The sequence below is a fragment of the Mixophyes fleayi genome, chromosome 6, assembly GCF_038048845.1.
Source record: "Mixophyes fleayi isolate aMixFle1 chromosome 6, aMixFle1.hap1, whole genome shotgun sequence".
NCBI classification, from domain to species: Eukaryota; Metazoa; Chordata; class Amphibia; order Anura; family Limnodynastidae; genus Mixophyes; species Mixophyes fleayi.
In genome coordinates this window covers 64,918,955-65,162,747 of record NC_134407.1, presented here as the reverse complement: position 1 = coordinate 65,162,747, position 243,793 = coordinate 64,918,955, and the positions used below count along the sequence as shown (strand labels likewise).

The window sequence follows — 243,793 nt, the reverse complement described above, 5'->3', positions numbered from 1 at the left end:
CTCGAGGACCCTCCTCCCCCCTCTGGGGGTCTCCCTGTCTTCTGCGCCCTCCTTTTGGGCCCCGTCATTTGCGGATACTCCCCCCACCCTCACTAGCTGTGCATTGAGCTTACTGAGTTATTGTGCTTTATGTTTACTGTACTGTGCTGTCTCACCTTGTATTGTAATTCGTTTTTGTCCCTGTACGGCGCCACGGACACCTTGTGGCGCCCTATAAATAAAAATTAATAATAATAATAATAACTTTGCCTAGGCGTAGATTTATAGCTGGATGAAAAATTCTAAACCTGTTCCTCAAAAACCCAAATGCATTTTACACAAGAAGACTAGCTCTTGACAATCTATAATTAAATATCCTCTTTAATCGTTTCTGTTGACAGATTTTTTTGTGGATAAGCTTTTAATACTTTGGTGTGTAGCGCAAACACTTCAACAGCTACAAATACAATATTTAGTCCATATTTCGTGTCACTTCGTGTTGGCAGATTAAGTTCACTGTTTTTAAGTTTGGCATAGAAAGGACTCTTCTTTATCGCTCTGCCATCTGACACCTTCCAATTTTTTCCACAAATAGGAATTCATAGTTGGTATCCACTATGGCCATCAAAATAATGCTGAAGAAATCTTTATAGTTGTAGTAATAGGATCCACTTTTTGAGGGTGGCATAATTCTAACATGTTTTCCATCAATGGCACCGCCACAGTTTGTGAAATTCCAAAGACTTTCAAAATCTCCTGCAATAACTTGCCATTGCTGGAAACTGAAAGAGAAAGATTGTCAAATGTTACATTGGTGCATGCATGTAATGTTATACTAACTAGTTTACATTCTGTTTTCATTACAGTCTGCTGTCATATCTGAAGACGCAATCTCTGATGTGCCAGAGCACCAAGGCACACCAACGCATGCCAGCCAGCTGAAAGTACATAGCCAGGACATAACAGATCTACCCACACAGCCACAAGGGGATCAAAGTGACAGGAGAAAAAAAAAAGGTCCGCGATCTGGAGCACAGTGATACACTCACATACAAGATGATAGAGTCTGCAACCCAATTAATGTCACAAAACCAACAAGACGAATTTGATCTGCTAGAAGCAACTCTTGCAAGCAAAATGAAAAATGCATGTACAAAAACACAAATAGAGAAGGAGCATTTGGTGTATGACATAATCTGTAGGTCAACAAGGGGGGCTCTGTCACCAGACACTATATTAACACAATCCCCCCAAACACAGGAGCAAGGACATTTCAGGCCAGTGCAATCCTATACCTTTCGGCCACTACCACTCCACATGCAACAACCCGTCATGGAAGGACAATCTGTTACCCAGGCAGCTTACAGGACGTCTACACCTATGGGTAGCACAAGTATGTTGCAGTATATACAGGGAGTATACAGGGAGTCCATCACCATTTGAAAACAGCGAACATTTTCAATATGAACAACCGTGACACCTGTAGGGTTTTGTTTACAATTTTTTTTTTAATATAGTTATAAGCTTTTTGTATTCCCTATTTAGGGTAAAATATTTGTTCTGCTTTCCTCTTCTTTTGACCATCTCTGGTGTGCACACCAGAGATAGGTCTCATACCCCTGTAGATCCAAATCAATGTGTGCCCTCAATTCTCATAAATATTCATTCCACTTCCCCATCTTCAACCCATTTCTGCCCATCACTGATGTGCAGAGAAAGGTTCCATATCCTGACAGCAAAAAGCATACATCTCTACAGTTTTTTTTGCACTGTATATTTTGTTTGGGTGGTTTATAATATGTTAATATGTTTACTTTATATTTGAATAAACATTTTTTTAAAAAAACAACAGGCTATTTATTTTACCAAAATTCATATGTTGTCTACGCAGAACTTGTACTATAGCATCACAGGTCCCAGATATGATCAAACCCAGGGCTCGTGGTGAAATTGTTGTGCTGTATTTGAGATCAGCCAGTGTCCTTTCAGTGGTCAAAAATCTGAGTGTAGTAACCAGTCTCTGCTCTGCAGATATAGGTCTCCTTAAATGGGTGCCTTCCTTCTGGATCAGGGGGGTGGCAAGTTGGAGCAGCTCCTGGAATGTGGGTTCATTTATCCTCAGGAAATTCAGTGGGCTTGGGAGACTGAGGAAATTGTGATGTTTTTGACAATCAGGGAGATTTGGGGGGGGGGGTGACTTTGGCATGAGGGAAGATGATAAGCTCTGTTTTGCATATGTTGAGCTTTAGATAGTGTTGGGACATCCATGTGGAGATAGCAGAAAGACGGGTGGTTACACAAGATAGTACAGAAGGGGAGAGGGCAGAGTAAGAGATATAGATTTGGTTGTTATTAGCATAGAGGTGGTACTGGAGGCCGAGTGAGCAAAATAGCTCCCCTAGAGAAGGAGAGGTGTGCAGTGAAAAAAGTAAAGGTCCAAGAACAGAGCCTCACAAATAGTGAGAGTGAAGGAGAGGATGTGTCAGAGGTAGAAACACTAAAGGATCGGTTTGATAGGTAGGAGGTGAACCAGGAAAGAACTGTGTCAAGAAGGCCAATGGAGTGTAGGAGAAGCGGGTGATTAACAGTGTGGAAAGCAGCAGAGAGGTCCAGGAGAATGAGCATGGAGAAATAACCCTTAGATTTTGCAGAAAGTAGATAATTGATCACTTTGTCAGAGCAGCTTCAGTGAAATGTTGTGGACAGAAGTCTGATTGTAGAGAGTTGAGAATGGAGTGAGAGGAGAGAAAGTGAGACAGGTGTTTGTACTCTAATCGCTCAAGTAGTTTGGAGGCAAAGAGGAGGAAAGAAATAGGGCAGTAGTTGCAGAGAGATCTGGTTCAAGGGGATTGGTGAGATGAGCGCAAGTTTAAAACGGGATAGAAATATGCCAGTGGAGAGAGGTCAAAGAGGTGAGAGGTGACCATGCAGTGAGGGAAAGGGAGCAGAGAAGTTGGTATAGAATAGAGTAGAAGGGACAGGTTGTAGGGTGAGATGATGACATGAGTGCAGAGACTTCATCTTCAGCTACTGGAGAGAATGAATTAAGGGTGGATTGGAGAGTGTAGGTAAAGGTGGGTAGAGTGGGTGGAGTGTGTGGAATTTGGCATGAGCAAATATGAGCAAATACCTTGTCAAATGGTGTCACTTTTAAGTAGTTTGGCAAAATCATAAACTGTGCGGGAGGAAGGGGAGGAGATACTGGTGGACAGAGAAGTGAGTTGAAGGTGGCAAAGAGGCGACGTGGGTTAGAAGACTGGGTGGATTTTAGAGCTTCAAAGAATGTTTATTTCCCAATTGAAAGGGCAGTGCTGTAAGACGAAACAATGAATTTATAGTGGAGGAAATTGGAATAGGAACGAAATTTCCTCCAGTGTGCCATGGCTGGGTTTCATGTTAACCTTTATACCAACAATCCATGAATTCTATTCACCGGACGAATAACCATCATCCCCCTTTTTTCGTCACTATTTCATACTAAATAAGATTTTTTTCTGGACTATATATTTTGATACATTATATTTTTTTCTACAATATACAATTCATTTTATTTATTTGTTGACGATTATGCAAAATTGCTGTAACCACTTTAACTACTTAAATGGTAACATGTGTTTAATTTCTTGCCTAAAGCTGTAAATAATTTTCCTGTTATTATACTGTTATGGCCGGTACATTTGTTTGTAACAAGTACAGTGATTTTGTTAATAGAAGCCATTTATAACCATACCCATACTGCCTACACTACAGACCCTGCTGCACATACAGACTATGTACTTGATACATATCATACTCTGCTTCTCCCTTTCCCTTATCACCTTGCGTTCACTCTATTATTTGTCTATACTTTTTATAGGATGATGAATGGAATTCTTAAGCTCATCGCCAGTATGCTTCTGCCTGATGTCATTTTTAGTTGTGACTGGGATAGTCATTTACAGAAGATGCAAGTGGTGCTAGACTCCCTTAGAAAAGAAGGGTTAACAGTGGACCGAAAGCTGTGCACTATAGGTCTTGAAGAGGCAAAATATCAGGATTATGTCATAGCATGAGTAGTGATAAAACCTTAGGTAAATATTATAGAGTTTAAACAGGGCTAGCAAACACCAGTGTCTACTAAACAAGTGTTTCTAGATATTGCGGCCATCGTAGGTTCATACCAAACTTTGCCACAATCGCTGCACTTTTGACTGACCTAAGGGTAGTAGATCAGTCTTGATTAAGTGGAGTCCAAGCGCAGAAAATGGGTTTAGAGAGATGTAATTAGCCTTGTGTGGGCAACCTGTGTTGATCAGTTTAAAAGAGAGTTTATTGTCCAGACAGATGCCTCAGATGTGGGACTAGGTACTGTTCTGTTACTAGAAATTAAGGGAGAAGAACATCCTGTAGTATAGGAAACTGCTACCTGGGGATAAAAACTACAGCATAGTTGAGCAGGAGAGACTAGCTATTAAATCGGTAGTTGAGTCACTGAAGTATTACCTGAGAGGATGCCATTATAGTTTAATCACGGAGCAATCCCTTTTCACATGGATGAGTCAAGCTAAAGAGAGGAATGCCAGAGTCACAAGGTGGTTCCTCACTTTACAAAATTTTAGTTTTTCTGTAGAACACAGAGCAGGAAAAATGCAAGGCAATGCTGATGTTCTATCTAAGGTCAGCAAAAAGTGTTCAATCCAACTGGTTTGAACAGAGGGGGTGGATATGTGAGAAGGTGACTGGTAGAGTCTGGGAAGGGAGATATTTTTCTCCCAGGACATTGTCTTATGTGTTTTAGAAGAGGTTAATTATGTTAGAGATCATCTAGTGTCTGATCACTTATAAAGAGAGTGTGTCTGTAGAACTGTTGTAAGAGGATTTGTGAACTGTCCTGTGATTCTGTTTGTTTCTGTGGTAGAATACACTGGATATAGTTAGGATTTGATTTTATGATAGTTAGAGCTCTGACGAGCAGGTTTTATTTTATGTTATTGTTTGAGTGCATAAAGGCCAGAAAGCATGGTGAACTTTTGGTTTGATAAACAACAGCCAGCCAGACTGTTTTTAAACCTTCACCACCAATTGCATGTCATACTGGATCTCTTTACTGGGGACATATCTTGATCTGGTGTAGCCCGAGTGTTACTTGCAGTACATCTTAGTAAACCGTCAAAATGAAAATGGAGATGATAGTCTGGCAGTTCTTTTTTTAGGTATTTTGGTCACTGTAGACAAGGCTAAAAGATCATTTTCCTTTTCAATGAATATCCTACATTGAATACCTGGGTGTTACCAAACCCAAATATTTGTATTAATTGAAGGAGCTAAATTCCTATTCATTTTTTTGACTTTGTCAAAGAGAACTTGGATAGCTGGAAGGTCCTTACAATGGTATAAAGATGAACATTCTCCAAACAGATCTTTACCTCTTTCAGACAATAGCAATCCTTTTACCGATTTTGTACCTTAGGCGTTGTCAATCAATTATTATAAATTAGTTTTGGACAGGTAGGAAACCGATACTAAAATACACCACCATGTTATGTTCCAAACTTTATTATATTATTATGCTTCTAATATAACAATTTGTAGATTGAGAGTTCTATCCACATTCTAAACAATGGATTCAAATATAGAATGAAAAGCCACTTTTAACCCACCACCCATATTCCCCACCATCAAAAAAACAAACACACATGCATAACTCCTATTGCTTCTATGTTTTTAGGTTCCTACCATGGTTTGCCATCAATTTTATTGTCTGTCACTCATACCCTACTGTTGGGCCTACAATGCATATTTAAAATAGATGGATTGTATCCTAATACTTATCTATGTATTGTTCCCCATTAACTTCCCTTCTGTTTAATCCAGCATTTTTGTCAGATTGTGATATTCACTCCTTTCGAGTATGAGTGCAAGAGGAAGTACTACAGGTCTGAAATTGTACACACAAGGGAGTTCTAAGATCATTTGGGGATTTGATGAGTTACCTTAAACTAGATATATTTAAACTTACTTTTTATATATTTACTCTTACTCTTACCTCTAAGATTTTACAAGCTATACATGAAATGGGCTGCACTATTAAGACAGGATTTGGTAGAAGAATAAGGTTGAGTTCCAAACATTTGAGTTCTAGTTTTTCTTCTATTTTGAATAAAATTTTAGTATATTATCAGTATGGTACAAATGTTCCTCATTTGGTGCTTCCTCAAAAGCACACTAAATGATGTCAACCAACGAAGGACATGTTACATATTTTGTGGGTTTACCCTAAATGACAAATATTTTGGAGCCTTGTACATACCCATACCAAAGAAATGTGTCCAACATTTTACTAATTGACTCTAAGGTTTACTTATTCCACTGCAATGTGGTGTCTATTTAGAAGTATAAGTAGTTGATTTTTAGACATTTTGATAATGTATTTCTTATTCCTCGGCATTGGATTATTATTCAACAGTAACAGATTGGTTACTTAAAACTGAATATGTAAGGTTATAGAGGAAACTACACATGCAATTCAAGATAATTAAGAACTGTCTAATTGAAATTAGTGGTTGACATGGCTACTTTGGTTTACAGTTCAAAAAAGAATGGACCACCTAATTGTTATTAGACATATGTGATGTGGATGGAACTGCAATTCTATCCCTTCTCTTGATACACTATATGGACAAAAGCATTTGGCCACACATGTTAATTATTGAATTGAGGTGTTTCAATCAGACCTGTTACCAGAGGTGTATAAAATCAAGCACGTAGCCATGTAGTCTCCATTTGCAAACATTTGTGATACAAAATGGGTCATTCTGAAGAGCTCAGTGACTTCAAGCGTGGTACTGTAATAGGATGCCACCTTAGCAGTAAGACAGTTTGTGAAATTTCATCCCTGCTGGATATTTTATTTTATTTTATTGCATTTTATTTTAATTTTATTTGCATTTTATTTTATCTGCATTTTATTTGAATTTTTACTGCACTTTATATTGTTTTGCCACTGCCTTTCGTTCTTTCTCCGTTCCATTGTCCTTTACAGTCCTATTCCTGTTCTACTCTGTTCCGTCAGCCCTTAATTTAACTAAACCCTAATCCGCTCTGGTCCATTACGGTCTCCCTTTTGCTAGCCTCACCTCTGTGTTAATTAACCCTTACCCCTCTTCTTGCCCTTTCTCTTATTCCCCGACCCCCTGTATCTCACCATGCCGCCCCGCTCCTTTCCTATACCCATACTCTCCCCTAGCACCCTTCACTCGCCCAACTCTCACTGCCCCATCTCTCACCCTCCCCCTCGCTCCATCAACCCTGACAATCTCATCTGCATCTCCCCTCTTCCCTCCCTGGCTTACTTCTTCTGACACAGCCTCACCTGCTGCTCTCTCCTACGGGGGCCTCTCCTTCACCCACTCCACCAGACCGGATGAGTGTCCAGGAGGTGGAGTGGGCCTCCTCCTATCCAATAACTGCACTTTTCGGGTCATTTCTACTTTACCTTCCCTCTCCTTCTCCTCCTTTGAAGTACACTCCATCTGTCTCTTCTCCCCCATCCACCTCCGTGTCTCCGTCATCTACCGTCCCCCTGGCCCCACCTCCCTTTTCCTTGACAAATTCGCTGCCTGGCTCCCCCACTACCTTTCCTCTGACCTTCCTTCCTTCATACTTGGTGACTTTAATATCGCTATTGACAATTGTTCTGACCCTGCCACCATCAAACTTCTCACCCTTTTCTCCTCCCTAGCCCTTACTCAGTGGACCTCTTCCCCCACCCACTGTCTTAGTCACTCCCTCAACCTTGTCTTCTTTCATCTCTGTGATCTCTCTGACTTCTCCAACTCTCCCTTCCCACTCTCTGACCACCATCTTTTCTCTTTCACTCTGTCCTCCTCCCCTGCTCCCGCCTCGCCTAAAGCCACCCTCACTAGGCGCAACCTTGATGCTATTGACCCTACCTCTTCTCCTCCTCTCTTGAAACTCTCCTATCACCCCTTCCCTCCCTTGCCTGCCCTGACCAGGTGTCCTCTCTCTACAACCCCTCCCTCACTACTGCCCTGGACGCTGTCGCCCCGACCTCTTCTATCCGCCGCCGCCACCTTATTCCCCAACCCTGGCACTCCAAACTCACCCGCTTCCTTCAAAAGTGCTCTCGCACTGCTGAACGCCTCTGGAGGAAATCTTGTTCCCTAGATGACTTCCTTCACTTTAAATTCATCCTCTCCTCTTTCTGCTCTGCCCTCTCCCTTGCTAAACAATCCTTCTATAAGTCCCTTATTTCTTCTCAGTTCTCCAATCTCTGCCACCTCTTTGCCACCTTCAACTCCCTTCTCTCTCCCCCCCTTCGGTCCCGCCTTCCCTCTCCGCTTCTGACTTCGCCACCTTTTTCTCTTCCAAAATTGAGGCCATCAGACTGAACATCTCCTCCTCCCCTTCTTCTCCCGCCACCCTCATGACTTCACCTCCCTCCAACACCCAACTCTGGTGCTCCTTCTGCCCTACACCAGGTAAAGAAGTTCGCTCCCTTATCCTTTCCTCTCCACTCTCTACCTGTCCTCTCGATCCCATCCCCTCCCACCTCCTTCGCTCTCTCTCTCCCACTGCCTGCTCTTACCTCACACACCTTTTCAACCTATCACTCTCCTCTGGTGTAGTCCCCTGCTCTTTTAAACACGCTCTTATCTCTCCTATCATCAAAAAAACCAATCTCGACCCCACATCTCATGCTAATTATCGCCCTATCTCACTTCTCCCCTATGCCTCCAAATTATTTGAGCGGATTGTCTGCAACCGCCTCACCAGACACCTCTCAGACAATTCCCTCCTTGACCGGCTCCAATCTGGCTACCGCCCCCTCCACTCCACCGAAACTGCCCTGGCCAAGGTTACTAATGATCTCCTATCAGCCAAATCCAAGGATTACTTCTCCCTACTCATCCTCCTTGACCTCTCCACGGCCTTTGACACCGTGGACCACCCCCTCTTCTCTCTCTCGGCCTCTCTGGATCTGTCCACGCCTGGTTCACCTCATACCTCGCTAACCGCTCCTTCTCTGTATCCACGTCTGGTTCTTCCTCCTCCCCCTACCCTCTCCCTGTAGGAGTCCCTGAGGACTCTGTTCTTGACCATCTACTCTTTTCGCTCTATACTTCCTCCCTTGGTGCTCTCATCTCCTCCTTCGGTCTTCAGTATCACCTTTATGCTGACGACATTCAACTCTACATCTCTTCTCCTGATCTTTCTTCCACCCTCCTCTCTCGGGTATCCGACTGCCTCTCCGCCATCTCCTCCTGGATGTCCGCGTGCTTTCTCAAAATCAATATATTTAAAACTGTACTTATTGTCTTTCCTCCGCCCAGACTACCATCCCACCATGACCTCTCTATTGTCGTCAACAACACCACCTTCTCCTCTGTCACCCAACTCCGCTGCCTGGGTGTCACCCTCGACTCCTCTCTCTCTTTTGCCCCCCACATTCATTCCCTTGCCCAAGCCTGTCACTTCCAACTATGCAACATCGCCCGCATCCATCCCTTTATCTCTCAGGATGCCACCAAAACTATCATCCACGCGCTCATCATCTCCCACCTCGATTATTGCAACCTCCTTCTCACTGGCCTCCCCCACCCCCATCTCTCCCCCCTCTGCTCTATACTCAATGCGGCCGCAAGGCTTATCTTCCTCTCACGCCACTCCTCCTCTGCCTCCCCTCTCTGCCTTGCCCTACACTGGCTCCCCTTCCCCTACAGAATCCTTTTCAAACTCCTTACCACCACTTACAAGGCTCTCTCCCACTCTACTGTCCCTTATATCTCTAACCTCCTCTCCATTCACACTTCTGCCCGCTCCCTGCACTCAGCCAATGATCGCTGCCTCTCCTCCACTCTTATCACCTCTTCCCACTCCAGAATCCAAGACTTTTCCCGTGCGGCCCCCCTTCACTGGAATGACCTCCCTCATTCCATCCGTCTTTCTCCTAATCTGTGCTCTGTCAAACGCTCACTGAAAACTTAAATCTTCCTCAAAGCCTACCAACCATCCACTTAACCCCCTCATCTCCTCCGCTCGTTCTCCCCTCTCTCCTCCTGGCTCCCCTCTTCTCTCCCCCATGCCTCAACTGGCTACCCTTGTGCCTGTTCTGTTTACCCTCCCTTAGGATGTAAGTTTGCATGAGCAGTGCCCTCTTCCCTCCTGTCTCCATTCCTGTTTTTCTGCTCCGTGTTTTTTGCATTAGACTGCCTGGAGTTTCTGAAGTATTGGTATTTTTTGCTTATTGTTCTGTACTGTGTCACCCTGTATAGTCTACTATTAGTACGGTGTACGGCGTTGCGAAATCTTGTGGCGCCTAACAAATAAATGATAATAACATTCCACAGTCAACTGTAATTGATATTATTAGAAAGTGGAAGCATTTACGAACAACAGCAATTCATCCATGAAATGGAACACCATGTAAAATCATAGAGTGGGGTCAATGACTGGTAAGGCACATGGTGCGTAGAAGTCGCCAACGGTCTTCTGATTCCATAGCTGAAGAGTTCCGAACTTTCCCTGGCATTAATGTAAGAGCAAAAACTGTGCGGTGGGAGCTTAATGGAATGGTTTTCCATGGCAGAGCAGCTGCATGAAAGTCTCACATCACCAAGACCAATGGCAAGCGTCGGATGGAGTAGTGCAAAGCACACCAACACTGGACTGTGGAACAGTGGAAACGTGTTCTGTGGAGTGGCTTGGGTTTGGCGAATGTCGGGAGAACATTACCTGCCTGACTGCATTATGCCAACTGTGAAGTTTGGTGGAGGAGGGATAATGGTATTGGGCTGTTTTTCAGGGTCTGGGTTAGGCCCCTTATCTCCAGTGAAGGGCAATCTTAGTGCTTCATACCAAGTCATTTTGGACAATGCTATGCTTTCAACTTTGTGGCAACAGTTTGGGGAAGGCCCTTTTCTATTCCAACATGACTGTGCCCCAGTGCACAAAGCAAGGACTACAAAGAACTGGTTTGATGAGTTTAGTGTGAAAGAACTTGACTGGCACGTACAGAGCCCTGACCTCAACCCCATTGAACACCTTTGGGATGAACTGGAATGGGACCAGGCCTTCTCGACATCAGTGCCTGACGTCATAAAAGCTCTACAGAATGAATGAATGAAAGCACAAATTCCCACAGAAACACTCCAAGATCTTGTGGAAAGCCTTCCAAGAAGAGTAGAGGCTATTGTCACTGCAAAAAGGGGGGCCAACTCCATATTAAAGTATATGTATTTTTATACAATGTTATTACAGTCCCAGCTGGTGTAATGGTCAAGCGTCCAAATACTTTTGTCCATATAGTGTATTTTAATATTGCCCTTCATATAAATAATTTTTTTTTCTTTTCCAATAAGTAGAACTTTTAGTGCATCATTATCATACAGTGGTATTTTATTTTGCTTTTGGTAATTTACTATGTTATTGTCAATTCTTCGTTTCAAGAGACTCTATATAAATAAAGAATTGATAATACATTCTAAAATACATTGTCACGGGCACTAGGAGTTTTGACCCAGAATTTACCAGATGTAGCTTTACTCACCAGAGGCGTGGAGTCTAACACAGTGGCTGGTCTTCTCCAGGGACTCCCGCAAGGAAGTATGGGTTTTAGTGGCTTCCACTGTGCAGATCGCGGCCCTCTGGGGGGTATGGTAAATATGCGGATACAGCTATACACAATGAGAGCACGGATCCCCTTGAGCTGGAGAGGAGAAGGAATGGCAGAAGATATATATAGTCTCTAAGTAGCAGAAACAGTAATGACACAGCGAGTATGATGACCAGTAGCAATTGGAAATGAGAAGTTCTGAAGTGCCTAGCATGCAGGTAAACTTGGAACAGACAGGTGCTTGACAACAGACGGAAAGTCTATACGAGCAACCAATAATACAGTGTAGTGGAGGAGTCAGTGACTAGCAGCTATCACTACAGATGCGCAATAGAAACTTAGTCCCGATAATAGATAACATACAATGTAGCTTGAAGTGGGCTGCGGCTGACAGGTATTACCACTGGCGTAGAGTAGAGACTTATCCAGGAGCAGGTAGAATACAAAGTAGCATGGAGCGGTCTGTGGCTGACAGGTATTACCACTGGCGTGGAGTAGAGACTTGTCCAGGTGCAAGTAAGATACGAGGTAGCATGGAGCGGTGTGCAGCTGACAGGTATTACCACTGGCGTGGAGTAGAGACTTGTCCAGGTACAGATAAGGTACGAGGTAGCATGGAGCGTTCTGCGACTGACAGGTATTACCACTGGCGTGGAGTAGAGACTTGTCCAGGTGCAGATAAGATACGAGGTAGCATGGAGCGGTCTGCGGTTGACAGGTATTACCACTGGCGTGGAGTAGAGCCTTGTCCGGATGCAGGTAAAATACAAAGTAGCGTCCACAGCAAACAGGTACCATAAACATGAACAGGAAACTCCTTGGTACCTCAGCAGAATGAGGACCAAGATCAGGCAAAGGTAGTAGGACCGCAGGTGTCTTAAATAATAATAAGTAATTAATCATCCAATGAGGAGAGTAACAAGGTTTTAACAGTCTGTAGGTCTGCACATGCGCAGACCCCTGGTCAAGATGGTGGGCGGCCACGGCGCAAGACAGGCGCCGGTAAGGCAGAGAGAGACCTAGGTCTTATGCCAGAGGAACTAACAGTCCGGTGAGTGACATACATCCTGTATCAAAACAGACATGATGAGCATCACAGATGTAGCTATATTGTAAAGGGGATTATAATGCAAAATAACTTTTACAGTAGGTGAATTCTGACATCAGAACTCACAAATAATAACTATAGTTTGCACAGAAATTTACAGGCATGTCATTGTCTGATATATACAATACATTCTGTAATATACATTAGTGTGAAAGAATACAGCAAGTTTTGCTTCAATGATTTCCTGCATATGCTCTATAGTAATGCTATACTTTTATTTTCAACTAGGTGTCACCCAAGTGCTGTTTAACTGCTAAGATGTTCTTAATGTACATATACCTACTACAACATTTGCATTCATATTTTGTACTATGAAAATCGTACTTAAGGGCTGTTTTACTTCAGTTTTATGTCTATTGTAAATAAATACTCACAAGTAATAATTATGAACAAGAGGTGCAATGTATGTGCCATTCGGACATCACTTCAGTTTATTTGTGGATTATGCACCTCTTAGTATATAAATGCAAAACACATTGGATTTGCATTGGGGTTTGCCTACTATCCTCTCTCCGCAAACTAAAAGTGCCAAGTGAGGTGGAAATATCTGAAGAGGTACAGTCTGCTTCAGTGTACATGTTACCTCAAAATACACTCAGTTTAGAACACTCATTTCAATAAATATAACTTTGTATTTTTCCTATTTGCATTTTAGTCCTGAAATACTGCTCAGTTTAGCTTCAGAAATGGCCTACATCAATCAAGACAGTGAGAAGATATTGGCAAATTTATGAGTTTCTTAAATTGTTTTAGATTTGACGGAAAAAAGTACTATTTTTGTCTTTTATAAGGCTTCACAGAAAAGATGTCCTGGAGCATGAAATAATATAGCAAAGAGGAATTAGGTGTATAAGGGATATGGAAGGTTTCAGTTATAAGGAAAGACAATCTAAAAACAAATCGGCCTATCAAAAACTCTAATACTTGAGAGTCAGTCTTAACAAATAGAAAAAAGACTGTAGATTAGATTATATGTGTTCTATACGTATCAGATTCTTCGAACTCTAACCAACTGAACCAGGTACATGTAAATTCCGCAATCATGTCTAAAGCTGATAATGTTGTATAATTGAGGTTTTAAAATGATTGGCTCCCATGAGCTTAACTACTCAGATTGTACTCAATCCTCCATCTTTCTGATGAAACTGCTAGTCAAGCAGAGAAACGCATTAAGAATTTATACTCATTGAGACTGTGCACATTGAGATCTGGGAGCCACTGTGACTACACACTGTGGTGGACACAAATGAACACTTGGAGAAATGAGGAACCAACCATTCAAGCCTATAGGGATGGTGAGAATCTGCTGACGGTCTTCTCTTACTACTTCAGAGCTAATTACTGTTGACTGTCCTTACCGGTGGTAGTCAGTTTTCCGACCATGGAAAACTCGACAATGGTACCCAACTAGTCCTTACATACATACCACACCACTATCTAATGTACTATTTTCTGGTTTATTGACCAACATCCAGTTGGGACAATATGTTTCTTACAGACTTTTCTATATCAATCCACCCTTTGCTAATATGTTGTTATTTCTAGTAGCTACAGTGTATTAATTAATATGTACTGCCTTTGCTCCTTACATATTTTATTAAAAAAGTGATGATTTTATAATTATACTGGTTTCTGCAATAGATTATTGCACTTAATATATTGTTTCTTATTTGATTGTTTAAATAACATATATTGCACTGTCAGTATTTCTCGCCTGTAGATAAATGTAAGAAAGGACAGGTGCATTCTTAAGAGGGCTTTCAGTAGCCCAGAATCATCAACCCCCATTGCCGTGTTCAAATCACCAATTCCCATTGCAGGCCGCCACTAGAAGAATCTCTTTCACTTCAACAAGCAAAGGTGGACTGCCCCTTTAACCCCTCCCCTGCTGTCACTGTATGGGTCCTGCAGGCTATGTCTGTAGCGCACGGCTCTACCTTGTAACAGGTCATGGAGGGACCCCCTTCCTCTGCACCTTCCTAGTGTCATTGAGAAGACAATGGGTGGCCACGTTTACCACATCTTCTAGGTGAGGAGCACTTGATCACTTCTCCTTCCAATAGAGGTAGGTTATTTATGTGTTCCTTTCACAATCATTCTCCCCATGTATGCCCACCGTCTTGTGTGTGAGTTTTCCTTTCTCTGCAGCCTGGAGAAATAGACTAAGTGGAGTGTGTCTGTGGCAAGTAACCAAGCCAATACCTTTGTATTACTTTTTTGGTGATAAAGCAACCGTAGTTAACTGTAGTTATCCATTACTGGAAAAAAAAACTTGGACATGAGGTAGTCCTATCATACTTAATATACCTTAACGTTTATACATTTCTTTACTCAAATTAAGCTTTAGCAATTAAAGTTTACTAATTCAATTTAAAATATAACTTTCATCTTCCAGAGATGTGGATGAGGTTGTTGGGGTTGCTGGATTGCAAGGGGGTGTGTAATATTGAACAAGGGGCATGACAGGGAGAGAGGTTTAGAATTGGATTAAAAACAAAACTAGGAGGGGACCGGTCAGTGGCAGGGGAAGGGGGGTAGGGAAGCAAGAGGTTGGGGAGTAGTGGAAATGGGGCTGATTTGAGGGGGGTATGAATGAGAGAGGCAGAGGCAGGAGAAGGAAGATGTGATGCTAGGGAATAGATTTCCAGGGGTAAAGAAAAGGGAGGGGCTAGGTTGGAAGAGAATGTCGCTGAGAGAAGAACAGCGAAGGGGACAAGAGGGAAAGGGGTTGAGGGAGGCATAGGAGGAGAGAGGGAGAAATGGTGGAGCGGGCAGTGAGTCAGATCAGGGGACAGAAGCAGAAAAGAGAAGAGAGGAGACGGATAGGAAGAGGGATGGGAAGGAAGAAGGGGGAGGGAGGATGGGGGAGAATATAGGAAGGTTGGACAAGGGAAATACAGGGATAGAGGTAGAGATCAGAAGTGTGAGAGGAGCAAAACATAATAATGCTAGAGGTAAGCTTGAAATAGACAATTGAAAGTATGAGAGAAAGAAAGGACGGTGAGAGTTTGGAAGTGTGGTGAGGAAATGGTGAGAACAGGAAAGCGAGTAAAGTGAAAGTCTGTTCACATTTGATAAATAGATCTATTTCCCTCCAACCAGCCCTAATATTACATTAATAGCATATAAATGTAATAAATAGACCTATTTCCCTCCCTCCAAACAGCCCTAGCAATAAATGAAATAGTATTGATATTTAGGAATATATAACCATTTCCCACAACCATTAAATAATTCATATTCATATTTAAAAAATAGCCCTTCTCACTAAACTCAGCCCCATATTCAATTAATAGCCCCAAAGCACCACAGCATTACATTAAAGGTCTTGACACCTCACCTTAAATTTATAGGCCCCACTACTAAATTAAATAGCACCGCCATCACCCCATAAATAAATGAAAAGCACCACCATTAAATAATTAGCTCCGACCCAGAGCCCACTATTCAATTAATAGCCACCCACCCAAATTACAATAGAGACCACCCCACCCTAGTAATAAATTAATAGCATTTAAGCTTAATAAATATACCTATTTCCGCAACCATCACTGCTATTAAATATTTCATATTCACATTTAATAAATAGTCATAATTTTCCCCAAATCACCACTGCATTAAATGAAAGGTCCAAACACTCCATCACAAATTGATAGGCTCCACTATAAAATTAAATAATCCCACCAATAAATGAAATTGCGTCATCACCCCACAAGTAAAATAGTACCCATTAAATAATTTGCCCCATCTACACTCCACCATTAAATGAATAGCCTACCTCCCACTTTATATTGACTGCCCCCTCACACACATTATATTAACATATTCCCCCAACACATTACATTAACATACTCTCCCCACCGCTCACACTCATGTTCCAGCCGCACTGTGTAGTTCTTGTTGCTCTGTTCACATGGGACTGCAACTGTCATGTGGCAGGAATCTCATGTGACGCTGGGCCTCTCGCTGATAGGAGGCAGCCACACATAGGGGTAGTAAGTCAGGGGGGAGGATCATAAGATCTGTTGCCAATGATGGAAGGTGGTATGACCATAATATGTGATCTCTCCCTTTGTTCCCCTTTTATATGTGTGTGTGTTTATCTTTGTCTTCTTATTTCATATATCATTATAACATGTCACCAGTAAAACAAAACACTTATTTAAACTGCAGCAGTGAAACATAAGGGAAGTATTACTTTTTTGTGTACAAGAGATGTTGGTATGGCTAATGAATGTTGTTTGATATTATAGATATTATTATGCATTGAGCTGGTAAGATAAAATAATATTATATTCTTAGCTTTTTTGACTAGATGATTCCCTTTCTTTCCACTAAATTTGTATGTGCACCTCTGGCTCTTCATCTGTCTTGTTCCCCCCCCCCCCCCACTCTTTATGTGTGTAAGTCTCTCTCTCTCTAAATTGTGGTTGTCTGTTGTTTCTTTCTCCCAATTTATATGCCTGTCAGTCTCCCTTAACCCCTTGATCAATTTTGCCAATGCCCAGTTAGTACTATACAACAGTCTGTTCCAAATTCATTCAGACAATTTCAGGTCACTGTGTATATCAGGATTTTCCAAACCCAGTCCTCAGGGCTCCCCAACAGTGCAGGTTTTCCATAACTCCTTGCTGGAGCACAGGTGTATTCATTACTGACTGACACATTGTAACAGATCCACAGGTGGTCCTAATTATGTCACATGTGATCCGGAAAACCTGCACTGTTGGGGAGCCCTGAGGACTGGGTTTGGGAAACCCTGGTGTATATGTTGTGATGAAACAGGGTCTCCATGGACTGAGGACTTTTTATTCATCACCCGTTTCTCGCTGTCAGGGAGAGTGTCCCGGCCGTTGCCACAGTGATGTCCCAGCTGTTGCCATGGCAGACTGGACGCAACTAGGCAACACAAGCCGCGGGAAAGGAAATTACCATTTGTCTTAAATGTCCATTGTTAGGAGGTGTGGCATAGATCTGGGCTCTTAGTAATCAAAACAATGTCTGAGTGATTGTTAATATAACTAGCTAGCAGCCCAAGTTAGTTTTCTAGGTTAACAGGTAAATTAGGAGGTTATTAAGTTAAATCTTCCAGATTAATTGCAATGTGTCTCCACAGTACTTTACTGGCTGAAATAGCATTGGAAAATGTATTAATATGTATCAATACAAATGTTATTTCATCACAATGTACCACAGGCTCAGATTATGTAATGCTGCAGATACACTTTGTCAAATGTCTTAATGTTTCACGCAAGTGTGAAGTGTCATGTCCTGATGTAATATTGTAACCCTTTGTTAAGTGTATTCAGCCAAATAGTTATTCAGTCAAGCCATTGATTACCTTATATAATAAAGTTTAGTAGAGACAGTGAAAGTAAAGCAAAAAAAAAGTAGTAACTTTGCACCTTGGCTAAACCAATCAATTTTTTTTGAAAAACTAAATCTATCAAGTATTTATGTGCTTAATGAAAAAAAAAAAAAGCCAGTATTTAACGTATGTGCAAAATAATTAGCCAATATGCACCCCTTGTATTGTAACATGGTTTTGTCCAAGAGAAAATGTACATGTTTTTTTGCCTTACTTTCCTTAATGATCAGTAACATTGTCATTTTAAAACTAGCTGTCAAACTCAACGAATATCCGCAAGTTGCAAAGTGCTGTTTAATACATTTACCCCAGGTGACTTTAATAGTAAATTACGTGGTAAATTTGGGAGGAAAGTGTTTTATTGTGATTGGAAGTGATTATGTTGGAGGTTCTACAAATAATAAAATGCAGTAGCACCAAGCAGTTATGCCATTTAAACCATATATATTTATTGCTGAACAGAAAATTGCTGAGCCGCATTAGAATATTATTTTTACTTGTTTGTGCCATCATCCATATAGATGCATATATTTATTTTCATCAGTTTTTATGCACAGAGGTTTTACAGGTTTTTTTTCAAATATGTGCATGGATTAAGACAGCAAGCTGAAATGATGGCTTTTATTGTGAAGACATGTTTTTCTACGTCTGAATGTGGATAAAACCAGGCGGATCGTAACATTGCACACTGAATGGGTCTATCTGAAATTAAGAAGCTTGTTTCTGATGTCCAAGGCAAAAACAAGATTTTGTTTAGCAGGATAAAATCTTCTAATGTACATCAAGGGTTGTAGACTGGTCAGTTAAGGAGAGGCTCAATGGTTGTGTGTCCTTGAAGAAACTTTTTACATTAAAAAAAAAACCAGCACAAACACACAAAACGAAACACAAAAATAATACTTATACCATAAAAATCAAAATTCACTATTTGTTACAATTTCTTGACAGGCCAGCAACATTGTGTTCATCCACAGTGCAGTGCACAATGCATGTTAAACAAAAAAGTACAATGCGCGGACATTGCTATAGGCAACATCTCTACTTTTTCAAACCTGCAGTTTAGTAAATATACCCCTTAGTTTCCTTGAGATTCAGGTCTCTGCCCTGTTTACTTCCAAATTAAGTTAGCCCTAGTTTGTAGAGAGATTTTCTAACAGGTTTACATATTCAACCTCTTTAGGTTCTGAGAACATTTGCATTGGACCTTACATTGTCTGTTCAGCTCTTCAGCTTTCTCTTATTTCAGTCTTTGAACACAGTTGATTGAGATTTTTGACATGGGAAACAATATTCCTTTTTGTTATATATTTAGGAAGGGTTCAGAGCTATTTGTTATTGCTATCTATTTGTTTTTCTCTTCACAAAGATAAGCTGGTATTGTGTACTAGACGTCTTGCCAACCTCAGATTGTGGCTGGTTTCATCTTTCTCAGAAGTACAAGGAGAGGGTTGGGATCTGGATCATTCAATGATTTGGCACTGATCCCTTTACTGCAGATTGTCAGAGTGTGAAAAAACTTCTGTTGAACTGTCATAAGTTATTTGTTAATACCCTGACATCTGAGGGTTTCTACTTAAATCCATGTGGATCCCCCAACAGTTCACCCTCTACTTGTGAGGAAAGATGTGATACAGAATTGTCTGATGATGCTTACAAAGTCTTTGAGGAGAGGAGGTTTGAAGAGTGTCTTTAATGTGAAGACCTTAGAGTCAGTACTACCACAAATATCACTCATGTTTTGGCCCAAAGAGCACACCTTGGTTACAACAGTGGGACTTAAAGGAAAGTAGGTGACAATCTCCGCATGGAGCTTCTGCAGGGGGTGTCCTTCCTCCCCCTGGCCCAGTACAATGGAGCCTCCTATCCTAGGACAAATACCCGCCGGCTCCTATGCCCCTGTTGGCATCAGCTCAGAGCAGGGTGCCACCTGACCAGTACAAATAGCCCTGCCAGAGCCAGTAAATGCCACCTCCTACACCTCCTGAACTCCTTTGGGCTCCATGGTGATGGCCATTTTGGAAATGCCGTCTTCCCAACACCAGCTAACAGGGCCCTCAACAGTGCAGAACTACCACTGCAGTAAGGACCTCCCTAGAGCGTGACCCCGCTGTGGGAGGTGAAGGAGAAAGGTGGAATACCAGATTGGCACCACCTCCTTCACAGACCTCAGAACGCTCCCATATGGGAGAAAAGTGCCTGAATGCTATGATCACAGTATCTGCTGTTAAAGAAGAAAACTAAATAAAACATTTAAAATCCCACTGAAATTCCTGCCCAACTCCATAGGCACTAAAGTTAAACTGATGAGCTATGGGAGCTGCAGTGTTCAGTGTTCACTTTAATGCCCAGCTCCTGCATCCTCAACCCCAAGGTAGCAGTGTTCTCCATACAGGATGTAGGAGAAATTGGACAAGCTGGGACAATTTTGCCCCCTTTCGGTCTTGAAATGTAGGGAGGTATGCCATACCATAGGAGAACACAACTATAACATATTTATAATACATTTGTGCACTTATGCACCTCAAGGGATTTTATTATTGCCACACTTTAAAGGTCAGGCATCAGAGGTCCTGAGCTTGAGGGTTAGGTTCCCAGGGCTTAGAGAGAGTAGAAAGAAAACTCTCATATTAACTCTGTGAAACATTACATTGCTTCTGTGCATTAAGTAAACCTGTCATCAATAATACAAGGCAGTGATTCCTGACCAGTATGTTAGGACACATTTGTGCACTATATCCAGCAGGATGAGTGGCAAAAATGGAGGTGTTAGAGGAGAAATGTCATTGGTAAATTCACTATCTTGGCCTATTATGTACATATATTTTGCTTTGCTGGATATGGAAAATCTGATATGAGGATATGAAAATCTGTAAAAGGAATATGTAGTGATTAAGGCACATAATAAAATACACAATTCAACCAGAGTTCCTAATAATTGCAGTAGGTGTCATGACCAATATCTTATTAAAATAACAAAATTACATTCCTCTTTTAACCCTTGTAGTTTAAATACAATTCAATTTTTTTTTTTTTTCCAATTTCCTTTGAATTCTCTACACATTATTTATTTTCCTTATTGATCATCATACTCCATTATTATACACAATATAACTTGTGTATAATAATCACACGGTTTATTTTGCACTTCACCCACATAGCAGTATGCACTGTATATATGCGTTACTTTTGTACTGCACTTTGCTGTGATCATGTAGGTTACTTATTTTGATGGTTTGTATGTTACTTGGGGTAGACTTCTAAAAAGGAAAGGAAGAGGTGTTGCCAATAGCTACCAATCAAATTACATAAACGATAGTTAGAATCTGACTGGTTGCTATGGGCAACACCTCCATTTTTCCATTTAGGAGTTTTAGTAAGTCTACCCCCAAGAAGCTAAAATGTATCATTATTTCTTACATTTATAGACTCCTTCATTATTGTCTGTGCAAGAGACATTCTATATGCAATCTCCATAGTCAATCAAATTTCTGCCCTAGTCAACTATAACTTCTGTTACGGTGAAGTTGGGATGTCTAGAAGCAACAATAGCTCAGCTGCAAAACAGTAGGTCACACAAGATTCCAGAACAGGATCATCAAGTGCTGAAGCTCCTAACTAATAACTGTCCTTGGTTGTAACACTCACTACCTGGTTCAAAACTGCCCCTGGAAGCAGCAGCACAAGAACTGTTCATCTAGAGCAGTGTTTCTCAACTCCAGTCCTCAGGACCCCCTAGCAGTGCATATTTTTCATATCTCCTTGCTGGAACACAGGTGTATTCATTACTGACTGACAGTGTAGCAGGTGGTATAATTATTTCACTGGTCACCTGGCAACCCTGCACTGTTAGTGGGTCCTGAGGACACTGATCTAGAGCTTCATGAATTGGGTTTCCATGGCCCAGCAGCCACACACATCATCATCATCGATTTATATAGCGCCAGCAAATTCCGTAGCGCTTTACACACAAGCCTCAAATCATCATTTGCAATCCTAAATATCATATAAAGCACACCACCATTGGCCTCTGGAGCAGTGAAACACATACTCTGGATTGACAAATCATGCTTTTCTATTGCACAGTAACATAGTAACATAGTAACATAGTTGATGAGGTTGAAAAAAGACACCAGTCCATCAAGTTCAACCTATTTTGGATCTCCTGCGATCCTGCACTTATATTTGAAATTAATCCAGAGTAGGCAACCGCCCATCTGTTTCAATTTTGAAAATCCCCCCAGACTCAATATTGCAATCCAATTTTTACCCTATATCCACTACTATCCTTTATTTTAAATTAACGGTCGTATCCCTGGATACACCTTTCCGCTAAAAATTTGTCTAACCCTTTCTTAAACATATCTATTGAATCTGCCATCACAACCTTCCCTGGCACTGAATTCCATATCTTGACTGCCCTTACTGTAAAGAACCCCTTCCTTTGCTGGTTGTGAAATTTCCTCTCCTCTAACCTTAGGGGATGACCACGTGTCCTGTGTATGGTCCTTGGGGTAAAAAGTTCCCATGAAAGCTCTCTGTATTGACCCCTAATGTATTTGTACATAGTAATCATATCTCCCCTTAGACGCCTCTTTTCTAAAGTAAACATGCCTAAACTGGCTAACCTTTCCTCATAACCTAATGACTCCATACCCTTTATCAATTTTGTCGCCCTTCTCTGAACCCTTTCTAGTTCCAAATTATCTTTTTTATAGAGTGGTGCCCAGAACTGTACTGCATATTCAAGATGAGGTCTTACCAACGATTTATACAGTGGCAAAATTACACTGGCAAAATTACAGTCTGACAGACGAATCTGGGTTTGGGAGATGCCAGGAGATTGCATCCTATACAAATGCATACTGCCACCTCTAAAGTTTGGTGAAGAAGGAATAATGGTCTGGGGCTGTTTTTCATAGTTTCCTGGTCCTCTGAATTCTAGTGAAGTGAAATGCTACAGCATACAATGAAATTCTAGAGAATGATGTGCTTCCAAATTTGTGGCAACAGTTAGGGAAATCCCTTTTTTGTTTCAGCATGACAATGACCCCATGCACAAAGCAAGGTCCATGAAAAAAAGGTTTGGTTGTGAAACAACTTGACTGGCCTGCACAGAGCCCTGACCTCAACCTCATTGATTGCTAAATATAAGCGAGCCTTAAATCAGTGTTCGACTTCAGGAATGCTGTTGTGTTTGAAGGGATACGATTCCCCACAGCTACGTTCCAAAACTTAGCTGTAAGCCTTTCCAGAAGAGTGGAGGCTGTTATAGTAGCAAAAGGGGGGGGGGACCAATTAATGTCTACACTTTGAAATGAAAGGTTCAATAAGCACACATGGCTGTGATGTTCAGGTGTCCACATATGTTTGGACTGTATCTCACACAAGACACTGCAAACCCTTTGAATTCATGTGCTGACAATAACCCGCGTTTCATTTCCTATTGGTCTTCCCTAATCTGACTTTCACTTCTACAATCTATTTTGAATGCAGCAGCTACAGCAAATTCTTCCCTTCCAAAGCATTCTTCTATTGTTGCTCTGTTCTGCCAGCCCTAACATTAGTTGTCTGTACAGAATACAATCTAAAATATTTTTACAAACATACAAAACTGCTAACAATACTGCACCAAAATTACGACATACATTCTTTTGTCTCAATACATTTCCCAAATCTATACATTAACTCTGCAGCCATCATTTTTGCTCTTTGCCTGCTTCCATTCTCAGTTAAAAGACCAGTTTTTCCAGTTTCCACCCACTCTGAGGAAATTCCCCTCTTACAAGACTGTCCCCTAGCCACCAAATCTTTAAGAATTCCCTGAAAACTCACCTCTTCACACACCCTTATCAAACTCCTAAGCCACCTTCTTAACCTACCTAGCATTAAGTAATCAACTTAAATGTTGAATTGAATACAGTAACAACTTGAGTCACAAACCAACAATGCAGTGTGACAAGACCCACTAAACATTTTTTCCCATTGTAATCTGGCTGGACCAATATGCAATCTATAGCACTTAACCTCATATATAAAATGCCAATGTTCCCATAGATTGTAAGCTTGTGAGCGGGGCACTCTTAACCATTTGCCTGTCTGTTAATACCCAGTCTAGTTTTATTGCGGTGTTGTTCCCTATTGTGAAGTATGCCAAATAAATATAGGTTAATACATTAATCAATGCTTATATGTAAAATAAATTCAATCCACTAAATGGTTATGAAGCAGCAGTGTATTTTTATGGTTTAATAGTAATAGCAATAAAAACAGTACAGAACACTTAAAGCAATGAGAGGGAGAACTGTTGTGGATGGTCCACATTAATATCACAGGAAGTGATGTTCGGCATCACAAAGCTCAAATTTCTATTTATTGTCTTTCCAATATACATTACTTAATAATCCCTGGTACAGCATACAAAAGGAGGCCTTCCTTTCTTATACCACGGCCGCATCATGTGTCAGGTGCGGGAATTTGCTTCAAACTCTCCGACAAGATGCTGGTAACATGAAACCTATGCACACCAGATATTTACCCTCAACGTGACATTCTTTTTTAAACTCACTTTCCATATGGCTACAGAACCATTTCATGGATTGGTTTTCTTTAAAACATATTGGATACTTTCTTCCCATTGATGGCCGCCTGGAAATTATTACATTGTCTTTATAAGTAAACTTTGCAATGGTTATCTTTTTAAGCAGCTACATTTTTACAAAGCAGAACATTTATTACATATAGTCTGCGGAGAACTGGGCCGCCTTACAAAATCGATAATGATAATTTATTAAACTAATTTTAAATCAAATTGTGATTAAGTTGTTTTTGCATTATATAACTTTGACTCATTGATTATTTGCAGTGCCCAACCTGGCTTTTACGTGTATGGACATTTATGCTTAGGTTCTGAAAGTATTTTAAAGCGATGGTTTGTGTGATAATTTTCCTTCGGTAGTTGCTTGATACGAATCCCACCACTAAGTATCAATATACAGCATTGCTTACCATAACTAGGTTGCAATATATATCACATGATGCCAGCGCACAAATAGCTGACTTGGTACCATAGGCCATGGTAGCGCTATATGCACTATTATATTACACCAGCAAGCCTTTTAATAATAGCCACATGACATTTTCACTAATTATTAACATGTAGAACTATTGCAGTTTAAATGAAAACATACTTAAATTCAAAACTTCAGGCTTCCAGAAAAAACAATCATCAATGAAAATAAAATGGCCTGTGAGTAGGAAATTTATGAAAACTGGTGTCTTAAAAAAAAAAATGTTTATCTGGTAGAGCTCAACTTTTCTTTGTGCATTTTTTGCAAATGAAAACCACAATACGATCAGTTGTCAAGAGCAGTTTTCATGTAGGTCACTTAATTCAGCAGCAGAAAATATATCATTGTACATTATCCGAGAACCCACATAGGACACTACCATGAATGTACTTTACTTATGTTACTGAGCAAGGTTTGGAGCTGTAATAATAAATGTGTCTTTCCCCTTCCCTATTTTCAGGTGGTGGAATAAAAGTCGACAACGGTTTTATTTTGTGAAGTTAATTATGCTTTATTCTTTACAATCAAATGTATGAAGATACCAAGTAAAAATGAATACAGAAAAAAAAGTAAAAGTTACATTTCAAAGATATCTGTTAATACTTCAAGAGAGAGGAAACTAGGACAAATTGCTACAACAGTCACAAACACTGAACAGCTACGTGTGTTTTAGTGGTTAAAACGGTATACAGTATGAACAGCACATGGATGTGAACTAGGTGGTACAGATACAAAAGGAAGTGTACAAACTGAAGCAGTGACAATTTATGATTGTTTGCATCCATAACAAAAAACCATTACAAAATACAAAACACTGTAGATAGTGGTACAATAGGCATTAAGAGGAGGACATTTAGAAGCCTTTAGTAGCCTAAACAAGGCAAAAATTGAGAATAGCAAAAATGATTGCCATAAAATGTGGCATTTTGGTCACAATAGCAACCGATTATTATTGTGAAAAAAATTGTATTTCAAAAAACAGAGTTTCTCAATACGGTTTAATACAAATTAGTTTTTTACAATGATTCTAATTATTTATATTTGATGAGAAATAAAGTTGCAGCACAGTATATTTTAACTCATATTGATCTAACCACCATATTAATTTATTTGTAAAAAAACAAAAACCCTCCTCCCCAATTTGGTTACTCTACACCATTTTCCAGAGGCAGATTTTTTTCTTAAACTATATTAACTGTAAAATCTGTCTAGTACATAATGTAATGTATTAAGATACGTGGACAAGTCTAACATAGTACGTTAAGACAAGTAGACAACATGGTCATTTAAAGTGTACTAACGATCATACACTTTACTGCACTATAGTATAGGTAGCAGTCTTAGGGGTATATTTACTAAGCTGTGAGTTTGAAAAAGTGGAGATGTTGCCTATAGCAACCAATCAGATTCTAGCTGTCATTTTGTAGTGTGCACTAAATAAATGACAGCTAGAATCCGATTGGTTGCTATAGGCAACATCTCCACTTTTTCAAACCCGCAGTTTAGTAAATCAAGCCCTTAATGTGCACAAAAAGAAATATTCGGCATGACAAGCAATAGTCTGCATATTCCTGATGCCTACAGGCTGGCACTGTTTGCTTTCTTACTCCCCACAAGCACACATACACTTTTATTTTTGTAACATCACTTTCCCTGTCCACTATTGTGTGTACTTAGCTTCTAAGGGCATGCTGCATTGTTGCAGGTTACTTATGAAACACAGAAGGAGGAGTTAAAGCAGACGCAAAAATAGCCTGTAGATACCAGAAACATCACAGGTTTTGTATTACCAAATGCACGGGCAATGTTAAATCATTATTTAAAATTGCTTATTTTTATTTTATGAACTAAAATTATAAATGTGGATGTATAGAAAATCTATTTACGTGTCTATTTTGGGCTATTTACCAATATCTGCCAAAGATGCAAATCACTAAAACATAGCAACCAATCATCTAGTGCAAGTTCAACAACAAAAACAAAATCTGACTGGTTGCTATTGTTTTAGTGCTTTTAAGCAACGTTGGTAAATAGCTATCATAGCATGTCGTAATTTGTCTTCTGTCAATGGCTCTTCTTTATAATAAGCTCATTAAACAGTTTACTAATTAATAATATCACTCAGTTCTTTTCAATCTCTTGCAACATAGGCAAACTGCCATTTTTTCAGACTTGGAAACTGCAATGTATGTCAGCTTCTTTAAAGATCTTTTGCAAGAGAATGAACAAGTTATGTCTACATTAAAAAACTGCAGGTGAATGCAAATTCTATCAACATAAATGTGTGGATTCTGTTGGACCATTTCTACAAAAACTGTAGACATATGGCAAGTGTAACCACATTAAAAAAAAACAAAAAAACACTCACAGGGTGCAGAATTATCGGCCAAAAGGAAAGAAGGGCAGGCCCATCCACCATTTTTCTGTACAACATGCCACTAGTGGCATAGGACAATTTCTAGTGACAATAGATTAATCTATTGAAGATTTTTATTACTTTCAAACTTTTGCACATCATTAGGCAAATATTTTACACCACAAACTGTAAAGACTGTAGTGTTTTTTTGGCAATTAAAATACTGTACAGTACTTAATTTCTATGAGAAGCGAAGCCCATTCTTTTATTTTAGGTCCTATTGGTTATACAAACCCCCCCCCCCCCACAATACCAATGAAGTAACACGAATAACCCTTTCACACAGAGGTATAACCAGAATAACCCAGGTAGTGTGTCGGTGTGAATGGGTGAACCTAGGTCATGTGACACGGGTCCGCAGCCCTGGTAACGAGAAAGGAGATTTAGTTGAAACGGTCATCCCAGATATTCTTATTGAATTGGCTTCTGAGAACTCATTCAACATCTAATAATGTAATCTTATGATCCTTTTAATGCACCGACACCTAATTATGGAATATGAATAAAAAAAAATCCCTTAAAAAGATATTAACTTTTTTTGTTTTATCGAACATCAATCTCCTAGTGATTTATAGGAACTTCTGTTTATAGATAATATTTTTGAGTATTTTGGAATATCTAGCTGTTAATATGAAAGTCAGAAATTCTTGGTTAAAAAGTAGTCACCTATGCATGGCTGTTTCAAATATCTACTCATTTTTTTTTTTATAAAAAAACCCCATCCTTTTTCTAGAGTCGCTGGTTGTTATCTACATACAGTGGAGGCAGTAATTTTGTGGGTAAACCCAATACTCATAAGAATGTAGCCTATCAAATCACTCAGAGCTAGTGTCTCAAGAATACTGGTCAGGCCTCATGAATATTAGTTGTGAGGTACCTCAGGGATGCTTCTGATATCTAGTGAATGGATAAGACTGTAGGCTGCTCCTGTGTTTGCAAGGGACTCTATGCCAAAAAACACATTTCTGCCATTCCCATTAAATTTGTTGTATGCACAATGTGTTAATCATAGCCTGCTGCTGTTGCAAACTGTGTGTAATGCAGTAGAACATTTGTTACTCCTACACTCATAGGAATGGATCAGTCACGCCATCTGCTTAGTGCAAAAGTGGGTGGGATAGTTGCAAGTAAAATTGGGTCATCGACAGATTACATAAAGGAATGGTTTCTACTGTTTGCCTGATAAACGTTTTAGTACAGGTAGAAAATGATCAGCTTTAGTTCTACCATTTTTCATAATAGTTAAGTCATTACATTTTCCACAAGCAGCTTGGAAACATACGTAGATAAGTTCTCCCCATGGCCGCATTATAAAGCAGCATATGAAAGCATGTTAAAATGACTGAAGACGGAACAATAATCCTATATACAAAACACACTATAAAGATAAAGGGTGAGGTAAGTTTTTTGATAAGAGTTTTCTTCTACAGGTTAGTATAGACTCGAGTACATGTGTAGTTTAAGATTTCTATCTACACGTCACAGATTTGCAAAAATGTCAAACACACATCAAGTTGCGCCTATACAACCATAAATGCAAGAAACCAGTAATACCAAGTTATGACTACTGGGAATAGATATCTGAAAAAGGCAACATGTCTTTTATACAATTGTGCGAAAAACAGAGTAAAAAGTAAAAATCAGATGGTCATCTTAATATAAGACACTGGAAAAATGTGTTAAGATCCATAAAGATGACGGAAATCACAGCGGTATATAGGGATCTTGAAACATTAGCGTTAAAAAAAAAAAAAAAAAGTCCTTTATGCAGGAATCCGCACCGCTGGTTTGTATTATGAAGTGGGGTCAGGGATGCAATATTTTCTGCATGGGATTATCATTATTGTTTATTTGTATAATGGCATCATATTAATCAGCACTGTGTAAAGAACAGTTAATCATTCTCATCTGTACCTGCTCAGTTTGAGTTTACAGTCTAAGTTCCCTACCACATAAGCACACACACACAAACAGGTGCTAGGGTCCATTTTTAGTCAGCAACCAATGAACCTACCAGTATGTTTTTGGGATGTGGGAGGAAACAGGAGAACCCAGAGGAAACTCACGCAAACACAGTGAGAACATACAAACTCCCAGCTGATCAAACTCCTGACCCCAGCACGCTGAGGCAGCAATGCTAACCACTGTGCCCCATGGCCTCCCATAATTTGTCTGTGAACCAGCTGTGTGACCAAGTGCTGCCCCCCCCCCCCAGTAATAATAAACATCATTGTAATTATTTGTTTTATACAAATACCACTGATCAATGTTAAAAAAAAAAGTATAATGTATAAGAAATATATGAACCATATATAATTCATTAACACCAATTTGTTAATCAGTTGGTAGTTGACAGCAGTTTGCAAAGAGGTGTCCGGGGAAAGCACGCTAAAATGGTTTAGCGACCCCAGGCTTAAGTGTTCAATGTTAGAGACAAATGGAAACACATTGGTATTACTAATACTCAACACAACATCAGCATATTTAGTACATTTTAAATACAATGTTTCTTACATGTCATCATGTCTTAACCATTTGTAAGTCTTATATAATACTGGTCATAAAGAACAGTGGTTCTTAAAATACTCCATAAAACAACACATGGATAATCCTATTTTTAAAAAGTTGAGTCAAAGGTTTGGTCGCAATTAATTGCATTAGCTACGTTTTAAAAGGATCTGTCTAGTAAGTGCTTTAATTAAATCAAAGTGGTCTGAACTTGGCTCGTCAATGCAAATGTTTTATGGGGGTGGGGGTATTTATAATGTCTCAAAGAATATATTTTGAGAGACAATATTTGGCTATTACAGTATACATAAAATGCATTGCCACAAGAGTCCTAGGGGTATATTTACTAAACTGCGGGTTTGAAAAAGTGGAGATGTTGCCTATAGCAACCAATCAGATTCTAGCTTTCATTTATTTAGTGTATGCTACAAAATGACAGCTAGTATCTGATTGGTTGCTATAGGCAACATCTCCACTTTTTCAAACCCGCAGTTTAATAAATCTAGCCCCTAGACTTTCGGAAACAGCCTCTGCTTAAGTCCTGATATGTAGTTATTGATTTAAGAACCACTGCAATTCACAAAAAGTTTATTCAGTGGTAGAAATACTCAATTATGACAGTGTCAAACCATTTGATAAACGTTACTGCACTTTCACAGCCTAGAGGGTAGCTGTAGATGTGCAAAATCAAGCCCAGTACTTAATATTAGCGACTGATTCCATTGTTTTTTAACACAGCTCAACATGTAATAAAATGGACTGCCTCTTTCCTTTACAAGCATATGCAATATGCAGCTTAGCTTTTGGAATGTATATACTGTTTTTCTTTTTCAGAGCTTGTAAAAACAGAGGAAAGTAAAATACCCTCATTTTATTTTAACTATTGGCATTTTAAATCTTGAAATGTTTGAATTCACTTTATAAAGAAATATATCTGCATTTAAAAAGTATACTCAAAACGTTAATAAAAAAAAGAATCTCTCGCTTTGTAAACATTAGGTAAGCCAGTTACAGGACCCAGTTCGACTGACTAAGAGCTGTCTGCTGAGGACTATGAGGCTGGCATCAGCAGCAGTGCCTTAGAACAGGCAAGTCAAGGGCAAAACATTGGCTGAGGAAGGGGCCTCAATATTAACTGCAAGCAAGATTCACACCTTGTTCACAGTAATTTGTAGAGAACCAGATATGTCAGTGCATTTTTTCTTTTAATACCTCTTTCGTCTTTTCATACATTATTTAACGAGTCAAGTAATACTGATAGAGTTTTGTCCCCCCTGACACCATTTTGTCATAAGTGTCGGATCAAATCTGAAGATGGACTTTTGTAAAGGTATTTCCAAATGGCGTAATAATGTACGGCAGCTGCAAGTGCCACAAAGAGGTGCCAGATCGCATGTGCAAAAGGGATGATCCCGTCGCTTTTGAAGAACACCACGCCCAAGCAGTAGATCAGCCCTCCCCAGGCAAGTTCTTGTAAACCATCTGTGTTGTTCTGTAGAGGAAGGGTAAATATTTTAAACGCTTTGTAGCCAACAAACCCTATGACAAACGTGTGCACATCAACATTCTCAGTCATTTTTACTATAAGTACAATAAAATCAACAATTGTATTCACTATGGAATCAAGCACGATCATTTAATGCTACAGAAATATCCAACACATGCATGGGCATCGCGGCTGCGCATGCAAGTGTGTCAATACGGTACTGCAACATTGCGGACTTCCGTTCGCACCCCATAGGGTTTGCGAACGGAAAGGTACCGTGGATTACCATTGCGGCCCGTTTCGGCGTGTAGCCTGCACCTAAATGAATATGCCCCCCAGACTGTGAATGCAATTATAGAAAATAAGTCTAACAGCTAGATTTTTTACCTCATGAATATTAGTTCTGTACACAAAATTGTCTGCCTTCACAGTGTGTAGGCAACAAGCACTCTTTAATTTGATTCATATTCAGCCATCATAATGTAGTTAAATTAAAATTTGTATTTACTTTTGTTTACGTATTTCAAATGGTAAATCCAAACCATTGAATTATGTCCAAAAGTTTTCTCCCAGCAATAATGGTAATTAGTAACAGTTATTAGTTCCTTGCAATAATGAGTGATATTCAGGGGCTTGATCAAAAATATCCAATTAAAAGTGCTTTAAATAAATAGAAAGTGCCCTAAAGGTCACTGCCAATAATTTGTGTTCTGAAATCTTTACATTGTGTTTAAGGTTATAGAATGTGGCATGTTCTATTTTACATGTGATAACATGCATAAACGGTACAAAGGACTATAATAGCAAAAACCCAGCATATGGAAAACTCAACGAAAGAACATAAAATGTGTATAAATCATTTATTAGTTCTACAAAATTTTTCATTTACAAATTTCTTGACAAGTTGCAAAAATATAAAAAAAAATAACACAGCCTGGCAACTAAAAAAATACAAGTGATATAAATGAAAATGATGTAGGCTAAATGGAATAATCTGAAAATTTATGTTCATGTTTTGGTAGGAAATCACCTAATCCATATTTTACAAGAATGCCGAATCCTTATACACTAAAAAAGAAAAAAAACAAAATTCTGCGCCTTATACCAAACTGAAACCAAAGTCGAATTAAAATATTAAAATTAAGGGAGGAACAAAAAGGACTAAACTCTATCAGTAATTGTTGTTTCTGAAAGGAATAACGGTGTTCTGAATACTTAAATTGCAGGAGAAACACAAATTTGGTTGGACATCAAATGTTGCTAAAATAAAAAAAAAAAAAAAAGTGGAAAAAAAAAAAAAAAAAAAAAAAAAAAAGAGAACAAATCCCAAACTGCATCGGCAGATTTGGTGCATCACTGTTTTTGGGGGATTTTTGTGGTATCAATACAATTTAGATGTCTTATCAACTTTTACCAATGCATTTACAGCTATAACTAATCTCTAAAAATTATAAAAAAGCCAGTGTATAATTTGTTATCTTCATTTTTGAAAAGAAAAAACAAAAACAACTTTTCACATGAACATAGAAATTCTTACCATTGATGTCACTACTAAAGCTGGAGAAAATCCCATTGCTAAGTAGAAAAGCAGTTCAATAATCTTATACCTAAAATAATAAAACATTCTTAATGGCTTAAGCTTACTTAACAACAATCATCATACCTAATGTGTAAACTAGAAAATATATGTAGAGAGGGGAGGGGAAAAAAAAAAAAAGAGAGGGGAGAGAGAGCATGCACCATCATGTCATCAAAAACACATATTGCTTAATTATCTGGTAGCATCTACTATATTGTATACTAGAAACTTTCAATACGAAGACCTCTAGTCTGTAGTATAAAATGAACTGAAGGTGGCAGTAAGGTGATACACACAAACATTATACACAGCCATGTATCGGCAGAAATGCAATTGATCTCTCCCCCCAAGGTCAGATATAGATGGTTAAAATCATTTGTATAAGCGGTCATACTCAAGTGGTTTCATAATGTATTCTTCTGAATTCAACTCAACATCAGATTAAATCTTAAGCAGATAGTTGCTCTCACACTTTCATATCTTTTGTTTATTTATTTTACCAGTAACGCTTATAACCACATGAAAAAGTAAACTAGGTTTTCATATGCCACAAAGGAAGAAGATGCCAAAAGAACAAGAAGATTTATGGGAAGAATGATAAAACACAAAAAAAAAACAAAACAAACAATAACCAGACTCATGTTGTAACTAGAGATGCTCACTGACCCCCGTGTTTTGGTTTTGGATCTGGATTACCGTCGTGTTTTGGTTTTGCCAAACCGCCCTTGTGTGTTTTGGTTTTGTTTTGCTATTTTGTTTAAAAAAAAATCAATGTTTTTGGCCATAAAATAACCGCATTTAGTGCTCCACCTGTTTCTTGGATAAGTAAGGTAATTCTAAAGCTAATAAATTAAGAAGAAAACAGTTTAATCCCTGGTAGGCCGTCCTTAATTCTGCACACAAACCTGATTGTCTTCCTCTTCATCTTAGCCTATTGGCAATGTCAATCTCATCGTCTTTGGGTGTATATTACACCCTACACTTACAGTTAAATATATAAAGAAAAAGACAAAGGCAGTTTGGTTTCTGTCTCTATAGCCCCAGCCACCCCCCGCCCTCCACTTGTAGTTAAATAGAAAAAAAGCAGCTTGCATAGACTGTAGAATTGGATTATAAAAATTAATGGACAAAGGCAGTTTGGTATCTGTCTGCATCAGACCCCCCCCCCTCCACTTGGAGTAAAATAGAAAACTATTCAGCCGTTATATAATCTAGAATATAAATAGAAATTGAGAAAGGCAATTTGGTATCTGTCTGCATCATAATCATCAACATCCTTATTAGCGCCCTTGTCCCCTCCACAAATCTCCCCCTCATCCTCTTCTATTTCCAAAGTGGCATCCTCAATTGGTGTATCACCGGCTACACTGGGGCTGTTAAGGCACACATCAGCAGAACTGCTGAAAGGACCCTTCTTTATGGGTACACGGTCACTAACAGAATGCTCACGATTAGACATACCACTGTTGAATGGACTCTCCACAGGGATTGTTGTCATTTCTGATTCAGAGCATACATTATCCTCTAATGCCTTACTGTTTTCTTGCAGCTCGGCTTTGACGCGTAACAGTAGTTGTGCACCACTTTTAGACTCCAAATTACTTGGTCTTGCTTGGTCACAAGTGACCGTACAAGAAGAAGGCTCGGTAACATTTTTGGATCTGCCACTTATAGAGGAAGGCGAAAGCCTCATTCTTTTTTTGCCACTTTGTGTGTAGAATGGCATGTTGGCAAATTTTTTTTTTATTGGTACTTTTTTTTGGGTGTGAGTCTTTTTAAATCAGGGAAAAAAAACAATGTACCTTGACATCGCCTTTCCCAGATGACGTACTGGGAACATTACCATCAGGACTGGTGACAGAACCGGGTTGCTGATTCTGCTCATATGTGGACTGCTTTGAATCCATTTTAATGAGGCCAAAGCACTTGTAGTGTCAAAATTGTATTAGATAGATACTGCTGACAAATAGGACTTGACAGCCAGAAAAATTACAGTAAAACACTGTGTACCAGAAATTGAAAAAAAACCCTCCTCTAGCCTCCTCTTACTGCTGTAACAATTGGTATTAATATTGGATTTGTCTAGAATAGAAACAATAAATGTGTTCAATTATTGCTCTGTCCCTGCGCTGATATAGCCTGTGACCTAACCATGCTCTCTCCCTCTGTCAGATGGCGATGGATTGCTGTGGAGACTGGTATTTATGCTTTTCAAATCTCGTGAGAACAGAGCTCAGAAATACTAATACATATAGATGACGATTTGCCTCGATTTCGATTCCGAATGGGCGGGAGAGTACCGAGCCTGCTCGGCTCAGTACTCGGATAGGCTAAATTCGGATGAATTCGGATCTCGGGGAACTGAGCCCGTCCATCTCTAGTTGTAACTGAAGTAGAGAAAAAAAAACAGGTTTTGCCTTCAATGTATGTTACGCTCTTATTTGTAGAAAGTACTTAAAAATCACTATTGTTGCACAAGTTAAAAGACCTATTTACAGATTACATGTGCAAGAAAAAAATAAATAAACTTCCACAATGATTTGTACACAAGCGTTGTTAATAAGGAGCAGCTACTGCTGCACATTACAAGGTTGACAAAAACATTCACACTGCATGCACTTTTAAAAGTCGCACACTTGAACAGCCTGCTAAATCGTTGCACGGAATGACACGCAGCTAAGACGCGTTCCAGGATCACCAAGTACTCATAGGCATGGATGCAGTGGCACATAAGAAATCATGCATCCCCTCTTAATTTTACACATCCCCTCTTCATAAAGGGCTATTGTGTGAATAAATTATTTTGCTCTGTATATATGTATATATTCATACACACTTTTATAAGCCCCTTTGAGTGATAAATAACATACCCCTGTTCCAAAGTTCTACCTTGATACCAATGTACCACACTAAAAGAATTACAGTTCAAAAGTTGGGTGCACCAGCATGAAGAGTCTGATTGAGTAATGTTTCTCTTTGTAAGGGAGACGGGAAATGTTTGAATGCAGCAATAAGAAACCCTATGAAAATGACATGTGGCTTGTGCACAAGGGCAAGAGTAAAAACCTACCCCGAAGAGGAAACAAACAGAACGGAGAGAGATGTAGCCCATTTAGGTTATAAATGAACTAGTCTTCAGTCTCTAATGCAGAAACTTCAAAAACAGTGGTTTTATACAGAAAACAATTCAGTATTTAAGATGCAATACAAACAAGTCGCAGTAAGTAACAAAATGGAATGATATAAAAACAAAACTTACTTTTCATGGTACAGAAATACATAAATGGTTCCACCTGCAGCCATCAGCCAAATCAACCACCTCATGTGAGACGCCAAAGGTCCAAGTTCACGTAGGTTTAGCCTAAAGTTAGATTTTTAAATACCAATTTAAAAGTAATTTTGGAATCATAGCATACAAAGATGCAAATAACTACTTAATGCAGGTCTAAATAACCCTTCCTGACCTGTAACTAAATATATAAACATCCTGTAAACATAATTACTTTGTACACTTTTCTGTGTTTGTAATGGGGAAATTTGGTGACGTTACATATAAGGGATGGACAGAAACCTGTCACTGTGACAATTTAAAAACATTTACAGGCAACTGGAGCTGGGGCATGGAGTCAAAGTGACAGTTTCGTGCTCACATGTGTCCGGCAGCCATAGCTGCCAACAAAACTTTAGATACACTAGTCAGCACAGGCGGGTAGAAACGTCACTGTTGTTCAACACAATGAAGTCACCATGAGACCCGCACCTTCAAAAGGTGTGGAAACGGTTGGAAATTATTCAGTTTAATCTGGAAAGGCCAGAATATAGTACAGAAGATCAAATAAACACCTCCTTAAAAGTAAAATTGCTGAAAAATGTTTGCAGAGACTAAAATAAAGCACATATGGTTTATTCCAAGTCACTTCACCTTTAAAAGCAAAAAAGGTTGAGATGTGTTTGTTTATTTGGGGCAGGCATGTTGGTGTGGAGAACAGATGAACAGACTGCAACTTGCAGGCAGATGTATGTAGGTAATTTGCTTATTTAATAAAATCTAATAATCTACTATATAAATGCCTAGTGGCATGTGTGGAAAAAAACAAAAAAACCAAGCTGCAGCGCCACCTGCTGGGCAGAGTTATACACTGACCTATATATTTCTTGAAGGAGAAGTGACAGTTGGGAGTGGTTGGTGGTTGCCGGGGGTGACAGTGGGGAGTTTTTAACACCTTAAGTAGCTTGATGAAGGATGTGGCGATGAAGATGAAGGATGAGGTGATGGAGAAAAATTATGAGGTGGTGAAACGTTGACAAAACCTCGTTAAAAAAGGGCGCTTGCGTCGGGAAATAACGCTCTTCCCCTGAGGAAGCCTGGGCTAGGCCCAAATGCATGACAAGAACCTTTTTAACACCTTGATTTTTAACAGCTTGATTTGACTAGAATGCATGAGTATCATGCACGGGTTAATTTGTGTATACTATATACAATCTAATAATGTATACTATATACATGTACATGGATTCTTCATTCAATAGTTTCATGACTGACTTGGGATGGGTTTTTGCTGAAATGCTTATATTCCTTTTTCGTCTGACACGCGACAGCCTGCTGCTCTGTTTAATATCCAATTTCTGCATGCGCTTTCCCTGCAAGAATTCCAATATTTCTGCTCCTCATCTGATTGTAAGCTTCCCTGGATGCTCTGTGCTTTTGAAAACGTTCACTACTTTACCTAATGTTCATCTTTGTGATATGCTGAACTTCAACACTATAATGTAGATATTTGTGGCACTTCATAAATGTACAATAATGAATATTTTTTTTTTTACGTATAAAAAAAGAATGAATAATATTCTTTGAACAAAAAAACAAAAACTATGAGAATGCAGTTTGCTGACATACAAACACAAACTGCAATTCACTTCTGATTAGCAACAGATGTCAAGAGCAGCCATGAACTACTATATAGCTCTCAGACAGTATTTTAGCAAAGGGTATGGTAACTTGGAGTAAAATAAGATATTTATGGGTGGCAATTTTTTTTTTTTTTTAACCTTACATTAAGCCTGTCCAGCGGCGGAACTAGCGAGCTGTGGGGCCCGGTGCATGGAAGCAGGGAGGAGAGAACTGGGGCCCACAGCAAGTTCTCCATGAAGCGGGCCCCATTATCTCCATGGGTCCCAGTGCACAGCACCTGCTGCACCATTAGCAGTTCCGCCACTGATCCTGCCCACGTACCTCGCACAGGACATGGTTTAACCAGCAATACATGCTTTACAGCTGAATTGAAGTTGAACTTCAGAGCGAGAGGTAAAAAAAATTAAAAAAAAAATCACGTACGGTGACAATAAAAAAGTTGTTTCTAATTGAATAGTCCAATATAACTGGGGAAGGAGGGTACTGGCTGTTACTGCAGGGGCAGTATTGCTAATATTATTTAGAAACAATAGCTAGCTGGGTATACTACACATGCTGTTTGGACTGTATAAAATATTTTGCATAATAACCCTACTCTGTGGTTAGTGTTTCAGACTCCTATTTTTTGTCCCTGTCTGCTATTTCTCGTGGGAATTTCTCCAGGTCTGTCCTAGTGCACTCCAAGAAGGGATGGGTGGGTATGTGGAGACACCTCATAAATTGGCTACTATTAGACTCAGGTCATAACGTGAAAATTAGAAAAATAGGGAGACAGTGTTCCCTCGAGGACTCATCATTATTTCTACAGTGGTTAATAGTTGAAAAATATTTCTACTAGTTTCTGGATCCCAGGCATCAAATTGTATAATGCATATATCTTATTTATCCTGGAGATATAGCAAATTACATTCTGGGGTTGTGCACTAGCTGTGTTTTAAAGTTACCTTAGGAAGTGTCATTGAAAAGATTTTCCCCTTGCACTCAAAATAAAAATATTCAAAAATTCTACAAAAAGGACACCCAGTGTGTCCAAAAGTAAGACATAAAATAAATTATGCAAGATTATAATTAAAAGATATACTTAATTGCATAAAAGGAGCACTGCACAACTGTGAAAATTGCTCTGGTTGTTAGGGTATAAAATACCACTGTAGAAGAACAAAAGCTCAAAAGAAAAAAAAAAAATACCCAGCACATTTATAATGGGTTAACATACACAACAAAATCTGTAATACCCACCATGGTGCGTAGGACGCAGCAATGAAAAAGTAGATGACCATCCTGTCGCACATGTGGAAACAGTGTTCTACAGTTCTGGAAAGAAGAAAGGAAAGCTTATCTGGACACTTCTGTAACTGATCCACTGTTCGATAAATAATGCAGTATGTCAGGGAAAGCTGCCAATTATTGTTCTGCATAGTGACAATGCTCCAGGGAGTTCATTTACAATATCAAATAGTAACAAAAAGAGGTATAGCAAAGTCCAATGTCAGTTTTGCAGAGACAGCTCTCTCTCGTTTGTGTATTTTGGAGTCATAGAAAATATGCAAACTTTATAGATCACTAGAAGGGCAGGAGATTGATAACCTAGAAGAGCCAAATAGAAAAGATTTGATGTATAACTAGAGTAAACTGTGGCTCTTATTTCTGTGAAAATTCACATTTATTCTGCACAAACTTTTTTTCAAAACAGATTTACAAATACTAAAAGGGAGCATTCTACAATTTTCATGAATGTTGTCACCACTTATGCCCATACAAACAGCAAGATCATTTGCGATTGGTTGATCAATCCCGAATCCATGGTAACATGTACATACTTAGCTAGTTCTGTGATGTCACAATAGATAGAACAAACTGCACAGTGGCAAATTTGTTCTCATATTTTCAAAGCCATTTGCCTAACATCTCCTGTTCCGCCACCTCCAACGCCTACTCCACCTCGCTGTGTCTATCTGTGTTTGCCCCTTCCTTCTAGAATACAAACTTTTACCAACAAGGACCTATTTCCTGGTGTTAACCTTCACACACTAGTCAGGTTTCTCCAGGGCTGTGCGACAGGGGCGACCACCCAGGGCGCAACGCTGAAGGGGGGCGCAATTTAGGAATATTTTAGGTTAATTTGGTTAAAATTGAGGGCTAGGGGGCGGCATTTGTCTTTCTCGCCCAGGGCCCTAGAATTCTAAGTTACGGCTCTGGGTTTCTCCAGCCCATGCTCCTAGGCACAGACTTGCTTCACAGTCCCTGTTCTATCCGTACTCTATTCTCTCCTATGTACTGGACAACTCATCACTTTATGCTCAGTGTCTACTGAAGTTTTTCTGCCATACTATGCACTCTGTTACTTTTGTAGTCGTTTGTACATTGTGTAATTATGTAACATTGTACGACAGTGCAGACCCTTTGTGGCACCTTATAAATAAAATATAATAATTTTAGGGACTGCAACTGTTATCTGACCTTTGTGACCTGAGAATTATCTGCAACTATATGACACCTATGGTGAACCAAGTCCCTGATATGGAGACAACGAGTGTCTTTATATAATGATACATACCGGAGGTGACTCTTCTTCCAAGTAACTATGTGAAATACAGTGGACACTATAAAAAGGGTACACAGGCCCATCCCATAAATCCATGCGGTTATCTTCTCCCATCGGTCATCTGACATGCGGTGTAATAAAGCACTTCCCACAATAGATGGGGCAATGAGGAACTATACAAAAAAGAAAAGAAATTGTGCAATTGCTTAATTGGAGGTAAGAGACAGCAAACACTTAAAAGAGGATCTGGGAATTTTAATATAGAAGTAAGGATTGGCAGATTTAAATCTTTTGCAAAAACTGGCCTCTCTAGTGACAGCTAACTCCTCCATATCTGTACCCAAGTAGAGAATACCATGGTTGCAGATGTGGTGGAGGACAAACGAAAGAGGGGTTAAATAACCAGTACAGTACTCCATAGCGCCAGATAGTAGGGGAAAAAGGACACATAGTAGACAATATAAATACAGACATGAAAATAAAGGGTAGTGAGGCACTGCTCATGGGAGGGTTTACATTCTAATTGGAACAGGGCACATCTGACATAAGAGGAGTGGGTATAGCTCAGAATGAAGATTTGGGCAGTTGTAAGGGTGCGTTAGTGTTGATAGCATACCTGAAAATGTTTAGAATCATGAAAAATTGGGATAAAATAAGCCCTGCCCCTGTTCCACTTAAACTTTGCCCACAAATGTGCCTAAAACACCATTCCCTTTTGCAGGCCGCGAATCCGGATGCCCCACCAAAATTGGGCCAATTGGAGTGTACGGAGTAGTATACCTGGGAGTAGGGTAGGTTCAGATAGAGAGATGGGTTTTCAGAGAGTGTTTCAAGATTTAAAGGCTGTGGAGAGTCTGATCGGGCTAATAAAATATAATACAACCCTGTACGTTTTCTTGTTCTTTGTAAGGAAAGGGTTAAAGGTGTTACAATAGTCATCTCTAACTACGTAAACATTAAACTTTCCGTTAGTCATCCCTAAAGCAAGCCTCCATTTTATATACAATGGACTTTTCCATGAAAACCTCAAAGTAAATAAAAGCTTTACATCCCTGGTAGCAATATCAAAATATTTATCCTATGGCTTTTTCCGCACAGCAACCAAAGCCAAAAAAAATGTGAATTAACCTGAGGATTTTAGTAATGTATTGGAGAAAATGTTTGCTCAGCAATGGCACGTAACACCGTGCAATGTACCCTTGGCTGCCAGCTAACTTTATAAAGCGACATTGAGCAATAGATAGAATGTGCAATAACTGGCAACAGTGTTATTCAGCATTGGAAGTTAAAATCTACCAGACTTACAGGGTCATCATCAAGGTGCATAATATATTTTATATAAACTTAGACTTTTTCTATTTTCTGAATATGTGTGTGTGTGTGTGTGTGTAATTGGGCTGTGTAATTGGGCTACAACAATGTTTAGGTAGGTGGTATGTGTCAAAGTAACATCCCCATAAATGGCAGGACCTAGCAGAGTATTGCCCACGCTGTCTCCGCTGGCTTGCATTCCTCCCATAGTGCATTGTGATGCCATCTCCTCCCCAGGTAAACAACCCACATGCACCTGGCTGTCCACATAACCACTGCATACCAGGAACAACCCAAAAGACCTGCCATTTTGGAGGTGCTCTGACCCAGTCATCTAGCCATCACAATTTGGTCCTTCAAATTTGTTCAGATCCTTACATTTACCCATTTTACCTTCTCCCAACATATCAAATTCAAGAACTGACTGTTCACTTCCCGCCTAATATATCCCATCCCTTGACAGGTGCCATTGTTACAAGATTATCAATGTCATTCACTTCACTTGTCAGTGGTTTAATGTTGTGGCTGATCGGTATAGTGGCAATCATTAAGTATTGAGTAACCACATGTAAACATTCACACCAGTCCCTGCCCCTTTGGCGATCACACACACACACACTAGGGTCCATTTTGTCAGATGCAATTAATCTACCAGCAAGGAGACCAAAGCATCCAGAGGAAACCCACGCAAACACTGGGTAAAGCATAAAAATTCCTCACAGATCAATCCCACTATTGGAATCAAACCCATGACCCCAGTGCTGTGAGGCAGCAACGCTAATCTCTGTGACACCTTATAGTCTGTAGGAGTCACTGTTGCTGTTCATGGATATGTTTGTTCAGTGACTAGAACCCCTTCAAATATAGTCTATATATGTAAATGTAGGATTTAGGCAAATGGTTAATATGCAAATACAAGAATTATTCAAAACAGAATTAAATTCCAGCAAAACAAACTTGCATTATGCATAACATTTTAAAATAGGTTTCCATGGACACTTTGCTGTTGAGCAGGTGCATATAAGAATGTCATGCACGATACGGTCTCTGTGGACCTGGGAGCACTACAATCCCCATCATGTTATCTTTACTGGACATATCTTTTATGCTATTTAAATACTGTTTTTTTAATAAATGTTATGTTATAAATCCTAGAGAATGGGAATAAATACTGAGAATTACAAGTATGAGGTAGAAAGAGGAATTTTCTTGATTCATCATCATCAGCTATTTATATAGCGCCACTAATTCCATAGTGCTGAATTAGTGACGCAGTGCTGTGAGGCAGAAGTGCCAACCACTAAACCATGTGCTGCCCATTGAAGTTGATCAATATTTATTATTGAAAAAAAAAAGGACATTTTGACATAAACATTTCCAAGGACTAACCTTTAGAGCCTAGGACTGTCTGTGGAAGTTAGGCAATTGTTGGCAATAATGAATTATGTCAAACTAGAAAAGTGGAGTCAGTAAAGTCTTAAAAAACAAAAAACACAAATCATATAATTTTGGCAAGGTTTGGACCCCGTGGTATCTACATGAAAGTCGTAGCCGCTTACCCTCTTTGGCTCTCCCACCCTCTGTGGGCATTTAGCTTCTGGGCCGCCTCCAGATCCCCCAGGCTGGGTGTCGTGCACCGTGGGTAACAGCACCGAATGTGTTGACGTTTGTTTTTATAATTACATAGGCCGATTATGTCTGGACATGTTGCATATAATTTCCTCAGTAATAGTCATGGTGATATTCGTGCCTTTCCTTCCCCCCCTTTCCCTCCATCTCTACTCTCTCTCTCTCTTTTCTCCCTCCCCACTAATATAAAAATTAAAATAAGAGAAGACATCTTGTATACTCGTAATCTTTTGTTTTATTTGCTGTTTGCATTTTTCATGCTGTTTCCTCTTTAAATAAATAGTTTAAAAAGAAACAACACAAACCCCCCCCCCCCAAAAAAAAACACAAGTCACAAAGCCAACTTAATTTCAATTTTATTCACTCTAGTGGTTCTATGATACTGAGCTGCCCTTAACAGTACATTAAGATGATCTGGGGCCCTGGGTTGTAACATGCAACTTGAGCCCCCAAACACCAGTTCCTGCTACATGTCAAAAGTTAGGTCTTGTGGTGTACTGCACATCTGCTGCATAATGTACTTTTGCTATATAGTGAACACTTGCATGGCTCTGCTGCATGCATGCATGTATCCATCCCATTACATTATGTTCCCCAGCAACCCATGGGCAAACACAGGATTTCTAGAGGTGTTTCCAAATGCTCTATTTTGTACCTCTGAAATCATGATACAGCATATTGCACTCAGTCTCCTAAAAATCTGGCAAATGAACATGGCACTGCTTGTATAGCATGCATTCCCATTGCATGAACATTAACCCGCTAGATAGAGCTAGAATGCAGTCTGAGAGCACGGATTGCATATGAAATGAAAAGATATGTCTGAATGGACATCGCCTTTTCTATTGTATTGATGTCTGTCAAAGAGTGGGAAACAATTGGAAAAAAAAAAATCCTTAACCAAACATCTAGTATTAAAAAAAAAACAAAAAAAAAACCCATTTAACTCTGGATGGAAATGTATTTTTACTTTATTTGGCCTATGAATTATAAAAACTACCAAATGTCTGTCAGAGTGTAGTAAAGTGATTTAATGTGTTGTGGTGCAGCCCATTAGAAGCCACTTAAGTGCAGGCTCATCAAGGCTTGTGAACCCAAACAAGCGTGTTGCCCTACCCATGTCATAATTAAAAAGTGAGCCAAAAATTGGAGTGCAGAAAACCAAAGCAGTTACTTATTCGAAGTTTACATTCCATAAAGCAAATTACTGCTATTGTTTATATAAGTCACAGGCTTTTTAAATCCACCTACACTGAACATGCATGGTATTTATTAGAGAGTAAACACGCAACGGTACTTTGTTTCCAAGCAGCAAAAAAAAAAAAAATATGATATGAATAAATATAACTAAATTTCTATATGAAAATATTACAAACAACACTGGACTGAAGATACACTGATCAGCCACAACATTAAAACCAATGACAACTGAAGTGAATAACATTATCTCGTTATAATGGCAGGTCTTGTGGGGTGTTCCTGGAATGCAGTGCTCAGTACCTGCAAGAAAGGACAAACAGTGAATCGGCGATGGGTTCATGGGCGCACGAGGATCAGTGATGCGTGTGGGGAGCGAAGGCTAGGCTGACTGGTCCAATTCCACAGAAGAGCTCCTCTAGCTGGCTGATAGAAAGGTGCCAGAACACATAGTGCATCGCAGCTTGCCGTGTATGGGGCTGTGCAGTCACAGACTGGTCAGTGTACCCAATGCTGACCCATGTCCACCACCGAAAGCACCTACAATTGGCATGTGAGCGCTAAAACTGGACCATAGAGCAACGGAAGAAGGTGGCCTGGTCTCATAAATCACATTTTGTTTTACATCATGTGTATGGCTGGGTGCGTGTGCGTCATTTAGCTGGGGAAGAGATGGCACTGGGACACAGTATGGGAAGAAGGCAAGCTTATGGAGGCAGTGTGGTGCTCTGGACAGTGTTCTGCTGGCAAATCATAGGTCCTGGCATTCATGTGGATGTTACTTTGACACATACCATCTACCTAAACATTGCTGCAGACCATGTACACCCCTTCACAGCAACAGTATTCCTGATAGCAGTGCTGTCTTTCAGCAGGATAATGCACCCTGCAAAAAAAATTGTTCAGGAATGGTTTGAGGTGTTGACTTGGCCTCCAAATTCCCCAGATCTCAATCCAATTGTGCATCTGTGGGATGTGCTGGAAAAACAAGTCTAAGTTGCAAGGTTGGACCACCATGGCTCAAAGGACTTAAAGGATCTGCTGCTAATGTCTTGGTGCCAGACACCACAAGATGCTTGCAGAGGTCTGGTGGAGTCTATTTTTCGACAGTTCAGAGCTCTTTTTAATGTTTTGTATATTTCTGTTTAAAGAGCAAGTCCTGCGGTAAGCATGGAGTCCTGCGGTAAGCATGGAGTCCTGCGGTAAGCATGGAGTCCTGCGGAGTCTTGTATACGAGAAGGAATAATGCACTCCATACTGAAAGTTAATGCAGTATTCATATTAGAAGTCACCTCTAATTTCTGCGACTTGTATAAAAGCTAAAATGCTGAGTTGATGTGTGCAAGTACATAATATCCAATACTCTCAGCTGACCTCAGCGTACTAAATTCTTATCAGGCCATGTTTACTGGACTTCACTATAATGCTATATTTTCATTTTAAACAATCTTCTACAATAACGGTTAAATTGCAAGGCTTGGATAGTAAGGACAGGTTGTACGAGTCTTCATCATCATTTATTTATATGGCACCACAGAATCCGCAGCGCCACACGATCAACAAAAATTAAACAAACCAAAAATACATATAAAAGTAAAGAATTACATCAATCATGCATAAAAAGATGAAGAAAAACCCAGGACTTCAGGGCTAAAAATGACCAGAGACCAATACCCCTGGAAGTTAGGAGACAGCTGGCAAATATTCAGAAAGCTTGCCCAGAAGTACAGTGCAGCCTGACAGCTCAACTGAGAAGGCTAAGCAAGCTGACAGTCTAGAGTGCTGGCTCCTGGGTGGCTTCTTGTACTGCAGTGCATTCTGGGAGAGAGCAAAGCATGCTGAAATAGTACACTAGGCCATTTGTTGTTCCTATGCATTTGTTAACATATATTATTGTGTGCCGTGCGTATTTACGTTAATTGTTAGATAAGTTTTTCTTAAATGTCGCCAGGTGGAATGTTTAATCAGGGATAAAAGAAAACAATAGGCACGGGTTTAACAATTAGCATATGTAGATATAATACGATCAACTTTTTCATATTTAGTCAACAAGGTCATTGTTATAAAGTACAGTGGATTAGACTCCTAGGCACCTTCTCCACATGGATCAACGGTTACTAACCACCGTGTGGGAGAACACAGGGTAAGTCTTATCTCCACACTTATCACAGTCTGACTACAGCCCCTAGTCCGCCCACCATTAGCTCCACAACCATGGGATTATTGAAGGGGATATAACCTGCCTGTTTTTGACTGTATTGGTGTGTTTATGGATTAGTGACTAAGAATTGCACTTCATGCTGTACCTGCAAATAATGGGAGCTGTCTGGTGATTGTATATTCGCATGTCTGTATTACCATCTACGGAATAAACTGCATTTTGGTCTGCCTAGGAGATTGCAAAGAACTCACTAGGAAGTGCAGTCTTCACACCCCTTCTCTCCCCCATCCCACCTTTCCATGAGCGATAATGTGTAAGCGCCAGAATCATGCAAATATGCATAGGCACATTTCCGTGCAGCCGCTGTTCTAGGTACACCCAGGAACCACACAAACTGGTGTAGTACTGACTCTGCACCAGTCCCATGTTACCTGTCTACACATATGATGCCTTTAAGGATTGAGCAGTCAGTTTTATGGGAATCAACAGGCTACTCATCAGTAAAGTAGGCATTTAAGACAACTTTACTGCCTCACATTCCTTTTGACTTAGAACTTATGACACATGTAAATAAGTAGATTTGCCGTGTTAAATTTAGGAATGCAAACGACAGTTCTGACTTGCACGGTTATGCACGGACGAATTATGGGCATGTTGTGCAGACTTCCACTTCTCTGTCATTTCTATGCATGAGTCAATCTTGCTCTACAAGAACACCCAATGTTCAAAGAGTCAATTCTTTAATATGCCGATTACTCATGGCAAACATACGTTGATGGTCTCCTTCCTTTTTTTTATCCTTTTCTTTCACCAATTTGGTGGTTTCTAGGTAACCAGAGACCTAGAAATAGATAACATATTTCAGCCTTCGTATACACGCAGTGGAATCCTATCATGCCTACAATATAGTCCCATCAGTTCAACAATATATAGTAGAGTCCCATACCCATAATGCCAAAAGCACAAAGAATAATACTGAGTGTAGCCCCATCATGCTTATAGTATAACCTTCATCATGCAAGTTGTATACAGTACAGCCCCAGTAACACCATCAATTTACATTGCAGTAACATATTTCAGCCCCTGCACATATGGCTCCACACTGTCCTTTCAATATTTAATCGGCCAGTGCACAGCTTCATCATCAACATTTATACAGCGCCAGCAAATTCCGTAGCACTTTACAATTGGGAACAAACATTAATAAAACAATACTGGGTAATATAGACAAAGAGATAAGAGGGCCCTGCTCGCAAGCTTACAATCTATGGGACAATGGGAGTTTGATACACAAGGGCACGTGCTACATCATATTGCACATTGGACTAGCTAGAATGCAAAAGTATTGAATGGGCTGTATGATCAGTCACACAGCAATGCTGGTCAGAGGGTTGTTGTCTTGTGTTAGCTGTGTAGAGGGTGGTTATAGGGTAACCTAGGGAGATTAAGATGCTAGTTGGGGAATGTCATAAACTTGTCTGAAGAGATGGTTTTTCAGAGAACGCTTGAAGGTTTTAAGACTAGAGGAAAGTCTTACTGTGCGAGGAAGAGAATTCCACAGAGTGGATACAGCCCAAAAAAGTCCTGTAACCAAGAATGGGAGGATGTGATGAGAGTGGACGAGGGACACAGATCTTGTACAGAACGGCGGTGACGAGTTGGGAGATATTTTGAGACAAGTGAGGAGAGACGGCATTCATCTTCATGAAGAAGGAGAAGAACTTTAGCCTGTATATAAAATAGTTTTTTTTTGTAATCCCAATTTCTTGATTATAGATAAAAGATGAATTCTATGTTTCAACAAAGAACACGTCCTCTTCTTTAAGAGCCTTTGTGAATATGCCTTTGTTCTGATAAGGGAGCACTGTGTATAGCGACGTAAAATGAAGTATATAAGAGCATTTTGTAGACGCCACTTGGTGTAGAGAAAATAGATCATTGTTTGAGGGCAAGCCTGAGCCCGGGAGCATTGGCGCAAAAATACAGGGTCAGATAGATGCTAAAGGTGGAGGGTGAGACCAGACAGAAGGTGCCCGATACAGAAGCGCAGGTGGAGAGTATAGTGTAGGGAAGAGGACCCTGTCCGTTAGAGCTTGCACTATAGAGTAGTGCATGCTAGAGAAGTTCCACTGTTTTTTGTTTTTTTTCCGGTCAGCAAAGACATGTGACAGATAGCATGGTAAACAGATTTAGTTTTGCTGTGTATGAAGAAAACATTTTAAAATTCAGGAGCAGATCACTGGCACCCATAATAATTTTGACACTGGATCTTTTTAGAGTTGTGTCGAGTTTCCTTTCATGTGTCATGATTTGGGATAAGGATTACAATCCTGTACCTGATTTCTAATTGCTAAGAGCAGTAAATTTGGTGGAACACATATAGAACATTTAACACAGACTGCACAGTAAGTATCATTATTATGGGGTGTTTACAAGAAAGTAATGAAATGATGCGTGCAAGTCTTGTTTAATTATTTACAGTACTTAGCTAGGGAGAAGGAACCTTTTAGCAATAATAGCAAGGACTTGAAATGCTCTTTGCAATTATCAAATGTTCTTGCTAGCTGTGATGTGACCACATTACATCTATCACCCTGTTTTTAAGCCAAAAGGAAAAAAAAGGAGCAGAAAAAACACACAACAATGCTCTATGGCTTGGAAGAGCTCTTTTTAATGTTTATTTTCAAAGATCATTCAGTGCAGAAATTATAAATGGGTCAAACTCTCACCAAAATCCTCTTCAAATAGGTACTTTTTTTTTTCATGGTTTTCACAGTCACATGCCTCCTAGATCATGCTACATTATGCCAGTGTGCATGTATTAATATAAATATATATACCTGTAGCAGCTCTGATCACAGCAACAGCTGAAGGCCAGAGAATACTCTGAGGATGGAACTTTTTCCAACCACTACCTCTAAAACATATAAATTAATTCATCTTCAAAAACTATTCAGTTATACTTTATGTAAGTAACCGTATAGAGAAACATTGAAGGAAGATTAAACTGATTCATCCATAAGTCTTATAGCTTACAGTGAAAAGATTACTTAAAATGTGAAATATTTTAATCCCCATCACACTAGAAGAAGGATTTTGCATATATTTGCAGCTTGGTGAACACACTGTTGACTATTACAGTGTTTCCTCTTTATAACACCCCCTCATATAATGCCAACCTCACACTAGGTACATTATCTGCACAAAAGGGCATTAAAAGGATTACTATGGTTATGGTATGGTTATGTCACCCTCTTTGTAATACCACCCTCGCTAGAATTCTAATTTTGAGCACTGTTGTAAGCTGGCACTATTAAGATGGAGAACTGCAGGACACATAACTTCCTGATGGGAATTTTCTAGCCTTAAAGGCAAACCAGAGGATGTAGTCAAGGAGAAGGCAGGGAGCAGGATACTCTCTCGGTACATACACTACATCGTCAACAGTATGTGGACACCCCTTCTAATTAGGGCATTTTGGCAATTTCAGCCACATACATTGATAACGGGTGTATAAAATCAAGCACACAGTCATGCAATCTCTATAGCGGTAGAATGGGTCATACTGAAGAGCTCCATGACTCAACGTGACACGGTCATAGAATGTCACCTTTTCAACAAGTCAGTTTGTCAAATTCCTGGGCTGCTAGTTCTGCCCCGGTCAATTGTAAGTGGTGTTATTGTGAAATGGAAACGTCTACGAGCAAAAGCAGCTCAGTCATGAATTAGTACACTACACAAGTTCAGAGAAGGGACATCAAAATGCTGAAGCGCGTAAAAATAGTCTGTCCTCGATTGCAGCACTCACTGCCTTTGGAAGCAACGGCATAAGAGTGGTTAGTCTGTTCAGCCATGGAAATTCCATCCACGAAGCTCCAGATGCACACAAGCCTCATATCACCATATGCAATGCCAAATGTCGACTGGCGTGGTGTAATGCACACTGCCATTGGACTCTGGAGCAGTAAGAACACATTCTCTGGGGTGACTAATCAATCCTCACTAGCTGGAAGTCGACAGATGAATCTGGTGGTTGGTGAATTCCAGGAGAACCCTTCCTACTCAATTGTTTACTGCCAAATGTAAAGTTTGGTGGTGGAACAAAAATGATCTGGGCTGTTTTTATGGTTTTCGGCCTGAACCCTTAGTTCCAGTGAAAGGAAATCTTGATGCTACAGCATACAATGTTATCCTAGAGAACTGTGTGCTTCCAACTTTGTGGCAAAAGTTTGGGGAAGGCCCTTTAATTTTTCAGCCTGACCTCAACCCCAAACATCTTAGGGATGAATTGGATCGCAGACTGTGAGCCAAGCTTTACCACCCAACATCAGTGCCTAACCTCATTAATAGCTGGTGGCTGAATGAATGCGAATCCCCACAGCCATGTTCCAAGCACTAGTAGAAAGCCTTTCAAGAAGAGTTGAGACAAGAAAATTAAATGTTCAACAAATACCCCACACAAGACACTGCAAACTCTATGAATGTATGTGCTGAGAATAAAACACATTTCCTTTCCTACTGGTCTTCCTCCAACCGGACTTTCACTTCTACAATCTATTTTGAATGCAGCAGCTACATTAATTTTCCCCTTCCACAGGAAGTGGATATGATGTTTGGGTGTCCACATACATTTGCCCAGGTGGTGTATGTCGTTACACAATTAGCTGCAATACATCTGGTGATAAATGTGGACTGTTATGTTATTGGTACATTTGGGCAAATAAAACCTTTCTTTTCTAATGCGACCGAGTGGTGCAGTTTTCTTTTGCATTATGTATAGAGACTATGGGGTAAATGTATCAAGCGGAGAGTTGTTCGGCGGGTTTGAAAAGCCAATCAGATTCTAGCTATCATTTATTTAGTATATTCTACAAAATGACAGCTAGAATCTGATTGGTTGCTATAGGCAACATCTCCACTTTTCAAACCCGCCGGAAAACTCTCAGCTTGATACATTTACCTCTATATGTTCCACCATACCTGAATAAAGGAGGAAATCAAAGAGCCAGTGGTAAAAGAGCTACAATTAGTGCTGTCCCTCAGTAATGTCATTATTTCCTTGTAAATAGACAGACTGCATTACTTAGAATATTGGTTCCACTTTCAAAATGGCTGCCTCCACTTTGTGGGTGGACTTTAATGTGACCATTTTTGTACTGTCCCTGCTCTTGAATAGTTCTGCATGTATTCAACCATACACTCACCTTTCAAACACAAGTGCTTGAGATATTATGTCTAGTGAAAAGGACAGGGAAGTACTAAATATCTAATATAGCCAAGTTTTTTTTCCTTTCACTTTTGGCCTGGACTTATGCCTCCGTCAATAATGCCAAAAAAATGTTTCAGAAACGGGTTTCTAATTTTATTTTTTTTTTTTTTTGTTTAAAGACATCACACTGAAAATAATATTGTGATTACTAAAAACCAAATTACTTCACATAGCTGTCACTGTGATACAAGTGCTAGTGTGTATCAAACTAATTGACTGAACCAGTACTGCCATAATTGGGTGGACACTCTGCATACTTTTTACCATACATATTTTTTGTTATGCTGCTCATGTAGTTCCCCTGCAATTGTACTACTATTGAGATGTGCGCAGTTGGTGGAATCCTGCTGGTTTTAAGCATTAGGTGAGGTGCTGGGTCCCTTGGTGGAATGATAACTTACTGCGTGTGTGTAGCAGTTGGCAGCATGTTCATAGCACGTTGGTTTGTAGCGGCTGTTTGCTGGAGCTCTGTGGTTCATGAACCTGTCGAAAAAGAAGAAATAATGAAATTCACATACATTGAAGTCGGGTTTTATGTGCATATCAATCATTTTGTCTTTCTTTGAGAAAACACTTTGCAAACTAAAATGACAAACTTTCCCCTAACACAAATGTACCAAATTATTATATTTGTGCACATAAATAGAATACAAAAGAGTAAATTATGAAAATACCCCAAAAATTATTTTTTTTTACTAAAGAAGAAATTAAATCAGGAGGTTAAAATGTCAAACTACTGTACTACTAATCTTTGGTTTAAAATGATAGTGAACAAGAGACTAATCTAACTTATTTATAGAGTAGGCCAATTAACTGGTTCTTGCTGTATTGAAGGCACTATCCTTGTTGGTTATATCTATAGTACAGGGCTCGACACATTTCTCCAAGAGTTAGAAGCCAGTGCCAAAACACAGGAGGAAATCATTTCTAATAAGATAAAATAATAATAAAACATAAGATAATTTTTCATAGGGAAACTACCAAACTCTGCTGCCTGTGAGATAACATCCTAGCTGAACAGGGGCAGAGAGGAGGATAGACTTTAAACAGAACGTATTGACTAGCTCTAGCCATGTCTGGTACTGTGGTGTGGAGCCGTATGTTATGGGCCGTGGCAATCCGCGTCTCCCATCTGCGTCCCATCACTTCCAATTTCCGTCGTCCCGACCGTTACCATGGCAATGGTCAGGACGCTTTCTAAGCAGTGGCGCATCCTGGCAACGCTGGGCAGCCGGGAGCATGCGCACATAATTAAACAGCCTGCGGGCTAATTTATTTTGCCGTCAACTAATTAGGGAGCCTCTTGGGATACTTGTAGGGCAGGGCTCTGATTGGCTGCATTGTGTATTTAAGGCAGGGATGGCTTAGCCGCCCTGCCGGTTATAGCGTTCACAGTCTGTGATGTTTGCTGACCTGCAGTTTGTCTCTTGAATTTGGCTGACCTTCTGTTGTGACCCTTGACTGTACCTTGTACGCTTCCCTGACCTTTTGCTTGACTACTGGACTCCGATGTTTCGCTTGTGACCCTGACCTCTGCTTGGATACCGATTTGCCTATCTGCTACAGACCCCTGACCTCGGCCTGCCACTGACCACCTTCTCCAGTCTGTACTGGCACTTCTGGCTCCATCAGCGCTACGGCCATCATAGATGAACTTTTACTACACTGAGCTTTTACTACACTGAGCTTAAGACCTGGGGGCATACAAGTACCTGTGAGCACACACAACTCTACGGGAAATACGTTCTAAAAGCTCATGGTGGTCGTGAGCCCTAACAGTACTAAGCTTGGTCTCAGAAGAAGAGACTTCTTTGAATATACTTCTCTCCTCTAAGATGAAGAGCTTGGGAGAGGGAGAGGGAGAGGGACTGATAAATATAAGATACACTAGTACTTATGTGATTGGACTAAGACATATTTGTTAGCTAGATAGGGATAGTCAGTTAAGGTGATTGGACTTACACAACAGCTCCCAACAAAAATCCAGTTGTGATTTCACTAAGGTGGAGGCACAGTTGAAGAGAGAATGTTCAGACCACCCATATAAGCACACTTATATGCACACCCTAGCAGTACAAAGGGGTGTTTATTATAATATATATTATACATATACACACATACATATACACACATATATAAACAGTATCCTTGAACAAAGCAGCATGCCTAGTGGCGTTTCAAAAAATAAAAATCTAAAACACGGATACATATGACTCATGGAAAAAGGTTATTAGAAGACATCTCACCATTCACCTTTTTAGGAATCCCTGATCTAACAGCTTCCAACATACTTGGTAACTATAGCAACTGCAATAATTTAAGCACACTAGGGTATATTTACTAAACTGCGGGTTTGAAAAAGTGGAGATGTTGTCTATAGCAACCAGATTATAGCTGTCATTTATTTAGTGCATTCTGCATTTCAGTAAACACACCCCACTTTCTCCATACGAGCAGTTCGTATAAAGATTTTAGTACTTTCAGTACCAAAGCATTGACATAGCATTGTTCTAAATATCTATTAAAAAACCAAGTCACGTTTTAAAAGCAGACACTTGCTAAACCCAAGTAAACAGATCCACTCAATTTATTTACATGCAGCTAATGAAATCCAGATGCAGTTACTGTAAATATACCACATTTTTTTGAATGAACACTTCCTTATATAACCATCTCTGCATAAATATATTCTGTACAGCAAGTGAAAAATAAGCAGAGCTATTTGGCCGGTCTTAAAAAATATGCATCATGACAAGACTACAAAATGCAGTCAGATTAGAGGTGCAATTTCACGTAGACTTTTTTTTTTTTTTTTTAAAGCAAGTTTTGCACCCTTTAAGCAGGAAGCTGTGAATATTTTTCCAGGAGGTTCTCCTATAAAAGTGTTCACTTGCAAAATTGTCCTATGGGGAGAATTATATGTCTGTAGCTGCAAAACAAAAGTGTGTCTCCTCATTTGGTTCCTGCTTTTTCCCACTAGAGTGTAACCTGATCTGTTAGTCTGAGCCGGTCAGTCACCAAGCTCCTCAGTGGTCATGTGATAGCAGAAGAATGGAGCCGAGTTTTATACTGCGAAAGTTACAAAGCCCCTCTGCACAGTACATCCTATGTCAATTGATTGCTATTGCCATAATTATTGCTTGAAACTTAGCAAATAACAAATCATTAATAGTGGCTTGTATCAAAATGCTACTGAAAAACAAACACCTCCACATATGTTTTAACTGGTAACTAGAGTGATTTATGTTAAAGAAACATACCTCATTTTATATCCTTGCTAATTTATATCCAGGCACTATTTTGAGGGAGGTCACCCAAAAACTTGTCCAATATGTTGCAGAAAAGATTATTGTACTTTTCTTTAGAGTGTGGGCAGATGGGAAGGCATGAACACGCATGTCCAGCTACGGGTATTACCTGTCTTACATAACAGATTGAGTTATATTATGAGGTAGAATTTCTGTTCTTTCCGAAAGGGAAATTCTTTCACCTTAAAATCGCAACACCTTTCTGATAAGTGATTCAATATTAATGTAACTCAAAAAACACAAATATTTTTAACTGAAGAGGTTTTCCAATAAGTCAATAAGTCTTACTCTTAACATTAAAACAAACAATATAAAGCATACAAAAGAAAGCTTGCTTTACTATTTATTGCAGAAATAAAGCCTAACAAGATCAAACACAATAAATTATGTAATATTAATATATTGTATCTGTAGGGCAGTATGGTAGGACATGCCATTAGGGGACGATTTACGTTGGTTACACACAGCTCCACAGTCAAAAACTGTCTAAAACCCCCTACTAAACAAAAAATTCCAGCATAGCTATATATAGAAAGGTTCATGTGAAGTCACATAGGTTTAACTAAAGAACACTAACATTAACAAAGTGAAATAGAACATAGCAGGACCAAAGCAGTAAATTACAGTGTCCTGGTTAAGCTGGGTTCCAAAAATTATACTTGTTTAAACTGGCATTTAAATATAAACATTCACAAAACCTAAATGAAACTTTCTTTGGCTAGAAACACTGCTTACTTCTTCAATAAATGGCCCAAAACTAGCACACGTAGAGCTCCAAAGCCAAACATTCTAATGGATCTAAAACAAGCACACGTAAAAGATTAACTGAAAAGTTCAACGGGCAGATGCAGGTTGTGGCCGACCACCAAACAACCTGATCCGTCCTATCTTGCCACATGTTTGCCAAAAAAACTAGACAAACACAGGTTGGCAATCTGTGTCAAGCATCATATAAACATGCTACTAATAACATTCACAAATAAGTTAGGAACTTCCAACAATAATGAAAGCCATAAGGAAAATGTTCCCAATTAATGATATTCCATTTTTGTAGAATAACTGTACATAGAATTGCACATATTTTTTTTTATCCTGCACGTATATCAAATAAAAGTGGGAAAAGGGACAAAGTTTGTTGTCCACTTCAAATACCATCTTAATTTTGCACTAAAGCTTGCACATAAAAGATACATGGGTAGATTTACTAAAACTTCTAAAAAGGAAAAATGAGTTGCTGCCCACAGCAGCCAATCAGATTCCAGCACACTCTAGAAAATGATAGCTAGAATCTGATTGGTTGCTATGAATAACACCTTAACTTATTCTTTTTTTAGAATTTTAGTGAAACTACCCCTCAATTTTTAATATCACAGTGCCAGATCAAATGTCAGTTTACCTAGAATGCCGACAAGACTTGCAACATTTCAGCTTGGATTGCTATTTTAGTATATAGTATAGTCACTTGTTTTTCTTTTGTTCGGGATTAGAAATGTGTGACAGGATGTAAAATGTAAAAATACTTTGCACATCCACAACTAATGGGTGAAAAGTATAACTAAAGTACAAGAACCCATTGTTCAGGAGTCAACAAAGTCCTCATCCATATAACGTGATGCAAATTACAGCTTTACTAGAACAAATGCAAATCAGGGACTTCAGGGTGACTAAACATTGTTTCCAAAGAAGTACAAAGGTCTAATGCTTGAATTCCTCAGAAATGGTGCAAAGTTATTTAATTTAATTTTCCAAGTACCATATTTGCTGTGTGGAAAGCTTAGCATGGACTTGGAAGGTTCTTTAACTTAAATTGTATGGGAACAATTGATAATCTTTTGCTAGTGGCCACTGAACTAGTCATTCCCAAGGCAGCACTGAAAGAAGAATTTATATCAGAAGTAGCTGAATGTTATAATGGTCTCCTATGGCTAGAACAATGTGACAGCATGAAACTAAGGCTGGGTACACACTACAGGTTTTTCACCCGATTTTTGTGCCAAGCACACGATAAACGACGGGTAGATCCGAAATCGTATTCGTGTACGCTCCAACGATCATGTTTTATTGCACCAAAGCACATTGTATCATACGATTGGATCTTGCAACCGGACTAAAATTCTCTATAACCGATGGAACCATGTTTTTCGCTGTCAATTTGCCCAACATAACAGCATGGGGTTTGCAATGTATTTGTGATATTTTCATGCAACACACTTTATTGCCACATTTGCAATACTTGAGAAAGTGTAATTAGATGCAGCAAGTAGTTAGACTGGGAAACGTTTTTGAGCTTTAGAAATACAGTGTTACACCTGGTACAAAGGGGACTATAATTGTAGAATCAGGCACTACTTACAGATGACAAGTATTGTCTATGGCAAAAAATTATGTTTTATAACATGTCTTTTCCATGGAAGAGTATAATGCAATTTTTTATTAATTTTGAAATATTGTGTAGAAAGTGGAACTAATGTTAAGCAGTACCATCGGTGTTATAAACTCTAAAATAAAACATTTACCAATTAGTTTGTATTAGTTTTGTTGTCAGTTTGCATTGGTCTCCATTGCTTCTACAGTTCTCAGCAGCATATGCTGCACAATGTCATATGTATGTGCTGGCGACTAGCTAGTTCTACAGCTCACCGATAAGGCTCTACTTTGATGGAGACATTCTATGGTGACAACACTTGATTAGGCTAGGTCAGGTTTTCTCAATCTTTTTGCACTGTGTATCAGCTTATGATGTTCTATGTTTACCAAGTATCCCCTAATGCGTGTACATTTATTCCATGTACCCCCGTATGTGTATAAATGTTTGCCAAGTAACCTTTTACATATTTAAAAAGAACACCCCATAGTGTTTTGAATGTTTTATTCATTGCTTAGATATTACATTGTTATATCTGTAATAATCCAAAAGGTCTTAGGTACTTAGTACCTGGTAAATCTATTTAAGTATGTGAATCTCTGATATACCTCTGGGGGTACAGTTTGCTTTCTCATTGGAGAATACAGTGTTCATATTGTAATAGTTGGGTGCTGGGAACCAGAAGCTTAGACTGTCTGGATCAAACTAACAGCATTTTGACAGGATGCTGACCTGCATCCCGTCGGCTGAAGTAGAGCAGCATGAGGATAAACAACTAATGATCTAGAAGTAGTAAAAGTGAAAAGATAAAAAAAAAAACAAAAAAAAACCATGATTTGCTGCCATCTTGGACCTAGATTATTTATTAGAATGGCCAACTGCAGTTTTTTGAGTGTCCGGAGCTTCACAATCCATTCCTCCCAGAAAGGACATAGCATAAAGTGAAAAGAAAAGATAAAATATTTAATTTGATCAAAAAAGTGACAAAAATGTGTGAAGCTCCAGTGGAACTGGCCACAAGTTCTTATATAATTGGTTGTTGTTTTATGGCTAGATTTTGGACTCCCCCCCCCATTAAAAATAAATTACGTTCTTAGCCACAACAGTATATGCTCTAATGCATGAGTGGGAGTAATCCTTCGCGAGGAAACAATGGTGAATATTTTTGTTTAATCCTATTTATCTTTAAGTACAGCTTTAGCTTGGCTTATTTTTCACCAAGCCAAAGAATCTACTATATAATTATTTTCCCTAGTACTCAATAAGTCTGTGTGTGGGATTACCTTTGTTCTAGTTAAAACTGTCAGAAGTATTTAAAACTTTCCCCATTCCTCAGCCAAAAAATAAATAAATTCCAAGTAAAAAAAACGAAATTGCAAACTACAGTATGTGCCAGGTTAGTAAACCTCAAAACATTGAATGTATATTAATGTTTTATATGCTATTATAAATAAATAGAAAACTCATGCTTATTGAGTGGTAAATAAAAGAAAATGCACAACAGGACACAGTTAATACCAAAAAACATCTTTGGGAAAGAAATATAAAAAAAATAATAATTGGGAGTCATATGTTGCGAAGAGCACAAAAGTATAATAAATAAAACTGATTTTCAATTGACTATTAGCTACAATTTGATTAACACAGATAATATCTGGTTGCTATGGATTACTGCAAATATGTGTCATTTGCATCATGCTTGTAAATGTTCCCTGTATATTCTGTTACTACTACAAATCAGGGCCAGCGTACTGGCTTCACCATTATTCCTATATTAAGAAGAGGAAGCCTGTGCCAATATACCAGTGAGCCTGCAGGCTATATACCAGCACCAACCAGAGGACAGTCATTAACCGTTAACTTTTGATACAAATTTAAAATGTATAGACAGATTCAGAGTCTGTAGCTACACTCTAAACGGTTGTATAAAAATAAAGCTGCTCAGTGTTTGTGCGCAGCATACAAAAGCGGAGTTTTTCCCTGCATGCATGCATGCATGCAAAAAAAATAATAATTTGGATTTTCTCCTCTTGCATCACAATATGGTGTGTGCAGGTGCAAATTTGCAACCTTTTGTTGGAATTGCACCAAACTCTAAATTAGTCCCCGAAAAGAAATGTTCTTGGTTGTCCAAATAGATGCAATGAATGGTGTTCTAGTTTAATAAAACGGCAGGCTTGTAAAGTCTCATAGGTTTTTTTTTTAGGAGTCACCTGACTTTGACTTCCCAATCACCTGGCTTCCTTGAGACGTGGAGACAAGAGCTTAGACCTCCCATCGCAAGTGGGTCAAATTCCTTCCGTTTCATGGGCTGGATTAAATTGCGTCTGCATTAGGGAACATATATCCTCAGTTTTTTTCTCTATCCTACCAGGTTCATGTTTCTGAAATGTTTTAGCATAATCCAGTGGTTTCCAAACTTTTTCAGTTCACGGCACCCTTAGGGTATCCAGAATTTTTTCAAGGCACCCCTAATCCAAAATAATCACCGAGCTGGTCTGTTATATAAGTAGTTAGTTCAAAATAACGTAATAAGTATTTAGGTCAGAACAGAAACACTTTTGTGTATCATTAAGAGGAATAAGATCAAACAAAATAAAACAAAAATATGCACAAAACTCATCACACTCTGTCCCTTCACCATTACAATGTGCCCCTTCACGCTCACACTGTGCCCCCCTTTATTCTCTTGTCCCTCCATCATGGTTTCCTATTACCATTTCCCCTCCGTTCCTTTACTTACCTTACTGGGCCTTTCTTCCTTCTTGTGGCTCCTCTCTGTGCCGCTCCTCACTGAATATGTCAGACGTGATGACGTCAAGCCCGACAATCAGCAAGAAGGGAACAGGGAGGCGCGAGGAGGAAGGAAGATTCTGTGTCCTGGGCGCCACCGGATTGGTAAGAGTTTTCTTTGTCCTGGCAGCAGCACCCCTGTGACGGCGCTGCGGCACCCCAAAGGGCCGCTGCACACACTTTGGGAACCGCTAGCATAATCCCAATGTACTTCAGGGCAATAAGGCGCTAATGTTTCTATTAGCTTGGCCGTATATTTCTTTGAGTGGGACATTGAAGGCCTCACATGTTTCAAGAGTCCTTTCTTCTCTGAAAAGATGATCCTTCAAGGACCCCTTGAAACACATTAGGTCTGTGACAAGTCACGTTCACGTGAACAGCCCTTGTGATCACAGGGATCAATAATGTCTCTTTAAAGTTTCGGTTGAGCTGTAATCTGTTCCGTTTAACAGCAAATGAATGAAAACACAGCACAAACCAACTAAAGAAAAATGTTTTTAATACCATAATCAAAAAAAAAAATCAACATATACTCCTGATGATGGAAATCACAAAACAATACCGAATTCCTCTTTCACAAGCCGATGAGGAAACCTGACATTCCTGTGTCAAGTCTCAATGATCCAAGTGTGCCAAAGGTTACTTGAGGTTGCCTCAAACCCTGGAGACATCTGGTAAAAGCTCTATAGACACATGGAACTGTTTATCTGATCCACATTCAGATCAGAGCTCACCATTCACAGGCATTTCCTGGTAAAATTTTAGACACTATCAAGGTCTATTTACACAGTCCAGAAAAGACTGCTACTGCTCAACAAATAAAATAAAGATACTTTAATAGAACTGTGTATACATTGTGTAATTACAGTAAATATAACATAGATGTGCAGTATATTGAGTAAGATTATGTGATATAGGTAACCAGACTAAAGAAGTACATTGTTACATTAAGAACTTGTCTATACAAATCACATGCCTGCACACCAATTTGGGCATAATCTGCCCTGATACTCAATAGCACCTGATGGGTGATATCACTTATGTTCCACATTCACGTCCAACACTGAAGGAGGGCAGTTATTAAGGTGAATAACATCCTTTAAAAGCCATGTGATGTGTGCTTCCATTAAGATTTAAATAAATTCACACCTAAAAAGTAGTCGATAGTAGTGTACCTTGATCCTGGGGCTGGTCTGCTCCTGTAGGTCTAAAATGTATGTGAAAAGCAGACAAGTCTAGGTAAAGTATCTCTGAAACACTCTGTTGGCTTCTTTATAATATGCTGCTGATATCGACGTACGAGTTTTTTTTTTATTCTTTTCTATTTTTGTTCTTCTGGTTACTCGGGGAGAACAGGGAGTCAATTACAATGGGTGTAGATATGTATTTATCAACAAAAGACGTCTAAAGTTATTGCACATAAGCGTAAGACTACTCTTAAGCTTCATGGTGGGACAGTCAGTATACAAAGTTATAGCAAATGATACTAAATAACATTCACAATCTCAGCATGAATGCACACCTTAAGTAAGTCATTCATTAGATGACTTAAAAAAAGGTCAGTGTAAGAGAGTTAATGTTACCTTCATATATAAAAGTTAAATAGAAAAGTGCGCATGTATTTGCGGCATGGTACATTGCAATTTTTCACTGTACTGAAGATAACATCAAGCCAACAGAAAATTATATTGCCAGTTTCAAAAATAAGAACTGTTTTTCTTTTGACAAAGTAAGAATTATTATAAAGAAAGTCATAATAGATTAGGACATTTGGACAACAATTCTGACTATCAGACAATAGCAAAATAAGTACTGAAAAAAGATTAAACTTATAGAATTCAAAATATGATTGCAACTTTTGAGTTATTAGGTAAAGTGCTCAAACACTGATTATACTGTACATACACACATTTCCTTAAATAGGAACACATTGCAAACTCTTCAGCATTTAAGTATATTCAACTTCCTTGCATGTCTCAATTTACATTATTTTATTGAATATGTTTTAAATGGGGTCATACAGCCTACCGGCCAACTCTTAACATTTGTTACTATTTATTATTACAGAGTTTTTGCATTCTTAAAAGATCAGTGGTTGTGAATGGAGAAACTATGTTTCTGCATCAAGGCTTCTGACATTTTAGCAAATGTACTTCCAGTCCTTTAAGAAACTTTAAATATTGCTGCACAAATTCAGATATGAATTATCATACAAAACATTTTACTATACACAGGTAGAAATATGTGATGTGACCAAGAGGGACCATTTGGAAGAAAAGACGGAGCCACATCTTTTGAACCCAAGGTTGAACTAGAGACCTGCGGGTAAATGTATGAACGTGCGGGTTCTTCAACACCCGCGTGTTCAGCGATTAAATTTCAAGCGGCGCTGCATTGTAAAGGGAAACTTCCCATTACAATGCAGCGCCGCTTGAAATTTAATCGCCGAACACGCTGAACACGCAAGTTCATACATTTACCCACTGGAGTTTCTCCTATAGTTCACATCCTCTCCAACATACATATAAATTCACTTACTAGTTTGTTCCCTGTGTGTTATTAGAGATCATCAGAGTAGATCTCAATAGAAAATAACAATGATTGGAACAAAAAACCAATTTCTGGGACACCCATGCCTATTTTTCAGAGCATGTTTGTAAGCTAGCAGCTCTAAACAGATAACTGTCCAATAGGGGCAAGTAAGGAGTGATTTGCATATCTCTACCAAGAATTCACAGGACAATATTCTCTACTCTTCGGTTCCCTGGTATAAAACTAGTTGGTATAAAATATATGTTAGATTAAGCAACTTTGTCAATATAATAATACAATTTTTACTGCTCCAGAGTTACAGAAATTTTCAATTAGGACAGATCTGTGAAATCTTTACATTGCAACATATTTTTGGTTTGCCTAAAAACTAGATAGGTAAGGCACCTATTTTACACATCGCCCAAGGTCAACTATGTTAAAGCATATATATGGTAGGTGCTGCATTAGAATAACAGCTATACAATACTCAAATAAAGAACAATAAACCACACAAAGTTTTGCAAGAGGCAGTTCAAACAAAAGAAAGCAAGGCTATACGGTCTATTCCTTCAGTGATAGTTCTGTATGTTGTTATCAGATACATTTCTTATCAGTATAATTCTAAACATTGTTACTATACTATAACTAGATGGCGAGTGAACTTTGGTAACAGGTCACCAAGTTCAGAGGTAAACAATCATTCTAAACCAACAGGTCCCTAATACAGAATCATGCAAGACACAAAGTCCTCATTAAAAAAATTACAACATAATATGACTACTAGATGGCGAGAGTTATCATCCCAGACTAACTCATTTTATTATTTCCTCCTCTGGTTTCGTGCATCTTGTATGTTGAAAGAAAGATGAAAAATATAGTACAGGACATATTTTTATCACCCCATTCACATCTTCACAATAATAATATAATGATTTGTGTTACTATTTTTCAGCTAACTGCCAATTTTTCATTGATTGAAATGAGTGCTGTCAGTTCACAGAAAAAAAAATATGGTCTCCAAAACAGGTTTGGAAGTGTAAGAAAGACTGTGCTATATAAATTATTGCTATTCCAATCTAAACAATATATACCAAATAAAACCCTTTTTTTTAAAAAAAAAAAAAATAATACTTACAATTAGTTTAATATATTTCCATTAACAAATAAAAACTTTTTGGAGCCAATAAGCATCACTGAGTCAACAATTCTTATTATTCAAGTACAAATGAAAACTTAAGCAATTTTCAAATTCATTATTACACCGAACCTCATGACTAAAATAATATATGCAAGCCAAGTTTAATATGAATGACACTACCTTCCAACAGAGAACATGTTCAGAAGAATGGATTTGTAGATCTGTGAAGAGTCAGAGACTCAATCAAGGTTTAAAGACGTGAAACAAGTTCATCACAATATTATCTCAACGGATGCTGGTCCGCTAATTAGAAAGTCTGCTAGTGATGGATCTAGCTTGTCAATAAAGAAACCAATCAGTGTTAAAAAAAACAAACCCAAAAAAGACAAAAAAACAGTTGAGAGCCCCTCCTCAAAATGAAGTAATTTACAATATGTGAGACAGATATGCCAACTGGATTCACTGAGAAGACCTGTCTGACACTGTTCATTAGCTCAAATGAAGTAATAATGTGCCACTAAGCAGACTCGCCCACCTAGCTGAACCAAGAATGTGATCACATCCACTTATTTAGGAAGCCAAGCCCCATGGTTGTCAATATGTTAGTGAAGGGAAGAGACAAGATAGTCAACCATTATGCCAGGGAGGAAAATCAAAATTCCTATGAGGTACCAATTTGCTAGTGGATGACGAGCAAGATGTAAATTTGAAGATTTAGTAGAGCACCAACGAACTAGCTGATAGCAAATATCTTTCAGCAAAGGATCTGTGACTTATGTACCACCCAAATGACCAACACATTGGTGGATAGTGCACACTTGATATTCCAAAATCCATGTATCATCAAAAGGACCAGTCTGCTAGTGGGATGTAAACATCATGACATTACCCTCAATGTCTGCCTAGGGATTATAAAATAGGGGAAGAGTCTGTCATCATAATTAGAGGGGAGGATAAGTGTGTGTACAAATTACACATATCTATTATGTAATGCTCTAAGAATGATAATAAAAATACTGATAATAGAGAGAGAGACAACTTGTATAACAATAGACATCATGTTAAATTGGAATCACCCAATAAGGGAACAAATGTATGAGGAGTCCAGTCTGAGCTTTATTTCTCCAGCCTGACAATGAATGAACAGTCTCCTACTGAGTGTGCCGTCCTGCCAGGGTGTGGAGCAGTCATTGGTAGGAAACATGCTGCCAGGCTAGAGAGAAGTCAGTGGTGGTGTAGGGAGCATGATGCCAGGGTAGGGAGCAGTCAGTGATAGTGTAGGGAGCATGATGCCAGGGTAGGGAGCAGTCAGTGATAGTGTAGGGAGCATGATGCCAGGGTAGGGAGCAGTCAGTGATAGTGTAGGGAGCATGATGCCAGGGTAGGGAGCAGTCAGTGATAGTGTAGGGAGCATGATGCCAGGGTAGGGAGCAGTCAGTGAGTGTAGGGAGCATGATGCCAGGGTAGGGAGCAGTCAGTGATAGTGTAGGGAGCATGATGCCAGGGTAGGGAGCAGTCAGTGATAGTGTAGGGAGCATGATGCCAGGGTAGGGAGCAGTCAGTGATGGTGTAGGGAGCAGTCAGTGATGGTGTAGGGGAGCATGATGCCAGGGTAGGGAGCAGTCAGTGGTGATCTAGGCAGTATGCTGCCAGGGTAGGGAGCAGTCAGCAGTTATCTAGGCAACATGATGCCAGGGTAGGAAGCAGTCAGTGATGGGGTAGGAAGCAGTCAGTGATGGGGTAGGAAACATGATGCCAGGGTAGGGAGCAGTCAGTGGTGGTGTAGGGAGCATGATGCCAGGGTAGGGAGCAGTCAGTGGTGGTGTAGGGAGCATGATGCCAGGGTAGCGAGCAGTCAGTGGTGATCTAGGCAGCATGATGCCAGGGTAGGGAGCAGTCAGTGATGGGGTAGGAAACATGATGCCAGGGTAGGGAGCAGTCATTGGTAGGAAACATGATGCCAGGGTAGGGAGCAGTCATTGGTAGGAAACATGATGCCAGGGTAGGGAGCAGTCATTGGTAGGAAACATGATGCCAGGGTAGGGAGCAGTCAGCGGTGATCTAGGCAGCATGCTGCCAGGGAAGAAAAGAGCCCCCTCCCCGTCTACCCCCATCTCTGAGTCTCCCCATCACTCACCGCTTGAAGTCCTTGGCCACCATCTCTGACCTGGTTCAGGACAGCCCCGACGAGCAGCTTGGCAGTGAGACGCGGGAGGGGGCGCCCTCATCGGATAGCCAGACGCCGGAGCCCTGGACACCGACACCGAGAACCCTGCTCTCTAACCGGGCTGCACATCCCGCCCCCTCCTCAGCCCACCAGACACGTCACCGCCCACACCGTGACGTTACCTTCTGTCAGGCCAGTAACAGCCACACACACAAGAAACAAGCCGCCTGTGTGATTGACAGCAGCTCCAGCCACGCCCCTTTCCTGTTTTAACTAGATCATTGCTACATTTGGTGAGTGCTCAAAATCAAAATCATAAAGTGCAAATAAATAAGAAAATCAGTATTTAATTTTACCATTCAGTTTTAAAATTGAGTGACTCACACCAAAATGCTAACAATAGCACACTGTTGTTTTTTTCCATTCAATTGTAGCAAGTAAATTTATTAGCAGAATTTTCTATAGTACAGTATAACTGGAGAGCAAAGAGGTTACATCACAGACAGCTGGTATTATAGGAAGCAATTAAAACGTTCATGACCCAAGTTTATTGCAGTACTTGCTGCCTGAAGGCAGAGAGCAGGATTAAGAACCTGTGGAGCCCAACGCAAAATTCTAGATTACGCCCCCCCATAACTAAAACCCCAAAATCTTAAAAACGGGTTTTGGTAATCCAGGCACTTCCGAGTCCTTACCCACACGGCCCAAGACTAGAGCCTATTTTGCCTAATGGATGATCCAACTATGACTGAAAGGTTTCATCCGTATAAAATAATTGCTGTGGTACAAATCAGTCTGATTTGAGACATTGTTGCCAAACATCAGTACAAAATAAATATAATTGTAACCCATTTTAACCAATTATTACATAGATATATAGATATAGATATATATATATATATATATATATATATATATATATATATATATATATATATGTATGTATATATATATATATATATATATATATATGTATATATATATATATATATGTATATATATATATATATATATATATATATATATATATATATATATATACACTACTTACATGCATATCACCATCATTTCTCTAAAAGCTTTGCACTTATCACCCCATTTTTTTTTACATATCTTGTGCAATAAATTGATTAGTGACAGGCAAATGTGTCCTGACACATTGGTTGTAAATATTAGTTTTTTGCTGTGTAATAAAGCATATGGTATATAACAAGTGTCAGTAAACATTTTGTGTGTCAGAAAAAAAAGTTGAACTTTAATATTGCATTTCCCCCCTTCCCTACATTTCTGATCAAAAGTCTATATTCCAATTTTCTTAGATATCACTATCAATATGAAACTAAAAGGATCTATAATATAATATTTAACTAATTATGTACAGAACTTTACATTGCAAGTTGCTCTAAAACATATAGGACCTCATTTAGAGTCGGACGCAAAGTCCGTTTTAGGCGCATCCAACAAAAAACACTATCATGCATGTGCAGAAAGCACCAAATCCGCCTGCATCTTGTATACTTGCGCCTAAAACAGACTTTGCGTCCGACTCTAAATGAGGTCCATACTGTATATTGGTTGAAGTGGAAAATTAGAAGTGGTGGTGTGGAAAATATAAGTGAATGGAATTTGATAGTTTTACAATTAATGCTGGATAATAATGCTGGATATAATTTCATATATTAGACATTTCCCTAACAGTTGTAGCATTGTATTGTATTCAAATATTGGCATTTATGTACTCAGCCTAGGGCTTGAACACACTCGGTGACTCAGGAAGTAGTCTAGGTGTTTTGCATTTTTTTTCACTGAGTCTGTCACTTACACAAATAGCCAGGTGCAATCATCTAGATAAACTTATACGCTTATTTCCATGTATATTTTTTGCACCAATTATGTCAGCATTTTAAAGTGACATTGGTGAATTGGCTTTCACTGAATGTGAACAAATTGACTCCACAACCAAACACATAGGGCCTGATTCATTAAGGAAAGTAACGCAAAAAATGGTTTTTAGATCTGAAGACTACAAAGTCATGAATTTGTTGTAATATGTTATAACATGCGTGCTCTTAAAAGGAATTCCACAGAGTAAGACTGGGGGACATTTGCTTACTATAAACGCCAGATTTTTAAAAAAAATCATGTTCTAAACAAGAAACATGAAACTCAATAACAGATCAAACTTTTCAACCTGTTAAAAAAACCTGCAAGACCTTTAATTCATGTGATTAATCTGCCTCATGGTCTATCGCAATTCCCTTGTTAATAGTCTACACATTAACCAGACTTTTATCCATACAGTCTATTTTAAATGAAGTGGCTTGACTAATTTTTCTCACCATATGTCCTTGCTACTCCTTCGCTCTGCCAGTCCCTACATTGGTCATCTGTTCTTTAAATACTTGCCTTCCCCTACAGAATCTTTTCATACTGCTTACTCCTCACCTACAAGGCTCTCTCCTACTCCACTGCCCCATACATCTCCAACCTCTTCTCCATTCACACTCTATCCTGTTTCCTGCTATCGTCCTCTCCTCCACTCTGATCACCTCATCCCACTCCAGAATCCAAGATTTCTCCTGGGCTAACCCCCTCCACTGGAATGACCTCCTACATTCCATTCGTCTACCCCCTATTTTATGCACCTTCAAACAAGCACTTAAAACTCATCTGTTCCTCAAAGCCTGCCAACCATCCACCTTACCACCTCTCCATGCTTGATCTCCTCACCTCTCTCTTCCCCTGTCCCCTTACTCGCTCCTCATGCGCTAGATCCCCTCTTATGGGCAGGCCCCTCTTCCCTCCTACCTCTATGCCTATTCTTCTGCTCTAGCTTCACTGTATTAGCTATGCTTGGAGCTCTTGGTATTATTTGTATTGCTCTGTACTGTTTTACCCGATCTACTGTTTGTATTCAGTATGGCGCTTCGTAAATCTTGTGGCGCCTTATAAAAGATAATAATAATAATACGGACATGCATATGCCTGCTTTATGTGCATTTTAAAAAAATAAAAAGTTAATTTTGCGTGCCTTAATGAATCAGGCCCACAATCCATATAAGACCAAATAAGTGAATGGTGAGACATATGTCCAAACCATAAACATATTAACATTCTAGAATTCAAATTTTATTACAATAAAAACACATCACCTGTATGGAAAAAATAAATAGCTCTAAACTAAGTAATAAGCTTGAAATAACTGAAGTCCTTGCTGCACTATTTGCTCCATCTCTTTGCTGACAGTTAAAACTTTTCAAATGTTACTTATGAGAACAGGGGGTAAATGTATCAAGCTGAGAGTTTTCCAGCGGGTTTGAAAAGTGGAGATGTTGCCTATAGCTACCAATCAGATTCTAGCTGTCATTTTGTAGAATGTACTAAATAAATGATAGCTAGAATCTGATTGGTTTTTCAAACCCGCCGGAAAACTGTCAGCTTGATACATTTACCCCCAGATCTTTTCGATCTCAAAATAGTCAGGCAGGTGTGGTGCAGTGCAGAAGCTTATATCGTCCTAGGTAACACAAATGCTATGTATACATAAGAGGATTCACGCACAAGTGATGTCAATGCAAATTTGAAGCGGAATAACTTCATTGATATATTTCTATATTTGCTTTTTGACCCATATTATTAGCACGTGGGAAGCATCTTTCAACATTAGTGATGGAGAGGAAGTAAAACCACAGCACTATGATAACTATACTATTTAACAAAGGTATAATTAGAAGTCACTGAGCTGCAATATGTTTTTTAAAAATGCGTCCAACCCACCAGCTGCTTCAAGCTACATTACTGGACTCACATTCACCCACTGTTTGCTTTCCATACCCATTAGTACAGTGCAACAATTCTATATGTTTACTAGTCTAGCACAGATAACTGGACTATTTACACTTTACTATTACCTTTAGTAGCTGCCAAATCTACCTGTAATTTTGCAGACGTATGTTACATATAGAAACTGTATTGAAATTAATGAGGTCTGGAAATGAATTGAAATCTCCGAAATGCGTCAACTACTCCCAGTGCTAGACAGCCTGGGCTTGTTACCATTATTAATAGGGCAACCCATAGAATAGCCTGGTGCCTCTATAGGCGAATTCAGAGTAATGAGATATATTGGGACCCCTTGAGTGGCATCTTTGCCAACTCAGTTACATAGTAGACACAGTTACATTTTGACTAAACTAGTAAAATTATGTAAATAAAACACAGACACATGATTGTTAAATCAACCATTGAAATAAAACTCTGCAAACCCTTATTCACCAATTAGTAAAAGAAGCTATTCTTTATTTATAATAGGACCATTTTCGTGTAATCCATGGGAAAATCTTTATGCAAAAAATGGACATTTTAATCCCATGGAAATATTTTAATAAACCATGGAAAATTGTAATCCAAGGGAAATGTTTTTCTTGTAATTAAAGGGAATACAAATAAAAAAAACTCAACAAGCAACAGGATCTGCTTTGCCAGGAGCTCTGTCACAGAATGACTGTGAAATGAGTTGACCAGGATTCCCTTTAGTTGTTCAGCTACAAACGGTTTTCCACAATAACCGATGCTGTGGGGATTCCCAGGGGTTCCCTGCTTTAATCACACAGTGATAGAAATTCAGTGAATGGCTGTTCATGTGGCAAAAAATAAATTAACAACACTTTGAAGCTCCATTCATGATAATGGTCAATTCATTTCAATGGTCCATTCATTCCTGTGGAGGTTTCTACATGCAATAGACAGCTTCATTGAAATGAATGGGTCCATTACATGAATGGGAAAAATGCAGCACAATACTCTTGAAATTACTCATGTTAACCATGTTGGTATGTACAGAATGAACTACCATGGAGAGGAATGGACTTTTTCACATGTGGTAGCATGTTTTGATTGTACTGAACTGGAACAAGCAGCATCCAAAAAATCGTACAGCAACGCACATCCGGAAGAATGAATGCAAGTAGTTATGAACACATGCAATATAATGGATTTTATTTTTATATGCAGCAGCATGCTTTGATTTTGGGGTAAAAAAAAGCACAAAAGATGCTACATTTAAATAGCAATGGGTAAGGGCTCTATAGGAGCCAGGACGCTAGCCACACATATCATTTTTCAGACAATATCAGGCAATTGGCCCAATATTGCATTTCTTGTGCCCCCAAAATTTCTGTGATGTTCAATAATAATTGAAATCAATAATTGTATTATAGGAAATGCTGAAAAAGATGTATTTGACCAACTTTAGCCTATATACAGTCACCTTCCTATTGTAGAATTGTAACAGACCCTGGTACTGTTGAAAGTGATCCAAATGGTAATGGCCCTAATGGGACAGTGCCTGCTTAATGACAGCATGTGTGATTACATAGTTGTACAATAGGGCCAAGGCCTCTATGGTTTACAAGCCACATGGGCTACTGTGACATGTTACTCCCTTTCTTTCTTTCTTTTTTAAACAAAACTGTAGCAGATGACCAGTCACTGCACATAAACATAAACATATATTTTGCTTGGTATCTCATAACTAAATAGTCCTAGAAATATGTCACTTATTTATTGTAGCCCCTTCTTCAATATTTGTAGGTTACAACATATGGGGACACTGTCACATAACAAGATCTGTGAGAGTAAAAAACACCTTGTAAAGAGAATCATAGAGGCATATTCAATTGTTGTTTTTCCGCGGCGTGGAAAAACAACTATAAGTAATACGGTAAATCTATAATAATACCCGCTGGATTTCAGCTCGCGGCTCAGGGAGCTGCGAGCTGAAATCCAGCGAGTATTTTACCGTATTAACACTTTTTCCGCGCACGATTACCGTAATAATGGTAATGGTGCGCGGACCGCAGGATTTTCGGCAATCCCACCGACAATTGAATATGCCCCATAGTGTACTTAAATGTTAAGTGTTTACAATTGTTTATAATAATATGGCGTTTAGTAAAATTGCAGATCCTGACCACATTTATTATTTAGAAAGGGAATCCTGGAAATATGCCATCTCCACTATGTCTTAAACCGAGTTCGATGTTTGGAGATGAATGAAACATAAATGCAGAGACCCCCCAAGTTGAAGTGGTTCCAGACTAGTGAAAAGCCTTCTGCGTTTGAATGCTGATATTAATGGATGGGTCCAGGAGATGAGGTACACTGGCCTCTGTGGATTCCAGACAACTATTCCACTTCATATTCAAAAAAGGGTCAATATGCTTAATGTTTATTTTAGATGTTAATGCTATGTAGCATTGTAAGCAGTCATTCACAATGTGATGTAGCAGAAAATGTTTCAATGTTAAACAAAACCACAAATGCAATAACCCCCACACCTCACATTATATACATTTGAGATAGGTTGGTTTACATTGGCTGTAATATCCCCATCACAACAGACATTGTCAAAGAGTCCCCAAAGAGCAATTATGTAATGAGAGTCTGAAGGGAACGCTATTAGCTGTTGATTGGCAGTTGAGCTGCAAACTCATCCTAGAAAAATCATACCAGTGAATTTCTGACTGCTTTAATAGAATGTCTTTTTCGCTCATATCCTTAATATAAATGCAGATAGCTTGCTGATAAAGTACAGTGAATATTTACTGCATTTTTAAAAACTAAAAATAATGTCTATCATAGTTAATTTTTGTGGCATGTCATCAATAGATGATTAATCATACTTGCCCACTTTCCCGAAATGTCCGGGATACTCCCGTATCCCGGGTAGGTCTCCCGGACTCCCGGGAGAGCAGGCAGGGCCATCTTAACAACATGATGGGTCCCCGGGCAAAGCAGTGCACCGGGGCCCCTAGATATAGATATATAGATGTATACAGATACAGATATAGATATATAGAGATAGAGATAGATAGATGTACTTGCTCAGTGACCCTTGTAGGCTTTTTGCAGGTTTTTTCTTTTGCAGGATTATTTATTCTCATTAAGAGCCATGCCTATGGGGCCCCCTTGCCCGTGGGGCCCCCGGGCAGCTGCGCATTGTGCCCAATGGAAAAGATGGCCCTGAGAGCAGGCAATTCTCCCGCATCCTGCCCACTTCCTAGTGAAGTGGGAAGGATGGTAGCCTCAGTGACATGTTATGATGAAAAAATTAGTATTAATGTTGGGACATGTACTGGGTAAATGCTGTAAATAAAGTCATATAGTGGAAATGCAATAGGGAAAGCATTTAGTATGGATGGATCAGGGTGCCCAAACCAATATGTTGTTTAAAGCTGCATAGGTTCTGTGGACTTTAAAAGGGACCCCAGTTCCACTGTAGGGTGCATTGTGATCTCTTTACATGAAGCTGTGTAATTAAAACATCAATCAACATGTTTTTCTTAGAACTAAAATGTTTACATGTCATGAAAAATATATACAGCACAAATATATCAAATATATAGAATACAGAAAAAACTTAGTATAGAACATATACATTAAGCATTAAGGGATATGTGGCAGCCAGAAGGGACTGAACAGTTACAATTCACAAGAATCTGTCAAAGTAACATACTGCATTCATTCATAGGACAAAGGCCATTGTGCCTGCTCACTGAGCTAGATATAATCAATGCCACAGTGATCTACACTGTGTCTCACTCTGTTCAAGCAGTCTATAACCTGCTGGATTTAGCCAGAGCTGACCCCAGGTCCAGCCTGCTCTGGCTAAATCCAGCAAGATAATTTTTGGTGCGCCCCCACCCACCTAAGTTTAGAAATTATACTTTTATTATTAACTGGAATAAAAAATGAAAAAAAAAAAAAATTACACACCAGAAACAATGAAATACCAGGGCATATATATATATATATATATATATATATATATATATATATATATATTAGAAATAACCAAACAGAGACTCCTTGCTCCAGGCTTCTTAATCAGTGGCTGATTTCATTCCAGCATAAAACAGCACAGCAGAAGCATAAGGATTCCACGACGTCCTAACGCACTAGCTTAGCCCACAGTCCCCCACTATTGTCCTGCAGCCAATCAGTAATGGAAGCCCTCCCAACAGATCCCAGAATCCTTTCATATACACACACACACACACACACACACACACGCCAAGCACCTGTATGTCTGTATGTTGTGGGAAAGACTAAGTGGCAATTTAACCCTGTCTGCAGCCTGTACCTGGAAACTGTCTCGGATTTTACCTCTCCCTATGCAGGAAAGGTGTGGCAAATAACCCTCTTTGCCACATACCCTTCCCCTTCGCTTTGCCATACTTGGCGAAGCACATTCTTTTCTTGGCAAAATCTTTCTTTTTGCCACCTTCCCCTTATTTGTCCTCACCAAATCAGGCGAATCGGCCACCTGGGGAGCGTATCTCTCAGTGACAGGGCATCAGCATTAATATGCAGAGCCCCAGTCCTTTGTTCTACCATAAAGTTAAAAGGTTATATATAGTGCTAAGAACCTCTGTGTGATTCTGGCATTCACCTCCTTATTGGTATACATCCATTGTAATGGAGCATGGTCGGTGACCAGGGTGAACTCTACCCAGTAGATAGTGCCTCCTCTGCCCACTTCATGGCCAATCACTTTTGTTTTACCATAGTGTACTTCTTTTTCCATGAGAGGATTTTATGTTTGAGGGAAAAAAAACGGTTTCTCCTCATCCTTCACCCTCTGGAACAGTACTGCTCCCAGACACGTCCTGGAGGCATCTTTCTGCAGAAAGAACCTCTCCCGAAAATTAGGTGCTCGTAGGACCGGTGCAGTGCACAAGGCTTTTTTCATGTCTTCCCAGGCAGTTTCCAAAGACTCAGACTAAACTAACTTGTCTTGTTCTTTTAAGAAATTCAGTCAAGTGGGCAGCTCTGGTAGCAAAGTTTTGAATAAACTGTCGGTAGTACCCGACAAACCCCAGGAAAGTCTGTGTGAATATACCGGGTTTTCTGGCTCAATTCTATCCACTACACACTGGCTGACAACCCAGTGGTGCCTTACTATGCCAGGGAATCCTACCCAGTACCTTCTAAAATTCCTATAGTCACCTAGGCAAATGCAGTTAGAAAAGTACAACAGTACATTTATTGTAATAAAAACAACACTAAAATATTATATACAAACAGTAAATAAATGCCAGGCATGTGTACCGCATCATCTGTCCCTTATCTCACTAGCTTAAGGAGTTACAGTCACCTGGCTGTCCTGACTTGAAGACTCATGGATCTGCAGGGGTAGTTCATTAGTAGAGAATGCAAACTCAAAACTATCCACCCTGCAGCTTCCAGCCATCAATCCTTAGAATGAACAACCCTCCCCCCTCAAATGGCTCCTTATATCCAGGGTCAATTTCACAGTGCTTTCACATCCCTGGGCAAACCCCTGGCTCTCTCCCTCTTAAACATTTGTGGGTGCTGGATCAGGGGGTTGGAGGGGGAGTGAAGATGAGCTGGGTTGTAGACAAAATGTTTGGACTAGTGCTGTGGAGGACAATGGATACTAATTGGCCTTCCCCACCTCCAGATATAGGATAGCAGTCAACCCCTCACCTGTGTCCTGGAACTTGATTCTTACCCATAACCCACCTGACTTCACTTTAAGAGCAATGAATAATAGCTTCATTGCAATATCAACAATATACAATAAGCAATATGCATATTTACAATTAGCTACAATGTAATTAGACACTGCATTTGTACTCTAGTGATCTGAGGAACATAAATAGGGCTATAAAAAGTACATGTTGTAAAGCTAAGCATTTTGTGAGAAATGAGGGACAGACTGGTTGAGGGGATATCAAGCCTGTTTCATCACAGTCCGCAGTTGAGACTTTCTCTCTGGTTTAGGCCAATTTCACACAGCCTCTACCTTATCCACCTGGGGTTTTTCTTTCCCCTGACCAACCACATAACCATATACTTAGCCTCTGCCATGGCTAGTGCAAACTTCAGGGGATTTGCCGTAAGTCAGCAACGACTGCAAAACCACCTCAACCTTGGCATGATGGGACTCCCAGTCCTGACTGTGGATGACTATGTAATCAAGATAGGCAGTGTCATATTCCCGGTGAGGCTTCAACAGTTTGTCCATTGCCTGCTGAAAATGTAGCTAGTGCCATATGCAAACAAAATGGGAATACTTTATACTGAAACTTCAGGTGTTGAAAAGGCGGTTTTGGGTTTGGCTGAGTCAGTGAGTGATATCTACCGGACCCTTTTGTCAAATCTAGGGTAGTCAGATATTGAGTACTGGGCAGATTATCCACTAGCTCGTCTATCCATGGCATTGGATATGTGTCAAACCTAGACACCTTATTCAACTTCCTAAAATTATTTCAGAAGCAAATGGCCCCCAAAGGCTTCGGCACAAGGACTATGGGTTTATTCCACTAACTGTTGGATTCTCCACTACCCTGAGTTGCAATATGTCCTCTACCTCTCGCTTTACTGCAGCCCTTGTTGCCTCAGGCATTCTATATAGCCACTGGTTAACTATAACTCCTGGTGGGGTGACAATGTCATGTTCAATTATATTGGTGCGCCCTGGGATAACTGAAAAAAACATCCATATTCCGAGCTACCATTTCTAATGTTTGCTGTCTCTGAGTCAGCGTCAGAGAAGACTACACAGGGAATATGCAGTCCTTGGTTTTTACTGCTGACAAAGATAATGTCCGGATTTCCTCCACCCATAGCTTTAACAAGTTAACATGATAGACTTGCTCTTTTCGCCATCTACCAAGCTGCCGCACTCGGTAATTTACTTTCCTGAGTTGGTACTAGGACAAGCACCTTGTCACCTGGGTTAAAGGTGCGTAAGGTGGCTCTATCATAACCCTTCTTTTGCCGTCCCTATGCCTCTGTCAGATGTTGTTTTACCAATGGGCCAGTCGATCTTATAATTGGCCACAAAGTGTACTCTGTTAGGCTCTTTAGGTCCCTGCTGTTCTCACCCTTCTTTGAGGATATCCAGAACTTCACGCAGTTGTCTCCCAAACAGAAGCACAAAGGGACTAAACCCCGTTGATGCCTGAGGCACCTCCCTTATCGCAAACATGAGATAGGGTAACAGGGTGTCCCAATCTCTTTAATCCTGAGTCACAGCTTGTCTAATCATTTGTCCTATTAAACCGCTCAACCAACCCGTCGGTTTGCGGATGATAAACAGAGGTCTGTAGCCATTATACCCCAAGTAATTTACATAACTCCTTCTTTAATTCTGACATGAAGGGCACTCCCTGATCCGTTAGGATCTCTTTCAGGATTCCTAGTCGAGTGTACATTAATAGCAACTCTTTTGTGATAGTGCTTCATTTAATATTCCTTAGCGAAATTGCCTCAGGGAATTGTGTAGTGTAATCAAGAACTACTAATGCATATTGATGCCCTCAGGCAGACTTCTCCAAGGTATCCACTAAGTCTGTGGCAATTCGCTCGAATGGAACTGGAATTATAGGAAGAGGTACCAGGGGAGCTTGATAGTCTGGTTTAGGTTCCCTCCGCTGGCACATTGGGCAGGCTTGACAGTATGTCTGGAATGCCATGCGGATTCCTGGCCAGTAAAACCTCAGGAGCATTCATTTTAGAGTCTTCTCCTATCACAAATACTCACCCAAAAGGTGTGTATAGGATGTTGTTAACACAAAAGGAACATGTACCTTTAGCACCAAAAGTTCATAAACTGTTTTCTCCTGCACCACCACCACCCTATATAGCAGATTCACTTTTATTATAAAATAAGGTTGTCCCCTGGTCGATCTCTCAGCCTTTCACACTCCATTCACTTTCACCACATATTTATAAACATTTTTCAAAGCACTATCATAAAGTTGGTCCCTTGCAAAGTCCTGGATTGACATAGTCCTGGATATTGGGGACCAATTTTCAAGCTCTGGAAAGGTTTCTGTTCCCTCCTGACTTTCTCCAGCTAGGGCTTTTCTCTCCTGTTTTCTGGCACATGATGTTGGCCTAGTTGCCACCAAAGCCTGATATTCAGGCTCCAGGTATTGCGGCTTCTCTGTCTTTATCTCCAGTTCTGGGGCCTGATTCATTAAGGATCTTAACTTAAGAAACTTCTTATTTCAGTCTCCTGGACAAAACCATGTTACAATGCAAGGGGTGCAAATTAGTATTTTGTTTTGCACATAAGTTAAATACTGACTGTTTTTTCATGTAGCATATAATTTGCACCCCTTGCATTGTAACCTGGTTTTGTCCAGGAGACTGAAATAAAAAGTTTCTTAAGTTAAGATCCTTAATGAATCAGGCCCCTGGGGAGGATCTGAGACATGATCAAGTACGGTCAAAGGTCCGGTCAGTGACTCTGTTGCCGACATGTCCTGACTGATCTGGTTGGCTATAACTTCCCAGAATAGGGGAAAGTCTCACCCTAGAACAAAGGGGTATGGCAGCCTTAGGGCTATCACTTCTACCACTTGCACTGTTCGTCCTTTCACAGTAATGGGAATATTGACAAAGTTATATTCTTTGGTGAGCCGTGAATGCACAGGACTTTCACTGATGGTAGCCAGGTCGACAGCCCTTCTGAAACCATAGTACCAGATGCCATGGTGATTTCACTACCTGGGTCCACCAATGCTAACACTGCTTGTTTCCGTATCAGAACAGTCACCTGGAACAGCAGTGGATTTCCGTGGATGAGGACATGGGGAAACAAGCAGGAAACCTGGGGTCTAGTCAAACCACCAAACAAATCATCGTTACTGGACGATTGGACAATGCCTCCGGAAATGCCCCTACTCGCCACACTCAAAACACTTCGCTGTGGTCACTTTGCGGTCTGTCCCAAGCTCTGGTGTTGGTTTCAGCCTGAAGTCCAGCCTGGCAACTTTCTCGGCTGTACAGGCCATAACCCTGCGGTCTGCTCCCACCTCTGGTGTTGGTTTCGGTCTGAAGTCTGGCTTGACAACATTTCCAGCTGTCCGGGCCATATTTTCGACAGCGTAAAACTGCTCAATAACTGTTGCAAGCTTCTCAAACAACTGAGGGGCGATATGTAGAACCCATCTCTGTAACTCCCAACTTAGGTTTTGCTCGCAATGGTCAATAGCCAGGATTTCTAACATTCTGACCGATGTATTACAGTCAACTTTTGTTAACTTTGCCAGGTCTGCCAGTTGGGCATGCGCTGCAGATCCTGGTCTAAACCGCCAGTCATGGAACTGTTGTGCCTTCTCGGGCCCTGTCACCCCTATCTGTGCCAAAAAAGCAGCTTTTAGTTACTTACAGTTGTTTGCCTGGTCCTCGGGCACATCCATATAGGCCCACTGGGCTTCACCCGTCAATTAAGGAGCCAGTTTTTCTACTCATTCACCTGTTGGCCACTTAAGACGCGTTGCTGCCCTTTCAAACAATAATAAAAACATCTCAATATTGTCTAAGTAGGTAATATTTTGCAAGAGAGGGCTTCATGCTCACTTTGTCTGAGCTGACTGAGTTCTGCCCGCAACAGTCTGTTACTTTCCACCTGAGCCTACTTGACAGCTAGTATCTGGCTCTGCTGGGCCTGCTGTGTGGAAACCAGATTAGTTAGAGCTCTACCACTTTGTAGAACTCACAAATAAAGACTTCTGGCTCCAGGCTTCTTAATCAGTAGCTCTTTTATTTCCATAAAACAGCACAACATGAACATAAAGATTGTATGTCTTCCTGACCCACTAGCTTAGCCCACAATCCCTCACTATTGTCCGGCCGCTATTCAGCATCTGACGCCCCACCCACCTGATCCCAAAATCCTTTTATACACACACGCAACACAGCAATTACACACACACACACACACACACACACACACACACACACACACACACACACATACATCTCACTGTTCCTTTCCTTCACCACAATGCTACCCTCGTTAATCACATTGTTCCCCTCCTTCATCATTGCTCCCATCCATCATCACATTGCTTCACACCTTTATCACACTGTCTCCCTCCATCACACACTGCCTCCCCTTCAACACACTGTTACACCCTTCATCACACTGCTCTCCCTTCATCACATTACTGCAACTTCATCACACTGTCCCCCTTCATAACAATGTCTGCCTTCATCACACTGTCCCCCATCATCAGGGACAGTTTACTGGAGGGCTATTGTCACGTATTTTCAAGGCTTAAAGATATGTCTCTGGAAATGTTTGTTGCTGTCTCTACTTTTCATTTATGAACAATTGCCCAGTAAAACTCGTGTTATTCTATATATGTAAAACAATCACACTACAATCTCCGACATAACCTTTTTAAGTACTCCTCATCAATAGACACTCACTTGTAAAGGAGGTAGCATAAGAACAAAAGAAGTGGAACTCTGAAGGTTGGCAATTATAAAGTTTTGGCACTAAAATGAGGCAAGTCTAGGCAGTTGAATAAGGCGCCAATGGGTAAAGGGGACCTGAAACACTAATTGAGTGAAATAATGTTACTCAGACAGTGTTTTTAAAGCCTCTGCAGTGCCTCCACATTGTGAACCGGCTGCCCACGTAGAGGAAAAGCAGCCAGAAGCTTCTTACCCGTGAAGCTGCCGTACACGGCTTTTCAATGTCAATGGTGAGTTGAGAGTGTCGTGCTGAGCTATGATTTCATGGCTCAGTGCCACACATCTAGTCTGAAGAACAGGATATGCTGCCCCCCCACCTCCAGCCTGCTAAGGTAAGAAGCAGCATGTGTATATCTAACTGTACTTATAAATATGAATATTATATAAAAGAAGAGCTTTGCATCTTCAGATGGAGAGCATTGTATACAAGACTTCCAGTGCCACTTCATCTGCCTGAAATTGGCTCCATAGGGTATGTTGTTATTATTTCAATGATGCTGTAGTGAGGATTGCATGATGGATCCATGGATTCATGTTGTTTATGCCAATTTATGACCATACCATCTGCATGACACAGGGCAAATTGAGATTCATCAGACCAGGCAACGTTTTTCCAATCTATATTTGTCCAGTTTTGTTGAGCCTGTGCCCACTGTAATCTCACTTTCCGGATCTTAGCTGACAGAAATGAAACCCAGTGTGGCCTTCTGCTGCTGTAGCCCATCCACTGTAAGGTTCTACTTGCTATGTGATTTCCTCTCAGCTAGAGCCAGTCTGGCCATTCAAATCTGACCTCTTTCATTAACAAGTTGTTTTCGCTTAAAGAACTGCCACTCACTGGATGCACCACATTTTCTGTAAACTATACTAACTTTCCCAATAAATCAGCAGACTCTGAGATACTCAAACCACCCGTCTGGCACCAACACTCTTTCCTTGGTCAAAGTCACTTAGATCACATTTCTTTACCATTCTAGTCTGAACAACAACTGAACCTCTTGACCATGTCTACATGCTTTTATGCATTGAGTTGCTGACACATGATTTGTTGAATAGATATTTAAATTAACAAGCAGGTGTACTGGTCCAGTAACTCCTTCATGCCAGCATCAATATTTTCATTTATCTTAAAATGGTCCTGGTAGTTTTCCAGGGATGTTTGGATCAACCCAATGAGGGAATTTGGGTGTATAAAGGGCAGACTTTGCTATGAGGTGGTAATCGATATCCCAATGCTTGGGATATCGACACCCACTATACCTACAAAAAAACCCTGAAGACTGAAACAACTACCTAATTAAAATGTACATTTACCTTAACCCCGACGGCGGAGATTACCGAAAGCACGGCTATGCGACTGCTGGTAAATGCGAAGATGCTGGATGCCTGCGCTTTATTATGACGTTACCGAAGACAGCAACATCTACATTTAAAGTGGTATGTTAATGTTAGGTTTAGGGTTAAGGTTAGGGTTAGGGGCTAGGATTAGGGTGCGCCAAATGTCGGTAACTTACGTGGCGTCACAGTGCAGCGCCGGCATCAAGCATTTTTGAATTTAGCACCAGTCGCATAGCAGTGCTTTCGGTAATCTCAACCGCCGGGGTTAAGGTAAGTGTACTTTTTAAATAGGTCGTTATTTCAGTCTTCTGGGTTTTTTTGTAGGTATAGTGGGTGTCCCAAGCGTAGGGATATCGTACCCAACCCTTGCTATGCAGGAGCAAGGGCATTAAATTTTATTTTGTGGGGCGGGATTAACTAAATGGGATAGTCTTTTCCTGCCCACATAAATTCTCTGCATTCTCTGAGATCACAGACCGGGCCTTATCCCTATTCTAGTAATGTTTTTTTTTGCAACTTTCATGTGAGCTACTGTGGGAAAGTGCATTACAAGGTGTACTTTGAATAATGTAATAAAAACACACAAAAGAACCACATATAATAATAAAATTGTAATAAAAACAATCCTGATGTTCCTCACCCTCGTGATTAATTTAAGGCATAAATGAAGCTAAACCAAACAGTATATTAGGAGAAAAGAAAAACGAAAAGTTGAAATCAATAAAAAGGCCTGTGGTCAGAAGCCAGTTAAGCTACCAATATGTCTTTGGAGAGTGGTAGGAAACGTGAACACCCAGAGGAAACCCACACAAACATGGGGAGAACACACAAACTCCACACAGATAGTGCTCTGATTAGAATCAAAGCATACCCCAGTGCTGTGTAGCAGCAATGTTAACCAATGTGCCACTGTACTGCCCAATGACCATTCATGATTCCTAAAGTAACAAAACAACTGATTTTTTTTAATAGAACAACTATAATGTAATTCTCTATAATGTGCACTTTTTAAAACATGGATGTTTAGCAAATGATCTCTTTTGCCTATATGAGTAGCTGATGAAGGTTAGCACAAAATACCAAGATCGAAGGCACCATTTAGTCTATATATTAGTAGTATTTGTACATGTTGAGAGAGCAGGATGTTGCACCATAGAGAACAAAACACACAAACGTTTTTAATGTCAAGCTAACAATGTAGCTAACTGGCTTGAAACCAGAATGAAAGTATAGTACTCACACATACATTACCAGGAAATTGCAGCTTGTTTGTTACACACTATTAATAACCTTTTTTTTGCCTGAACATGATAAACAAGTTACAGGAAGTATTTAGTTTACAAGCTAACTCCAGTCTTTTGTTTTGTTTAGAATTTTAGAATTTTGGTAGAATTTTTGAAACAAGGCAAAGGAAAATACTTTATAATGTCTACATGAGTGTTAGAAAGACTACAACACAGAAACAACGCAGATAGCTGACAGATGGGCAAAGAGATTTAACAGATTCTAAAATCTGCCCAAATTTCAGTAAATCTTGGAGTGATTTAATTTATGCCCTCTGGGAAATCAGGACAATCACAGTGCATGGAATATAAGTAAGCTAATCAACAAGGATCAACAAATGTCACATGGCTATAGCTTAAATGGAGCTTAGTGTAACTCTGGCACTCTAACTCTGGATTATTCTTGGTGGAAAAATCTATCAATGATACTTGTGACCTGTGATGTGCACTGCAACCAGGGCTGGATTAAGGGAATGGAGGCCCCTGGGCTTAGGGGGCCTCCATTCCCCCGTGGGGGCCCCCCTCCCGTGATCGGAGCTGATTGCGGCCCCCCCCATGATCGGAGCTGCCCGAGCTGCCCGCGCGCCCTTCCCCGGCACTTACCTCCTTCTCCGGCGTGCTGTGTTCTCTTTACTGAGGAGATCTCGTGAGAGTGAGACTCATGAGATCTCCTCAGTAAGGAGACTACAGCGCGCCGGAGAAGGACTGCAGGGAAAGTGCTCAGCAGCACTGATCGCGCCGGGGGCGCCCCCGCCCCCGACCGATCAATACTGCTGCTGAGCACTTTCAAGGGTCCCCTGGATGCCATAGGCCCCTGGGCTGTAGCCCAGTTAGCCCTATGGTTAATCCAGCCCTGACTGCAACTATTAGTGGCCCCTGACTATTATTCACTTTTGTGCTCACTGTATTTGACACACAGCAATCTGTCCAGTTCAGGAGTGTTGCCTGATTTGCCTATTTGCTCCTTAGTTACCCCTATAGTAATTTACAATCTATTAGATTCCAATAAATTTAAGTAGAGTTTTTTTTTGTTGTACAAAATGGCCTATATTTTTACATGTTTATTTCCTTCAGTACTATAATAGATCCAAAACCCATAGTTCCTGTACTGTCATTACTCATATTGGTGTTCTATGCTTGTTACTTCAACAGTTGTGTCTTTTATAATGTAGTGACTGGACAAATGGCCATTTGAGCAGAGTATCTTTGTGTTTTTCCACAATGCGCATTCCCAGAAAGCAAACATACGTAAAAGTGTCTATTCAGACCTACGACTTTTGGCACTTACGACTCCTTACAAATTAAGAGCCTTGACAGAGGAGGGAAGGAGAAGCCTAATGGAGGCAATGTACAGTAAAGGTGTGTTTGAGCAACTATGTTCTGTTCAGACCAGCAGCTTTGAGTAAGTACGCTTGGTTTGAGAAGTAACATTTGCACCAGCTATTGGGAAGGTTTAAATGCGGGATGACGATGATGACAAAGGTAACATTATCCCAACGGCTTGTATTGGGTGATTTCCAAACCATTTGCAGAGGTGACACCATGGCAATCATCAAGCACACCTATATAAGATAGACAAACAGACACTAGTTTGTGCCATTTTGTTTCTTAATAACACAATGCCTGATTCCTTAAGGAAAGTTAAGCAAAAAATTTAGTAAGTTTTATTAGTCAAGTTTTCTGGACAAAACCATGTTACAATGCAAGGGGTACAAATAAGTTTATTATTTTGCACATAAGGAAAATACTGGCTGTTTTTTCATGTAGCACAGAAATACTTGATAGCTAATTTGTACACTGAAATTAAAAGTTGATCTAGGACATGCCCCATACCCCAACTATAAATCTGCCATCACATTTTAAATTTACCTCTCCCTCCAATGCAACTTGGTTTGGCCTTACTTACTTTTGATTAACTTTCCTTAATGAATCAGGCCCACAGTATCTATTTGCTAGAAGGAAGGTATGTTTGTAGTTTTTCTTTGTTTACATTTTGGAACGCATGTCTCTCATTGTTCCCTCACCGAACGCATTTAACCATGTAAAATTACAAACACACCTTTTTCCAGATAGTGTCTCTATGCATTTGTCACATAAATTATAATAGTTGTATTGTGTAGCAAAACTATTTTTTTTATTATTATTATTGCACTACCGTGTTAGCCAGAAAAATCTATCTGATGTTAAATACTTTTGTGTCAAAAAAAGAAAAAAGTATTGTAGAAGTGATACCTTTATTAGCTAACCAAAAATATAATCTTTTTTTTGGTTATTCAATAAAGGTATCGCTCCTTGTCTTTTTTGACACAAAAGTATTTAACATCACATAAATATATAATCAATAGTCACTAAAAGTAAAATTGTATGGAATATTAGTGATTTGCTATTTTTTATGAGTTTTTTACAATTAATGCTGTTATCTTTGTGCTTTTAGTATTACATTTATAAGATTGATTCATAAAGGAAAGAAAAGCAAAAATATTGAGTAACTTTTAAGCTTGGCAAAACCATGTTGCAATGCAAGGGTTACAATTTAGTTTATTATTTTGCCCATAGTTAAAATACTGGCTGTTTTTTCATGTAGGATGCAAATACTTTATATCCTTATTTGTACACTGACATTAAAAGTTGATCTAGGACATGCTCTATCCCAATTGTAAATCTGTCCTCACATTTTAAATTTACCTCCCCCTCCAGTACCACATAGTTTTGTCAAGATTCAAACTTACTCATTAATGAATCAGGCCCTTATAGTATGTGCTTTTTTGTATTATTATATATGTCTTTTAATTTTATTTTAATATATAGATAAGAGGCAGGCGCTGGTATCTATTTCCAATATACCGTACCTAATTTCGCTATAAACGTTTTAAGTTTTTAAACTTTTTCTTTCTTTTTATCTCTTCAGAAAGATCATCTTTTTATCTGACTCTGTCGTCTTTAATTCATGTAAGTGTTTTAATGCTATTAATTTCACCCAATCAAAAAGCCTGATCCGGTGAATGGTCTGATGGTTGTCTCAGTGACCTATAGGAACATTTTGCCCAGGAACATCTGCAATGGCATCAAAGACCTTGTCACCTCCGAAGCCAGGAACTTGCTGGAGCGTCTTTAGGTCACACGTTAACCTCTTTGGAATGTCGGATGCTGAAATGATACGCTTTTATAGGTTCCCACCTCATGTTATCCTGCACACTTTTACTATTGTGTGGAGTGATCTAGAGCCTATGCTGAACATTCCCACAGCAATTCCACTGTTGACAAGAGTCAGTTATGTAATGAAGGTGTTGCTGTGGTCCTTCCTTTTGCACATCAGTTATTTTATCTGCCATGCGATGAGGAGTGCCTTGTGCAAATTAAACAATTCTGTAAGCTCCCACGGTTTCTGCATGTCATAGGGGAAGTAGATGGTACACATGTTGCCTCGATTCCAAAGAGAACAATATAATTTATTTTTCAGAATAGATTTGTTTGATAGACTGATATACCAGTATGAAGTCAGATGTCTGGCTGCATCTTAAAGTTAAGAACTGAGGAAGGTGGCATCTATAATTTTACTACATTTTCAAACCATTATTTATACAAATATAGTCATCATAAATTGAAGACTGGCCCTGTACTAACCTAATATTGCAAATAAATTCTTGCGGCTTAAGTTTTTTAAACACTTCCCCGGTGTTTGCCATTGTATCCTTTCAGTATTTACATAGCCTTACATATTTTGTTTCAATAGTTATTTTGGGAGCACTTTTATGTATCCCCATTAAACTTTTAAAAATGTTGTGAAAATGTTAAAACTATTTGGGTCTAAATAGGCAAAAAAAAAATGAAAGAAAAGAAAGAAATTGCATACAATTCCACGCATATCTCTACCAGGTTGGTCATAGAATAGACATTCAGCCTTTTGAAAGGACAATTCCATTGTCTTGAGCGGTCTGGTGTAGCCCTTATGTATGCACTAGAAATTGTATGTAAGATTATTGCCCTGTGTGCAATTTACCATAACAACCCAAAGGTACATTTGAAATTACAATTATGTGTCAGTGACTATTTGCAGTAGTTTGAAGATGAATATGATGACAAAGTTGCTGTGTTCTCAGAGGAATGATGAGAATGAATGTTTACTCTGGTCCCAAGTTTAAAGGATGTCAGATAAAGATTATAATTTACAACTTAGTAAAAAGGACAAATGTGTTTATGCCTTCCACATTGTTAACGATATTGTATAAGAGAAGAAGCAATGCTAAGGCTAGTAGTAATGAAAAAAAGAAAAGTAGTATTTATGTATCCTAATCCTCATCAAACTTATAAAATAAAAAAATAAAATAATGGGTGGCAATTACTTATCGGTTATATACATAGTTGCCTACATGCTCGGAATGTCCGGGAGACTCCCGAATTTCTGGTAGTCCTCCCGGGAAACAGGCAAACCTCCCGATTACTAGCCGTGTGTTTGGTTGTTAGTTTCTCCACCCTCATAACATAATGCTGTGTTTTGCAGTGGTCAGCTACAAAAACTTTTAAATGGGGTGCATTCAGACTTGTGGTGTTGCCTTTGGGTTTCATTTCACTATACTTTAGCAACAATGTATTGAGTGATGTTCACAGTTTGGTCATTCAGCTAATCATATGATCATTTGGGTCACTTTATTTTCAGATCCAATATTTGTGGATTGGTTATTTGCTTACATGCCTGCACTGGGGAATATGCAGGGTCATGTCATTATGTAATTTTATTAAAAGTGGAAGAGTAAATATGGTTGGTAAAGAATACAGATACTATTCAAAATGCTTTACTATTTATATGCTTTTTACGATGTTCCAGCTCAGACACTAAAGGATTTTTATCTTCTGCTTTAACGCTGGTGTTTGCTTTTTCTCCTTATTTGTTGTTTGGCTGTGCTCCAGTCATTTGTTCCCTTTAGCTGTGCGAGACACCTCCCTTTCAAATTTTTTATAGTCTAGTTACTGTATTTACATTACTAAACAATGGTTGAGAAACCTTTTAAAATAAGCTTTGTGATAATTTTTTAATAGTAGAGACCAGTGAATCTTTCAACTTTCAATTTTCGAATGATGTGCCAAATACAATTGTGAAATTCAGAAATTGGTAAAATGATTCAGGATTTTTTTTTTTTTAAAAAAAAAAAACATTACCTCTTGAAAGAGCTAGTTTTTCTCTCCACCAGAGCCACCTTATTTTCTCTTGCATGACATATGTGCAGAAGAACAATGGAAGATGTTTTCCAATATTGTTTTTCAGGTTTTGCTGTTTAAATTTGAACTTCTTTTGCTTTTCATAGGTTATAGGTTATCATATTATCTTTATTAGTTAGAGATTTATTTTATATACAAATTTCATTTTACAAAAACAGAAGGAGAGTTGCGCAAAAAATCGCCTAGTTAGACATTTATTGAATCAGATCACGTGAGAATATCCTATATACAACCTTAATAGGCTAAAAGGTATTAATCTCACAACAATATTAGCATATAAAATTGGCAAAGATATGCACAATAATTATAAAGAGTAAAATATATAAAACATTGCAAATAACATCGCTCCCAATATGAGACACACTTGATCAATATGCACTTAGATCCCCATTGATAGTATCCAATTCAAATGCGGACAATCAATGTACAAAGCAATTGAAGTTGGGGATAAGAGTAACTCTCTGAAAATCCCAAAAAGGCAGTGAAAAAAATCAAAGAATGTCACATCTATTAGATATCCTGTTGGATCGAGTGTTGCTTCTTATAATGAAAGGAAATAAAATAACTTCAATGTCACAGATGCGGTTATAAAGTCATAGATTTCCAAACAGATTGTCACCAGAAATGGCTGGAACTAAGAGTGAGATGGGTACATAATAGATAGAGACTTCTTACCGCCTAGACGGCTAAATTTCATTTTACTGCGTAAGCTACATCTTCGAACTGTGATCACTGCGTACTGGACAATAATGTTTTTTGAAAACTGGATCCACATCCAAGGCATTTATCTACATATAATATGAAAAAGAGCAAGGTTTCTGTGATTAGATTAGTGGTGAGTGCAGGGGCAGATCTATTTTTTTTAGGGAGGGCGGTTTAGAACCCACCCTCTTTTTTTACTTTTATCAAAGGACTGCTACAACGGCACACTATATGTTGCAGGTCCCTGTTTTCAGGCAGAGTATGCCACCCAGCTAAAACAAAATCAGAGCAGCTGGGCAGGATTAGACTTTTCCAGCTGACGTCAGTGATCAGTGAATGAAGAGGACCGCGGACACTGAAAAACAGCGGCGGCACTCACCCGCCGCTGCACTTCTCTCCCAAGCCGCTGACTAGATTAGAAAATCTAGTCAGCGGCGCCCTGCAGGTCCTGGCGCCCTAGGCACCTGCCTACGGTTTCCTAATGGGAGCGCCGGGTCTGAGTAGATGTATAATGGTGTGAGAGATTTGGATTAATGTGGTTTAGCTGCAGTAGATATTGGAAGAGTGGGGAGGAGCAGTTGATGCAGGTAGTCAGGGTAGTGAAGGAGACTTGTTTGCTGCCTCTCTGGTTCAGAGAGGCAGCAGGTCTGCTGCTTGGAGATGTTGTCCAGGACTGTAACAGATGGGCTCAGTGGTTCCAACGACAGAACAGAGACGACAGTTTAGTAAATCCTTTAAAGAATCTAGTATTTCATCTGATAATAGCACTAATGTATCGTTTAGCCTGTTTGCCACATATTGTATGTGCTTTATATTTGTGAGGATAACATTATGTGGGAGGTAGGGTATATATATGAAACCAGTGGTGGAAGTGGGGGTATATACCGTGGTATGCCATACTGCCACTTCTCTCACTGCCTTCATTGTAAGACTATCAAATTCTTTTCACTTACATTCCGATTACATTTGTTATACCGCCACTTCTAAATTTCCATACCGTGGCTTCTAAATTTGCATTTAGACCACTGTATGAAACAATGTGCGGCTGTGTTAAACTGCCATCTGCCCATCAGCAAAAGGTTTTCAGTTTATATATGAATGCTAATCAGAACAGTGTTGCTAATACTTAATACAAGTTTGGACAAAGAGTAACAATGCTGCAGGATATGTTACCACAGTATGCAAATAGGTAAATAAACCTTCCCTGTTGAACGTTGGCCAGTAACATGCTCACAATACTTTTCTTTGCAGCATGGAAAGGATATAGTCCAGGTTATATACAATCGCTTTTATTTATATTTGTTAGTGCGACTGTAATTTCTTTTGACGTATTCAACGTTCATTGTGTTGCCATGGTAACTGTGTTTTAATCAGCTTCCCTTCTTAAACCCTGGTTTCCATTGTGCAATTCTGACATCATACAAGGAAATGCTACCAAAGTTTTTCATTTACAATAAATGAAGAATAAAAGTAATGTGAATTTCTCTCCAGGTAGATATAATCCCATTATGATCTTAAGTTTGAGAGGAACAATGTAACATTTTACATATGACATGCTGCAAGAAAAGTATTTCCTGTTGTTAGTTTAAAGAGTAACCAAAGCTAATTAAAAATTGTTAAGAAATAGAGGCGGTAGAGTTGTATTGTATCACCTTTAAAGAAGGGACAGTCTACTTGGGTCACTGCAGTTGTTGTCTTGGTAACCATTAAGAAGTAGCCCGTACTGAGACATCTCAGGCTGCTTTCTATTGGTTACTAGAAGGAACATAAAAGACAGCTAGAGAGGTGAGTAACAGATTCCTCAACACAACAAAGCTACCACGATACTACATATATTACTGAACATTGAAAAAAAAGAAATAGTAAAAGGAGATCAAACCTGGGGATTTCTGAACAAATAGAATTCACCTAACCTTAAATCTGACTAACTTATATGAGTAAATACACTGAAACTATATTAGTATCCTATGCTACAGCATTCTATATTTCTGCTTACTCATTTCATTCAATCACAAGTATATATAATTGGCCTCTAAAGTATATTTTCAATTTGTTTTTTTCTCTTATGAACTTGTAATTAATCAAAACTATAGGTTGTAGTAGTGGTTCCCAAACTTTTTCAGTTTGCGGCATCCTTAGAGTCTCCCTAATTTTTTCAAGGCACCCCTCCAAAATAATTACCTAGCAGTCCCTTTTTATTTAGGTCAGGACAGAAATAGTAAGTTGTTTGCAAAAATAATTCACATAAATCCAAGGGAAAAGAATATTTGTATATATATTTTTTCAATTATATTTCTGTCAAATATTAATTTATAGCTACCATTAAGAGGAATAAGATCTAACAAAGTAAAACAACATGCACAAAAATCATTACACTGTGCCCCTTCATCCTCACACTCTGTGCGCCCCGTCATTCTCACACTCTGTGCCCGCCTTCATTCTTTTGCCCCTCGATTGCTGTTTCCTCTCACCATTTCCACTCCATTTCTTTAGTTACCATACCTGGCCTTCTTTCTTCTATTTCTTCTGTCTTCTTTTCTGCCTTCTTTCTTCCGGCTCCTCTCTCCTGCCGCTGTTTACTGGATATTTAGGACGTGATCAAGTCACGCCCGACATTTAGTGAGAAGCGAGGAGGGAAGAGGATGCTGGGTCCTGGGCGCCGTCGGCTTGGTAAGTTTTTTTTCCCACTGGCCACGGCACCCCTGTGACAGCGTCGCGGCACCCTTTGGGAACCGCTGGGCTATAGGGTGGTTTATGGAAACTGAAGATAAATGAATCGAAGAAAGGTTAATAAAAATTTACGTACGACTACTACTTTTACTGGTTTAATAATATAATTATAAAAATATTTCTTATTTAATGAGACAATGTACTTGTGACTGGATCATAAATAACTTATGGTATAAATTTATTTAAAGGAAATAGCACAGAGCGCTTATTTATATAATTGCAAATGTATTTATTTTTGATATTGTGGGTATGTTGGTAAGAGAGATATCTTTATTTCTGAGACCAGGGGAAGAAATTTGTTTGTTTTATCTTTGCCAGAGGAAATGCATGATTTCTGTGGTATATATCAGATATAATAAGCCTTTGTGGAGGAAGTTTTTTGTGTATCGTGATGTGGGGAAATGACTTGTTTGGGTTTTTTTTAAAATATAAAACCTTTTTTTGGGAATGTATATTCTGCAACTGTCTGAAGAAAGGACCCATGTCAATATCATGTTAATTAGACCTTTTGATGTGTGAGGGTCTAGCACCTGAAGGCACAGGAAGGTTTAATTAGGCTGCTGTTAGATGTCCTGTGTCCAACATAAGATGCAGGAAATCACAGCAAGTTTTAGGATATCACAGATAAGTGTAAATATTGTTAGCTTTGCATGGGTTGGGTACGATTTTACGGTGAAAGAAACTCCGACACTGGTATGGGCGACTTAAAGATTCCGAAGCTGACTTGTCTGATGATAGTGTAATTGCGATTGTTTAAAAAAATGACGTTAGGTAACCGCGACTATGCGACATGCCGGTATTATAAGTACTGTTAAGGGGGTATAGAACAACGCTCCGCCTGTTCAATTTGTTTTTTTTTAAGACTTACACATTGTACAGCTGCGGCTTCATTTTATACCCCCTTAACAGTAGTCATAGTAGCGTCGCGTTTTCCAGTGATGTCATTTGCTAGCAGCGGGATGTCGCTTAGTCGTGGTTACCAAACATCCTTTTTTTAAAGAGTCGCTATTACACTCGGACATATCAGGTTCGGATTCTTCAAGTCGCCTATACCAGTGTCTGAGTTTCTTTCATCGTGATGGTGAGTACCACCACTTTGCATTGCATGTAAATCCATGTTTGGGTAAACAAATTGCATACTGATTCTAAAAATAGCTCAGACCTCAGTGGGCTGGCTTACCCAGTGAGTCTCTGTTCAAATCTGTATAAAAAGCACTGACTTGTATTGAAAATTGTTCTTCTGGTTCCATCTGACCTGATCACTGGTACCTTCAACCAGTGTGACTGCAAATAAACATCACTTGCTTCAAATACCTGCTTGAAAGCGTCTTCCATGCTGAAAATTCTGTGACCTACAGATTAGACCCAAAATTTAATCTGTTCCCGGCTGTTTCTGAGGTTTGGACCCAGAATCCAGAACCACCGCTCTGCCGGCTACCCAGCACCTCTGGCCAGTGTGATAGGGGGATCCATCCACAGCAACCCTGATCCATAGGAAGAGGTCAGAAGTACCAGCTCAGGTACACCAGTAACAGGGTACACGTGCAGCATCAGTTATCCAGAAGAAACCCGGTTCTGGATGCCGGTAAAGGAGTCCAGTGGTGGCAGCATTTGTAAGCCCCTTCTCCTGCGGTGAGAGGGTGTATTTGGAATAACGACAGGGAATGGTGGCAAATTAAGCCCAGCCAGTTCCCAGCAACAACAGACAGGGTGGCATAGGCGGTCAATTGTGTCACAGTACTAAAATTTAATTAGAAGGAAATAAGCAGAAATGTTCAGACCCAAATATAGCATATAATCTTTTTACATTTTTACCAACTTCTATGCATTTTTTATGATCTGACAAATATTTGGCTTTTTTTTCCAATTATCAGTAAATTTACTGCCACACTAGTGGTAGCCATACTAGTGGTAGCCATACTAGTGGTAGCCATACTAGTGGTAGCCATACTAGTGGTAGCCATACTAGTGGTAGCCATACTAGTGGTAACCATACTAGTGTTGGTGTTAAAATGTCACTGTTTTACTATTTCTTTTTCTTTTCTTACACTAGCAGTCTAACTGTAACTAATGCTAAAATAATCCAAAGTAGGAACACAATCACAGGATGCTAGGTTTTGCTATATATAACCTTGGATGTATCTATCGGTATCTCTGTTTGGCTCCACCCACTTACGCCACAAAGTCATCTGGATTTAAACACTTCTATAGGAACAACGCCAAAAAAGAGTCCTAGAATTAGGCAGAGTTCATGGGGGCAATTTACAAACTGAGATAAACATGCACTCACATTGCATTTAATTATGCACAAAAGTTCCTACTTGTTATCCTTGCACATACTATATGTAGAAGAACTTCCCCATTCTGCTTCTCAGGACTGCCTTTGTAAAAAAAAACATCAATTTAAAGTCCTGCATACTTCTGTACTGTGTCCTGTGTACTGTTCATTTAAGACCACCCCTTCATTAATTTGGACTTAGCCTGTAAGCTCCACTGGGGCAGGGACGGTTCTGAGTGAGTTCTCTGTACAGCGCTGCGAAATTAGCGATGCTATATAAATAGCTGATGATGATGAAGATGATGAATATCTCATAAGGGTGTGACTTCATTGGGATGATTTTTAGAATATGTGTCACTACTAGAGATGTGCGTTCATCTGCGTGTTTTGGATGTTGTTTTTGTTCTAAAATCTCTTCATGTCTTGGTTTTGTTACAGGTTTTGCCGCAAAATCTTGAAAGGTTTTGGTTTTGGATCTGGATTTAATTAAAAATTGTGAAAAATAGGTCAAATTGTGCTATTAGGAGCTGTTTTTGCTCCAATATTGCTATTTATAACATTACCATTCTTTTCCAGTCATTTCCAGTCTATTTTATGATAAACACTTCACAACTATCCAAATTTTCACCAATTTTGCCCAAAGTCTGCAGCAATCTGGCTGGTTGAAATTATTGATGAGCAGCTGCACAAATACATGGCACAGACATCACTTTTCGCCAAGTATCTCTGAAGTGCCGTTGGAGGGTGCAAAATGAGTATAAACATATGAAATAAGACTCAGGGGTATATTTACTAAAGTGTGGGTTTGAAAAAGTGGAGATGTTGCTATAGCAACCAAACAGAGTCTAGGGGGTAAATGAATTAACCTCCGGATTGTTGAACTCCTGCGAGTTCGCCGTCTTCAGCGCTTAAATTTAAAGCGGTGCTGCCTTGTAAAGGGAAACTTCCCTTTACAAGGCAGCGCCGTTTTAAATTTAAGCGCTGAAGACGGCGAACTTGCGGGAGTTCAACAATCCGGAGGTTAATACATTTACCCCATGCTGTCATTTGTAGAATGAACTAAATAAATGCCAGCTAGAATCTGATTGGTTGCTATAGGCAACATCTCCACTTTTTCAAACACGCAGTTCATTAAATCTAGCCCCCAGTCTCTGCCAAGTGTGAGCTGGTGCAAAACCCCATTTCAATAATCTTGCTATGCAAAATCTGCACTGGTTCTCAAAACTAGACACAGCTTTGGATAACAGTGGTCATCTTCCTCAATGGTGATAAATGACAATGTTATCATCACCGACATCATCATCCTCATCAAAGATATCTCTATCAATTACATTTTCATTTGAAAAAAGATACACCAAGTAGGTAACTGATAGGCAGCATGTGTAACACATTGGAGATGGACAGCAACAATACATTGGAGAGGGTCAGCAGCAAATACATTGGAGAGGGGACAGCAGTGGCAGTATCAGAGCTCATTAGACGGACAGCGTCGGCATTAGTAGACATTATTTAACAGATGATGAGAGAATAAAGACACAATGTTAAATGGTGCAATATGGCATTGTCCTTGGGGCCATCCACCCGGGTGTGATACATACATGTGTTCAACAGTTACAGGATTGACATAGTATGATTAGAATAGACAGGTTTATAAAGTCAACAATATAATGACATTGACAGTATTATCTGCACCACAATTGAAATGTAGACAGTACTTTGGTTGACAATTCAAATATTAACAGTATTATCCCTAACCCTAATCCTGTCTCTATTCCTAAAACTAACCCTGTCCCTATCCCTAATCCTATTCCTGTCCCTATTTCTAACCCTAACCTTATAATACTGCCGACATTTGAATTGTACATCTAATCATAGTATCAACACCTGAATTGTCGATCTAATGTTGTTGTCGATCAACTGAATGTCTAGCTGTGGAATGCATAGCATTTTACAGTTACACAAGATGATGAACCAAGGCCAAAATGTCAAATAGTGCAAGATGGTATTGTCCTTTGGCTTATCCACCCACACATATGTTAAAATGAACATGCATATAATTTACAAACCAAGCACTTCAGTGACAGGGACTGCCACTTTTGTAGCTGTAATGATTGACTTGTTTGGGCCCCTATAAAAGAGAATATTTGGTTGTTTTAGTTTGATGAACTGAACAAAATAGATAGGGATTTATGAAATTACTAATGGACATTTGGCGTCCAGTGGTCATCTTCCTCTATCTTGACAATGTCATCATCATTCTCATCATCCTTATCATTGATGTCATAATCATCCTCATCACACAATATTAATTCATCCCCACTGGAATCTACATATTCTGTTTGTAATTGGTGGCAAGAATTGTATTCCTCATACAATTTGTAGTTCATTTTGATGAACACCAGTTTTTCTACATTTTTGGGAAGAAGTCTCCTCCGATTATAACTCTAAATTCAAAGGGACTGTCTGGGGTGCAAAGTTATACTTTATCATTAAAGTAATCCTCCACCATTCTACTATGACAAGGTGTATCCGAGTGAGATACAGTAAGTGTGTCAATCTATTTGGGCATTTCTTTTAAGCCTGACTGGATGCCATAGCCTTTCACATTGATGTGCTGCTGTGTTGTTGACTCGTCATCAGTGTGACTCTTATAAAAGGGAAGATATTTTTTAAAAGAAGCTGAAGCAGGGAATGTGTCACATGCGGCTTGAGCCGACAGCCTCCTCACAAGGAGCTGTTTGCATCTCTGAAGATTTGTGCCATTGTGAAAGAAAGACATTACATATGACAAAACTAGGATCAAGCATGGTTGCCAAAATGTAGTGATCTAATGTCAAGATGCTGCAAACCTTTGGATTCTGGTGAAGTGAATAAAGAATTTGATCTACAAGGCCAACATACTTAGCAGAGTAGCTAAGGATCATTTCCTCCTTCAGCATCTCCAGCTGCTTTTCCAGTAGTTTGATTAGGGGTATGACTTGACTCAGGCTGGCAGTGTCAGAGCTCACTTCATTTGTTACAGTTTCAAATGGTTTCAGTAGCTTGCATAAAACTAAGGATTCTCCAATGTGCTGGAGTAAGGTAACATGTCTCCCTTCTCCCTATCTCCTGGTTTGCTGTGTAGGGCGTGATGGCTTGTTGCTGTTATTCTATTCGCAAAAGCATATAAAGTGTGGAATTCCACCTTGTTCATACCTCTTGCTTCGGTTGGTGGCATGGCAGATGATATTAGTTTTGCATCGGCTGCAATGTTCTACATGCGGTTGCTGAATGTCTAAAATGGGCAGAAATTTTACAGGCCACGAACAGCATCTCCTGCACTGACCTCTCATATTTTAGGAAAATCTGCACCACCAAGTTTATTGTGTGCAAAGCATGGTACGTGTTGAAATTCAACCAGTTGCAATGCACACACAATGTTCACTCCGTTATCTGAAATGAGAAATCCTGTGAAGAGTCTTAGCAGAGTGAACCATTTTGCTATGACATTCCTGAGTTTTTCCTACAGATTGACACCGGTATGTTTCTTTGTAAAACCAGCCATACAGAGAGTAACTTCCCTGTGCATGACCTGGCATTGTTTGCTAGCTCTATTATGCTGAAAAGGATGAGGAGGATGATAGTGATGAAACTACAGGAGCTGCTGCTGCTGATGGCGATACACCATTACCCAGTGGGCTGTCACAGTCATGTATTCTTTGGTTTGACCAGTATAGCTTGTCCACAAATCCATAGTTAAGTGGACAGTTGGTACAATGGCATTTTCTAGAGACTGAACAACTTTTTTCTTAACCTCCTGGTACAGCTGAGGAATTGATGTTCAGGAGAAATGAAATCCAGATGGAATTTGGTAGCGTGGACACATGACCTCAACTAATCGGCTAAAACCTGTTGTCACTAAAACTGATCCTCATAAAATGGCTTCTTCAACTAGAAAAACTTTGGATTTTAAATGTATTAATACATATATAATTATTTTATAAATAAATAATACTACACACATACACAGTAGCCAGCACTCTATCTAAACGCCCTGACAGACTGACACTCAGTCTATCAGCAAACTGTTCTAGCTGACTGAACGGAACAGAAAAAAACTGCATAAAAATATTCACATCTATTGAGTTTTGTGTAAAGTTTCCTATTTCACTCTACCTAGCGCTCTATTTTAGGGGCACAACCAGCAAGCCAACTTCTTTCTTACACTCTGTCTGTTCTAAAATGGCAGATATATTGATCAAGAACTTGCAAGAGTTTTGAAATTTATTTCTTCTAGAAATTACAATTGACCTCGTTTTCAGGTTATAACTTGGAAGAACAAATCGTGTTTTCTTTATACTCGGATCAGCAAATCTTGGATCTGTCAGATTTCTCCGAATCTGAAGCACTTATCTCTAGTCACTATCATAATTATTTTTATTTTTTTTAAGTAACATTTCAACTATATATGCACTTTCCCATATAAAGTGTGCCACAATAGTTGAAGCAAAATGTTTTACTCCTGCAATGACTACCATTTTGTCCCACCGAGCCATGTGCTTAGCTATGTAACCAGGCACTTCATGAAAAAATAGGCACAGGACATCACAGCACATCATCAACGCTATCTCCAAAAATGAACTTTACTAAATCAACATTAAATACTGAGTTTTTCTTTGTTCACTAATCAAGTTGGGCTAATTCTGGCACTCAATAGTGCTGTCAAATTAAAATGCACTGGCCAGTGTACAGGGGAAGGGCATCAAATACACTACTGAATGTAGAACAGAACAAATTGGGTGAATGGCACATTAGAAGTAAGTAAATATGTTAACATGGCATAGCTCCCAACATTTACCTAGGCAAATTTGGGACAAAATAACCTCACCCCTCCTCCCGCATACTATTTAACACAATACATGTCCTAATATGCCCTACCAAATCCTCTTCCCCAATAAGTCCCACCCACTTCTCTACAATTCCCCACCCTTTTCAGGACCCATGAATCGGGACTGTCCTCCTGAAGTTGGAAGATATGATATAATGGACTCTTTCCAATACTAGATTTTAAGTTGGAATTCTGTATTGAACTTCAATTCTTATTGTTGTTGTGCAGTGATCTTGAGTTTCCATCCATTATACATCCTCTATAATTGAATTCACTGTGAATGGAAGAGATACAGTATGTATGGGAAGCGGAAAGCAGTGCCAAACTTACATTTGATTCCTCCAGCAAGAGCAGAGGAAGATAATAAAATACTGAATATAATACATATTCTCCACAGACTCCTCTATCCACAGCGTGCGTGCATTAGGACTGCTAATAGGAAGGGCATGCTTTTAAAGAAAAAAAATAATAACTGTTTAGGAAATATATCTGCTGCACTGAGATTCCATTAAGAAAAAAATATAATTTGATTGAAAAGCAAAGTCTACATCTTTCTTTTTCTAAACCACAAGATCTTTGAATGGCTGCATAGACATTGTTAAAAAGGATATTGCAGGGCAGGGTCAAACACAGGATATCTAGATGGGGATTTCTAAATGTTTGCTTTCAGAGCAAAGCAATAAAGGAAACCCTGCCACAATATGGCCAGGCAGATACCCATTGGCGTTGGTGTTAACGTTTTTTAAATTATATATAAAATCAGTAGCTCAATTTAAAGTAATTTTACAGTGAGAATGATTTAAAAAATCTTCTTCACACCCACACACAGACTGCCTGTATTGTCCTGCATCACTGAAATGGTTGTCATCTGGCCAAGCCCAATGTGAAGCACTCTGGGTAAAGTGCATAAGTGTAACAATCTATTTAGTGGAAAAAATGTAGGCTGTGCTGTCTTATGTGCTTCTGCCTATCAATAACTTTGTTCCTAAGTCCAATTTTTACTGGCAATTCTACTGTAAGTAATCAATACCATACAAGTGATTTAGACAGGTGGCAACACTGCTCAAACCATAAACACAAACATCATCAATTTATGGGATAGTGTAAAATATTGCAAAGCACATCTGAGCACTTCTGCTGACAATGACAATCAGGCTTTGAAACTACATCTAATTTCAGCGATTATATACATTTCACTCACAGCTAAGCTTTGCAGAGCAAAACTTGGAATCCTGCTTGTCTTGTTTAAAGCCACAGCATTGTATTGCCTTGTTATTGACCACTGCTATTCCTTTCTACAACTACTCTACAACCTCCTTTCCTTTTACCTTCCAGGACAAGCTCTTTGGTCAAGAGTGCTTGCTTCTGTATGCTACACCAGCCAAGAGGCCTCCTCCTGGGAACAGCATATCTGTACTCTAGGGGGTAAATTTATCTAGCTGCGGATTTGTAAAAGTGGAGACGTTGCCTATAGCAACCAATCAGATTGTAGATATCATTTATTTAGTACATTCCACAAAATGTCAGCTAGAATCTGATTGGTTGCTATTGGCAACATCCCCACTTATTCAAACCCGCAGCTTAGTAAATCTAGCCCTTACACTTTTTCAAACCAACAACTTGCTAAATTTACCCCTAGAGTCTCTAGCTATACCTCTTGTAAGACAGGTTGGTAACACTTGTGTTTTAAATTCAGCCTTTTAGCTGGGGCTCCAAGTGTCAGTGTGCCAATTATCTGAGACCTGAAGTGTTAGCTTGCCATTGCTCTGGGACCACAAGTATAAGGTGCCATTGTCCTGGAACCTTAAAAGAGGCAGTTCTAAATAGAATATACTCTATATGTGGCAACAGGGAACTCCAAAAACAAAAAAAGTACCTCATTTGAGAGTTTCTTGTAAAGTATCCTTTTTACCATAAATTAAATCTAGACTCTTTTCTGAACTAAAGCCTGACCTTAAGCAGATTGCTGTTATGTTAGCAAACTGGCTGAGAGGACCGTCATAGTAGGGTTGTCATAATTACCAGCCTTCCTATTTCTACTATATTTCTACTATATTAATAACATTGACCACAACTCCTCCACACAACCATATTGGCCAATCCCATTCTTAGCAGCTGGACAAGGTTATCCCTGAATATATTTTCTGACTAGGAAGTACCTAGGGTCCTTCTGTATAAACCTTTGCTGTGCTTGCTGGCAATAGGTAGATGCTTCAGAGAGTATAGAACATATCACAGCAAGATAATCACTAACAGGATGCTGTGACAAACTAACAGGCATTACTGCATTACAGAGGTAACCCTTCCAGAGGACTTTCCTGTTTATGGACAATTTTATTATTTCAAAGGAATTCCAAATGTAAGGAAGAAGGAAAAGTGGTAACAGTCATAAGCATTCATAGGGTTAACACATGATTTACATAGATAGAGATAGATTGTACGCTCCCTTGAGCAGGGCCATCTCTCCTCCTGTTTCCTACACTTCTAACTCTGCTCTCCAGCTACCTTTCCCCCACCCCTCTGGGGGTCTCCCCGTCATCCGCGCCCTTCCTCTTGGGCTCCAGCGCTTGCTGGTCTTCCCTCCCCCTCTCTCTAGCTGTGCTTTGAGCTTACTGAGTTACTGTGCTTACTGTTTACTGTACTGTGCCGTCCCACCTTGTATTGTACTTGTTTGTCCCTGTACGGCGCTACGGACACCTAGTGGTGCCCTATAAATAAAAATTAATAATAATAATAATAATAATAATAGAGTTCCACCATGACATGTTTAGCAGATCTACTTCATGGTTCAACTTGCTATGTGTTCAGAGATGCTTTTTTGTATACTATTGTTGTAATGCATGCTTATTTGAGGACTGAGTTTGGACACCTCTACGCTAGAGACTGTAGTGTATGCAAATCCCAGAATATCAGCAATTTCTGAGATCCACACCATCTAGCACCAACACTTATTCCACAGTCAAATTAATTTAGATCACATTTCTTCCACATCCTGGTGGATCTGAACAACAACCCAACCTCCTGACCATGTATGCATGCTTTTATCTCTCTCTCTCTCTCTCTCTCTCTCTCTCTCTCTCTCTCTCTCTCTCTCTCTCTCTCTCTCTCTATATATATATATATATATATTTATTGTACAACATTAGGAAAGATCATTTGTTTATTTTACTTATATATCCAATATTCTGGACATGGATCTGCCCACCAAATTAAACCTGAGAAAATATGTTGATTAGGAGTATAGTTAATTTGTCCTTGCAACAATTATCCAAGCAGCAAGTTCATTGTTATCAAAGATCTTAATTATACACCTTCCCATATATGTAACAAAAGAAATGCTTTTGTAGGTTCGCAAACATGTTTTACAAGTAAAAATGAATTGTCTGTTGGCAACTATGCTATAGATTTGAATGAAACAGGTAATGAAAGGCGATATGTTTGTAATGTAGGCATGTTTGCTAGGGACTGTGAATATTCATTTCAGTTACTAAATAGTAAACAAAACGATTGTATGAAGTAAAAGCTGCAGGATATGATTTCAGGGAGCTGAGCTGTTGACATATTTCTGTATTCACTACTAAGCTCCAGTGTTTGCTTTTGGTGATACATTTCTAATTTATGTTTATTATGACCAGTTACAAAAACTCAGTCTGTTATAAGCAACTATTGAGTGAATTCATAAAGGGTATTGTTTAGTTTTGCAGAGTGGGGGAATTTTGCTTTAATTGCTAATTGCCTATAATCTGATGTACACCTGATATACTAATTCATACAAACAACCTGTGTTATCAAAAGCAAAAACTCCCCTAAATTGCATAACATAACTCCACTTGAAAAGCGTTCTGCGATGGAATGTGTAATATGATAATTGCAATTCACTGCACTTAAATTACTGCAGAGCAAGATGTAACTAGAGATTGAGATTATATAGTCAACTTGTTGAAAGGAGTTTAATTTTTTTAGTTAAAGTGACAGACTCCCATGTATTCACTAGCACATATAAGGCATTTATGTTAAAGTTTTCATGACATAGCTAATGGTACATTATTGACACATGGGTTAGATGCCATAACTGAAATCGATGCGGTATCTGGCATTTGTCATGGGTGAAACTATTGTGGTAGCAGGGCATACAGTTGTATGGGGTTGCAGCTGGGGAGGCCTGTCTCCTCTGTGAAAGCCCCAATGCAGTGGTGGGAGTGCAGACAATTTATCACTGCTCCCCCGTCCCCTGCAGAGATCAGCCACTTTACTGTAGGTAAAGGAGGGTCTTAATTTAATGTGGGGGTGTAGGCTATTAACTAAATGTTTAGGTGAGGGTGGGGGTTTATAAATTAATGGTGGGTGGGAACTAATAATTTATCAGTGGCGTGATAGTGGAGGCCATTTATTGGATGGTGAGGGTTATTTAATATAATTGTGTTGTCCTATTTATTCAACTCCTAAAATCAATGCTGGAGACTATGTGAAGAAGTAGGATCATTCCTTTAAAAATGGTGGAGTTGTACCAGCCAACACCATAGATTTGATTGCACAAATCACTGAAAGCCGATTACCTTGAAACCCACTAGTTATACTAACAAAAACCATTGAAATATGCATATATATATATAATACAGCAAGATACAAAATAGGTAGAGAATGGAACCCCCTCTTTCCCACCTAAGAATGGTTTGATAAATCACATATGATCTGTCTTCTCTATGGAATACAGTTTTAATAATTGAAAAATGCTAGACATACCATAAGACCTGGGAACTATGGTACCAACTGAACAATTCCCCCATACCTGGTATGACCTAAAGTACTAAATTTTGATATAAGCTATACCTAGTCAGATATTTTCTTATCCATGCCATCCTGTACCCTCCCCCTCCCTGTTCTTAATATCTGTTGTCTTGTTTGCTTAACTAATTAAAAAAAATAGTGTCAAAACAAGCCCGCGCTGGGAATATCCCATATTATATATGGTACCAGCTGCATGTCAAAAAGCCCACACTCAGTTTATCCCATATATGTATACAAAACAAAAAGACAGTTGTCAGCGCTTATACTTTACACTGCATATCTGTGTGTATTTAGCAAATTAAAAACATGAGGTATTAGTTCATAATTTGATTAAAGCATTTAAGCTTGCATCCCAGCGTTAATGGATGCAGTCATTATTAGACTGTGTAAACACAGAGTCTAATTATGTTAAAATATGTAGATCTTTTGTTTTTTAATGTTATATTTACAATTTTTCCAAGTAATATTGTGTATGTATCTTTTTTTGTGTGTGGGGCAGGGCGGATCTAGATTGGTTTCTTAGGGGGGGGCATTTTAGGCCCTGTCCCATTTTTTAACTTCTCACCATGGACTCCCGGCGGCTGTACACTATGTGCAGGTTAGTGTCACTGTTAGAGTATGCTGTCCGGCTGCTCTGTGTATAAAACACGATCAGAACGGCCGGCCAGGGTTTTTTGTCTGACTGCATGTGCCGGCAGTGACACTAGCCTGCAAATAGTGTACAGCCACCGGGAGCATGCCCCTGTGATTGCCCCAATCACCCCCCTCCCCCTGGATCCGCCACTGATGTGGGGGGGGACTAATACTTGAATGCGGGGCTGAGTTTGAGGAGATGGAGGGCAATTTATTAAATGTGAATACTATTAAATTAATATCAGGTCTGGTTGGGCGGAAATAGGTCTATTTATTAATTATTACTGCTTTTAATGTTAGGGAAGGATGGGAGCAATAGGTTTATTTATTAAATGTGAGTGTTATTAATGTCGGGGCTGGTTGCAGGGAGGGAGGCCTAATTGTGGGTGCTATTGATTTAACGTTGTGGCTGGTTGGGGGCAGAGAGGCTTACAATGTTCACTCTTGCTAGGCTTTCTATATTTCATGTACCTGTTGTTTTTTTCAAATAGCGTTCAAATATACTATGATCCAAAAACAAGAACTGTGCTTAAGTCCCAGGCAACAGGTAGTGAATGTTGCAAAATCAGGTAGAAAAGATCAGGACAGTGTGACAATTGTCCTGATTCTGGTGGGGCAGCCTCAATGTTGGGTGAATGTCCAGCTCAGTCAGAATTTCACACTGCTCTGCTCATGCAGTAGTGCACAATGCATTGCCTGTGTATTTGAAGGGGATGAGAAGGAGTTGGACAGCCGCCTAGCACTGTCTAAAATGATAGCCACTCCCCTTGTATGCTGGTAATGTGCCTTTCAAGCACCTGTTATGAAACTATAAATTGTTTGAGCAATTTCCACTTGTGTTTTGCTTGTTTGAGAGGCATGTTGGCATCGGTAGCTGATGGGGAGTGCAAATGTGTGCAAAAATAGGGACTCTCGGGGGCACATTCAATTGTTGGCAGTTTCTGCTGCGGAAAAACTATTACCGTTATTACGGTAATACTAGCCGGATTTCAGCTAACAGCTCCCTGAGCTGCGAGCTGAAATCCAGCGAGAAAAGTACCGTAATAATGGTATTTACGCGCACTATTACTGTAATGATGGTAATAGTGCGCGCGGCACGTTACTTTTGGCTGTAACGCCAACAATTGAATATGCCCCTCACTGTTTAGAGTCAAGAACACTCTATTAGCAGAAGCGCCTTGATGGGGCAGGTGGCTTTCCATACATTTGTAAATGTGTGCAATTGATATTTCTCCATTTTTATGTTCAAATAAAAATAGCAACTTTTTTGCTGGTTTATACAACCAGATACTGTTGGTAGCTCTTGAGGACTGATTTGGGGGCACTTCTGTTCACTTCATTTATTTTCCTATAGAGCTCGGGGCATGCAGCCTCCTCCTAACTTTCCCCTCTGTCTCCTTTAATTCCTACTCTACTACTTTCCTCCCAACTGGAAACTATTCAAATTGGCTTATGCTGTACTATGTACCTGTAGGAAAATGATTCTTTGTTTCACAGTCTATACTGAGTTACGTATACATTGTACTTCTATGTACTTCTGCTGTAACACCATAATAAATCATTTTTGTTTGGTTTTAAACAGAAAATATTTGCTTTTCTCAGTAGAGCTAGAAAAAGAGTTGTTGAAAATGAACATTGCTAGAATCTGGACAAACCACTTTTCAACAAAATAGTAAATGTAGATCATTGTATTATGTGATACTACACACTGCACTATTGTTTTTCCTAAATATTGTACAGTACTATATATCTACAGTAGGCTATATTTAAAAGAAAAATATAAAGAACACACTCTAAGGATGCACAAAGGAAGGTTTTCAGGATAAGAGAAGACTTTCTGGCAGAAGAAATTGTACATATTGAAATAAATGTAAACCTTTTAAGAAAGCAGTACCTGCAACATGAACCATTCCACGCTGTACAAAGTCTTCTACTCTTTTCCACACGTCTTCCTGTTGTGGTTATTTGTGCGGAAATTATTAATGAGGAGAGTGTTGTTCAACGTCAATTAGTAAATTTGCTACAGATAGCTGCAATATAGAAATTAGTGGAAAGCTTGGAGGCAGATCACTTTTAACTGCTTCTAAGGAGTTGTACTTGAGGGTCTAAGCTGTGAATTCATATGTATTACAACCTACTACTGACCATATAGCCCTATTAATCACCTTTTTCCCATTGCAATATGCTGGACTGTCACGAACGCCCAGCCTGTCCCAGATACAGCAATCTGAACAGCTGTCCGTGACTGGCGTCACCTTAGTTAATTAACAATGAATACACCTTTTCTGCCACCACAAAGGATTTATTATGGTGTCCTTATGTTCACCAGAACACTGATTAACGTTTCACACTTAAATCACATACACATGTAGCATGAGCCTCCCTGCACTTCGTAAATTCACAAAGAATCACGGAGAAATACACTAGATTAAATATGTTTAATCTGAAAAATATTTCCAAGGCTTATTTACAATAATTAATAACAAGACATACAAAATGTTACACAAATGAGTTTCAGAAAATAAAATATGAAATAATATCAGAGTTGCTACTTACTAGTTAAGACCTGATGTGTGAGGGAACACAGTTGTGAAGGGTGGGACATTTCAGTGTTGAAAGACTCCCTCAAAGAAATGAACACTCTACTACTGATACAAGGGATTTTTAAACCATTTCTTGTTGGCTCTTCACCCCCCACTTTAGAAATTTTATTTTCACCTAAGTTAGATAGATGCCCAAAATGACACAGGACTTTCAAAGTGAATTATGGATGTTCTGAGACCTGGCATTTCACAAGACCATTGACACTTGCCTAGGTCAGACTCAGGTCAGTTAACAAAATACACTTTGAAAGGTTACATAAATATTCAGTGTTATACATAAATTCAACAGAAAATAGCAATCAGTCACTAGATATAATACATTTCGTCACATGGGCCATTATGGAATCTGTGGCACTTAACCTTATATATCTACTGTGTGTTCCCAAATGCAAAGCAATGCAGAGTATGCTGGCACTATATAAATAAATGTTAATAATAATAATTTAATTGGAAAGGGCTAATGGAGTGAAAAAACATACATTTTAATGCAGTATGTCAAATGACTACATAATAAAACCTAGTTGAAATAGATGTATTGTGATGCAGAGAACTATAGGAGAATTTCTTTAAAGATGTGGGGCCTGATTCATTAAGGAAAGTAAAGCAAAATAAATGAGTAACTTTGCATCTTGGCAAACAATGTTGCATTGGAGGGAGATATAAATTTAAAATATGATGGCAAATTTATAGTAGGGATGGGGCATGTCCTAAATCAACTTAAAATTTTAGTGTACAGATAAAGCTATTAAGTATTTGTGTGCTACATGAAAAAACAGCCAGTATTTATCTTATGTGCAAAAATGATAAACTAATTTGCACCCCTTACTTTGTAGCATGGTTTTGTCCAGGAGAAAACGTACCCATTTTTGCCTTACTCTTCTCAATGAATCAGGCCCGTGAGTTTTATTTCTGAGCCAGCATTCTGTATTACTATATTTCACCTTTGCCCTTATATTTGTCTCTTAGAACCTTGTACTTACACAATCGCCATTATCTTCAGTGTACAGATGCAGGTTACCAGCTGATCTAGTCATCCTGTGTTAATTATTAGAAGCAGTAAATTGATTTACAGATCAGGTGTTATTAAGAAACTTGTGATAAATTATACTCTGACTGTAACCTGTGTTAATAATTCAAGGATACTCATTACTGCATAGCTGTGAAGCTTACGCTTCTAAGTTTGCAGAACAATAGATTGCATTTACCATGATATACGCAATAGACCATATTTCATGTTGTCATTTCTGTTATAACTTAGTACTGTAAAGAAGTGGCCCTTTCAGAGGAACTATAAACCTATGCTGTAGGTTAATTACAAATGAAAGTAATGTAGACAATCAGACACTCGGAGATCTTTTTAATAACTACTGAACACACTGATTTCTAAGCTAGTACCACCAGCAACCTCAAAGCGCTAATTTTGTTTTTGCAGTAATAATTTGCAGTTAATTACCTAATTATCCATTCTAAAAATTTGAAAATTATTGACATTTTGACCACCCGTTTAGATGGATTTTTGTGGAGTTTTGTGGCATCTCATAATTAGACATGATTGTAATATTTCAACTAAAAATCAGGAATATAGGATATGTATTTTTGAGTTATTTCCAGCCAAAATTGCTTGCAGGATTTTAATTTTGAAGTAGAGCCTTCTTTTGTGCAGTTGGCACATGGATTTGCGGTCCAGGATTATGGCATCTGTAGTGGTGCACAGGCTTGTTTGGGCTGGCGAAAGGAAATCAATCGGTAGATTGAGGGCTTTCCTTTATAACTGTGGCTTAGATGCAGGAGAGCCTACTTTTCTTTGACGTGGAGGTACATTTATAACTGTGGCTTAGATGCAGGAGAGCCTACTTTTCTTTGACGTGGAGGTACACAAAGAGAAACGACTGCAGCAACGTGGGGTGGAGAAGGTACATTTACAGTGGTGTTCCCTGTCTTGCAGGATTGCGCACCTTCTCTCCTACCGCTGAGTTATGGGAGATTGCATCTCATCCCTGTACTTTTAATGGGACAAATTGTGTAGCTTCCAGTTGCACTTCTGTTGGGTCCCACACTTTTATGATTAATTTAAGACATAAATGATGCTAATATGAGTAGTATTTTAAGTTTAAATTAACCAACAAGGTGGTCCTAAAGTAGTAAGTTGATTTTGAATCCAGTGCATCAACCAACCTGCAAATCGAGTCACATATTGTATATACTATAATTTATATACTTTATGGGGTGTTTTCAAACTCTGTGAAGACTTGCACACATAAAGAAGCATTGTGAATTTGCAGACTACGCCCTTCTTTATAGAAACCCTGCCACTTTCTTATTGTGACAAGCTTAGGTAGGAAAATACTATGTCACACTGAAACACAGCTGTCAGTAATGTCTACACAGTCCACAAGTAGGCTGCAAATATCCCACAGCTAGTTTTGTTGTGATATTCCTCAGGGAGTGACACACAGGAATGGACTATGCAAGTTTTTTTTATACCTGCACAAGAACATGCACAGCTCAGTCTGTTAATCAGACTGTTGCCTGACCAGGTAGCCAGAAAACTAGAACTGGTCTAATTGAATGGGGAAGCTGAAATAAAAGGAAAGAAGTTTTTTTCAATATATTACATATAAAGTTTTAAGACATATATGATAGAAAACTAGGACATAATGTCAACCATTTTTCCAGTACTGCTCCTATGTCACATAATAATGTGTTATGGTATTAGAAGATACAAATGTAGTTTTTTTTTCTTCTGTTTCTCTGTCTTAGAGCTGAAGGCTGTAAAAGATACCTTGACAAAGACCCCCGGAGGGTCGAAACGCGTAGGTCTGATTTGATGTGGATCCTGAATGTGTTAAAAGTATCTGCGGCACCATTGAAGGAGACTCTGTATGGAGAATGATCTGGACTCTAAGACCCTTTTACCATCAGCTTAGATCTTCAGTCACCTCTGGTGAGCAGCCACTTCTTATCATTTCAAGGACACTCATTTTTTAGAAAACATCAAGTACTTGCATTATTAAGTGTTGTAAACAATATTTTTTTTATGTTTTATAAGAATTGAAATAAATATATTTTTTAAAAAAGATAATGCACTATGAGACTTTTTTGTCTCTTTTTCCCTTTTTTCTCCCACACCATATGAATATGGAATACATCTAATGGAAATATCGAAATCGAATATATATCGCGTGGATACAACATCGTTTATGAATTATGAGAACTATGCCTCTAATGGCTTTTTTCTAAATATAGACTCTGTTTTATATTGTGGCGCTATTGGATATGGACACTATGTTTATTTTGTATATGTTTTGATTGAATAGGTGATATTCAGTCCACATCTGCAGCAGCCATAATTAGTGTGCTCTACTTCTATCTATATATATTCTATCTGTAAAAGATACCCGTTGTTGTATTGTTATGTCATAGCTCAAGAGTGGCCTTGGGACGGTCTTCTCATCAAATTCTGCTCTGAGATCCCAATTTCAATTTAGAATGGGAATTGGCTCCGTTCACATGTTGCATAGTGTGATGATGGGTGCATAATGAATATTGATCATCATCCTCATCAGCTATTTATATAGCGCCACTAATTCCGCAGCTCTGTACAGAGAACTCACATCAGTTTGCATCATCAGAGTGTACATAGATAACTATTGGCCTCCTTAATAAAAATGAATTTAGCGCGTGGGTGTCTAAATCCAGGTACAGGACAGATGCTTTTATATGTAAATTTTGAAATAGAATGGAAAGTTTAACATATATGTTGCTGTGTGTAACAGACATTAGCATTTATCACATTTTTTTTTTTGCTTTAAAGAGCAATTAAAGTCACCATATAACATTAATATATTGCACAAACTGTGTATTAGAGCTGAATAATATACTTGAAATAACTGTACTATTTATACGTGACTAAATATGCCTTCATTTCAGCAGAGTTTGAGTGTTAGCTTTGCAGACTAACTGGCAAGACTAGTGATGTCATAATGACTGAGATGTCTGCAGAATCATTTTTCACCTGCATAAGATCCCATCAGGACACTGTCTTAAAGAAGTGGGAAGAGCTTCATCTGTCTGTAATGGCCCAGGGAAGAGATACTTTCCTTTTTACGTGGAATGTTAGCTTAACACAACAATTGTTATTATTATTATCTTTTATTTATAAAGCACTGAAATATTACACAGTGCTATACACTACACAGATCATGACATAAATTACAAACAATGACATGAAACAGAATGTAATGATGGCCCTGCCGATAATGAGCTTGCAATCCAAGATTTTTGTGGAACACTTCATACCTAAGGAAGATGAATAACTATTGTAGCTACTGGCCAGGGATGCGCATGTAGGCAGCAGCATTATCAGCCTTTATAAAATAAAGAATTTATTGGTAGCTGGCATTGCTGTGCAGCTACCGGTGGTGCGTCATGGTTAAAATGAGGAGAGACAATGGAAGGTGGAGACACGAAATATGAATCAGTCAGCCACTGTCAACCATAACTGTTTCCCACCATTCATCCCAACCAAATCTCCCTCCTCTTTTGATTCTGGAGAAGGCTACATGGGCACTGCTGCCCCCATCCGCCAGCTCGGACTAGCTGTGTCCAGCCTGGTGTTTTTCCCCAGTATTATGAGTGTGGCTGGAAACAGCCAAGACTCAAGTTTGGACGTCAGCTACTGCCACCAAGCAGGCGGTGGAGGTCACCAAAGGAGGAACTGTCAAGGCAACAGCAACGGCAGTTGACAGCAATGATAGTTGACATCAATGACAGCTGAACTCCCTGGGTCCAGCAGCTGCCTGAGATTGGTAGATGGTATTCAGTAAATCTTCTAAATGACCCCTTCCTTAGTGTGGTGACACTGCTCAGCACCACGTAATTTCCCACTGCATTTTCCAATGTTTAACTTATTTTTAAAGTCGTGGGATGATAATTTTGTGGGAGGTAAGGTACATAGCTGATCTAAAGCACAACCATCACTAAGTATTGCCTGCTTGCCAGCAATGTATTTTACCTCCATGGTTCATATTGTGCATATCTGAAAGTTAAAAATGTGTGATTTGTTGGTCCTTTAGGCAGTCCACACATGGCAAAATTATATTTTTGTTTTGGAAAAAATATGTGAAGAATGCATTGATAAGTTAGGGGAAATAATATACATGTTTAAATGCTCATTTGTGGACAAATATGACTCCATTTAAAAATAACTACAACTGAAAAAATGTATGGGCTACAGTAAAAGGATCAGTGCCAATGCAAAGACTACAAAGGAAAAAGCACTTTAATTCTCCAGACATCGATCTTGTGTTAACACTTATTTGTTGGATAACTTTCATGCTCAAGACTATACAAATAAATATTAAAGATACCAAGCCAAAGTTAATCTATCAGTTTACTGGCAAAAGATAGTTATGTTTGCATGCCTGCAGAGTGTCTTGAATGAAAATGCCTACTTGAAAAGATCACTAGCCAGGTGATCCCAAAAACATACACACCTAATTGTATTTCTAAAATATTCATCACTCTTGTTTATAATATTTATTTGTTCATACCACCAACCAATCAGATATCAGCTGTCATTACTTGCCATGTGTTACAGACCCTTTGTACCATGCTTTTAAACAAGTACCAGTTGCAGAGTTTCCCAAATTATTGGAATCTGAGAGGCAAAGTTAGAGCTATAAGTAGTCATCCATTCATATATGAAATGTAGACAGGTTAAGGTTGAGTAGCTTTAAATAGGCTGATCATGTAGGCATCATTAATAGCTTTTGTGATGTCACTCTGTGTAGGTATAAAAGTTAGAGCTTGACACAAAGTAATTATAACTATCTGCTCTGTGAGCAAGTGTGTACTGCATATAATTATGTGTGAATTATGTGAGTATGTCTACTAGATACTGCATCACATGATCTAAGGTAAGTTTATTATATATCTGAGTAACTGTTTTATTATAATAATTTACAAAATGTCTGAAAATATTGTTAGCATTGCTAACACACTTTCTTTTACAATTATTTCATGTACCCCAATAGATATTATATTCTTATTTGTTAACTGATTTGGAAGGCGTCACTTGCCCTAAGTGGACCCGTGTAGGCTGAGATGTAGCTACTTTAGCTATTAAAACAAACACAACCGGGCGCTAATGCAACCTAAAAGGTAATGATTACCAGCAGCTTTAAATGGGCTCCAGACCCATAAGGTAGATAAACAAAGATAAAAGGATAATAAAGCGCTAGGTAAAACACAATTATGGATTTAATAAAAATATTATGCACAATTACATACACAGTAGTTATGGCCATAAACACCCCCACATGGCATATAGATAAAAAAACATTCAATGCATATAAAACAGCAAATACACCTTGTTCGGGGTATTAAATTGAAGCGCTGGTGATTAGAGATGGTCTTGACTCATAAGTATCATCTCTAGATTCTTAACATATTATATAAACAAGGTAATATGTTGCTATAGGTACACTGAGTCACGTGGAAGATGAAATAACAGCCGCTTTGCGGTAGGGACGAGACCCTTATATATTGAGTCAGCTGAAGTGTAACCAATTAAGGTATAACATGCAATTCTACCCATATAAACAGCCAAAGGGTAGTAATAATTTCCTGCAAACAGTCGTCTCCTGGTAATGTGTATAGGCGTGATCAGCTGTTCTTAGGTATGCACACGCACCACTATACATGCATTTAGTAGCTGTATTAACGGGTCGATCCACATGAATTCAGATCATATCCACTGAATGACACATTCCATCTGTTGTGCAGTTAGAAAATGTTAATATGCATCCCATATATTCCGCATAAAATGAACACAGTACCTCGCAACAATGTTTCTCCGTAAGAAGAGGTGCCTTGTAATATATGCTGAATGTAATATATTACCAGCCCTTGTAATCAGCGTATAGCTGATGATCCCCGTCCTCGTGCTCACGGACGAATATGCTGAGTCTTTCTCCAAGCGCTATCAATCATAAAACCCCGGGGTTGTTCTGTGCCAAACGTATAAAGCATGTATTCTCCAAAGCATAGATACAGAACTACTTGACGCATTTCTCGGCGCCTGCCGTTTCTTCAGAAGCATGTTCCCGATGTCCTCACCACTTAGTATTTAACCCCTAGGTCTAATGATCCTCCAGTTGGCAGCTTGTTTTCAAAGTGGTCACATGACCTCACAGGTTTCCTTCATTACGCCAATTTGTGGTAATTCAGAGATACGTGAGGGCATCAACACATAAACACATATATAAATATACAAAAGAGGTTTCTGTTCGCAAAACACATTCACAATACACATTATAAATACACTTATCAGACAATAATATAAATACCAAATACATATGAAAGTAAATCTACAATTCAGTGGATATTAATCCGTAAGAAAATTCACATAGTTGACTCAGTCTCCATACTTAAATCTATGAAATTATACGACTAACTGAGTTGTCCACAATAATCTATGTAAAAGGACACTCAGACCAAATTGTTCAAAAAGACTAAGTTATCTGCCACAATTTTTTGTTATTGCTCATTTTCAGACCCAGATGGATCACACTCTGCTTAGCCCGTACGTTAAGAATCTAGAGGTGATACTTATGAGTCAAGACCATCTCTAATCACCAGCGCTTCAATTTAATACCCTGAACAAGGTGTATTTGCTGTTTTATCTGCATTGAATGTTTTTTTTATCTATATGCCCTGTGGGGGTGTTTATGGCCATAACCACTGTGTATGTAATTGTGCATAATATTTTTATTAAATCCATAATTGTACTTTAGCTATTATCCTTTCCAGGATTTATTACTATTAAGTCTAAATATGGGCCCTTTGACATGGTTGACCAAAGGCAAATTGTCCTTCAGTCCCTTTAGTTAAACATGTCTGCTGGTATTTATAGAACTTTACAGTATTACAGGTTAGTCATAAGCAACATGTCATATTGCATAATACTATTTAACTGTACAGAACATCACACTTTTAAATTTATGCTGGAAATGTTTAGTAGTAAGAAACATTATATATTTATATATTAGACATTGGTGTTTGGGGTGGATCTACTGAGGAAACAATTACAGGCCTTGGGTTATAGAGGTCTGATCTCTCGAATGTATTCATGTCTTCTGTATGAATCCACTGCAGATGATTTGGATGGTTTGAGGAATCAGTGGGAAATAGATATTGGCCCTTTATCAGACAAGGAGTGGGGAATGGTTACAGACAGTACTAAAGGTTATACTTCATCATTAAAATTTCAACAAATACAGGTGTTTATCTTACACAGGGCTTACTTTACTCCTATTAGATTGGCAAAATTTCGCCCAGATGTTACCCCTAACTGTCCGAAATGCAATTCGATCAATGCTAACTTTTGGCACCTTCTATGGGTGTGTTCATGTATACGAATCTTCTGGCGAAGGATCAGGAGATGTATTCAGGTTACTGGAATTGAAGTGTCTCTTAGTTCACCGGCCACTTGTCTCTTTGGGCTCCGATTGAAGGGGAAAGTTAATAAACTGACAAAAATGTACATTTCACAGTTACTGATGTTGGCTAAGGTCTGTATAGCTGTGGTTGGCCCCGACGAGTCCCACAGTTAAAAATTGGAAGGCACTGGTTAATACCACCATAAGGCACAAGAGATTTGTTTATACTAGCAGACAGGCTCTGAAGGAATTTGAGAATATATGGTACAGATGGTTAGAGTCTCCATTCTATCCTGTCATCTAGTACAGATGCTCTATTTACTTAAATGTATGGCTCCCGCAGTTCTTATAATAAGTATATGAGTCCATGTAATAAACCCTGCATGTGTAACATACTTATGTATAAGCATTTACGATGTATGATCCTGAATGAATATAGCACATTTATTATTATTATGCTTTATTGTAATCTTGTAAATTCCGTCATTTAATTCTGATATGTATGTGATTGTTTTTCTTTTCTTTTTGTTGTTTGGTATGTTTATATCTTAAAAAATTTCAATAAAAATACTGGATTTTTTTAAAAAAAAGAAACATTATATATGGGAAACATGGTTGGCATTTATGGAGGACCATGATGTCAATTGGCAGTTGTCCTATCCATCTTGGGTTTCCAAGTCCTGTTTTTCCCCTTAACTTGTATCTCTTTAGCCTCACCCCACCTTTTCATTAATTCCACTCCAGCCGCTTGTTTTTAGTGGAAGCACCCGGAGGTCACAGAAAACTACAGTACTGGTAGTAGCCATCTACCAGTACATAAACCTGCCCTACTGCTTGTACAGCAGGGAAACCATATGGTTAAGGAAACAATGCCTCACACATCACGTCTCAGACAGTCTGTATGCAAACCATATCAAGGTGAATTCATTCCACAGGAGATGCATTGGTGTTAGGTTAGAAAAACTTATAGACCAGATTTTTAGAAATTGCTCTGGGCAACCATGGTTTATTTAAATTGCCGTGGACATGCTCACTTTATAATGTAAAGATAAAAAACTGCAGTTGGAGGGTCAGGATCGTTTTCTTGAGCTGACTGTCCCCTTGCATGAAAGAATAGAAGTGTTATAGCAGGAGACAGAACACATACTACACCCAGGAGGATCATTTTTTGCCAAGGTATTACTGGGATGGTCGCCTCCAACACAAACTCCACTTCTCCAATCAGAACTGTCATTCAGGGGCATTTTTTGCATTTATTGAATTGTTCTGTAAGTGTCCGCAGGGTGGTTGTTGAGGAAGAGGAATGAAGTTGTGGAATTGGTGTTTGATTCTAGGGGTCACAAAAGAAAATGCTAACACATAAAATATAAATTAAATATAGCTATAAACCATTAATTAGTAAATCAATATATACAGAGAAATAAAGAAAAAGAAATAGGAAAACTTTGTCTGGAGTGGCTCGTTTGTATGGAATTTGTCCCAAATGCATTTTGCCACCGGTGTGTTATTTCCTTAGTTGCTTCTCTTGCAAAAGAGTTCTTCCTTATCATTCTTCTTAGCCCTTGCATAGCCCATTCTTCCATAAAGCTATATAAATGAAACCTACTCACATTTATCTACAGCTATCTCAGCATTTTCTCTCATACTGGGAGTTGGCCAGGAATTGGGACTTTTCCCTGACTCCCTCTGTCTGATGACTGTGCACCAGACCTTCTGTGGGGAGTAAGAGCCTAACTATCAGGGAATGCTGCTCTGTGGCACTTCTCCCTATGTGGTGTGCATGCTTAATGAGCTCTCTGTTGTGTGACAGCCCAGTACTGCAAGGGATTTGTATCCCTAGAATTCCATGCTTATTAGCGTGACCTCTGATGTTTTTTCCTCTCTGAGCAGTTACTGAGGTGGATAGGGGTGCACAATGGAGGTTTAGTAAGGGAGGAAAAGAGCAGAGGAAGGGCGACCCAACCTAGAAACTTTGGGAGCCCCCACAGTTCTAGTTATTCCCTTGGTACAGAATCCATGGTCTCGGTTCCATGTTCCACTGTTGGAGGGTGTAAGGCTTAATACTGCCACTGGTAGCTTGTGGTGTGTGGTTGGTTGGAGAATGCGGTGAGAGAAGGGAGTCTGATTTTGGACATGCACACCTTACTTGATGTATTCCTCCTTACTCGCTCCTGCTCTCTTGCTGACCACTTGATGCTTTACTTTCTTTACTCATGGCTTTTTTAACTTGTTACCATGCACTGTTCCTTTCAATTAAGATGAATTTACTGTGAAATTGACACCCAGGGTTCACAGATGTGAACACAGATTGTCTGTACTGGGCACCCCCAAGTGTTCATTCAGAGCTCAGTAATCTGTAAATGAGCACCACCCTCTGAGACATGAACAGGGACATTCCTCCTCTCACTTCACTTCATCGCTAAAACAGTGTTTTCCTATTGAAAAAAAAAATGAATGAACTGCACTGGTGGTAGCTCCAAAACTTCTAGTGCTCTTCACCTATGGTATCTCTCCTCCTATCCTTGTGATGGAGCCCACGGCAGCTGTCCCTTTTGTCCCCCTAGTGGTGGACCTGAGTGTATGAAAGTGTTGCAAACTATGCAGTTTGTAAGAGGGTCCATACTCCTATACGCTCCTCTTTTACCAGAGGCCAAACAGTAATGGTAATCAGATTGGCCTGTGGATAAGTGGATAATTTTCAATTCAAGACATTTGTGAGGTATGGCAGACTCAGCAATTAAAACAACAAATTAGTGCATTAAAATGTTTTCTGAATACACAACTCCTTCACCTTCTGTATAGTTTACATTAATGTAAACAATTTATGATTATACAAGAGATTGATGTATTTTGTTGCCAGGTAGTATTAATGGGAAATCTTCGTAACCTGTGGAAAGTCTACCGAGGAGCTGCCAAGTACCTATCAAATGTCTCTCTAATCCGAGAGCAGCTTTCTCTACATTGAAACATCTCCAGTAATTTAACATGCCAGTACTACATTGTTTACATAAGAGTCCGATAAGACTGGAAACTTCTGTGGTGATATGAATGTAAATATGCTTCTATGGCACCATTCCAAAAGCTTGTTTGTTCTCTTGCGGATACATTTACACAAGATAAGAGACCTACAGAAAACCTGATAAAAGTAGACGGTCAAATACAGCATTGGGAACTTTACATTAAATGTTCTGTGTCTGCTATTCTTTTACATACAGAGTTCACGATGTCTTCAATAGTTTGAATGTCATTGTGGGTGTTATTGCCACTATTTAATCTGTGCATACTGTGATGATGTTAAAAACTGGATTTAGGAAAAATCGATTGTGCAGGATTGAACTGAATTACATATTTTGAATACAGTCCTTTGGGATGGATCCAGATTAGATTAAGTTTTTAATTTGATTATTTAGATTTAATCTTAATTATATAGTGAAGCGAGTCGCAAATTAGGGTTTCCTCCACTTGCTTTTAATTTATTTTTGTGCATATATTGTACTAAATGTATTCCTTACTCTTTTTTGGTTCCTTATATGTTTTTTACAGGAGTCGTTATACCATCTTTATTTTACTAGACCTTGAACACAGAAGAAAATTGCTCTGTGGATTCAATTATATTGTATCCAAGGGCAACAATTATACTTCATACAACTCTGCTGGCAATGGCATAATAAAAAGGTCAAAGGGTTCTGTCTAATATAAGTACCCAATCGCGGCAATGGATATGATCTTTTTATCTCCCCTTATTGTGGCAATAAAAAACACTTATTGTCTGTATTTATGAAAATATATCACAGAGGCAGCTGAGCATTACTTAGCAGCCCTAGTAATATTGTCCCGGAGTGGTAACAGCAAACTTACAGCTTCGCTCAGCCTGGCACTGTAGTTGTGCGTAAGCTGGCTAAGGTTTAGGCTTTTCATTCCTTACACTAAATTAAAACACATTACATAAATTATAAAAACATTACTGCATTAAAAAAGATTTTAATGTTATTAGTGTGAAGAGCTGGGGTAATAGAGCCTAAACTCACACAGGGTACCCTGGGACTTCAGGGTCAAGTCACGCAGACAGGAGACCGGGAAAAATACAACAATATCTTTATTTATTGAGTTGTCTAATACAAGTTCTCTAAATTCTCTAAATCAGCAAAAAGATGCAACATAAAAATATATATGACTGGGAATCTTGAGAGGCCCGACTATGTGTATGGCTACCCACTGAAAACACTCCACAATTATAGGTAAAGGATGTAGAGGAGTTCTTCGGGTTACTCCTCCCAATCTCTGACAGGTATCGCAAGAGACGCGATAATGCTTCACATCGCGTGATCCCTTGGGCCAGAAAATGGTTTGCAAAACTTGTGCAAGCGTTTTCCTGACCCCAAAATGTCCTGCTGCAGGGATATCATGGGCTAAGCTCAACAACTGCTGACCATAGCTCTGGGGAACAACCAATTGCTTTAAGAGAGTACCGTGGTCCTGATCATCACTACATGGGGAAATTCTATACAACAACCCATTCCCGAATCTCGCAATCCCTGGACCTCCTGGTCATCCACCCAGACAGACTGTAGATGACCTTTCATGTTTCTGGGAGTTCCGCGCTGATTTCACCAGGGATAGACCTGTTGCACTGGTGGGTGTCGAGGTGCTGCATCTCTCCTGCAGACTGGGGCAGATGATGGTCTGGTTGGCTGTGTATCTCTCATTCCTCTTCTCTGTGCTCTTCATTGCTCTACACTGGGTGCCTTCCATCTGACTCGGTTAGCCAGCTATTCGGGCTGCGGATTCTGGGTTAGGAGGTTTACAATCAGCCACCCACTCTCGAAACTCTGGTGTCATTTTATTTAATAACTTTTCTAGCACCACCTCATTCAGGATTTGTTCAGGGGAATATATGTGTCATTCATCCCACCACTGCTGGCAAGCTCTCTTAAGTTGTCTGGCAAATTCAGTGAGGGAGTCATCCCTCCCACGACTCATAGTTCGGAATTTGGCCCGATAGGATTCGGGGGGACTTGGAAGTTAGCCAGCAAGGCTCCTTTTATCAATTTGTAGCTTCCCACATCCTCATTTGCTAGAGATTGATAGGCTTGCTGAGCTTTGCCCGTTAAGCTGGACCCCACATAACAAGCCCATTCCTCCTCATCAATCTGGTGCACCATCATCAGTTTCTCAAAAGCCTGCAGATGAGTATCAATGTCCGTCTCTGCTTCCTTAAATCTGGGCACATTTCCGTATCCCATTTCTTCTCCCTTCTTCTTGCACTACCTGTCTTGCTGGTGGTACCTCTAGATAGATATTTACCCCAGCACAGTTTGTAATACTCCCACCCTCTCCCTGGAGATAGCTCTGTCCCTGAGGGCCTTCATCCACCTCTCTAATGTTTCGGGGGTTGCCTCTGGTCTCGGCATTCTCCCCGCTCTTGTCACCACTTCCGTGGTTTGCTCTTCCTCCTCATAACTTAGAGCAATCTTCTCCGGGTGAGCTCTGTAAAATTCCACTAAGCGAGGGATTAACTCATCTTTTTGTTCAGTTCCATTACAGGGTATCTTATTTGTCTTGTACAACTCAAACAACTGCTGTCTCTTGGACCTCCTGTAATATTTCTCCACTTCCCTCAGATCAGCTCTTGCAGCTTCACTCACCATTCTTCTTGGGATATTTCTCGCGTTATCTATTGGAAATGCTGTTTTTGACAAATTTTTTGCTGACCCTGTTCCTGTAGAGCAGGGCCATAACGAGGGTGGTGCGGGCAGTGCCGTCACCCACGGCGCAAAGCCAAGTGGGCGCAGCAGCCGCCCGCTACCTGCCTTTATACTTTCAGACGCTTAAGGACTGAAGGACTGAAGAAGAGAGAGAGGGAGAGATTAACTAACCAGAGTTTGATGTTTCACTCCTTAACTTCTGCCATGGAATGCATGTGCGTTCCACTGACAGGAAGTTCGGCATTTGGAACGCAAATGCATTCCAAATGCTGAACTTCCTGTCAGTGGAATGCACATGCGTTCCACGGCGGAAGTTAAGGACAAGCATCAAACTCTGGTAAATTAATCTCTCTCTCTCTCTCCTCCCCCTCCCTCCTCCCCCTCCTTAGATGGGGGGCACCGGTGCCCTGTCTCGCCCAGGGCACCAAAACATATAGTTACGTCACTGCTGTAGAGCTTTGGTGTATCTGTATACAGCCCCCTGCGATTAGAGCCTAAACTCACTCGGGGTACCCTGGGACTTCAGGGTCAAGTCACGCAGACAGGAGATCGAAAAATACAACAATATCTTTAATAGAGAGTTGTCTAATCCAGGTTCTCTAAATCAGCAAAAAGATGCAACATAAAAATATATAAACCAGGCTAACAGGTCCCAATAAACACCAATTTACCTATAGACTTCCCAGATATTTCCCACACTGTCCATAAGTTATGTCCAACCGATTCAGATGTGATTGGATGAAGTGTTATGGAGCTACTATTCAGCAGAGTCAGCAAGTCTACAAGTTCCAGAAAAGTTTGTAATCCAGTAATCACAAAACTTCCAGGCAAAATCCTCAGCACACTGGTAGCGGCCAAAACACCAACACCAGTAGATTTTTAAAACAAAGTGACACACAAGCCTCTCCTGCAGGCCTTTTTTAAAGACCCACCAAAATTTCACACGCTGCTAAATAAACAAGAATTAGTAAAATTCCAGTAGAAGAATGTGTAAATTTTTATTAGTGAATTTTGTCATATATTTAGCCCAAACAGATTGATAGCCAGAGATTATGTGGATGGAAATTTCATACTAATTGAACATGTGATTTGTAAATACAATGGCTAATTATTTGGCAAAAGGTGAATGGGACAAAGGAATGATTCAGCACATTTCACTGAAGTGATAAGCAACCTCTCAAGTAATGGTGCATCCTTTACACTGACTTCGAAAAAAATTAATCAGTAAGGTAATCAGCTTTATTACTAAATTGAGTCAGGTATTCTTCTTAATTGCTATTCATGGTACAGGTTTGTAGAAATGAATTATGCATAAAGAGTTGTCAATGCTCATGAAGCAGGAAATATTTAGAAAAGCCATTTCATAATACTTCCATCACTCCACAGTTAAGCAGATAATGTGCTAAAGCAGAATTTCAATGTTGTTACTTCTCTTGGAAGTGGTTATCCAACATGAATTACTCCACAAGTAAGAAGTACAGTGCTCTGAGAGGTCTCAGAGAACTGCAAGGTAAAGGCTAAGGAAATGCAGGCAAATCTTTCATTGAAAACACTCAACAAGCGTCGTGTGCATTGGAGGATACCAAGGAGTATCACTGTTGTCTAAAATGAACATTACCATCAACCTCGCCTTTTACAAAGATCACTTGCAAAATCCAGAAAGCTTTTGAAAGAATATTCTGTTGACATATGAAATAAAGGTGATTCTTTTTGGCATAAATAAGAAATTCTATGCTTGTTTAAAGCAATGCTACATTCTCCGATAAGACCCTTATACCAAATGTGAAGCACAGTGGTGGAAGTACAATGGATTTTCATGACCAGGCTGCTCTCAGTCATTGAGACTAGAGATGTTCACTGACCCCTGTGTTTTGGTTTTGGTTTTTGTTTTGGATTTGGATTAACTTTGTGTTTTGGTTTTAAATCACCTAATTTGCCTCTTTTTTTATCCCTACATTATTATTAACCTCAATAACATTAATTTCCAATCATTTCCAGTCAATTTTTGTCAAGTGACAAGAACACTGCTATCCCTGTTTCTGTATGAGCAATGGTGCTGGATCTCCTGGGTAGGGAGGTACTTATAGAATCCTAAACCCGCAAGATCAGACAACGCAACAATGACGTTTTGCTTTGATTCAGATCTGAGGATGCGCGAAAGTAACGAGCTGGCTCGCAAGCCTACTCGGATCCCCTAAGTTCGGATGGGCTCGGTTTTCAAAAAACCGAGCCTGAGCATCTCTAATTCAGACATATATAAAGGGGAATGCTATGGCAGCTACTGTCTTTGAGCTGAATCTTTGCAGAATGTGGGTCACAAATAAAGATGGTCACTGACCCCCGTGTTTTAGTTTTGTATTCGGTTTTGGAACTGGATTAACTTTGTGTTTTGGTTTTGGTTTTGTTTTGCAAAACCGCCCTTGTGTGTTTTGGTTTTGGTTTTGTTTGGTTTTGTTTTGCTATTTTCGAAAAAAATACAATTTTTTTGGTCTAAAATAACCTAATTTAGTGCTCCACCAGTTTTCTTAGATAAATGAGGTCATTTTAAAGCTAATAAATTATGAAAAAAACAGTTTAATCCCTGTTAGGCCGTCCTTAATTCGAACACTTGTCTGCAAATTATACAAACAAACCTGGTTGTCTACCTCCTCCATCTTTGATTATTGGCAATGTAGCCATCGTCTTTGGGTGTATATTACACCCTACACTTGTAGTTGAATATTAAAAAAAACAGCCTGCACAGACTGTGGAAGTAGAAAGTAAAATTAAATGGACCACGGTAGTTTGGTGGCTATCTATGCCCCCCCGCCCTCCACTTGTAGTTAAATATAAAAAAAGCAGCCTGCACAGACTGTGGAACTAGAAAGTAAAATTAAATGGACCACGGTAGTTTGGTGGCTATCTATGCCCCCCCGCCCTCCACTTGGAGTTGAATATAAAAAAAGCAGCCTGCACAGACTGTAGAACTAGAAATTCGAATATACAAAGAAATGGACAAAGGCAGTTTGGTATCTGTCTGCATCAGACCCCCCCCCATCCACTTGTAGTAAAAAAGAAAAAAAGCAGCCTGCATAGACTGTAGAACTAGAAATTCGAATATACAAAGAAATGGACAAAGGCCGTTTGGTATCTGTCTGCAGCAGACCCCCCCCCCCATCCACTTGTAGTAAAATAGAAAAAAAAGCAGCCTGCATAGACTGTAGAACTAGAAATTCGAATATACAAAGAAATGGACAAAGGCAGTTTGGTATCTGTCTGCATCAGATCCCCTCTCCACTAGGAGTAAAATAGAAAACTATTCAGCCTTTATATAATCTAGAATATAAATAGAAATTGAGAAAGGCAATTTGGTATCTGTCTGCATCATAATCATCAACATCCTCATTAGCGCCCTCGTCACCTCCACAAATCTCCCCCTCATCCTCTTCTATTTCTAAAGTGGCATCCTCAATTTGTGTATCAGCGGCTACACTCAGGCTGTTCAGGTACACATCAACAGAACTGCTGAAAGGGCCCTTCTTTATGGGTACACTAACAGAATGCTCACTATTAGACAACTCACTGTTGGACTCTCCACAGGGATAGGTGTCATTTGTGAATCAGAGCAAACATTATCCTCTAATGCCTTACTGTTATCTTGCAGCTCGGCTTTGACGCTTAACAGTAGTTGTGCACCAATTGTAGGCTCGGTAACTTTTTGGGATCTGCCACTAATAGCCAAAGGTGAAGGCCTCATTCTCTCTTTGCCACTGCGTGTGTAGAATGGCATGTTGGCAATTTTTTTTATCGGCACTTAATTTTTGCTCAGTAACACTTCTTTTTCGCTTCAACACAGTATTTTTTTTTTGTTTTTGTTTTTTGGACTGATTTCAAAACACTCTGTAGTTTGACATTGCCTTGCCCAGATGACGTACTGGGAACACTAACATCTGGACTGGTGACAGAACCTGGTTGCTCATTCAGATCATATGTGGACTGCTTTGAATCCATTCTCAGCCCAAAGCACTTGTAGTGCTAAAAATTATTTGGTAAGATACTGCTGACAGATAGTAATTTTGACAGACAGAAATATTTATGCACAATTAGGGTGGACACCCCAAAAGCACTGGGGAGTGCTAAAAATTAGTTGGTAGATACTGCTGACAGATAGTAATTTTGACAGCCAGAAATATTTATGCACAATTAGGGGGGACACCCCAAAAGCACTGGGGAGTGCTAAAAATTAGTTGGTAGATACTGCTGACAGATAGTAATTTTGACAGCCAGAAATATTTATGCACAATTATGGGGGACACCCCAAAAGCACTGGGGAGTGCTAAAAATTAGTTGGTAGATACTGCTGACAGATAGTAATTTTGACAGCCAGAAATATTTATGGCACAATTAGGGGGGACACCCCAAAAGCACTGGGGAGTGCCAAATATTGAAAAGAAAAAAACCTCTATCCTTCTCTGTTCTCTAGCGATTTTTGTTGCAACAATTGGAATAAGAATATTGGATTCTCTGTCCCTGCTCTAATCAGTCTGTGACTACACCCTGCTCTCTCCCTCTGTCAAATGGCGATGGATTGCTGTGGAGGCAAGTATTTATAATCTTGAAGTATCGCGAGAACCGAGCCCCGAGATCCGACGACGTCACAATGACGTTCGGCCTCGATTTGGATACGGAGCGGTCGGGAGAGTACCGAGCTACTCTCATACTCGGATACCCCAAGTTCGGGTGGGTTCGGTTCTCGGGGAACCGGACCCGCCCATCTCTAGTCACAAAGCACAACAACAATCCTAAATCTACAACAGAATGGCCAGAGCAAAATAACATAAACATATAATGTTTTGTAGCCTTCTTGTTACATAAAACAAAGTTAGCTTCAGGTTTCAGAGATGTTTTTCTTTGTGCGTCACTGCTCAGTAAAATTAGACATTCTAACATCTTCATAATACAGTCTATGGGGTCAATTTATGACCCACCACAATATTTCTCCACTTATTATCATCCGTTATTGTCACTTAAGGGATGAAGTTTATGACCTATATATGAAAAAGTCATGCTGGGGCAGCACATCCCATTAGAGACTGTCCTGGCGATGACTCTATATTATTCACAAATCCGGGTTCTGACCCGGAGTGTTTACTATGCATAGGTCAGTGCATGTGCAGAGTCACTTTAGTTAGAGGAGGAAAGGGAAGAGCATCCAGCTCGCTGGGGTGGGATCAGAAGATCACTCTCCGGTGCTACTTTCCCCATAGGCCAGAACTGCATGTTCAGATGGCATTAGCAATCAAGGACATTAGCTTGGTAAATAGGTCCTAGCGGCAGTCTACATTTAGGGGGGGATTCAAAGGGAGAGAAAAAAGGCACCAAACCAGGGGGCACAGACAGTGTATGAGGAAATATCTAAAAGAGGAGTATGTCAAGACAAAGAAGCTGATGGAGGAAGACACCAAGTTTGTGAGAGGAAGGAAATAAGAGCTAAAGCAGAGAGAGATAATGCAGAGGGAAGAAACAGAAGTCCCAAATTGCCAACTGGAACAGAGAGGAAGACCGTAGTCATTGAAGGAGAGTTGAAACAATCTTTGGAGTAGAGGAATTGCAGATAAGTACCGTATAACTGGTTATATTACTTATTTGCTGGTGGACTGAGATACTGCTCTAATAATAATGAGATTAGGGATAGTGAGGGGAGTCCTGAAGATGTGGATTTGTGTTATGCCCTTTTGCTATTGCTGGACTGAGATATCTTCTGCAAGGGCAATAGAGATTAGGGAGAGAGGGTGGATAAGTTTGACAGACTGAGTTTGACCGGTTTCAAGTGATACAGATGTTTGCTGAGCGAACAAATTGCTGCTGCTACCAGAATTTATAGGCCTACAGGAAAAATAAAGCTGATGAACAGAGAGAGAATTGAGCTTACTACTCTCCCATGAGGAGTAGCCATTTTGATGTTACAGAGAAAGTTGTGCTATTTGTTATGGAAATCTGTAGCTGCATTTATTTGGGAGTCAAGTGACGTATCCTGTAACCTGCAGTGTGATTACACATCATTTAATGAATGTGACTGTGTTTGAATTCAAGTTGCTCATCAGAATAGAGTGAGAATGTTCTATTGTTTCTAGGGACGAGTGATAACTTGGGGCCTTATTCATTAAGGATCTTAAATGAAGAGTATCTTTATTTCAGTCTCCTGGACAAAACAAAGTTACAATGGAAGGGGTGCAAATGTGTGTACTGTTTTGCACATAAGTTAAATACTGACTGTTTTTTCATGTAACACATAAATACTTGATAGCTTATTTGTACACTGAAATTTAAAGTTGATATGTGTGTGTTACATGAAAAAACAGTCAGTATTTATCTAATGTGCAAAACAGAACACACATTTGCACCCCTTCCATTGTAACATGGTTTTGTCCAGGAGACTGAAATAAGGATACTCTTCATTTAAGATCCTTAATGAATCAGGCCCTTGATCACCAAGGCTATAATAGATATTCAAAGGCACCTGTGTCTGGATTATATGCCTAGTTTAGATTTATGCATATACTGGGAAAGGTCACAGGCCACCAGTACGTACAAACAAGAGAGATAAAAGTATTATTGTGCATTTACATTTTTAAAGGGTTTGTTTGCGGTACATTGTGTTGAGAACTTTGTAAAATACTGTGGAATTTTTGCAGAATGTGTAAAAAGTGAAACTGCTAAGGGAAATAATGCTGCAGACTGTTGCAACAAACTAGCTTGTGTAATTAGAGTGCCAGGGGCACCTCATCTGCAGCACTAAGAGAGCGATAAAGGTAGTAGTGCAAGGGAAATTATCGTATTTGCTACGCAAACTGTTAGTTTTCTATTATTTAAGAAATAATTTCCTTTATCCTTGTGTGTCGAATTGCTTTATGCCCTGTCATTATTTCATGGTAAACCGACAATGAGGCACAGTATGCTCTGTATATAGCCCACCCATGCCTGTCTAACATTTTGTTACACTGCATGAGTCCTTTTTTTTCTGGCTGCTGTAATGATAACAGGGTGGCTTATAGAAGATTTATGAATACACCAGTGATTAGCCACTTATCTGACTCCAAAACTGTTACTGTGTCTAGGTTTCCTACTTGGTGGCAGAAACACAGGTAACCATATGAGAGTGTGAGAGAGACCCAGGGCTAGATTTACTAAGCTGCGGGTTTGAAAAAGTGGGGATGTTGCCTATAGAAACCAATCAGATTCTAGCTGTCATTTTGTAGAAAGCACTAAATAAATGAAAAATAGAATCTGATTGGTTGCTATAGGCAACATCTTTATTTTTTCAAACCCGCAGCTTAGTAAATCTAGCCCCCAGTGTCTGCACTCCCACCAACCTCATTAATCAGTTTCATATATCTACATAGACAGTATACAGTTCATCATCATCATCATCACAGTTCAAACATATGTATTGTTGTTCCATCAGCATTGTTGTCACCTGATTCATGAAATGTTGTTCTAATGTGGAGACAAATGCAGATATTTATATTCATACTGAATTGGCTATTGTATAATGCTCATGTAACTTATAATGAGCATTTGCTGAGAAAAATGGTTTCAACAAGTAGTCTGAGCAATACAGTGGTTTATACTGTAGTTGTTTCTAATTAGATGTTGGTGGATCGCTACTCTGAATGGCTTGTACCACAATATACCCCAAATGCTTAATTGAACTGAAATCTGGTGACTGGACAGGAAACTACATTAGGTTAAATTCTCTTACATGAACCGTGAATCATTTCAGACCATTCCTATTATTGTGACTTGGAGCATTATCTTGCTGAAACAGCAAACACTGTTGCCATGAAATGATGCACATAGTGCCATTCCCATATGCTTCTCGTGGCCACCAGCACTCTAATATCACGACACAGCTTCTCTTTCTCTAATATCTCTTCTCTTGGTCCCATTCTCATCACATAGTGGCTATATGAGTACTGGTGATACATAGAACAACCACTGTTTAATTCCCCATATAGAGGAGGTTCAGAGGAGGTATACTTTCCCTCCCCATCCAGGACCTGTCTGTACTTCCACTGTCAGTCTTTGCCATGATTCTCAGAGTGGCTTCAACAGGATGCACACAGAATGGATGTAGTGGAACATGGACTGGGAATTTGAAGATGATTCATTGCCCTGTACAATTCTGTAACCTCATTAAATTGCCACAGCTTCTTCTGGTGCTTAGATATCTTGTGACATTCAAATATTGCTCTACTTTTGTTATGGGACCCAATTTATTGCACAGACAACATGCACTGTTACAGCTCCAACTTGAGGATCCACAGTAATCTCCTGCACTTTAGCAAATGTATTTTATTAGAAACTACACTACATAGGCTACAAGTTAAGTGGCAAAACGTATACAGCTACTGACAGCTGTTTCATGAGGAATAGTGTAAACTCACCAGAATTCACAGCTAACCTGAATTGTTGACAACTGGGGGGATAGATCATTGCCTTTTTCACTACATTCTGGCCCTCTTCTAAGTGTGAAACAGCAGAAACAAGTGTTCATTAGGTGGGGCAACATTTTTTCAAACCTCTAGTGTTCAGTGTTAGCGCATCTTAACCTTCTGCAATACCTCCTTCTTGCTTTTCTCTAACAGAAATTGCCCATTGGCTGCCATACTTGATCCTTGCAAGGACTGAGGAGTTGTTCATTCTGATATTCTTCTTCCAGAACCAACTGTTATAAGCAGCGGATAGTAGACTGTGTTTGCTCTACAAAGTCTATATTGCCAACTTGAAATAACAGTATGTTAAGGACATTGGCCTGATGTTATTTGGGTGGTGGTCCATTCTTGATATTGGGCACAGTGAAATCTCCAGCAGTTTCATTGTTCCTGATGGCCTCATATTAATGCTAGTAGCACCTGCTACCAGGGCTGCCAAGAGGAATTCAGGGCCCCGGTACAACAAATTCATGGGGCCCCCCTTATAGTTGAGTATGGCAAAAAAAAATTGCGCCGCCATTAGGGGTGTGGTCACACGATTGGGAGCGTGGTAATGTGCCATTGGGGCGTGGCTAGCACATCAAAATCACTACGTCCTGAATTCACCGGAGCGTGACATTTGTCCAAGCACTCCTGACTTTCAGGACATCTAGCACCCTTGTGTAGTATAGGAAGAATGCAGTGTGTAGAGAAAGAGTTCAGTCTTGGCCTGCGCCCACTGGGCTCACCAAACACTCACCAAACATTGGTATTGTCCCTACTAGAATCACACCATTTCACACACTATGCTGCTCTGTCCTACCTGTTCTTCTCACTTGTGGCTGCTGGTTTCTTTAGTTGCGGCTTGTCTGGATCCTGGAATGTTGGAGGACCTATTTGGAAAAAAAAATGGCTACATTTAGAAAATTACAGCCAGCCCCACTGTTAAATCAATAGCATCCATGATTAATAAGTAGGCCTTCCTCCAGCCCCAACATTAAAATAGTATTCCCATTACCCCGCAAACAAAATACCCAGCAAACAAAATAGCAACCATTAATTAGCCACCATCTACCTCACACACACTACATTGCCAAAAGCTCCCTGTGCCATCACACACACATTACTGTGCCCCTTTATCATCACCACGCTATGCCCCCTTATGATCACACTGCGCCCTCCATGCTGCCTTTGCCCCTTTCTTCATCCCCCTGTGCCATGCTGCCTTTGCCCCCTCCTTTCATCATCCCCCTGTGCCATTTTGCCTTTGTCCCTCTTTTCTTTATCCCCCTGTGCCATGCTGCTTTTGTCCCTCTTTTCTTTAACCCCCTGTGCCATGCTGCTTTTGTCCCTCTTTTCTTTAACCCCCTGTGACTCTCTGCATTTCTCCTTCCTTTCTTTAACCCCCTGTGCCATGCTGCTATTGTCCCTCCTTTCTTTAACCCCCTGTGCCATGCTGCTTTTGTCCCTCCTTTCTTTAACCCCCTGTGCCTCTCTGCGTTTCTTCTTCCTTTCTTTAACCCCCTGTGCCTCTCTGCGTTTCTCCTTTTTCACTTACCTCTGTACTGCTTTCTTTCATTTTTATTTTCTTTTCTTCTCTCTTCTGTCATCTGTCTTCTGTGCTCGGCTCTTCACTGGATGTCGGGCGTGACGTGATGACGTCACGCCCGACATTCATTGCAAACAGAGAGGGGAAGAGGGACGCCGGCGCCGCGATCATGTGAATATTTCTCTACCCACATGATCGCGGCGCCGCCGCCACACCCCCTCCCCCCTCCCCCCCCCAAAAAAAAGAAAAACACATTTGAAAAAAAAAGTTTTTAAAAAAAAGTAAAAAAAAAAAAATCAGAGTGAGAGACTGGGCCGGGCCCGGGTAATTAGTACCCGCCCCCCCCCCCCTCTTGGCGGCCCTGCCTGCTACCATGCCACATTGAAAGTCCTGTACATCTCTTGTTCTTTATAATTAAATAGATTAACCATTCAATGTAAATGTATGTTCTTCAGGGAATATTCTATTTAGAACAAAAACAGTCCATGACTTGAATTTATTGTAACTCTTTGTAGCCTGTATTTGCTCAAATTTGACTATACTAGACTGGCGATTTTTGACACTTCATCCATGTCCATGGCTCTGCAGCATCATGGAATCAATTCTCTAAAAAATAAATTGCAAGTGTTTCCAAAACAGATCCAGGAGATACAGAGGACACATTTGAGTTAATTAACAGGCATCTGCTGAACATTTGTTTCTGTGTATTTGGTATAACTGGTATTTGTACCAGTTATTTTCCAGCTTTCTGATTCTCTAATGAGATTATAATGTTGTCTCCAGGCTCTAGGGAATTTATTTATCTTCCATAATCAGCTCTGATAAATATGAGACACAATAACAAAAGGGAATAGTAGTTCATTGGGGATTTCTGTCTTATGATTACAAGCTAATTACATCTCATAGAGTTAGCACACAATACACTTTCAATACATGGCTGCTGCATGCATGCACTATTCCCAGTGCTCTAAAGAGAATGCAATTTGGAAGTTTAGTTCCAGTTAACGCGAGGGAGGAAAGATGGTGCATGTACATCCAACACAGCAATTTTAATTTCTTCAACCCCTATCTTAGTAAAATTTATTGTTTAAAACCTTTGCCCTTCGCATAGACATGACTGTAAATATGGACAGGACTGCAACATTTAGCATTTTCTGATGGGGGAAGCTGGGCAAATTGTGGCATTACTTTATACCAGGAAAAGGCTGACAAATTTTAGCCCAGGGGGAGGGCAAGACTTGACTCGGCAGCCTACCCAGCCCAAAGTAGTCCTCTGTGGGACCGGCCCGGCGGAGCAGATGCCCCCCTGCCCCCCAACCCTGCTTGCCCCTGCTTCATACTTACCAACTTTTTAAAGTTGGTTTGTGGGAGATCCGGGTGGGAGGTGGGTGTGCAGAGGCGGGCTAGACTAATCACATAATTTTCACCCTGCCCCTGTGACGCAATGTTGCAAATGCGTCATTTAACCATATGGGGGCTGGCCATAATAATGCGATTCCATGGGAATTGCATCAATGAGGTTTCAAATTTGCCAACATCACTAGGAAGTGTCCAGATGTGAGAGAATGCCCTGCTCTCCCGGTAGTCCGGGAGAGTAGGTAAGTATGCAGTACTTGCTGACTGTTGTCTAGGAGCATTAGATTTAATTTTGAGGGACAAGATATTTAAATTGAAGTTGAAGGTATAAAGATGGTACCAGCCCAGGGACATTCTCTGTTTAGTGTGGTGCTGTAAAATATTTTTCTCACTGTAAAAGCTTTTTTTCTTATCTTTGGAGGTGACAGGATCCTATTTTTCAATGAGGCACATTGTTCCTGTTTCAAGCACGATTTTACAGAAAAGCACGTGTTAGTAGCAATTTAACCAATGTAATAAGAAGTTTCAAGTGAACAATAGTGACTAACCATAATGATTAATTTAAGACATAAATAAGACTGGAATAATTTGTGCGTTTTAAAAACAATATAAATTTTAAATGAATGAATGGGGTAGTCCTAGAGTGATAAAAGGTAGGACTTAGAAGTGACATTTTTACTCGCTAAAGTGCATTTCAAGACGGAACTGCAATCCTGCAAAAGTAGGGAAGTACTTTACTAGGGGCAGATCTAAAGTTGTAATGTATGCATGAGGTGGATAAATAGGTATATTTGCAAAAAATGAAACATGGAGGTTCGTACATAAAGCACAATTAAGTAATTTAACACAAAATCACGTTGTGGCAGAAAACACATGCTGCAACACAATAAATTATTTATTGCTGCAAACATTAAGAGCTAAAATTCATGACACAAAACATATTTTGGGACAAAAAATATTTTTTCGAGGTAATGTACAATAAATCCACGTAACAGAATTTTGTGAAAATAATATGGCTGGAAAACATAGGGGTAGTAGTGGAAGGGCGAGGATAGTGATCTCCCAATTTTCATTTTATAGTAAAATGAATATTGGGAGCATATTTGCCCCAATAAGCCTGAACCAGGGATTTAATTTAGAAAAAAACAATCATCTTGATGTCTAAATTAGTGCTATTTACAGTGTTAGTAGATCTAATAATACTTAAACATTACAATATTTGTACATAAAAGTCAATATAAATATAATTATGGTAGTTTGTGTAAGCAATGAGAAGGGCACAATTTTTAAATTTCATGATTTCTTGTGTTAATTATGTATGCGGTGCAACAGTAATCGAACATCAGCATCCACTCCATTATTTTTTTTCTCCATTATGAAACAGAGTACCCTGCTGATTTTTTGTGTGGTAGTAATATATACTTTTTTTAAACACCCCCCAAAAAATGGGATCCCTAATGTGAAATGTAAAGTGGTCTCAGCTAGATAATCCAATGGTTTTTGAGTAAATAGTAAAATGGCAGTCTATGTAAAAGACTACCAAATGAGCAGCTGCCATGATTGACTCTTTCTGTGTCTCCCTCTCTCTTTCTCTGGAAAGTTTCAGTTTTGGTCTCTCTAAAGGGAATCCCCTTCCCATCAGTTTCTGTTTGTTTCATTTCCTTGTATGGGAGTTTTATCCCATTGCCTCAGTTTAGTTCACTTTTTTGGTATGGTTTTTAACAATGTGTAAATTATGTATGCTGTACAGCAGTAATCGAACACCAACTTCATTATTTTTTTTCTCCACTATGAAAGAGAGTACCCGGCTGATTTTTTTTTGTGGTAGTAATTTATACCTTTTTTAAACACCCCCCCTAAAAATGGGATCCCTAATGTCAATTGAATCTAGCGTTTTTAATGATATTCGAAAAACGTGCGTTTTTGCCATAACGCAAAACATGAGGCAGATAAAGTAATTTGGTTTGGATTTTTAGATTCGGGAGGAAGAGTTACCTTAGGGGTCCAAATTTTGTGTTGATTCCTTAATAAACACCCGTAATACTTCAAATAAACTGGATAAAGAAGCTGTGATTAGTAAATTATTTAATAAATTGAAAAATCAATATATAATCAACTAATTGTCAGACAGTCAAGATATTTGGCAGAAATAGTTATTTTGACATCCTCTCTTAACTAAAAAAAATTTCAAAAAAATCTGAGGCGGGTGGTGGACAAATCATGTTTTTTTGGGTGATCTGATGTGGAATGACCCTTGTAATCGCATAATAGAAATGACTGCCTCTATGGGCTCTGCAACCCCATACAAAGACAAATACACAATAAAAATTAAGAGGCGCTCAAAAACCTTAAACATGACTTCAACAATGAGAAGAGACAATTACATATCTAATTTATTAAAAAAATTACACTATTGGGGAACATTACACTGTGCACATTGCCAGCAGTTACAATAAAAATCTCCGTCACAAGGTGTCTCATGAACGTTTCTTAGACACCTTGCATCTAACTGAATCTCTTGCTATGTCTCACAATACCCCCAAAAATATTATTTAGTATTAAATATCACTAAAAAATTATATATATACTGTATATATATATATATATATATTTATTTATAAAAACATCATCATCAACATATGTGTGTGATATATATATATGTATATATATATATATACATACATACACATATATATGTGTGTGTGTATATATATATATATATATATATATATATATATATCTATATCATATATGTATACACATACACACCCACACATACATTCATATTATGTGTGTATATATATATATATATATATATATATATATATATATATAATATAATGGGTTTTTGAGTACCTCTTAATCTTTAGCTTGCAGTATACAATACATACATTATAATAAGTAACATTTAGCAAACAACCCCCGCAGCCACATTACAACCCCCCCAGATACATCATAACCCCCCCCCCCCGTATACATCATAACCCCCACAGGCACATCATAAGCGCCCCCTGGACAAATCATAAGCCCTCCAGACACATCATAAGCCCGGCCAGTCCAGCGTAGCCCCCTCTAGACACATCATAACCCCCCCAGACACATTATAACCCCCCAGACACATCATTAGCTTCCCCCAGTCTAGCTTACTTACCTAAGCTCAGCTGTTGCAGAGCTGGAACTCCTCCTCCTCCCTGTCCAGTGTGACGTCACACACTGTCCGGGGACTGAGAGCTACTGACAGCTGTCAACTTCCCCTTTACATCACCCAGCCCCCCCACCCCCCAAAAAAAAGTGCACCACCTGCTGGTGAAAAAAGAAATGACAACAAAAAAGCCAATTTAAAAAAAAAAAATTAAAAATTGCCTGACTGTGTAGGGCCCAGGCCCTGAAGCATGCCTGGCCCCGGTAATTTGTACGCCCCTCCTCATCTCGGAACCCCTGCCACTTGGTAAGCCCATTGATCACAGGACTATATTACCGTCATTACTTTATAGTCCTGTTGAGCATGTGATTTTAAAGTAATAATGTTAATGCAGTCATGTGACTCCCATTTGCACATACCACACCGCCATGGACAATCTTGCCACTATATTGGTTATAGGCACATTCTAAATAACAGAACGAGTCATATGTCCCCAATATGACATCATTAGATTCCATCGTGTTATGAGTGGCGGCTCTCTGCAGCTCGACCGTTGGCAGGGCAATGACCGAGACGCTGTTTTATACAGCGCCGCATCCTGGCAACGCTGGACAGCCAGGCGCGCATGCAGTAATAGTCATAGCCTGTGGGATAAATTATTTAAGTATCATGCACCTGCTGGTGCTCATTGGGATCCACCGCTTCCCCCTTCCCTGTTTGGTCACTTTGAGTATTAAAGGCAGGGAGGGCTTAGCCTCCCTGTTGGTTATAACTTTTAAACCCTGTGGATTTCTGACCTGCTGTGTGCTGTTTGCTGACTCCTGATAGATTTTTTGTTTTGACCTTGGCTTTGTTTTGGACCCGCTTGAACTCTTATTGCCCTGACTTCTGCTTGTTATTTGGATATTCCTGCTCGCTGCCATCCCTGACCCATTTGCCAGTTTCTGACTATTCTGCCTGCCATGGACCCCTGACTTCAGCTAGTTTCTGATTATCCGCTCCTGTCTGGCTACCGCCTTCTACCCACCTGCCACGGTATTGTATATGAGCTTTCACTGCGCTGAGTTTAATATCTGGGAGCATCCAAGTACCTGTGAGCGTGTCCAGCTATGGGAAAGGCGGCTGCTAAAGGCAAAGACCTCTGTCTTCTGTTCTGAAAGCTCATGTCAATAGCTGCGAGCCGTAACTCATAGCGATTTACAATTGGGAACAAACAGTAATAAAACAATACTGGGTAATACATATATTAATGGGCAAAAGTTTTGAGAATGCACAAGTATTGGTTTTCACACAATTTGCTGCTTCAGTGTTTTTAGACCTTTTTGTCAGATGTTGCTATGGTATTCTGAAGTAAAATTACAAGCATTTCATAAGTGTCAAAGGCTTTTATTGACAATTACATTAAGTTTATGCAAAGAGTCAATGTTTGTGGTGTTGACCCTTCTTTTTGAAGACCTCTGCAATTCGCCGTGGCATGCTGTCAATCAACTTCTGGGCCACATACTAACTGTTGGCAGCCCATTCTTGCCTAATCAATGCTTGTAGTTTGTGAGAATTTGTGGATTTTTGTTTGTCTACCTGCCTCTTTAGGATTTACCACAAGTTCTCAATGGGATTAAGCTCTGGTGAGTTTCCTGGCCATTGACCAAAAATCATGCTGGAAAAGGCATTGTTCATCACCAAACTGTTCTTGGATGGTTGGGAGAAGTTGCTCTTGGAGGATGTTTTCATACCATTCTTTATTCATGGCTGTGTTCTTAGGCAAAATTGTGAGTGAGCCCCTCCCCTGGCTGAGAAGCAACCCCACACATGAATGGTCTCAGGATGCTTACTGTTGGCATGACATAGGACTGATGGTAGCACTCACCTTTCCTTCTCCGGACAAGCATTTTTCCAGATTCCCCAAACAATCTGAAAGGGGATTTATCAGAGAAAAGGATTCTATCCCAGTTCTTAGCAGTCCAATCCCGGTACCTTTTGCAGAATATCAGTCTGTCCCTGATGTTTTTCCTGGAGAGAAGTGGCTTTTTTGCTGACACCAGGCCATCCTCAAAAACTCTTCGCCTCAGTGTGCGTGCAGATCCACTCACACCTGCCTGCTGTCATTCTTGAGTAAGCTCAACACTGGAGGTGCCCCTATCCCACAGCTAATTCAACTTTAGGAGACGGTCCTGGTACTTGCTGGACATTCTTGGGCGCCCTGAAGCCTTCTTCCCACCTATTGAACCTCTCTCCCTGAAGTTCTTGATGATCCGATAAATGGTTGATTTAGGTGCAATCTTACTAGCAGCAATATCCTTGCCTGTGAAGCCCTTTTTGTGCAAAGCAATAATGACTGCACGTCAAAAACTGTAATTCATGCACTCATCATCTCCTGCATTGACTATTGCAATTTCCTCCTTACTAGTCTTCCCTGAATCAGACTCCCACCCTACAATCTATTTTGCATGCAGCGGCTAGATTGATTTTCCTTGCAATTCTTTCTTCTTCTGCTGATCCACTCAGTCAGTCTCTACATTGGGTGCCTGTTTTTCACCAAATTCAATGTAAAATACTTCTAACATACAAAGCCATTAACAAAACTCCACAACATACATTTCTTCACTTGTCTCAAAACATCTCTAAGCTTGACACCTCTGTTCTGCGCAAGATCTACGTCTCTCATCTGCATTTATTACATGCTCCCATTCCTGGTTACAGGACTTGTTTTGGGCTGCACCCACTTTGTGGAATTCCCTTCCTTGCACAATAGACATTTCTTTAGTCATCAAATCTTCAAGCACACTCTAAAATACCCACCTCCTCAGGCAAGCTTATAAAATTCCTCAACTGCCCTCTTAACCTCACTAGGTTACCCTATTACCACCCTTTACACAGTTCACACAAGACAATTACCCTTAGACCAACACTGCTGTGTGACTGGCTTATATAGCCCACTAAGCACTTTTTACCTTTGCAATCTGGCTGGACCAATATGCAATGTGTAGCATGTATTATACACCCATTGTCGGATAGATTGCAAGCTTGTAAGCAGGGCCCTCTTACCGCTGTCTGTCTGTATTACCCAGTAGTGTTTTATTACTGTGTTTATTCACAAATGTAAAGTGCTACAAAATTTGTTGCCTGTATATAAATAAATGTTAATGATGTTGATTTTAATGAATAAAGTGCATAATAATAATGTCCTGCATTATAATTACAAAAAAAAAAAATACCTATGCGCTGACAATTGAGATGGTAAAGGTACAATAATCTTTAGTTATTTTAGTTAGCTAGCAAAATGGGCATAAACTACTATAAAAAGAGAGCACGGGATAAAAGGCGTTTTTTACACCCATATGCAAAGCTGTACACATCTTGAGATGTGTCCACCTCCGCATTGGCATCATATGTGCCTGGTTTAATACAAGTCATCATCATCATCTGTCTAATAACAGGTGTAAAAGATACGTGTCCTAACAGGCATATATGTGTGCATGTTTTCTGCATGTTTGCATGAGCTTCATTTTTGTAATCATGCCCTTACTGTACTAGGCGAAGGTAGGCATAAGTGCTAGAATTGCACACGTCTGTTTAGGTATCAGGGGCAAAGGCAGGATTTTTAAGGGGGGGTTTCCCCCCCTTCAATAAAAAAATATAGAGAGAGAGAGAATTGTACAGCACCGCCGCGGACGCTTCTTTGACAGCGCCGCGGCTCCTGTACAGTACTGTTCGTTCGCGGAGGGGAGGGGTTTTTGGAGAACCAGAAACTTCCCCCCTGCGTGCACCCCTGGGTATATATGCGTGCTCCCACTTTCTGGGCATGTTCACAGCAATTTTGTGCAAGATACACTAAGCAAACTGACCCCTAAAAATGTTTTACCTGCATAGTCCAACTAGTGAAATGTAATTGTCCCCGACCCTTTGGAGTGTCTGGTCCTCTAAAACCTATCTATTTACAGATAGCAAATTGTTACCTCAAGTAAATTATTAGATATCATGTTATAGATTTTTATAGAATGCTTACATTGCAAGGTCATATTAGTGTTATTTTAATCTTGTACATTACATTACTGTGCAGTATAGTCAGATGACATGAACTGTAAAGTTTTATCGCTCATATGTCACATGTCAGGAGTATAGTCCACATTGTTGTAGAATTAAGTGCTCTTTGTTCAGATGCCAACTGGCAAATAGAGTTGCCGGTGTCCTAAATCCCCCAAGCAAAGAAGCATTGTCCAAAGTAAAAAGCTAACAAAGACTCTGCAACATAACCCTTTCCACGCAATATGAAACACTTTGCTCTCAAATTTATGACGTAATATACTACTGCAGTCGCGTGGGCTGGATTAATTGATAGAAGTTTTTACAAATAACATCAATCTCATAAATTAATCTAGGCCAGTGGGTAAATGTATTAAACAGGGGGTAAATGTATTAAATACATTTAAACAATGTGTTTAAAGGCAAGATTTGCCTTTATACACATTGTCATTTTAAAATTAGCTGTCAACCTCGCCAAATATCGGCGAGTTGCAAAAAGCGCTGTTTAATACATTTACCCCCAGGTGACTTTAATAGTAAATTACGTGATAAATTTGGTAGGAAAGGGTTTAACTCTGGTTGAAAGGAGTTAGGTTGGAGGGTCTGCAAATAATAAAATTCAGTACCCCCAAGTAGTTATCCCATTTAAACCATATATTTTTATTACAGAACAGAAAATTGCTAAAGCACATTAGAATATTATTTTTACTTGTTTGTGTCATCATACATATATATTAATATATTTGTTTTCACTGGTTTTTATGCACAGAGGTTTTACAAATATGCACATGAGTTTTTCAAATATGTGCATGGATTAAGACCGCAAGCTGAAATGATGGCTTTTATTGTGAAGACAGATATGTTTTGTTCCTTCTGAATGTGGATAAAACCAGGTGGATTGCAACATTGCACACTGAGTACCTCATTTAGAGTGGGACGAAAAGTCCGTTTTAGGTGCATCCAACAAAAAACCACTACCACGCATGTGCAGAAAGCACCAAATCCGCCTACATCTCGGACGCAATTAACACTTGCGACAGCTTGCGACTCACTACGAGAGAATGGGAGGAACACGGATTTGTGAAGGCGTGACCATGTAAATACATCCTAGTCGCAGTGAGGCGCAGACGCAACACTCATCAAAACAGGGCTAAAGCTGTGCGGAAGGAATTAGGTGGCTCAAGAGTTAGCTAGCTGCAGGAACTGCTCACAGCTCGATAGGGTATTAAGAGTGGGACACAACTGGGGTTGCTTGCCACTTGTAATACCCTACCTAGCTGCGGCACACTCGCACACCTACACTTCTTAAACAGACTTTGCGTCCAACTCTAAATGAGGTCCTAAATGTTTCTATCTGAAATAAATAAACTTGTTTCTGCTGTCAAATGAAAAAAACAAGATTTTGTTTAGCAGGATAAAATATTCTAATGAACATCAAGGGTTGTAGACTGGTCAGTTAAGGAGAGGCTCAATGGTTGTGTGTGTCCTTGAAGAAGCTTTTTACATTAAAAGACCCCAAAACAAACACACACAAAAAAGAAATACAAATATAATACTTATACTATACTTATACCATAAAAATTGAATATATATATTGAATATATATATATATATATATATACACATAATATGAATGTATGTGTGGGTGTGTGGGTGTGTATGTGTATACATATATGATATAGATATATATATATATATATATATATACATATATATATATCACACACATATGTGTTCTTCCACCTAAAAATGCATATGCATATGTCTGTATCTAGATTTTTGTATATTGTTGACTTTCATCCCCCTACGCCTTAAAAGGCAGAACAGGGACAGGCAAAAAATATGCTGAGTACAGTAAGGGTGTGTTCATGTTATTGTGACATAATTAGAGCTGGACACATCATTGGATATGCCTTTTAGGAGCTGTACCTCTTTTGGGTACTAGAGTGTTGGTGTAACGATACGTAATGATGATGATGACTATCAACAGCACCATCTCGCTGCTGCATATTGACGCCTCAAGTTATACTTAAATAATTAAAGCTGCGGCTATATTATATTAAGTCCTGGCCTTTTATCTACATTACTTAATTGACATTTTCATTTGGACTACTGCAGGAAAGAAGCTTACTATTTGATATTTTAAGAGAGAAAACAGACGTGGAGGTGTTTGCATTTAAGTATGGCTTACCCTACTCCCGCTGATACTACTCACACTAATGCATCCTCACAACTATCCCAATCTCTACTCAGAGCCATAGTCGCTCCTCTTGTTTAAGGCCTTCCTATTAGAATGTAAGCTCTCTCATGAACAAGGCCCTTCCTACCCTTTGTTTTCATGTCTGTATTTATTATGTCCCTGATTTATGTATGTCCTGTTTCCTTACTGTACAGCACTGCGGAGCACTGTAATACCTTACTCATCTGTGATAGTAATAATTTTCATTTTCATTTTGCATGGAAAATGCAACTGTTGACAATATTCTTTCTTATGTATATGACAATTCATCACATTATTATGTTGTGTACAAATAGGGTAATGTGACTTTAGCATTTACTACTAACACTGTCAAGCCACATCTCTGTGCTATTGTAGGGCGTAAGTACTTGTAGCACATACTTGTACGCCTACTATACATCTGGCGCAAAAACTAATGTTTTTGAATCTAGGGATATGTCCAACTCAACATAAACATGTAAGTACGCTTTTTGTGCTTGCGTCTTTTCCTATGTACGTTTGATGTGCAAATGTATCCGACTCTACATGAGGCCCAATGCTAGCAGTGTACAGCATGTATGTAGTGGTCCACTGTCACATAAGCATTTGTTTATTACAATACACTAGAATGAAACGTGCATGAAAATTGTACAATGTACATACAAGCCCCGTTCTAGGTTTGTCTATAAATTACGTGGTCAGTTTACATGCAATAGATGATTTGGTTTTATATGCAATAGAGACTATTTTTCTCATTGCTTTAAAGTTGGTTGTACACCACTGTATAAAAAAGTTAAATAAATATATTGGTAGCAAAAGGAAGACATACAGCTGTAAATAAACATATACTTAGAATGTGTTTTGCACATAAGATTAAACACAATGTACAGTGCTAGCAATATATATATTAGACTATAAATAGTATGGGTTTAGATTAAGCAAAAGATAGTCGAGTCGGGCCAACAGACATTGCCTTAATAACTTTTTGAATCAAAATGTGCATCATTTTTTTAATATCTGAAAAATAATTAACTTCTGGAGTTACAAGGAAATTTATGCATATTTGTGTCATCAAAATGACGCGATTCAACGTTTTGGGGTGCCAGTAGCGGGATGCGAGAGATTTTCCAGCTCTCCTGGGAGTCCGTGAGACCGACCCGAATTTTAGGAGTCTCCTGGACATTCCGGGAGAGTTGGAAAGTATGGGTAATACTTTGTTTCAAATGTTGTTGCTGTGGAGCGACAAACCTGTGTACTGGGAACTGATTAGCAGCTGTTTTGGTTGCAAAAGAAAGCAAAAGTTCAAACACTGCTGTTCATTGTAGTGCCGCACTTGTTAAAGGTTCAAACTGTGAGATGGGTGTGGTCCAAAAAAAAAATATGTATTTTTTTTTGCTGTTGTTTGTTTGCTATTTACCAGTGAAGGTTTCTAAAGCACGTCAGCTTTGGAAAAAAAAGGGTTTAAAAAAAATATATATATTTTATTTTTTTCTGGTACTTGTAGTGCCACACCTTGTGGGTCACTAAGTTGTGAATTGGGTGTGGTCCACACCGATTTGTTATTTCCCTGTGAATGCTGAGAGAAGCTAGGTTTTATTTCCCATCACAAACTCTTGTGGGAATGGAAGACATTTTCAGAACCCTAGTGAATGTGGCAGCAGTGCAGGAGGAAAATACCCTTCTTCTCCGTGAGGAGATCGCTCAGGGGAGATGGGATAGAGAGGCTCTAGCTACCCTCACACTACAGAAATGAACTTTTGATGATGACGTGGAGGCATATCTAATAGCCTTTCAGCGTGCCGCCACCCGAGTCAAGTGGCCACCTGGGATTTGGTCCGAACACCTGGCTCCCTGTCTTTCCGGAGAAGTACAGTGCACCTATATAGACCTAGATGAGGACCAGGCTGGCGATTATCAGCGGCTGAAAACCACCATCTTGGTGAGGGTTAGCGTCACCAGAGCAGAGGAGGCCCAATGATATCATGACTGGAGACTTTCAAAAGATTTACCGGTTCGGGCTCAGAAGACAAAAGACTATAAAAGAGAGGAAATAAAGCCAATACAAACATAAGTAAAAGAACGGAGGAAAGGCACAACATGATGAGGGGGAAGGGAGGTGGAGACAAAGGCACAGTGTGGTGATGAAGAAGAGGGGTTGGAGAGAGAGAAAGGCACAGTGTGGTGATGAAGAAGAGGGGTTGGAGAGAGAGAAAGGCACAGTGTGGTGATAAAGAAAAGTGGGGAGAGAGAAAGAAAGGCACAGTGTGGTGATGAAGAAGAGGGGAGGGGAGAGAGACAAAGGCACAGTGTGGTGATGAAGAAGAGGGGGGAGAGAGACAAACAAAGGCACAGTGTGGTGATGAAGAAGAGGGGTGGGGGAGAGAGACAAAGGCACAGTGTGGTGATGAAGAAGAGGGGTGGGAGAGAGAGAGAAAGGCACAGTGTGGTGATGAAGAAGAGGGGTTGGAAAGAGAGAGAACGGCACAGTGTGGTGATGAAGAAGAGGGGTGGGGGAGAGACAAAGGCACAGTGTGGTGATGAAGAAGAGGGGGGCAGCATGGCAGAGTGTGATGAAGGGGGGCCAGGTGAAGGGGTGAAAAGCAGCATGGAGGGCGCAGTGTGATCATATTGGGCATAGTGTGGTTGTGATAAAGGGACACAGTGTGATCATAAGGAGGCACAGCGTGTTGATGATGAAGGGGCACAGTAATGTGCGTGATGGCACAGGGAGCTTTTGGCAGTGTAGTATGTGTGAGGTGGTAGCTAATTAATGGGTGCTCTTTTGTTTGTGGGGTGATGGTGGGGCAATGTAACAGTGGGGACTATTAAGATGGGGTGGTTTGGAGGCCATTGAACGTGGGGTGAGTTTGGGGAGAATGAGGTATCTCTATTAAATGTGACTATGAATTATTTAATGGCACTGATGGTTACGGAGATATATTTCTGAAATGTAAATACTATTAATTTATTGCTAGGGCTGTTTGTAGGGAGGGAAATAGGTTTATTTATTAAATGGGACTACTTTTAGTTTAATGTAGGAGCTGGAGGAAGGCCTAATTATTAATTGTGGGTGGTATTGATTTAACGCCGGGGCTGTTTGGAATTTTCTAAATGTACCCATTTTTTTTCCAATTAGGGCCCCCCATCATTCCAGGATCCAGACAACCCGCAACTAAAGAAACCTGCAGCCACAGGTGGTGAAAGTGTCAAGAACAGGTAGGAGAGAGCAGGAAAGTCTGTGAAATGTTGTGATTCTAGTGGGACAATGCCAATTTTTGCCGAATGTAAGGTGCAGGCCAAGACTCTGAGCTCTTTCTATACACACTGCATTCTTTCTATACTACCCTGTGGTGCTAGATGTCCTGAAAGTCAAGAGTGCTTGGACATATGTCATGCTCTGACGACTTCAGGGCCTAGTGATTTTTACATGCTAGCCACACCCCAATGCCGCATAGCCATACCCCCAATTGTATGGCCACAACAACTATCGGCAGCGGTGCAATTTTTTTTACCATGCTCAACTATAAGGGGGAAAAGGTGGAGGCACTGCATAGGAGAGACGATGATGAGAGCTATTATTCTGCTACAAACACCTTTTTCATAAGCACACCTGGGAAAGTAGTGTTACATTAATATTTAATTTTAACATTAATATGAGTTTGACTTACTGATTGTTCTAATTAAAAAAAAAGTATGTATTTCATTATTTTTTTTATAACATGATACAATATCAATGTGATGTAACCTATAGCAACCAGATATTCATTTTGGTTAGTCTAATGTAAATTAAACCAATGAAAACAATTTGTTTTGGCTGATATGGGACCTGTTGTCTAATTTGCACATTATTATTTGTACATTAAATAAACCTAGAAATGTGAGATCACTAACTCATGTCTGATTTTACCTTCTAAAGTATGTGCTAATTAAATTCCAGATCAAGAGCCTTGGAAACTAACTCAAACTGGTTAGTTAACAAAGGGTCATCTAGTTTTATTCTGCCAACATATCCCTCAGCTCCTTAATTAATTATAAAATTGGCAAGGAACCAGTACCTCTGTGTGTCCTTCTGCTGAATGTTAATGCAAGTCTGAGATGTTTTATTGAGGATGGGGCTATACTTAGTTGATTGTTATTTTTCATTCAAAATACTGCAATAACTTAAGAAACCATGATATAATGTAGTCAAATGATCTTGGACATTGATATTCTTAAAGTAAAATGATTAAAATAGAATTAATTTTACAATATTGTACATAAACCCCCCTTTCCATTTACAGTCTAGTTATGTACTTCAAAACCACCTTAAAACATCTATTATCATTTCTTAGGTTATAAACCAAATAGATATGGAATATATAGATTAAACTCCTAGATACTTTTGGTGATGTCAAAAAGTATTCACTTGTTACTAGAGAGGGGCAAAATTTTCAAAACTGTTCAGCAAAATATTCGGCTCATTCTGCATTTCCAGTAGAACAACCAACCACACCACACAGCAGAGACAATAAAGCAGTGGCGCATGCAGGGGGGTTTTCTGGGTCTCCAGAACCCCCCCCTCCGCTAACTAAGTGCCCACCATAGTGGCACTGTCCTATACAGCAGCCGCGGCGCTGTCAAAGAAGCGTCCGCGGACGCTTCTTTGACAGCGCCGCAGCTGCTGTATAGGACAGCGCTGCCGAAACAGAGCTGCGGGTGCGGGCTCATGCGCAGCAGCTCTCGCGTTTTTTTTTTGTTTTGTTTTTTTTTGGGGGTCAGGCCACCCTGACAATCCTGTCTGCTCCCCTGTAAAGAGTACCGTGCCAGCTCTATTCATTAATAATATTGCTGCAGAATCATAGGAGTCAAATCAAGATTGGAGGTGCTGAATGGAGAAAGAGAGAAGCAATCTCAAATATTCAATTGTTATTATAGAAGGATTATGTAAATAGCAAAAAAAATCTGCATCCTCTTTCTAGAATAATCATAATCATATAAATCCTCTTAGTCCTCTCAGTCCTGTCAGTCAATAGTTCCAGGATATGAGGATTGCTGTTCAGGAGTAAAATTAAGTGTCCACATAGAGCAAGTGTTGTTGGAACACAAAATGATAAAGGAAGGTAGCACAATCACACTAGATATATGTATCATAAGCATAAGAGCATACCTCAGGTGCTCCTCACCACAGCAGTGGAACACCTGATCGATCAGTGTCAGCTTCGTATTGCATGATGACATGTTGGTCAGTGCGGTGATGGCTGTATATACATACACACACACACACATATATATATATATATATATATATATATATATATATATATATATATATATATATATATATATATATATAAATATATATGTGCATGTACTCACTTAAAGATGAAAGAGTATAACTTCTGATATTTCGGTCCTGGAGCAGGACCTTTTTCAAGAACATACAGTATATATGGAAACATTCATAGCATGTATCATTAAAGCTCAAATTTAGGATATAAGATGGTAATCAGAAATACAGTATGTCCTAAAAGTATAATACTACATGATTAACACCAATCAGCCACAATATGACAAGAGAAGTTAATAACATTAATTATCTCGTTACACTGGAGTCAAATGGTGGGATATATTAAGCAGCAAGTGAGGAGTTAGTACTTGAATTTAATGTGTTGGAAGCAGGAAAAATGGGCATACATAAGGATCTGAGCAACTTTGACAAGGGCCAAATTTAATCGCTAGATGACTGGGTCAGAGCATCTTGAAAATGGCAGATCTTGTGGGGTGTTCCTGGTATGCAGTGGTTAGTGCCTACCAAAAGTGGTCCAAGGAAGAACAACCGGTGAACCAGTGACTGGATCATGGGTTCCCAAAGCTCATTGATGCGCATGGGGCGCAAAGGCTAACCTGTTTGGTCCAATCCCACAGAAGAGCTACTATAGCACAAATTGATAAAAAAGTTAATGTTGGCTATTATTGAAAAGGTTTCAGAACACACAGTGCACTGCAGCTTGCTGCCTATGGGGCTGCATAGCCACAGACCAGTCAGCGTGTTCACTCTGTCCCCTGTCCACTGCTGAAAGCGCCCTCAATGGGCACGTGAGCATTAGAACTGGACCATGGAGCAATGCAAGAAGTTGGCCTGGTGTGATGGATCACATTTTCCTTTACATTATGTGGATGGCCGGGTCTGTGTGCATCATTTTACTTAGAAAGAGATGGCACCAGTATGCACTGTGGGAAGAAGGCAAGTCGGTGGAGGCAGTGTGATGCTCTAGGCAATGTTCTGCTGGGAAACCTTGGGTTCTTGCATTCATGTGGATGTTACGTTGACATGTACCACCTACCTAAACATTGTTGCATACCAAGTACACCCCCTTCTTGGTAATGGTATTCCCTGATGGCAGTGGACTCTTTCAGCAGGATAATGCGCCATGCTACACTGCAAAAATTGTTCAGTAATGGTTGAGGCACATGACAAAGAGTTCAAGGTGTTGACATGGCCTCTAAATTCTCCAGCTATTAATCCAACCAAACATCTGTGGGATGTACTGGAAACATAAGTCCGACCCATGTAGGTCCCACCTCCCAACTTACAGGACTTAAACAATTTGCTAGCTTCTTGGTGCCAGATATCACCGAGATCACATCATTCAGAACATTCAGTGTTGTGGAGTCCATGCCTCGACGGGTCAGAACTGTTTTGCAGGCGGTTTTAATGTTGTGGCTGATCGCTGTGTGTGTGTGTGCTTATGTGTATATATATATATATATATATATATATATATATATATATATATATATATATATATATATATTAACATAGTTGATTCACCTGTCCTTGCGTTGCTACAGTTGTATACTGGTATGCCAGTCAGGCTGACCATGACACCTAAGGGGTAAGCAGGTTTGGGTTCTGCTTCCTTTGCATCCACAAAATTTTCTGCTTATGCCACAGTATACCTGCCACCATTCCCTACCTGTTCAGGCCAGTCCTAGCACTTTAAGTTCTTCATGACCACACCATAATTTGATAAGTTACACCACATTTTCCCATGGCTAATCAGATTGTTATATAAAAATTTGCTGGGCTGTATGCCAGTGATAAGTGATCTGTGGCTCTTCTAGTATGCCCTGCCAGCCATTGATTCGAGTGTCATAAATTGCATAAGTTTAATAAATAGATGAAGGTAGCTTATAGTGGCATAATCATAACACAAGTCTATTGTATTTTGACCAATAACAAACCTTGGCTTCAGCGGCACATGGAATCAACAGCTGAAATTGACTTAAACCATACAAAAATTGATTGATTTTTAAATATCTTTCGTGTTTGTCAAACTCCCTCCAGTCTTTGAAAACACTGAAGATAACTAGAGCATTGAATCAAACGTTTTGAATATTATTGAAATTAATGCTATAGGACTGGCATATTTGTTTCAATAATTGAATTTTGGTGTTCTGTAGTAATTATAATGATGTTAAATTTTGAGCATAGAGGACTGCTGAGCTTTGTGCGCATCTCCAAATGATACAGGGGCGTGTGTTTGTGTGTATGTAAGGGAATTTAGACTGTAAGCTCCAATGAGGCAGGGACTAATGGGAGTTCTCTGTACAGTACTGCGGAATTAGTGGTGATGTTGATGATGAAGGTACAGCTACTACTAATCACTTCAATGGATAATGTGCAGCACTGATCTGTGTAATTGATGAGACATGCTGAGCCTTGTGAGCCAAATGCTGCAATACAGTCTGCTACATCTGTAAAAAGTAGATTAACCTTATCAGTGGGAATAGGTTCTTGATCTATTTTACAAGCCGCATTTTCATGAGTTTTTATGGACTGGATGAGTGTCTCGAGGGTTTAAAATTCTGTAGAACCTTCCCCTTATAGAATTACATGATACAAAACTTTATCCTCTTCTTTAAATGTTCAATTTCTTTGCAGATAGACATATATGCAACAATGGTGTTAAAATTTAGTCTATCTCATCTCTGTAAATTTACTCTAACATCCACAAACAAAAGCCAACTCCTCCTCTCCCCCCCCCCATAAGATACCTTTTATGTTGTTCAATTGAAGCTAGGAATTTCTCAGTGTAAGCTACTGGCATTATTTGAATTAAACTAATGTACAATGCTCCCTGTTTATGCTGCCAACATAGAAACTGAGACAAAACTAGTGTTGTGGCGACAGGGGCAATAGAATTTCATTGAATTGCAATGCAATGTACTTTTCTTTTTTGTAATCTGTCTGGCGATACAAAGAGGCATTGGTATAACAAGGAAGCATAGCAGTCTATTCAGCACCTGGTTTAACATTTTTCTGTGTTGAATTGTTTTCATGGTATCCATGGCAATGAAAAAACTGTCTATAGACAAACATGCATGGAAAAACCCTCAGGATTAATCTTACCCGGTTACATAGGTACTGCAAATCATCAAATAATGTCAAGGTAAAGAGTTGTGTGACGTGCATAGTCTAGGAAGACAAAAGACCTGTTCTGCAGCTAAAGTATGCATTCAATACATTATTAAAGGCTGTGGACAGGTTAAAACTAATAAAAGTTGTAAAAATATAACTAATTATAGGACAATGTTAACCAAAATATAAGTGTCTACCTAGCCTTCAGAAATAGTTCATCTGTACCCAGATTTTGGCTTCATCATTTAGGCTCTAGTTCATTTGAGCTCCAGTTCATTTGAGTTCCAGCTCATTTGTGTAACAACAAGTTAACTGAATTCAATTTTACATGAATAGGTATTAAAGACCATAGTTAGATATTTGGGATCATAGTTGTTCTTTTTAGCTCTTATTAATGAACTTGATGATGGATCTGATATAAGGTGTTCATATTTGCTGATGACATTTACTCGGGATAGTAACTTACTACAGAAATATTTGGACAACATTCCAAAGTAGGATGTACAATGGCAGATGAAATTTAATGTTATGTACTTTGGCCATGATAATAATTATGCTACTTAGACGTTAACTGGAATTAAATTGTTGAAAACTGAGATGAAAATGGACTTAGGAATACTAGTTGGCTGGAAGCTGAGCAGCAGCACATAGTGTCAGACAGCAGTTGCAAAGCCAAAAAAATATTCCTGAGAAGCAAAAAAAGGAGTATAAAAGCAAGTATAGTGTTATCATTGTAAAAGTCACTAGTTATAATAGACCTTGAACAGGGGATACGGTTTTCTGTATACCTCACTGTAAGAAGGACATAGTAGAAAGAGTGAGAGTTTAAACGGGACTGAATTGGTTAAATTAAAAAGAAGATTATCAAAATGTGATATTTTTCCTTTGGTGAATAAAGGTGACTCAGAGGTGACCTAATTAATATGCTTATTTTTTCTTCCACCAAGAATCATATGGTGGACAAGACACAACATTAAAGCCACCTGCCTATTATTGTGTAAGTACCCCTTGTGCTACCAAAACAAATCTGACCTGTCATGGCATGGACTCCACAAGACCTCTGAAGCTGTCCTGTGGTATGTGGCACCAAGACGTTAACACCAGATCCATTAAATCCTGTAAGTTGCGTGGAGGGTCCTCCATGGCTCGGACTTGTTTTTCCAGCACATCCCACAGATGTTCGATTAGATTGATATCTGGGAAATTTGGAGGCCAAGTCAACACTTTGAACTCTTTGCCATGTTCTTCAAACCATTCCTGAATAAGTTTTGCAGTGTGGCAGGGAACATCATCCTGCTGAAAGAGGCCATTGCCATGAAGGGGTGTATTAGGTCTGCAACAATCTTTAGGTAGGTGGTACATGTCAACGTAACATCCACTTGAATGCCAGGACCCAAAGTTTCCCAGCAGAAAATTGCCCAGAGCATCACAATGCCTCCAGTGACTTGCCTTCTTCCCACAGTGCATACTGGTGTCATCTCTTCCCCAGGTAAATGACGCACATGCACCTCGCCATGTGCATTATGTAAAAGAAAACATGATTCATCAGATCTTCCATTGCTCCATGGTTCTGAAGCTCACGTGCCCATCATGTGCACTTTGGCGGTGAATAGGGGTTAGCATATGCACTCTGACCGATCTGAGGCTACGCAGCCCCATATGCAGCAAGCTGCAATGTCTTGTGTGTTCTGATACCATACTATCATAGCGGGCATTAACTTTTTCAGCAATTTGTGCTACAGTAGCTCTTCTGTGGGATTGAGCCAGACAGGCCAGTCTTTTCTCCCCAGGACATCAATGAGCCTTGGGCACCCATGACCCTGTCACCGGTTCACCGATTTTCCTTCCTTGGACCACTTTTGGTAGATACTAACCACTGCACACTGGGAAAACCCCGTAAGACATTCCATTTTGAAGATGCCCCGACCCAGTCATCTAGCCAACATAATTTGGCCCTTGTCCAAGTCGCTCAGATCCTTACGTTGCCCATTTTTGCTGCTTCCAACACATCAACTTTAAGTGACTGTTCACTTGCTGCCTAATATATCCAAACCCTTGACAGGTGCCATTGCAACAATATTGTCAGTAGTTTTAATGTTGTGGCTAATCGGTGTATGTTATATATACTGTATGCAAAAAATATTTTAAGAAAACTAGACATCCAGCGCCAACAAAAGGAGCTGTGTAGGGATTCATCTATCTCTAGGTATACGGTTTCAGAAAATTCCCTGACATAACAATGTACAAAAAATATTTGAAAAGAAATGTACACCCAGTGCTGACAACAACAACTGGATTCCCAGGAAAAATGTGTGATGGCTCTTTGTTGGCAGCATGGGATTAGTTACTCCTAAACTGACCATGCATAACTCAAGAGTCAGTAAATAATTAGAGGTTGAAAAAAATGGTTGAAAAATGAATGGGGGTTTGTACGTTTTTTCAAACTATTAATTCTTAACACATCTTCACGTTGTCTCCAATGCACCAAGGGGATAAATAGGCATTTCCCAGTCCTTAACAGAACCCAATCAAAAAAACTTGAGCCCAGTTCACCTGTTGCCTTCATGAACTGAAGCCCAAATGACCTGGTGCACAAATAAGCTGTAAGTCAAATGACTCAATGCAAAAAAAATTGCAAATATTGAAGCCCAAATGATATGTACTCCACCAGATTTGACCGACAAGTTTCATAGCACTACACAGCTACAATGCTGACTACCGTTCAGGAGGACATATCCGCCAGACATGGCTTTCCCTTACATGATCCTTAAGAAGGACTGGACTCTGAAATTTTGCCATGCGGGCTAAAAAAATCATGCTGATGAAATCATTTTTAATGTTGTAAATCAGGATTTTTTTTCTTGTGTAATAGTTGTCTTTTCAAACAAAGGGCTGGTGTTTTGCCAACCCACAGAGAATTTCATCCGACAACACATGTTGAGGCTTGAAAAATGGAAATGTTGGCATAGCGTAAGCACACTGTGATTAATTTAGTAATTAAAGATTTTTTTGGGATCAAAACAAGCTCAGAGGGTATATATCAAGTAGGGGAAGAGCAGTTTAATCTGGCCAAGAAGGACTGTGCTCTGTCAATTTTCTTAATCCTTAATTAATTCTTCACAGTCCTCACGTTTATTGCTACTGTTACATAACCCAGCAGACTGCCACAAATTTATGTTAGACTTAAGTATAACGCAAAAGCATTATGTTTTTAAATTGCCACATACAAAGATATAATTTAGTCATAATTGCATGACTACCACCTAGTTATGATTTTATGGTTATAACATTGTCTTTTTAAAGAGCAACGTGATAATATGGAATCTCCAGTTTCTCCAGATGAGAGTTTCTTCTGCAAGTGAGGTTTTTGGTCCAAAACTATATGTAAAACTGTTAGAACTGAACATTGAACAAAATTTGTGATTTTAAAAGTTACTGAAAAACTAATTATTTTTCCAAAGACAATTTGCAATGTTTTTGTTTAATATTGCTAAGACTGCTATTTTAGTACGTGTTTCTTTCACTAATTTCTAAAACATTTTTTATTGGAAGCATCTAAGCCACTGCCTAAAAAGGATTTTTAGCCCATAATTCAATAAAGCGAACCAGTGCCATTTCTTCTTGCTCCTGAAAATATATGGGGTCTATTTAACATTGGCGACCAGTGGGCAGCATTAAGAATCATTTTGGCGAACCCCCCCCCCCCACATCTAATCTAACTAAAACCTCCTTCAACAGCAGCCTAACGTTGCAAGTGAATGGAGGATCTAACTGGTTAGCTACGGCTAAGGATGCGCATGCGCATTGTGATGGAACTCTGGTGCTAGACACAGAGGCACATCTCCGGCAGCGGTGGAGTCCATAGGACTCCATTAAGGTAAGCTAACACCTTCTCAAAATGGACTTTGTTTTTTAAGGCTGGTGGCGAAAAGCTTTGCTTGTTAAATTGGGTCATATCGCAGTCTATGGGGACTTCAGTGACCAGTGTTAGACATGTTAAGGCAGGAGTAATCTCTGATTTATCCTGCTTAAACCCCTTGATAAATTAAAATGGCCATTCTCTGCAAAAACAGCTGCTTTCTCCATATTTTGTAGTGAGGTGATTTGGTGCAGCTGTCTGAGGGCGCATCAAATTTAGTGACTAATTCACAATATACAGTTGTTACTATTATTGGCAGATTTAATTATAAATATTATTGCTGTAGTTCATTTGCAAAGCCGCACAGAGCACCACAGTGCACGAACAGTGGGAAAAACACAGCATGCATAAAACGAATAGACAAGGTAGACAAAATAAGTGTAGGAATTTAAATAAAGGGTAGAGAGGGCCTTGCATGTGAGGGCTTACAATCCAATGGGAAAAAGGCATAGATAAAACAAGGTGAGCAAGTGTGGCTCAGGTTAAAATAATGAGTGTTGACCCTCCTTTTTGAAGTCCTCTGCAGTTCGCCTTGGCATGCTGTCAATCAACTTCTGGGCCACATACTGACCGATGGCTGCCCATTCTTGTCTAATCAATGCTTGAAGTTTGTCAGAATTTGTGGGTTTTTGGTTATCCACCCACCTCTTGAGGATTGACCACAAGTTCTCAATGGGATTAAGGTCTGGCCATGGACCCAAAATGTCGATGTTTTGATCACCGAGCCACTTAGTTATCACTTTTGCCTTATGGCAAAATGCTCCATCATGCTGGAAAAGTTGAAGTTGCTCTTGGGGGATGTTTTGGTACCATTCTTTATTCATGGCTGTGTTCTTAGGCAAAATTGTGAGTGAGCCCACTCCCTTGGCTGAGAAGCAACCCCACACATGAATGGTCCTAGGATGCTTTAGTGTTGGCATAACACAGGACTGATGGTAGCGCTCACCTTTCCTTCTCCGGACAAGCGTTTTTCCAGATTCCCCAAACAATCTGAAAGGGGATTCATCAGAGAAAATGACTTTACCCCAGTCCTCAGATGTCCAATCCATGTACCTTTTGCAGAATATCAGTCGGTCCCTGAATTTTTTTCTGAAGAGAAGTGGCCCCTTTGCTGGTCTTCTTGACACCAGGTCATCCTCCAAAAGTCTTCGCCTCATTGTGCGTACAGATGCACTCACACCTGCTTGCTGCCATTCCTGAGCAAGCTCTGCACTAGTGGTGCCCCGATCCTGCAGCTGAATCAACTTTAGAAGACGGTCCTGCGCTTGTTGGACATTCTGGGCGCCCTAAAGCCTTCTTCACAACTATTGAACCTCTCTCCTTGAAGTTCTTAATGATCCGATAAATGGTTGATTTAGGTGCAATCTTTCTAGCAGCAATATCCTTGCCTGTGAAACCCTTTGTGAGCAAAGCAAAGATGACTGTATGTGATTCCTTGCCGATAACCATCGTTAACAGAGGAAGAACAATGATTTCAAGCACCACCCTCCTTTTAAAGCTGCCAGTCTGTTATTCTAACTCAATCAGCAGGACAGAATGATCTCCAGCCTTGTCCTCGTCAACATTCTCACCTGTATTAACGAGAGAATCACTGACTTGATGTCAGCTGGTCCTTTTGGGGCAGGGCTGAAATGCAGTTGAAATGTTGTTTTTGGGATAAAGTTCATTGTCATGGCAAAGAGGGACTTTGATATGAATTGCAATTCATCTCATCGCTCTTCATGACATTCTGGAGTATATGCAAATTGCCATCATAAAAAATGAGGCAGCAGACTTTGTGAAAAATAATATTTGTGTCATGGTCAAAGGTTTTGGCCATGACTGTAGAGCAGCCTAAGAGGAAGATCAGTCTAGTCACAGCATTTAAGATGATGATGATGACAGAACGGATAAGAGATTTGGTTACATATGGGGTAAGAAAAGGGCATATTCAAGCAATATTTAGAAGGTGGTGGTGACATGTCTGGGAGAGAGACTGGATTTGAGGAGTAAAGCAGAGGGCGAAGCATAAGTTTATGGCAGGGCAATAGGCTTGAATCACTGAGTAAATAGTGGTGTTATTGACAGTGAGGGAGATTAAAGAAAGGTAATAAATCTGGGAGGAGGGAAGATATTTTCGACATATTGAGCTCTAGGTAGCATTGAGATAGACATCTGAAATTAACAGAGAGGCAGTTGATCACACCAGATAGTAGAGAAGAGAGGTACAATTGGATGTCATCAGCTTATAGAAGGCACTGGAGTCCACAATACTGAATGTGTTTGCCAAGAGAAAAGATGTACAGTGAGAAAAATAGATGATTGAAAACAGAGCCTTGTGGGAACGAGGGTTAGATAGGTAGGGAAGGTAGGGAGTTATTCAAGAAAGAACTGTGTATTAAAAACCAATAAAATGAAGGGTGTGCAAGAGAAAAGGGCAATCAGCAATGTCAGTAGCAGAAGTTTGAAGAGTACATTATACACTTGCAAATATTTATAGTTTGTAAATGAGAAGGACGCATCTCAGACGTTGATGAACATTCTTTGCTTATACTCATCACTCTATCAACTTCACTACTAGATTGATACTTACATCAGTAAAAATTGCTTCTGAGTCAGGTACAAGGATTTGTTTGTATTATTAATGTAATAAACTATTATGCATACAGCATTTGGTTGAACATATTGTAATATACTGTACTTAGTGTGCACATAATAATCAGTTGTAGCTGATATGATATCTATAATCTGGGAACTCTGTCAAAATTTGAAAGTACGACATCCATACCTGCCAACATTCCTGCACACTTTAGGCCAAGCCCCTGATCAGCCAAGTTCCACCTGAAACCATGGCCTGAGGTCATGTCTCTTTTAGCTGCTGAAAATCAGGACTGACTGAGGCTGTTGGCAGGAGTAGACCTAATAGCAATCAGCTGTTACAGCCAGCAATGAATTGCAGGTAAGTATAATTATTATCTTCTATATTAACAGTAATAATAAAAGCCTTCAATGTATTGACAATCAACATACACACATGAGATGACCTGTGTTGTGTTTTTCTTCATACAAATAGTGCCTCTGCAAAGTGTTTCCTTATTTATGTAATTGCACAGAGCAGAGTTATTTAGTTCCCAAATACAAAGCACTTTCATTATTATTATTATTTATTGTTAACATTTATTTCTATAATGCCAGTGAACTCCATAGTGTTTTACAATGGGGAACAAACACAGTAATAAAACAAGGGTATTGAAGACAGAGAGGTAAGAGGGCCCTGCTCGAAAAACTTACACTTTTGTTACTATTCCTTTTGGCTCAATCTCTTAGCACTCTATGTGCTCGCATTTATAAGCAGAAATTTGAGACCCTTTACTTGTGATACATATTTACTATGTACACATATTAATTATTGGAATCACTCTATGAACTGTAACTTTACTTACTTTGCAGCAAATCATTGCTTATGTGAGTTTTTTTTTTATGTTTGATGTGTTTACATTTAAGATGTCATTTATAATGCTTTAGTCATTGACTGTCAGCAAATTAGAGCTGTGCAAACAACCAACATTAACATTTTACACATACTTGCCAATGCCCCCGGAATGTCTAGGAGAGTCCCAAATTCTGGGTAGATCTCCTGGACTCCAGTGAGAACAGGCAATTCACCCACATTCTGCCCGTCAGGACCCACAATGAGGCGATGTGCGGTGTAACGCGTAATTTTGGCCCTGCACCTGAAACAAAAATGCCGTTTTTGTCATTGGGTGGGGCCATCTTGATGTGATTTGCCCTGACCCATTTCACCCAGCCATCACACACCCTTTCTGGGATCTCCCAGACAATGCAAAGTTGGCAAATATGATATTACACAGTCAAATACCCCTCCCCCATCCCCAAACAACAAACAAACTTATTATTACTTATATTTATTAGCCATTCCCTGGACAAATGTGTATCTTACCACATATTGATCCAATAACACAAGAAAACCTTGATTTCTGTATGAATTTAATTCCTTTCTAATTCATCAATTATTTTCTGTTTTTATTTCTTAATTCTAGAGACAAAAAATGTTAATCATGCATGAAAAGTAACAAACAATTTATATTTGTTAGTCACGTAATTTCAATGCAATACATATGTGCTTGACAACAACTGCAGAATCACTTTAAAATAACACAAAAGTTTGCCCTTTTGCTGTCATTTGTGGGTGTCTAAGTTTACAACTCATGAGACCGCACTACTCTTTGCTTTTTTGCCTGAATTTCACTAGGAATAACTTAAATTTTTTTACTCAACCCAAGTAAATTTCATTTTTCTGGAAATATAATACTTTCTCTTGGTACCATAGTCAAGTAAATATCTTTTATATTTATGGGCTTTTTAAAAAAAACAAACAATACAATTAAAATATGCAGAGTATTTCTGAGACTGTTTATTTATTTAAAACAATATATAAATCATATTTTAATTATGTTTCAACACTATTTTTTTAACATTCTTGGAGGTATATTTACTAAACTGCGGGTTTGAAAAAGTGAAGATGTTGCCTGTTGCAACCAGATTCTAGTTATCATTTATTTAGTACATTCTACAAATTGACAACTAGAATCTAATTGGTTGCTAAAAGGCAACATCTCCACTTTTTCAAACCCACAGTTTAGTAAATATACCCCTTGGTGTAACGTGTTAACATGCACTACCTGCCTTGAATGAAATAGACATTAGTTTCTACGGTGGAGCATGTAAACACACAACAATCTCCCTGTATGTCTAGGTAGTGATTGGATGTTTGGGTGGACAACCAATAGCTATTCACATGTCAGTCAAATGTCAAATCTCAGGACAATGTATTCGAAAGTGCATTAATACCACTCAGAGTTGAACAAATAATGACTCAAACATATGGATGTAACAAAAAAATATTTGAATAAAAGATTTTTGAACGATTCAGTAAAAATCAAATAACCAACCAACCCAGAGCGCACATTGTCTCGCAAACTGTGCTGCAGGTGTTTTGCTCATCTCCTCTGTTTGCCAGTTTTAATAAATGTCACCCATTGTGTGCTATTATGGCACAAGAAGAAGATATCACACAAGCTAAGTATTGCCAACAGTTAAAACACTAAGTTACTAGTTATTAAACGGATATACTATTATGGCATGATAGTGCCCTAAGTATAAAATCCACATGTACTTACTTATTTATTCTGAAAACAGGCATTGCAGAGATTCAGCTTTCTTGCTTTACACAAGTGTACCTAGATAATATCTTTAGACGACCGTAACTTTCTTCTCCAATAAATCAGAGGTTTTCTCGTAGGCCTTGGCCCAAGTAGCACTTTGTTGCATCACCACCAAACGGATAGGCGACCTGTTATCTGGCATGGTCTCTGGAGCATACTCCTTACTGGGGTCTTTGCCCCGGCAGTCATAGAGCACACAGGACACCAGGAAAACCAGCAGGAGAATGACATAACTGGCTACAAGTATAATTAAGTTCAGAGTCACAGGGTCAATTTCCAAGTAAAACTCCATGACATCCCATATTCTCCTGCACTGTTCTAGGGATATGGTCTTGTCTGTGTTGTGTGCAGGGGAGCAGAGAGCAGTGAATGGATGCTAATGGATGCACAGGATTGTGCGGTAAAAATACATTTAATCTCCTACACTCATTTCTAGGCTGCATGATTAAAGCGGCTCAGTTTAATAACTTAATCCCCTCCATTTGAAGACCACATTGACGATGCATTTCCATGATTGAGGTAAAGGCATAATCATATCAAAACTGATTATATATGAGGATTGCCACTGCTATTAATTTTCTGATCATTTTAGACAGTCAATAAACAAACCCTTCAATGTTTGTAGATGAAATTTTGAAAATGTAAAGGTCTGCCAGGTAGATCCATTACCTGCCACGTCCTACTAAATTTTTAATAACCTTTGAACTTTGTAATGTTGCTTGTCCACAGCACAAAATAATTATGGCGGTAAATGTGCTACTATGGACAAACACCAGTCCCTTAGCTGGTAGTGGCAATTTCAGTAGGAATAACAGAGTGAGGTCCCCTGCAAAAGCCACAAGCAGCACTAGACTATGACAGTTTGGTCTGCTATCAACCTAACACGGAAACCCACAGCCTTGAGTCCCCCTGTTATAATGTCACAGAACCCCTGCCTTTTAACATAGGGTTATTGGACATGCAAAGAAAAGTCCCATGCTGAAGCAGTAGGGATCATCCCAACACCCATGCCTTGTGGGTGTTGGGGTAATAGTCAGTTAAATGTGAAATTTAAGTTCTACTGGTCCAAGCAAGCCCTAGAATCCATAAATTGCTTGGTTATGCTGGCACCTGTACAACTAAAGTACCAGCATAACCATGGCTGCCATTAGAAATACAAGCACCAGCATTCCCTGGTATACAGGGACCACTGGGACCTGTAGTGCAACATAAAACAGGCTCTTAAAGAAACATACATTTAACACCCTTATCCCAGATGTGCCTATGGGAAAAGTGTTTGTAGTAAAATAGCAGTTCTCCCTGTTATATCTATGCAGTGCCTCCATCTTAGTCAGAATCACGTAGTGTCTTCATAATGTTCAGGAAATCTGCAACATCAGAGGAAGACTAAGGTAACCCTCTGCCCATTTATGACCTTAAACACACAAATAAAATAGCAATGCTTCAGACTGGTGTTTGGAAGCCACACTGCCATGTTTGTTTTTGAAGCGTGGGGACTACTAAATGTTTTCCCATAGAAAGTTGTATTGCAGTATGTACATAAAAAAAGGTCAAAACAAATAGCATATCAAACAGAATTTGTCAGTGTAATAAAAATAAACACAATAGCAATGTATATAAATATATAAATATATATATATGTATAAACAGGGGAGGGATGGCAAATTTTAGCCCGGGGGGCAAAACTCGACTCAGCACCCTATTTTAAAGGAAATAAAATGCAGGTGGCCCAGTAACCCAGCACTAAGGGACCGGCCCGGGGGCAGATGCCCCCCTGTCCCCCAGCCCAGCCTGCCCCTGTCTATAACAAAGTTTTGTACTATAGAGAGAGCCTCTTCTACGAGGTACCTCTAGCCCGCTCAGGGCCAGCGCTTCCATTAGGCAGGGTTAAGCAGCAGGGTTAAGCAGCAGTGTAGGGCACCGTGCTCTGGGGAACGCCACTGAAGCCATGTATAATAGTTAATAATGTCTTTTAATACTAGCGGCAGCCGTAGGCATGATTACCTGACCTACAATTCCGTTAGCCACTGCACATCTTATGAATTAACCAGTATCTGCAATGGAGTCATTCAGTGACTCATTGCACAGCTGTGCAGCAAGGCGCCCTCTCCTTCACTACTGCACATCTATTGTCCACCCACAGAGGAGCTCCTGAAGTAGCAATGGCGCCCAGATCCTCTCTCACCCCTGGATAGCTACTCACAGGTCACAGTCAGGGTGACATGCAGGTGCTTCGGGTGTTAGTGGCTGCGGGTGTGCCGTTGCCGATTCCCTGCCCATTGATCTCTGAAGGGGGATTGATTGTTTGTGCAGCCAGTGCACCCCATTAATCCCCGGGCTTGGCACATTCAGATGCAGCCCAGAGAGCTGAGAGTCCGGCAGGGGAGCTGCTGTGGTGGCAGCACTGTTTAGAATTTCTGTGAAAAAGGAGCAGCTCTGTTCAGCCCCTGGACTAAGAAACTGGAGAAACTTTGGAGTGTAAGGTAAAGAGATTTGTCTATGTGATTTACTGATAACAATGCAGAAAGACAACACCTTGACACTCTCAGGTTCCTGTGTCCCTCTGCCCATGTGTGCCTGTGTCCCCCTGCCCATATGTGCCTGTGTTCCCCTCTCCATGTGTGCCTGTGTCCGCCTGCCAATGTGTCCGCCTGCCCATGTGTGCCTGTGTCCCCCTGCCCATGTGTGCATGTGTCCCCCTTTCCATGTGTGCCGGTGTCCCTCTGCCCTTGTAAGCCTGTGTCCCCTGCCCGTGTGTGCCTGTGTACCCCTGCCCATGTGTCCCCCTCAACATGTGTCCCTGTCCCCCCTGCCCATGCCTGTGCCCTCCCCCACCTTGAATGTGTACAACTCTGACTAGACAATCTGCTCTGATGATGTCTATTTAACATAGCTCTTGAAGAACTGCAGCAGCAGTTGAGCCGTCAGCTTCGTGACATCCTGACAGGCAGTATACATTCATTTTTAGGTTAGATAGTGACTGACATAAAGTTTTTAAATAAACAACCATAAATAATAACCAATAAAAGTCCACTTATACTCATCAGAAATGTGGAAATGATCTAGAAGGATGTTATACTCAAAATAAGTTCACAATTAAAAAATAACCTTTATTCTATTTCCATAAAACATAAACACGTTAAATAGCAAAATATTAAAAATAATATTACTGATTAAAATCAGGTTTTGGGTATATTGATTGTCTATCTCATGTTCAATATTCTTGTATTATATCCCGATAATTGTGTGGAATTATGCATCCCTTATCATTTACCTAATTTTTCAATATAGTGAATATTTGTTCTCTTTATTTTTTAACCACTGTAGATTTAGGCATTATGGAAATGTGAAATGTGAATGTTCCTCTACTAGTAATCAATTGCATTAAATTCCCTTTAATCTGACTTGAAGCTTTCAGTTCTCTTCTTGATGAGTTTGACTATGAGACGAGAGTGTTGGGGTGCGGCAGGGGTGGCAGGCTGGGGCTTTGCCTAGGGTGCCCAGAAACCTTGCATCGACCCTGAGCCCGCTTATCACTATGTTTGTCAACTAAATACTAGGTGTTACTAGAAACCACACACAATGTTCTACATAGGCAGTATTCTATAACCATAATGTGCTACCACACTTAAACTTGCTTGAACAGTGCAATATAAAATCATGCAATTAAATGGTAATGCAGTTATAAATATCCAAATCTGTGATATCCTGTAGTATCAAAGATCTAGATCCTTGTTACTTGCTCCCACATTCTAGGAACATATATGCAATTCAAATGGATAAAGAAATAAACCAGCTCACTTTAATCACTTGGCTTGGCAGATCACAAAAATCTGCAGTCACAACATACCACTTGCAATATCTTCCCTGTAAGAAAATATATATTTCTCACAAATAATATATCCAACACTCCTTCTCCCTCAGTTGATGTTTCTCAAAATGGACGTAGAAACATCTGCAAAATGATGTCTGCTCCTCCTGATGACTATAAGAATGAAACTTCACTGCTTTCTTTCTTTCAGGATATGCCACACATTAAACTTGCAGTTTACTCACTGAAATGCTTCTTCTTTGGTTTTAACAAACTATTTCTTCTTCATATCTCAGTCCCAGAATCTCTGTCTATCTCTCCCTGCACTATTACCCTTGAAACTAAAGAACAATCCTGCAAAATGGTTGTAAATGATTATCTTTGGGTTTTCCCACTAATCCGCTCTCTAACTAACTGTAGCCACAGATCTCAGTCCAGCAACTAAATAATTTAAGAATTAATCAGTACTTATCCCACAGTTCTCCAACTGTCGCTTTCAGCACGGCTCTGTCAGTCTGACTCACTCTTCTGCAAACAGCCTTCTCTTTACACTCCTAAATCCCGTCTTCAGTCCCTTCATCTCCTTCCTTGGACTATCAGTAATGAACCTCTCTCCTGGTTTCATAGTGCAGCTTTTACCAATTCTCCCTCTCTCAATGGCTCTGTCTCTTGGCTCTCAACCTCTCTCACACACCAGTTCTCTGCTCTCTAGCTCCTATTCCTCTGCTCTTCCAGCTACACACTCAGTTTTCCTGTCCCGGACAGCCTCTGTGTGTCTCTCTGAGTTCTGTGTCACCCCAAGACAGCCTGGGGGATGTAGTTCCCAAGCAGATTCACTGTGTTCCTGTCACAGGCACCGGTGCTACATACAGATACTTTGAAAAATATATTATTAAAATAAATGCTTCCTTAAAAACACGCTTTCACTAATTTATTATTCACCTATCTACAGATAAGGCCTCTTATTTCTTCCTGCTTTTAATCCATGATGAACGTTTTTGCTTCTTTCATCCCAACACTTGTGGAGCCACAATGCGAATGAAACGCCGGGATGATTATCTAACTATTCAACATAGAGTGACTTCACTCTGCTTAATAATTCTACAAGCGCCAGCATACCCAAGCAATTTGTGGCTGCCAGGTCTTGCCAGGACTAGTAGTGCCACATAAACAAATGTTGAATTCTATCTTTGTTTCTATTTATTATTCCAACACCTACCGTGCATGGGTGTTGTGAAGAGTCTGTATGTTGGAAGACAGGGCTGTTTTATTCCCTGGGAAGGGGGGGGGGGTGAGTGATGATTTTTTTTTCTAGACTATTACCTTAGGGAATTCAACCTCATGCTGAATAGAAGGGCAGTTTGTGGCATTATAACAAGGGGGCCCAATGCTGCAGTTTTCCCTGTTATAGTGTCAGCAGCTCAGCCAGTCATAGCCTAATGCTTGTTGTGACTTTTGCGAAGGACCTCACTCTGGTCGACCCTCCAAAATTGATGCAACCACCCCAGACTATGAGCACGGGTGCTTAGGTGACTTTTTAAAAATGATTTCTTTTTCATTTGAAATTAAGACGCCAATCATCATCATCAAGCCTGGAAATAGCAAGGTATCTAGACTGCACCAGGTGATTAACCTGGTAAATATAATGTAATATTCAACAGTATAAATTTACCAAATGTTTAAGTATTGAAACAGGCAGAGCTCAGGGTTAAAAATAGAAAATTGCATAATATGCGTTCTCTTATTTTACTTGCATAGAGATATATTCAATATATAATGTTGTAGATTGCATGAACACTGTGTACCAGGGGACCAACACTCCACTTATTTATATTTTAGTCAGTGGTTGAAGTGGAAATTTAGAAGTGGCAACATGAAAAGTGTAAGTGAATGGAATTTGATAATCTTACAATGAAGGCAGTAGGAGAAGTGCCAGCATGGCATACCACCGTATAACAGCCCACTTTGACCAATGATTTTAATCAAGTACTTTCTGGCCATTATAACATGTTCTATACCTTCATCATCATCACCATTTATTTATACAGCGCCACTAATTCCGCAGCACTGTACAGAGAACTCACACTATGCCCTGCCCCATTGGGGCTTACAGTCTAAATTCCCTAACACACACACAGACAGGCATAGACAGACACAGACTAGGGTCAATTTGTTACAGCCAATTAACCTACCAGTATGTTTTTGGAGTGTGGGAGGAAACCAGAGCACCCGGAGGAAACCCACGCAAGCACGGGGAGAACATACAAACTCATCACAGATAGGGCCATGGTTGGGAATTAAACTCATGACCCCAGTACTGTAAGGCAGAAGTGCTAACCACTACGCCACCGTGCTGACCTTGACATGTATGATCTGGACCAAATATTGTGGTACTTATGCACTGCATTCCTACTTGTATACATGTACCTTTGTCACGATCTGCATGCAGCATACTGCTTTGCCTGGCAGCTCCTGCCTCCTGGACTATCAGAATTTATCATTTGTGTTCATTTTGTGTTAGCAGCAGTACCTCTGATCACCAGAGGTGCTGCTATTGTGCCTGTTGTGCTCCTAGTTCCTTAGGAGTTAACACTGCTTCACTAATTATCTCATGCACCTGGGTGTGTTCTCATTTCCCCTTTATATACCTGTCACTCCCAGCACACATGGCTGGTTATTGTTGTCCCATCCTGTGATGTCATATCCTTGTTGCAACCTGTGGATTCTTCCTCCTGCCTTGCTCCTCTGGTTCATGCCTGCGTGGAACCTGTTCATACTTCCTGCTTCCCTGCATTAGCTGCTTCCTGATGGTTTCTGAACATTGGTATTATTTCCTGCATCAGCTTGCACCTGGTATTTACTACTGCTCTCGATTACCTGCTATTTATACTTTTCTGCAAATAAACAGAGTGTTTTCACCATATTCGTGACTCCTAGCTGTACTCCTGTTTGTAACCGTGACAACCTTTCATGCTTCCACATGTCTTAAACAAGCGATCTCCACTTTTGAAAGTCAGGGGACTCTGTATCAAGCCAAGTTCTTGCGAGGGTAACTTTTGCCAAAATTGTCAAGTTAAGATCGCATTTGTAAATTGTTTTAACAGTATTATCCTACATGGAAATACCATATGCACACATTTTGGCGTCAAGAGGGAGCACTGAATGTACTGTATTCATAACACATTCCCATCACCGCCTGGCACTCCCGAAGCATGTGCCAAAACGTGCTACCGCTTAATCCAAGCTTCAGGCCCCCAGTTGGCTTTTAAATGGGTCACTGCAATCTTTGTCACCAATTTAATTTTCATTGACATCAGATATAGCAGAACGGAGGCATGAACGATCACTAGGGAGGGTGAAGATGTGTTCGGGAGGGGGCTGTCACATCTGCGCCTGTTGCCATTCTTGTCTCTCCTATTCACTTATCCTCAATGCTCACCTGAATATGACTGATTGTCTTCAGCCTTTACAATGTGATTCCGTCAAGATTAAAACCTTACCACATTTTTCTTTCATGTTTTCTTTTTACTTTGGAGAACAACTATTCTTTTTTATTTTAAAATTAATTTCAGTTTACACCTTTTCCTGGCCCAATTTTGCACCCCCTCAAACCCTTGCATCCTAGGCTGCAGCCTAGTCAACCTATTGGATAATTAGGCCAACACAGATACGCCTGTCAGGAGGCATATCTCTTGCAGGTGCGAATATACTCTGATGATGATGATGATAAACTATTAGCAGCACTATCTAGTCACTTCTGATGGCTCATTGCACATTCAGCTAAATAGTTCATTATGGTCCTAGCTATATTTTATGAAGTTGTGGCCATTTATTTGCATTACTTAATTGACATTATCATTTGGACTACTGCAGGAAAGAAGATTCCTCTTTCATTAAAATGACAGATGTTATTTAATTGAACTTAATTTAATTTTATTTAAAGTAATTTAATTAAATTATAAATAATACATAATTTCATTTAAAATAATTGAATTTATATTTGTAGTTTGTATTTGTGTTTGTATTTAATTACATTTTGAAATGAAAATGCAGTTTTCACATTTATTAATAATAGTGTCAAGACAATATCTCTCTTATGTGTATGACACTTTGTTACATTATTATATTATGTACAAATAAGGTAATGTAACCTTTACTACTAACACTATCGAGTCTCTATGCTATCAGTATGCTATTTTGGCGTGAAAATATACACACTTCTCACTTTAAAGTGTCAGTTTTTATGATCACTGGAACCTGAACTGAATTCTGAAAAACAATGCATCCCCAACACTCACAGCCTGATTATTTTCATATTGCTAATAAACAGTATTCCTGAGTTTCAGTGGAACAAAAATTTACACATTTAGCACTATGGAAGTTGTGGTAAGCGTCATTAATAATGTACATTGTTACTTGTGAATTAATCTAGCTATGTCCATGTTATAGGTCTAGTATTGATGGTTTTACTCCATCTTCTGGCTACTAATATTATTGCAGCTTAGAAATAATTTAGAGAAAATCTCATATTGCAATAGCAAAAGCAAGGGATAGACTTAAGGCATGCATACATTGAGGTGTGGCCAGTGGGGTGGTGTCCAGCACTCCTGAAAGGTTAGATCACTCTACACCCTTTCTCTATCCCTAAAAATATGCACAGACACATACTTGTCTACACTCCTGGAATGTCTGGGAGGTTACCGAATTGGGGCAGTCCCTCAGGACTCCATGAAGGAAATGAACCTTCCTGGACTCCATGAGAAGGCGGATCTTAATGGCATAATTTGTGGTGTGTCATTAAGCCATGCCCAAGCCTCACAATGTTCCCTCCTCCCTGCACCAAGGCCAACAGCTTGCTAGATGCGCCTCTGGTTCTGTAGCTGGGTATCTTGGTGCCTGGTTCTGTAGGAGGGTGCCTAGTTGCCATTTTGTTCTGTAGCAGGGGAGCCTGGGTGCCCATGGTTCTGTAGCAGGGTTCTTGGGAGCCCATGGTTATGTAGCAGGGTGTCTGTGATAATGTAATGAGGTGCCTAGATGCTTGGGGCTCTATAGCTGGCTGCCTGTTGTTCTATAGGAGGGGTGCCGTGATTCTGTATGATAGTATTTGAGTGCCCTTGGCTCTACACAATCTGTCCCAATTCTTCACTCAAAAATTTTGGGATGTATACATATGGGAAGCCAACACTAATCTTACACACGGGCCCACTCACTTTTGTAATGCCCCTGCTCAAAGGGGCATTACAAACTCCTGGATATTGTTTTTTACCCTTTTTCTAAATACATTTGTATTGCTTTATCTCTAATTGCTTTGAGATTTTCTTTAGAAAATGTGTTTGTTGTTCACTGATGAAGGCCAATTGCAAGGCAATTGTGTCCTCTTTTGGCACAACCACTGAAAAGTTAGACCTTCTGCAAGTCAGAAATGCAATAGTTATGTAAACGGCATATTTCAGTTTTTCCTTAGGATTTTTTTGCACTCTAAAATAATGTCAAAGAATTTCAATTTACAAAATTGAATTCCAGCGCATTGCAATAAAAATATCACGTTTCACTACTGTGTTATGTCAATCAGTAAAATGGGAGAATTGGTCAAGGTCTGAGAATATACTGTATATCAACATATACATTTTATATTCTGCTCTTATTACACATTATGTTATGCTCATATTAAACATTTTACGTTTTTCAAGGTTCTAGAGAAATGATTACAAAAACAACTTTAAGACCTTGTGTCATGATCCAGCACTCGCCTGAGACTGAGTGACGTGCATGTGACAGTTTTAATCAAAAGCAGACACCTGGCTTGTTTAAAATTGATTAAAGCTCTCCCTATCTATCTCACACACTAACTTTTGCCTTCCCAATTATGCCACCACCAAGATTTGGTTTGAAGAGCTGACACCCTTTATCTAAACTAATCTCCCAAAACGTACTTTAATCAGAGTTATCATAAACCAGATGATCTCCTCTGTTTCAGCTATGTAGCATTCTAATACCAAGCTAAACCTGACATGAACTTATTGGGCCTGAGTTATTAAGGCAAATATTTGTTTTGAGCATATCCTTCACAAAATCGATCTGCACATGTGCAGACCCGGGGAGTGAACGGAGTGGGGAATGGGCAGATGAACGTTACAATGTATGGTAAGGGCATTCCTGTGCAGGAAACGTCCAAGTCAGCTTCCAGCGTTCTGTAAAATGCGCTGATTTCACCCGTATCTCCTGCCTGCATGGAGTCTAGTCTCCTCCTTGCACTAGGTTTGACGGCATTACAGTCGCCGGACCCGGCAGCACTAGACAATAATTAAAGATAGATTTTGTAAAAAAAAAAAACAAAAGCATGGGCTCCCCCCTCCAAACGATATTAACCCTTATGCTGCCAGCCTAGTGCTGGTTGAAGCAAAATCAGGGGGAAAAAAAGTTTGGGTTCCCCCAATTTTACACCAACCAGGCAAGCTTGGCAAGCTAGTCGGGGCTGTTGGTACTATAGCAGGGGAACCCACAGCCATAATAACAAATCATCCCCAGTCTGGTCAGCACTGCTGAAAGCAGTAAGGCTCTTCTGTATGTCCTCCCTATTTTTCAAAAGAAAATAGGGAGGACAAACAGCAAGGGATCCCCCAATTCTCCTCCAACCAGCCCTAGGCTTTGATGGCACTGTAACAGGTGAACCCACAGGAGGGGGTCCATCTGCCATTAAAGAACTTAAGCTTTTCTTAAGAATTATGTAATTTTTAATTAAATTCTTAGGTAAAGCAATTTTAAAATTCAGTGTTTATTACTCTAATAATGTCAGTTTAGATGTACTGCTGCTGTCATCTACTAATATATGTAATATTTGCATGTGGTAGGCTTGACTAGAGTAATGCTGCCATAGAGTGTGTGTTTTCTATGGAGTCTAATTCCTATAAAATGGGGCTAGAGAGAGGTTCTTTGAAATAATTCTAGTTAACTAGGACATAGTAAGTGCCTTAGTTCTCTTCTATTGACAGATGTTCCAATAGCCGAGTGCAATCTGAACTTGGTACTGGCATTTTCTGCACCAGATTCAGACCTTATGATAACCTGTAATTGCTAATCAAAAGAAATACGTGTTGTTAAGATTTAGAATTCTGGCCTCTGGTGTTTTTGAAATTTAGTGCAGTACATATTCTCACCATAGTTGCTGCATTCCAAACTGTGGTCATTCCAGCTGTGCCACAGTTAACATCTTTCTTTAGCAGTAACAAGTTATTTTCGCCTTATAACCCTGCTTACCTCCACCATCAGTGCTGGTTATAGAGTTTGTTGCATAGCTCTATACCCTGCTAACATAAGTTTGTTTCTGGACCTTGTGTTCTGGATTATATTATTCTACATGTTTGCAATTTTACCTAACACTGTGCTTTGGATTAGATTATGCTACATGACTGCTGTTTGCTAAACACTGTGTTTGCACATAACCATGCTATATGCCTGCTTCTTTACTTAACACTGTGTTTAGACTATGACCACACTGCATGCCTGTCATTTTACTAAAAACTTTTACTACAAAATGACAGCTAGAATCTGATTGGTTGCTACAGGCAACATCCCCACTTTTTCAAACCCGCAGCTTAGTAAATCTAGCCCTCGGACTTGAACTCCTGCTCAGACCATAACTTTCTGTACATCTGGATAACTGATGTGAATGACTGTTTATTACCAAGTTTATAATGTCTCCATGTTATAATTCTGTTATGTCATAGGATGGTGCTATAGATAAGATACTACTACTACTATGTGTTGCAATCCTGGGTGCAGCTGAGTACTGGTAAGTTTGTATAGTTCTATGGGAAAGGGCTGTGAACATGATGATTAGTTGGTTCTAGTAAGAGGCATTTAGGTGTGTAAAAGGTTTGTTTGCAGTTCAGTAGCAACAGCTCCCCACTAGTAATCATGATAACCAAATCATCCCTGAAACACCAGGTGGAGTCAAGTGGCACATGTGCTTTCTGTCAAACCACATGGTAAAACTGGATGTGAAAACCATGTGGAGTATCGACCAAGATGGGTTATGCCCAACTTAACAATGCATCTTATGTTAATAGTGTTAAAATAGGCCAGCCAAAGCTTTTTGGTCCTCTGTTTTAGTGGCATATTTATATAGTGGTGCATGTTAATTTTGTAGAACAGTCCTTCTGGGCACTTTTTATTGTATATTTAATTATATTAACCATGCTGATTCTGCTATTTAAATAGGGCCAGTTCTGGGGACCACTCCTCCCCCACCAACCAAGTACAATAATTCTATTGTTATTGGACCAAGCTCCAGTCCCCCAAAATTTTTAGAAGCTTAGTAAGAGGCCACCTAGGTCATTTCAAGTGTTTTTGTAGCAGGGAAAAAATATGTATGGAATGTATAAGAATGGAGGTAATAATGGCACAGTACTTAATGGCTAACTACTAGTTATACAAGTACCACTAAATCACTATATGTTTGTAGGAGTGGGCTTAAGTTAACCTTCCAATTATTCATCTTGTCTCTTTTAGTTTTTCCCTCAGCCTCAACTGGCTCCTACGCAAGGCAGCAGCATCGGCAGGAATTAGAAAAATAAAATGCTGAAAAAAATGGTGAAGGCACTTTATGACACATGCATTGCTCCCCAATACTTCCTGTGCTTGATCTGATTTCTGCTCTGTTATCCACAGAGCAAGGGCTGAAAGTGGAATGTCACCTGTGTCGAAGAAAAATTAAAAAATTGTCGGAAGCCACCTGGTGGAGTGCCAGGGTAAGTGCCGTTGTTCTACCTATCTTGAGACCATGGGCTAGATTTACTAAGCTGCGGGTTTGAAAAAGTGGGGATGTTGCCTATAGCAACCAATCAGATTCTAGCTTTCATTTATTAAGTACCTTCTACAAAATGATAGCTAGAATCTGATTGGTTGCTATAGGCAACATCCCCACTTTTTCAAACCCGCAGCTTAGTAAATCTAGCCCCATGTGATGAATGCTTGAATTTTTATTGCTGTTTTCTAAACTGGTTTGCAAAACGTCTTCTATTTGTTGGGTTACTGAAAACTTGGCTCTGTGTGTTTACTAGCACCATGTCAGGTCAGGTTAGGAAATGACATTTATTTGAAATGTCACAATAACTGGGAATGATTGTCAAGTGAACTTTAAACATTATTAGTTACACGCAATGGATTAAAGTTCATGCACTGTTCTTATTAGCTTTAACTTGATCAATAAATGCACTTATATAGCACAGTATATTATGTACTAGTCATAAGTATATTACTTTGCTGTTTATTCAAACCACGGTATTCTTCTCTGCCTTGTATAATATGAACCAGTATAATGCACTGCTATGAATAAAGCCATCAAATTAAGGCTTTGTTGTGATTTTTGAGCCAGCTTTATGAGGTTTTGCTGTAAGCACCAGTAAAGTTCTCTGCTGCGAAACATACTATCCAATAGTATGAGGTGTTACTCTATATAGGGTCTCAGCAGTTTATACTAACCAGCAGTACATTGCTGTGCTTGTCATACTACTCCTCATTCTGATGCTCTGCTGTGTATCATCATCATCATCATTTATTTATATAGCACCAGCAAATTCCGTAGTGCTTTACAATTGGGAACAAACATTAATAAAACAATACTGGGTAATACATACAGACAGAGAGGTAAGAGAACCCTGCTCGCAAGCTTACAATTTATGGGACAATGGGAGTTTGAAACACAAGGACATGTGTAACATCATATTGCACACTGGACCAGCAGAGGGTTGTTGTCTTGTGTTAGCTGTGTAGAGGGTGATAATAGGGGAGATTAAGATGGTGGTTGAGGAATATCATAAGCTTGTCTGAAGAGGTGGGTTTTCAGAGAACGCTTGAAGGTTTGGAGACTAGAGGAAAAACTTACTGTGCGAGGGAGGGAATTCCACAAAGTGGGTGCAGCCCGAAAAAAGTCCTGTATCCGAGCATGGGAGGATGTGATAAGAGTAGAAGAGGGACGCAGATCTTGTGCAGAACGGAGGTGTCGAGTAGGGAGATATTTTGAGACAAGTGAGGAAATGTATGTCGGTGCAATTTTGTTGACGGCCTTGTATGTTAGTAGAAGAATTTTATATTGGATTCGTTGAAATACAGACAACCAATGTAGAGACTGACAGAGTGGCTCAACAGAGGAAGAACGGTTTGTAAGGAAAATCAATCTAGCCGCTGTGTGCATAATAGATTGTAAGGGTTCAAGTCTGACTTTGGGAAGACCAGTAAGGAGGGAATTGCAATAGTCGATGCGGGAGATGAGGAGTGCATGAATTAAGGTTTTTGCAGTGTCTTGTGTGAGATATTTGCGTATTCTGGAAATGTTCTTTAGATGTATGTAACATGATTTAGATATGGAGTTGATATGGGGAAAAAATTATAGTTGTGAGTCAAGGATAACACCTAGGCAGCGAGCTTGCGTGTTGGGATTTAGGTCATGTTGTCAACAGAAATAGAAATGTCAGGCAGGAAGCTTCTGTATTTGGGTGGGAATATTATTAATTCAGTTATTGAAAGATTGAGTTTGAGTTGGCTAGAAGACATCCAAGATGAAATGGCAGAAAGACAGTCAGTAACGCGAGACAACACAGATGGTGAAAGATCAGGAGAGGATAGATTTGTGTATCATCCGCATAGAGATTATACTGAAATCCAAAGGAGCTTATTAGTTTTCCAAGAGAAGTGGTGTAGATAGAGAATAGCAGAGGACCTAGGACTGAGCTTTGCAGTACTCCAACTGATAAAAGAAGCGGAGCAGAGGTGGATCCAGAGAAATTAACACTGAAAGAGCGATTAGATAGGTGGGATGCGAACCAGGATAGGACAGTGCCTTCAAAACCTAGGGATTGTAGCGTTTGTATGAGGAGAGTGTGGTCAACAGTGTCAAATGCAGCAGAGAGATCTAGGAGAATTAGGAGAGAGTATTGGTTTTTACTTTTTACTGTGATCAAATCATTGACAACCTTGGTCAGCGCAGTCTCTGTGGAGTGTTGAGAGCTAAAGCCTGACTGAAGAGGATCCAATAGGTTGTTTGCTGTAAAAGTATGTGAGGCGAGTGTAGGCAATTCTCTCGAGAAGCTTGGAGGGGTACGGGAGCTGAGAGATGGGGCGGTAATTTGCGAGAGAGTTTGGGTCAGAATTTTTTTTTTTTAAAATGGGAGTAATCACTGCATGTTTGAATAATGATGGAAAAATACCAGTAGAAAGAGATAGGATTACAGATTTTAGTTAGAGGGGGTATGAGCACAGGAGACAGGGACCTACTAATTTGTGAGGGAAGGGGATCAAGAGGACAGGAGGTAGAGTAGGAAGATGAGAACAGAGTACAAACTTCTTCTTCATTTGTGGGATCAAATGAAGAGAGAGTGTTACTTTAGTGTGCCACGGTTGGCAACGAAGTCTACGCAGAGTCTGTAGTATAGCTGGAGCCACGTGATCAAGGGCAGTTGCTAGGGTTTGGTGAAAATGGGGTACTGCCCGATCAGGGGAGGAGAATGTAGAAATTTGGGAGAGAAGGTGTTGGAGAGAGGTGGAAAACTGTTGAGATCAATAGAGTTGATATTCCTGCGGTTGTGAGGAGACTTGGAAGAGTTTGACACTAGGGAGGGTAAAGAACTGGGGGTGAGCGAGTATCTAATAAGGTGATGATCCGAAAGGGGGAAAGGAGTGTTAAAGAAATTAGAAGCTGAGCATAGTCTAGAGAAAACAAGATCAAGACAGTGACCATCCTGATGAGTAGCGGATTCAATCCACTGGGAGAGGTCAAGTGAGGAGGTTAGAGAGAGTAGTTTGGAAGCAGCATTGGAACCTGGATTAGAAATAGGGATGTTGAAATCATCCATGATGATGGCGGGGATGTCAGAGGATAAGAAGTGAGGGAACCACGCAGAGAAGTGTTCAATAAATTGTTGGTGTTGCTCTGTTGTGTATACTAGCAAACATATTGGTCTCTGTTTTGTTTAACAGCCAATAGTATGGGGTAGTGCTTTGTAGACCAGTTGCATGTATGGAGCTCTGCTGTTTACATTAACTATCCGAATAAGGGTTCACTGTGTGTAACTGCTGACAGTATAGTGCTGTGCTGTGTATTTTAGCCACAAATATGGGATTCTACTGTATATTCTACATATCATTATGGTGTTGTACATACAATTTATTTGTGTATGCTAGCGACCACAATGGGCTCTGTTTTGTATAGTAGTCAACAGAGTGGGCTCTGTTTAGTCTGGTAGTATGCGGCAGCAGTCTTCAACTAGCCCAGCGGTTCCCAAACTCCCTGGAGTGCCACGATCACACAGAGGTGCTGCGGCCAGGGCCGGTGGTGAGCTAGGTAAGCAAGGCGGGGACTACATGGTAATTATTTTGGCTTAGGGGGGCTTTGAAAAAATTATGAAGACCCTAAGGGTGCCTCGAACTTAAAAAGTTTGGGATCCACTGAACTAGCTACTTGTATGTCTCCTGTGTATAATTGTTGCCAGTATTGTGCTGTGCTGCGTATGTTAGCCACTAGTATGTGGATCTGTTATATAGGCAAACCATTAGTCTGGTGCTCTGATGTGTATACTAGATCACAGAATAGGATCCCCATGATACTGGTCCCCAGAATGCAAATTGCTTGTAGAAAGTCTTCCAGAATGGGCTCTGATTTGTATACTGATAATCACAAAGGACTTTGTTATATATACTCATCAGCAGAATATGATTTGCGGATCAGTGCACAAAACAGGGCCCTAACTGATTTGTATGTCTTTCATCAGAATGTACTCTGCTCGGTATACTTGTAACCCATATTGGGCACTGCTGTCTATGGTAGCCACCAAAATGGACTATTTTCTTTAAAAGAAAGATAAAGAATCGTCCACACAATTTTTTTCACAAAATTGCACATAACTAACATACTTGCTGATCAAGTGCCTTAAAATTGAAAATATTGTTGGGTAGTTATCACTGGTTTAAAGAGGATCGATCGGGCACATGTCTTTTTTTCTTATACACAGGCTATTCAAAACCTGCAGCGGAAAAAAAAAAGGAGAAGAAAAGAAATTCCCTGCTCTCCTTTTAAGTTTGTCTGGGAGAGGATTTGAGGTTTGGGTATTTAGAATGCTGAAAAGCTTGTCCCAAAATGCTAATCAAAGCTACTGCAATCCCTCTTCTCCACAACAGCGCTTTACTCCAGTGAGAAGCACTGGCATGGATCAAGAGGTTGCTGCTTGGTATGCAGTCAGCATACTACTGTACTACTGCCTGAGCTTTCTATCTGTATCTGTCACTCTCTCAGGCAAACCAGGGGGAGGAATGGGAAATTTAAATATTGCTACAGTCTTTAAATAGGCTGTTTTTAACAAAAGATGACCTATCACGAGGAATTGCAGTATATGAAGAGGCTTACTGTAGCAAATGACTAAATCCGTCCATAAACAGTAATTACAGTTGAAGATTGTATAAGTATTCTCCACTGCAGCAAATATAACATGTACAGTGTGGGACACTCTACCCAGAACTTTTGCCTTTCTTTTTTTTAATCACTAAGAGGCCAAATGAATTTCACTGAGCCTTTAATTATTCTACATCTGCTTTGTAGTTAGTAAAACATCTGTCATAACGGTTGTGTAATATATCTTTTACTGACTGTCTCTCAACACCACCCACAGCTTTAAAGTGCTACGTATAACATCAAAGTTGGTGCAGGTTGCACAACTGAACCAAGATGGTTGACCAATAACCAGTGATGCAGTGCAAGATCACTAGTTAGTCATATTGCACAGCCGAATGGTCAGCTACATTGTACATACCACATCATCAGCTATAATTATATATATAAATATATATATATATTATACCGAGTTGCCTACAACTCCTGGTGACTCTAATGCTAACTACCACAGAGACCAGCTCTCTTGACACCGGTCGAGTCTTCTAGCATTGGTCACACACATAGCCACACAGTACAGGTTTAAATACCTCAAACCCCTTCCATTGATATAAGTACCTCATTAGGCTATTTGTGAGAGTTCAACCCTGGAGACTTGCTGTCCCTAGGCAGGAGAGGTGTGACTAATAGGCCTCCTTGCCACAATATATAATTATATATATATATATATATATATATATATATATATATATATATATATATATATACACACACACACACATACTGATCGGCCACAACATTAAAATGGCCTGTCTGATATTTTGCAGGTCCCTCTCATGTCGCCAAAACAGCTCTGACTCCTTGATGCATGGACTCCACAAACCCTCTGAAGGTTTATTGTGGTATCTGGCACCAAGACGGTAGCAGCAGATCCTTTACGTGCTGTAAGTTGTGAGGTGGGGCATCCATGGGTCAGACTTATTTTACCAGCACATCTCACAGATGCTTGCTCGGAATGAGATCTGGAGAATTTGGAGGCCAAGCCAACGGCTTGTACTCTGTCATGATCCTCAAACCATTCCTGAATATTTTTTACAGGGTGGCAGGGTGCATTATCCTGCTGAAAGAGGCCACTTCACTGAGGGAATACCATTGCCATGAAGGGGTGTACTTCATCATCATCATTAGCTATTTATGTAGCACCACTAGTTCAGCAGCGCTGAACAGAGAACTCGCTCACATCAATCACTGTCCCATTGGAGCCTACAGTCTAAATTCCCTAACATATACACACAAAGACCAAGAAAGACTAAGGTCAATTTAATAGCAGTCAATTAACCTACTAGTATTTTTTGAATTGTAGAAGGAAACCGGAGAACCCTGAGGAAACCCACACAAACACAGGGAGAACATACAAACTCCACACAGATAAGGCCATGGTCAGAATTGAACTCACTGTACTTGGTCTGCAACAATGTTTTGGTAAGTTTTAAGCGCCAAATACAAAAAACAACCAGCACAACGAATACCACCAGAAAATTTACCAATAAAAAATTAAAAATAAACTGTGAAAATCAAACCGGCATGAAAATCAATAAAATGTGTTTATTATAAAAATAGCAAAGCTCTAAAATACAAACGTATCAGCACTAGTACATATATATGAAATATATCACTGAAATAGCAATTATATGTGTAGGCAACTAAACTTGAGCATATAATGTGCCTACATTTACATATATATACAGACCATGATGTCAAAAAAATCCAATATAGATATACCATATACAATACAAAATATGTCTATATGGTACCGATAGAGTAAAGACTTAAGTAAGTCAGAGAAATATCCGATATAGATACGCTAATAGGCACTATGTAGATCCAGACCACAGACCACACTACAATATATTTAGAGACTTAGGGAACTCATTTCCACATGTAAATGTCCAGAAACCCAGTAGAGATGTGCAGTCAATTGAAGACACAAAATGAGACAATTATTCTTGGCAGTATGTAGGAACTCACGGACTCCCCGTTGGATGAATCTCAAACGATATCCTGAGTAAACGGTGGTCACGTGATATGGGTGCGCACCCGGATGTACTTCCGTCCAAATACAAAAGCAGCATCTCAAAAGTTCCTAGGTAAACAAGTTCCTTGCAAATATTGTGATAGAAGTAGCAGAAAGCGGTCTTTTGGATCACCACTGGATATATAGTTATTTTTTTGACGCGTTTCGTCCGGCCACAGCAGACTTTTTCAAAGCAGTAGTAGTACGTGTAAGTGGTAAGTGGTACGTGTCAAAGTAAAATCCACAAATGAATGCCAGGACCCAAGATTTGCCAGCAGAACATTTTCCAGAGCGTCACACTGAATACGTCAGCTTGCCTTCTTTTCATAGAACATCCTGATGCCATCTCTTCCACAGGTAAACGAAGCACACGCACTTGGCCGTGCACATGATTAAAAAGAAAATGTGACTCATCAAACCAGGCTACCTTCTTCCATTGCTCCATGGTACTGTTCTAATGTTCACGTGCCCATTGTAAGCACTTTTAGTAGTTGACAGGTATCAGCATGGCCACTCTGACCAGCCTGCAGCTACGCATCCCCATACGCAGCAATCTGCAATGCACTGTGTGTTCTGACACCTTTCTATCATAGTCAGCATTAACTTTTTCAGCAATTTGTGCAACAGTTGCTCTTCTGTGGGATTGGACCAGATGGGCTGGCCTTCGCTCCCCAAGTGCATCATGAGCCTTGGGCACCCATGACCCTGTCAATGGCTCACCAGTTGGCCTACCTTGGACCACTTTTGGTAGGTACTAATCAGTGCATACTGGTGACACCCCACAAGACCTGCAATTTCGGAGATGCTCTGTCGTCTAGCCCAGTCGTCTAACCATCACAAGATGGCCCTTGTCAAAGTCGCTCAGATCCTTATGCTTGCCCATTCTTCCTGCTTCCAACACATCATCTTCAAGAACTGACTGTTCACTTACTGCCTATTATATCTCATCCCTCGACAGTTACCATTGTAATGAGATAATTTAAGTTATTCACCTCACTTGTCAGTGGTTTTAATGTTGTGACTGATCGATTATATATAGATATATATATATATCTATATATAGATATATATATATACAATTTACCATCCTCCAATACAGCTTGAGAGGAGTTGTACTGCTGCATTAATTTAAAAAAAAGTGATCAGCAGCTCCTGTTGCTTACTATACCTACAAACTTCCCTCATTGCCTCACAATGTCTGCCTTGCTATATTATCATAGAGCTGTGTACAGACTATTGTGGTCTTGGCATGAGATGTGTGTGGGGAGAGGACAGATTGCATCAGCAGCAAATGATGATAACATTTTTTTTTTATATGTTGGGGAGGAGAGAGAGGAAGCTTGAGCAATTGCTGATTTACGGAACCTAAACACTGGTTTTGTACAGTATGCAGCTGTGTTTATCTTGCTGGCTTCGAATACATACCACTGTCACCAGAGAGTAGCTTTTAAGTAGCATTTATGCAATAACGCTATACGACTGAACACTGTTACAACCAAATGCTTGTCCAGGTTGCTTTACGGATAATGTAACTGACAGCTTCAATGGTATAATGTTGTGTGTGCTAAGGAGGTGGTATTGCCCAACAGTTTTTGTGTTGTTTAATGAGACCTGTGAATATACTTGGGGTCTGTGCAGACAAAATTTTTACGCTAAAAGGAGTTGCATATAAAAATAACTTGCGTTCATATGCCGAGGCATACACAATGTATAATGAGTCAAGCTCTGCACCAGTAGCATATGTGCCAGGTTTACATCAGGGGTACAGCAGATATATTTTGACTTAAATCATGAATGTGTTATGAATCCCAGTGCATGCACAAAGAGCAACGGAAGTGTAAAGCAAAGTGTCTTTATTCAGGTAAATACACAAAGATAACTCAGATCCACGGATAAAAACAGGTTCCTAAGGAGACTGCATAGTAAAAGTGGCAGGAAGAGGTTTTATAAGTTTTACCCCAGTCCAAAGGCACAAGGCTGTGCAGGAAAGCAGACAGAGTCCAGGGATCAAGCAGAGATCAGACAAACAAATCCAAAATAGCCAGGCAGAGATCAAGCGAATAGCGAGGTCCAGAAATCAGGCCAAAAGGTCAGGGCAACAGGCAAAACAGCGTGGTCCAAGGTACAGGCAAACAAATCAGGGTCTCAGGCAAGCAGGCAAGGTCCAGACAGGGGTCATACACAGAAGTTCAATCCAGAAGGTATATACCAAACAGCACAGGAGCAGGTTAGCAGCAGCCAGGAACAAACGGATGAACTGCACAGAGCACAGCTAGAGGCAGGTATTTAAAGCAGTGCGACAGGTGCAGTCCTAATTCGGCATAATGCAAGGAGATTAACTCCTTCAGGCATGTAGAAGAGTTCAGGAACAGAAGAGCAGCACCTCTGGTGGTATGAGGTGCTGCTGATAGATACAAATAACAGGCAGAGTTGTAACAGAATGTATAGGTTTATGTATCATAAAGTATGCTTGTTTGCAAATGTAATGTGCAGCATATGCCGTATTTGTGAATTAACACTGTTTGCAATTAACAAAAGACTCCCGGGGGTAAAAGGTATCGAGCTGCGGGTTTTAAAAAGTGGAGATGTTGCCTATAGCAACCAATCAGATTCTAGCTATCATTTATTTAATACATTGTACAAAATGACAGCTAGAATCTTATTGGTTGCTATAGGCAACATCTCCACTTTTTCAAACCACAGTGTGATAAATTTACCCCCTAACATCCTTTTCTACATGAAAACAGCAATGTTACAGTAACAGTATATTTCTGGTATACTGTCACATCTTCATTAGGAACTATATGGGTTAATTTGAACATAATAATAACAACTGTTTATTCCTGTCATATATACCATTCAAAAGGTTTTAACAGGTTCAAGACATCTATTAGACCTCCTGTTTGGGTATCTAACTGTTTTTTAGACTTGTAAATCTTATTAAACTCCCATCCCTTTGACCAATCATCTGTGACAATAATTTTAAGTTCCAATCACAACATGGTTTATTTCTTCTTAGAATAGGCATACAATTAAATACCCTGAAGAAGCGAAATGCACATCGCTTTAAAGACTCTGTTAAAAGAATAAGAAAATCATGTTCATGCAGCAAAGTAATAGGCAGCAATACTGCTATTGTTAACTACATAATATAGCTAAGTTACTAAACTGCTAAAATTAAAGCATGATATGCTAACTTGAACATGAGTGGTTACTCCCATTTATTCGGTGTGCACACCGATCAGTGTGTGAATCATAGCATGAAGGATTTATGCCAGTGCCTAATTTATAAACAGAATTGTGAAGATTCTGGGTTTTCTGGTCCAATTCTACCCACTTCATGCTGGCTGGCTATCCAGGGGTGCCTTACTATGCCAGGGAAGCCTACCCATTACCTTCTAGGGTTTGTATAGTCACTTAGGCAAATGCAGTTAGAAAAGTACAACAGTACATTTATTGCAATAAAAACAACACTAGAATATTATATACAAACAGTACATAAATACCAGGCAGGTTTACCACATCATCTGTCGCTTACACCACTAGATTAAGGAGTTAGTCACCTGGCTGTCCTGACTTGACGACTTATGGACCTCCCAATGTATTTCACTGGTAGAGAACGGCAACTCAACATCAGATCTTGCACCTTCCAGGAATCAAACCCCTGGCTCTCTCCCTCTTTAAACATTGGTGAGTGCTGGATCACGGGGTTGGAGGGAGGAGGGCTGAGTGGAGATGAGCTGTGCTTCTACAGCGCCTACTGCTGGGGTGCAGGCAAAATGTCTGGACTAGTCCTATGGAGAACAATGGATACTAATTGGCTCCCCACCTCCAAAGATATAATAGCAGTCAGCTACTAAAATTAACCCCTTACACTACTTTGTGATGTCACAGGGTCCCCAGCTGTTCCTTGCTTTCTGTAGAGAAAGGAGGGGCAGAATGAATGTAGCTACAGCCCCCTCACCTGTATCCTGGAATATCATCCTTACACATAACCCACCTGGCATCACTTTAAGGACAATGAATAACAGCTTCACTGCAATATCAACAATATACAATAAACAATATACATATTCGCAATGCGCTAAAATGTCCACTTATCCACATGTAATTAGACATTGCAGTTGAGCTGGGGAACAAAAGCAAGAGCTATAAAAAAGTACATGCTATAATCCACATTTTGTGAGAATAAGGGACGAGCTAGTTAAGGTGTTATCAAACGCATTTCGTCCAAAGAATCTTCATTGTGTAATTCATAATTTTTAATTCACTACTTGATTTTTCTTTTCACAATTTACTTTCTATATTTTAATACTTCACCTAAGAAACATAATAAAAATATTGTGAAATAAAAGCTTTTAACTAACAAAATAAAGTATTAAGTGATTTTAATAACACTAATGTGAATGTTAGAGTGCCACTATTAGAATACACCATTCTATTCTTTTTTCTCCAGTCATAATATATACTCTTGAGGAGCACCTCCTGCAATATTGATAAAGATATTATATAGATGTCACGGCAATAGGGTTTCTGGATTCCGTCTCAGGACCCCTGGGACTAGTTGTGGCAGGAGTGTAGTGGAAACTGGGAGGAGGGACCACACAGAAGATAACAGCTGTAATCTGTACACAAGCAGTTGAAATGAAGGTGAATCCAAACGAGGAATAAATAACCAAAGTATTTATTTCAACAGGCAGAATGAAGCTGAATTCACACGCCTGTACAAGGTACATTACTATACCATGTACCTTGTACACGCGTTGCCTCTTTAAATTATTAACTGAACAAGTCGGATCACATTGAGTCTCTTCAATGTGATGTCAGCCACCGCTGCCAGCTTCAGGGGCCGCAATTGAGGAAAGTCATCCTTGTAAGCAGTCATTCATTTTAGTCAGTCGGCGAGCAGCTCTTTGGTTTGCTCCAGTCGGGGTAAGCACTGTTGGGTTTTCCACAGCCGGAAAATGGTACCCAACGCAGACTGAGACAGACATCACAGCTGAAATCACGCGAGATCTGGGTATGTTTAAAAGTGAGGTTTTGGCTGAAAATAAAAGCGAAGAAGAGTGGTGTGAGGTGCTGTTTGCAGAGAGCAGGAGCAGTGTAACAGACAAGCTGGAGCCTAGCTGGAGATAACAGCATGTGACTGACAAATGTTTACCTTGGGAACAGGGCAACAACTGAAACATCAAAAGCGCTGTAGTGCTGGGGTAAGTCTGTATACTATACCCTATAAGAGTAGGACTTTGTAACATTTGAAGGATAACAGTATTCTGAAACAGGAGTACAGCTCTAAGCATAAATCCTCAGATTATATTTGAACACTTGTATGATTAGTCATTATTCATTGAGAGGGTAAGTCACAGCATGATAGAGCCTGTTTAACAGCGTGGCACTACATGTCCCAGCAAGCATTAGGATATAAAAACACATAGTAATACAATTTAATTTCAGCACATCACAAGGGAAAGCAACCCCACTACCAAAAAGATATTGTTAGATATAACTGTAACTAAGACTGCCAGTTAAAGGAATTATAGTATTAATCACCACCGTTTTAAAACAAGTGAATACAGCATCAAGAATCAGCCATTTTGTTTGGTGCAGAGACTGAACTAACTATCAGAAATGTATTGTGATTAGTAGAATTACAGGACTCTCACAGGAGTCTGCATTGGAGTACCATTTAAACACATAGCAGTGGTAGTGTGCACGGTATATGTCCTAAAAACCACAACCAAAAGGGAGCCCGGCATTTATAATATGCTTCCTACTTAAGCAGTAACTTTGTGACTATTAGATACTATTCAAATCTATGGAGTCACAGATCCCAGCCAGCCAGGGAATTTTATTTGTCATAACACAAGAGTATTATACTACAACACTATTGCTGGCATATAAGGAGTCTGTGCATCTATTGTGCTGATAAAAGAGCATGATTTCTAGGAGTAATAAGTTATTTAATGAAGCTGTTTCATTTCACCCATTTGTTAAACTGCATAGTGTTGATATCTCCCTTTCATTGTACCCAAACCTCATTTGCATGTTCAGACTAACTGTAATTGAATAAATAACCATTTTGAACCGGAACAGCTTGCAAGTGACTTGAGTAGGAGCTACGATCGTGTACCTGACAGGGTAACTACTAAACCGTTATCTGCGCCAGGATCGTGATGCCCCTGAAAAGTGATGTCTAGTTCTAGGCAGCGCAATACCAAGTGACCCTTTATGTTGATGGCTGGCAGTGAAGAAGTGTTCTGGTGGTTGATTGCGTGAGCCACACCAAAATTATCACACCAAAAAATTGTTCCGGAACTTGGTAAAAAATTTGAGGACCAATAAGTTAAGCACTAACCCATTGTGGCACCAGGAGGCTGGCCAGGGGGCAGTGCACCAGTCCCCTTGGAAGAAAGCCCCTAAAGTCTTTGGCCCAGGAGGCATTCGTGTGTAAATCCAAGGATCGGTTGGAGACCAGAGAGCCAGGCCAGATGTGCACACCATTGAAATTTTGCAATAATTGCAACCAAATCCGCAGGTCCCCTTTAATCTCTGCCATTAAATGCAGTTGTGTATGTGGCCGCTGAATACTGGATGTAACCAACTAAAGTTTTCTGCAAATAATCTTACCCATGGGGCAGGGCCATCTTAACAACATTATGGGCCCCCGGGCAAAGCAGTGCACCAGGGCCCCTAAATATAGATATAGATGTATACAGATACAGATATAGATATAGATATATAGAGATAGAGATAGATAGATGTACTTGCTCAGTGACCCTTGTAGGTTTTTTTTTTGCAGGTTTTTTTCTTTTGCAGGATTATTTATTCTCATTAAGAGCCGTGCCTATGGGGCCCCCTTGCCCGTGGGGCCCCCGGGCAGCTGCCCATTGTGCCCAATGGAAAAGATGGCCCTGCCATGGGGATAACCCAGCATGCAAGGTTAAAGGATAGCAACAGTGACTATACCCAACACAGCGAGATAGCAGGTGTACATAGACTCCAACTTCCGAATTTTATCACTTGGCAGCCGACAGCATCCAGTGATGGTGTAGATCTAGATGCCCAGTAAAGACAAGAAGGGTAATGGCCCCACCATCTTCTCATGGGCAACAAGGACCCCCATCACTGAGGACAATACTTGCACGGCGAACAGTGTGTCGGAGCAAACTGGGGAGGAAGCAGGACCTATGAATTAGAAATCGTCCACATAGAAGGCGATACTGGGATTACCTGTTGCTGCTTGTGCACACCAATTCCAGAAGGAGTTGAACCGTTCAAAGTACTTGCGGGAGACCGAGCAATCCATGGGGAGGCACCTATCAATATAGTACCCATCTGGCACACGGAAACCCACATACCAAAAGGGGTCTAGGTGTAAGGGGAGCAGGTGAAATAGAGGTTTCTATGTCGAGTGTAGCCAAAAGTGCCTCTCTCCCAAAGGTCCAAACCAGAGCCAGGGCGGTCTCAAAAGATTAATAATTAACCAAGCTATTGTACGTATCCATTGTGTTGTTCACCCAACCCCTAGGTGAATGGGACAGGTGCTGGATCAATCAGCATTTGCCCACTCCCAACTTTGGGACCACCCCTACAAGGGAGAAAACCAAATAAAAAATGGGGGGGATGGCAAAGGGCTAACCATGTGTCCCAGGCCAACTTCCTTACAAACTTTGTCCGCCAAAACCTCAGGAAGTAGATAGGAGAGTCAGAAGTTCTCCTCTGCAGCTCTGCGCACCTCTCCACTAATGGGAAGACCATAACGAAAAGTCTCGCTCTAAAAAACAAGCCTGGGAGGCACCATGCAAGACCGGGAGCCATTTACATAGCTCCTGCAATTTAATCAGGGAAGTGACACTTAACAGTGCCCCCTATTGGTCTGCAGCCTCTACCAAAGCCTGCTGAGCTCCTGGGGCACTCAGTGAGTGCCGTGACAATGGGCGCAACTGTGTCCGTACCCAAGCATGTCGCTTTGTTGGAAAAGAAGCAACGATTCCTAGATAGTAGGTGAGTGCTACACCTCCCCAATGCTGGAAACTGGGAGCCCACTATGGGGGGGCACAGGGGTAGTGGTGGTGTGAAAATGAACCCAGGGTGGGAGAGGGGCAGGAGGGCACCCTGTAGTGTGCCCAGGCAAGGGGAGGGGTGGGGCAGTACCAGTCTATGAAGAAGGCAGGGACCATGCCTAAGAGGCAGAGGAGCACGGGTCCATGAGGGGGAGGTGGTACGCAGGAGTTAAGGTGCAGACCACTGCTGCAGTCTATACGTACCAGCCTGTGAAATGGAAAGGGGGCGATGATAGTGGTACCCCTCCTATGCCACTCATGTGTCCCAAATTGTGGCAGAAGGGGTGCCCATTCCTTGGTGGCCCAGCACCCTTTGAAGGGGTTCATAGGGGTTTGGAGGAGTTGCGGCCAGGAGGAATGAAGAAATGACCGCTCCCCAGCCGGCGGCGGCCAACTCGCCGGAGCCGGCCGCGGACATGAGGGGGGCATCATAGAATCAGGCTGGTGGCACTACTCATCTCGGGTGGGACATGCCAGCATGGGGGGTGAACTGGGGTTGGGGCACGGTGAACAGGAGGGGGGGTAGGGGGAAAAAGGCGAAGAAAGATCATTTAAGAGCGGGGAGGGAATTAGAGGGAGACAGAGGATAAAGCCAGATGTGGAAAAGAAAAAGAGAAATAAGTGATAATAAGGGAGGAAAGCAAATGTTGACGAAAAAAACACTACAGTGAGATACTGAGTCTAAAAAAAATCCTTGGTCTGTCCAGGATTTGGCGTAGCAAGCAAAAAAAACCAGCATCCACTGGGGGATGGGGGGAATATATAGGGGAAGCTTAAGACCCTCCTTGTGGATCTTATTGGCTGATAATGCAGGAGAATTAACCCTGAATGGCACAAACACATAAGTTTGAATGCACTTGGTTTATGACCTCTCTTGTATTACAATAGTAGTAATATAACATAAACCTTTCTAAGCAGAAGTAAAACAATGATCTTAATATAAAATCCCATTGCTAATTACATGTAAAGATTTTTCCCCCAACATACCATGAACCATCTAGATAATAAAATAATAAAAATACATGTTTGTTAAACCAAATCACACATAGAAATGATTACGCAACTGAAAGACTGCTATCTTCCCAAATTAGCTTCCACCCTACAGATGTTTAAAATTAAAACAGAAGATACAGATCATTAATGAAGTGATGGGTTGTGGCTTAGCCAGCATACATGGTGGACACATCCTGACTGTGCTCCTCCATTCCTCAGTGTAAAAGACCTTTTACCAGCAGTTTCCACTACTTCAAATTTCACAGATGCGAGAGGAATTATTTTTCAACCTACTTCGGATCCCTGTCACCATTGTTTCTGACTCATCGCTGACGGACAAGCTCCGCACCGTATAGTGGGAGTGTCCCGAGATATAGGCCTGTTTAATACTGCCTACAGCATGCCTTCCAAAATACTCCTACATCAGTTCTGCACCTTACCTGATCTCCCCATCTTCCAGTCTCCTGCTGCTCACAACCACAAGCAGCCCAACATCCCACTAGTGAAACCAGGGACCAGGAGGTTTCCATATCTCCTCACTATCTGTTATTTGGTCTAACTCAAACACCTATCTAGTTGTGCTATCACCGTCTGAACTTATAACCAGCAAACTCAGCATTAAATTTGCTTGCCACTCAAACAAGATCAGTGTTGTTTAAATCCAAAACGAGCATAATAGAACACAAACGAACAAGGCCAACATACTGTTTTGGCATCAAAAGCCCACGACCTGCCATTACAGGTTTTCAGGAAGAGATAGAGTACCTCTCTCGGACTGGAGATACCCACAGTTGGCTCCCTGAGAGTTCAACTTTACTGAATATTTTATACTGCTCGCTCAATCAGTCCTATTTAGCTCTAAAACCTCCATTGTAAACCTGTTTTAACATACCCATCTTGTGTAAAATCATAACTGACAGTGAGAGTATCTTTACTCAAACAGCATTGCTGCCATCTACAAGTAACTAAAAAAATAACACCCACTACCGTTGGAATTTAAAAGTGGACAGGGTTTGTGATCTACTGGTCATTTCACAAACTCCACTCTATGTGAAAGGCCTTGTGCAACCACTCCATCAGATACAAATTGGACTTCCCCTTCCAACTGATAGTATCAAAAAACAGACGTAACCACTCCATTAAGACTCAGGACCAAGGTTATGATCTACTCAAGAGATTCGGACACAGGACTTAGAAGATTCCATCTCAATATCGCTGACTTAGCAGAGGCCCCTGCTCTGGCCCCAGTCTGGCAGCAGGCGTAATGTATAGAAGAGACTTGTCTCCAGGTTTTGATCTCTATTTATAAGCTATTCGCTAGAGTTGAAGAGTTATTTTTGAATTCACCATGACTTCTATTATTTATTTGCTTGTAATCCACTGCCTTCCCACAGGTTCATTGTGTAAACCTCTTTATTTAAACTTATATAATACCAACTATGCTGTCCAATCTAATCATTCTCTCCATATGTACTAACCAATTAGACAGTTCATCAAATCTGGAGACCCCCGCAAACACTATTTAAGTACGCTTATAAAATCTAATATTATGCATTAGTTTGCATACTGACCATTGATACTGTTAAAATGTTTTTGTTATTGCATATACTTTAATGCATTGTTATTTAACGTTAAAACTTACTCTATATATTTGTTCCCCTCGTACCCACACCTCACCTCCAATCAATTATGAATCCACAACTGTATAACTGCCAGGAGTTTGACACCCTGACACCATGTACTCATCATTTGCCCTTCTATAAAAGACGCATTGTCTTTCTCTTTACCAGCTCTCTTTCCACCGGTTACTGAAACTCCTTCCAAGTTTAGGACAACCCTTTCCAATCTACCAATAATACTCCATCCCTCTTTCTCTTCCCCAGTTTACTACTTCCACCACACAGTCACCTGATCCCTCATTGTTGACAATCGCATTGCAGATCTTAAACTACCGTGAAGCTTAAAATATTATCCTTTAATGTCAATGGTTTTAACTCACCAAATAAAAGGACTTTAACTGCAATATTTCAAGCGAAAAGACAGACATAAACTTTCTTCAGTAAACACACCTTACAGACCCTCACCCATGTCTAGCCTCCAAATCATATGCCCATGTTTTTTACTCCTCTACAAATGTGAAATATAGAAGCGCAGCAATACTAATACACCATAGGTGTACAATCACAATAGACTTACCACAGACACTCTTGGTAGATACATAATTCTTAGAGGTTCCTTGAATCAATCCCCCATATCTCTAGTGTCCATATATGCTCCGAACGTGCGGTTGGGTGCCTTTTATGCAGACAGCTAGCCCAGTCCACTGGAGGTATGACTATCATAGGAGGGGACGTCAATACTATTCTAGACCTAATTCTAGATCGGTCAAACCCCAGACAAATTCACGCAGGGCACACCAAAGACTCATGTAAATTGGAAACTCAACTCAAATTGTTCAATCTATATGACACCTGACGACTATCGTATCCAACCGCTTACACATTATTCAGCCCCATCATGATTTATATTCAAGAATTAGTTATTTCTTTGTGGATCAATTGACTACACAGAAATTGGAAGGTGTCCAGATCTTCCCCATGTCCTGGTCTGACCATGATGCCTTAGAATTAAAGTTGCATATATCCCATCAATCTAGTGATCGCACCAAATTGCGACTCAATGAATCGCTTTTTCTTAAGTGAGAACACATCCTCGAGATATCTCAAGCAATCTCTGACTATGTAGCTCAGAATTCCTCCCCAGAAACATCACAATCCATCCTATCGCAGGCCCACAAAGCCACCATATCTGGTATCCTAATCAAAATGTCTATGACACAGAGAATAACAGAGAGGGAATGGATTAAAGATCTTGAATGCCAAATTCAACAGGAAACAAGCCAACATAAAATTAAGACCAAGAAATGCTTATACATAAAGCTTCTCTCATTTAAAGGCCAACAGAATCAAATATTGCAAAAACGCTACTTTGGGGCCAACAAAATTAATATGAAAATGGCAGCAAAGCTGACTGAACTCTAGCGCACAAGCTCAGAGCTTGACAGACTCGTAATAGGATTATGGCCCTGAAATCCTTAACCAGTTTGCTTCTCTTTGATCCCCAAAAAATAGTACAGAGATTTTGATATTACTGTTCATCCCTGTACAACCTACAACCGGCAATAAATGAACCACTTTGTTTTAAGAATACCATAAAAAGCTATCTTCAATTGTACCACCATCCTATACTTACACATGTACAAGTAGCTTCGCTTAACACAGAAATTGCCTCAGACGAGACCTCCAAAGCAATTTATTGCCTAAAAATGACAGTCTACCACCTGTCCCAATGGATTAACTTTACTATACTACAAAAAATTTGTGGGCCCACTGATCCTCATGCTTTCGGGTCTTTTCAACACAATATTGGAGGGAGGCAAATTCGATAGGGCCACCACTGAAGCAGGGATAGTAGTTATCACCAAACCTGATTGAGACCCCACTGCAGCAGATAGTTATGGACCCATATCTATTCTTAATGTTGATTGAAGCTTTTTGCAAAAATATTTGCGAATAGATTGGGTCTGGTTTTGCCATCACTGGTGCATCCTGATCAGATTGGCTTTGTCCCTGGTAGACAGACCTCTGATAACAGGTAAATTTATCAAGCTGCGGGTTTAAAAAAAGTGGAGATGTTGCCTATAGCAACCAATCAAATTGTAGTGTTCATTTTAGTACATTCTACAAAATGACAGCTAGCTGGTATTAAGTCCCCTCACATTTACATGCTATACTTCTGAACTCTACAGATCAATGCTGGAGAGTTTGTGGCTGTTGGAGTACCCTGTCGCATGTTTGGTGGCCCTGTCCAAAATTAAGACCCTACTGCCAGCAAGTTCATGCTCTCATCAATTCAGTTAAACAGGTCAAAATGCCTGACTTTCCATTATTTTCGCTACTCCCCAGACTCATTCCTGACACGCTACAACCTACGCAAAAATTAATTAAACACATCTTAAACGCTATAAAATGCTTAATAGAGGATGTTTCTCCTTCTTCTATTTCTGCAACTATAAACAGTATTTGGTCATTTTACCGACTGGAAAGCATCACTGCTACACTGAATAACATGCCAGTGAACTTCCAAAATACATGGTTTCCCTGGATGAGTCATTACGAAGCTGAGCCTCCTTTAATCACCGTTTGACATTACATGCTAGGTCTATCCCTTGGGCTACCACAGTGACTTGAGAGCCATTCCTTAATAAGCAATAAGCCAACTGCATAATTATCTGTCAGATATGACCATAGCTCACAAACCTCATCAGTCTTATTGAAACACCTAACTAATAGTAGTAAACCCCTAACCACGTGCCACCCCATTCCTACCTCTCTCTCCCCTTTTGTTTTCTATAAAAAAAAAAGTTATTATGTTGAATGCATCTCAGATAACGTGCTCATTTTTGTAATAATGTTCTTCAAATACATTGCAATATTTATGTTTTACTTATTGACCTGTGCAAAACAATAAAAAATTACACTTCAAATTAAGTGATATACTGTTGGTTCCTTCTCTAAGGACATTCATACCATACCAATATCAAGTAAAAAGCAAAGAAAAAATGACTACTAAACAAAGATAAACATAGCTCAAACATTCAGTAAAATTAAAAGAAAAAGCTCAGTGAAAATGAAGTAGAGGATAAGCAAGACTAAACAAACAAATGTGTTGAACTGTTAGAATGCTGCAAAGCTAAAGGACTCATTGGGGGGAATTCAATTGGCTACGTTACTGTCCAAAGTAACATGGCCTGGGCTCTATTAGAGTTAATATGGTAATTTTAACCAGGATTTCTGTTCGCAGCTCAGAAATCAGCAGTAAACATTACCGTACTAACGGTAATAATGCACACTATTACCGTAGTAATGGTAATAGTGTGCAGACCGCATTGCTTTCAGTAGTAACGTGGCCAATTGAATTCCCCCCATTGAGTTACATGGGGACATTGTTCCAATGAAAAAATCATCTTGCATTGCAGAAGTTAGAAGTACCCATTTACATTTCCTCCCCTTGATCCCAATCTGATGCTATCAATTTCTTGTACTTGCAAGAGATTCAGATTTCAAATCTGAAAACATTTAAGGTGCCTAAGGATGCCTTTAAGGTATTGGATTGATCTCAGGAAGTTTCTAGTTTGAATTATGTAACATATGTGTCATTCTCTAGCATAGCTAATTACAGAAAAATAACATTTTAGTTTTTCCCACTAGATGGCATAATCTCTTCATTAAATGGTAAGGTTTCTTTGCCGTGTCCTCTTAAAAATATAGATATTTGAACTTGCCCAGCTTTAAACATGTAGATCATAAGCTATATTTTCTCAATTATTTATTATTTCGAGTATTACTGCTTAAACGGCTGTTATTTTCTATTATACTTGCATCAAAAGCTTTTGGAGATATATTACTATTCTTCATTAAAAAAAGTTAAATGTTTTAGGCTACAGGTGTCCTACTTTAGACCTTCTAAAGAATTAGTGCAATGGGAAGCAGTGCTATAGTTTATTTCAATATTCTTGACTTCTTTTTTTCTTGCTGATTGGTGTGTTAAGTGGAATGAAAGCTCAAACTCGCACCATCTGATCCACCGAAGTAGTAAAAATGTGTGTTGTCCCTTCTTTTATGGACTTCTTATTCCATTCAAAAAGTAAAATAAATGGGGTATATGAATGCTTAGAACAGCTGAGTGTCAGCATAGAAGGGTAACTTACAGTTGCACCTGATGAATATTTTAGAGAGATGAAGGTCAAAGGTCACTGTGACAGACATAAGGTATGAAGGGTAAAATACCGATTGAAAATTGATGAAATGGGACAGTAACAAAGTAAGTTTTATTTTGTTGTAAGGAACAGACAATTATGTGATAATATATAACGTAAACTTCTCCAATACATTGTAAACCTCAGATAATCAAGAATCCCCCCATTCCCACAGCATATCCTCACAGAATGAATAATGCCTTAATTGGTTGTGTTGTTTTAAGAATGCAGTAGAGCCAATCGAGCTCTAGCTAAATAACAGAATCCCTATTCATTTCAATGTGCTTACATTGACTTATTTCTGTAATACCACTTACATTGGAATTTTCTGTTTTTGCTTTGAAAAACATTAGAGATCAAATAAAAACAAGGAAATACTTAGTGATCAAGTATTATTATTTCTGTTTTCAAAGTCCTACTTAAGAATCTGGAACAGTTAATCTATGCTTTGTTACCATTAGTGTAGGCATCTTACAAATAAATAAAAATCAAGATGAAATCACGTCAATGGCTCTTAAATAACTGAGGAGAGGAAATGATGCCTCATTAAATGAATTTATTGCTGGGCAATGATTCCAGATGTTTTCCCTGTGGCTATGATCCATGGATCACTAGTAAAAAACTGGTGACAAACACTAGAAAGACTGATGTGAATGATGTGTTTATTGCTTTATATCCACCAGGGGGCAGTCAGGTAACTGCAAAAGCAAATAAAGGGTGAAATGTAATATAATATTTCACAGCTTAAAGCAGTATTACCTCCTTATAAAAGTTGTTAGTGGATGTCCACCCCCCCCCCCCTCCACAGTGGGACTGCTGCATGCAGCTGTTTTCACCAGCAGTGAATGACTAAGGGTTCAGACCACCTTAGGATAATACACTTGCAGCGTTCTCTCGCCTTCCACACCAGGCTAATACATAATATAAGTAAAAACGAACTCATCCTTAATTTAATTTCCAGCTTTATTTACCCCTCCACCATCAATGTTTATGTTTTCTTATTTTCGAAACTCAGCTCTACTTGGCTTTTTAAACCATACTTGCCAACTTTCTTCAGCTCTCTTCCAGGACCCTACCGTTGGAGGTGGGCGTGAGGGGGCGGGGCGCCAAAAATCGCGTCATTTTTGGACCCGCTCCCTGTGACATAATGACGCAAACATTTGGCAGTGGGGGCGGGGCCAAACGCAGCAATTCTCCGGGAGATTGTCACACTCGCCCGGGAGTCTGGGAGACTCTCGCAAAATGCGGGAGTCTCCCGGACATTCCGGGAGAGTTGGCAAGTATGATTTAAACGGGTTCCGGCAATCTTTGTTACAAATTTAGTTTTCATTAAAATCAGAACTGTATAGCATAATGGAGGCATGAATGGATGTTACTGAGAGTGAAGATGTGAAAGGGGAGGAAGCTGTCACACTTGTTGCCATCCTTGTCACTCCTACTCACTTATCCTCAAGCGTCCGCCCAAGGATGACTTATTGTCTTCAGCCTTTACCATGGGAATACATTAAGGCTAAAAGATACATTTTTCTTCAACTCTTCTCTTATATTTAACTGAATTTCACTTTATATCTCTCCCTGTCACAATTTTGCACCCTCAAAAATGTTGCACCCCCCCCAAAGCCTTGAAGCATAGCCAGTCAATTGGAAAGCCAGGACCTGTTCACCATGGCTTCTCCGCTCTTCTTACAGCCCTGGCCTAAAACCTAAAGAAGGTGTCTGCTTAGGAGGACCAATCACAAGCTGTACTCACTTGATTGGTCCTCCTACTCACACTCGCTCAGCCACAATTTTTAAGTTGATTAGCAACAAAATTCTAATACGGAAGCGGCAGAGCCCTGTAAAGAATGGCTGCATGCTCCAGCTGGGGAGCCCTTGGGGAGGTATTGCAGCTTTAATTCATTAACTGTAAGTATTTTTAAACATATTTATTTACTTGTACATTTGAGGGATGGTTATTCTGCACAGAGATTCACAATGCATATTTACATTGAGAATGCTTGCATTGCCTGTGTACAGTGAAGACAGCCATTTTAAAGGTTGTAGCATTATTGTCATGGGTGCAAGCAGCACAATTATTTATGTCAAATAGCTGCGTCTCCAATGAAAGGGGATCTTTTCTTTGACGTCATTGTCCCCAAGAAACTCTATAAATGTCTGAGCTTTGCAACATTCTTATAACTCAAGACATTTCTTTGTTTAAAAGAAATTTTCCCTGGCACAGTGTCATCTTTTTACTTTGACAAAGGATTTGTTTTATATCTAGTCCTAGCAAAGTATTATTTCATTGTTCTGCATTTGATGTTTTCATTTTGATCACCTGGCCAGTGAATTCTCACGTGATAATGGTTCATCACAATTCAGCATGTCAATTCACTAAGGACTAGTGACACTGAAGCACATAATTGATAAGGTTCTTTGTAATAACAATTGACTATTGGTTAATAATTTATTATTAATTGCACCTGCTACCTGTAGTTTAAAAGGTTGTCAGTTTGCTCAGCCGTTCTCTCTCATTACCTGTTTGTTTAAGATCTGAAAGTTTGGTCCTTCCACCCTTGTAAAATGTATTAGTTAGAGCCAGACAGGCCAGGATTTACATAGTGTTGTTTTTTTTTGGTTTTGTGCTTTAATAAAACTAGCTGAGGCTAGCTGTACCATAACACTGTACTGCTGTGACTTTTTATGGCTGCTGCGTGGAAAAGTGCATGTCTACCCCAGGAGACGGTGTCTGTACCCTGATCTCTTGACTAGTTTTAGTCACAAGCTCTGCAAAAAGTTACAGTACAGGGAGTGTGTTTTGTAATTTATGATGGTGCAGGATGCTAAAATGAAATGTTTATGTATTGTGTCTTAATTTATTGTAGTGGAAAAAAAATATTATTGACAACAGTTATTGAGAAAGGCTCTCAGTGCCGCCATCTCTTGAAACACACCAAATAGTTTTTGAGAAATTCCAACACATCTGTCATGGCATTCAGAACCATATTGTAAAGGAAACTAAGTAGTAATGGAAACACTATTGTTGATGGAGCATTTCTTAGACCATTCAGTGCTAAGGACAAGACGGACCCCTTCTTCACTTACACCCCTAGAGTGCTAAGGACATTTCCCACGCTACAAAACAGAAACGTTAAGAAGTTCAGGGATGGGGAGGAGGGCACGGTCACAAAGCACAGATCTCCCTCATCCTGGCTTCAATAAACTCATGGATACCTCCATTTGAAAGTGGGATCTCCACTCTTTGAAGTGATGTGGTCCATTACTAGTTATTGTTTGGTACACTACAGATGACAGGTGTCAGTGCACCATCAACACTGACAGCTGCAACATGTGAGGATTTGCAGTAATACCAGCTACAGATAACAGGTGGCAGTGCATCATCAACTCTGACAACTACACATTCTTCTTCACATACTGCAGTCAGCACTTTGCTAGAGGTCAACTCAATTAGGACTAAGAGACAACACCTGTATGGAACCTTTATAAGGCCCTCACTGCTGCCAGTCTTTTCATGAGCAAAGTTGGAATTTCATTTCTTTGCTGATGTTCCTGAGTCTTGTTTTATTTGCCTGTTTATTGAGTTCAGCTTCATTCCTCACAATTCTACATTCTCCAACCCATCAACGTTGCCTTTATCCCTCAGAATTCTACCTTCTACAAGCCCTTGACTTCAGCTTTGTCCCTCAGGACCTGTCTTCTCTTTACTAAGCAGCTTGGTCAGTATTGGTGTTTTCTGATTGGCTACCCCAACCAAGTTGTTCTCTCTAGAGAGCAACAAGCACCATGACAAATTTATGTGTCAAGCACATCAGACAGAGGTAGGACAGCGGGCCTGTCCCAGTGAGCGGTGGCTGCTGAGTGGTATTGATGACATAGGCTTAACATTGCCACCCAATTAGACACTGGAAAAAAACAGGGTGGACATTGACAGAGTTTGACAGTGTGGCAGCTCATCATCATCATCGTCATCATTTATTTATATAGCGCCACTAATTCTGCAGCGCTGTACAAAGAACTCACCCACATCAGACCCTGCCCCATTGGAGCTTACAGTCTACATTTCCTAACATACATATATATACACACACACACAGACAGAGAGACAGAGAGAGAGACTAGGGTCAATTTTTTGATAGCGGCCACTTAACCTACTAGTATGTTTTTGGATTGTGGGAGAAAACCGTAGCACCCGGAGGAAACCCACGCAAACACGAGGAGAACATATAAACTCCACACAGATAAGGATGAAACACTCATTTTAAAACATTTGTAAGGGCCCCTTAAGGCAAACATCATTTGCAAGAGCATAGACTTTAACAATGATTACACATGTCAAATTGTGAACACAATGAAAAAACAAAAGACCTCTATTAAAATTTTGCACTATTCCCAAAGTTTTATTGTTGCTTTTTTGTAGTTTTGATTTCAAATTGCAACTTTTAAAAATACAGTGTTTATAAAAACACAACTAAACTTTCACATGCACCATGAGGTCCAAAATGTGGGGTATAGCACGTTCTTGGTTTGGGGGTATGTTTATTCTACTTGACACTAAGGGCTAGATTTACAAAGCTGCGGGTTTGAAAAAGTGGAGATGTTGCCTATAGCAACCAATCAGATTCTAGCTGTTATTTTGTAGAAGGTACTAAATAAATGAAAGCTAGAATCTGATTGGTTGCTATAGGCAACATCCCCACTTTTTCAAACCCGCAGCTTAGTAAATCTAGCCCTAAGTCATTTTTGCATGACATCTTCAAAAATGTTACAATGGTCAACACAGTTTTAGTGAGCTGTTGAAGGGGATGGCAAGATACAAGTAACTTTAAGATATTTTGAATATTTTAAACTATTGTATTTATTTTTTGTTAATTAGTTTGTCAGTTTTTGTTAGAATTTTTTTTGCATGTGGAGGTGGAGGGGGACAAATGGATGTTTGGAGACCTGACCCATCATTAAATCACTGAAATGATAATATATCAGATGATATATATCAAATCATAGAGATGCTAGAAATTGTCTGTTTCCCTATCCTGTTCGTTGAATTGTTTTTGGAGTTTGAATGATGAACAACAAACTTTCAACTTCAACTACAGTAATGTTTGCTGCTTAAACAATATTATTATGTAAAAAATGAATGGCAAAGTCAAATTGATTGGCTTATATACTGTAGATCTTCAGTTCTGGGCAAGTTGCTTTTAGAACGGGAGCTATATTTTCCATATAGTGCTGCCATCATCCAGCTTAAGGCCAGTTAACCACTGTCCTTAAGTAAATAGCAGTGACACCTCATGTCAAACACGGTCTCTGACACTCTGTTAGCCCCCTTGTGTGCACTACTGTGAACATTAGCAAATGGAATACATCGCATCTCATAGATGATGCGGTGCTACTGCAACTCCCGACTGCAGGTGCAAGTGGAGTTGGTACTGGGTCATTGAAACCCATAGGGTCTATCCTCATACTTGTTTGCATTCTTTTACTGATATTGAAAATGCATTTTTATTTCAGTGGGTATCCAGTCTTAGTTTCTGTCAGAAATGGAATAATAATTTATCCTAGTACAAATGTGACTTCACTATTCTGTCAACATCAAATATGTTGCTCAGTACAGGAGACAGTTTAAAAGCTGTGATGTTTCAACATATAGAAAGCATAAGAGAACAGAGCCAGTGTTCCTACAATTTATTTAATACTATGACCAGTAAATCCTCGTAGCTCGTTTTCAGACTTCTAACCCACTAGCCTAAATACACCATCTCCGTTAAGAGTACATAGCTCTCCATCTATTACGCTGTGGAGGGCTAAACTAGCGATAGTTACATTTATGCTAATCTTTGGGTAGTTTATCCACAAGACCTGAAATTCTCAGTGTGGCTCATAACTAAATAATCTAAATTAGTCACACTTTGTCACTAAGGGCTTAAATAGTTCTGAATAACGTCTTTTACATTTTACCCAGAATCCATCTGTGTATTAACACATGCAAATGAGGTTGGCAGACTGATCTCATGTCTGCTTATTGATTCTTATGCTGCCTGTGTAAATGTGAACAGCTAAACAGTGTTTCTCTTAATTTAATTCAATGTAATAATACTCAATAGTAATTTAATCCATCTTTATGAATGGTACCATTTGAAGATGATACACTCCTGCTGCATAAAGACCTTCACATGCTCATATGATCACCTTGATTAAATATTATATCGATTAGCAGATGTGTAAATGCATGAGTTATATGCTGCTTATGTATCATGAATAAACAGCACTTATTATCTCTATAGCTCATAAAGAGTATTCAGAATCCCTCAGTGAAGGGTCTATCATAGTGGATAACCAAAAGAAGGTATATTCCTAGTATACGAGGATTTCAATCCAAATAATTATATTGATTATTTAGGACACGTATTCATGACCTAATATATGGTACCAATATGATTCAAAGCAGTGACGCGGCCTGACAATTCGTATTGTCTATTTTATCAGTTTATGTTTTCTTCAATTGCATTTCATCTACACTTTTTAATATTTCGCTATTAGAATTTTTATGACAAGTTTATTCAATAAAGATATATTTAACAGTAATTTTCAGATATTTTCTGGTCCATTTGAGTGCCCCATATGATCATTTCTGTTCTCTTTTGCTTTCTATTTGTGGTTTTCAATAATTATGATCGGGTGCACCCTTCCCACCAGTGGATAGTTATTATTATCCCAGCCTAATTAGTGCAGTGATTAGAGTGGAAGTGTATTGGACAACCTAGTGCGGTCTTTTTCCTTCTTAGTTCCATGTTTCAACATATGCCTGCTTTTATACTGCAAGTTATAGAACATGTCACCAGCGGGTAAAGTATTGAAACTAAGGGCTAGATTTACTAATGGGCGGGTTGCTCGGCGTGTTTGATCCGCCATGCTTTGCCGCGTTTTTCCGGCGGGTTTGCATGGCAAACAGCCGGATTTACTAATGGGCGATTGTAACCTTCAAAGCGGCTTTGAATGGAACATGGCGCTTTTCCTTTAAAACCCGGCGGTTTTGTGTGAGGGCGGGTTATTTGAAAAAAGCACCTGTATCATGGCCTTTTACAATTGGGTACTTTCTATGTCAGGAGATTTGACATCACAAGCCCTATATAAAGCACTGACCTGACACTTTTTCTTTGATAGGGTTTTGAGGAGAAAAGAGATAGGAGCTTGGAGGAGTTAGGATTGTGAGAGTTGCTTTTGAGGGTTGTTGTGCTGCGATATCTGATTGGAATGTGAGTAGTCCTGTGTTCTTTTACAGTCTTGTGCCTTTATTTTCTGATTTAAATTCTGTCTTGTTTCTTTGGTAATTGTCTAGTCTAGGGGTAGGCAACCTGCGGCTCTCCAGGTGTTGTGAAACTACAAATCCCAGAATGCCTTGCCACCTATCTGCTGGTTATCTACTGGCAAAGCATGCTGGGACTTGTAGTTTCACAACACCTGGAGACCCGCAGGTTGCCTACCCCTGGTCTAGTCCTTTGTCTCTGTTACTTGCGTGTGAGTATGTTGTGAGTGTTTCAGTAGTTAGTCTAGTTTGTCCTTTGTGTTTGTCAGTACTTCACTGTTACTTGTATTTTGTGTCTTACTGGACATTATGGCCAGAGATAGGAGGGGGGCAGAGGGTGAGGAGAGGGAGATGGAGCTGGAGGTGACAGAGGAAGGTGAGGAAGGGTTAGAGGAGACAGGACAGGGCAGGAAGACGAAGTCAGGGAGGAATGTGAGATTTTCTCACAACGAGAATTGTGTGTTAGTGCACAATATTGTTCCCTGTTACAAGACCATTTTAGGGAACCTGGCAGCCCGTACTCCGCTCAGGCGGTGTCATCAATTGTGGTCCCAAATATGTGAGGCCGTGAATGCGGTGGGACCATTAAAGCGGTCAGTGGCTCACTGCCGCAAACGCTTTTCTGATATAAAGCGGAGACTGAAGAAAAAAATGGCTGAGGAAAGGAAGGCAGCTAGGGGAACAGGTGGTGGACCAGCACTTCGTGTGGAATATACCACATATGAGGGGGAGCTGCGGCACATACTGCCCCGGGAAATTGTCGAGGGGGTCAATGTGCAGGACACGGATACACCTTCATTTGGACAACCAGCTGGTGAGTTGTTTGCCATTTTTACTATAACTGTTTTGCAAGTACACATGAGTTTTTCTAAGATTGGATTTGTATTTTAAAAGTACATTATCAAAATATACTGTATACATTTTAAATGATTGTCACTGCGAATACTGTGTGTGCTTTTTCTAACACATCCAGATTCGCCTGTAAGAGACTCCACTACGAGTCCAAGGTCTACTCCTCCACCTTCTGTCAGGGATTCTGCCTGTGAAGAACAAGCAGGTGCGTGTAGTCTGTTTGGGGGTGGAACAATGGTGTTTGAGTTTTTCCTTAGCAAATGTTGGTCTAAATGTTATATGGTTTTCTTTATTTGTTGTTTGCAAATAAAACTTCATGTACTACACAGAGGGAGAACTAAAATAGTAATAGCTTACCCACAAGCACTGTCTTTTAACATTTTGCTGTCAGCACCATCATATTTGTGTATACAATTACTTAGCTTTTCTATCCCCTCACCCAAACACATAGTCCAAATGAGATTGTATTTTCAAAATAAAAGAATAGCATCCTTAAGCATGTCGCATAGGCAGGGCTGCCAAGAAGAATTCAGGGCCCGGGTACAACAAATTCATGGGGCCCCCCTCATAGTGAAAGTTTTTGGGAGGTGTGGTCATGCATTTGGGGGCGTGGCAAATGTGCCATTGGGGCGTGGCTAACATAAAAACCACTAGGCTCTCAATTCGCCGGAGCGTCACATATGTTCAAGCACTCCTGACTTTCAGGACATCTACCACCACAGGGTAGTATACAAACAATGCAGTGTGTACACAAACAGTTCAGTCTTGGCCTACACCTTACATTGGACACAACATTCACCAAAAATTGGTATTGTCCCTACTAGAATCACAACATTTCACACACTGTGCTGCTCTCTCCTACCTGTTCTTCTCACTTTCTCCACCTGTTGCTGCTGCTTTCTTTAGTTGTGGCTTGTCCGGATCCAGAAATGTTGAAGGACCTATTTTGAAAAAAAAATGGCTACATTTAGAAAATTACAGCCAGCCCCAGCGTTAAATCAATAGCACCCACGATTAATAATTAGGCCTTCCTCCAGCCCCAACATTAAAATAATACTATTCACATTTAATAAATAAACCTATTTCCCTTCCTGCAAACAGCCCCAGGAATATCTAATTCCCGCAACCATCACTGCCATTAAATAATTCATAGTCACATTTAATTAGAGATGGGCGGGTCCGGTTCTCCGAGAACCGAACCCACCCGAACTTTGGGTATCCGAGTACCGAGCTGAGCAGCTCGGTACTCTCCCGCCCATTCCGAATCCAAATCGAGGCCGAACGTCATTGTGACGTCGTCGGATCTCGGGACTCGGTTCTCGCGATACTTCAACTTTATAAATACACGCCTCCACAGCAATCCATCGCCATTTGACAGAGGGAGAGAGCAGGGTGTAGTCATAGGCTAATTAGAGCAGGGACAGAGAATACCATATTGTTCTTGCAATTGCTCTAACCAAAATCGCTAGTGCAGAGAGGAGGATAGAGGTTATTATTTTTTCTTCATATTTGGCACTCCCCAGCGCTTTTGGGGTGTCCCCCATAATTGTGCATTAATATTTCTGGCTGTCAAAAGTCATATCTGTCAGCAGTATCTACTAAATAATTTGTAGCACACCTCAGTGTTTTTGGGGTGTCCTCCCTAATTGTGCATTAATATTTCTGGCTGTCAAAAGTCATATCTGTCAGCAGTATCTACTCAATAATTTTTAGCACTCCTCAGTGTTTTTGGGGTGTCCTCCCTAATTGTGCATTAATATTTCTGGCTGTCAAAAGTCATATCTGTCAGCAGTATCTACTCAATAATTTTTAGCACTCCTCAGTGTTTTTGGGGTGTCCTCCCTAATTGTGCATTAATATTTCTGGCTGTCAAAAGTCATATCTGTCAGCAGTATCTACTCAATAATTTTTAGCACTCCTCAGTGTTTTTGGGGTGTCCTCCCTAATTGTGCATTAATATTTCTGGCTGTCAAAAGTCATATCTGTCAGCAGTATCTACTCAATAATTTTTAGCACTCCTCAGTGTTTTTGGGGTGTCCTCCCTAATTGTGCATTAATATTTCTGGCTGTCAAAAGTCATATCTGTCAGCAGTATCTACTCAATAATTTTTAGCACTCCTCAGTGTTTTTGGGGTGTCCTCCCTAATTGTGCATTAATATTTCTGGCTGTCAAAAGTCATATCTGTCAGCAGTATCTACTCAATAATTTTTAGCACTCCTCAGTGTTTTTGGGGTGTCCTCCCTAATTGTGCATTAATATTTCTGGCTGTCAAAAGTCATATCTGTCAGCAGTATCTACTCAATAATTTTTAGCACTCCTCAGTGTTTTTGGGGTGTCCTCCCTAATTGTGCATTAATATTTCTGGCTGTCAAAAGTCATATCTGTCAGCAGTATCTACTCAATAATTTTTAGCACTCCTCAGTGTTTTTGGGGTGTCCTCCCTAATTGTGCATTAATATTTCTGGCTGTCAAAAGTCATATCTGTCAGCAGTATCTACTCAATAATTTTTAGCACTCCTCAGTGTTTTTGGGGTGTCCTCCCTAATTGTGCATTAATATTTCTGGCTGTCAAAAGTCATATCTGTCAGCAGTATCTACTCAATAATTTTTAGCACTCCCCAGTGGTTTGCGCTCAGAATGGATTCAAAGCAGTCCACATATGATCTAAATGAGCAACCAGGTTCTGTCACCAGTCCTGATGTTAGTGTTCCCAGTACGTCATCTGGCCAAGGCGATGTCAAACAACAGAGTGTTTTCAAATTAGTGCAAAAAACAAAAACCAAAAAAAAATTTACTGTATTGAAGCGAAAAAGAAGTGTAACTGAGCAAAAGTTAAGTGACGATAAAAAAAAAATTGCAAGCATGCCATTCTACACACGCAGTGGCAAAGAGAGAATGAGGCCTTCACCTTTGGCTATTAGTGGCAGATCCCAAAAAGTTACCCAGGCTACAATTGGTGCACAACTACTGTTACGCGTCAAAGCTGAGCTGCAAGATACCAGTGAGGCATTACAGGAGAATATTTGCTCTGATTCACAAATGACAACAATCCCTGTGGAGAGTCCATCCAACAGTGGGATGTCTAATCGTGAGCATTCTGCTGATGTGTGCCTTAATAGCCCGAGTGTAGCCGGTGATACCCAAATTGAGGATGCCACTTTGGAATTAGAAGAGGATGAGGGGGAGATTTGTGTAGGCGACGAGGGCGCTAATGAGGATGTTGATGAGGATGAGGTTGTTTGTGTAAGTCCTGCACCAGTGGCAGCAGTTCTGGCACGTGACAAGAAAAAGGCCATTGTCATGCCTGGGCATAAAACAAAAAAATCCACTTCTTATGTGTGGAATTATTTCTACCCAAATCCAGACAACAATTGTATAGCCATTTGTAGTGTATGTGAAGCCACAGTCAGTCGAGGGAGGGACCTTAACCATCTTGGAACCTCGTCTATGTTACGCCATTTAACGAGAGTTCATGGCAAAGTGTTGGGAAAAGCTGAAAGTTCTTCCCAAAAGAATACAAGCACTCCCTCATCAGCTAAGACCCTCCGCTCACCGACATACCGACGGCTACAAAATACACCCACCACACCATCCTCATCAATATCCTCAGTAGCGCTCGGAGTTAGCCCGGCATCCCACTTAAGGCTGGATGACTCCGGCACTATTATTGATTCCTCTGAAGAAAGCGTTAGTCCTGCTGCTGCTGTTGCTGCTGCTGGGGGTGAATCGTCATCCCAGAGGCAGGTGAATAAAATGAGCAGTCCTACATTTCAGCAATTAACTGTGAAACAATCATTTGCGAGGGGAAGCAAATATGACAGCAGTCACCCAGTCGCCAAGCGAATCACAGACGCCATGGCTGCAATGTTAGTGTTAGATCTGCGTCCAATCTCCACAATAAACGCAGCTGGTTTTTCACAGTTAATTGAGGTTTTGTGTCCGCGTTACAGAATTCCATCGCGACACCATTTCTCCCGTAAAGCTATTCCACAACTATACCAAAAAGTGTGTAAAAATGTAGAGATTGCGCTGAAAAATGCCATTCTGCCCACTGTTCACTTAACCACAGATATGTGGACAAGTGGAAGTGGCCAAACCAAAGACTATATGACTGTGACAGCCCACTGGGTTGGTCATTCACCTTCACCAGCAGGAACAGCAGCAGCATGTACACCACTACGTAACATTTGTCACAGGCAGGCCACTCTTTGTATCACCGGCTTCACTAACAGGCATACGGCTGACAATTTGTTACGCAAACTGAGAGATGTGATTGATGCATGGCTTATACCACTCGGACTCTCCCCAGGGTATGTCATTTCAGATAACGCCAACAATATAGTGCGAGCATTACAGCTGGGTGATTTCCAACATATTCCCTGTTTTGCTCACACCATCAACTTGGTGGTGCAGAGCTTCCTACGAAATAACCGTGAGGTGCAGGAGATGCTTTCGGTGGCCCGTAAAATTTCAGGCCATTTCAGGCATTCAGCCACAGCATGTAGGAGATTACAGCAGCTCCAAGAGCAGTTTAACTTGCCCTGCCACCAACTTAAGCAAGAGGTGGTAACTCGGTGGAATTCCACCCTGTACATGCTTCAGAGGATGGAGGAACAGCGCAAAGCCATCCAAGCATATTGCACAAGTCATGACATTGGGAAAGGAGGGGGGATGTATTTCACTCTTGCACAGTGGGGAATCCTTTCAGTGCTGTGCAAGGTGCTGAAACCATTTGAAGTTGTGACATGTGAGGTCAGTGCAGACTCTGCTAGTTTGAGCCAAGTCATTCCTTTAATTAGACTATTGGAAAAGCAGCTTGAGAAAATGAAGGAGGAGCTGAAAGCAAGCAATTCAGCAAAGTATGTTGGCCTTGTCGATCAAGTACTTAATTCGCTTCACAATGATCCTCGAGTTATTAAGATCTTGAACTCGGATCAGTACGTTTTGGCCACTGTGCTTGATCCAAGGTTTAAAACCTACATTGAGTCTTTACTTGTAAATGAGCGAGATGTGAACTTTTGCAAGGAGCTATTGCTCAGCAAGTTGGCCGCTGAACTGGGCCTCGGCTTGACGACGTGTCCTCCTTCACTTTCTCAAGCTGTTGCTCGTAAAAAATTAAATTTCCAAAAAAGAAGCAGGGAAGACACAGGGGGCAGACGAGAACAATTTAACATCTGGGCTGGTTTGAAGGATTTTTCAAAAAAATGTGTCACTTTGCCCATAACTCCATCCAATATGAGTATAAACATGCAAAGGATGGTGGAGGATTACTTTCAAGAGGTAGTTGATATGGAAATGTCAGACAGTCCCTTTCCTTACTGGGAAGAAAAGCAGGCCATTTGGAAACCCATGTACAAACTTGCTTTGCAATACCTAAGCTGCCCACCCTCCAGTGTGTACTCTGAACGAGTGTTCAGCACAGCAGGGAACTTAGTCAGTGATCGCCGTAGAAGGTTACTTCCCAAAAATGTGGAGAAAATGATGTTTATAAAAATGAACTACATCTTCCACGAGGAAGGCCTTCACCATCCAAGACATCCAAGCACTGACTGTTCTCTAATGGCGGATTCAAGCGGCGATGAATTGATAGTCTGTGATGATGACGTACACACTGATGAGGGTGAGGATGAAGCTGAAGATGATGCCGATAACATCTTTTTAAAACTTTCTATGTAAGTGTAGGGTGCAATCTACCCCCAAAGAGGAAAGGGACTTGTGGCATTTCCATATCACATACCATCTTGAAAGGCTGCTGTTAGGGCAATTTATCCTTAAGGGTAGGGTGTCATAGACAGAGTGACCCTAAACTGGCTTTGTCCATTTTTCATAATATTGTACAGTCTATAATGGCTGAATTTTTTAGTATTTTATACAAGTGGAGGGGGGCCTAGAGAGACAGAAACCAAACTGGCTTTCTCCATGTCAATTAATATTGTACAGTCTATAATGGCTGAATTTTTTGGTATTTTATACAAGTGGAGGGGGGCCTAGAGAGACAGAGTGACCCCAAACTGTCTTTCTCCATGTCAATTAATATTGTACAGTCTATAATGGCTGAATTTTTTAGTATTTTATACAAGTGGAGGGGGGCCTAGAGAGACAGAAACCAAACTGGCTTTCTCCATGTCAATTAATATTGTACAGTCTATAATGGCTGAATTTTTTGGTATTTTATACAAGTGGAGGGGGGCCTAGAGAGACAGAGTGACCCCAAACTGTCTTTCTCCATGTCAATTAATATTGTACAGTCTATAATGGCTGAATTTTTTAGTATTTTATACAAGTGGAGGGGGGCCTAGAGAGACAGAAACCAAACTGGCTTTCTCCATGTCAATTAATATTGTACAGTCTATAATGGCTGAATATTTTGGTATTTTATACAAGTGGAGGGGGGCCTTGAGAGACAGAAACCAAACTGGCTTTTTCCATTTCTTTACATATTTAACTATAAGTGTAGGGTGTAATATACATTCAAAGACGATGGCTGCATTGCCAATATGCATAGATGGAGAGGAAGACAATCTGTTTTGTGTGTAGAATAGGCCTACCAACGAAGAATTAAACTGTTTTTTTGGATGATTTATTACCTCAACAATTAGATTACTTGTCTCTAAAACAGTTGGAGCACTAAATTGGGTTAATTTAGGCCCAAAAACATGGATTTTCCCAAAAAATAGCAAAACAAAACCAAACAAAACCAAAACCAAAACCAAAACACGCAATGGCGGTTTTGCAAAACCAAAACCAAAACCAAAACACGACGGTAATCCAGATCCAAAACCGAATCCAAAACCAAAACACGGGGGTCAGTGACCATCTCTACATTTAATAAATAGACCTCATTCTCCCTAAACTCACCCCAACATTCAATAGCCCCCAAACCACCCCATCTTAAATTAATAGTCCCTACTATTAAATTGCCTCACCATCACCCTACAAACAAAATAGCGCCCATTAATTAGCTGCCACCTACCTCACACACACTACATTGCAACAAGCCCCCTGTGCCATTACACACACAATACTGTGCCCCTTCATCACAACTACACTGTACCCCCTTATGCTCACACTGCGACCTCCATGCTGCTTCCCCCCCTTCTTTTTTACTTTGTGCCTCTCTCCCACTTTTTTTCCTCCTCTGTTCCTCTCTCCCACTTTATTTTATTCCTCTGTGGCTCTCTCCTTTTTTTCCTCCTCTGTTCCTCTCTCCCACTTTTTTTTTTATACCCCTGTGGCTCTCTCCTTTTTTTCCCTCCTCTGTTCCTCTCTCCCCAATTTTTTTTCCCTCCTCTGTTCCTCTCTCCCCAATTTTTTTTCCCTCCTCTGTTCCTCTCTCCCCAATTTTTTTTATTCCCCTGTGGCTCTCTCCTTTTTTTCCTCCTCTGTTCCTCTCTCCCACTTTTTTTTTTATTCCCCTGTGGCTCTCTCCTTTTTTTCCTCCTCTGTTTCTCTGTCCCCTTTCTTTATAGTACTGTCCCTCTCTGTTTTCCTCCCCTTGGCTCTCCGTTTCTTTACTTACCTTTTGTCAACTTCTTTCTTTTCTTTTCTGCTCTTCTGTCTTCTTTCTTCCTGCTGGCTGCGGCGCTCCTCACTGACTGACAGGCGTGACTTGATGACGTCAGGCCCGGCAGTCAGTGTGAATGGAGAAGAGGAGGGACACGGCGCCGCGCGATCATGTGAGTATTTTTTTTTTTTTTTTTTTTTATTCTTCCTCCCAGCTCCCAAGAAACCCAAGATCCCCCCCCCCCCGTGGGAAAAAAAAATATAAAAAGTAAAAAAAAAATAGCGCAAGACAGAAAAATTTTTTGAAAAAAAATTAATTAGCAGCGAGGGCCCGGCCCGGGCCCCCTGGCATGGCCGGGCCCGGGTAAACTGTACCCGCTCCCCCCCCTCTCGGCGGCCCTGCGCATAGGACAACTAATCAGGAAGGCAGACATTGGTAAACATTCTGTAGTTGTAAAAGATTATGCTTTTCCGTCCAGTGTCCAGAATGCAATATAGAAACATGTTAAATCCTATATACTTACCTTGGTTTTTTCATATCAGCCAGGTCAGCGGGAGTCCAAGTTGTTGATGCCCCTGTCTCTAACCTCCAGGATCAAACAACTGGGCCTGCGGAACACACAGAAGAGCAGCAAACTGCACCTCCTCCACTGGATACAGGGCGAGAAATGGCCCAATCAATTGCAAAATTCCAGGTATTGCAATCCCAGTTCATGGACACACAAACAAGACATATGTCGCACCCAGCCGTGGGTGTCAGGGCATGTTGGCACTTGTGGTTCTCCAAGTGCCAACATGCCCTGGCTGTCGTGGGTATGCTGGTGCTTGTAGTTATACAAATAGCAACATGCCCAAACTATTTAGGGCAACCTGGCTGGCTGGCACTTGTAGTTCCACAAAACAAAATGGCATCTGTTTGTTTTTTTTACACTCAATTTGCCGTTTATTACCCTACACCTACTGCCCAAGGGTGCAGGAAGAGCTCTAGTGCTATCAGCACTGGGCTGGGTGTCCCTGGGGGGAGGGGGGGGGGGAGGGCGCTTGTTTTTTTCGGTGGACTCCACTCCCTAGGGAATCCAGCCCAGCGCTTAACAGCCTGGGGTTGGTTAGTCATTATGGCAGGGGGACCCCTGCCGATTGCCCCCCTTGCTATAGTGCCTCCAACCCCGGCTGGTTTGCCTAGTGCTGGTAAAGTGAAAATAGGGGGGACCCCATGCAAAATTTTCCCATGATTTTCACGGAACCAGCAGTAGGCTGGCAGCACTAGGGTTAAGACTGAATAGAGGGGGGACCCCACACTTTTTTTTTTTATACTTTTATCTGTTCTTTACTATTTTGACAGCTGCCGGAGCTCCGACAGCATGCTGTTTGAGCAATCTCGCCGCTCACAAGCAGCTCTTTTATTTTGGTCATTTGAATGGCACTTTTCCGACGGTTTGCCAAACCCCTCCATAGTAAAGCCAGCTGTTTGTATGTTCATCATTGTTAAAATCGGGATGGCGATTTTTAAGGTGGTGGTTTTGAAAAAAGTAATTTTTGGCCGTTTGGACGGCGGTTTTGCCTTTAGTAAATCCGGCGATGGCTAAACCGCCGGCAAACTAGCCAAAAATCGGCGGTTTGAGTAACCCGCCTGTTAGTAAATCTAGCCCTTAGACTGTTTGTACTGCAGATAAATGTGCATAGAACTGGGGTCTCAGATCTTGAAAATCACATTAAACGGCTTTGTGGTCGTAGTAGTTTGGTAGTAAAATACTTTTGTTGTGCATCTACTACATTATAAAGGGGAATGGATTCTGTGCAGTTATTACAGACAGAAAAAAAGGAATGAAAAATTCTGTCCAGCATGTTGAATAAGTCAATGGGTACTGCATATTTGGTTAATACTAAGAATACTGGCATAGTCCATGGAGGAAAAAAAACATCCAATAAGCAAATCCTCAAACTGGGAATATCTCATATATGCAGCTGTGACAATTAGTGGGAAGTTTAAGATGATGTACAACACTTTACAAATAAGTATTTTTATATGCTATATTACATAATGAACACAATCTCTTGTTTAGAAGATACAATTCCTGTTACTCAAAAGTTATGTTATGTTCTGGGCAAAATGTGCTCCTGGTTTTGAGTAAATGTCATATTAAAGAAATTTCCCCTACTAGATACATTTTCCTTTGATCAGTGCCATTGTTTGGTTCTGCATATTGTTCAACATTAGGCAACACATTCATTCTTCGGGGATTAACAAAATAAGTTATTTATATGGCACTACAGAAGTGCCTAACATAAGCCTACATATATTACTTACAAAAACAGATATATGGGCACAATTGAGCAAAATAACAAATGCATGGATGCAATTCACAGAACAATTTGAATGACATACCAAAAAAAATCATCACTAGACATGACAAGGGGTATATGCGGTAGATGGACAGTGGACAGACATGAGACATTAAGTAGAGAGGACCTCACCCAGGAGAGCTTGCATCCTAAAAGGGGTGATGGAGAAAGGCATTAGGACCTGAAATGGCAGTCAAGCTATGGTCTAGGGGTGATGGGACAGTGTGGAGAATTCTGCAGTACATACATTTATGCCCAATTTTTCCCACAACCCTATTGCACCAGCTACGAAAGGCCCTGCGGCGCAGCAGTTTAGTACCACTTTTTTCATCCTCCTTGGCGACTTTTGCACAAAAAGCGTTCAGTGTATTTCCCTGGCCCGCTGTCCAGGCGTCCTGCGCCCCTCTTATTCTGTACTTGCGCAGCACACTTTTCCTATACAGGATTTAGGTCCTGGCTGGTTCCCATCTAACCCGGCTGCTTCTTCCTTTCTTTTTAATTACCCAGGCCAGCTATTGGGGTATCCTCCTGGTTCTGGACCTCTTACTGCTTGTGACCCTTAATATGTCTAATTCTCCTTTTTCGCCTAATCCTACTTTAAGCCCTGATGCTTTCCATAACCAGTTTAGAGCTTTTAGCACAGGCTCTGGTCAAATTCAGGGTATTAATGTGGCAGTTGGGCTGATGGTTGGGTTGGTATTCCAGAAGAGCAGCACAATTTTTATGGGGTGGTTCTCTTCTCGGATATAAGCTGCTAGTGAATGGGTAAGTTGAGGTAGGCACACCAAGAAATTTGAAATCTGCCATGAAAAGGCCACTAGCATTTCAGGAAACAGCAAATAAAAAGGTGACTTTTGCCAGAATGTGTGGCACCTGTCCTCCCCCCCCCCCTTTACAAGGTCTGGATGTATCACCAGTAGGCATTGTCACCAAATAAGAACAAGGAAAGTTCAGATTGATACAGCACTTGTCACACCCTCCTGGGATGTCTGTGAATGATGCAATTGCAGATGATGTATGTAGAGTGGTTTATCAATCATTTGAAGACTCTTCACTGCTTGTGCAACAGTGTGGGTCTGGCGCATTGCTGGCGAAGCTTGAGATTGAGTCTGTTTTTAGGCTTTGCCCTTTGCATCCTTCTTCCTTTAAATATATGAGTTTGCATTTGCCAAGTGGGTATTATGTTGACAAATGTCTGCCTTTGGCATGTGCAGTGTCTTGTTCCTTTTTTGAATGTTTTAGCTCTTTTCTTCATCTGTGTATTGTTGCACATTCTGGGGTTGCCCATTATTTAGTTGTTTTTTGGACCGGCCAGTTCTCAGGTGTGCAAAGATATATTGTTTTCAGCTCAGTCATTGTTCTGGGTTATGGGTGGTCTGGTTGCATCAAAAAAAGGCAAAGGGTCCAATGATGCAACTGTTTTACTTGGGTATTGAAATTGATACTCAGGCAAATTGCTGTAGGTTACCCCGAGGATAAAGTAGTGAAACTGAGTGGTATGTTAGATTTGTTTTTGAGGGTACATAAAGTTAAGTTTAAACAGATCCAGTCCCTTCTTGGTCCACTTAATTTTACGTGTAGAGTTATTCCAATGGGTAGGGTTTTCTGTTGTAAATTGGAGAGAGCTACACCAGGTGCAGTCAAAAGGTATAATTTCATTAGGCTCTCTGAGGAAATCATGGAGGATTTAGCTATGTGGAGTGTTTTTGTGCAGCATACAATGGGGTTTGTTCGAGTAGCCCTCCTCATGCCAATAGTGAGGAAATCTAGCAGTTTACTGATGCTGCTGGGTTCGGGGCCTATCTGTACGATGAATAGGATGCCACTCCGTGGCCTCCTTCATGACATCAGAAGGGATTCACAAAGAAACTTTTGCTGTTGGAATTGTTCACAATATATTTGTTGCAGTAGATTTCTGGAGTGATTGCTTATGAGATAGGAATATAATTTTTTGGTGTGATAATTTGGATGTGGTGCACGCCATTAATAACCAGAAGGCGACTTCTCCCCCTGCTTTAAGGCTGCATAGACATTTAGTATATAAATGTTTGTTTTAATATTGTTTTCAAGGCAAGACTTGTTCCAGGGTCTGATAATATTATTGCCGATGATTTATTGAGATTTGTTTGGGGTAGGTTTCGTTACATTGCGCCAGATGCTAATGTTGTTGGGCTCCCTTGTCCCGATTCTCTTTGACAGATTATCATGCCGATATAGAAGACCTAGTGGGGTATGCAGTAGCCCATTCTACCTTGAAGAGATATAGGAAGTCATTAGGGAGTCCTGGTCATCTTGGGAGCTTTTCTGTTCGTCAAATGAAGTTAGAGGTGAGATGGATGAGCAGTGTATTTTTGCAGTGTATTTTTGCTTTTTGTTTTACTTTGGGTAAGTCTAACGCTTTAATGGTAGCAGCCCTTGTGAGTATTTCTTTTTTCTTGCAGTTGAAGGGTCTTTGCTATGTTACTAAATGTATTTTAGTGTGCAAGGCGTTTAAAGGCTGAGCTAGGCTTTCCCCAGTTCAGGATGATAGGAGGAGACCTATTGACAAAGGACTGCTTAGCCGTTTGTTGGTTGTTATGTCCGATAGTTTTGAGACTTCTCTTTTCTTCTTAGCTTTGTCTATGACATTCTTTGGGTGTTTTAGGATCAGTGAATTGGAGGTTTCTGGCAATTTGTCAGCTTGTTCTGGTTTGCTGTATAAAAATGTGGTGTTTAGGGAGGATTACATAGCTTGTAAGATCGGTCTAAGACGGACCCGCTCTGTAAAGGATATTGGATTACTTTGTAAAGAAGTACAAACTCCAATAAATGCCTGGTAAGGTTGTCTTTGTTGTATCAGAGTATGGAGCCAGCACCTTGCAGTAATTGGCTTAGGCATCGAGATGGCTCTCCTTTAAACACAATTTCAATGTAATGCGATATTCAATTTTTTTCAGTTAACCTTGGTTTGAACGTTGCAGATTACGGGTCTCATTCATTTAGAACTGGCGAGGACACAGTCGCAGAGCTATAGTTACTTTTGGTATGTTCCTAGCGATGTTGACCTATGATATGCATCGCTTGTCTTGTTCAAAGGAAGCATGGAGTGATTTCTTGATTTTTGCTCTAATAGGGGGCCTGATTGGCTGGTGGCCTCCTGAGATTTTTGGTTTTACCTCCATACCATACAGTGCATGTGCGGCAAGGATTGTTAATTTTATGTGTACGCTTTGGTGTTTGTTTCATGTCTTCTTTGTCTCTGTTTTTAGGTACATGGCAGAACGTCAAGACTGTTTGGCTTGTGGGACGTTCATTTATTTTTTGGGCCAGTAAAAATGGTTCTGCTCAAGACTCAAGCATTTTCAATCAAGCTAGATCTGTTCGCTGGCTGGGTTTTAGGGGGCTTCGCTGGTTTTCATTGTTAAGTATCCTTTTTGATGGTGAGGCTAAGTTTGGGTGTCCATGAACTTGTTATTCATTTGGGTCAGGAACGATTTGGGCAAGCTGATTGACCTGGATCTGTTTGCCCATATTAAATCAGACTTTGAAGTTATTAAATTCAGATGGCCCTGTGTTTGGTTCATTTGGTCAGACATTATTCCCAGAATAAAGTGGAGATGGGTGGATTACCTGACCAGCATAGACAAGACCAATCCTAAAGTGAAAAGGGCAGAAAGGAAATTAATTGTAGGCCTAGGGGTGCAGTGTTTAGTTACCAAATTCACTCAATTAAGGCCAAATTCACTCAATTCTATCGGGCAGATGGAGTGCATTTGGCAGAAACTGGTGTTGCATATTTTGTCGAGCAAATATATATTGCTCTTTTGTTGGGCATTGAGATGTCATTTTGGTGGCGGGCTTAGGTTCCTGGGGTGAGGGAATCTAGCTATGGCGGAAAGCAGTCCAATCAGCGGCCATAATGACACATTCCGGTGGCGTGTTGGGTACTCTCCTCTAACAGGGATGTTGAATTAGTTATACTGCCGTCTGGATATTTAGGGGACACCGCTTGGGCAGGTGGGCCCCAGCTAATGAGTCAAATTGGGGAGAGTTGGGGTCCACTGCCTAGAAGTATCCCTACATTTTGTTCAAGAAGTTTATGGTTTATGGATATGGCTGAAGGCTGATTGATCTTGCTATTTATTGGCCACCATTTTGGTTAAAATTTAATTTTCAAGAAAATGCTGTGACTTTTCATTCACCAAACAAGTGTTTTGTGTCTTTATTTTATAGTGTTAAGGCAACTCTTATTAAGTGAAATAATAGAAAAGGTCCCCTTTCTAGCTATGGCGGAAAGCAGTCCAATCAGCGGCCATAATGACACATTCCGGTGGCGTGTTGGGTACTCTCCTCTAACAGGGATGTTGAATTAGTTATACTGCCGTCTGGATATTTAGGGGACACCGCTTGGGCAGGTGGGCCCCAGCTAATGAGTCAAATTGGGGAGAGTTGGGGTCCACTGCCTAGAAGTATCCCTACATTTTGTTCAAGAAGTTTATGGTTTATGGATATGGCTGAAGGCTGATTGATCTTGCTATTTATTGGCCACCATTTTGGTTAAAATTTAATTTTCAAGAAAATGCTGTGACTTTTCATTCACCAAACAAGTGTTTTGTGTCTTTATTTTATAGTGTTAAGGCAACTCTTATTAAGTGAAATAATAGAAAAGGTAAAGTGATAAGGTGGCTTAAGGATATCCAGCATGCTGACTTTTTGCATGTATTATACAGTTCAATAGCGTATTTACCTAAATCTATATCTTTTAAACCTGTTACAGCCTAACAAGTGACCGTTGACAATGCCAGATACAAAATAATCCACAAGCAGTAATGGAAACCCTTCTTCACCAGTAAAAGGATTGCTGTATTACCGTCTTACAGTATATCAGGGGTGCATAAAATAGCAACCTTTAGATCTTAGATATATTTTCCTTTAAATATCTTATACTATATTTTGCCTGTGTTATACTATCACTCTTAAAACAATGTCATGTTTAAATGTTATATTCATAATATTGGGCTCACTAGTTTGGGTGCCCTTTTAAGAACTAACTTTAAAAATATGGATCTATAGTTCTTCTATAACAGCATAATGAACACAGTCTTTTCTAACATATGTTCTGCAGCTGGGATATGGTTTTAATCAATTAATAATATGGTTTGATATGTGCGCAGTGCAAGACTCAACCTGGCCTTATTTCCTGGCTTTATATCTGCTCTCTATTATCTGCTCTTTGTGATCAGCTTTATGTTAATATTAAAGGCACAATTTCTAGATCAAAACCCGTTTGCCAGAAAATCTGATTTTTTCCATGAGACGCACAAGTTTGAAGCACATAATGAAATAATGAAAAAACTATTTACTTTGAAAACAATATGTTTTATATAGTTTTTTTTACTGCCTGAATGTAAAAAAGCTACAACTATCAGATTGGCATTTATGAATGTCATGATAGAGATAATGAAATTACAGGCCTGCACACCCTCTTTTGCAGATGTGTAAGCCTGAGCTGGCGTAGATTACCATATGTGTAATTGCCTTTTCAGAACTTATTAAATTGCGGTATTTAACAGTCCCCATAGACATCTATGGGGACTGCTCTGGATTTTGAAAAAAAAATGCAAAGCAGCAGATATATACGATATCGGCTGCGATGTACTGTTAATAAATGGGTAGCAGACACAAGAATACTGATGAGCGCTAGTTGGAGTAAAAAATTGTATGTCTTGATTTATTAAATTAAGATAAAATAGATAATCACATATAGTGACACATATTAAACATGCTAGTATAGGCAAATAATAAAATGCATAAACTAAGATCAATAAATTAAAATAAAATATAAAACCTCCCAATGTATAATGACCCTGCTCATATAAGTTCATTTATCATGTGAACCCGGGTAAGCTTTATCTTTGTTCCAAACACTCATATGGCCAATCTTCCTGTATATCCAAAACCAAATTGTGTTATGCATATTTCATCTTCTTCAAATGAATCCACATAAAACTTTATATATTTATATACGGGGTTCACAGCTACAATGTATTTAACCTTTTAACTGCAATTTATTGCTGGATCCAATACAAAATATATGCTCTTTAAGGAACAGTCTCTATTTAGGAATAAATGGTTCAAATCCGATACATCACTGTCAGGGATAACTTCCCAACATTATTATTAGGAAACAACAGAGTCAGTCCATTTTATGCAACAATAAGAAGCCAAAAGAGTTTCCTTTTTAACTGTCCACAATTATATTCAGTGTTGTGCCTTACTTTCCAGAGAGTATTCAATGTTGTACCTTACTTTCTAAAGAGCATCCAATTTTTGCGGAATTAGGAAGAATCCATAAGACATGAAGTCCATGATGGCGATAAGGCTTGAAAAGCTGGAGAGGTTTATTTCCTTGCCACTAGCAGATACATGACGCGTTTCTTCTCCTCTAGGGTTGGTTTCAATTAGCAGCGATCTCCTCAAACTAATTAATTACAAATTACATTTTATTAAATTTCTACAGCCTACCTTTTCTTATGGCTTTATAATATCATAAAATTAGAATATCTTAAAATACAGCGTTCTGTGTTTTGCATAAACAAAGCATGTGATTATTACTGTCAATCACCACATCAGATTAGAACGACCAATGACTTCAGATGTTCAGGATCAGCTGATCGCATCGGCTTTGATCACATGACCGCACTGAACATTCAGTTATCCTTTATACAGTAGTAAAGTTATACCATATCCATACCTTATACTTTAAATGGTTAAACATTCCATAAACGATTCCTACATTCTCTTAAGAAAGTAGAAGATAAAGAAGAGACCATTTTGGGACATTGCTGTAAATATAACATAAACCCCAATTCCTCTATCATACAAAGCAAATACCTTAAGAATAAGATATAGCAGTGGATTCCAAACATTTTCAGTTCAAGGCACCCTCAGGGTCTCCAAATTTTTTTCAAGCCACCCCTAAGCCAAAACAATTAGCAAGTAGCCCCCACCTTGCTTAACACTGGCCCTGGCCGAGGCACCCCTGTAAGATCTCCAAGGCACCCCAGGGAGCCTAGGTGCACAGTTTGGGAACCACTGAGATATAGTAATAATAGTAGTAAAAAATATATATATATATAACATCATAGTTTCAGAATCAGCTGATCTGTCGGCTGACATCACTAAAGTTCCATTATCCCATATACTGATTATATATACTTTAAGTAGCTAGTCATTCCAAAGCTATTATTAGCATGGTACCTCCAAAGATGTTTATAAAACAAAAGTTATTATTACGGAACTCTGTTAATAAATGTGCACATTACTTAAATGTGCCTTGGTCCCCCAAAACAGCCATTTTCGGGGAATTTAATGAAAAAACCCCCAAAATAAATAGGCCCCAGAGAGACAGAGAGAACAGGCAAGGAAGATAGCAGGAAAGAGTGAAAAGGAGAAAGGTAGAGAGAGAAGAAGAAAAGGAGAGAGGGAAAGAGAGAGATGAAGTAGAGGAAGAGAGTTGCAATGAGTGAATAGGACATAGGTAAAGAGAGAAGCAGAGACAGAAGGAAAGAGAGAGAAACACAATTAAAGAGAAACGGAAAGAGAGCAGTAAAGACAGAGGGAAAAAGAGAGGAACACAGTGAAAAAGACAATGTGAGGGTAACATAGTAGAAGAGTGAAAAGTAGAGAGAGATAGAGAGACAGAAAGAGAAAGAAAGACACAGCAAAGTAGATAGCAAAAGAGTGAAAAAGAGCATGAGAGGGAAAAAAGAGGGAGGGAGAGAATAATAGAAGGAAAGACATAGGAAAAAAGAAAGTGAGGCAAAGCGATCACCCATTAATAAAACAAACAGAAATTAAAAAAAAAAGATAGTTTTAAAATAAAAACACTTTTCCCACATTGTAAAATAGCCAGTAATAACATGAGGTTTACATTGAGAAGGAACATTGGCATCCGAAGAGATGTCATCAGTAGAAGTGGAGAGGTGAGAGCGTCCATGGGAGTTTCACCAGTTTTTGTAGTCATTGACAAGTGTGGTCTATTTACATTGACGACAACAGTAATATACTAGTATTGCTGTTTTGGACCAAATGCTGCTGTTTCTGGTTCTTCTGAGTTTGTATCAACAGAGACAGAACATGAAAGCTTTATATTTGCTAACAGAGAGGGAGGGTGTTGCTCTTTAATCTATTAAAACCATTATTGTAAGAATTAAAGTCAGCATGTTCCACAGAATTTTGGCTCAGTGAGTGGCTTATTTCAGCAATACTTTTTCCTTTCTCATTTAGCTCATTGAGGGAAGACTGATTTCTGTCACCACTCCTGAAAGTACCGATATAATAGCTGAACACATTTGATCACTTACTTGTTGTATTCTAAACATGTTCCCGTAATAAGTGAAGTTAAAGTAGAATATGGGTGTCACGTTCAGAGAGCAATTACTAGCTGATATTGACGCAGCTGAACAAGGAGGCGCAGAGTCTAACGCACCCCCGGTCTTCACCAAGGACCCCCGCAAGGAAATTTGAGCTTCGCTGCAAGAGGGTGCGCAGGTCGCGGTTCTCCGAGACAGATACCAGAGTAGTAATGAGTGGACAGAAGCATAGTCAGACAATCCAGTTAGGAACCAAACGGGCAGCGCGGTACAAGGGATGATCCAAAGAATAGTCAGAGGTAGGCCAGAAGTCAGGAAACCACATGGAGGTCAAAAGTACAAAGGGAAATCCACAGAGAGGTCAAACTGATACTCGGGTCAATAACACTGGAAGCAGGAACTATCAAACAGGGAACTGGAGCAGGAGTGAAGCCAATACTCTGGCACCCTAGTGGTGCCAGAGTCTCCTATAAATACCCCCTAGGTGACGGCTGATAGGCGGGCAGTGTGTCGGCGGTCAGAGATGCTGACCGCCGTGAGGCAGCTGCCTAGGTTCCCTGTTGGCTAGCAACGGAGCACCAAATTAATGGCGTGCGCAATGAAATGGCGCAACAGGACGCTGATCGGCAGTTACAGGCGGCCGCCTCTCACACCTACCTATTGAATAAACTAGGGGCCAGAAGATTAGCTAGATTTTTTTGACTGTTCTAATATGACTGTTTGCAATCTTTTCAACCGGCAATGGGTTTGTTCTTATTTAGTTTGTAGTATTGCTGTATATAATAACTGATGATGATGATGATTGCTGTGTTCTGATTCATTTATGTCATCAGTATCTGATACTAAACACTTGATGCTTCATTTCTCACAAACACGACATAAGGTTGTAAAGGATAAATTACAGCCAAGTCCGGCAAAGTACTTTGGAGTTTGGTATCATTCTGTCCACAATTGCATGAGAACGTTTCTGGTATTATTTATGTAGTGTTCACACATTGCAAATGCTAGTTATAAATAATATCACTTTCCATACACCAAATATCAAGTGCAGAGATGTCATAAAAGAAACAGTTTATACAGATCTAGAGTAGGGAGCCTGAAGAAGGACACTTGGCCACCTCAAAGAACAATGGCCAGAGGAATCAACCAATGGGAAGGGAGTACTTTGGAGGTCATGACACATTGACCTATGAATGTGGACCTTAATACTGTAACTATGTATCTGTGGGATGTCACTGCATTTTACAACTGGACACTGTATAAATTATTCACCTCTGGCTTTAGAAACCAGAGCGTTCTTTTAGAAACTTGTTTTGGTGCCAACTGCGCAAGCATATGCATGCAATACTTGTCCTGTAATCTATTTTGCGAATAAAGCCTTTGTGCTTTGGAACCACAGTGATTGCATTGGAAAATCGTTATTGCATACAATACTATGGATGTAACAAAAACAATGTTTGAATCTGTCTCCTTTTGATAGCTGCAACTATGAATATTATTTGCAATTATAGGTAGGGTGATATCTAGAAAATTAATAGTGCTATTATTATTATTATTATCATTTATTTGTTAAGCGCCACAAGGTATCTGCAGCGCCGCACACAGTACTAACAGTAGACAATACAGGGTGTAACCATGCAGAACAATGAACAAAAAGTACCAATACTTCAGAAACTCCGGCTAGTCATCTGCAGTAAAAATGGAGCGGAAGAACAGGTATGGAGACAGGAGGGGAGGGGGCCCTGCTCATACGAGCTTACATCCTAAGGGAGGGTAAACAGACCAGGCACAAGAGGAGCCAGTTGAGGCAAGAGGAGTGAAGGGAGGACGAGCAAAGGGAGGAGATGGGGGTTAAGTAGATGGTTGGTAGGCTTTGAGGAAGAGGTGAGTTTTGAGTGCACGTTTGAAGGAGCACAGAGTAGGAGAGAGACGGATGGAATGAGGGAGGTCGTTCCAGAGAAGGGGGGCTGCACGGGAAAAGTCTTGGATTCTGGAGTGGGAAGAGGTGATAAGGGTGGAGGAGAGGCGGCGGTCGTTGGCCGAGCGCAGGGAGCGGGCAGGAGTGTGAATGGAGAGGAGGTTAGAGATATAAGGGGCAGTAGAGTTGGAGAGAGCCTTGTAAGTGGTGGTGAGGAGTTTGAAAAGGATTCTGTAGGGGAAGGGGAGCCAGTGTAGGGCAAGGCAGTGAGGGGTGGCAGAGGAGGAGCGGCGTGAGAGGAAGATGAGTCTTGCGGCCGCATTGAGTATAGAGCAGAGGGCGGAGAGACAGGAGTGGGGGAGGCCAGTGAGGAGGAGGTTACAATTATCAAGGCGGGAGATGATGAGTGCGTGGATGATAGTTTTGGTGGCATCCTGAGAGAGAAAAGGATGGATGCGGGCAATGTTGCGTAAATGGAAGCGACAGGCTTGGGCAAGGGAATGAATGTGGGGGGCAAAAGAGAGAGAGAGGAGTCGAGGGTGACACTCAGGCAGCGAAGTTGGGTGACAGAGGAGATGGTGGTGTTGTTGACGACAATAGAGAGGTCATCGTGGGATGGGTGTCTGGGTGGAGAAAAGACAATGAGTTCAGTTTTAGAGATATTGATTTTGAGAAAGCGCTCGGACATCCAGGAGGAGATGGTGGAGAGGCAGTCGGATACCCGAGCGAGGAGGGTGGAGGAAAGATCAGGAGAGGAGACATAGAGTTGAATGTCGTCAGCATAAAGGTGATACTGAAGACCGAAGGAGGAGATGAGAGCACCAAGGGAGGAAGTGTAGAGCAAAAAGAGTAGAGGGCCAAGAACAGAGCCCTGCGGGACTCCTACGGGGAGAGGGTAGAGGGAGGAGGAAGAACCAGACGTGGATACAGAAAAGGAGCGATTAGCGAGGTATGAGGTGAACCAGGCATGGACAGAACCAGAGAGGCCGAGAGAGAGAAGAGTTTGCAGCAGGAGGGGGTGATCCACGGTGTCAAAGGCTGCAGAGAGGTCAAGGAGAATGAGAACGGAGAAGTGTATTAGTGTTGAAATATTGTATAAATTGTGAAAGCAAATGGAAATCCATCTTCCAAATGAAAAACAATCTCATATAGAGGTTGGCAAAGCTTGGGGTGAACCAAGTTCCCATTGCTGTGCCAAGAGTCTATAAATAATATGACTCATTAAATAGAAAATAGTTGTGTGACAATATAAAAGCTATTGAAAACAATAAGAACTCATTGTGGTCTTCTGATGTCACTCAAATAGATAGTTTCTAATTGCTTGTAAACCTTTCTCATGAGGTATGTTATTGTATAGTGATTGTACATCACAGGTTAAAAATTGATAATCTGCTTTCCATTTTATCGTGTGAGATTTTACATATGATTGTAAATAAGTGTTAATATAAAAGTAAAGATTTTCTGTAAATGACCCTTCACACAATATAATTCTACACTTTGTTTTCAGTACTTTCCTTTTTACTCACACCTCTCTTTGGCTCACTTCTTATCTTCTTCTCTTCTTATACTTACTTCACTTTTAATCTGCTTATATATCACTTTGTCCGATTATCATTCTGTCCCTATTTTTCTCTCTCAGTCTATGCAGACACAGGGATCTCTCTCCCTCAGAAGTCTAGAACTTTCCTATTCCCACTGCCTTCTGGGAGTTCACAGTTATTACCAAAGTCAGTGGACTTGTTGCTATGCCACACACTCCTCCTTCCTGTTACTCCCGGCAACCACCAACCACTCCCAACTGTCACTTCTCCCTAAAGAAAATATATATATATATTTTTTAAATCTTTATAAACACTTTTAACAATTAACAAAATAAATTAACAAATTAAAAACATAAAGATACACCCCAGGGTACTCAGATATTGGGGCACCACATGTACTGCCGCCCACTAGACACCAATGATAAATAGGCCCTGAAATCTTGATCTGCTATAGTACACAAAGGGCTAGATTTACTAAGCTGCGGGTTTGAAAAAGTGGGGTTGTTGCCTATAGTAACCAATCAGATTCTAGCTATCATTTTGTAGAAGGTACTAAATAAATGAAAGCTAGAATCTGATTGGTTGCTATAGGCAACATCCCCACTTTTTCAAACCCGCAGGTTAGTAAATCTAGCCCAAAGTTTACTAAACCCCAAAGTTGAATTTCCAGATATGAAGCACAAGGTAAAACAAAGTGTTAAACTTACATCCAACTGCAGCTTTGTTAAAAATTCTCTACTCCACCATTCCTTTACAGACAGCTGAAGCTCCTCCATCTTTATGATGGTGCCCTGATGGGATCTAATGCAAGTCGAAAAACTGAAATTGCAGTCATGTGTTATGTCAGAGGATTGGCTCCGTCTCTCTCAATAAATCCAACATTCCACACAAACAAGTCTGCCAAACTGTCAATACCTCTGGTCCTAATCGGGTAAAGAAGCACATTGCTCCTAACTTGGCAGCCTGTTGCAGAGCAGTTGATGATAGACGGTGGACATATTTAGTTAAGTTTACATTAAATAAGTAAATAGTTATTTCATGTAAAATATTCAGCTTAGTAGCAAACAGTATTTCATAAATAAATGTTACAAACCTATTAATTAGTGTTTGTATTTTTTTGTTATTTTAATTTTCTTTTTTCACAGTATAATAAACAGGCACCATTTGGCATCAGGGGGGTGGATCAGGGCAATGAGTGCTAGTTTTGAGCCAATTTTACTCTATTATTTCTCCACTCAGCACCAGGGACCAGACTGCAGCTCCCATAACTAGTGTCATGACTGTATATTTACACCTGCCTCTATCACACAATGAGTGATAGGTTAGGGTCCTAACACTAAAGAGCTTTAAGTCTATGCTGTCATCCAGCAATATAGGTGTGAGTTGATATTGATCTGCTTCACACCACTCCAGGTGGAATTTATTTTATTATAACTACTAAAAAATGCAATTTCATTACTCCATCACCTACTGCTAGACATACTCACCCTGGATCCTCAATGGATAAGGGGGACTCCAAATTAGGACTTTCAGCACAAGACTGGAGAGCTGATAATTTTTATTTATATACTTATTTTCAATTCATTACGTTTTAACACACAAATTTACAGATAACCATCCATTTTGGCAATGGGCTTACTGTACAGACTGCATGCATTACTAACGGATAGGAGAGTGTTAGTTTTGCAAGGTTAATAATTAAATTAGCAAAAGGAAAGTTGACTGTGTAAATTTGGAAGCGTTCCCTTAATATGCACAGAGCATTTGGGCTCTGACGTCTGTACTGAAATTTGATGTGCTTATTGTAAAGAAAAAAACAGGCATTTTAATCTTGAAGAAGGAGGAAACCCTCTTTTCCTGCTGAATTGACGTTATACAGTCAATAACCCATTGTATTCACACCCTTAAAAGCTATTAATGTTTGATTCAGATAATTCTGCCGCTACATACGTATGTGCCTCCTGTCTTTATCTGCTGATCTTTTTTCCAACCAAACTATCGGTGCCAGTATGTCCCATAACAGAAGGGTGGGAGAGGAGCATACAACAGTGTAAACAAATATGATTACAAAAAGGATATTTACAATTGCTACCCAAACTTTCAATTTCCTTGGTAGACATTGTTCAGCGGAACAAGCTGTCAAAAAGATCAGGGTTCTAGAAATGGGAACATGCTGTGTTTAGCCTGCAAGGGAAAAGTAATGCTAGAATTCGAATTTATTTGCTTAACCTGTTTATTTTTGCAAGTATATCCAATCCCTTAAAATTCCTTAGCTGGTCTGCAGGCAATAATTAATACCATGTTCCAGCAGCTAGCACAAAGTAATTATTCCTTATTAAATAAATGTTGTACTTGTACATTCTACCGCCTGTTGGCCGGATAAAGCTGCACATTCAGTTTTGATTTGCACTGTCATGTATCTATATTGGACGTTTTATAAACGCCTCTAGTCATATAGACTAAAACATGCCATATTTACTCATAATAAATTGGACTAGCTAAACAAAACATTATTGTGAACTAATTTATGTGGGCTCATTTGAAATTATAAACATATACAAAAGTGACCATCAACAGAGGAAATATGATCTTTAGAAGGTTTACTTGAGGTCCTCAAGAATAAGAAAAATACATCTCACTTATGCCTTGTCCTGATGTGAAATTACTATCTATGAAACTGATGTGAAATCACTATCTATGAATCTGATGTCAAATCACTAACTATGAATCTGATGTCAAATCACTATCATTGTGCTTTCACAAAGCATATATAGAAAATAATAGATGAATGTTCTCACACAGATACCAGTGCAACCTTTAGATATTTTACTTACATGAAGGGAAGTTATACTGAAACAAAACATATTTGTTTGGCTCTTCATACTGACTGAAACAGGGTTACTGGGATATTGATTTATTTATAATACCCCAAGGCAGGGACAGGCTGGGCCAGGCTAGAAGTGAAATATAGCCCTGTCATACAAAGCCAACATTCTAAAGTCAAAACAGTTTTGCTGGTATAAACTTACCGCACTACGCTCTAGCACATGCTCTCTCTGTCATCGGAGCCGCACTTCCAGGTATCGGCGGTCACATGACTGCAACTCAGAGTGGGGAAATCCAACCTGCTCTAGTATTTAATCTTCTCTCTGACACTCGGTCAGTGTCAGAGCAACGTATATGCTTCCGGCTCCCTTCTCTTTGTGGATTCCTTGTGCTACCCGGTTCTTTGCCTGACTCCTGTTTACTACTGCTGCCTGTTTTGACTACTCTAATTTTTCTGTGTTTGTGTACCAACCCAGCTTGTTTGACTACCCGTTGCTGACCCCTTGTCTACCAGACCCGGCTATTCTGACCTTGTACTCCACCCAGGGCCGGATTAAGACACTGTAGGCCCCTGGGCTAGGGGTACTGTGAGGCCCCCATTTTTCAAGCGACTTATGCCTAATCCGATATTATTGGGGGCTCCCTAGTAATATCGGATTGGGCATAAGTAGTTTGAGCTGTGTTCCTTTTAATATACTAAATCAGTATTCTCAAAATGCACACTTTGCAAGCCAGCCCCCAAACCTCGCCCTTCAAATATCTCCCCCAAAAGTGCACACTGTGCCAGCCAGCCCCCAACCCCCCCCCCTGCAAATATCTCCCTCAAAAGTACACACTTTGCCAGCCAGCCCCCAAACCCCGCCCTGCAATTATCTCCCCCCAAAAGCACAATATGCGTGCCAGCCAGCCCCCCCCTTGTAATTCTCTGCACCAAAAATACAATGTACAGTATGAGCCAGCCAGCCCCCCCTTGTAATTCTCTGCACCAAAAATACAATAAGAAAATGGTAGTGGGAAGGGCCGCACTTCCTTATATGTGAGGATGCAGCCACAAAATAGAACCCGTGGTATACGGAGGGAAATCCCCACCCTCCCAAATAAAGATGGGTAACAAGATGAGGTTCAGGGCGCAAAAGTATGTGCCTAAAGCTGGATATACTGAATAAGCAAAGAAATGTTTAAATGTAAAAAGGGCAAACTTTCGGTAGTATCGTGCATTGAACAGCTACTTACTTTTCATTTTATGGGTTTTGGCCCCAACTCATGTGTGTTTGGACTCTTTTTTTGTTTTTCATTTTTTTTTTTTATATTTTTTTTTTTTATCTATTTTATATCATTTTTTCATAGACTGTTTAGTCATTTTTCATACCCCTGATCAGTTTGCCCTTTTTACATTTAGACATTTCTTTGCTTATTCAGTATACTGTTTACTGTATTGCCCAGTGCAATTATCTCATACCGTGCTCTGCATTATGCACATTTTATTGTTTATATGTCTTTGTTCTGGCCAGAACATGTTTATTTGCATTTATGTACACATAATAGAATAAATTCCAGCTTTAGGCACATACTTTTGAGCCCTGTACCTCATCTTGTTACCCAAAAATACAATTTACAGTTGTCTGAGCCAGCCAGCCCCCAAGAGCGAGCTTACCTCGGTCTTCAACGCTGGTCTTCTCTTCTGTCAGCTCACACCCTGTCCCTGCTGCCTGTAGTGTCTGTTCCGCGGCGTGCACCTATCTCCTTCCTGAGGAGATCTCGTGAGAGTGATCTCACTCTCACGAGATCTCCTTAGTAAGGAGATAGGCGCACGCCGCGGACGGACCATTGCCTGCAGCCTGTCAATGGAGGTGAGTGACGTGACGTCACCATCATTCAGGACTCTGAGTCACCGATCGCGGTACAGTAGCGCGGCCGGCGGCTCGCTACAGCTCACCATAAAAAAAAAAAATACTTTCAAGAAAGGGCCCCACGGATGCCCGAGGCCCCTGGGCTGTAGCCCAGTTAGACCTCGGGTTAATCCGGCCCTGACTCCACCTCCTGATTTTGCCTTGCTGCTTGACTGTGTACCAAACCTGAATTCCTTTTACTCGAGATCATGTGCTGATTCTGTACTGTGCCTACTGATTGTGTACCAGATCCGGCTTGTCTGACTACGAGATTTTTCTTCAACTCCCTACTTCTACTACTTGCCTAAATCCGCTAGTGCTATACCTGGAAGCAGGCTAGTGGATCGCGACCTGCGAGCTCTCTGCAGCTAAGTCCATCCCGCCTTGTGACTGTCCTTGTTGAATACCCGGGAGCTCGTTAGACTTTGCACCTCTGGTCGGCCAGCGCCAATCTAGATTAGCACCAGATCTTATATGAGCATTATATTTGCTCAGTCATACCACTGCAGACTCAGTGCACTAAAGTTCAGATGAAGTGCAGTGCAGTACTGAGAACTTGAAGTGAAATACAGTGACAGATCTGGGAGGCTGACTGAGGCTGAACAGCCATTTAAAAAAGTTTGTGAACCTAGACAAGCCCACCGATACTCACAGACACACAGGCCCCTCTTTTCAATATTACCTGGGCTTCTTCCTTCGGTCAAGCAATAAACATGGGGCAACCATTTTTAGCTTTGTTAAAGCATTTGTAATATCTCTCCCTTTTGTTTGTGCTATATATAGGATTCAATTATTGGAAATGGAGAGATATCATATAAAATACATAAATAATTCTGCCTTTCTTCCGATTATACAATCTTACTGTCTTTACATATATAATACTACAAGCATCATTCTCATTCTCCTTGGATACTATGCCAGAGAAGCCACACAACTATTCATATACCCATTTTAGATGGAACTATGCCTTTTTCCATCAGGTCACACCCCTTTCAACTTACAAATATCATGACTGTCTCAGGAAATTTGGGACTGTTGGAAGGTACATGACAAATTTATAAATGAGATTTGAGGCTGTACACAGTTCCCTTTTAACACTAGAATTCCCAATACTAACGACCCCTTTAGATGCCCAAATGGAGTGAAATAGACTCCCATAATACTTGCCTAAAATAATAACATTTTTTTATTGGCTTATATTAAATGATAACGCGAAACAGATCATTAAACATATTTATTATAAAAATACTGCAATACTATATTATTATGTCTTATATTTTTGTACAATTCTATTTTTTGCACTGTACTTTGACTTGACATATATTTAATTATCGTTGTAGGTTCCTGACCAGATACTTGATTAGACTCTGGAGAATGAAGCACATTTCTAGGCCTCATATTTGGATAACATATCTGCTAGTTCTTCAGCTAACCGTTGCAGGAAAAACTCTACGGGAAATTCTCTCTGATGTTATGTTCTTGTATATGATCCAGGTGTTTATACCCACTAAATCAAGAGTGTTTTAAAATTAGTGAATAGGCCATCACCTAGTGCTTGACCGAACCAGATATTTCCGTGCCATCTGATCGAAGATGTCCGTATTTAGGATCATTATATAATTGAACACTTTCAGGTGTTTACTTTGTATTATCACAGATTGTCACATTAGACTGAAGCATATTCAGAATAACAACATTTTCCTCTGCTTTGCCATGATGGACGTGGAGAGTCATGTCATCGGGTATATTTCATAGATTTTATCAGGCACCTCTCTTCTTACTGATCTGGATAGGTTGTTTTTCTTTTCTTATTTTAACTAGAAGTCCTGACAACATCATAGGCAAGTGCAGGGTAGAACAAAGGTGACAGGAATCCTTCCTCTAGACATGTAGAATTTTGCAAAATATGAAGAAACATTCTCCAAGGAGAAGCAAGCATGGAAATCCAGGTGCCAAAAGAATGCACATATTTGTGTTGTAGCGTCTGGTAAAAATTGGTTCTTTAATTATATAGGTGCTACTTGAACATGAACTCTACCTGTCATTCCAAGCAGATTTCAGTTACTTTGATGAGTGGCAAGCTGCAACTGCTGTCCAATTGCACCCCCCATCAAAGAGCCCTTCCATAAGGACATCATAAACAAGGTGGTAGAGAGTTGATGAAGAAAATAGTGGAGGAGCTCATGCTCCATGTCTAGTGGCTCCCATGTTGACTGCAGTGGCATCCATTCTCAAGATAACTGAAATGATTGGTGGGTAGTGCCCATAAAATGTTATTATAATAATAACAAGTACTTTGTCATTTATCTCATTGTACCTGTCTAGCTCTTGATAATCAAATGTGTTTATTAAATGTTGAATATAGAAGTCTGTGTTATTACCATCTGGATTGACTCATTGAAAGGCAGTGCTTGAACTATATGATTTCATTGAAATACGCAAAGTGGAATGTAAGTATTGGACTTTCCTTTAAGGGCCAATAAGAAACTTTAGGAATATGAATACATTGGTAATCGAAATTCCAGGCTTATAAGTATTAGAAGCTATAGATTTCTAGTTGTAAAATTGACAGCCTGTGACATGGTCTGTCATTCACACCATCACTAACAGTGCTGCAGTTCCATAGTGGGTTACTGTGGCTCAATCCAGCATGTCCACTGCGGCTTGAGAGGTGCCATTTGTGAAAAAGATTCAGGCTCTATCTGAAGGGAAACAATATTTAGAGGGTCAGCGGTCAGGAACTCTATTTAGCTGTTGTTTTCATGTCACCACAACAGGATTTGTGCTGTTTTTTCAGTTCTAAATATCTATTACTTTCAGATGTTGCAATGAGTTCACTAAAATAAGCCAGAAAACAAATTAAGCATTTACACCAGCTTCCCATGTGCAACGGAGCCAAATTGTTTACCAGTTTATCTCCATTTCATTCTCTTAGAGAAACAATTAAAAAACTAATAAGAGCTTATCTCACACATCAATAGAAGCTTGTGGAGCCCCATTAAACAATGAAGCTTTTCTCTAGACCAACAGAAGGAAGGAACCAACAATCATTCTCAATGGGCTATTTCTTAGTCATTCTTTTTCAGCCTGCTGCAATCACAAAGATTTAGACAATGCAACTTTAATTCAGAGCCCATATAAATATATGGAAACATATTTCTCATTATGATCCTTGTTAAAAAAAAACCTTTTATATAGCCATTAGGGTGAAAATGGCAGATATGGTTAAGTCTTCATTGCCTGCTAATCCCCATTATGTCAATCTGGAAGAAAATAAAAAGCCAGTGGTAAAGGAATTACTGTAGTAGACCATGTGGGGTTCAAAGTTCCAAAGACCGGGACCTGCAAGTGGCCCTTCATAGCGGTAAATCAAGGTATACGATATGTACAATAACAATTAAGTTTACACTGACGTAGAGATATGTTTTAAGAAGACTATTGCTATTATTTATTGACAGTTGATGGTTTTTCCCTTCCTTTTAGCCCACCTTAACCTATCAATAGTTATTATATTCTGGTTCACTGCAGATTCTACATCACAGAAGACATTGTTCCATATCTTGAATCAATAAAAGATAATAAGCTTGAATATAACTCTACATGTTTGGCTGTATCTGTCCAGTAGTTCTGGATGCATACTTGGGCTACAGGAATACATTTTGGTTGCAATCAAAGATTTACTGCAATAATAAACTAAATGAAAGTTTGTGAGCAAAGCGTTTTATACCAGGTAATGTTGGAGGGCCTGTCACTGTAAGAGAAGGCAATACATGATGATTGTGTCTATGACATTTTATTTGAGCAACAGACAGTATTTTATGCAATACCCGCACTTCTAAATCCTAAAAACATGTGTGTATGTATGTATGTATATATATATATATATATATATATATATATATATATATATATATATATATTGTGGCAATGGGAGTGGTTTACCACAGGCCTCTAATAGTGGAATTAGCTATGGTGCTAACTGTCTGCAGGTAAAAGGCTGCAGACCAAGTTATATACAGGTGTAGCACTGGGCTTAAGTTCAGTAATGTACAGGTCAGAGACATGTTGTAAAGTAAATGTAAAAAGTAATTTATTTGCATGCTTTAACGTGTTTGTATCCACAGAGCTGATAGGGGTGGCTGTGCTGATTAGGCGTTACAGAACAACTGAGGAGCCATCCTTTAAAGACAAGATGGGAGTGTCGCCTGTCAGTCATCCAAGCCTGTGGGAGGAGACATTTGTATTTAAACCTGGAGTTGTGCTCTTGTCAGGGGTGACTGATGCTGAACTAGTTGGCCAGTCAGTAGTGAGCTGGGCTATGTCTAGTTAGTGTTTAGGGTCACCAGGAGGTGCAAGTAAAGGTATTGCTTGCTGGTGTCATCCTGACAGAAGTGTTATTTATTGTGATGCCAACAATAAATATGTTTGATTGAAAACAAGAAGTTTCGTGCTGCCGATGTCTACCTGGTATTCTTGCAACAGAAGGTGACAAAAAATGCAAGAGAAGGGTGCGTTTTGTTACAAGTGGTGTCAGAAGTGGGATCGCCAAGGACAGCCAACGCACAGCTGTCCACCCAACCTCCAGACACAAAAGGTGGTGAGTGAGCAATGATTGAATACTGCTATCACACCTTAAACTGTATATACTGTCAGTTGCAGTGAAGAGATTGCTATTGCTGAGCAAGCAATTTTTTTTTTGTCTGGAGAGACAGAAGCAATATTACTGTGAACTATTCACCATTTGTTTTGCAAAAGAAAAGCAAAAGTTTTTTTTTATATGAAATGGCTGGGCATTGTAGTGCCATACCTTGTTTATTCACTGAGTTGTGAGTTGGGTGTGGTCCACAAGTCTGCTGTTTTTCCTATGCCAATGCATACTTCAATAAGTTGCTGTTTTACCTGTGTGGGAGACTAATGCACCTGTTTTACTAATTGCCTGTGGAAGTGATGGACATATGTGAAGCTTGATATTTGAAAGCTGCTAGTACAAAATTGTCTTTACTCCTTATGATGGGCAAGAAAAAGAACAAAATGTCTCAAAAGGAAAGTGTGCAAACAGGTGTGTCTGAGGTACATTCTCAACAGGAAACATGGAAAATCAGAGAGGAGAATCTCATGCTCTCTGTACAACCCAAGTGTTACCTGGGTCAGAACATGTGTCCAGGGAAGAGTATGATTCTTTACAGAAAATGTTTATTGAGGAAAACTGCTGTCTTATAAAAGTGTGGAATTTAAAGCAGCAGAGAGCAAGAAAATGTGATTTTTCAATCTGTGGAAAATGAGTTGCATGCATTGCAAAAAGTGTGTGAAGAAAGGGAAAAATCAGAAAGTTCTTAAAGAAATAGTAGCAGAGAAATTGCTGCTTTAGAACAGAAGCTTGTCTTGGCTCAGCAAGAGGTATTCTTAGCAAGAGAGTCTGCAAGAGAGCTTGAGGAGTGCAAGTTTGAGAAGCTTGTACTTGTTGAACAGCATGAAAAGCTGGAACAGTTGCTCCAAGAAGAAAAAACTCTGTCTTCTAGGTATGCTGAGGAATGTGACCAAGCAGTGGCCTTGACATGCACTCAGGAGTTTGGTGTATATATATATATATATATATATATTTTTTTTTTTTTTTTTTTAAATACAGAAATAATTAAACCTCTACATAGGTAGCATAGATGTGTATAAAACACATTCTTTTAGTTCTACATAATATGCCTAAAAGTCTGAAGAAAAGACAAAACTATTAAACCCAAATTCATTTTTCTCTAAGTAACTGGTTAATGGGAGTTATTTGGCGGATAAACCGGTCGTCACAGCTGAACAGGCTGTATCTATCACTTGTTGGCTTTGCTCCTAGAGTATCAGAGTTGGCTTTGAACTTTGTGTTACATCTACAAAGGGCCACATATCTGAGTCACAGTTGTAGATATCATCTTGACATTGAAAATAACTCCAACCATTCATTAAATGAGTCTAGCATGGGCTGAATAAACAATTACATGACAATTTTTAAGTAAGATATTTTTCTCCCAAGATAGTAGGACTGTTCTCAGAAAAAACCCCATATTGTAATACCGTCTTCCCAGATATCAAGTATTAGAACAAGGTAGTGCAGGCAGAAAAGTAGTGGTCCAAGGTATAAAACAACAGTAAAAAAAACTCTAACACCGTTTTCTTCCACCCTCCGCTGTGCAGTAGTTGGACGTGAACGAAGGTGGTGTCCTCACATGGGCTGAAGAAAACTATGTGCAACCAAGAGGATTTGTGCAGTTGCTGGTTAGTAGGACCATCAGCCTCACTAATATCTGGGGAGGAAGATTTCAGAATAACCTCCCAATTACATAGCTGCTCATACAGCTGCCTTGTGTGTAGTGGCAAGCTAAGAAGTGGGTCAGCGGTTAAGGAACTTCAGTTTATCAAGGAATTAAATTCTTATCCCATAAATAGCTCTTCTGCAGATCCAGGATCCAGGTCACGTCCTTCTGCAGAACAGCATTATTCTTTTTTTTTAAGTGAAAACTACTTTAAAACCTCAGCTACCCCATTAAAGAACATTAATCAGTTTGGCCTTTCCAAATGCATAGTTACATACTTCACAACTTTCTAGGTCACAGGGCATTATGGTTCACCCCCACCTAATTACCCCAGCCACACGCAAATCTACCAAAATTACACCCATACTTATCAATATCACATCCCTAAATAGCTAAGCTTCAACCGTTTACTCCATGAAAAATTTGGACTGTTGGGGTAAAATGGTTGCCAATATTTTAAAATAATTTACAGGGACACTTTGCTGCTTAGTAGGTGAATCTATACTTGACACACACAATACTGTCTGGATTGATACTTCTAGTATACAATCACCATCAATTTCCTGAACTTGATAATTATGTAAGGGTTTGCATTGTAAATACTCTTCTTCAATCAACATGCTAAATAATACATTCTACAGTGTAAGCATATATAGTGAGAAATATATTCAAACTACAGAGTACGATTGTTTGTATTGTGCAGTTGATCAAGTCTGCAACATTTGGACAATCTTAAGTACAAATATTTCCAGGGCAAACCAGTGCAAACATTGAAATTATTAAGCCAAAGGGAAGTTTGACTGAACCACTATCTGCGAGTGAACCTCTCTTGTACCTAACCATTCCTCATCTTCAATAAGGACTACAAAGCAGGGCCGGATTTACCACTATGCAACCTAGGCAATTGCCTAGGGCCCAGCAGTCCCCAGAGGGCCCTCCCAGGGCCGGCGGTGAGACCACCCTTTAAAAATGGGATGCTACTTATGGGCCAGTGATATATGCTTGCCCCCCCCCCATCCCGGGCTAAAGTCTGCCAGCCAGCCCCTGAGTATATGTCATGCTAAAAAACTATAGTGCTATGGATTTTTTCAGGGAGGGGGCCCCAAACCAGTATCTTGCCTAGGGCCCCATGAGGTCTAAATCAGGCTCTGCTACAAAGTGGAAATAGGATAGTGATGTTCTGCATTTTCCTAAATAACTGCTGTAACAGGCTAGTTTGGAGAACCCCCTGTTTAGATGGGTAACAGTTGTTATGCACTGTTGAAAAATACATGACAACATTGCAATGCACCATATATGCAAATAAATATTAATATGTTGATATTAATATTGTATTTTTTATTTAATATATGGTTTACACATATTAGCCATTTAAAATATAATCGCTGCATATCATTACCTTTATTGGCAGTATTGGGATAGTGTTGAGTGCTTTATCTGCCTAATGTTTTTTAATAGTAATCCCCATATGGTCATGCATACTAATTTTTTTTTTTTCCTGTACTGATACTTTAAATAAGAAGAAAATCTTCAAGTTAGGATTACTATTGTCCTCATGGATAATTGTAAAGCGTTTCCAATCTTGCCACTGCAATTGTGTTGTTGATGACATCAGTCTTTTGTTTTACTTTTAACACATTAGCTTTTGTCAGGAAGCAGTAGCTTTTCCACTGCCATATTATTTGTTCAGAAACTGTATTCATTTGTAGTCTGCGGAAATAATCTAGCTTCATAGGCATCGGATCCCCCTGCCCTTTATTTCTCTGTTGCTTTCAAAACTAGTATTAAACCTCTACCATTTGTTAAGGAGACTATTTCATTTTTTTATGATGTTGGTAATGTAGAACACCAAAAAGTCCTTTCAGGACAATCAATCACAGTAGGTTATAATTGTAGTTATATCAAGAAGACTTGTAGTCTGTGTTCAAGATAAAATATAATTCCTATAATATATTTTCTAGTTTGCTCAAATGATAGAAGTTAAAGTTTTAGCTCTAGAATTTTCCCAAGATGCTACCACTAATCAGAGTGCCCTTGTATTTCACCGATCCAAATCAGTGAATCACAATTTGCATCACCCAATTTTTAAAATTCATTCTCCTCACCCCTTTGTTTTATTTCAATGATCTCGCTCTGGAGAACAATATTTTGTTTCTTGCACATGTTAACGTCGTCTGCATTGAATGCTCACCCAACACCTACTCCTGCTAGTGCAAACAATGTGACTTGCCCCATGAACCCATGTGCTTTGATGGAAAACTAGGTGCACAATTTCACCGAATGGGATTTTGCACAGCCTTTCTGCAGTTTTGCATAAATGACCCCCTAAGGGTTCAAATCAACAGATCTCAAGAAATCTCAAAAATAATTTGAATGAAATTAAATCTAGTTTGTTCTTCAAATGGAATATTTATTTGTTTCAAATCAAGATAGTGTTACAACTGTACAGTATACACCAGGCCTGTCCAACCTGCGGCCCTCCAGATGTTGTGAAACTACAAGTCCCAGCATGCCCTTCCAGCTATCAACTGGTTGTCTACCAGCAAAGCATGCTGGTGCTTGTAGTTTCACAACACCTGGAGGGCCGCAGGTTGGACAGGCCTGGTATACACCTATACAACATTTTTTTTTTACATAGTGCTATTATTGTCCTTGTGAATCTTGCACAGATGAGGATGAGTTTAGGGGTTATATATTGTTGATTCATTTTTAGAAACATTAGCATTTATACATTTTTTTCAGTTACAATTCAGTTTTATAATTCTGGCTTCTGGTGACATTGGTTCATCTGCCAATATTCTAACAGATGATAATCAGGTGAAAGAACAACAGGGCAATTCAGGTATGTTTTCACCTTTTTTGCTCATAAGTAGCAGAATTGGGTTGTCTTCAGCCTTTTTTTTAGAATCTGATAAATCGATTCACTCACTTCTTTTGTAGCAAATCTGCAAGAGTAATTCAATATTTTCTTGTTACAATAGATATAACCCTCAAGTAACATTTTCTTGGTGTTTGTTGTCAACCTTCCATGTGACACATATTAATTTTATTAGAACTATTAAGCTTGCTTTTTTTCTGGACCAATAGTGCAGTGTTGCCGAAAGGACATATTCTTTTGCACAAAACATATTTTCATATGTCTTAATCCCCAATCCTACTTTTAAAGATGGTATATTTTTTCTCCTTAAAAGTCTTTGGGAGGAGGTTCAAATCTTAAGTAGAAAATCTAAAACAGACGTGTTATCCCTTCATCAAATCTGCCAATTACCTTATTCAGCACATATTTCCAGAAATTGTTTCTGTTCTTTACTCCATCTCGCTCTCTGTACTCACATTGAACAAAGGAGCACTAGAATATTTAAGAGGATGTTGGCTTTGTATGTGGTGGCGTGCTTCCCTTAGCTTTCTGTTTGCTTTTCCCTGAGCAGATCCATACGCAGAATGCAGAGGAGGAAATCACAGGGAATTGAATGTATCTTTTGTTTGGCAATACCTCAAAGCAGTAGATTCATTGTTTTCCAAGAAAATTCTACGCTATGTAATCAAGACCATTCTGTAAAAAAATACAGTTTATACCCGGAGACCTTGAAAGCCACATGTGAACCAAGAAACTGCAAATTACAAAACCAGCTACCGCTATTATGATAGCACATAAAATGGTATTGAATTGGATTGAAAAGCTAGAGCTGTTGTCAAAAATATATATTATATTAGAAGCCGTTAGAAATCTTGTAGACCAGTTAAGCAAGAATCTACAGTACAAGGCTAACCTAGATCCTCATGTAGCAGGCCCCATTATCTCCATGGGCCCCGGTGCACCGCACCTGCTGCACCAACGGCAGTTCCGCCACTCTGTTACGTATGCTGTTGTTTCCTGGCTCTCTCTATGGGGGGAATTCAATTCCCCCCGAAGTAGCGCAGCATTAAACCTATTACCGTTATTACAGTAAATTTAACCTGGCTTTCTGTGTGCAGCTCAGGGAGCTGCGATCAAATAGCTGGCGTTGAATCTACCGTAATAATGGCATTTAAGCACACTATTGGCATAATAACGGTAATAGTGCGCAGGCCGCGTTACTTTTTACAGTAACACAGCCAATTGAATTCCCCCTATTGTATTTTACAGGAGCACTTATGTTTAAAAGTCCCTAAATTTTCACAACCTCATAAACAAGTCAACACTATTGGTATGATGCAGTTCAGATGGTGTCATATATGCCTCATGTTTTGTGTTTATTAATTGAGCAGTGTCATTTATTGAGTTATAGATCTTAGAGATGGGTTAAACTCCATTATGTGCAATTATTTCTTGACAATTTGTGCACAATTGTTAACTCAGCTCCAATTGTAAATATTTATTATTGGAATCATGTTGCCTATCCTTTGAGTTACCTATGTGGATAACACCAGCTGAATAGTATACTCACTTTAAATGGTTTATTTAACATCGTTTTACTTATTTTTTATCTACATAGTGTTAAATTGAGGATATCAAGATTTGGATTATATGAAAATATTTTTTTCTGGATACTTTAACTTTTATATCTACTTGAAATAAATGATATAGTTTTATTAGTTGTGGTATATTAGTTTATGGAGCCGGTATGGAGATGGGTTATGCGTCCACCCTTGAGGTTCCTCCGGGTGTTAGCTGAGGCATGGGGAGGGATGAGGAATTTGCCTATATTTTCATCTAAAAGGGGGCTGGATTGGCTTCTGGCTCTCTGAGGTTTTATAGTTTTACCTACATATAAGTCATCCTGTGCAGGAGTCTTCCAGGTTATGTTTGCTGTGTTTTCATTATTTGTTCATTTGTGGCTTTGGCTTTCTGCTCATGTCTTATTTACCTCCTTGTTTCAGGTCCATGGCGGGACATCAGGATGGTGTGGCTAGTGTGCTATTTCTTTATATTTTGGGCCAGTAAGAGTGGTCCTGCTCGCAGCTCAAGCATTTTCCCTGAGGCTAGTTTAATCTAGTGGAAGGGTTTTTGGGGCTTCGATAGGCTGCCCTTTTAGATATTTTTTTTGCTAATGAGGCCAAATTTGGATGTGCTGATATTTTAGTCATTCATTTGGGGGTAATAACCTGGGTAAATGCAAGGGATTGGACCTCATTAAGCACATTTACTCAGATGTTGAGGTAATTAGATCCCGCTGTCCTTTGGTTCATTTAGAATGGTCAGATATTAATCCTAGGCTATAGTGGAGAGGTGCTGATAATCCAATTGGTCTTGGCACGGTTTGGTCTAAGGTGAATAGAGCCGTTGGGAAGTTCTTTATTGGTTTTCGGGGTTCAGTAGTTAGTAATCTGACCATTAGGGCTAAATTTCCACAATTCTATAGGGCAAATAGTCTATTTGCTTCAAGGAAGGTTTGACTTATTTTGTTGAGCTTTGTTGGGCTATCAGAGGTCATGGTGGTGACGGGGCTTAGATTCCTGGGGTAGGGGAACCTAGCTGTGGCGGAAAGTGATCCAAATAGCCACCATATGGACACATTTCGGTAGTGTGTTGGGAACTCACCCTTATTAGAAGGTTCAATTAGCTATACTTCCCCTTTTGAAAGTTATGGGGTGCCGTTTGGTCAGGTCAGCTAATGAGACAAAATGGGCTAGAGTTGGCTCCACCACTTAGAAGTGACCGAATATTTTGTCAATTCATTTTACGGTTTATGGATATGTCTGTAGGTTGATTGGTCTTGCTTTTATTTACCACCACTTCAATTCAATTTATTGTTCAATACAATTTGTGACCGTTCATTCACCAAACAAGTGTCTTGTGTCTTTATTTTATAGACTTAAAATAACTCTTGTTAAGAGAAATAATGTCAAATCTAAAGAGTATAAACTGCTAGGGGGCTAATAAACACAATAGACTCAAGAAAACAACTCATTGACTCAATGCATAACATTGATCTATAGAACTATCAGTATGTAAATGTCAGATTATTCAGGAAAACAGACTTTAAGCCCAAATTGGGCATCACTGTGCATACACAAGACCCCATGCCTACTAAGAAAAGCATACAGCGACTGCTAGTTAAGCAACTGTGTGTACAACGACCATGATTAAACAGTACACTTTCTGTACATTCTCTCTGTCTTATGTATATTTAATTGAGATCATTCCATGCATATATAAATCCTTAAAAGATTATTTATGAATTATATTGTTCAGTTAAAATTCATAAAATTGTTGCATGTTTGTAGAGGGAGGCAACTTTAGAAAAGATAAATATTTAAGCAATTGAGCTTTATCTGAGTTCTTGGAGCTTAAGATTTAACAACACTCTAAAGAAATGTGATTGTGATTTTCAGATGTTTAGTGATCTAGGAGCCACAGCATCAATGCAATCCCTATCGTTGGAGCTCAAGAGCCCTGATCGTTATACTGGGGATATAGGCTCAATCAATAATTTCATGAACCACTGCAAACTCTATTTTCAGTTGCATCCACACTCTTCCGACAGTCAGTTATAACATAAGGGTATTATTATATCTCCTCAACAGGAAGGTTTGCAGTCATGGACCTTTCTTCCGAAAGCAGATGACCAAGCACTACAGGATTGTCTGTTATAAGATGACCCAAATAAGAAGTCATCTGTTGCATCTTCTTTAAATGCTTTGAGATAATCAAATCAACCAGCTGACATTTATTGTACAGAATTTCACAAATGAGCAACTAAAACCTCCTCGAATGACCCTGCACTCAGTAGTCAGTTCCTTGTAGGGCTTTCAGATGTCCTTAAAGATTCTCTTTTCCAATACTCTATTTGTGAGACTTTAGATGATATGATGAATTTATCTATTAAGATTGACCAAAGATTTAGAAAAAGGCAGCAATCTACTCATAACACTTTTCGCAATTCTTCAGTTATAGACTTTTCTGAACCCTTGTGACTAGGAGTTTTCTGCCTGAATCTATTTCTTTATGGTGGTCAATATGCAACATCCTGTTAAGGATAAGAAGTGGAGAACTAGGAAATGAGGGAGTAGTTCTCCAAGGACTAAAATCAGAACCCATATTAAATTCACTTCCAAGACTTCCTGCTCTCTTAAAATTTAAATACTATACCAACCACTCCTTTGCCTTAATAGATAGTGAAGCATCAGGCAATCTTCTGAACTATAATTTTGTCAAGTTATTGCAGATAACATGCTTACCTCATTTCCATTACTGTGAGAGGTGTATATGGGTCACCTCTCCCAGAAGTTTACCATCAAGTATTCAACTCCTCCAGTGACACTAAACATTGGAATGTTTCATTGCGAAAAGATCATCTTCTTACCAACATCCCACATTTCCCTTCATTTGAGCCATGAACCTAAAATCAATTGGAACACTGATGAAATTGCACATTGGAGTGATTTCTGTCTACACAACTGCTTAAACATGTCCCTATATATCACTATATTGTTTTATTTGCCTGCTCCTTTTTCTTGGATGGTTTCAATAAGAGTTCCGCTGACTTATTGCCTACTCACAGATGACTGCGCTATTGACCTTATTTCTTGATCTCCGCTACCAAAGGCAAGATTGTATTTGTATTCTGGTACAAAAGCCAAGGCTACGGAACAATACATCAAAAATAACTTTGACAAGGGGTTTATTCACCTTTTCAGGTCCCCAATGAGAGCAGGCTTTTTTTTTTGTCTCTAAATTAGATTGAGGGTTATGTCCATGTATTGATTTCTGCACGTGAAATAAGTACACTATTAAGAACCAATACCCATTACCCTTAAAATCTGAGTTATTTGATCAGATTCATGGAGCCACCATTTTCTCTAAAATAGATTTTCATGCAGAATATAACCTCAAAAAAATCAGAGCAATGAGTGGGACTGCCTTTAATACAAACACTGGACAGTAGGAATACCTTGTAATGCCTTTTGGGCTCTGTAATTCCCCTGCAGTCTTCCAGGATCTAATATACACTATAATGACAAAAGTATTTGAACGCTTGACCATTACACCAACATGGACTGTAATGGCATTGTATTCAAATACATATACTTCAATATTGAGTTTGTTCCCCTTTTGCAGCGATTACAGCTTCCACTCTTTTTGGAAGGCTTTCTACAAGATGTTGGAGTATTTCTGTGGCAATTTGTGCCCATTCATTCTGTAGAGCATTTAGGAGGTCAGATACTGATGTTGGATGAGAAGGCTTTGCTCGCAATCTCCATTCCAGTTCATCCCAAAGGTGTTCGATGGGGTTGACTTGAGGTCAGGGCTCTGTGCAGGCCAGTAAAGTTATTCCACACCAAACTCATCAAACCATGTCTCTGTAGTCCTTGCTTTGTGCACTGGGGCACAGTCATGTTGGAATAGAAAGGGACCTTCCCCAAACTGTTGCTACAAATGTAACAACCTCCCTACAAGCTTGCTGCTTTGTATTGACAGCTCCTGCCTCCTGGACTTGTGGACTTTATTTGTGTTTCCTTTTATGTGTCAGTAGCAGTACCTCTGGTCACCAGAGGTGCTGCTATTGTGCCTGTTTCTTGTGCTTTAGGAGTTAACCTTGTTGAACTAATTATTCCGTACACCTGGGTGTTCTCCTATGTATACTTGTCACTCACAGCATACATTGCTGGTTATTGTTGTTACATTCTGTTGTTACTTTGTTGTTCCTGTCCACTGCTATGCTTCTGGTTACTTGCTGCTTGGGATCTCTCCATACCTCCTGCTTCCCTGCATCAGCCGTGTACCTGGTATTTTCTGCAAGCTCATATTACCTCCTGTTTCCTGCATCAGCTTTGTACCTGACATTTTCTGCAAGATCATTTTACCTCCTGCTCTCTGCATCAGCTTTGTACCTGATATTTACTGCAAGCTCATGATTACCTACTGTTTTGTACATTTCAGCAAATAAACATTGAGTGTTTTTCACCATATTCGTGGCTCCTAGCTGTATTCCTGCATTCAAGCGTGACAGTATAACCAGAGAGAGAAGCGAGCCAAACAGAGAAGCGTGATTCATCTCTCCCCAGATCACTTTTCCACTGCTCCACAGTTCAGTGTCGGTGTGCTTTACACCACTCCATTCAACGCTTGACATTGGTCTTGGTGATGTGAGGCTTGCATGCAGCTTCTCGGCCATAGAAACCCATTCCATTGAGCTCCCACCACACAGCGTTTGTGCTTACATTAATGCCAGTGGAAGTTTGGAACTCTTCAACTATGGAATCAGCAGAGCGTTGGCGAC

General features: G+C 39.8%; 2 protein-coding genes and 1 long non-coding RNA gene across 7 annotated transcripts; 1 reads left to right on the top strand and 2 right to left on the bottom strand.

The window, feature by feature from the left end:
- Window positions 1–342: 342 nt before the first annotated feature.
- MMD (monocyte to macrophage differentiation associated) lies at window positions 343–159,656 on the bottom strand. 5 transcript variants are annotated; one of them, XR_012693372.1, is made up of 8 exons: window positions 66,423–66,628; window positions 52,551–52,632; window positions 40,595–40,755; window positions 39,277–39,351; window positions 36,385–36,486; window positions 33,084–33,153; window positions 29,521–31,552; window positions 28,266–28,439 (listed from the first exon to the last, which is right to left on the bottom strand). XR_012693372.1 is itself a non-coding variant. In XM_075216745.1 (7 exons), the coding sequence occupies exons 1-7, from the start codon at window positions 159,600–159,602 to the stop codon at window positions 31,349–31,351; spliced, it is 717 nt and encodes a 238-aa protein (XP_075072846.1). In that variant the 5' UTR covers window positions 159,603–159,656; the 3' UTR covers window positions 28,266–31,348. The 5 variants fall into 5 exon arrangements, 4 of the variants coding, with proteins under 4 accessions (XP_075072848.1, XP_075072846.1, XP_075072845.1 ...); XM_075216745.1 differs by lacking the exon at window positions 66,423–66,628 and adding an exon at window positions 159,580–159,656 and having other exon boundaries at window positions 28,266–31,552; XM_075216744.1 differs by having other exon boundaries at window positions 28,266–31,552.
- Window positions 159,653–160,007, bottom strand: SMIM36 (small integral membrane protein 36). Its single transcript, XM_075216748.1, has one exon. The coding sequence runs from the start codon at window positions 159,914–159,916 to the stop codon at window positions 159,653–159,655; it is 264 nt and encodes an 87-aa protein (XP_075072849.1). The 5' UTR covers window positions 159,917–160,007.
- Window positions 160,008–202,041: 42,034 nt separating this feature from the next.
- On the top strand, window positions 202,042–232,577 carry LOC142160287 (uncharacterized). The gene is made up of 4 exons (XR_012693135.1): window positions 202,042–202,124; window positions 209,967–210,118; window positions 229,635–230,546; window positions 232,419–232,577. It is a non-coding gene; the product is annotated as an uncharacterized LOC142160287 (long non-coding RNA).
- The last annotated feature ends 11,216 nt before the right edge of the window (window positions 232,578–243,793 follow it).

Bases quoted from the DNA above. Each gene is read 5' to 3' on its own strand.
- SMIM36 (XM_075216748.1), bottom strand. From the start codon at position 159,916: ATGGAGTTTTACTTGGAAATTGACCCTGTGACTCTGAACTTAATTATA.
- MMD (XM_075216745.1), bottom strand. From the start codon at position 159,602: ATGCCTGTTTTCAGAATAAATAA. The intron at 52,633-159,579 runs GTAAGTACATGT...CTTTTTCGACAG, and splicing joins CCTGTTTTCAGAATAAATAA to GTTCATGAACCACAGAGCTC. The intron at 36,487-39,276 runs GTGGGTATTACA...ATCTAACTTTAG, and splicing joins GCTGCGTCCTACGCACCATG to GCTAAACCTACGTGAACTTG.